Genomic DNA, 288,358 nt, shown 5'->3' with positions numbered 1-288,358 from the left:
CTCGGCCCAACTCCAAGCTCTCTGTTTAAAACTTAAGCTGACCCCTGGAACAGGACTCTGGGGCTCTGACCACATTCAGATCCTGATCACAGTCTAGGCCCCCCATAGAATAGCAGCCCCCCCCACCTCAGCCCCGTGGCAGAGGGTGGTGCTTATGGTCATTCACAGACCAGGAGGGAGGACCGAGCCTCACACACTGAGACCCTTGTGGGAGTATCCCAAAAGCTCAGGAAGCACCCCAAACCAGGCCCAGCCTGGGAAAATGAGCAAGCAGAGAAACAAAAGGAAGACTATTGAGAAATATTTTGCAAATGAGCCCAGGAAGAATCAAAATACTCAGTCTGATGATGAGGAAGCACAAGCTCCTGCATCTAAAGACTCCAAGAAAAACAGAAATTGGGCTCAGGCTATGACAGAGCTCAAAAAAGACTTTGAAAATCAAATGAGGGAGTTGGAAGAAAAACTGGGAAAAGAAAGGAGAGATATGCAGGAAAAACATGAAAATGAAGTCAGCAGCTTAGTCAAGGAAATCCAAAAAAATGCTGAAGAAAATAGCATGCTAAAAACCAGCTTGGGTCAAATGGATAAAACAGTTCAAAAAGTTATTGAGGAGAAGAATGCTTTAAAAAGCAAAATTGGCCAGATGGAAAAAGAGATAAGAAAACTCTGAGGAGAACAAATCCTTCAGACAAAGAATAGAATTCAGGGAGATTGATGAATTTACCAGAAATCAGGAACCAATACTTCAAAACCAAAAAAAAATGAAAAATTAGAAGAAAATGTGAAATATCTCATTGAAAAAACAACTGATATGGAAAACAGACTTAGGAAAGATAATTTAAAAATTATTGGAATACCTGAAAGTCATGATCAGGAAAAGAGCCTTGATATCATTTTCAAAGAATTACTACAGGAAAATTGCCCTGATATTCTAGAAGCAGAGGGCAAAATGGAAATGGAGAGAATCCACCGATCCCCCCAAGAAGGAGATCCCAAAAAACCAACCCCTAGGAATATTATAGCCAAGTTCCAGAACTCCCAAGTCAAGAGAAAATATTACAAGCAGCCAGAAGGACACAGTTCAAATATCGTGGAGCTGCAGTCAGGATCACACAGGACTTAGCAGCAACTACATTGGAAGCTCGTAGGGCTTGGAATATAATATACCAGAAGGCAAAAGAGCTTAGAATGCAGCCAAGAGTGAACTACCCAGCAAGGCTGAATGTCCTCTTCCAGGGAAAAAGATGGACTTTCAACGAACCAGGGGAATTTCAAATGTTCCTTTTGGAATGGCCAGAGCTTAACAGAAGCTTAACAGAAGGTTTGATCTTCAGATACAGGACTCAGGTGAAGCATGGAGATTGGAGGAGAGGGGGGAAATATGAGGGACTTAATGAGGATGAACTGCATGTATAGAAAAATGATACTGATGATATTCATATGAACCTTCTCAGTTAATAGAGCAGGTAGAGGGAGCTTTTATAGTTGAAGCACAGGAGAAAGCTGAATTCAAAGATAAAATATGGTGTAAAAATGGAGTCAATAGAAAAAAAGGGAAATGGAATGGGAGAAAGAAAAAGGAGAGGGGGCATAGTCCAAGATATTTCACATAAGATTTTTTTTTATTACAATGAACTATTGCAATGATATGGAAGGGGGGAGGCAAGGGGGAATGAGGGAACCTTTGCTCTCACCAGAGATGGCTAGGAGAGGAAACAGCATATATACTCATGGGGTATAGATATCTGGAGTAAGAAGGAGGGGGGAGCAGGGGGAAGGGGTGGGGATGTGAATAAAGGAGGAGAGGATGAACCATGGGGGGAGAGCGGTCAGATATAACACATTTTCTTTCTTACTTCTTGCAAGGGGCTGGGATTGGAAGGCCTGCCCAGGACCATAGGGCCAGGTGGATTCTGGGCCTAAGGGGTGGTATTGGGGCTCAGGGCTTCTTGGCCCCAGGACTAGGGATCTGTCTGCTGAGCCAGTCAACGACCCTACAGCAGAGTCAGAGTGAAAGGAGAGAGAAAATAGAGTACATGATAGTGGAGAAATAAGAAAGGAGGAAGTTGCGATCAGCAATGGCAGCGGTGGAAAAATATGGAAGTAACTTTTGTGATGGACTTATCATAAAGAATGAGATCCACCCGTGACAGAGTTGTTGGTGTTGGAACAAAGACTCAAGCACATTTTTTGTTATTATTATTTGGGAGAGGATACAGGGCAAGTGGGGCTGGGTGGCCTGCCTGGGGCCACATAGCAGGGTGATCTTTGGGTGTCTGAGGCCGGATTTGGACCTGGGTGCTCCTGGCTCAAGGGCCAATGCTCTGTCTGCCACCCAGCCACCCCTACTATCATTACTATTTTATTTTATTTTGGGTCTTTTTTTTTCTTCTTTTTGGTTTTTGCAGGGCAGTGGGGATCCGGTGGCTTGCACGTCACAGGGCTGGGTGATTGTTGGGTTTACGAGGCTGGATATGGGCTCGGGTGCTCGTGGCTCCAGGGCTGGTGCTTTGTCCATTGCGCCACCTGGCCATAACTACAATTATTACTATTATTTTTTTTTAGTTTTAATTTTTTTCTCTCCCCTTTACTTTTTTCACCCAAGCAAGTCTATCTATATTCATGGGGGAGGAGGGGTATTTTGTTTACTTGTAAACAAGAATATTTTATTAATGTTTGTGAGAATAAAAAAATAAATTAAAAAAAAACTTAAACTGAGTCCCCAGACCCAGAAATACCTAACCAAGACCACTTACACAAGACAGGATGTAGAACAAACATACACACCCCCTCAGAAATATTCAAACTCACTCATTCATCAGACTGGATCCAATCAGCTTCCTTCCTTCTGGTTCCCTTGACTTCTGGCTACCAAACACAAACCTCCCCTGCCTCCTGTGTCCAGCCTGCAAGATTTTGGGAAAATTCCTGGAGAGGGAACCCCAAATCCCCCTCCCTCCCTTTAGGTCACTCTATTATCCTCTGACCTCTCCTTTGGGATAGATCTCCCACCTGGAGGACTTCTCACCTAGCCAGGGCAGCTCTGGCCACCATCCCACCAAAATCTCAGACATTTTAATCAGTCTTGGCTCCAAACCTGGGCCATTCTTTCCAGGAATCTCTGGGATAGCCTTTTTTGATCTTTACAACAACCCATTTTTACAGATGACACCGGGAAGAGCAAATTGATTTGCCCAGGATCACATGGTTAGCTAGCTAAGTATCTGAGGCAGGATTTGAACTCAGGTTTTCTTGAACCCAGGTCTGCTTCTCTTTCTACCACCCCACCTAGCTGCCACCTGATTATTACTTAATAGGTCCTTTTCTTTAGCATTTTCATTTAACACCTAACATACAGATGAATTAATAGCTGGAATGGATTATAGAGAACATCTCAATGTTTCACTCCTCTACTCAAGAAGCCTCTGTCTCCCTATTGCCTCTGGGAATAAATAGCCTGGCATTTAAAGTCTTCTGCAATCTGATTCTTAACCTTTTAGGATTTGCTTTCAGAGAATCTTCCTGCCAATTTGGATTCTGTGTTACTCATGTTAAGAATGATGACTGTGGGGCGGCTGGGTGGTGCAGTGCATAAAGCACTAGCCCTGGAGTCAGGAGTACCCGGGTTCAAATCTGGTCTCAGACACTGAATAATTACCTAGCTGTGTGGCCTTGGGCAAGCCACTTAACCCCATTTGCCTTGCAAAAAAAAAAAAACCTAAAAAAAAGGATGACTGAGAAGAAGCCAACAATAAGGGAATCGGTTAGTAATAGTTTCAGTTGAAGGCCAAATGATTGCAAAAGGTTGAGAAGGGAGGAAATTTCAATTCAGTAAACACTAAGTGCCTACTAGGTGTAAGGTATTGTGTTAGGGATGCAACCCTCAAGGAGCTTACAGTCTAATGGGGGTGACAACATGCAAACAAAGCAAACTGTATACAGGATAAACAGGAAATAATTAACAGAGGGAAGGCCCTAGAACTAAGGGAGTTTAGGGAAGGCTTCCTATAAAGATCGTGAGATTTTAGAGGAACTTGACAGGAAGGTCAGCTGGATCAGAGCAGGAGTCACAGCATCCCAGGGATGGCATCCAACCAAAGCTCAGAGATGGACTTGTTGGGATGTCACTGGATCAAACTGTAAGAAGACTGAAGAGGGTGGAAGGGAACAGGTGGAGTCTGAAGAGAAAGTAGAGGCAACAGGGGAGACACTTTCTTCTAGGAGTTTATGAAAGAAGAGCTGGGATTTAAGAGTCCTCAGGGAGACCTGGTGTTGGTAGTTCTGGTTCTGCTAGGTGACTTTGTTTTTTTTTTATTATAGATTTTATTTATTTTGCATTTTACAATTTTTCCCCTAATCTTACTTCCCTCCCCCCACCCCCCCACAGAAGGCAATTTGCCAGTCTTTACATTGTTTCCATGGTATACATTGATCCAAATTGAGTGAGATGAGAGAGAAATCATATCCTTAAGGAAGAAACGTAAAGTATAAGAGAAAACTGCTAGGTGACTTTGGACAAATCCCTTAAACTTTCTGTTTCTCAACTTAATACAAGTTTGTTGACTGACTGTTGGAAACATTCTAGAATTTTCCCAGGATTCAGTATTAAACTCATTGTTCTCTAGTTTGTTGAATCTTCTCTTGACTTTTTTTGAAACCACTTTCCTGATCTCCCTCTTACCTGAATCTCAGACATGAAATCTGGTAGGTGAATAGTTTATCTTATCTTGCCCAGAACTATTTCCAAACCCTGTTAGTGCTTCAAGCAACTCCCGCCCTTCCTTTCCCTTTATGTGTTTTCTTCCATAATATAATAGAATGTAACATAATATGATACAATATAATATGATGCAAATTAACATAATATAATAAAACAATGTAATATATTGTAATATAATATAATTTATTAATAGTAGCCTGACACATTAAAGGTATTTAATAAGTGTTTATTGATTCATATATAATATATAATAACCCTTTGAGAGTAAGAACTGTGTTCTCATGGTACTTGGAACATAGTAAACATTTAACATTTAAAACCTTTGTTCTCTCTCTCTCTCTTTCCTCTCCCTTCCCTCTCCCCTTCTTCCCCTCCTCTCTGTCTTTCTCTCTCCCCTTTCTCTTGCCCTCCCTTCTTTCTCTCTTGCCCCCTGTCCCCAGTCTCTCTTCCTGTGGTCCTGCTCAAGTGTCCCCTTTCAAGTATCTCCTACAGAACCAGCAGTCCTTCCTTGGCAGCTCCTTCAGACACTAGAGCTGTAATCTCTCTGAGCTGAATGACTTCAGGTCCTCCCAGGCCCTCAGCATGATCAGGATCACCTTACATCTTGGCTTAGCTATTTGGATTGGATCTTTCTTGTTCAAAAGTTATTGTCCTTCCAGAGCAAAAAGAAGTCAAGGACAGAATGGAACCACTCTCCTCCACTTGTTCCCCCTTCCACATCTTGTGTCATCCTCTGCTTTAAAAACAACAAAATCCTATGTCGCTGTTCTTAGTCTTCCTTGCAGACCTCATCTCATTCTGAAGCTTTTATCACTCCAGATCTTCTGGATTCTTTTGTTTGTTTGTTTGTCTTTTATATTATTTCTGTTCTCACTTTCTCTTCTCTATGAGCCAACCCTTGTGGCCAAGATTTTAAAAAGAGAGAAATAAAAGCAGTTCAGCAGAATCAATTGATAAAATTGATCACATCTGACAATATATGGAGTATTTTACACCCATAACCCTCCATCACTGCAAAATTTGAAATTAGAAGTATTTCCTCAATTCTTCTTTGACTTCAAGCTTGGTCTTGATGATTTTTTTAAAAGAGGATCCTGTAATACTGGTGAGTTTGTCCTGCTCTATTTTCAATTATTTCCATATTTTCTCAAAACTGAGCTGGCAAGTGAGTTCTCTGTGAATCCACACTGATCTTTTTATAAAGTTCCCATATTTCGCCAGAATCATTTCCTTGTTTTTCCTCAGAATTTCATTCAGGACCGTTGCCCATCTCTCCTCAGTTGACTTTCCCAGGAGAATTTTCATCCATTGGATCCTACCTATCCTTTTTTTTTTTTAATTTTAGAAAGGTTTTTATTATTTGTTTGTTTGTTTGTTTTTTTTAGGTTTTTGCAAGGAAAATGTGGTTAAGTGGCTTGCCAAAGGCCTCACAGCTAGGTAATTATTAAGTGTCTGAACCCAGGTACTCCTGACTCTAGGGCCAGTGCTTTATCCACTGCACCACCTAGCCACCCCAAAGGTTTTATTTATTTTGAGTTTTACAATTTCCCCTACACACCTATCTATCCTTTCTTCTGAATCCTTTGAAATCTAATTGACAGTTGCAGAGCAGGGGAGAAACATTATGTCAGACCTTGCTTGGATTTTCTCTCCTCTTTCAAATTCTAGGATGGAATGTTTACTTCCTTCCATCATTTTTACCTTTGCAATCAATTGATCAACATTTATTTAGCAACTATTATGTACTAAACTCAGTGATAAGTTCCTTCCTATTGGTGAGAACCAGATTATGAATAGTATATTGCAGGGGGGGGGGGGCGAGGATACATAGTCCCCTGTCCTCCTTAATGAAAGTATTCTTCCTTCTGTTGATTGTCTCCAACTTATCTTGTCTGTAGCTTGTTGGTACATAGTTCTTTGCTTGTTGCCTCCCCATTAGACTGGAAGCTCCTTGAAGGCAGACAGTATTTTTTTGCCTTTATATTCCCCAACTCTGAGCAGGGGGACCTGACTGGTGAACCTGCTTTCTGAAGGGAGTGATGAGGTGTAAGGGAAGACCTGAGCCCCCTCAGATGTTCTGTTGCTGACTCCAGCCTGCTAACCATGTGAAGGGAAAGAGTCAGTTTTGACTGACTACATAGACAAGCAGGATCATTCTCTTGCCACTTTTCCTGTTTATTCTGGTGATAGAGAGGCACAGGTGGAAGGGGAGAAGTCTCAGGCTCTCCCATATTGGAGGCCAATGCTTCTTTTCCATTTTAGGTAAAGGATATTGGAGATGGTCATGACCTTGTGAGTCTTAGAATGTCAGAAGATGGAGCCTCCAGAGTCTGGGAGCTGGAGTCTATACTGGGATTTACTGGAAGCCAAACAGTAAGGAGTAAAGTCCCTGGCAAACTTGGCCAGCCCACAGAAGTACAAATGCATCCATCCATCAAATACTAAAGCTGTTAAGTTTGAGTCTGTGCTCTCAGGGTTAGGAAATAGAATGAAGAGGAACTTCAATTCTTGCTGTATCTGTGAAATAAATACTCCTTTGTAAAAGCTAATCGATATTACTTAGTCAAGTGGAACTGTGGTGCTAATTATTGATGGTATGAGGGCTTAAGCTGAAAGCCTTAGAGAAACTCCACCTTTCAAAGTACTCCTAGGACCCTGAGCCAGAGATGCCGGTGAAGCATCTTGGTGGGCACTGGACCTGGACTCTGGAAGACTTGAGTTCAAATCCAGCCTCAGACACTTACCAACTGTGTGACCCTGTGACCTCTTTTGCCTCAGTATTCTCAACTGTATAATGGAGATAATATCAGCACCTGCTTCCCAGGGTGTTGTGAAGATAAATTGAGATAAAAAAACATTTAGCATAGAATTATATAAATGCTAGCTATCATTGTCATTATTATTTAGTTGGCTTTGGCTGGGAGATTGATCCCAGAGTCATCACTGCAATAGAATTCCCATTTGTTTATTTCTCTACTTTTCCAAGGATGAAATACTAACCACAAGATTATTAGATAGGGACAGCTAGATGGCACTATGGTGGATAGAGAACCGGTCCTGGAATCAGGAAGATCTGAGTTTAAATCCAGCCTCAGCCATTTGACACATCCTAGCTGTGTGATCCTGGGCAAGTCACTTAGCCCCAATTGTCTTAAGAAAGAAAGAAAGAAAGAAAGAAAGAAAGAAAGAAAGAAAGAAAGAAAGAAAGAAAGAAAGAAAGAAAGGAAGGAAGGAAGGAAGAAAGAAAGAAAGAAAGAAAGAAAGAAAGAAAGAAAGGAAGGAAGGAAGAAAGAAAGAAAGAAAGAAAGAAAGAAAGAAAGAAAGAAAGAAAGAAAGAAAGAAAGAAAGAAAGAATTCAGGAAGAAAAAGAAAGAATTCAGAAAGAAAGAAAGAAAGAAAGAAAGAAAGAAAGAATTCAGAAAGAAAAAAGAAACAAGGAATTCAGAAATAAAAAAGAGAGAGATTATTAAGCATTCTGCTTCTGCTTTTGGCAGAGAAGAGAGTTTCAGGAGAGAATCAGTATAACTGAAGTGCCCCTCACTCTATGACTGTGCTAAACTCCTCTCTTGTTTACACTTGGTGGTCTGTGTATAATCAAGGGTAAAACACTTGTTTATACTTGGTGGTCTGTAGTATAATCAAGGGTAAAACAATGCTTATTTATTCCTCCATTTCTTTTCACCTAAATATTCTCTACCCTGCTTTTTCCTCTCTGGTTATTGGATCTACTCATACCAGTATACTGTCTTAATATATAATTCTGCTCCAACTTCCTTATAATTATCTTGTTACGCTTTTGAACTAAGTATACTCATCTCAAACCACATTCAAGCTCTCATTCCACCAAGTCTCAGTGATCCCTTGGAGGTCAAATTTTCCTCCTTGCACTAGCTGCTCTCCTTCCTCTTACTTTTGTGGCCTAAACTTTGTCCATTTGTGTATAGATACTTGAGACTATGGTCATTACTGACTCTTTCTTGGATACTGCCCCTGGGACCTGGGACGTATCTTAACAGCCATTCCTCCTCCATTATAGTTTAAACATAGCTATTTTCTCCCTCCCCCATACTTTTTAGTTTAAAATTCTTTTAATTAAGTTTGCCAGACACCAGACAAATACATTCTTTGTGGTCTTTGCTTAGGCATTAAATATATGTTTATCATACTTGTATATACTTAGTCCCTTTCCCTCCAATAGAATGTTAATAATTCTTTTTTTTTTTAGATTTTTGCAAGGCAATGGAGTTAAGTGGCTTGCCCAAGGCCACATGGCTAGGTAATTATTAAGTGTCTGAGGTCAGATTTGAACCCAGGTTCTCCTGACTCCAGGGCCGGTGCTCTATTCACTGCACCACCTAGCTGCCTCAGTAATTCTTTAAAGAACAAAAACAGTGCCATTTCTTAAAAATGTCTGTATCCAACTCCTGACCTTAGACTGTGGTTGGTGAGCCTTCACCTTATCCCACAGTTGAACTTAGATCTGCTTTCCTCTAGCTTTCCAGCTATTCCTCTAAATTCTCTATCTAAAACATGAATCCTTGCCTAACCTTGATCATATGTGCTGTGTTCTATGAAAATGTAAACTTCTTGAGGGAAGGGACCATGTTGCTGGCTTCTTCTTATTTTCCCAGGGCTGGCACCTAGTGAGTATTTAATAAAATGTGTTTCCTTAGAAGGCTGGGAAATAAACTTTTACAGTGTTTCTGATAAAGGTCTCTTTTTTAAAATATAGAAAGAACTGAGTCACATTGATAGGAATACAAGTTATTCCCCAATTGATAAATGGTCAAAGGAAATGAACAGACCATTCAAGTGAAGAAATTAAAGCTATCTATCTATAATCATATGAAAAAATGCCCCAAATCATTGTTGATTAGAGAAATGCAAATTAAAATAACGCTGAGGAACCACCTCACAGCTATCAACTTGATTACAGAAAAAAGGATTTGATAAATCTTGGAGGGAATGTGGGAAAACTGAGACACTAATGTACTGTTGGTGGAGTTGTGAACTGATCCAACCATTCTAGAAAGCAATTTGGAAGTATGCTATGGGATAATAAAACTGTTAGAGCCAGTAATTTGATCCAGTAATACCACTGCTAGAGATCACAAAAAGGGGAAAAGACCCACACGTACCAAAATATTCATAGCAGTTCTTTTTGTGGTGTCAGAGAATTGGAAATTGAGAGGATGCCCATCAATTGGAGAATGGCTGAACAAGTTATGGCATAATACTATAATGGAATATTATTGCTCTATAGCAATAGGAGTAGTAGTAGTAGTAGTAGTAGTAATGAGTAGTAATAGTAGTAATAGAAGTAATAGTAGCTATAGTAATAATGAGTAGGCAGATTTCAGAAAAAGTTGGAAAGGTTTACATGAACTGATGCTGAGTGAAGTGAGCAGAACCCGGAGAACATTGTGCACATTAAGGCAACATTGCGTGATGATCAACTATGAAGCACTTAACTCTTCTCAGCAATTTGGTGATCAAAGACAAATCTGATAGAAAATGTTATCAACGTCCAGAGAAAGAAATAGGGAATTGGAATGCAGATCAAAGTGTACTATTGTCACCTTTTTAAATTTGCTTTTTGCTTTTTCCTTCTCATGATATTTTCCCTTTTGTTCTGATTCTTCTTTTTCAGAATGACTAATATGGAAATTTGTATATTATTGAATATGTATAACCTATATCATATTACTTGCTATCATAGGGAGGGGGGGAGAAAAGGATGGAAGGGAGAAAACTTTACAAAAATCAATGTTGAAAATTGTCTTTACATATAATTGGAAAAATAAATTCTTTTTTAAAGAGAGTTTTAAAAATAAATTATCTACCATAGTATTCCATTTCCTACCAATTATCTCTTTCCATACCAGCTTATTCATGGCGGCAGCTTTAATAAATCTTAAACCACAATCTAAATAAATAAATCAAATGTGTTTCCATTCATTCATTCAATCATACAATCTTTTTTACAGTATGACTGAAGCCTACTATTGTAGGCTTTTTACATATCACCCCCTTCATGTACTCATGCTCCAGTCAAACTGACCTGTTTGCTCTTCCTGGTACATAATAGGTGCTTAATAAATGTTGACATTGTTCTCCATATGTAAGATTCCATTTTCTGTCTCTGTGTGCCTATGCCTGTTGTCCCCCACTCCCTTGGAACCCCTAACTCTTTCCAAGATTTACTTCAAATGCCACCTCCAAGAATCCTTTCTTCTCTTGTTGTTTTTTTGCAAAGCAATGGGTTAAGTGACTTGCCCGAGGCCACCCAACTAATAAATATCAAGTGTCTGAGGGTGGATTTGAACTCAGGTCCTCTGACTCCCGGACCGCTGCGCCTTCCACTGCACCACCTAGAATCCTTTCTTTTATTTCTCCAGGTATGAGTGCCCCTGACCACTCCTTGAGGGTAAAAACTTTTTTTTAATTTTTTTTAGGATTAATTCTATTTACAACATCCACAAACTCCCCTCTCTGCTCTCAGGTTCCTCCCTCCCAGACCTGAGTAGCAGCATCCCGGAGAGCTTATTGGACAGTTAGAGCACGACCACTAGGTGGCGCTGTGGAGCAGGAGAGCGGGAGCTGTCCATCAAGCCTGGAGGCAGAGGGCTTGGGAGAGCCTGTCTGGGGGAGCCCCTCCCCCGCCCTGGAAGAGGGGGCGCGGGGGCCTCCCCTGCAATTTCGTTGACTGCTCTCTTCCAAAGCATCTCCACTGGGCTGATCGCAGGGCTTTTTTTATCGATTCTCATCCCGACCAGGAATAGCTGGGCCTCAGACTTAGTGGATCCTAGACAAAGGACTGGGAGGGAGCCCCACAGGCCATTTAGGCTAACCCCCTCATTACAGATGTGGACACTGAGGCACAGGAGGGAGTATTGACTTACCTAAGGCCAGGACCTTGAGTCAACGTCCTCTGATTTCAGGGTCAGTGTTTTTCCCCTTATATTTTTCTGCCATCTGTTGTTTCTTTTGTCAAACTTGTCCAATACTGGTTCCCCATTTTCCCCTAATTTCTGTACCCCCCAAGGTCATCTGAACTAAACATCTCATACCTGAAAGAGGAAATATTCTGTGTGAGTGTGTGTGTGTGTGTGTGTGTGTGTGTGTGTGTCTATCTCTTTATCTGTTTCTCTCCCTAACTTCCTTTCTGTCTGTCTCCACCCCCCCCCCCCATATATAAACAGTAAAGCAAAATGCAACAAACAGCTTGGATTTATGTTGACCAATAATTTTATCTCATGTTTTTGGTGTTGTTGCTGGTGGTGAATCAGTGGACAGAGGGCTGAGCCTGGAGGCAGGAAGACCTGAGTTCAAATCTAAGCTCAGACACTTACTAGAAGTATGACCCTGAGCAAGTCACTTAAATCTTTTTGGTCACCATTTCTTCATCTGTAAAATGAGCTGGAGAAGCAAATGGCAAACCACTCCAGGATCTTTGCCAAGAAAAGCCCAAATGGGTTTAGAAGAATTGGACCTGCCTAAAACCACTGAACGACAAGAGCAACAAACAATGCCTCCACACTGTCAGCTGCCCCTTAGAAGGAGCCTGGGAACAGAGGAGACAGGAAGTTAAAATGAGTAATAACACATGTGGATATCGGACTTCTCCCTGGAGAGAGAGAAAGGGAAAAGGAAGGATGAGAATGGGACACTGGCTCCCTCCCCAGCCCCCTTTTCAAGTTCATCCAACCAACTTGTGGCAAGCTCTCCAGATGGCACTGCCCCCAACTCTCTTGCCTCTTACTTCTTTCACCAATAAACCCTTTGGTCTCTCCAAGTTCAGGGCAAGGGTGTCACTAGGGATCTGTTCAAGTCATTGTGATTCAGCAGCATGGGCACCTGTTGTTTGAGTCACTGTCAGGAACCTTGAATCACTCACCCCTTTGAATGTGATGTGGACAAAGCCAGGTTGCAATAAAGGTCCGAAACAGCCAACATTTAGCCCAGATCCTCTGCCTTCAGAGTCAGTGCTTTTTGGACCTTTGTAGAGGTTTGTAGAGTCCAAAACTCTTGTTTTATGGATAAGACAACTTGGGCCCAGAGTTGAATCAACTTTTCTAAGGTCAAATGGACCATAAATAACTGAACCAGGTCATCTAATCCCCTCTATATGCATTTTTCTTTCCAATGGACTCTGTCACCTCTCCTTATTCAGGGGCAGGAATTTCTGGGGAAATTGTCAGTTTGATATGTTGGGGTTTTTTTTATCCTCTTCCCACTACAGGCCCATCTGACCACCTCCCTTGCTCAGGTTCTCTGATTCCAACCCCACCCCCTCACTCCCTGAGTATTTGGGGGAGCAATAGCTGGAGGGTGGTGAGTCAGAGGAGGGAGTAACAGAGAAAGGGGGAAGCAGTTGGTGGGGAGTCCTTCAGTTTATAGAAGGAGCCCCAGCATTTTTATAGCCCTCAATGCTTTTGCTGGCCCTAGGCCTAGAATGTGGTGTTTTCCCTGGACCCCAGAAGTCTGACTCACTGGGTTCTCCTAGGTTTTAACCCAGACCACAGATTCCTCAGTCTGGAAAGGCTTTCCAGAGATTGTCACCATTTATCAAGCTGCCTCCCAGAATATACCATTCTTTGGGAACAACATCCCTCCTCCTCCCCTAGTGAATGCCTCCACCCCTTCTTCCTTCCCTGCCCATATCCCAGCTCTGAGCATCTCATAATCTCTTTTAGCCTCTTGTTTTAGGGCTCTGGAGCCACGAGCTTGAGGAAATGCCTTCTTATCTTTGGCCTAAATATCCACTGCCCAGCAATTCAAACCCCATTCTCTAGTTGTCGATGAAACAAGGATATTTGGTTACAAACTTGACTGAGAAAAAACCCTCCCCATGCTTACTGCCCGTTCAAGACACTACTTCCCTGGCCAAATTCTACCCCCACCCCTTTCTCCTTCAAATTAATCTCTCCCAACAGAGTTGAATTTAGTCACTGCCTTATGAGAGGTTGGCCAGAACCATAAGTAGCAGGGATTTTGTTTTGTTCGCTTGTTTTGGTCTTCTTTTTGCTGAGGCACAGCACCGGAGCTGCATATACTGCCAGAGCTCCTTGGAATGGTTGGAGGTGGCAATGGAGCCAGGGAGGCCAAGGAGGAACTTCCTTGAGGTCCAGCCCTTAGGGGACCCAGGGAGCTTATTATTTTAATGACTAAATCTTGATGACAAAGGACAGCTCAGTTGTTTCTCACTGCTGAAGCATAGGTAACACCCTTTACGTGTTGGCATTGGGGCTAAAAACTCCAGTGGCTCCATTCTCGGACCAGTTCTGGGCAGTCCTAATGCTGGGGACTGGGAAAGATAAAAGAAGAACATATGATTTGTCTTCTCCTTGGGAACTTGTGGGCTCACTGGGAAGAAAAGATATTAATTTAATAATAACCATATTTATATGGCATTACAATATTTACAAAACACTTGACATGCATGAGTTTATTTGCATCTCACAACAACCCTGCAGGGAGGATACCATGGTGTTACTATCTCATTTTTCAACTGGGGAAACTGAGGATTGGGAGAGTTAAAGTGATTTGTGACAGGGACAGAATTGGAACCCAGCCCTTCCTAAATCATCCCAGTGGGTGTGAAAGAGTTAAAGAGTAGGGGAAGGCAGTCCTGTGCATCCCCAGCTGTGGTGTGTTTCCAGTGTTTAACAGTTCATTCCGCTCTGGTCTTCCCAAGGAATCAGGAGGAAGACCAGCCAAGCCTAAGAAGGACATCCTTAGAGTCGTGAGTACAAAGATTCAGTGTCTCCAACTGGTGGAAATGACCCAGATTCTGTCCAGATTTCCTTTGATCTCTCAAGTTAGAAATCTGTTTCCTTGCCATCTTAGACCCAGTTGTTGTGGGCTCTGGATGTGGAGACAGAAGGCTGGGGTTTCACGCCTTTCTCTGGAACTCAGTTTCCCTGTCTGGCACATAATAGGATACTTTAAAAATACTTGTTGATAGAAGGATTGACTGAAATGAAGTGATTAGACCACAGTGTAATTTATACATCAGGGGCAACTAGGTGGCACAGTGGATAGAGCACCAGCCCTGGAGTCAGGAGGACCTGAGTTCAAATTCGGCCTCAGACACTTAATAATGACCTAGCTGGGGGACCTTGGGCAAGTCATATAACCCCCATTGCCCTAAATAAATAAAATTTTAAAAAATGTATGCACCAACCTGCACTCCAAGGTCTAGGCTAATAATAGAGCAACTTGGGAGTGGTTAAAACCCTTTGACGCATTTTGCCCCCATCCAGAGTTCTCTGCTGGAAATCTTGACTCCAGACCGTCTCGAGGTCTTCACAGATAAGGAGTGAAAGGGTCCCTGCAACCATACAAGCCCCCAGGATAATACACATCAGGTAAAAGATAGTCTTTATTTCTTGCTTCAGAAAATACATAAAAACTCATAGTAGCCACAAAGGGTTGATGTAATACTCCCCACCCACCCACTACAGGCATGTTTCTATTCAGCTCCTCTGTCCCCCCAAAGGTCTTATAGAATCCAAAATCATAGTATTATCATTGAGATTTCTCTTGGAAGAAGAGAATTTTTCCTACATTTTTTTCTGAATTTTCCCTAGTGTGGGTGTGACCAGATCCTGTTGTACTCACTAAATCCCAGGGACTCCCTGTGTATCAAATATGAACCTCTCGGTTAGGCATTTAAAGCTCTTCACAACCTAGCCTCTTCCTACCTTTCCAAATTTATTCATCTCTAGTTTTCCAAATCTAAGCCGGCCAAAATATCATTTCTGTTGTTCATAAACAACACACATCTCTTGAGGTAGCTAGATAACACAATGGTTAGAGCACCAGATCTGGAGTCAGGGGACCCAATTTCAAATTTGACCTCAGACACTTACTGTGTGATCTTAGGCAAGTTACTTAATCCTCATTGCCTCACATCCAGGGCCATCTTCAGCCATCCTGATCCATATCTGACCCTTGGACCCAGATGACTCTGGAGGAGAAAGTGAGGTTGGTGACTTAGCACAGCCTCCTTCACTCAAATCCATTTCAAGCGTTTGTCATGGCATCACCTCCCTGACGTCATGGTCTTCTTTGAGAATGAAGGACAAAGAACAACTTTCGTTAAGTACTTAGGACAGTGCTTAATACACAGTAGACTCTTCATAAATATGTGTTTCTTTCCTCCTTATCTTTATAAGTTTGCTCAAACTGTCCCCCATCTTTTGAACACATTTCCTCCATTCCTTGGCTTCCCTCAAGACTCAACCCAAGTAGCACATTCTATAGAAAGCTTTGTTGGTTTCTGAATTCCTAATGTCTTCTCTTCAAAATTTATCTTGTATTTATTCATCTTATTTCCTCTTTGTTTTTGTACGTTAGTCACTGGCACATAGTAGGTGATACTTTCCAGTTGAATGATTGTTTGACCCTTGGACCTGGCTGAATTTGGAAGGGCATCCAGGATCATACAAAGCTATTAGGTTCATGCTCTCTTGCCCATTGGGAGCTAATCGTCCAGTCTTCCATAGTCATAGAGACAAAGCTGAGCCTCTGGGTTTGGCAGAACAACTCTGACTAAGTGTGACACTGCTGCTTTCTAGTCAGATACCTTTGTTGCTCTTTTGGATGTGTGAATAAACTCAAAGGATTCTCTCTGCTTGAGCAGAATGTTTGTCCTTTGTTTTCAAAGAGGACAAATGACATCATAGGTGAAAGCCTTACCTTCATGTGAATGGGATTGAATTGAGGCAGAACTATGCAAAGTTGAAACCTCATTCTCTCTCCCTGAGTCACTCAAGTCTCTGAGGCCAGAGCCAGTTGTTCTGTTGTTCTCTAGGTCTGAACAAAGGTCAGGACAATTGGCTATGACTCCAGCTTCAGTAGATGACCTTGGGGTCTTCCATGGCTGACCAAGTCTAAGGGCTCTACAACACCTGCTTCAACCTCCTTTGTGGTCATTGGAATAAATCGTTCTCATAAACCTATTCCACTAGGGGAAGTTTCACAGGCTTAGAGTAGACACTCCCCTAACTCACCAATGGATTTGAAGCTTTTCTGTTATCCTCAACCCTGTTTAGTTCATCTGCCAAAATGATTTTACCAGGGTGTGATCACTGTACATGTTTACACAGTTAACTAATGAGGGAATTAAAGATGGGTGTCAGCCCAGCTTCCTCACAACTGACTTCTTTCCAGCTCAATCTTGCCTACCTTTATTTCCCAACACTCTCCAACTTCATTACCTCCCTCTACAGTCTTTGCTCTAGATAGATTCTCTCTCTCTCTCTCTCTCTCTCTCTCTCTCTCTCTCTCTCTCTCTCTCTCTCTCTCTCTCTCTCCCCAAGGCAGTTGGGTAAGTGACTTGTCCAAAATCATACAACTAAATAAGTATTAAGTGTCTGATGTCGCATTTGAACTCAGGTCTTCCCAACTCCAGGGAAGGTGCTCTATCCACTGTGCCACCTAGTTGCGCCACCCAGACTCTCTATCTCTTTTTTTTTTACTTTTGTTTGCAAGGCATTGGGGTTAAGTGGCTTGCCCAAGGCCACACAGCTACCTAATTATTGTCTAAGGTCGGATTTGAACTCAGGTCTTCCCAACTCCAGGGCCGGTGCTCTATCCACTACACCACCTAGCCACCCTCAGGCTCTCTGTTAATGAGCAGAGTCTCAGAGTAGTCAAAACCTAACTCTAACTGAAGCACCCATAGCAACAAATGGGCAGATGCCATTGGGAAAAAAAATTCCAGACTGCTCCCCCACTCCCTGTTGCCAGAATGCCCTTCAGGGAATGGGCTCATGTTAGGAACCATTGTGTATGGGAGCATTGTAAATTATCTTCACCTGGTGTTTAGTTAGGTGATTTCAAATGCCTGCGTGATGTGCTTGTGCTCTGAGCACAACCCAGCCCTTGGACCTGTGACTGGCTGAAGAAACCTCTCTTCACTGATGCAGACCCTGATTAGTTAACAGGTGATTTCAAATGCTCTCTCTCATTCTCTGCAGAGGAAGGAGGGAAGGAGAAGGGAAAGCTTTCTTTTTGGAACTTTGAAACTCAAACTTATGTCTCAAAAAACTTATTTTAGAAATCAAGGCACCCCCATGCCTTCTTCCTGGTTCGGGGAGGAAGGGGGGGGTGGGCAATGACTATGTTTTTCAATAGGCTATTGATTGGCAATATTTGTGGTTCAATTAGTGAAGAGAAAAGGGGAAGAAGCTTTTTTTCTGGGACTGGGAAATTTGGATTTTGTCATTCAAATGAAGTCTATGCCTATGGCTTATATTTCTGTTGACCAGTCTTGATTGGTTATATATGTAGGTGTGTATTTGAGCATTTATAGAGCATTTTACATCTCTCTACTAGCCTGGAGACGTGGGAAAATGTTTCTATATTCTGAGATCTGGTACTGGTCAGGGTATCAATCTCAGCTTGGTAAATGTGATACAAGAGAGTTGTTTCTGTGTTCATGTTAGTATCTAAGCTCGTGTGGTGTGTGTGTGTGTGTGTGTGTGTGTGTAATTCAGATCTGAAATGTTACCTGAGTTTAAAAGTTACTCCTTTTAATTTGGGTTTTCAATTTGATTGCTTTGAAAGTTTTTTTTGTTGGAAAAAGAAAAACTTTTTATCTTTGTCTGTCTGGAAGTTGGGGATAAAATGTATTTCAAGGAATTTGGGAATATGGGTTTTGTTAAATTGATATTTGTGTATACTATTTTTAACTTTTGTTTACAACTTATATAGCATTCATTATGTAATAATTTTCTTTCAAAAACAAGAAGAGGGGGCAGCTAGGTGGCACAGTGGATAGAGCACCAGTCCTAAAGTCAGGAGTACCTGAGTTCAAAACCAGCCTCAGACACTTAATAATGACCTAGCCATGTGGCCTTGGGCAAGCCACTTAACCCCATTGCCTTGAAAAAAAAAAAAAGAGGGATATTTTAGGAACCATTGTGTATGGGAGCATTGTAAATTATCTTCACCTGGTGTCTTTGAACACCAGAATCTTATCTTACTAAATGCCATGGGAGTGGGAGTGGATTAGAGTCTGGAAAGGTATTTAGGCACTACTGTTTTGGTGAATAAATGGAGCACCTGGAGATCTTGATGGAAGTACTTGTCTCCTTTGTAATCCGTGTCTCCAGTCCCTCCAGCTCACCTGGGAAAAGGATAAAGGAGTTGGGAATAGGGACTCTACAGGCTTGGGCTCCAGAATAATGACTAGTTGGAACCCTGCCACCTTCCTTTTCATTTTTTGATGGAGTAGAGTAAGTCACACAGAATGAGTAAGAATGAGTTTTATGGTATTATTTTCCTCCTAAGATCTTCCATATTCTCTCTCTCTCTTTTTTTAATACAAGGTCTCCCTATCTTACCCAGAATGAAAATCCAAAATATAGGTTCTGTCTCACCACACCCTTCTCTTTTCCATTTTTCAGTCACTCAGCTTCATAACTTCAATGTCTTGTTACTTCCCTTCATCTCACCCATCTAAGCTGCCAAATCTCCTTGTTTCTACTTACTCACCTTTTACATAATTACCCTTCTTTCTCTTCAGACAAAGTCCATCTGAGCCTGGGCCCCTTCCTCATCATCTCTTATCTTGAATACTGTAATAACCTTCTAATTGTTCTTTCTGCTTCAAGTCTTTCCGTACTTCAATCCATCTTCCATAATGCTACCAAACACTTAGATTTTACTAACTCATAAATTTGATCATGTCACTCCCCAACTCAGTAAACTGATGACTCCTTATTACCCCAGGATCAAAAATAAAGTCCTCTGTTGAGTACACTGGAGCAGTTTCTTTGTGATAACTTTTACTTATTTGAATTGTATTTTTGATACTTACTTGATGTAAATACCTGTTGTGTTTCTTTACTGAGTATGAATATTATACTAATTTGAGAAGAATAGATTTTGCATTCCTAAAATATTGGTACTTAGCTCATAAATGTTTTTCTTCCCCCCCCCCCCCTTTTCCCTTTAAATAGACCCAGGCTGTTCACTTATGGTGACACAATTTGTCTGGCTTCCAGATAGACTGGAGACCCATTGGATATGATTTGCCTAGTGACCTAGAGACACTGAGTGGTGAACCCTAAATGCTTCATCCCTTTCTGGAAACCCCACCTCTCTTTGGGGGCTTTTATCTTTTTAAAATTTATCTGCTTGTCCTAGTAAGGGGAATAAGTTAGAGAGTGTCCTTCATTGAAGGAAATTTAATATTCTCTTTGGTATAAAATATACCTTTTGGTACAAGACCTAGAGAAAATTTTCCTTGCTGTCCAAGGGGACTGCCAATGGTAGAAACAGCCCTGGTGAAAATTTGGTGTGTTATTTATATGAAGAGTGCAGTGAAGAGAGCACATAGAGTTTCTGACTTGGATCTAATGGCTTCTCTTAAAGTAGCTTAGAAGCAGGAAGACTCATTTTTATGAGTTTAAATCTAGTTTCAGACTCTTCCTAGTTGTGTGATTTTTATCCTGTTTGTCTCAGTTTCCTCATCTGTAAAATGAGTTGAAGAAGAAAATGGCAATCCTCCAGTATGTTGGCCAAGAAAACCTTAAATGAGGTCACAAAGAGTAGGACACAACTGAAAGAACATAACAACAACAATCCATAGGAAGGAACCATCTAGAGTTTTGCCTGGGTCCTATTAGGATGACTACTAGACCTGAAGTCAGGAAGACCTGAGTTCAAATTCTACCTCAGACACTTTCCTAGCTGGGTGATCCGAGTAAACCACTTCACCCTTTTTGCCTCAGTTTTCTCACCTGGAGGAAAATGAGAAGGAGATGGCAAATAACTCCAATATCTCAACTCCATACCCATACTCTAGACCCTCCAGAGGGGAGAGACCCCAGTACTTTCCCAAGGAATAGAAGCATTTCTCCCATTAGCAAGCTTAACTTTGCCTTCTTGCAATTACCACTGGTTGCTTCTGGTTCTGCTCCCTGAAGCCAAACAATATTTTTTTGCAAGGCAATGGGGTTAAATGGCTTGCCCAAGGCCACGCAGCTAGGTCATTATGAAGTGTCTGAGGCTGGATTTGAACTCAGGTCCTCCTGACTCCAAGGCTAGTGCTCTATCCACTGTGCCACCTAGCTGCCCCTGAAGCCAAACAATTTTATGCAGATCTATTAACTTCTTTTTGCCTTAGGTTTCTCATCTCTAAAATGAGAATGTTCAGTTGAAAATTATTTAAGGTTTCTTCTAGGCCTCAAATCTTGAGGCAGTTGCAGGCTATAGTGGATGGAGTACTGGACCTGCAAACTCTGGAGACCTGAGTTCAAATCTGACCTCAGATTCTACTTATTTGCTGTGTGACTCTGGGAAAGTCACTTAACCACTGTCTTACCTCAGTAAAGTGGTTATAATAAAAACACAATGGATAAAGCGTGGGGTTTGGAGTCAGGAAGACTTGAGTTCAAATTTGACCTCAGACCCTGGGCAAGTCACTCAATTCTTTTTGCCCCAGTTTCCTTATCTCTAACAACAACAATGATAATAACAGCTTTTCTTTGTGTTTGAAGGGGACCAGTCCGTAAAATGAGTCAGAAATTCATACCATAGTGACAAACCACTTCAGTATCTTTTCCAAATAAGATATGAGGTTGCAAAGAATTGGACAGGACCAATAACAGCAACCACTTCCAAGGTTCTTGTGAGAATCAAAACAAAATCATTTAGCTTACTACCTAGCCCAGAGCATATATCTAACAAATCTCTGTTTCTTTCTCTAAAATTTAATTTTTCTATCTGAAACACTTGAAGACAGCTACCTGTCCCACTCCAGTCTTTTTTAAATACAAATATTTTGTTTCCAATTATATACAATAGTGGTTTCTACCTATCTTTTTTTGTAATGTAGTCTTTTCTTCTTAAGATTAGTCATGGGGCAGAGCACCGGTCCTGGAATCAGGAGGACCTGAGTTCAAATCCAGCCTCAGACACTTCATAATGACCTAGCTGCGTGGCCTTGGTCAAGCCGCTTAACCCCATTGCCCTGCAAAAACTAAAAGAACAACAACCAAAAAACCCTTGCCCAACAACATTAGTCATATCTGGTTTCTTCAAATGCTGGTTTATAGACCACTGGGAAAGGCAGTCTATAAACATTTGTTAGGGGCCTACTTTGGCACATGCCGAAGGATACGATCCATAAGACGATTCCTTCCTGTTCTCAAGGAGCTGACCATCTAATGGAAGAAGACAACGGGTACTGGGTTTATGGGCATGATAAAGTCCTGCAGCCAGGATGGCCAATGATTTGAAGAGGTGTGAATTAGGGAGGTGAATTCATCTTGCAGAATAATGAATTTTGGTAATCATGAAATTAAATAATTAGCCAGATTGGGGAAGTATCAGAGGCAGATCTTTCTGCCTTCTGGGACTGTCCACTATACCTTAAGGCTGTAGAGGACAGAAAGTAAGGTAGAGGTTGATATTTTCTTTTTCCCAGTAAAGATGTTAGCTGCCAATTTGGGGAAAATTAATTATATTTTAAGGGGAAAGAAAACTGCTGCTGCTGCAATCTGAGTGAGTCTCCTGAGGGCTTTATTGTCTGAGTTCAGCTGAATTACCAGATGCTGTGTGGATGTATTTCTAAAACTTCCCCCACACACTCATCAGACTCTGTGACAGGATATTATTTATGGGTCTAGGTCAAGTGCTACTGGTATCTTGAATAACCCAAATCCAGAGTGGCCGCTCCACCTGGAGTCCAAAACAGACACAGGTTGGCAGTGTGTGGATGAGGCAAAAAGAATGTATCCTCTCCTCCCCTCCTCTCCCCCCCCCCCTTCCCTGGTACAGCACCTGGACTCTGAATGTGGAACAGATGGATTACTGGGTTCTCCAGTCCTGAGCCTCGTAGGGTGGGGAGGGAAGGATTTGCATCCTAAATAGACAATAATCTAACCACTGTCCTGCTATAGGCAAATCTTGGGTTTAAGCAAGGGAAGGAGAATGGAACAGGTTCAAAAGAATAATGTAGTGCTTGGCAGAAACAGACCCCTTATCTGCATCACCATCATGCTAGCTGAGTGTGTGTGTGTGTGTATGTGTGTGTGTGTGTGAGAGAGAGAGAGCGAGAATGACTATCTGGGTTCAGGTCCTGTTTCTGCTCCTTACTCCCTCCAGTGATCTGGAGAAGGGGTTGGGGTAGATGGTCTGTAAGGTCCTTTCTAACTTCTGATCGTTATGGTATCAATCAATTAACTAATCAAAATGCCCACCTCATTCAGAAGGACAAACATAGGGGAAATAGACCCTGCCCTCTTCTACATCTGGTATATTAACTAGATAAGTGCCCGTTAGTGCCTCCATTAAAATGTATACTTTTTTGAGAACAGAAATTTGGAAATTGTTTTTGGGGGAATGGGGGAGGATTATAGATATTGCCACTCTGAAAAATAAATTTTTATCTAGGGATGGAGGCATAATGGATAGAGGATAACCAGGGTTCAAGATTTCTTTGTATCCACAGTGATTAGCAGAGTGGCTGGCGTGTAGCAAGGGCCTAAGGCTTTCAAGACAGAAAGGTCCTTGCCCAATTTTGAGTATAAAAAAATTAAAAAGTTTTTACATCACTGGCCCTGGAGTCAGGAGGACCTGAGTTCAAATCCAGCCTCAGACACTTAATAATTACCTAGCTGTGTGGCCTTGGGCAAGCCTCTTAACCCCATTGCCTTGCAAAAATCAAAAAAAACAAAAACTCACTTAAAAAGTTTTTACATCAAACCAATACAATTAAGAGAAACAGGAATTTGTGGAGGGGAATCTTTTATAGTAATATTTCTGTGATAAAAGTCTCATTACTTTTTTCTTTTTGCAAGGCAATGGGGTTAAGTGGCTTCTCCAAGGTCACACAGCTAGGTAATTATTAAGTGTCTGGGGCTGGATTGAACTCAGGTCCTCCTGACTCCAGGGCTGGTGCTCTATCTACTGCACCACTTAACTGCTCTAAAGGTCTCATTTCTAAAACATATTGTTAAACTGGGTCAAATTTATGAGAATAAGAGCCAATCTGCATTTGATTAAATAGTCAAAGAATATGGATGAGTAATTTCAGAGAAATAGAAACTATCTATAGCCATTGGAGAATTACTACCTCACATCTATTAGATTGGCTAATTTGACAAAAAAGGAAAATGACAAATGTTGGAGAAGCTGTAGACAAACTGGCACTTTAAATTTATTATTCCAACTATATGTAAAATAGTTTTCAACATTCTTTTTTTTTGTAAGCTTTTGAGTTTCACATTTTTCTTCCTCTCTCCTTTTCCTCATCCCTCCCCTTGATAGTGAGTAATCTGATATAGGTTATATATGTATAACCATGCTAAACATTTTTCCATATTAGTCAGGGGTAAAAAAAACACCATAAAACATAAAACAAAATTTTAAAATGGAAAATAATAGATTTTGGTCTGCATTTAGACTCCTTTCTTTGAATGTGGATGGAATTTAGTATTTTTCCATCACAAATCCTTTCAAATTGTCTTTGATTATTGTACTGCTGAGGAGAGTCAAGTCTATCATATTTGATTATCACACAGTGTTACTGTTGTTGTGTACAAAGTTCTCTTGGTTCTGCTTATTTCACTCAGCAACAATTCAAGTAAGTCTTTCCAGGCTTTTATGAAGTCTGTCTACTAATGATTTCCTCCAGAACAATACCACAATTTGTCCAATCATTCCCCAATTGATGGGAATCTTTTCAATTTCCAATACTTTACCACTTCAAAGAGAGTTGTAATAAATATTTTTGTATATGTGGATTTCCCCCCTTTTATGATCTATTTGGGATTTAGATTTAGTAATGGTATTGCCTTTAGGCATGGTTCCAAATGAAAAACAGGTACTTTAATGCACTCATGTTGGGGGGAACATTCTGTTAAGCAATTTGGATCTAGGCCCCCCAAATTCTGAAGCTTTGTGCAATCTTTGATTCAGTGATACCACACTAGACCTATACCCCAAAGTACAAAAATATTTATAGAAATTCTTTTCATGGATGCAAAGAATTAGAAACTGGGAGGATGCCCATCAACTGGGAAATGTTATATGTTATGCAGTATAATGAATTTAATGGAATCGGTTGGTTGTCCTTTGTTCTTGAAGAGGACCAAAATGATACCAGTATGTTGGGATCAAGCTACTCTGTGTTCACCTGTGGCTGATCAGACTAAAATGAACTTGGAATGTCCTACCAGAGGCCAGGCGCAAATAGTCCATGCAAACATTTGGAGTGGAGATGTGATGGAATACTATTGGACTGTAAGTAATGATGAAGGGGTTGGTTTCAGAAAAACCTGGGAAGACTTTTATGAACTAATAGAGAATTAAATGAGCAGGACCAAGAGAATAATTTATACAATAATAGCAATATTGTAAAATTAAACAACCTTGAAAGATTTAGAAACTCATCAATACAGTGATCAATGAGAATTCCAAAGGACCTATGATGAAACTGAGACATTTCCTTCCTTCATCTTTCTCTTTGTCTTTTTCTTTCCTTCAGGGAATTTGTTTTCTATGACCATTGATAATAGGGTTTGTTTTTCTTGCCTTCTCAACAGGGAGAGGAAATAGAGAAAAAAGGAGGGAGAAAATTCCAAACAGAAAAAATTGAATAGAATTATTTTTTAAAAATAAGAGCAATATGAGATGGAAAAAATTCAGAGTTCATATTCTATTGGGAGGGATCATATATATTTTTGAATTCAGGTTTTTTTTTTTAATGAAGAATCCTATTCTATCCTTCTTACCCATACTCCCTCTCCTCAGTTTAAATCAGGAAAAACAAAACCCCTGATACAAACATGTAAAATCAAACAAAACAAATTCTCACATTGGCTTTGTCCAGAAAAAATCATCTCATTCTACCTTCTGAATCCATTATTTCTCTATTTAGGAGGTGAGCAGAGCATTTTTCCTCATAAAATCTCTGAAATTGATCATTGCATTGATCAGAATTCCCAAGTCTTTCTAAGTTGTACAACATATATTTATTTTTACATTATCTAGGGAATGTTTTATTAGTATTTAGAATCGAATTACTGTAAATAAAACCTAATTTAATACAGTATTATCTCTGTACAAATAAGAAAAAAATAAGGTGGACATTGCCAGACCAATATAGTTGTTCATTTCTGTACAATGGCAACTCCAGAAAGTACAAGTGAGCTACTTGTTCCAAAGTTGACATCACAGCTGAGTTTTCCAAAAATTATATGACCATATACATGATCACATGATAGATGATTGATAGAGAGCTGGATAGGTGATTGATAGATAGGTAGATAGATGATTGATAGAGAGCTGGACAGGTGATTGATAGATAGATGGATGGATGATGGACGGATGATGGACGGATGATGGACGGATGATGGATGGATGATAGATGGATGATGGATGGATGGACGGATAGATGATGGATGGATAGCAGCAGCAATTTGCTAGACATCAATAATAATAGCTTTTCCAGATGCTTCAGTCACTGAACAAAATTATATATATTAACCTTTCAGCTCAGTTTCTAAAACAAAACCCCATGAAAACATCCCCCTCCCCCAAGAATTTTTTATGACTCCCCCCAAATTAGCATTCTCTTATTGATCAAGTACTTGATGCCTTTTATTAGCTTCTCTTTCACAATCTGAAAAAAAATCTAGAAGCATGTCATTAAAAACAGCTCTTTGATAACACAGTCACTACTCCATATCAGAAATTCATAGAAGTGTAAAATGATGCCATCCTACTGTATTTTGTTAGAGGACACAATTAAAAAAGGCATTGTTTGATTTGATTCTACTTTTCTAGCAACAAAGTGGCAGGAAGGGGAATGTGATAGCTCTTAGAAAAGTTTAAGTATTTCTTAAGGGCAATCAGGAGATGCAGTGGATAAAGTGGATAAAGTCAGGAAGACTCATCTTCCTGAGTTCAGATCTGGTCTCAGACACTTCCTAGCTGTGTGACCCTGGGTAAGGCACTTCACTCTGTTTGCCTCAATTTCCTCATCTGTAAAATGAGCTGGAAAATGGAATGGCAAACCATTCCAGGATCTTTGACAAGGAAACCCCCAACAGGGCCATGGAGAGTCCATATGACTAAAGCAGCTAAAGAAACAATAATAAAAGAGGATTTCATTAAACTAGCCACATTTATGTAAGTGCTGGTTGGTCCCCATAAATATTAGCTGAAAAACCCTTGGCTTCATACTAAGATGCAGATGCAGAAAAAGTTGCCCAGAAAGGGCAGTGGCCAGAAGGATTTGTTTGACTAATTAATGCAACACTCTGCTACGGGGAGGGAGTGGCTGCTTTCGGAAGGAAGAGGATGCCAAGTGGCACTTCACCTAGAGCATATATTTAAATTGGGATGGATGAAGCAATCTTTGCTGGCTGGAGCATTGGGTATTTGTAGAGCTAAGCTGGCCTCTTACAGCCACTTGAAGCAATTCATGTACTCTGAGCTCAAAGACCTGCTCCCATTTTTCAATGTTAAAGCAAGGAGATGGTATTGTGGGAAGACCATATTTCCAGGAAGTCAGAGGAGCTGAGTTCAAATCCCACCTACTGTGTGAACTTGAACAAGTCACAGCTTTTCCTCATTTCCTTCCCTTGTAAAATGAAGCAATTGGAATAGATGAGAGCTTAGGTCCTTTTTGACCTTTTTGCCCCTGAGACCTACTTAAGGTGGTCCTCTATGGCTAGAGATCTGGATAGGACCCCCTGATCGGGAAAATATATTAACAAGCTTGCAGTATCTCAGATAACATGTACAAATATGTGTCCAGATGGGAATATATAGTATGGATCCATGTGTTTCTAGTTGCATATACATATGAGCTCACATTCTCTCAGATAACACACATAATACACACATGTCTATAGATAAAAATAAAACATACATACATGTCTGTAGTTACACATGCACATGAGCTCACACTCTCAGACAACATGTACAGACATGTGTGTCTGGGTATACATTTATAGACTAGATACACGTGCATATGTTTACATGTACACATGTTCTTACAGTTCTCAGATAACACACAAGTACATGTATCAAGATGCACACACATATAAGGTACACGTGCACACATTTATGCACATATATGAAATTCACACTTTCTTAAATAACACATGCATAGACATGTGAGTCTAGATGTGAATGTATATAAATGCCTATATTTTCATCTATATGAGCATACACAAGATAACATGCATCTGTATGTATAGATGTAATATAGAATGCACACATGCATGTATATTTACAACACACATGAGCTTACATACTTTCAGATGACTTGTACAAACTCATGTGTGTCCAGATGTAAGTGTATATAACACACACACACACATATTTACACATCCATATGAGCTTAGAATCTCTTAAATAACATGTGCATAGGGGCGGCTAGTTGGCACAGTGGATAAAGCACCGGCCCTGGAGTCAGGAGTACCTGGGTTCAAATCCAGTCTCAGACACTTAATAATTACCTAGCTGTGTGGCCTTGGGCAAGCCACTTAAGCCCATTGCCTTGCAAAAACCTAAAAAAATAGCATGTGTGTAGACATGTGTGTCCAGATGTAAGTGTATATAATACACACATCTATATGAAATTCACTTTCTTAAATAACATGTGCACAGATGTGTGAGTCTAGATGTGAATGTATATAAACGCATATATTAGCATCTCTGTGGGCATACATACTCATATGACAAGCATCTGTGTGTACATGCACACACACACACAAACACACACAGGTGTATATTAACCATGCACAGGAGCCCACATACTCTCAGATGACATGTACAAACTCATGTGTGTCTAGATGTGAACATATATATGGATGGATGGATACTCACATACATATAGATTTTCCCACTTGAGGGTAGTGCAGTGGAGAACAGGTGCAAACACATACAGGTATAGGTAAATATAAACAATAGGTAAAATACACATGTGTCTAAATGTGATGTATGTCATCTACCCGTGTGTATATATTTACACATAGGTATGTGTTTACACACATGTGTGAACTTATACACTTTCAGATAACTTGCATGTTGTGACACATGTGCCTAGATATAAAGACATGGCATGCATGTGTGTGCACACACACATGAACCTATACCCTCTCAGGTGATGTGTACAAATACATGTGTGTCTAGTGAAAATATGTGATGTCTATATTTATATATATATACATGAACTTACTTTCAGATAAGATGTACAAATACATGTGTCTGAATGTAAACATAGAATAAGACATACATATTTATATGTATTAATTATATGCTTACAAATTCATAGGAATGGTACATCTCATAATGTTATTACATAATAGCATAGATTAGTTTATATAATAGTATAATATTAGGGATGATGATGATGATGATGCTGGTCCTTTGTTCCTGAAGAAGACCATGGTATGAGTCAGCTAGGTGGCACAGTAGAAAGAGCACCAGCCTTGGAATCGGGAGAATCTGAGTTCAAATGTGGCCTCAGGCACTTGGTACTTACTAGCTGACTTGGGCAAGTCATTGGCTTACAAAACCAAAACCAAATAAGAAGGCCATGACATCAGGGAGGTGATACCAGGACAAGCACATGAATTGGATTTGAGTGGGGGGGGGGGGGCTATGCTAAATCCCCAGCCTCACTTTCTCCTCCACGGACATCTGGGTCCAGTGGGCAGATATGAGTCCAGGACCACTCGAAACGGACTAGGATGTGAGGTAGTCATGATTAAGTGAGTTGCCCAGGGTCACACAACTAGTAAGTGGCAAGTGTCGGGGACCAGGGCTGATGCTCCTCTATTTGCTGAGCTCCGAATCCACCCTCTCCAACAGAGCTATCTGAGCTAGGTAGGTGCAAGCCCATTTCCAGTGCCAGTTGATTGCAGGAGAAACCTGTTAGTAACCTCAAGAACAGATTAATGCCCAACTTATTTGTCTGGCACCAGGGGAAATATAATGAGGAGGACTGGGCCTGATGACTCTTTTAGCTGGAACTCATCACTCCTTTGACAGGATTGCTAACCAGGGAGATTAGGGAAATACTGTAGCTGCTGTTTACATAAGTCTTGGCAAAGCATTTGGCAGTCTCTTGTGTTATTCTAGTGGAAAAGATGGAAAGATGTTAACTAAACATAACAAAGTGAGAGGTTCCCCAAGGTGAACTAGACCACCCCACCTTCTGGGCAGAAGGTGGATAACTGATGCTGAGAGGGGGTTTCTTGTTGAAGAATAGGTTGTCCCAGATGCCCTTGGAGGTCCTAACTCTTCCTAAGTCTGAAATTGTAGAATTTATGGGATCATGGGAGCACAGATTTATGACCATAGAATCATACAGAGTTCCAGCACCCTAGTCTTACAGATGATGAAACTGAGGCAGAGCAAGTGACTTGTGACTTTTCCAAAATTCTACAGGTAGTAAGTGACACAGGTGACACTTGAACCCAGATCCTTTGATAATAAATCCAGGGCTCTTTCTACAATAATACTCTGAATTTATGTTGGAAGTTCCATCTTAATGGTTTATTGGTACAGTTGCTTAGGTTCCCTGATTGATTGTTGTTAAGTTGATAGGCTGTTAGGATGTTCTTTGTTGAAGGGCTCCAGGTATTGCTATTCAATGTAAGCCAGAACAGGAAAAAAATACTAACCTGGATTGGTTAGTATGGGCTCTTTGGAGTCTTTGTTATTCTGGTTCTTTGTGTGCAATCTTCTTCTAAACACCACAGAGATAAAGAAAGACTGGAGAAATATAGAGATTTAAAGGACAGGCTCCAACCATTCAGGATGTGTACTCAGAGACTTCTCATCAGTCTGGAATCTCTCAAGAGCAGGCTTTGTATTGGATTGCTGTGACCACTAGACCAATCTCTGCATGTAAAAATACCAGAGCTGTATCTAGTGCCCTTGGACATAATATTTGTTCTCTCTCAGTCTCTTTCCCCTTGTCTGCTAAATGTGAAAGTTGGGAGAGATAATAACAGATAGCATTTATATAGTGTTCTTTATCTTTATATAATGAGGAGGATGCTTGTCCTTTGTTCTTGAAGAAGACCATAGCATGGGGCAGCTAGGTGGCATAGTAGAAAGAGCACCAGCCCTGGAATTGGGAGAATCTGAGTTCAAATTTGGCCTCGCACACTTGGTATACTTACTAGCTGATTTGGGCAAGTCACTTAATCCTCACAACAACCTGAGGGACTGAATGTTTTTATTATCCTCATTTTACAGATGAAGAAACTGAGATTAACAGAGGTTAAGTGACTTGCCCAGGGTCATGTAGTTAATAAATGTCTGAGGCTGAATTTGAACTCAGGTCTTTCTGACACCAGGTCTAATACTCTATCCACTGCATTATCTAGCTGACCTCTTGGTTGTCTTCTTATTCTAAGTCTATGATCTAAGGGTGGACAATCAGGGCACCATTGAGTACCATATTTAGAGAATGACCATTTTAGATAACAGCATCCATAGTCCTTGCAGTCCATCAGCAGCTTTGTTAACTGGAAGAACAATGTGAAATAGGAAGCTGTCATTTGGCAGGCCAGGGTGAACTCCTCTCTCTTCTCTTACTCTGTTCCCCCTCCTTCTTGGTAGTCTTCTCAGCAATGACTTATTCCATCATTCTGGTATTACTTTTCCAGGTGCAACTGGTAGTACTTGCCCCTAATGTCAAAATTCTTAGTTATAGCTCTGGAAACAGACACTTTCAGTCTTTCCATTGACCAAGTCATATGGATCACAGAAACATAGATATAGGGTGGGAAGAGACCTTAGAAACCATCTAGTCTAATTAGCCCCCCACCCCAACTTGTTTTTCAGATGAGGAAGCTGAGACTTAAAGATATCATGTCACTTTTCTATGATGACCCAGCAAGTAGAAGGTGGGATTTGGACCAAGATCCATATTCTACCCACTACAATGCCTTCCCTCTTGATCATAAAAGTGTTTGAAATACAATTCAGTGTAGCTGTATAAAAAGAAATGCTGTAGATTAGAAACTGGCCAACAAGTCTTACCTTTGAGCATGCACATTGGTTTGCCTACTATCTACTCATATGGAGACTAGATAAACCTACATCCAGGCAAGCATAAAGGAAAGCCTCTATTTCCAGACTATGGAGTGTGTTCTGTTTCTTGTTCACTGACCGTGTTGAAAAGATACAAGGACTTTTGACTGGATGCTGACCTAGAATTGGATGTGCATTCAAAAGGCACTACCAGTCAAAGTGAGGTACTCTCTCTTTTGTTTGGATGCATTGGAGTGAGGTAGCAAGTATTTTTACCTGTGTCCATCAGTAAACACTGACAATGTGTACATAGTAGGCATTTAATAATAAAATAATATGGCTGTAAGTAGCCAAATGGGGAGAGACAGGTAGTACAGGACCTACTCTCTACAATATGAAGCAACATGCTCAAGGACTTATTCTTGATTCTGTTCCTCCAGTGTATTGTATATTCTTCTTCCTTTGGATGAAAGAGTATTGGAGACAGTGCCAACTAAATTATGACCTTGCGAAAGGTCAGAAATGTGAGTCTCCAGAGGTCCAATGATTACAGTTCAGGCCAAGTTTTTAGACAGCCAAGCACAACAAAGACCAAAGTCCTAAGGGACCCACATAACCCTGCATGGTCATGGATTAAAGGCAGCCAAGAGAGGCAGAAATTCATTCATTGTCATGCCAATTCAAAAGTGGAATTGCTAGGGTAATGCTTTGTAGAAATTCCATTAAGTTTGAGCCCACTATCCCCAGGGACCAATCAAGGAGAGGGAAGATTGTATGCCTAGGTTTGGGGATATCTTCTTTTGTTCTTGTGATATCTTCTCTATAAACACTACTTTGTAAAAGTTAATTGGTATTAATTTGTCAAATACTCCTAGGGCACTAATTACAGGGTCAAACAATAATGTATGAGAGATTAACTGTGACTGGTGATTGATGCTGTTGAAAAGACACCAGGAAGGAGGCCAGCACTGATTGCATTAGAAAGAATATCCCCAACTCCATAGGGATACCCCTAGAACCATGAAAGGAAGATGTAATCTTGTTCTGGGAACCTGACTTGCCAGTGAGAGTGGAAGTTGGAATAAAGAGCCTTAGAATTCATATAAGATTAACCAATAAATTGAATCAGTTGAGAACTAAGTGTAGAGACAAAAGTGATCGGTTGATGTTTGTCCTTCCTTCTTGAAGAAGACCATGACATCAGGGAGTTGGTGCTATGACAAGCACTCAGTCTGGGTCGAGTCAGGGGGCTGGGCTAAGCCCCCAGACTCACTTTCTCCTTCAGAGTCATCTGGGTCCAGTGGCCAGATTTGGATCAAGAAAAAGAACAACAGCAATAAAAACTGAAACTGTAATATAATAATAGCGTATTGGATCAAGAGATCAACCCTTTATGGGAATGGGATAAGGGACATATATTTCTCTGATGGCACGGGAGTTAATCCTGAAGACGCTTTCAGTGACGTCATGGAGGATAAGTTTATGTCTTAATGCTTTTGTTATTGCTGTTCAGTAGTTTCGGTCCTGTTTGATTCTTAATGTCTCCCTTTCTTGGGAAAGATACTGGAGTGGTTTGCCATTCTCTTCTCCATTTTATAGATGAGAATATTGAGGCAAACAGGGTTAAGTGACTTACCTGGGATCACACAGCTAGTCTGAGACTGGTTTTGAACTCAAGATGATTCTTCCTGTCTCAAGACCAGTGCTCCCTTCACTATGGTGCTACCTAGGTGCCCCAATACATTTATTCAACTTGAAAGCAGTCATTTTATTCACCTGTGCAATTAATATAAATCGATTTGGCAGAACCAGGATTTGAAGTTATGTCCTTTGACTACTATCATCCAATCCCCCCACTCCCCGTTTCCATTCTAACTGTAAAGCTGAGTTGGAATCCCTTCTTAACTTGAGTTTGACCTTGGCAAAGTCACTTCCCCTCCCCAGACCTCCTGAATGTTTCTCTCAGCTTTAGGTCTGTGACCCTGTGCTGACAGAGACAACCACCCCTTTAGAGATAGTCTTCAAAGTTAACCCTGAACAAGGAATCATTATTCTATAGGTATGCTTCAACTAGTCAATATGTCACCTCACTGACCCATAGTCCTGGAGGAACTATAGAGCCAGTGAATGGTTTTGAATTGGTCATGGGCTAATAGAAGGTAAGCAGAATTTTCATTCTATTTGTATCTATTAAGCACCTACTAAGTTTCAGGCATTGAAGATACAAAGGTAAAAAAAATGCTATTTCTGCCCTCATGGAGTTTATATTTTACTCTGCAGCAATGAGAAGAACCCCTTGGTTCTGAGGCATACTAAAAGCAGGGAAGCTTAAGAAGGCTGTTTTGTCAATTTAGATGAGAGGCAAGACGGTCTTGGATTAAGATGGTAGCAGAGGGAAGGCAAATGAAGAGAGAAATGGAGGAGATATTTGAAAGGCAATACATATAGGATCTGGTAGCTGACAATATGTTCTCATAGATGTAGGGTTAGAAGGGACAGAGTCCACCACCTCATTTCCCAAATAATGGCCCTGAGACAGAAGAGCTCTTTTCCTCAATCTGACCATGGGAAAAGTTATCTAACCTCCTTGGGCCTCAATTTCTTCACTTGTAAAAAGAGGGGGATTGGCATTCTGGAGAACAATTTGGAATTATGTCCAAAGAACTATAAAACTAGGCATACCCTTTGATCCAGTAATACCACTACTAGGTCTATATCCCAAAGACATAAAAAAGGGAAAAGCACCTCTTTATACAAAAATATTTAGAGCAGCTCTTTCTGTGGTGTTTAAGAAATAATAATAGAGATTTTGCACATCAGTTGGGAAATGGCTAAATAAACTATATCATATGATTGATGTAATATTATTGTGCTATAAGAAATGATAAACAAGATGATTTTGGAAAAACACAGAAAGATTTAATTAACTGATGCAAAGTGAAGTGAGTAGAACCAGGAGAACATTGCATACAGTAACATACATATTGTATAATGAAGAACTGTGAATGATATAGCTATTCTCAGCAATACAATGATCTAAGACAATCCCAAAGGACCAATGATGTAGTATTCTATCCACCTCCAGAGAAAGAATGAATAATTTCTGAATACAGACTGAATCGTGCTGTTTTCATTTTCTTTCTTTCTTTCTTTCTTTCTTTCTTTCTTTCTTTCTTTCTTTCTTTCTTTCTTTCTTCCTTCCTTCCTTCCTTCCTTCCTTCCTTCCTTCATTTCTTTCTTTCTTTCTTTCTTTCTTTCTTTCTTTCTTTCTTTCTTTCTTTCTTTCTTTCTTCTTTCTTTCTTTCATTTTATTTATTTATTTATTTTAGGTTTTTGCAAGGCAATGGGGTTAAGTGGCTTGCCCAAGGCCACACAGCTAGGTAATTATTGTGTCTGAGGCCAGATTTGAACTCAGTTACTCCTGACTCCAGGGCCGGTGCTCTATTCACTGTGCCACCTAGCACCCCTCATTCTTTTTTTTTTAATTTGGGTCTCCTTATACAAAATGACTAATATGGAAATGTTTTATATGATCACACATATATAAACTATGTCAGGATTGCTTATCAACTCAGAGAATGGAGAGGGGAGGGAAGGCTGGAAAGAAAGAAAGAATTTGAAACTCAAAACTTTTTTTATTTGTATTTTTAAAATTTTAAATTCTTTAAAAGATGGTTTAGGGAAAATAGATATTATATATAAAGAGAAAAAAAGGGAATTAAATGACTTCTAAGGATCTTTTTTTTTTTAGGTTTTTTTGCAAGGCAGTGGTGTTAAGTGGCTTGCCCAAGGCCACACAGCTAGGTAATTATTAAGTGTCTGAGGCTGGATTTGAACTCAGGTACTCCTGACTCCAGGGTGGTGCTCTATCCACTGTGCCACCTAGCCACCCCATAAGGATCCTTTCAATTTTAAAGTTGTGACCTTGGTAAAAATGAAATAACAATCCACCAAAGGGAAGACAGTACAATACAGTCCTACTGGATCCTTGTTCCTCTTGGTCCCTTAGGCAGGATAGCACTTTTCTTCTCAGAGGCACCCCCATTCCACCCTAATCCACCACCACCCACTCCCAGGCTTTAGCCAGTTCAAGCAAGAGTGTGATGGAGGTGAAAAAAACATCTTCTCTGACCAGCTGTGATAACCAGATGAAAAGAACCTGAGAAGTGTTATTTTTAACATTGAGCAGAGAGGCAGCCCAGGGTGACCCAGGGTTGCAGTTTCAGCCTCAAGCAGCTGGCTTGTTTTTTTTGGACATTCCAGCCATGAATATTTCGCCCCAGTGAGAGCCGAAGTCTGAGCAACACCATCACTAAAGGACAAATCTAGACGAAGTCCAACTGCTATTTCCCAAAGACCCCGAGAGTCATAGTCCATTCCTGGAACCCACTTCTTGGTCCACACACTGGAGGAGCTGCCCTTCCAGTGTCCAGGACTGGAATGACCCCAGCCACATGTACTCCCCATACTTGCAAACTCTTCCCACTCATGGTGTGTGTAGTTCTGGGAAAATGTGCTCCACGGTTGAGGGGAGGGGAGAAATATTTTATTGTTACTTTTCTTAACAAGGTATTTTAGTCAGTGACTTTGCTGTAAACAGACTGTGTCCTTCAGCTGAGAAGGAAAGCCAGCCAGAGGACACAGTATAAAACAAAGGCATTTAAAGAAATATCAAAGGGGCAGCTAGGTGGCACAGTGGATAGAGCACTGGCCCTGGAGTCAGGAGTGCCTGGGTTCAAATGCGACCTCAGACACTTAATAATGACCTAGCTGTGTGGCCTTGGGCAAGCCACTTAACCCCATTTGCCTTGCAAAAACCTAAAAAAAAAATCAAGTTAAGAAAAACAGCAGTAAAAATATCAAATATTATTAAATAATAACCATTTATTAAGCACTTAAAGTATACCAGGGACTATGCTAAGCTTGGAGGATAAAAAAAAAAAGACAAAAACAACATCCAAAGAAAGTGTCTTTTTTTTAGGTTTGTTTATTTTTTTGCAAAACGAATGGGGTTAAGTGGCTTGCCCAAGGCCACACAGCTAGGTCATTATTAAGTGTCTGAGACTGCATTTGAACCCAGGTACTCCTGACTCCAGGGCCAGTGCTCTATCCACTGTGCCACCTAGCCACCCTGAAAGTGAGTCTTAAAGAATAGGGATTATTTTGCATTTGTATTGTCCCTGAGTCACAGTAGAGATTTAATAAATGCTTATGGGATTAGATTGGTTTGCTTATACCATCCAAAAGTCAGATTCATTTCTATGACTTAGGAGCTGTCAGAGTATTAAGGATTGTTGATTCATGTCTGATTCTCCCATTTATGATTTTCTCGGTAAAGATAATTGAGTGATTTGCCACGTCCTTCTCCAACTCATTTTACAAATGATGTAAATAGGGTGAATTGCTAGGAAGTATCTGAGGCTAGATTTGAACTCAGCACTTCCTGACTATAGGCCTGGCATTCTATCCACTGAACCACCCTCAGCTAAAGATATCCCAACTTTATAAAAATCAAACTGAATTCAAGGAACACTTAGTTTTCTTTTGGGGCCTTTGAAAAGTTGACTGGTAGAACACAAATATGTTGTCATATCTTGTTCCTTTGCTCCTCCCTCAACCACTGCCCGGACTTACCCTTAGTGGTTAGATAATGGTTGGTTAGGTTACACAGGCCTTTTGCCTTTCTCATGAGATATTTCTCTTTACAGAAAGTAGAAGCTGACTGATTTATTTTTTTAAGAGACCTGTGGGTGAGGTCTAAGTGGGAGACTGTGGAAATGAGTTCCCATTGCTGCCAGTCTTTTCCTTCTGAAGAAGGTGATGTTATTAGGTCCCTGGGATGTACAGAGTCTGAAGACCAGGAGACAGGCAGACTGGGCATAACTGGATAGTTACCTCTCTTCCCCAGTTAAGGTTTTCTGATAAGGGCACTTCTTGGTAAATAGTTGGTTTGGGAGACAAAATGCCCAACAAAACCCTAGAATGTGTTTGGGGTTATTTTATCAAAAATAGTATTTGTCCTTCATTTTTGAAGAAGACCACAGCATCAGGAAGGTGATGCCATGACAACCACATGAATTGGATTTGAGTAAGGGGGACCTGTGCTGTGTCACCAGCCTCATTTTCTCCTCCAGAGCCATTTGGATCCAGTGGTCAGTTAGGAATCAAGATGACTGGAGATGACACTGGATATGAGACAATCAGGGTAAAAGTGACTTGCCCACAGTCACACAGCTAGTAAGAGTCAAGTGTCTGAGGCTGGCAATTTTTAAGATGGCATGCTTGCCCAGGTTCTGGATAGTGGATAATGCACTTGAGATTTCCCAGTCACCAATGCAGTGAAACAAGGATGTGTCCTTGCTCCCATACTTTTTAGCATGATCTTTTCAGTCATGTTATCAAATGCCTTCACTGAGGATGAACATGGTATCAAGGTCAGCTACTGCACCGATGGCAAATTAGTCAACTTGAAAAGGCTACATGCCAAGACTAAAGTACAGGGAGTGTTGGTGCATGAGCTTCTGTTTGCAGAGGATTGTTCACTTCTGCAGTCTATGAAGCTGAGACACATCAAAGTACAGATAAATTCTCTGCTGCTTTGTGCTCATTTTGGTCTAATCAAGAAAATACAGGTGCTCCATCAGCCAGCACCACATCATCCATATGCGGAACCACTGATTATGGCAAATGGAGAAGTTTTGAATATTGTAGACAAATTCACTTACCTTGACAGTGTCCTTTCCAGGGAGTTGCACATGGACAATGAGGTGGGCACACACATTGCCAGAGCTAACTCAGTATTTGGGAGACTCTGAAAGAGAATATGGGAGAGAAGAGGTGTTAGACTGACCACCAACTTGAAGGTCTACAGAGCCATTGTGCTGACCTCATTGCTATATGCCTGTGAAACCTGAACAGACTACCAGCGCCATGTCAGGAAACTGAAACACTTCCATTTAAATTCTTAGGAACTCTGAAGATCACCTGGCAGGAGAAGATACCAGAAACTTTCACAAGCTAAACTGCCGAGCATTCCAATATTACTACAGAGAGTGCAACTATGATGGACTGGACATGTTGTTAGAATGCCAGACATATGCTTGCCAAAAAAATATTTATGGAGATCTTACCCAGGGCAAGTGCTCACAAGGGGGTCAGAAGAAGCGATACTGACACCCTGAAGATCTCATTGAAGAACTTTAGAATTGACTGTTCAGCAAAGGAGACCCTGGCCCTGGATCACCCAGTATGGGGTGCCCTCTTCAGTAAGGGGGCTTCACTCTATGAGAAGGGCAGAATTGAAGCAGCTCAAAGGAAATGTGACATCTACAAATTTAGAGTATCCACCCCAGGTGTTCACATGGACAATTTTTGCCCAACCTGTGGTAGAGCATTCGGAGCTCAAATTGGTCTGATCAACCACAATAGGACACACTGAAATTTGAGTCAAACATAGTGATGTCATTTTGGTCTGCTTAAATAACAAAAGACAAGAACCAACCAAGTCCTTAATCTCTCATCCACTGGAACTCAAGTCTTTCCCACTCCCATCCATCTTCTACTCAGCTACCAAGAAGATTTTTCTAAAACAGTAGATTTTAGAACATCACTTGCCTGCTCAGTGAGTTCCCAAAGCTCCCTATTACCTTTCTTCCTCTATTTCTAGTATTCATTCACTTGTTTTTCATACTCATACTCAACTATTTCAGGCCTACAGGTAGCTCCTTAAATATGACAGTCCACCTCTTCTCTGTCTTTGTCCCAGTGGTCACCCTGTGATGCTCTCTGCCTCCTCACCTCTATTTCTTGGCTGCTTCACTTTCCTCATGTTTTACATGAAGTCTTTTTTGGCCTCCCTACCCCCACCCCAACTCTTACCCAGCACCTCCCCATGTTAGCTTTCATCAGATATTGTTTCTATTGTCACTGGACGAACTGGCCTTTAATCTGAAGATGGCCAAAGCAGAACAGAGCAGGATAGAGACAGAAGAGTCAGGAATCAAACAAAAGTTTAATTTCTTTTCTTTCTTTTTCTTGCTTTTTGCTAGGCAATAGTATTAAGTGACTTGCCCAAGGTTACATGGCAGGTAATTATTGTCTGAGTCCGGATTTGAACTCAGGTCCTCCTGACTCCATGACGATCTACCCCCTCCTGACCTTTCTTATGATGACTGTCTCTTGAAGTTTAATTTCAAAGTGACAGAAACAACCTGCAAGCAAAGAGGGAATGAGACCTATTGCCAGGGCCTTACCCCTAGTGAGGGGACCCAAGTCTGGGGGAAAGATCTCAGTACTTATGCCAACAACTGCACAGTTTGCTGTAGCCCTGGCAATGAGAGCAACATTATACAAGTCTGATTCAGAGCAGCACTTCCTATCTGGAATACAGCAGGAACTTGTCTGAGCTTGGAGAAAACCCAGTTCTGGTCAAAGCAATACAATAATTTGTTCGAGGGTGAGAGCAATGAGAGGGTGAACACAAAAAATTGTTGTTAGTCCAAGCTTAGGGCACAGTTTGCTTGATAGATCTTAGCTCTAGAAAACAGGAAATCTTCTAATAGTATTTTGATACGACCTTGTTCTATCTTACTATTTACATACTGTCTCTCTATTAGAATGGAAGTTCCTTGAGTGCAGGACTATTGCTGACATCCTCAGTGCTTCATTACATAGTAAATGTCTATTAAGTGCTTGCAACCACATGGTAGGATTATAGGCCTAGAGCTGGAAGACACCCAGAGTCCATCTGGCCCAATCATCTCATTTTACCCATGATGAAACTATTCTACCACCTTATGATGCCCCTGTTAAGGAACTTACTTTAAGTAAAAAAAGTAAAGCATCAAACAATGCTCTTTGTGTGGCCTTGTACCATCTCCTTATGTGATCAGACTTGGAAAAAAAATGGTTCAAGGCTAGTTTTGCCTGGGCCAGGATAGGAACCAAAGAACCAGAGTCAGAGGCTGAAGGTTGATCAATTAAGGTCCTTGGAGATATTTAGAACAATAGGTGATGAGATTCTTGACTAGGATTACAATAGTGATGGGGGGGGAGGACAAATCTGAGATACATTAGGAAGAGAGAATTTATTAGGATTTGATTTAGAGAAGGAAAGAAATTTTGATTAGATTGGATTGGAAGGAGACAGGCTGCTCACAGTTCACTGACCCACCTGGCTCAGGGATGTGACTATGACCCTAGCTTGGAGCAAAGCTGTGGAATGAGCAACATCCTCTCCCAGAGCCTTCCCACACTCTGTGGTCCCCAAAACACACACCAGCTGAAGCTCACAGCTGCTGCTACTTTGAAATAAGCCTGACCTCTCTGTCACTCCTCCAGAACATCCTTTTCTGTGGCTTCAAGGTGACAACTTCCTTCTCTAGTGGGGTGCTAGTCAAGGCCCATGGGAAAGGAAGCATTTTCAAGGTCTTTTCCATTTCTCATCAGAAAAATAAGTGAGTGTGTAGATGCAGTAGCTTCGAAGTTGTCTTTCAACTATTAGAGCCCTGGACCCAGAATTCAAATCTGGCTTCCAATACTTATTAGCCGTGTGACCCGGGGCGAGACACTTGACCTTTGGTGACCTCATTTCCCTCAACTGTAAAATAGGGATAATCATAGTAATTACCGGGGTGGCTAGGTGGCACAGTGGATAGAGCGCCGGCCCTGGAGTCAGGAGTACAAATCCGACCTCAGACACTTAATAATGACCCAGCTGTGTGGCCTTGGGCAAGTCCCTTAACCCCATTGCCTTGCAAACACCAAAAAAATATAGTAATTCCCTCCCAGGGATAATATGAGGATTGAATGGAATAATATTTGCAAAGCGGTATAACCATGCTATTATTGTTGTTCAAGGACACACAGATAGCGCGTGGTGGAGCCAGGATTAAGACTGCAATTGTTCTTACCCTGTATTCTTTGTTCTTTCATAGCATCCAGGGTTGGATCATGGGGTCAAAGGTTTGAAGCTAGAACACATCTCGGGGCTCATTGAGTCCATTTTCCTCTTTTACAGCTAAAGAAACTGAGCCACGGGGAGATGAGGTAACATCAAGTGAGACCTTGCTTTCCTTCATTTATCTGTGCTTTGCCTCTTATAATCTTCTGGCCTTCCCTAATTTAACAAGTAATAAATGTTATTTTCTCCTAAGCTCATTGAAATTTTAATAGCCACCTTTGTTCCTTAAGGGCAGTCGGGTGGTTCAGCGGACAGTGAGTTGAGCCTGGAGTCAGGCTCTCATCAGTAAACCTTCATTGGGAGAGGGAGGCAGCCATCCAACTGTGCCCACCCTCAGACTAAGAGGCTCCCTTCTTCCCCGACTCCTTCCTTCATGTCCTTGGGACCCAGGGGCAATATCTTCTTCAGGAAGAAAAGACTGGTTGCAACTGGAAGCCTCAGATTCACAGTCTCCTCCTCATACCTCACTCACAGCTCTCAAAAGAAATCAGTTAGTTTTCACTATCCATGAGCCCCTATGAGAAACAGATCACGAGAAATGCAAAAGATGTGTATGCACTAACCAGTTATTATCTAACCACCAAAGGAAAGTCTGGGCATGGGTAGAGGGAAAGGCAAAGGAACAAGATCTAATGACATTTTTGCAGCTCAGTAGATAAGAGTGTCATACCTGCAGTCAGGAAGACCTGAGTTCAAATCTAGCCTCAGACTCTTCCAGTGTGACCCTGAGTGAGTCACTTCACACTGTTTGGAGGGAAATGACAAATCATTCTAGAATCTTTGCCAAGAAAACACCAAATGGACATACAAAATGGGAAAGACCTGAACAACAAATTTGGTCCTTAAAGGGATAAATCAATAATGGTGGGATTTCAAGTGGGATTCACTGGCGTAGTTGAGAACTGGGGTGGGGAGAACATTTGGCATCACTGAAGCTATTGCCTTTGGGCATTTGTTACACATAGGCATTTTCAAAGTCCACATGCCCTATGCCTCTGGTGCTCCCTACTGTAGTCATCTTCCTTGTGGTGACTTGATTCAACCCTCTTTTTAGGACATTGTTTTTTGACTCCTAAAGAACCTCAAAGTTGGAAGGACCCCCCAGAAATCTATTTTCAAGGAACTTAACTTCTCTCTGGGTATCAATTGAATCTCAGAAAGATGATTTGACATCGGGGGGAAAAGTTTTATATTTCCGACTCTGCTTTAACTATGGAACCTTGAGCAACTTCTGGGATCATCCCAGAAAAATCATCAGTCATTTAGCTATCGTATTTTCTGGGTGTTGGGAAGGAAATAGCCTTGGATTTTATAGTGGGTGGAGTTTGTCACACCCTGATGATCAGTTCTGCCAAATTTTTAGAGGAAAATGTCCATGCATCTACAGATTAATTTACATTTCAACATGGATGTTATAGCAAGAGTCCTCTATCAGAACTGAGTTTAAACTCAGTCTAGGGGCAGCTAGGTGGCATAGTAGATAGAGTACCAGCTCTTGGAGTCAGGAGAACCTGAGTTCAAATGTGACCTCAGACACTTAGTACTCACTTAGCTGTGTGACCTTGAACAAGTCACTTAACCCCATTACCTTGCAAAATCAAACCAGAAAAACTGAGTATCTACATTGTGCTTTGTGTAGGACCTGGGCAAGCCTCAGTTTTCTCATCTGTAAAATGGGAAGATTGAATGAAGATGCTGCTCAGTAAGGTCCCTTTTAGCTCAGAATCCTATGACTTTATAAAGATTAAATACTTTAAGGGGAAGTGGGGATGGGAAGTGAATAAAGTTGTTGAGAGGCAACATGATACTAGGCAGGAAATCAGGAAGATATGGGTTCAATCCTGCTTTAGGTGTTTTCTAGCTGTGTGACTACAGGGCCAAGTTGCTTGATTTCTCTCTGTAGTTTTTTCATTCATAGAATGAGGAAGTTAGATGAGATGGCCTCCAAGATCCTTTTAAACTCTAATTCTATGATCCTATGGATTGCAAATATAGCCAGTGAGGAGAAAGAGGATTTTTTAGGGGGGAGGGGAGAGGAAACATTATAGGCATATATAGAAGTAAAGCAATGATATTAAGTTAAATGATCAATTCCTGTGAGGCATCATTTGGTCGACTCTGGGATAGGAGATTATGTGGAGCTGAGACCTCTAAGTAGGAAACCAGTGAGATGGGGAAAGGTTTCTAGGGTTTTATTTTTAATACAGTGCCAGTCAGATCTTGAGGGTAGATGGAAGGTGGGTACACCCAAATCAAAAACTGTTCCCTAATTTTATCCCAAAGGGCCAGAGACTGAAAATTTGTTAATACTTGTTGGTATTTCCTTGGTAACATCTCCTGGGTTATAAAGGAAACAGATGCTAGTTATAGAAAATGACATTCCCTTCCTGATAATGATCACACAGAATGTGTGTGTGTGTGTGTGTGTGTGTGTGTGTGTACGTACGTGTGTACTTGAGATCCAATACCAAGGACCTCTGCTTTTAGGAGGTGCCTAGGAGGGAGAATGGAGTCTCTTCTAGGAACCAGGAGTAGGGAGGTGGTTCACGCATATGTAGAGACATGAGACAAAAAGCACTGAATAGTCTAGTTTGACAGGAATGTAGATTAGATGAAGGGAAATAGTGTGAAATTAGATTGGGAATATAGATTATAACCTAAGCATGAAGAGACAAATACCAGGCTAAAAAATTTATCCAAAAGTCGATAGGGAGCCACCGAAGGTTTGAGAGTAGTTTGGTGACAATGATCAGACTTGTAAATCGGTTTATTAAAATTTAAGTTTAATGTATTTTCAATTTTGATTTCCTATCATACGTAGCCCTTGCTACCCCTTGAATGTTCTCTTATAACAAACAGGCAAAACCAAAAAACTAACATGACGTCGGACAGTATATGGGACATCCTGTACTTCTAGTTCCTTTGTGTTCTACTTAAGCGAGGAAAGCGCAAATCATCTTTAGCTCCTGAGATCAAAATCAGTCATTGCAACTAACCTCATTTCAGTGTCCTTTAATTATTGTTTTTGATGAAATACAGTCATTGTGTAGATGTTCCTAGTTCTACTAACTTTGTCTGTCCTCAAGTCTTACAAGGGTCAGGGCATTAGATTTGGCAGCAATGTAAAAGAGGATTGGAGAGAAAACTAGGGAAGACCAGAAGTCCAGGCAAACATTGACCAGAAGAGCATCATGAGAGCTTAAATCTGGAGTAAAAGCTTTGGGTGGGAAGGAAGGAATGGATGGATGTGAGGAATACTGGTAATGTAGATAGGCCAGACATCTGATACAATGGGGCAGGAAGGGTGAAGGAAGAATCCAAGAACTGTTTCAAATTTCAAGCCTGGGTGTCTCAGATAAGGAGAGGGAGGAGCAGCATCAGCAGAAATAAAGGAGCTTGGGGAAGATGGGAAATTCAGTTTTGAATGTGAGTTTTGACAACTATTTGTCAAAAACAAAATCTAAATACCTTGAAAACAGTTGCAGAATGTGCCAGAGGATGAAGAGTTAGTCCAAGAGGAGTCATGCTATCTTTAGGGAAACTCTTGGGATCTGCCCTGCTATTTCAAGAAAATGATGAACCCCTTGGATAATCTGGGTCTCCCTGTTTTATACTCACATGATATAAATAAGGTTGATCAAGTAATGTTATCTCTGGTGAAGGCCCTTTCTGTATTATCATGGGCTGATGGCTTTGAGACTGGGAACATTGCAGAGTTCTCTCAATGAGGTTCACAATCACTCAAAATGAATTTTGTGTAACAATTCACATAGGAAGATGGGAAAAAGCCAAGAGGATGAATCATGCCTACTGTCTAGAGAGGGGTTCTTAACTGGAGTCCACAGAGTCCCACGGAATCCAGGGATAGATTTCAGAGAGTTCATGAACTTGGATGAAAAAACCTTTATCTCAGTAGAATTCTTTTCCTTTGTAATCCTCCATACAAAATGTTCCAAACTACTTCACTTGGATTAAAATTGTACTAAGGCTTATGGCAGGCTATATTTTACACATTTAAAAAGAGTATTTTGAGAAAGCTTAACTAATATGACCAAAGGAAACAAAAGGACACAAAATAACATAAAGAACCCATGTTCTAGAGACCCATTGTTTCTAAACATTTTTGTTGCACACCCTTAATAGTCATTTTTTTTTCCTGATGGGTAAGCTGGGGTGATATGGTGAGTTGGGGAGATTTTCCTAATGACCCTAGGCAGCTACTGCTGTGGGTTGGGGCAGGGTAGGGTTATAATTGCCTTAAGGCAATTACAGAGGCTCAGTAGGGGATGGGTTTGGAGACTGTACAGCAGCAAGATGGTGATGAATGGGGGAGGGTTGATGTGGATGATGATATGGATGAATGTGTGGGAGATATGCCTCCTATTTGGCTGTCCCCATCCTATATTGCCACTCACCTTCTGCAATGCAGAGGGGTCTGCCAGGCAGACTAGCATATTTAGAGCACTTTTAACAAACTTTATTGCAGCTCACAAGGGAAGAAGGAGAATTACTGCTAGTTGGGTCAGTTTGGGGAGTGCCATCTCTATGCCAGCAATAGGTAGGGTTGGCGAGAAGAAGAAAGGGGTATCTGTTCACCCACTGAAGGACCAGAGCCACTCAAAACTCAATTGAATATAGTTTTAGATCAAAAGCCAACATGATACAAATGGAAGACTGCCCAGGCAGTGGGGGCATTGTCTCAGTTGCTTCATAAGGAGTGAACAACATAGGGAATTAACTCTTAGTTGCCAGGCCAGAGATTGAAAAGGGAGATTGGGATAACAATAGCCAGTCCATATTACCTCTCCAAAAATGAGAATATCAGCTTCTGAGAGCAGGAACTTTTTCACTTTTGTTTTTGTAGTTCTGGAACTTGGCAGAATGACTGCCTATGGCGGCAGGGCAGAGGTTATGCTGAGAGGGAATTAAAAGACAGATGGATAGATGGTGCCTAGTGATGGATTCACCAAGAATGCAGTGTTTTCATGTCCTGGCCATGAAAGGCTTAAGGCTTCCAGAGACCGGTATCTGATCCACATGTGAGGGCAGCGGGGGAGAGGATGGCTGAACAGAGACTCATTGACCTTGTCTGAAGAGGTATGATGTAATTCCATCCCTGAGGTCCACCACCTTGTGGGGCCTCTGAAGCAGCCTCCAGCAGGCCTTTGTCATGAGGATGCTTGTGTTTTCCCAGACTCTCATTTATGGACTCAGTCTGCTAGGAAGCTATTTTTCCCCTCTTTACTGGTGAGATGATTTGTTAACACTATTCCTTCCCCTCTGTTTCCAAACCACTTTAGGGACATGATGTCACCCTATAAAGAAAGTTTCCAAGCCAATGAAGAAAATTTTCAGATGATTTATATGTTGAAAAAATAAGTAAAAATACTGATAAAACATAAATAATGTTAGGACCTATTTCTATTTGAGTTAATTCACCGTACTAAAATCTTGGTTAGTTATTACATGATGAGTTTTAAAGTCTTTCAGAATTGTTTTTTCTTTATAATATTAAAACCATTCTATAAATTCATTTCTTACTAGCCCTGACAGGTTTAGTCTTCAGAATTGCTATCTCCAATACTAGGAGTACTCTTATGAATATCTGTTCCTAACACCGTAATTCATGAGCCCCCACCAGTATTTTCCCAATTAAAAATCAGTCAGTAGACTCAATTAGCTCTTAGAAAAGTTGTTGTTTAATTGTATATGATTCTTTGTGACTCCATTTGGGGTTTTCATGGTGAAGATACTGGAGAGGGTTACCATTTCCTTCTCCAGCTCATTAAACTGATACAAATAGGGTGAAGTGACTTGTCCAGGATCACACAGTAAGTAACTGAGACTGGATTTGAACTCAGATCTTATTAACTCAAAGTCTAATATTCTATCCTCTGTGTCACCTAGCTGACCAAATAGCGTGACAAAAGCAGTAATGACAAACACTCAACTATCCACACTTCCTGGAAACTTTGTATATCCAGGAAGGGTAATTATTGGGTAAAAACTTAAAATGCTGGTAAGGAATATGTACAGAAAACACATGCGGTTTAGGTTACTCATAACTCTGGAACTGCTGAGTCAAATATTCTTTCTCTAGAAAGACTCATGAACTTCTTTGTGGGGAGGGATGTTGGTGTGAGTGATGGTTGTTTCTCTGCTGTTCTGCCAGGCTGGCAGACCACTGAGTCATGCAACTGGCTCCACAGAGGATGTGAGTTTTTAGCTGAAAGAATGGACTCCCCACACTTACTCCTCAGGTTCTGTCTCTAGTCTCTTCAACATTGGACTCAGCCTTGAGTTTTCTGTGCTCATTCAGCTAAGGTGCTGGCAAATTCTTTCAGAAATAATAAGGGGGGGGGGTGCAGCTAGGTGGCATAGTAGATACAGCATGGACCCCAGAGTCAGTAGGACCTGAGTTCAAATCCAACCTCAGATACTTAATTACCTAGCTGTATGACCTTGGGTAAGTTACCATTGCCTTGCAAAAACAAAAAGAACAAAAAAGAAAGAACAGAGTCCCTTGAACCAGGATTATTGGGTTATGTTATTTCATAGACTCAACTTTGAGTTTTTCTCTCTTTCCTGGCAGAAAAGCTCCTCTTAAGAATCTGATGATTCTTTCTGTGGCAGAGCTGGCTTCCCTTGGTATCTCACCCAGATTTAAAGGTGAAACACAATTCACAATTCTTGCTGGGCCTATTCAAATGAGTAGCTGAGGGGAAATGAGGCAGTTCAATTCCTGGAAGCAAATTCCTGTCTCTGCCTACCTTTTTATATCCTATTGGACTACATAAAACAAAGCATGTAAAGAATACTTGATTTATACCTGAAAGGGTATAAATCTCCTTGTCTTTGCCATATTCGATCCTCAATTTTGCTGAAGTCCAGTCTCTCAATTTACATATGGGGTTATTGAGACAAAGAGAGCAAATATGACTTGCCCAAGGTCAAATAGTTGATTGTGTACCTAGGTCTAGAATAATGATCTCCTACCTCCTAGTTCAATGTGCTTCCCACAATACTAGGCCATCAATCAGTTGGGTCTACTGCTTCTAACTCTATGAATACCCTTCCTAGTATCCTCCACATTTGTATCTAAAGGAGATTCCTTCCTTCCTTCTTTCCTTCCTTCCTTCCTTCCTTCCTTCCTTCCTTCCTTCCTTCCTTCCTTCCTTCCTTCCTTCTTTCCTTCCTTCTATTGAGGAATGGTTAAATAAATAATATACCCAGGAACTACAATAATGTAAATGAAAAAAACAAAAAAAATCAAAAGTGAATAGAACAAAATGATAAAGATCAAATATGATGTGAATGACTTCCTCATGAAAGGACCTCTCTAATCCACCTCTTTGTGAAGGTGGGAGATCTGTAGGGGAGGAAAAGAGGAAGGAAGGAAGAAAGAAAGGAAGGGGGAGAGAGAGAGAGAAGGAAAGAAAGAATAGAGAGAAGAAGAGAAGCTAGAAGGAAAGAAGAGAGAAAGGGAGGGATGGAGGAAGGAAGGAAAGGGAAAAGTGGTGGGAGGAAGGAAGGAAGAGAGGGAAGAAAGAAAAGGAGGAAAGGAAGAAAGAAGGAAGGAAGGAAGAGAGGGATAGAGGAAGAAAGGAAAGGGAAAGGGAAAGAAGGAGGGAGGAAGGAAGTGAAAAGAAAGAAAAGACAAGAAGGAAAAGAAGGAGGGAGGAAAGGAAAGGAGTAAGGAAGGAGGAAAGAAGGAAGGAAAGAAGGATGGAAACATTTATTATGAATCTAGTATGTTCCAGGCACTATAGTAATCACTTTTACAAATATTATCTCATGGAAGAGCCAAGATGGCAACTGGAGAAGAGTCTCTCTTAGGTGCTCTCTCTGAAAACTCATAAAATAATGACTCTAATAAATTTTCAAGAGACAGAACCCACAGAGGGATCCAGTGAGGCAGTTTTCCAGCCCAAGGTAACCTGGAAAAGAGCTGAAAGGCTCAGCTCCACAGGGCTGGAGGGGTGGCTGCCAGAGTGAAGGAACTTCAGCTTCTCAGAGGGAGCTCCAGGGTGCTGGGAGCAGTGGCTCACGGCAGCGGAGCAGTTTCCTGACCTACATTCCCACAACTTGTTAGATTGGTGGGGAGACCCCTGCCACTTCAAGCTGTGAAAACCAGCCCTCAGGGCACTCAGTGAGCTGCATGGCTGTGGCCAGGGCAGCCCAGATCCAGGAACAGGAAACAGGCAGAGCCAGTAAGCAGGAGCCCCCAGGCTCGAGTGCTGAACCTAGGGAGGGGAGTGGAGAGAGACTGCCAGCTCTGTCCTCTGTCCCTGGAACAGGACTCTGGGGTTCTGACCACATTCAAATCCTGATCACAGTCTAGGCCCCCCCCATAGAACAGCAGGGCCCCCCCATCTCAGCCCCATGGTAGAGGGGTGCACTTGTGATCATTCACAGACCAGGAGGGAGGACAGAGCTTCACACACACTGAAATCCTTGTGGGGGGTGTCTCAATAATACTCAAAAGTTCAAGAAGTACCCCAAAACCAGGCACAGGCTGGAGAAATGAGGAAACAGAGGAAAAAGAGAAATACTCTATGATCCCAAGAAGGATCAAAATACTCAATCTGAAGATGAGGAAGTGCATCTAAAGACTCCAAGAAAAATGGAAATTGGGCTCAGGCTATGACAGAGCTTAAAAAAAGATTTTGAAAATCAAGTGAGGGAGATAGAAGAAAAATTGGGAAAAGAAATGAGAGAGATGCAGGAAGAACATGAAAATGAAGTCAGCAGCTTAGTCAAGGAGATCCAAAAAAATGGTGAAGAAAATAGCATGCTAAAAACCAGCTTAGGTCAAATGGAGAAAACAGTTCAAAAAATTATTGAGAAGAATGCTTTAAAAAGTAAAATTGGCCAGATGGAAAAAGAGATAAGAAAACTCTCTGAGGAGAACAAATCCTTCAGACAAAGAATAGAACTCAGGGAGATTGATGAATTTACGAGAAATCAGGACTCAATACTTCAAAACCAAAAGAATGAAAAATTAGAAGAAAATGTGAAACATCTCATTGAAAAAACAACTGATATGGAAAACAGATTTAGGAAAGATAATTTAAAAAGTATTGGGATGCCTGAAAGTCATGATCAGAAAAAGAGTCTTGACATCATTTTTAAAGAATTCCTACAGGAAAATTGCCCTGATATCCTAGAAGCAGAGGGTAAAATAGAAACTGAGAGAATCCACCTATCTCCCCTGGAAAGAGATCCCAAAAAAACAACCCCCAGGAATATTATAGCCAAGTTCCAGAACTCCCAAGTCAAAGAGAAAATATTACAAACAGCCAGAAGGACATAATTCAAATATTGTGGAGCTGCAGTCAGGATCACACAGGACTTAGCAGCAACTACATAGAAGGCTTGTAGGGCTTGGAATATAATATACCGGAAGGCAAAAGAGCTTAGAATGCAACCGAGAATCAACTACCCAGCAAAACTGAACATCCTCTTCCAGGGAAAAAGATGGACTTTCAATGAACCAGGGGAATTTCAAATGTTCCTGTTGGAATGGCCAGAGCTGAACAGAAGGTTTGATCTTCAGATACAGGACTCGGGTGAAGCATGGAGATTGGAGGAGAGGGGGGGAAATATGAGGGACTTGATGATGAACTGCATGTGTTCTGGCATAGAAAAATGATACTAATAGTACTCATAGGAAACATCTCATTTAATAGAGCAGGTATAAGGAGCTTTATGGATGAGGCACAAGAGAGAGCTGAGTTTGAAGATATAATATATTGTAAAAATGGAGTCAATGGCTAAAAGGGAAATGTACTGGGAGTAAGAGAAAAGAGAGGTGGAATAGGCTAAGATACTTCATATAATAAGATTCTTTTTTTATTACAATGAGCTATTGCAATGATATGGAAGGGGGGTAAGGTGAGAGGGAATGAGGGAATCTTTGCTCTCATCAGAAGTGGCTAGGAGAGGAAACAGCATATATACTCAATGGGGTATAGACATCTGGAGAAAGAAGGAGAGAACAGGGAGCGGCTAGGTGGCATAGTGGATAAAGCACAGGCCTTGGAGTCAGGAGTACCTGGGTTCAAATCCGGTCTCAGACACTTAATAATTACCTATCTGTGTGGCCTTGGGCAAGCCACTTAACCCCATTTGCCTTGCAAAAACCTAAAAAAAAAAGGAGAGAAGGAGGACAGGGGGAAGGGGTGCAGATGTGAGTGATGGAGACCATGGGGGAAGAGTGGTCAGATATAACACATTTTCTTTTTTACTTCTTGCAAGGGGCTGGGTTGGATGGTCTGTCCGGGACCACAGGGCCAGGTGGTTGCTGGGCCTTAGGGGTGGTAGGTAGGCTCGGGGCCTCTTGGCCCCAGGGTCAGTGATTGGTCTGCTGTGCCACTCAGCTACCCTACAGTACATTTAAGAAGAGGGACAGTGACAGGAGAGAGAAAATATAGTATACGATAGTGGGGAAGTATGAATGGAGGGAATTGCGATCAGCAATGGCAACAGTGGAAAAATATGGAAGTAGCTTTTGTGATGGACTTATCCTAAAGAATGTGATCCACCCGCGACAGAGTTGGTGGTGTTGGAACACAGACTGCAGTACATTTATTATTATTATTATTATTGTTGTTGCTGCTGTTGTTATTTTTGGGAGGGGGAGGGGGTTTGTGGGGCAGATGGGGCTGGGTGGCTTGCCCAGGGTCACACAGCTGGGTGATTGTTGGGTGTCTGAGGCCGGATTTGGACCTGGGTGCTCCTGACTCTGGAGCCAGTGCTCTGTCCACTGCGTCACCTGGCTGCCCCTACTATTATCGTCATCATCATCATCATTTTATTTTATTTTATTTTGGGGTTTTTTTGTTTGTTTTTGCAGGGCAGTGGGGTTGGGGTGGCTTGCCCAGGGTGACACAGCTGGGTGATTGTTGGGTGTCTGGGGCCGGATTTGGGCTCAGATGCTCCTGACTCCAGGGCTGGTGCTCCATCCAATGTGCCACTTAGCTGCCTTTATTATTATTATTATTACTATTATTTTCATTTTAATGTTTTCCCTCTTTCCTTTACTTTATTGCTCCTGACTCCAGGGCTGGTGTTCCATCCAATGTGCCGCTTAGCTGCCCTTATTATTACTATTATTACTATTATTATTTTAATTTTAATTTTTTCATCTTTCCTTTACTTTATTGCTCATGAGGGTCTATATTTTTTGTGATAGGGAGTATTATGTTTACTCTTAAACAAGAATATTTTAATAATGTATAAAAAACATCATTTGTACAAAAATAAAATAGCTATAAATTTAAAAAATAATAAAATTTTAAAAAACAAATATCTCATTTGATCCTCAAAAGAACCCTGGAAGTGGATACTCTTCTTATCCTCACTTTACAGTTGGGGAAACTGAGGCAGATAGCAGTTAAATAACTTGCTCAGACTGGTATAGCATTGAATGTTCAGGATTGAACTTGGGTCTTCCTGGGTCCATAGCCATAGCCATACCAAACAGATCAGTTCAACTGGACCATGTTGCTCCATGTGATGTTTGGGAAGACAGACTGGAGCCAGGGTCATGCCTCTGATGGGCAACTGCCAGGTAACTTTCCTCTCCTCTCTACCATGTGTTCTCTGAAGCTCTCTGAGGCTTTTATTAAATGCACCTCAGCTGCTATTACATTACTGGTCTTAATCTCACCCCAGCACACCCTGGCTTCCTCCCAGGCTGGGCGAGGGGCCAGAAGCGGCCTCATTCTCCCTGGCAGCTCTGGGCTTTGGTTAAGAGTCAGAGCATTTGTTGCCGGATACAAATACTCTAGAATGTTATTTCGACCTCACTAGGGACTTCTGCTAGCTTCTGCCTCTAGCAACAGAAGTCAGGGTTTCTCTGAACCCCAAGAAAGTCATTTGAAGTCAGAGCTATCCTAGGGCCAGGGGAGCCTAGGAGATGTGTGGGCTTTGGGAGCAGAGTGGGTGGGATTGAAGAAAGGAAATAGTCAGAGCTTTTAGCCTCTATCTCCTAGGCCTCCTACCTTCAGTCTTTCCAATTGGCCCAGATTGAAACGTCTCAGCTTCTGAGACATCCAACTATCTCCGTGGTTGGAATATACTGGCCTTGCTACATGTTAGAATACATTCCTTCTCACAGATTACTGCTCTTCCTATAAGACTCAGCTCATTCACAACCTCTATACAAAGCCTTTCCTGATATCCCACAACTGAGAGAGCCTTCCTTCTCAAACTAGCTTTTACTTATTTCTATTGATTCTATGTAACTTGCCAGTGTCCTGAGGTATACTGGTAAATGATTAACTGACTCTCTGGGGCTGGGGGGGATGTATGTAGAATGTACTTTGGGGCTTAATCTGAATTAATAACAATTTCTCCAACAGTTTCTTAAGCTTAGATAATCAACAAAACAACAAATCAAGCTCAGATTTGCTCAATTTGGAGGTAGAAATTCTTTGAAAATGTAATAATTGGCTCTCCTGCTCACCTCTCTATATGTCTTTTTTTCTTCCTTTAGAGTAGAAGTTCCTGAAACATAGGGATTGTTTCATTCCTGTGGGAGGATTAGGTTGTCATCACCCCCGATTAATCACAAAAGGCCCAGACATCTCAATCAAAAGTAAAATACAAGCAAATAAATACAATAACATCCAGTTCAGTGAATCCAAAGAAGTTTAACATTTAAGTAAGAACCTAATATTTGACAAAAAACTGCTAGGAAAACTGGAAAGCAGTTTGACAGACACTAACTTTAGAGTAATGGAAATGTTACATGATCTATAGTTGCGGAAGAGTTCATGACAAAAAAATGAGACAGAGACTGAGATTAGAAACAGACAGAGACAGACAGAAAAGAAAAACAAAGACACAGAGAGAGATAGGAAGAGGTAGAAAAACAGAGACAGAGGGAGAGAGAGACAGATGAGAGATAGAATTACAAAAGATAAAATGGATGTTTCTTATATAATTTAAAAAAGTTTAATATAATCAAAATCATAGCTAAAATTAGAGGGAAGCAAGTAATCAGGAAAAAAATTTTTGTAGCAAATTTCTTTGGCAAAGATCTCATATTTGCAAGATATATAGGTGACTGATTTAAGTTAACAAGAACAACAGCCATTCCCTAATTAACAAATGGACAAAGAAGAAAATAGGCACTTACCAAAGGAAGAAATTTAAGGTATCCATAAGCCCGTGGCAAAATGTTCCATTTAACTAATAATTAGAGAAATGCAAATTAAGTTAATTCTTAGAACCCACCTCAAATCCATCAGATTGGCAAAACTGATCAAAAGGAAAAATGAAAAAAAAAGTTGGAGTAACCGTGAGGAAACAGGACATTAAAGCACTTTTCATGGAACTGTGAATTCAGTACGGTCATTCTGGAAGGAAGCTTGGAACTGTGTTCCAAAAATTATTAAATTGTGCTTACCTTTTGACCCAGTAGTATCATTACTATCTAAACTTCAAAGAGATCAAAGAGGAAAAGGACCCCTAGCTAACAAAAGCATTTATAGCAGCTTTTTTTGGTATGGTGATAAAGGAAACAAAAGAGTGCCTATCAGTTGTGGAATGGCTGAACAAATTTTGCTCCATGAATATAATGAAAGATAGTTGTCCTGTAAGAAAAAGTAGAGGTGATTTATTTTATTTCATTTTTCATTTATTTCACCTTTCTCCCATCTACCTCCCCTGTTAATGAAAAAGAAAAGAAAAAAATAAAACAAATATGAATAGCCAAGCAAAACAAATTCTCATAATATTTTCTAAGTTCTTCTCACTTCATTCAGTATCAGTTCATAAAAATCTTCTCAGGTTTCTCTAAACCTATCCCTTTCATGGCTTCTTTTTTTATTTTTTGCAAGGCAAATGGGGTTAAATGACTTGCCCAAGGTCACACAACTAGGTAATTATCAACTGCCTGAGGTTGGGTTTGAACTCAGGTTCTCCTGACTCCAGAGCTGGTGCTCTATCCACTGTGGCACCTAGCTGCCGGTAAGAGATATATTCTTAACCAAACATGTTGCTGTTGTTCAGTCATTTTTAGTTGTATCTCTCTCTCATTTGGGGTTATTAGAACCTAGAGTGATTTACCATTTCCTTCTCCAGCTCTTTTAATAGATGATGAAACTGAAGCAAACAGGTTAAGTGACTTATCCAGGATCACACAGCTAGAGTGTCTGAGGCCAAATTTGAACTCAGGACAATGAGCCCCCTGACTCCAGTCTCACTGCTCTATCCACTCCACTCCCTAGCTGCACAATCAAATGAGATAAAGGTAGTTACAAAAGATAAAATAGATAACTTTGATTGCAACAAGTAAATAACTTCCACACAGACAAAACTGAGACATTTAAGGAAAGAAAAGGAGGTGATTGAATGGAAAAAAAAATGTTTCGAATTTCTCTGATAAGAATTTCATAACATATATATATATATATGATTATATATATGTATATTTGTATATATGTATCACTAATGGACATTCCCCAGTTGATAAATGATCAAAGAAGATGGACAAACAGTTCTCAAAAGAAATGCAGAGAATTCACAACCATCTGAAAGAACATTCTAACTTAGATTGCTTTCTATTAGAGGGAGGAGGAAGTGGAGGAGAAAAATGTAAAACTCAAAACCTTGCAATAAAAATGATTGTTGAAAACTACCATTGCATGTAGTTGGGAAAAGAAATAAAATCTCAAACAAAGAATTTTCTAAATTACTACTGATAAGAGAAATGCAAATCAAAAAAATCACAAGGTTTCATATCATACCTTGCAAATGGACAAAAATGACAAAAAATGGTAATAATCAATGTTGGAAGGATTGTGGAATGCTAGGCACAATATTTTATTGTTGGTGCAGCTGTGAAATGGTGATGATGTTTGTACAACTATTTTAGAAAGCAATTTGTAATTATGCAAAAAAGATTATTAAAATGATATTGAACTAGCTTTTGAATGGAGACTCCAGTACCAGGCTTAGACTCAAGAAAGCCATTAATCAGAAGAAAATTTCTCTAAATAACAAAATATTTATAGTAGGACTTTTTTTTGATAGCAAAGAATTGGAAACAAAATAGGTGCCCATCAGTTTGGGAATGGTAAAGCAAATTGCGGTGCATGAGTGTAATGGAGCATTACTATATTGTAAGAAATTATGTGTGGGATAGAGACACATGGAAAGATCTATATTAATTGATGCAAAGTGAAGTAAGCAGGGCCAAGAAAAAAATAGACCCCCAAACTGCAACAGTGTCAATGGAAAGAACAACACATCAAAAAAAAAAATCAGGTGAATATAACAAAATTATAAAGACCAGGCATGATGTGAATTAAGTAATATGAAAGGAAAAACCCAATCTATTCCTTTGTGAAGGTGGAAGATCCACAGGTGCTGCACATTGCATGGTCTTTGGATTTTTCCCACTATATCTGTCCATTGGGCTGGTAGTTTTTCTTCTCCAAAAAATACTATTTGTTATATGAGTTGGCTCTCTGAGAGGGAGAGGGGAAGGAACATTTGGGATAATGATTTAAGAAGCAGAAGACATCAATAAAACTAATTTTTTAAAAGCTACATTTCTTTGCCATAATTTGTTCAACCATTCCTTAATTGATGGGTACTGCCTTTGTTTCTAGCTCTTTGCCACCAAAAAAAAAAGAGTTACTCTAAATATATTTGTTTTTCTTCTTTATTTGATCGCTTAGGTTTACAGACCTAGTCAAATAACACTGGGTCAAAGGATGTGCGCAATTTAGTGGCTTTTTGGTGGGCATAGTTTCAAATTGCTTTTCATATTAGCTGAACCAGCTTTGGACATGAAGGCACACACCTGTAATCCTTGCCCTAAGGGAACTGAAGCTGGTGGACCATTTGAGAGCTCAATAGTTCTGAGCTGTTGTGAGGCTATAGTTGATCGAGTGTCTGCATCACACCTGGCACTAATATAGTAATATAATACTAATACAGTAAATAAACCCTGAGGACTTAGGGATTCCCAACCTGCCAATTATTGTTTAGTCATTTCAGTCATGTCTGACTCTTTTGGTGAACCATTGGGGGTTTTCTTGATAAAGATACTGGAATTGTTTGCCACGTCTTTGTCCAACTCATTTTACAGATGAGCTACAGAAGCAGAGTTAAGTGACTTGACCAGGGTCACGTATCTAGTAAGTGTCTGGGGTCAAGTTTGAACTCAAGACTCCAGGTCCAAAACTCCATTGTGTCACTTAACTGCCCCCACCAGGCTGCCTAAGGAAGTTCAAACTTATCCGGGTAGGTAATGAAGCAGTTTAAAATTTCCAGGCTGGGGGGGTGGCTAGGTGGCTAGTTGGCTCAGTGGACAGAGCACCAGCCCTGGGGTCAGGAGGGCCTGAGTTCAAATCCAACCTCAGACACTTAATAATTACCTGTGTGGCCTTGGGCAAGCCACTTAACCCCATTGCCTTGCAAAAACCTAAAAAAATCCCAAACAAACAGACAAACAAACAAAAAAACCTTCCAGACTGATCAGCAATAGCTCATGATCAGCCGCTTATTTCCAGACCAACCAAAGTCCAAATGAATGAATGAATGAGTGGATGGGTAAATAAATATATAAATGAAAAGTGGGATCATTTAAAGAAAGATGCCAAATTTAAATAGAGACTAAATAGTTTAATCCTAAAGAATTGGTGGGCCAAAGAATACATTATCAAAACAACAGGTAAGCAGCTAGGTGGCAGTGGACAGAGCACAGGCCCTGGAGTCAGGAGTACCTGAGTTCAAATTTGACCTCAGACAATAAGTACCTAGCTGTGTGGCCTTAGGCAAACCACTTAACCCTATTTGACTTGCAAAAAAAAAGCCTAAAAAAAATAGATAAGCTCAGAAAATGATAGCAATGTAGTAATACACCAAATACTTAGGGGGGAGTTTATATTTTTTTTTAACATTTTCATCAAGAAAAGAGAATTAAATAGATCAATGAATTGGGCTTTCAACTAAACAAAACTAGAGAGGTAACAATTGTTAAAAACCTATTAAAACAAAAATAGAAATTCTGAAAATAAAAAATAAATGAATTGAAAACAAAACCCACCAAATTAATGAATAAAACTAAAAGATAATTGAAAAATAATAAAACAGAATGCTGCTCTGAAAAAGAGCATACGGGGCGGCTAGGTGGCATAGTGGATAAAGCACAGGCCTTGGAGTCAGGAGTACCTGGGTTCAAATCAGGTCTCAGACACACCTTGCTGTGTGGCCTTGGGCAAGCCACTTAATCCCATTTGTCTTGCAAAAAGAAAAACAAAAAACCTAAAAAAAAAAAAAGAGCATAGAAAAAAAGATGTTATCTTTGTTATCATTTTTTATCAAAGATGTTATCCTTGTTATCATTAGTTTTTTGTTATCTCACTTGATAACAAATGAGAAGTAAATGAAATAGAATTCTTTTGCCTGGTTATATTGCATAATAATTAAATATAGGACATTTGTATTGTTACTATAATATTAGTTATATTGAAAACATAATTTAGATGAAATGACTACATTTACAAAATGGAAAAAGAAATAAAAAATTTAAATGACCCAGTTTCAGAAAAATAAATTGAATAAGCCATAAAAGAACTCCAAATTAAAAAAATTAAGGACTTGGTACTTGGGTTGGGAAGAGATAAAGTAGAGTAGGAAAACTATAGATCATTATGTCTAATGAATATTGATGCAAAAATATTAACTAACATATTTGCTATCTTTAAAAACATTAAAAATAATATGTACATGATTAGATTGGATTTTTATTAGGAATTCAAGATTGTTTTAATATTAAGAAAACTATAAACTTATTAAAAATATACAATAATTATTTCAATAAGTACAGAAAAAGTGTATTTTTAACAAAATATAACTCCATTTCATGGTAAAAAAATTAGAAAGTACAGGAATAAACAGACCATTCCTTAATATTATAAATAGTTGCTATCTAAAACTAAGGGCTAACATATTTACTTAAATAACTCTAGAGTCTTTTCCTATAAGATCAAGGGTATTACAGAGATTTCCACTTAATCAGTATCAGATAAAATTTTAATTTTTAAAATTTTAGCTGTAGAAATGAAACTAAAAATATTTACAGAATAAATATAGACGAAGAAAAAGCAATTTTCTTGCAGATAACTTGAATATTTACATAGAAAACTCAAGATTCAACATAAAAATGAATGGGAACAATAACCAGTCACATATGAGTATATAAAATGAACTCAATTTATCAGTCTTTCTGTGTATTTACTCATAAAACTGAGCAGGATGAAATAAAATACAATTACAAAAAATATATATTTGAATCTGACTACCAACACACACACACACGGAAATTATATGAATGCACCTGCAAAATACTCTATAAAAATGTAGACCTAAATAATTAAAGAGGTTTTGAATACTCATGCTTGGATCGCACTAATATAATTAAAATAACAATGAAACAAAAATTAATCTATAAGGACAAAAAGTCATGAAAATCAAAGAAAATAATGGGGGAAAAGTGATAAAGAAGGGAATGTGGTAGTGCCAGATATTTTGCTGATTTATCAGGGTGTGACTGCATTCTAAAACTTCATGGAGCCACAGGTAAGATCTATGCAATGATTAACCAGGATTCTAGAATATCAACCAAAAGTAATCTTCATTCACAACCACACTAACTCTTTTTAAAATTAAAAAAAAATTTTTAATTTATTTATTTTTAGGTTTTTTGCAAGGCAATGGGGTTAAGTGGCTTGCCCAAGGCCACACAACTAGGTCATTATTAAGTGTCTGAGGCTGGATTTGAACTCAGGTCCTCCTGACTCCAGGGCAAATGCTCTATCCACCTAGCCCCCCCCCCCATAACTCTTGACAGAAATATGACAAAATAAAGATATGGAATGAGATGAATGTAACCCTATATTTTTTATAACTACATCTGGGATATTTTGCATTAAACTTTCCTAGTAAAAGAAGAGAATGTTGGTCCAATGCTGCATTACTGTGTGAAAGGTGAAACTGGTGCAAGAATTTTGGAGAAAAGGAATAGTCTGCTTTTCCTCTGCTTTATGAGAAAATGTTCATGCTTCCAGACTTTATTAGGGGAGAGATATATGGAGAAAAAGATAGACTTTAGAAGGTATAGACTGGTAGGAGAAACTGACTCCTCAATATCTAACTGATTTCCAGTTTGCCTCACTAGAAATTTTGGGGTAATTTCCTCCTGATTGCCCTCTTTCTTTGTCTCTCTGTCTCTCTCCCTCTCTCCCTCCATGTATATCTTTCATGGGCAACACACATTCCTGAAACATGCTGTGGATCTATTTTGTTTGATTATCTTGATTTATTCTGAATGGGTTTTTTTTTTTGAAGGGTGGAGGAGAGAATGGAAAGGACAGAAGGAGGAATAATATTGATGCCAAAAAAAGAGAAAAGAATGAAGAGATAAGTAAAATAGTTTTGTTTGTATAAAATTCTACTGAGTCAGTCAATAAACATTTTTTGAATACCTTCCATGTGTGAAGTAACCATTGGGAATACAAAGACAGTCCCTGTTCTCAAGTTCACAATCTAATGGAGAAAGACAACATGTAAAATCTATTGCTCTGAAAAGGGGGTCATTAGCTACAAATTTTTTGATGCAGAGGACTCAAGCTTCAGGTGGAGCTAGACCAGATGGCCTTTTAAAGTGCCTTCTAATTTTTTATTTCATTTGTGACAGAGGCCATAGCGCTAAGCAACAGGGGGATGGAATTGGTGACCTCAGGAAAGCCAGTCCAAACTCTATGGAATTGTGGATCAACTATGGTTGTCAGATATTTTGAGAGTCCTAGATTTGAACCCCTGCTCCCAGTCAGAGTTTGTGAGGTAGGAGAGGGAATGTGATTCCTGTTTTTGTTGGTGGTGGTGTTTTTATTTGCTTAGTTGTTTGTTTTTTATCAAGGAAAGGGGTATTAATGTCCTTTTAAAAAAAATTTATGTATTTAAGGCAATGGGGTTAAGTGACTTGTCCAAGGTCACACAGAGCTAGGCAATTATTAAGAGTCTGAGGCTGGATTTGAACTTAGGTCTTCTTGACTCCAGGTCTGGTGTTCTATCCCCTGCATCACCTAGCTGCCCCCTGCATCATTTTTTTCTGCTGAGTAGGTAAAAAAAATAGTCCAGAAGCATCTCCATAGCTCATATCATTCCATTTTCTGAGATTATCTCTGGTTTACCCCATTTCTATTTTGTATTACATAGTTTTCAATATTTAAATTAATTCACACTATTCACTAGATCAATTACTTTTTTTTAAAGATTTTATTTGAGTTTTACAATTTTTCCCCTAATCTTACTTCCCTCCCTCCTCCCCACCCCCCACAGAAAGCAGTTTGTCAGTCTTTACATTGTTTTCATGTTGTACCTTGATCCAAATTGAGTATGATGAGAGAGAATTCACATCATTAGGGAAGAAACAAAAAGTATAAGAGATAACAAGATCAGACAATAAGATATCAGTTTTTTCCCCCTAAATTAAAGGTAATAGTCCTTGGTCTTTGTTCAAACTCCACAATCCTTTCTCTGCATACAGATGGTACTCTCCTTTGCAGGCAACCCAAAATTGTTCCCGATTGTTGCACTGATGGGATGAGCGAGTCCTTCAAGGTTGATCATCGCCCCCATGTTGCTGTTAGGGTGTACAGTTTTTTGTGGTTCTGCTCATCTCACTCAGCATCAGTTCATGCAAATCCATCCAGGCTTCCCTGAATTCCCATCCCTCCTGGTTTCTAATAGAACAATAGTGTTCCACGACATACATATACCACAGCTTGCTAAGCTATTCCCCAGTTGAAGGACATTTACTTGATTTTCAATTCTTTGCCACCACAAACAGAGCTGCTATGAATATTTTTGTACAGGTGATTTTTTTTTTACCCTTTTTCATGATCTCTTCAGGGTATAGACCCAGTAGTGGTATTGCTGGATCAAAGGGTATGCACATTTTTGTGGCCCTTTGGGTGTAGTTCCAAATTTCTCTCCAGAAAGGTCAGATGAGTTCACAACTCCACCAACAATAGTGTCCCAGATTTCCCACATCCCTTTCAACATTGATCATTGTCCTCTCTGGTCATATTAGTCAGTCTGAGAGGTGTGAGGTGGTAACTCAGAGAAGCTTTAATTTGCATTTCTCTAATAAGTAATGATTTAGAGCAATTTTTCATAAGGCTATGGATTGCTTTGATCTCCTCATCTGTAAATTGCCTTTGCATATCCTTTGACCATTTGTCAATTGGGGAATGGCTTTTTTTTTTTAAATATAACAGTTCTCTGTATATTTTAGAAATGAGTCCTTTGTCAGAATCATTAGTGGTAAAGATTGTTTCCCAATTTACTACATTTCTTTTGATCTTGGTTACAGTGGTTTTGTCTGTGCAAAAGCCTTTTAATTTAATGTAATCAAAATCATCTAGTTTGTTTTTAGCGATATTCTCCATCACTTCCTTAGTTACAAACTGCTCCCCTTCCATAGATCTGACAGCGAAACTAGTCCTTGATCTTCTAGTTTGCTTATAGTATTGTTTTTTATGTCTAAATCCTGTATTCATTTGGATCTTATCTTGCTATAGGGTTTGAGGTATTGGTCTAATCTGAGTTTCTTCCATACTAACTTATTTTCCCAGCAGTTTTTATCAAAGAGTTTTTATCCCAATAGCTGGCCTCTTTGGGTTTATCAAACAGCAGATTACTATACTTGTTTCCTGCTATTGCACCTAGTCCATTCCACTGGTCCACCACTCTGTTTCTTAGCCAATACCAGACAATTTTGATGACTGATGCTTTATAACATAATTTTAGATCAGGTAGGGCTAAGCCACTGAGAAGGTCAATTACTGAAGAAACTGAAGCTGAAATATTTTGGCCACATAATGAGAAGACAGGACTCCTTGAAAAAGACTTGGGAAAGATTGAAGGCAAAAGGAGAATGGGATGGCAGAGGGTGAGATGGAGAGTTAGGTCACCTTGAATAGACCTCTGGGGATAGTGGAAGAAGATCCTGGTGGGCAATTTCATGTCACCCATTATATGAACTACAGGAGAGCAGAAACTGTTTGCCTTTCCTTGCATCCTGTGTCCTAGCTAGGACACACAGACTTAATAAGTGCTTGTTGATTGGTTAAAGGAGGAGGGATAGGATTTTACTTTCTGTCCAAAGGACAGAACTAGGAATGAAGGGTAAATGTTACAAAAAGGAAAGCTGGGGTTCTAACATCAGGAAAAATTTTCTGATGATTTGAACCGACCAGAAGTAAAATGGGCTAACTTGGGATCTCTTCACTTGCAGTCTTTCAGGTAGCCTGGATGGTCACATGTCAGGGAGACAGGCATCAGAGGGGATTCAAGGTCAGGGATGGGTTAGACCAGGGGTCTTTCAGCTTTGGGATTTGAGGATTTGAGGAAGGCCCCCTATGAAGATTCATTTCTCTGTATCTTTTGAGTCAAAGAAAGGCATAAGAGACCCTGCCTTCAGGAAGCTTGAAGTCTAATAGGGAAAGACGAGATAAAAAGAGACTGAAGATGGGAGGAGGTATACCCCACTTCCTGCCTTAAGGGACATGATGAAATCCTGTAGCTGGGATGGGAAGTGAACTAAAGTCCCTGGATGCCCTCTTTCAATGGTAGAAGATTAGAGAGGAGCTCTCCAATGTTCAACCTCCACCTAAAGAACGGTTGAGTTTTGGAGTTGATTTCATCTTGCAAAATAATGAGTTTCTGAAAATCATGAAATCTAGGTGAACAGCCAAGTAGAAAAGTGGAAAAGGATTTGGAAGCAGATTTTCCTGCCTCCAAGGCCATCATTCTGTCCATTATGCCTCAAGACTAGAGAGGACAGAGGATGAGGTGGAGGTTGATATTTTCTTTTTTTTTTTTCCCAGTAGGGATGCTAGCTACCACTTTGGGGAAGATCAATTATATTTTAGGGGGAAAGAAAGCTGCTGCTATTGCAATTTGAATGAGTCTCCTGAGGGCTTTATTGTCTGAGCTCAGCTGAATTACCAGATGCCATGTGGATGTATTTCTAAAACTACCTCCTCCTTCCTCTCTCTCTCTCTCCCCCCCAACCAACCCTCCCTCCAGGTTCTATGCTTAGGGGTACTATTTTATCTTGGAAATTCTGCCTTAGTTCTAACTTGAGGGTTACTGGTATCTTGAATAGCCTAGACCCAGAGTGTCCACTCCATAATTAAGTCCATAAAACAGAAAAAGACTGGCCTACAATTTCACCTTCTTGTTTTCCATAGGACAAAGAGAACTGATACACCACTCCTAATCAGATCCACCCTTACCCCCCAATCCACCCCTAACCCCACCTCCTGACACTTGTATGTAAAATAAATGGGTTACTGGTTCATTTCATCCTCACAATTCTTGGAGATAGGAATTATTATCCCCATTTTTTGGATCAAGAAACTGAAGCAGTTAAATGACTTGCCCAGGGTCACAATCTAGTGTCTGAGGACAAATTTGAACTCAGGTCTTTTTGACACCAGATCTAGTGTTCTAGCTGCCTTTATTAAAGGGGGCTTACATGGACATTGTGGCCCTAGGGTCTCATCAACTTGGAGTTATTACTCTTGTTATATCTGGCCCCAGCTTGTATACTAGGCATCTTTTTTCCTTATTAGGACATACTAACACCATATTCTCTTTCTTATTATAACAAGGATTCTATGGACTCATAGACTGGAGTTTTCTCAGTTCTGTTTTGCCTCAGCCGTTTTCATTTGCCCCTTCAGAATTCTCTCCCCACCTGACCACCATAAACAAGCAGTACCCTCCTAAGCATTCACCTAGACTCATGATTTTCCTGTCTTATGCACACTCCCCCCCCAACTCTTCCCCTCCAGTCATCACCTATGTGCCACTCTTCCCCTTTCCTAGGACAATCCACCCCCCTCTCCCTTTTATGTGCTATCTTTCCCTATTAGAATGGAAGTTACCATGGACTTGCTCATTCCATCAGGGCAACAATCAGGAACAATTTTGGGCTGTCTGCAATGGAGAATACCATCTGGATCCAGAGAAAGAACCATGGAGTTTGAACAAAGACCAGACTATTACCTTCAATTTAGAAAAAAAAACCCATTATCTTATTATATAATTTTGCTATCTCTTATACTTTATGTTTCTTCCTTAAGGATCTGATTTCTCTCTCTCTCATCACATTCTACTTAGATCAATGTATACCATGGAAACAATGTAAAGACTAGCAGACTGCCTTCTGTGGGGGGGGAGGGAAGCGAGATTAGGGGATAAAATTGTAAAACTCAAAATAAATAAAATCTTTCTTAAAAAAAAGAATAAAGACTATTTTCTAAAAAAAAAAAAATTTAAGCAGTTCCTGCCCACAAGAGGTTTTCAGTCTGTTGGGGGCAGACATATATGAGTGTGTATTTATAAAGTAAATATATTTTTAAAAACTAGAAGATTAAAAAAAAAAAGAAAGAAAACCCCTTAGCCAGTATTGGTTGCAATGACCCACAGGGTCACGAATTGAAACAATGAAGATGTGGAGACAATGAATATAAATGTTCTGTTTTGTTTAAAAAACAAAACAAAACTAGAAGATAATTTCAGGGAGAGACACTGTCAGATGAGGGATCAGAGAATCTCTGTATAGTAAGGGACCTCAGTGATGAACTAGTCTTGCTCATAGCCCACAGTCACCTCGATGATATATACCAGTTGTCATGGAAGACTTTCTCTGAAGGGGACCTCAGTATCTCATGATGATTGCTATTGTAAGGCATTTTTCTTGATAAAAGCAAAATGAGTTGAGAGCATCTATTTTCTTTCTGAAGTCTGTTACCATCATATTACTTCAACTGCTTCAAAAATAGTGGGGGTTGGGTTTTTGTTGCTTTTTTTCCCTCTTTCAGCTTTGATCTTTGCTTTGTTTATTTTAAGAAAAGCTCCTGCTGCTTTTTTTCCTTATCTTTTGGTCTTTTTGCAATCCTAAGTCATTTCTGTGCTTTCCTCTTATTATCAGTACTGTACAGAGTTGAAATATTCTTTTGTGTCTGCCCTTGGTTCCCTATCCTCATTTCCATTTCCTGTCCCTTTCTAGATCTCATTTTATGATCTGAGTTCATTTGGGGGATTTCCTGTGCAGTCACATTGTTATTTAAAAGATGTGCCTGTTTTGACTTCCTCATTGGGATTATTTGTGGACATACAAACCACTTTTGTTTTCCAAAATCTCCCATCCTCCCCATTCCCTCCCAGCCACATTTCCTCTGTGGTTATAGGGTCAGGCTTAATTTTTTCTGTTTTTTTTTTCCCTTGAATTTTTTGAATACTTCTTCCCTAGGGGTATACAACTGACTATTTTACTTCATCTTAACTGATGGCATTGAACAGATATTTGTTGGAAAGGATTGTTTAAGGCAGAATTTCATTTTATTGAACCAAATTCTTTGATTCTCATCTCAGGGGTCAATTTCAATGGGACAATTTTCCAATTTTCTACTTCCTCCTTGAGTGGCCTGTTCTAGAAGCAACCAGAGTCTTTGAGTAAAGAGGAAAACCAAGGACTTTTTCTCTTGCCCCAGCCCTTATGTGGATAGGGCCATTTTCTCTCCTCTTCTAGATCTATTTTTCCTTTAGTTATCATTTTCCATTCTTGGCTTGGAGGAGAGGATAGGACTCTTTAAACCTAATTAAGAATAAGTAATGAAGAAAGTGATTTGAGTGAGACCAATAACCTCACAGAGATCTTAAGGAAGGGAAAAGCAAAGGAATAAGCATCTACTATTCATTAGACAGGCAGCTAAGTGGTGCCATAGTGGATAGAAGTCAGGGGAAAACTCCTCTTCACGAGTTCAAATCCAACCTCAAACATTTACTAGCCGTGTGACCCTTACCTTGTTTGTCTCAGTTTCCTCAGCTGTAAAATGAACTGGAAAAGAAAATGGTGAACCATTCCAGTGTCTTGGCCAAGAAAATCCCAAATGAGATCATGAAGAGTTGGACATGACCAAAAAAAATAAAAATAAAAAAAAGACAGATGTGCTGAAAGTAGGCTAAACCTTCTATGATTATTATCTCATTCTCCTTAATATCACATTTTCACTCAACTGGATAGAAAAAATCTATTAGGTCTGAATTCATGTGATTTTTTTTCCTTTTCCTTGAGATTTTTGGAAATCATAGTACTGTTTTATCAGTAACGTCTCTGGTTCATATTGGAGCTCGAGTCAGACATCCTAGTGATTGAAAGAAATAGTTTCCGTGTGTGTGTGTGTGTGTGTGTGTGTGTGTGTGTGTCTGTGTGTCTGTGTTTCAGAGTAATCATAATCATAAGCTAGCTAACTCCAATGCTTCCTCTTATCTCCCCAAGGACACACCCTCACTCAAGATCGATATCCTACAGAAACCAGTTTCACTTGGAGAAATCTTGGCCACTACAGAAAGCAAACAAAGTGCTTCAAAACAACAAGGAATGGGAAAGAGAGAGAGACCAGTAAGGAGAGGTGGAGTGGGCATGGGGCTGTGGTGAGCAGGAGGCAGGAAGCAGCCATCCTCTCCCTCTCCACATTCTCTCACCCTCCTGCAAGTTCACAGAAGTGGCAGCTGCGAAGGTGGGGGGCAGGTGTTTCATCCTCCGTCTTGCTTATCCTACCAAAAGTGTAAGGATGCCAGGTCTTACCTTTTAGGCACTGATCCCTCCTTGCCTTTTGGGAGGATTCTGCTTTCTTCTTTCTCCTTTCACAAAAAGGGAGGAAGAGCAACCTTTTTAGGTCCTATTCCATAGTCCTACCTCCCAGAGGTTCATATGGATAGGCATTGGACTGGACCCTTGATATCTGTCTCCAGGGATTCACTAAACTTGTTAATTATCTGTTTTCTCATTTCCAGTCCAGTGGTTCTCCGGGCACACTTTAGATGAAGCTTCATGGGTTTGCATCCAGCTCATTCATCCTTTAATCCTTTCTTTGGAGTTGTCTGTCTTCTTGTTAAGGGAATTGGGCTCCTCAGTGCTTCAATTCTAGTCCCTACCTCAGTTTCATCCCCATGGAAAAGTCCCATTTTTGTTTTTGCTTTAGTGTAAAGTTTCCCCTTAAGAAGAAGGAGAAAAAAAATTAAAAAAACAAGAAGTAAAAAGGTCCCCATGATACAAACCAAAAAAGGTATATGAACCAGATGGCTTTATTCCTACTCAGAAAAGGGAGTACTTAAAACAGAATCCAACAATTTTTCCTGCTATTACAATTAGTGAAGAGATTAATATTCAAGTCTTATTTGCAAATAGTTCCATTAGAATGGTTTCTCATTTGACATTTGACATTTTGACCTCTGCTAAGTACAGTCTTATCTACACTAAGATGGGTTCTCGGTTGGGATGGAATTATGAATATTTAATGATGTGCTCTATGAAAAAACTTTCAATTTGTTGTTGTTCAGTCATTTTAGTTGTATTTAATCCACATAACTTTTCTTGGAAAGGACACTGGAGTGATTTGCTGTTTTCTTTTCCATCTCATTTGACAGGTGAAGAAACTGAGTCAGACAGGGTTATGTGACTTGCCCAAGGTTACACAGTTAGTAAGTGTCTGAGTCTGGATTTGAACTCAAGTCTTCCTGACTCCAGGCTCTGCATTCTGTCCAGTTGCCCTACTTTTAATTTTACTCTGCACTATTATTATTTTTTCCATCCCTTTCTTAAGTCCAGACCAGTTGTATCAAACTCAAATAGGAAAGGGAGGTAGTATATTGGCTTAGAAAACTACAAATTAACATTATCTTGTGTTGTGTTGCATTTTTATGTTTTTATTTACATATTATATTTTCATTTGGGTCAACTACCCAACTGTGCAGCCTTTGGACCATGAGTTTGACACCCTACCTCTGGACCAGGGGGAGAATCATCTGTCCTTTTGGTCTGGCACCACAGGCAGGACTTCAAAGTCATTAAATCTAGAAGCTTTTTAGGGGTGAATTAATGGAATGTTTGACCAAATATCGCAGGCTGATTTTTAAGTTGATAATTTTGTATAGCCCAAGAATTATTTTATAAATCTCCAAATGACCCTTGTCAGAAAAAAGGTTCCCCACCCCTGCTCTAGAAAATCAATAAAATCAATGTGTACAGTTTGTTGGAAAAAATGGTCAAGTAAGCCTCCGATTCTTTCCTTTTCAAACTACCTCTAGTGTCACACAATCACTCCAGTAGCTGTTGCCCTGCTACTTGGGGTTCCCCATCATGGAAAAGACCCAACTATAGGGGCAGCTAGGTAGTACAATGGATAGGACTCTGGCCTGGGCATCAGGAGGACCTGAGTTTAAATCTAACCTCAAACACATAATAGTTACCTAGCTGAGTGACCTCAGGCAAGTCACTTAACCCCATTGCCTTGCAAAAAAAAACCAAAAGAAAATGTGTAGCCATGAAAGACCCAACTATCTTCTGAGATGTCACAAGACTCTGTACCAAAGAGAAGACTCAGATGGGAAGATGGCTCCATTCTAGAGGCACAGGGTTAGGGATTGGAGAGACTTTCCTCTCCCACACAATTCTCCAGAGAGGGAGAAAGAAAATTTAGAACTCAAAATTAAAAAAAAAAAAGAATGTTAAAATTTGTCTTTATATGTAATTAGAAAAAAGTAAAATACTATTAGGAAAAAAAAGTAATACCAGAGACTTTGGAGGGATGATGAGATATCAACAAGGTGACAAAGGAAAACTTTGAGTACATCGATGTCTTTTTCTGAATGGATGTCAGGACAGTTAAGTGACACAGTGGATAGATGGGGACAAAAGTCAGTAAGATCTCTCAAATCTGGTCTCAGACACTTACAATCCCTACTCTTAATACTTTATTCAAATTCAAATGACTTTCATCACTTTTCAAAAAGAGATGAAAAGAGAGATTTGAGCTCTGAAGTCCTATGACTCCATGGTAAGTCATTTAACCCTGTTGGTCTTAGTTTCCTCTTCTGTAAAATGAGCTAAAGAAGGAAATGGCAAACCACTCTAGTTTCTTTATCAAAAAAAAAACCAAACCAAAATCACATTTGACACCCAAAAGAGTCTGACATTACTGAAATGAACAACAAAATGAACAAGAAAATTATAAGCATAGTTCTATATGCCCTATACACTTTATTCTGAGGTTAGCAGTTACAGAATTTCTGCATATGTCCAAATAAGGGAGCATGGACCTTCCTTTATAAATTGCCAGTCTTTTTTGGAAGCAGACTTCCCAGCTTATTCTATGTGGGCCCATTGGTCATGCTCTGTTGATGGTACTCCCATTGGTCAGACTTCTGTTATTCTATTATCTTCTTCTTCCTTTCCCACTTTTCTCATAAGACCTGGTGTCTTCATATGTATTCATGATTTTAATCTTATGTGCTGGGAACAACTAGTAGGAACAAGAGCCCTAAATTTGGAGTCCCTCACTGGATCTGGGATCAAGTCCTGACTACCATTTCTGCTTTAGGTTTATCATTTAAAATTCTCTGAAGCTTGTTTCTTCAACTATAAAATATAGGTATTGAATTATATGACCTCTGAAATCCCTGTGAAACTAGGAAATTGCTATGACTAATTTCTTTTCTCTTCCAAACTGTGTTCAACTCTTTTGCAGGTGCCTTTACTAACCAAATTTGTTCAAAACTAGAACCACAAATATGTGTTTCCTCTCTCTCATAATCAAAATCAATGTTGGAAGACTTCAAAGTTGCACTGTTATGTAAGACTTACTTAGAGGCCACCTCTACTCTCTTATGTGTGGGTAAGACACTGTTTTCTTTTTTCTTTTAATTTAATTTTTATTTTTTCCAATTACATGCAAAGTTCAACACTCATCTTTTTGCAGACTTTTGAGTTCCACATTTTTCTACCACCCTCCCTTTTCTTACCCCTCCCTTTGACAACATACAGTCTGATACACATTGTAAATTTACAGTCATGTGTAACATATTTCCTTATTAGTCATGTGGTGAAAGAGAAATTAGAACTAAGGGGGCAGCTAGGTGGTGTAGTGGATAAAGCACCAGCCCTGGAGTCAGGAGTACCTGGGTTCAAATCTGGTCTCAGACACTTAATGATTACCTAGCTGTGTGGCCTTGGGCAAGCCACTTAACCCCATTTGCCTTTCAAATACCTAAAAAAAAAAAAAAAGAAATTAGAACTAAGGGGATAAACAACCATGTGATATTTTAAAGATGAGAATAAAAGAAACCTAACATTCCCTGGCCTTGGTTCTGCTATATAGAACTACCTAGACCAGTAGTTACCTACTCTTAACTCTTATTCAATTCAATTCAACTTAGACTCTTAACTCTTATTCAGATCCAAAAGACTTTCATCACTTTTCAGAAAGGCATCAAAAGGGAGAGAGATTTAAACCTTGGAGTACCATGATTTTGGGGTAGACCCATGAATAAATTTTATGGATCACTCAAGGGACCAGGAAAAACTAGGGAGTCCACTTGGGTCAAGATCTAAATTTTTGAGGTTACAAGACCAAGAGTTAGTTTATATTCCTTGTCCAGTAGTTCTTAAAATAACCCAATACTCTTGGGCCCCAAGGCATAGCCCATTGGTCATGCTCTGTTGACCCTCATTGGTCCCATTGTTTTTGCAAGGCAATGGGGTTAAGTGGCTTGCCCAAGGCCACACAGCTAGGTAATCATTAAGTGTCTGAGACCAGATTTGAACCCAGGTACTCCTGACTCCAGGGCCCGGTGCTCTATCCACTGTGTCACCTAGCTGCCCCCTGACCCAATACTGTTAAAAGAGAGAGAAGAGAAGAAGAGAAGAGAAGAGAAGAGAAGAGAGGAGAAGAGAAGAGAAGAGAAGAGAAGAGAAGAGAAGAGAAGAGAGTGGGGAGGAGGGAGGAAGAGAGACAGAGACAAAGAGGAGGGGAGAAGAGAGAGAAGGAAGGAAGGAGGGATGGAGGGAGAGAGACAGAGAGAGAGAGAGAGAGAGAGACAGAGAGACAGAGAGACAGGGAGAGAGGGACAGAGAGAGAGGCAGAGAGACAGACAGAAACTGAGAGACAGAGATGGAGTGAGAAACAGACACAGAGACAGAAACACACAGAGAGAGAGACACAGAGAGAGAGAGAAAGAGACACACACAAACACACACACACACACACACACACACACACAGAGAGAGAGAGAGAGAGAGAGAGAGAGAGAGAGAGAGAGAGAGAGAGAGAGAAGGAAAAAAGCAGGTATAATAATACTGTGGGGATGGCTACAATGGAAAAGCAAAGTCAAATCCTAAATTTTCTGACTCTCATTTACCCGGGGGTTCCAATGACAAAGATCCCAATCTTAGCAAACCCTCTTCCCCATCCAAATTAGGACTTAAGTTTTTATGATTACTACTTAGGACAGGGTGCAACAGTTTAAAAAGACTTTTTTGACCTAACTTGTCCAATTGAATAGAAAGTTAAAGGGAAAAAGACTGAATTTCTGGCCTCCAGAATTTACTCTTTTGCCTCATTTGGAGATCTGCTCCATCTGCTCTAGGAAATGACTCATCCCCTTCAAAGGCTCTTTCTACTTAAGTCCTGAGGCTTTTAAGGTAAATGCTACTTTGTAGGCTGGGACTGTCACATAGGGGTGACATCAGAGTCATCTGTAATGTCATTTTGGCTCATTTAGCAAAATTCAACATCCACTCTTAGGATTCTTTTAAGGACCTAATTAGATGGGCTTCATGCTCTGTTTCCCATAAACTCTATCATAAATCATTTACTGAAGGCCTAAGTAAATGGAGAGAAAAATGTTTCAGCCTTGCTGGTGACCTATGTTACAAATCACTTTTGGGGTTTGGAAGTCCACATTGACATTAGCATTCAATTGGCCTGTTTTCAGCAAGTATTTATTTTAGGGATTATGAACCTTTGTTGTGATGTGGCACCTTGGGCAGATTTTCAGGTGAAGCCTGTGGACCTCATTTCACAATTAGGTTTTAGAGTCATTGAAAGAAATGATCAATTTAAATTAGTGAAAATTAAGATGTCATTTTTCACTATTCCAGTTCACAGGCTCCTTGACATCTGCTCCCAGATCCTTGAGAAGTCTCTGTGAATCTTTGGTCAGGAATCTCGATTTACTGCCCAGTGCTTTAGTGTGATGGAGAGAAAGACAGTGAGTCAGAGACAAAGACAGACAGAGAGACAGAGACAGAGACATACACAGAGTGAGACAGAGAGGCAGAGGCAGAGAAACAGAGAGATAGAGACAGAGAAACATAAAAATTGAAGGAATATTTTATATTCCTGTTCTTGCTATATCTCTATAACAAATTATACAGCTAATTGATGCTAAATGGTTGAATGATACTTTTTAATATTTAGGTGAATTCAGCAGAATGGGGACTCAAGTCAACAGCATTAAAAAAATTCTTATAACCTCTCATGGGTCCCTGTAGACCCCTGATGGGAATATGTAACCAAATATGTCCGGGCACCAAACTTGTTAGTGGGAAAGAGAATTGGGTTAAGAAACCTTAAAACTTATGAAGACTACATTAATATGATGCAAATGCAGAAGAATCCTCTGTTCTTTTAAGCATTTCTATTATTTTGCTCTGATGTTGCTCTTTTTTTCATTCTTCGGAAATGATTGCTCCAAACCCACTCTCTCCTAAAAGTCCCAAGTCTCCAGTCTCTCCTCTGCTTATCAGTCAATAATCTTGCCCATTAGAATAAGAACAACCAACAACCACAACCAACAACCACAACTTGTTGGTCTGATTAGCAGTATGCATGTATGTATGTATGGATGTATGTATATTTCTGTATTCATCTATACACATATACAAAACATATCTAAAGAAGATCCAAGGTAGCTTTAAAGGGAAGAATGATTAACACTAAGGGAAAGGGGGTGTTAGGAAGGGAAAGCATCCATCAACAGGTTGACTGTATAGTGGTTGTTATACTTGAACTCTGTCTCCTGAGTTAAAAAGAGGTAGCTGTCATTGCCGGGGGAGAGAACAACCACACTATGGGAACCCCATATCCTTAATGTTTTGATATCATTGGCAGCCAATTAGTCTTTCTACCATCATTTTGTGTATTTAAGTCAATTCTCCCCAACTAGATTTTTTTTTTAGGTTTTTGCAAGGCAAATGGGGTTAAGTGGCTTGCCCAAGGCCACACAGCTAGGTAATTATAAAGTGTCTGAGACCAGATTTGAACCCAGGTACTCCTGACTCGACTCCAGGGCCAGTGCTTTATCCACTGCGCCACCTAGTCGCCCCCACCCCAACTAGATTTTAAATTCCCTGATATGTGGAGCTATTTTATCTCCTTTTCCATAATGGCTGGCAGAATACTGGATACGCAGAAACAATAATATTTTACATTTATATTGTACTTTATAAATTACTGAGTCCTTTCACACATTCATCATCATCATGATTATTTCAATGACTCTGTAAGAAAACTTTTAACATATTTATCTAGAACGGGGGGGGGTTCACTCTGGATTCATGAATGTGTAAAAAAATATTTTGGTAGCTGTATTTCAACATAAGATATGTGTATGTGTTGAACCATTCCCCAACTGACAAATGGTCAAAAGATATGCAAAGGCAATTTGCAGATGAGAAAATAAAATCTATAGTCATATGAAAAATTGCTCTAAATCATTGCTGATTAGAGAAATGCAAGTTAAAGCATCTCTGAGGTACCACCTCATACCTCTCAGATTGGCCAATATGACCAGAAAGGACAATGATCAATGTTGGAAGGGATATGGGAAATCTGTGACACTAATGCATTATTGGTGGTGGTGTGAACTCATACAATCTTTCTGGAGAGCGATTTGGAATTATGACCAAAGGGCAATGAAAATGTGCATACCCTTTGATCCAGCAATACCACTACTGGGTTTGTACCCTGAAGAGATCATGAAAAAGGGTAAGAACATCACTTGTACAAAAATATTCATAGCAGCCCTGTTTGTGGGAGCAAAGAATTGGAAATTGAGATGTCCACCAATTAGGGAATGGCTAAACAAATTGTGGTATATGTACATTATTGTAACACTATTGTTCTGTTAGAAACCAGGAGGGGAAAAAAAGGGGAAAAAAAGAAACCAGGAGGAATGGGAATTCAAGAAGCCTGGAAGGATTTGCATGAACTGATGCTAAGTGAGATGATCAGAACCAGAAAAACATTTAAACCCTAACAACAAAATGGGAGTGATGATCAACCTTAATGGACTCGCTCATTCCATCAATTCAGGAACAATTTTAGGGTATCTGTGATGAAAAATACCATCTGTATCCAGAGCAGGAACTGTGGAATTTAAACAAAGACCGAAGATTAATTTTTTTTAAAAGTTGTCTTATGTACTACATAAATTTGCTATCTCTAATATTTTATTTCTTCCTCAAGGATATGTTTTTTCCTCTCAACCCATTCAATTTTGAGCAATGCATAGCATGGAAACAATGTAAAGATTATCAGATTGCCTTCTGTGGGGGATAGGGGGAGGAAAAGTATAAAATTCAAAACCTTACCAAAAAATGATAGGTAGAAACTACTATTGTATATATAATTGGGAAAAAATAAAATATTTATAAAATAGGTATGTGAATGTTGCTCATATAAAACACGTTTGTCATATCTGTCTAGATATGATTCACAGGGAGGAAGGAATCTCTAAAGTCTCCTCTATCTATCCTTCTCCAAGGGAGACTTTAGACCAGGAAGGAAACAGGAAAACGGAAACCCAGGGCTAGCAACTCTGCTCTCTTCAGAGAGGTGTGTATTTGCTGGGCTAGAATCATATCTCTTTCCTTCTCCTCCAAAATATTATTAGCCTAAGGAAAATGATCACTATGTAGTGTTTTAAGATATATATATATATATATATATATATATATATATATATATATATATATATATTATATCTTCAAGGGGCGGCTGGGTGGCGCAGTGGATAAAGCACTGACCCTGGAGTTAGGAGTATCTGGGTTCAAATCCGGTCTCAAACACTTAATAATTACCTGACTGTGTGGCCTTGGGCAAGCCACTTAACCCCATTTGCCTTGCAAAAAAAATAAAAAACAACCTAAAAAAAAGATATATTCAAGGTCTGAACTCTCTTACAATCAAAAGTCAGTTATACAGAGACCATTCTTAGTGAATAGCAAATAAACCCATTTATCTAAGCTTCTAGTCAGTCTACTAAGTGCTAGACATTTTGCAAAGACTGAAGATATAAATGCAAAACAACAACAAAATAAAACAGACTGAAGATAGTCCCTGTTCTCAAGGAGCTTATACTCTAGGGGGAAAGCTGAAAAGCAGGAGGGGAGAAGAAAAGTGCTAGGGGGCCATTATGGAAAAGTCCAAAGTAATGCAGCCAGTTGGGAAGTGAAGAGGATGGCCCCTGATTACTCCAGTGTAATTGGTTTCCTTTGTAATCTTGTATCTTTTATTTAGAAATAAGATTCAGAGAAGGGGGTCTGTCTATCTATAGGTTTCAAAAGGGGATCTAGGACAGAAAAAGAATCTAATACCCCCAATGTAGATCAAATGAAATGAAAATATTTACAAGTATTTTGTAAACCTTAAGGAGCTATGTCAATGCTATTATTATTATTACTTTATCTCCTCCTTATTAGAAAACTTTTGTTTGATCCCAAGGTCCTCTCAAATTGTGTTTCGTATCTGTTTCACTGTCAAACTTCTCAAAAAATCTGCTAGAACTTGCCTCCATTTTTTTCTTTTCTCACATACATGAACCTTTTGCAATAGGACTTGAACTTCATTATTCAACTAAAGCTATTTGAGGTCAAGTGATCCTAATCTCTTAACTGCTTGGATTGGGTGGCCTTTTTTTTATTGCTTAACCTCCTTGGTTTTTCATTTTTAATCTCTGATGTTCACCATCTTGATCACATAAATCTTTCTGCAATACTCTTGGACATTCCTCCTGGCTAGGTTGATTTTTGTGATCCAGGTCTCTCTCTAGATTCTCTTCCTACTTGTCTGATCAATCTCAAGAGCTGAATCATCATCTCAACCGCTTTTCGTGAGTGTTTTGCAAGACTATTTAGGATCCGATCTTATCTACTCTTTCAAGACCTTCTTTCTCCATCCTGTAGGCAGAAACCCAAAGATAGTAAGACCTGACTCTAGGGAGGTTACCAATTTAGGGAGTGGAGAGTAGCAGAGTGGGCTTGGTTTGGGAGGAATATTCCTGGGGTGTAGCTTCCTAGGGAGGAAAAGCAAGGCACTTGGTAGTTTCCTATTTTAACTACTTCCAGCTGTCATAAAAGGATTTTAATATTGCCACTATTTGCTTGAGACAAGTCACATTCTTGGTTAGAGCTTGCAGAATTCAACTGAAGTGTCAACTGGTTACTCAGAAGAGAATTTCAGGCTTAGCATTGTTAACTCTTTATTTATGGTGAACATTTCCAGTTCCTTGTAACAGATCCAGTGTTAATGGTTAGTCTGCAAATTCCAGTTAGGTCTCCTATGGTTTACTGGCCAGTTTATAAATTTTCCTTCCCCTTTTATTTGTTCTTTGCTGTGTAAATTTTTCTGCCCTCTATAAAATTCTATCCAACTGCTGATATGTTATAGTAGATCCTTACAAGGCTTCTGAAAATGGCTATTTGGAGGCCATTGGTTTTTGCACACCACAAAACTATATTCAGCATATAAGTGGGTTGTTAAATTTCTGCATATTGATCCATATGATTAGTAGCAGGACCTTTCAATGAATTCTTGCACAGTTTTTTGTCTTTATCCTGCTTAGGCTGAACTCAAGGTGATATAAATTTTAAGAAAGACTTAGATAAATAAGAGAGATGGTAACCCAATAAGGTGTAAGTTGCTGGTTGATGTCACCTGGAGATTGTTTGAAGGAAGTGGAGATGTTGAACCTAGAGAAGAGAAGGTTTAGGAAGAACACAAGAGTAGCCTAGTCCTATTAGAAACTTTGCTTCAGAGGACAGAACCCAAAGTAATGAGAAGCAGTTACATGCATGAATTTAGGCTTAATGTTAAAAAAACAACTTCCTATTAGTAAAATGGGGTACCTTGAGAAGTGGTGGTTTTTCATCTAGCAAAGACTAGATGATTCTTTTTAAATTACAACAGATCCTTCCTAGCTGGGTGACTTGCTCAGGCAAGTCACTGATCCCTGTTTGCCTCAGTTTCCTCATCTGTAAAATGAACTGAAGAGGAAAATGGTAAGCCACGCCAATATCTGTCAAGAAAACCCCAAACAGAATCATGAAGAGTCAGTGAAGATTGAAAGGACTGAACAGCCACAATTAAATTGTAATGAGACCTTTTAAAATTATAATACATGTATGAATATGCACATATACATGTAACACATAGATATTGCATATAACATGTATTATAGTTAGAATTCCTTTTCAGGTATGAATGGGACTAGATGGACAGGAGGATCCCTTCCAACTCTAAAACTCTGTGATTCTATGATTCTCCCTTTCACATACCTCACATTCCAGTCAGCCTGAACCACCACACCCAAGAGGGAGCTCAACATTCCCTATTTTGTCTATATGCTCATTCATATTTGACTGACCTGCTCCTTTCCTTCATTTTGCCTCTCCAACCAGAATGTATATAAAGCACATTGCAAATCTTAAAGAACTATGTAAATAGAAATTGTAACAACAATAATATTAAATTTAATAATTAATAAATATTATTGTTATTATTATTATTACTCTTTATTCAAGGCAACCATGGGGCAGCTGGGTCTGACTTAGGTGAAAGAACACTGGTCATGGAGTCAGAAAAACCTACAGACAAATCTTATTTCAGGTGCTTATTAGCTGTGTGACCTTGGGCAAGTCAAAACTGTCTGCCCCAGTTCCCTGAGGATAATAATATCTGTTTTGAAGGGTTGTTGTAAGGACCAAATTAAATAATATTTGTTAAGTCTTTAGCATAGCACCTGATTCATAGTAGATATTTGTTTCTTTTCTTCCTTTTCTGACCCCTCTACCCCTTCCTCGTATTAGTTTGTATTTACTTATCAGGATACAGCTTATTATTATATTTTCTATATTATGATATATAACATTAATTAATAGTATAAATAATTATGGTATAATATATTGTATAAGTAATTAATATATTATTATATTCTTGTTATTATTATGTTTTCTATTTTTCACATCACAAGAACCTTGCCTTACAAATAGGAGGTACTTCATTCATGTTGTACACATATGGAGGATAGAGCTTTTCAAGACTCTTCTAAATCATTGATTTACATTTCCTCTTTGCCCCTATTCCCAACCCAATTGAGAAAATCACAGAAGTGTAGGGAAATAAAAGAGAAATTATCTCTTGGTTTCCCCTTTCCATGTGTGTAGATGTAATTTAGAGGGCAGGTGGTTGTTGGCTGGTCCTCAGTAGCCTGTAAAAAGCAATTTTACCAGGATTGGAATATCTACAGGTAAGATTGAAGTTTCAAAGGTGCAAGACCCTTGGAAGTTCAATGGATAGCCAGTAATAAACAATCTAGCTCTTGAAAGAAGATTGCTAAGTGGGGATGATTGCCTTGGCCATTCGTGTTCTCTACATGGGTTTCATACCAGTATATTATATATATATATATATGTATATATGTATACATATATACATATATATATATATATAGTGCCTATACTCCCCCTCCCTTTTAAAAAAATTTATTTATTTAAGACAATGGGGTTGAGTGATTTGCCCATGATCATACAGCAAGGCAATTTTTAAGTGTCTGAGGTCAAATTTGAACTCATGTCCTCCTGACTCTAGGCCCAGTGCTCTATCCACCGAGCCACCTAGCTGACCTTTCTCCTAATGTTAAAATTCTGCATCTGAATGCATTTGTATATATTCATGGGGTCTTTGGTATGATACAATATTTAATACATTTACTGTTTTCCATAAAAAAATCTCTCATTGTCAGACATCATCAGACAAAAAAAATCAACAGATTAAAAATACGTTTTGTTGTTACTCTGCTAAATGAAAGACAGAAGGGTGCAAAAATAGAAAGTTCAAATGATTGCTGTAAACCACAATCTACAACATGAGAAAAGCATTTGAACTTTTTTGATTACTTTTTTGGATTACTGATCAATTTCAGATAGTTCAGGGTCTCATAAAACAATCCTTTATACAAATAGCAAAATATCTACATTTTTCAGTGTGTGCCGTCGGAATTATTTTTTAAAATTTAACTTTTCATTCAAATCCAAGTTATGATAACATTATTTTCTGTTGTTTTTGGACAGGTGAGGAATCAAAACAGATGTTGGAGGTTAGAGGGACTGAGAGGGTGATGCCTCTAAGATCAGCTGAGAATATTTAGTATAATCTTTCTCAAGCCAATGATCTTCAAAAAAAGACAAAAGAATAAACAGAAGTGATTTATCCTTGAATGAAATTCATAGAGTTAGCATCTCTTTAAGGGGTAAAAAGGAAAAGTTCCACGTTAGCACTCTGTAGGTAATTAAGCTAACCCATTACAGCTAAAATATACTGTAAGAGAATACTTTTTAAAGTTGGCTATGGTTTATAATGTCCCTACTCTTTTTTTTTTTTTTAGGATTTTGCAAGGCAAATAGGGTTAAATGGCTTGCCCAAGGCCACACTGCTAGGTAAATATTAAGTGTCTGAGACCAGATTTGAACCCAGGTACTTCTGATTCTAGGGCCGGTGCTTTATCCACTGAACCACCTAGCAGCCCCATCCCTACTCTTAATACTAATACTTTGTGTGTTGATGAATCAATATTCCCCAGGTTTATAGCAGGGGAGCTGTTTAATAGCTATTGTTCTGACTATATCAACTTTAGCTAATGCCTTTACTTTGAGTTAGTTGTATCTATTGGCTAATTATTAAAGATAAGTGCACTCATAGGGGCTCATTTGCTATAATTTTAGGAATGTGGACCTACAGAGAATCTTTAACTTATAGCAGTGGTTGCCCAATGGGGACTCAACTGAAAATTTTAAGTGCTGAGTTGGGGGCAGTGGGGAGGGGAATACTTGGGAGGAGATTACACAAAGAATATTGTTTTCTTTGGTAGAATGTAAACTATTTCAGGGAAGGACCTATTGCATTCTTGCTTTTGTATGAACATCGTTTTTGGCACCTGGCAGATATCTAATAAATGCAGGTTGGTTGACTAATTGATAATTGCATTGAATATGAGATTTATATGGTACCCTAGATATCATCTAGTTCACCTGCTTCATTTAAAAATGAGGAAAATGAAGAGAGCTGACAAAATTAATTATAGCTTTTCAAAAAAATTATTAACAATCAACAAATATAAATATTTAATTATGCAAAATATAAAAGAGGATTATATATGAAACTGAATTTCCATGATGTATCAAGTTTTTGAAAAGTACATATTAAAAAAACAAGATAGTGTAATAATCAGATTGATTCTATGTTATTTTTAATTGATCCTATTTCCAGTTAATTGTGTCCTGTAACTCCCTATGTTATAATTCTTTGTCTCTAAACTTAGTTCAGAGTTCAACTGGCTTGTAATGAGTTAAGTTTAAAAAATCCAGTTCTCTTGCTAATCACTATTCTATTCTTGTGTCAAGGAAATCTGTTACCCTTGAAGGAAGCAGGAGGTCACCAGGGAGTCTGGTCTGGTATCTTTTATTCCACCAAGTTATCCTTTAAGGATGCCTGATTTGTTCTCCATGGAAGTCTGGTTTGCTATTTCTGTCCTTGCAGATTCAGCTAGACTAAAACAATGAACATTTCTTTGTCACGAGAGGGATTCCTTCTAGATATAATGCTAGCCTTCCTATTTTCTGTGCTGCCCAAAGCTAGAACTTAATTTTGTTAGGAAAACTGTGATCTTATTTATTGGTAAATTTGTATTTTTATTAATAAATTGATTGTGCTTGGAACTTTGTGCCTCAATTTACCTTAATTTTAACTGTTAGAGTAATAACAAAATTGCTTTCCCTTCTTTACTGTTTTTGGTTTTCTTGTCTATTTTTAAAAGTTTTTTTATGTTCTTTTCCATTCTTCTCGGTATAACACTACCCACTTATTCACCTTTTTGTTTCCTCACATATATAAGAAAGCCTTGATTATGAAAAGTTAGTGTATTGAAGCATATTAAAACAACACATGGTCATTTCCCCCTTTGGCCTTCCATTTTTCTGCCAAGACTTAAGAAGAATACTTGGTCACTAATATTTTGAAATCATGATTGGCTGCATTCTGTACTTTTCCAAATTGTTTTCTTTTTCCATTATTATGTAATTGTTCTCCTTGTTTTTCTCATTTTAGTCTGAATCAATTCATTTTGTTCTCAGTTCTTTCTGAATTCAACCCTTTAATCATTTTTTTTTTTTTGTGGTGCAATAACATTTCATTACCATCTTATTACCACAATTTGTTCAGACATTTCCCAACTGGCGGACACTGATTCTTAACAAAAGTTACTGATTCTTTTTTTTTTTTAAGATTTTTCAAGACAAATGGGGTTAAATGGCTTGCCCAAGGCCACACAGCTAGGTAATTATTAAGTGTCTGAGACTGGATTTGAACTCAGGTACTCCTGACTCCAGGGCTGGTGCTCTATTCACTGTGCCACCTAGCCACCCTCAAAGTTACCGATTCTTAACAAAAAGTGCTGCTATAATTATTTTTGGACATATAGGTCCTTCTCGATAGAATGTAAATTTCACGAAGGCAGGGACATTTTTATTTTTGTCTCCAGTATATATATGTCAAAGTACATAAAAATAATTGTTTCTTATTTATAAAATTGCTTTTTTTCCTTTATTAGTTAAGCAAGCACTTACTCTCTATTTCTCCCATTTTCCTTCTCTCCCTTCCAATTAAACAACAAAAAGAAAATAAAAACCTAAATTACAAATATGCATAGGCAAGGAAAACAAATTCCCATAATGGTCATGTGAAACAGTGTGACATGAGCAAGCCAGTTCATATCAGGTGCTTATTAATTGATCCATTCCCTCCCTGTTCACTTAGCAGAATCATTGGATCAAAGAGGGTGGACAGTATTTTTTAGGTTTTTGCAAGGCAAATGGGATTAAGTGGCTTGCCCAAGGCCACACAGCTAGGTAATTATTAAGTGTCTGAGACCGGATTTGAACCCATGTACTCCTGACTCCAAGGCTGGTGCTTTATCCATGCCACCTAGCCACCCCTATTTTTTTTTTATTTTTGGGGGTGGACAGTTTTTTAGGAAGTTTTGGCATAGTTCCAACTTGTTTTCCAGACTAAATCAATTCACAGCTCCATCAAAAGAGCAATCACGGGCTTAGTCTCTCAAGGTTCTTTTAATATTTGTCATTTTCTTCTTTTGTCACTTTGACACCCTAATGGGTCTGCTGTGGAACCTTGGGTTTGCTGTTGTTGTTTGATCTCTGTCATTATTAGTGATTTGGGGCATTTTTTGCTGATAGCTTAAATTTCTTCATTAGAAAACTGTTCCAGTAGAATCAGAACTATTTATGTAATAACATGGAAAAACCACTTTGAAAGACCTAAGAACGCCGATCAATTTCATTAATCAACCATGATTCCAGGGGTCCAGTGAAGCATGTTACTATCGCTGAAGGACTCAAAATACAAATAAAACAAGAGATTTGTTTTTTCTTCACATGATCTCTGTGGGAAATTATTTTGCTTGTCTATGTATATTTATAACAAAGGTTTTCTTTGTTGCTGTTGTCTAATTTGGGGAGAAGGGAGAGAAGTGGGAGGGAAAGAATAAATGTTAGTCAAGAAAAAAAGTTTAAAAAATATGCCCTTTGACTACTTATTTCCTGGAGAATGAATTTTTGCTTAGAAATATCTGTATCCATCTCTAATGTAGCTCAGATATGAAGAAATCTTTTAAAGGTCACACAGTCAGACTGTGAGCTAGAGGCAAGGAAAGTCTCTTAACATGAGGTGCCCACAACTTGTATTTCTCTGCCTTCCATCTCCATGATTGTGTATAGACTGTTCCACTTAGAATTCATTCTCCTTTCTCTTCCACCTTCATAGAATCCCTGGCTCACTTCAAGATTTAGCTAGGAAGTCTGGTCAATATGAAAGAGTAAGACAGAAACTCAATTAACTTCTCCCAAATTCCCTTCTTCCCTTAAAAACCCAACTATAAATTTATATCTCAGGGTGAATACTAGAGAAGAACCAACCAAAGAAAACAATTTTCCAGCCTATAAGATTAGCAGGAAAGGTCTGTCTCACTTGGGGGAGCAAAGTCCTAAAGAGATGGTGTCCTGGCAAGCTAGCAGCAGTCCATACCCTAGTAGACTGGTGGCAAGGCCCTGATACTGGCCAGTTCAGTGGCAAAACCCTATGCCCCAACACAGTCTAGTAGGAACTAGATAAAGACCAACATCTTATACAGTAAATAAAGATAAGGTCAAATGGGTATAAGATTTAGACATAAACGTGATACCATAAACAAAGTAGAACAAAGAATAATTTACCTGTCAGAACTATAGAGAAAGGAAGAATTTATGACCAAATGAAGTAAAAAAAGTACGCTTCAATTTGTATTTAGATACTTTTTTGTCTGGAAATGGATAGCATTTTTCACGATAAATCTTTCAGAGTTGAATAATTTTGATTATGTTAAATTTAAAAGGTTTCACACAAACAAAACTAATGTAGCCAACATTAGAAGGAAAGCAGAAAACTGGGAGAAAACAAGTTTCTCTAATATATGTCTTATTTCACACATATGTAGTAAACTGAATTAAATCTATAAGAATGCAAGTCATTTCTCAATTGATAAATGGCCAGAGGATGACTAGAGATAGCCCTGAATTCGTGGGCTGTGACTAGCCCAAAGTCATACATCTAGTAATTGTCAAGCATCTGAGGCTGGATTTAAACTCAGGTCCTCCTAACTCCAGGACCAGTGTTGTATCCACTGCACCACCTTATTGTCTCAATCTAGGATCATTTCTAATCGTCTTGATTTATATCTGACCAATGAACCCAAGATGACTGTGGAGGAAAAAATGAGGCTGGTGACTTTGCATAGCACTCCTCGCTTATATCTAATTCATCTGCATGTCATGGTATCATTTCCTGATATCATGGTCTTCTTTAAGAACAAAGGTCAAACAACAACAAAAAATAGCCAAAGGATATGAACAGGCCGTTTTCAGATGAAGAGATCAAAGCTATCTATAGTCATTTGTAAAGATGTTCTAAATTATTCTGTATTAAAGAAATTTAAATTAACTGAGGTACCACTTCAAATCAGATTAGCTAATATGACAGAAAAAGGAAGTAATAAATGTAGGAGGGATGTGGTAAAACTGGGACACAATGGGTAATATTGTTAACTCATCTAACCATCCCAGAGAACAATTTGGAACTATGCCCAAAAGACAATAAAACTGTACCAACCCTTTGATTTGGCAATACCCCACTCCTAGGTCTATATCCCAAAGAGCTCAGAAAAAAGGGGAAATCATCTATTTGTACAAAAGTATTTATAGCAGCTCTTTTTTAGTGGCAAAGAATTGGAAATTGAGGGGATTCTAATCGGGAAATGACTGAAAAAGTTGTGATAGGTGAATATAACAGAAAATTACTGTACTATAAGAAAGGATAGACAAGTGGATTTCAGAAAAAAACTAGAAAGATTTATATGAACTGGTAGAAAACAATATGAAAGAACCAGGAGAACATTGTATATAGTAACACCATTATTATATAAAAATCAACTATGAATGACTTAACTATTCCCAGCAATACAATGATCAAAGACAATTCCAAAGGACTATTGTATAAAAATGATGTTCACCTCCAGAGAAAGAACCAATGGAATCTGAATACAGATTGAAACATACTTTTTTTTTCACTTTTTGTATTTTTGGGGATTCATTTTTTTGGTCTGTTTTTCTAATAACATGACTAATATGGAAATATGTTTTGCATGATTATGCATGTATGACCTTTTATCAAATTGCTTACCATCTCAGAGAATAGGGAGGAGAGGAAGGAAGGGGGGAAAGAATTTGGAAGCCAGAATTTTAAAAGAATGAATGTTAAAAATTATTTTATACGTAATTGGGAAAAATATTATTTTTAAAAAAAAAAACTTAACTAAATTGCCATGTCCTACACCAGGCCTCTTGGATCACCTCTCTCAGCCTTTTCTTCCCTTGTCAAACTCCTCTCTCAAAGCCTCCCTTTATTGGGGGGGGGGGGACTGGACTATTGGACTTACTTCACTTTATATCTGCTGCTCTGAATGGTTTTAAGTCCAAAGAGCAAGAAGTCCCTAAGCCAGATGCCTTCTGGTGTCCCTCCCCTCTTGCTTTCCTGTCTCCTTTTGTGTCATCTCTATTTCCTTTAGACTATAAGCTTCCTGAAGACTCTATTAATTGCATCCTCAACATTTAGTACAGTGACTGAGACATAGAAGATGCTTATAAATGTTTGTTGGATTGGACTGAATTCTACAAATTGCTAGTCCCTACCTACCAAAAAATAACTCTGAACTTGCTTTATCTTTTTTTTTTTTATATTTCCTTATCTGTGTACATGGAGAAAACTAGATGGCTCAGTGGATAGAGTGCTAAGTCTAGAGTCAGAAAGACCTGAGTTCAGATGTAACCTCAGACAGTTATTTGCTGTGTGACCCTGGGCAAATCACTCCATCTTTGCCTTAGTCTGGAGAAGAAAATGACAAACCATTCTAGTATCTTTGCCAAGAAGATCCCATGGATCACAAGGAGTGAACAATAAGAAACTGTGTACATGTTATTTCCATCCAATAGTCTATAAACTCCTTGAGGACAATAGATCCTTGTATCCCTAGTGTCTAGTTGCTGTGCAGTAGCTTTGAGTCAATTTATTTATTAAGCACCCATCATGGGTGCATTTTTTTTCTTACAGCAGGGACCCAGGAATACAGGAAACGTATAGGGATAGAGGGAAGTCCAAAGTCCAATTCTCTCATTTTTACAATCAAGGAAACCAAGGTCTATAGCGAGTCAAGTGACTTGCCCAAGGTTATGTGGGTATCAAGAAGTAAAGTTCACATTCAAATCCAGGTCTTCTGTGGAAAATCCAGCACCTTGTCTTTTGTTCCATGCTGTTTTTAGGATTTTTCTCTTTTCTTTCTTCAATTCAGCCCTTTCCCTTCTCTTTCATCCCTCCTCTTTCCAGGAGGAAATGATGGATTTTTTTTTATATTTTTCATGATTTTAGTTAGTTACTCAAGAATTATTTTCTATTGTAAACCATTTCTTCCAACAGTCTGAAAATGATTTTCTTGTGTCTTTTATTTACAATGAACACTTTTTTTTTGGTGAGCTAATGGGGTTAAGTGACTTGTCCAAGGTCATATATCTGGTTAGTATCAGTTATCTGAGGTTGAATTTGAACTCAGCTTCTCTTGACTCCAAGGGCCAATGCTCTATTCACCTAGCTGCCTGAACATTTCCTTTTTAAATTTTTTTTAAAATTTCTGAATTCTGCAAGCACTAAATAAAACAGCAATTTACCTATACATAGTAAGAGAGAAAAAGATTAGTTATATGTGAAATTAGCAATATCTATTAAATGTCAAATTTGCTTTCTTTCATAATCAGATAACACATTCAAATTATAGCTTTCAAAGTTGCACTATTTGACCATACTTTTTCTGTTTTCTTCTGTACATTTAAAAAATATGTCTCAGTGACCTTTTTTCTTCTTTTTCTTTACTTTTTTGGCATTACTTTATCCTGAACTTTCCTTTCTCTCTTCTGTCCCTTTTTTTAATTTGGCCAAAAAAATATACACAAAAATCAAATTCCCAAATTGACTGGATCTGAAAATCTATCTTATTCTGAAAACTATGGAATGTTTCAAGAATTGACATGCCAATTTTGCTCATCTCTGCATCATTCCAATTTTAGTACAGCTGAATTGAGTCCCAAAGTTCCAAAGTGAAGGTTGAATCTTCCCTTGCCTCCCAGCAGGGGAGAGACAGCTATGTCTGGGAGAACAAAGGAGTCAGATCTGAAGAAGCCTAAAGTCTCGAGTTAGGGCTGAGTGGTTTGGAAGTTAGCTTCATTGGGAACTTTGGGTAAGTCATCTATCTATCCACAGGGTTTCCTAATCTGTCAAATAATACTTGCCCCACTTCCCTCCCTAAGAGTGAAATGAAATAATATATATATAGAAAGCACTGTGTAACTGTGATGAAACATGTAAATGAGAATTATCATAATTTTCTACTCCTGATAGGGCTGACACTAGAAAGAGTCCTGAAGTTGGAGGGTGGAGCACATGAGTTTGAATCCTGCCCCTTTTTACATCCTAGCTATATGACCATGGGTAAGATCCCTTAACCACTCTGAGTCTTACATTCCTCTTTGGTAAAATGACAGAGGTACTTTGCTAGGTGATAAAGTGAGTAGAATGTTAGTCTTGGGATCAATAAGACCTGACTTTAAATCCTCCTTGGATACTTACTAGCTGTGTGACCTTGGGTAAGTCATTTAACCTCTTTTGGCCTCAGTTCTTCCATCTATAAAATAGGTATAAAAGTAGCACTTATCTCTCAGGGTTGTTACAAGGATCAAATGAGATAACAGAAGAGTTTTACAAACCTGAAGGCACATTGTAAATGGTAGCTGTGGTGTTGTTGTTGCTGCTGATGGTGGTGTTGTTAGTGAGTCTGGGATTAAGATCTGCCTTTGACACAGGAACAAGACATTTAAGCCCACTGGACCTTGATTTCTGATCTGTAAAACTGGAGAGGCATCATGAGATGGTAAACAAAGGCCTAGCCCTGGAATCAAGAAGACCTGCATTCAAATCCTTCCTTTGGCACCTACCCTACAAGTTTGAATTATCCCAGACAATTGTCTAAGATGACCAGTTTTAGAAAAGTGACCTACTTCCAAGGCAGGAGATCTCTATCAATGCAATAGAAATTCCAGGCCAAAAAAATGGGTGTAATAATCCCCACAGAACCTATTCACAAGATTGGTATGTGGCTCAAATGAAAATGCATGCAAAGCACATACTTTGTAAACTTTGCAGTCAATAAATGTAAATTATCAAGAAGGCTAGGGCATTGCTTTTTGGACTTCTCTCTGGGCCTGCTCTTGGAATTCCCAGGCTCCTCATCAAAGCTATGGTCTAAGAAGAGGGAAAGGAATTATCTTATGGGGGCTTAAAGGTAGGCCGTAGGGTTTAATAGGGATTTCTGCTAAGGGAGGTGTTTGGCAGTAAATTCCTTCAGGAAATGAGAAGAAGTCTGTATAAGAGAGAGTTTTGACCTTGGCAGGAAGCCATGGGAGGGCAGAGGCAGTTGAGAGGAACTATGCCAATTCCTCCCAAGAGCAGACAGGAATCCAGATTCATAAGGAGACTCCTTGTGTAGGGAGAGTACCGATGTCTCTCAGGCTCCTGACTGCCCCTGGGAACTGGAAGGCTCTCTTTTAGCTTGGCAGGATTGAATTCAGGGGCTGACTTGGCATCTAAATTATGAACAGGAAAAAAAGGACTTCCCTCCTATCCTGACAGGAGGGAAGCAGGAGTCTCCAGATCTGTGATCACTCGGATTTAGAGGAGACGTATGGCAGGAAGGCATTCGTCTTGCTCTCCCTCCCACACTCACCTTTAATTCTCCTCCTCTTTCTCTTGCTACATTGGAGATCCTACTTCTTCCTTGAGGTCCTCAGTGACAGTACCTCTCCTCAATCAACCCGTCAATCAGCAAAGATTTAGTAAGTGCTCATTGCATGCCAGGTGAGACTATAAAGGAAAATGGAAGGCAATCGCTGGCCTCAGGGAGGTTCTGTTCCTAAGGAGGATTAAGTGAAGAGTCTTAGATCTGACTCGACTTCACTTTAACTACATCATCTTGGGCAAATAATTTGACTGATCTGGATCTTTGTTTTCTAGGATGGCGCAATAGAAAGGGCTCCAAGCCTAGACTCAAGCAGATTAGGTGACGGATCTAGGTTACAGGTGATAAATGGTCAAAGGATACGAACAGGACATTTTCAGATGAAGAATCCAAAGCTACTTATAGCCATATGGAAAAATGCTCTAGGTCACTACTAACTAGAGAAATGCACCTTAAAATAGCTTTGAGATACCGCCTCGTACCTATCAGAATGGCTACTATGACAGGAAAAAAGGAAATGATAAATATTGGGGGAATATGGGAAAATTGGGACACCGATGTGGAATTGTAAACTGGTCCAACTCTTCTGGAGAGCAATAAAACTGTTCATCCCTTTTGAATTGGCATGACTACTACTACATCTCTATATCCTAATGAGATCAAAGAAGAGGGAAAAGGACCTATTTGTACAAAAATATTAATAGCAGTTCTTTTTATATCTTTTTTGGTAGGATAAGAGGGTTAAGTGACTTGCCTGAGATCATACAGCTAAGTAAGTATCAAGTGTCTGAGGTCACATTGGAGCTCACTTCCTCCACTCCAGGCCCAGTACTATCCACCGCCCTACTTCATTGCCCTGATAGCAGCTCTTTTTTTGTAGTGGCAAAGAATAGGAAACTGAGGGAATGTCCATCTGTGGTCTATGTATATAATGGAATATTACTGGTCTATGGGAAATTCTGAGCAGACAGATTTCAAAAAACCTGGAAAGACTAACATGAACTGATGCTGAATGAGAAAAGAAGAATCAGGACAATACTGTACACCATATGGCAACATTGTGCGATGATCAACTGTGTAGACAGTTCCTCAAAGATAATTCCAAAAGACCAGTGATAGAAAATGCCTTTCACATCCCAAAAACGAACTTTGGGATCTGAATGCAGATCAAAGCATACTATTTTTACCTTAAAAAATTCTTTTTTGCTTTTTTCCTTCTCATAGTTCCCCCCTCTTTTTTATTCTAATTCTTCTTGATTGTGCATGTATAACCTATGGCAGATTATTTGTTATCCTGGGGTTGGGGGGGGGAAGAATGGGTGGGAGAAAACTTTACAAAAAAAATTAATGTTAAAAAACTATCTAAATATGAGGGAAAATAAATTTAAAAATCAAAAAAGGAAGTCTGGGTTCAAATGTGGCTCCAGATGCTAATTATATGACTCTGGGCAAATCACTTCACCTCATTTGCCTTAGTTTCCTCATCTATGAAATGAACTGGAGAAAAAAATGGTTAAGTACTCTAGTACCTCTGCCCAGAAAACTCCAAATGGGCTCACAAAGAATTGGGCACAACTGAAATGACTGAATAACAATCACAACAAAAATGAAGAGATTGCATTGAATATTCTCTAATGTCACTTCTAGCTCTAATTAAATTCAGAACCCCGTATTCTAAAGAGGGAAACAATGTAAAAACATGTACAAACAAGTTATAGATAGGATAAAGTGAAAATAATCAACTCTATTAGCTGAGAGTTGAAGGAAGTGGGAAGTGAAGATGAGAAGGAAGGGCATTCTAGGCATGGGAGTCAGCCAAAGAAAATACCCAGAGACCAGTGCCACTCAACAGAAGGTTGCTGATAGAGTGTAAGGAGACTGGGGAGGTGGTGGGAGGGCAAGCTATAATGAATATAATTGAATGTCAAACAGAGGGTTTTATATTTGATCCTGAAAGTGATAGGGAGCCATTCACTGCTAAAGAGTAGCAGGTGACATGGTCAGGCATTTGCTTTAGGAAAATTATTCTGGTATCTGGTTGAGGGGGAGAGATTTGAAGCAAACAGACCTACCAGCTGCTTTTGCTATATATAGTCCAAGATTGAGGTGATGAGAGTCTGCACCAGAATGGTGGCAGTGTCAAAGGAGAGAAAGGGGCTGGGGAAATATTCAGTAAATGTTGCAAAGAAAAAAAAATCAAAAGACCCTGGGAACACATTGGATCTGGTGGGTGTTAAAAGAGTCAGTGATACCTAGACATTTGGAAAGGAGTAAAAAATTGTCCTTCCTGGTAACAGGGAAGTTTGGAAGTGGCAGGTCTTAGGGGAAAGATAATGAGTTCAGTTTTAGACCTGCTGAATTAAAGATGTCTCCAGGATATTCCAAGATATCTAATGTTTGTCCTTCATTTTCTCTTTTCTTTTTCTTTTTTTCTTTTGCAAGGCAATGGAGTTAAGTGACTTGCCCAAGGTCACATAGCTAGGTAATTATTAAGTGAGTCTGGATTTGAACTCAAGTCCTCCTGACTCCAGGGCCTGTGCTCTATTCACTGCACCACCTACCTGCCTTCTGTCCTTCATTTTTTTTTTTAGGTTTTTTTTTTTTAAGGCAAATGGGGTTAAGTGGCTTGCCGAAGGCCACACAGCTAGGTCATTATTAAGTGTCTGAGGCTGGATTTGAACCCAGGTACTCCTGACCCCAAGGCCGGTGCTTTATCCACTGCGCCACCTAGCTGCCCTGTCCTTCATTTTTGAAGAAGACCATGACATCAGAGAGATGATGCCATCCATGATAAACACATGAATTGGATTAGAGTGAGAGGCTGCTGTGCTAAGCCACTGACCTCACCTTCTCCTCCAGATATGAATGAGAACTACTGGAGATGGCCCTGGATGCGAGGCAGTAAGGGTTAAATGACTTGCCCAAGGTCACACAGCTAGTAAGAGTCAAGTGTCTGAGACTGGACTAGAACTTCTATCGTCCTGACTCCAAGGCCAGTGCTCTATCCACTGTGCCAAAAGATGTCTAATAGACAGTTGGAGATACAAGGTACTGTGCTGAATGCTGGGGATGCAAAGAAAAAAAATATTTCTTCCTCCCAGGGAGCTCAAAATCTAAAGGGGAAGAGAACATAAAAAGAACTACATATGAAAAAGTTAAATATAGGATAAACTGGAGATAATCGACAGAAGAATGGGATTAGAAATAAGAATGACTCTGTCTTCCTTAGGGAGAAGATGTTTCTGAAAAATGATCCTGAGAAAATGAACCTGAGACAGACAATTAACATCTGGTCATAGTAGCTGGAGGCAGGGCTAGTTCTCAGAAAAAAGAGAAATTTTCTTTGATTCTTTTCTTATGGCATATGGCGGCACCACAGTAGATAGGGAGCTTGGACTGGAGTTAGGAAGACTTGAATTCAAATGTGACCTCAGACACATCCTAGCTGGGTGACCCTGGGCAAGTAAAATGGACCGGAGAAGTAAATCACTGCAGTATCTCTGCCAAGAAAACCCCAAATGGGGTCACAAAGAGTCAGACATAACTGAAATGACTGAACAATAACCTTTTTCTTCTATTAGTGCCCCTCCCTACCAGAGGCACCCATTTCCCTCATGAAGCCCTTCCTTTTGTCTAGGACAGCTTGGTGTGCATTCTCTTTTTGGGACCCCATTCTTCTGATTTGCTTTTACACCCTCTTTTACAGCCCCACTACCCATCAAACCTTGCTAGTTTTACTCCTCATTCCTGCTGATGAAGTAGAAAGAATATTTAATTGGTATTCTTGTTGGTTAACCTTGAACAAGTCATCTCATTGGATCCAGTTTGCTTTTTGCAGTTTAGGAAGGTGGATTGTAAAAATGATTACAGGGTTCTTTTCAAGCTCTGATATTTACTCTACTGGTGCTTTCCTAATTTCCAGGCTTATCACATACTATTACCCACCTCAATCTCTACACTTGAATCAAAACTGGAAGTTTGACAACCCTTGAACACTCTCTAAACTCTCTCACTTCCATGTCTTTTTTCCTCATTCTTCTCTCTCCTCTTTCACCTATTCCATTCCTTTTTGTTGCTATCCAGTTATTTTCAGCCACATCTGACTTTTCATGACCTCGTTTGGGGTTTCCTTGGCAAAGATAATAGAGTAGTTTGCCATTTCCTTCTTCAGCTCATTTTGTAAATAAGGAAATTGAGACAAACAGCAATAAATGACATAGGGTCACACAGCTAGCAAATGTCTGAGGCTAGATTCAAATTCAGGACGTTCAGTATTCCTAACTCCAGACCTGGCACTGTACCTCCTAGCTGCCCAATTCCATTCTTATCTACCTACTAAGCACATCATTTACCAACAACAATGATATATATATATACACACACACACACACACACACACACACACATATATATTATATATGAAATAAGGAACTGCTAAGACAGTTTATTATTAATTGGAGACTAAATAACTTAATCCTAAAGAACAAATCATTATCAAAGATAATCTCTTTTTTAAAGTTTTTGCAAGGCAATGGGGAATGGGGTTACGTGGCTTGCCCAAGACCACACAGGCTAGGTAATTATTAAGTGTCTGAGGCTGTATTTGAACTCCAGGGTCGGTGCTCTATCCACTGCACCACCTAGCCGCCCCTATCATAGATAATTTCAATAAAGTTAATGACAAAAAAGGAGACAACATATTAGAGTTTTAGGATGGTAGTCAAGGCAGTCCTTGGTATGGGGGAGGGAAATTCATATCTCTAAATACTTTAGGCAAGATAGTAGAGAAAGATGAATTTCACATCTATAATGCATATATATATATTTGTATGGATATACAAATATAATATTTTAAGGTTTCCAAAGGATATACCACAGCAAGGCACAAACCTCCATTTAAGGAGGGTACTCAGGCTGTCATGCATTCCTTTGGACTTTCCCATCATGACCCTGTCAGGGTACCTTCCCTGTAGACATGAAATGAGATTCTTTATCCATTTTATATCCTCCGAACTTAGTACAGTGCCTAGTACAAAAGGAGTGCTTATTAAATATTTATTGCCTGGTTTTACCGATGAAAAAATTGAGGCAGGTTAAATAACTTGTCCAGGGTCACACAGCTAGTAAGAGTCTGAAGCAGAATTTGAACTTGTTTTCCTGAATAACCTCAGTACTCTATCTGCTGTACCACTTAGTTGTCTGCAATGACTTGCCACATAATCTCTCCTATCTTCATTTTTTTAAGTGAAGGTTGGATGAAGGGACATGGCAGAATTCCTAAATAAAACCTTTGTCTCATGTATGATTAAACACTGGAGGTAGTCCTGGGTTCCTGAAGGCTATGCTGAGAGAAAATGATTTTTGGCAATTCTCCACAAAGCTGGGCAGTCATCAAGTCCAGATCCCCAGATGTCTTTGAGTGTGTGTGTGTGTGTGTGTTATCCAAACACTAGCAGAGATCATTGACATGTTAGTCACAGGGTCTTGAATTTTTCAACTGTTGCAACTTTTAAAGACCATCTACTAAGTGACTCCCTGGGATTATGAGTTTTATTGGTGAAAGAAATACCTAAAGAGATGGAATTACAGATCCCTAAAGGAACTGTGGCTAGGAGGGATGGTAGGCAGAGGGGTTGAAGGATAGGAACAGCTGTCCCATCACTTTGGGACACTTTGTATTCAAATCTATCTGACCTACTTTGGGTGGATCAGTGCTGTGCTGGGGTAAATAGAGAGTAAAATTCCAGAATTACTGTGGGAACCAATGAGCATAGGACAAGATTAAAGATGACCTTGGTTAATAGTGGAAATAGATACAAAGACACTTGGAATGTAATTCAGTTAGAATATGTAGGGTAGATTATCTGAAAGGCAAAACATAGAGCCCAAATAGAAGACCATGAAGTAATGGTTGTAGACACACATCTAGTCAGAAAGGATCCAGAAATCAGGTTGAATTAATAGTGCTAAAAACAAACCATCCGTATAATGCTTCTGTGAAGGGTAGGGAGTGGGGGGAGGAGACACAGCTTGTCTGTGACATTCTGCAAAGAGCAGAGAAAGGAAGAAGTGTGAGGTCATTCTCTTATTGCCCTTGGTGAGGGCCAGGGCTTTAGAGGAGAAAAAGAGCTTAGTTCACATTTAGAGAGCACTTTGTAGAAAATACTTGGAGAAGGGTGAGGGGATCAACTAAGAGTAAACAGGTCTTCTCTGAACATTTTTACAGTAAATAGGGAAGACACAACTAGCAATTTTGGTGCCTGAGGAGGGCAGCATGACAAACATCCTGAAATTGGCTCTGCACCTGAAAATGGGAAAATAACACCAGAATTAAGAAAAATCCATCAAGGGGGAGGGAGAATCCATTACTATAGTGCATCTAGGGACAAAATTTCTGAGGAGGAAAGGACTTCCCCCATACACATACATAATATACACAAGGAACCTCAGAGATCATCTATTCTTATCACTTCATTTTATAAATGAATCTATACAAAATAAAATCATTTATAAAATTATAAAAATTACAAAAATTTATTACATTAGAAAATTACAAAAGAAATTATATGAATCATTAAGGTTTGCAAAGCGCTTTGTAACTACCATCTTTTTTTATTTTCACAGCAACTCTGGGAGGTAGGTGCTGTCATTATCTTTATTTTACAAATTAAAAAATGAAGTAATTTTCCCAAGGTAGTATGTGACAAAGCTAGAATCTGAACTCAGGTCTCTAGACTCCAAATTCAGGAGGTTTACCAGAAGGCAAACAGTTGGAAACAAAAAGACCTATAATGTTATGCTATTTCTGTTCCACGGAAGAGCCTTGTCAAGGCATTATTGCTCATTCTCACTTGGGTGAAACCCTGCTGCTTCCAGAGGGACAACAGGAGAGGCTCTTTTGCCTGAAAAGGAGAGAGGGAAGGGAAAATCTCAGAAAGGAAAGGAATGAAGCAGGTTGGGAATTTTTGTGTGAGTTGGAGGGAAAGGAAGGGATTGAATTGTCTATAATTCATTCTCCCCACAACTGGTCCCATTCTCCCAACACCTGACAACACCTGAGCTCTCCTTTTACTGCTGATGGAGTAAATGTGTTAAATGTATGGCCTCTAAATTTTCCACCCTGGGGTTTCTGGTTGTAATTCAGTAGTGTCTCAGTTATCCCTCTACTTCTTTTTTGCCGTTTAGTCATTTTCAGTCATATTTAACTCTTTCGGGTTTTCTTGGCAAAGATACTGGAGTATTTTTCCATTTCTTTCTCCAGTTTGTTTTATAGATGGAGAAACTGAGTTAAACAGGATTAAGTGACTTGCCCAGTATCACACATCTAGGAAGTGCCTAAGACAGAATTTGAACCCAGGTCTTTCCTGACAGTGCTTTGCTTACTGTACCCCTAAGTAAGCTATACAATTCATCCAATGCATTAAAAAAAATATTAAACAGCAAATGGACAAGTACACATAGATCATTAGGGGCTGTCATTTCACACCCTTGCTGTGATGATTGAACTGTTAGCAACTTTTTAAGTTCTGTATTGATATAATTGTATTATTGCCTAATCTGTATCACTCCATCTTCTCCATAAAAATAATATGAGCTATTTTAACAGGAATTTTGTGAAAATTTAAATAAGTTATATCTACAGCATCCTATTCTTCCCACCCCAACTTTGGCTACCATCTGCTGGTTTAGAACTCCTGATCTTAAAATTCCAGTCAAAAAGGAATGAAGCACTGTGTGGCCTTGGGCAAGCCACTTAACCCCATCTGCTTTGCAAAATCCTTAAAAAAAAATGAATGAAGCTAGTCTGGCATGACCTATTCTACCTTTAAACCTCCTTCCATGCCTATAACTCCTTTTTAAGGAATTTTAAGGCTGCTATAGAAGTGTCCTTGAAAAATTTAGGACCAAAAGGGCGGCTAGGTGGCGTAGTAGATAAAGCACCGGCCTTGGAGTCAGGAATACCTGGGTTCAAATCCGGTCTCAGACACTTAATAATTACCTAGCTGTGTGGCCTTGGGCAAGCCACTTAACCCCATTTGCCCTGAAAAAACCTAAAAAAAAAATTTAGGATCAAAGAAAATAGAGTAATACAAAATTTAAAATAGATAATTCTGATTATATAAAATTTAAGAGGTTTTGTACAAACAAAACTACTGCAAACAGAATTAAAAGGAAAGCAGAAAAGGGAAGTTTGTTTTGCAGCAAGTATCTATGATAAAGAACTCAGTTCTCAAAATTCCTCAAAAAAGGAGTCAAATTTCTAAAAATATAAGTCATTCCTTAAATGGTAAATGATCAAAAAATATGAATAGGCAGCTTTCAGATAAAGAAATTAAAGCTATCTCTTGTGAAAAAGAGATAGTGATATGAAAAAAATGCTCTAAATCACTATTGATTAGAGAAATGCAAATTAAAACAGCTCTCAAGTATTACCTCATACCTATCAGATCAGCTAATATAACAAAAAAAAATGTTGGAAGGGGTATGGGGAAACTAACGCACTTTTGGAGGAATTGTGAAATGATCCATCCATTTTGAAGAATAATTTAGAACTATTTCCTAAAGACTAAAAACTGTGCAATAAAGCAATACAATTGCAAGGGCTACATTCCAAAGGCATAAAAAAGCGGGGGTGGGGGGACTGGAAAGACATGTTTGTACAAAAACATTTAGAGCAGCTCTTTTTGTGGTAACTAAGAATTGGAAATTGAAATGATGCCCATCAATTGGGGAATAGATAAACATTAGCCTTGGTATAGGATTGTGATGAAATTTTGTACTATTAAAAAATAATAAACATGGGTGGCTAGGTGGCGTAGTGGAGAAAGCACCGGCCTTGGAGTCATGAGTACCTGGGTTCAAATCCAGTCTCAGACACTTAATAATTACCTAGCTGTGTGGCCTTGGGCAAGCCACTTAACCCCATTTGCCTTGCAAAAACCTAAAAAAAAAAATAAACAGAATGATTTCAGGAAAACCTGGAAAGATTTATATGAACTGATGCAAAGTGAAATGAACAGAACCAGGAAAACATTGTACACAATAACATATATATATTGTATGATGAAGAACTATGAATGGCTTAGCTATTCTCAGTAATATAATGATCCAAGACAATCCTAAGCGACCAATGATGCAGCATGCTATTCACCTCCACGGAAAGAACTGATATTGACTGAATACAGACTATTATATGCTATTTTTCTCTCTTATCATTCCTTCCTTCCTTCCATTCTTTGTTTTTATTTGTCTTCTTATAAAATGACTAATATGGAAATGTTCTATATCACTGCACATATATAACCTATAACAGATTGCTTACCATCTCAGGGAGAAGGAAGGGGGAAAAAAGGGATAGAATTTGAAATTCAAAAACTTAGGAAAAATGTTTAAAATTTGATTTAACATATAATTGGGGGAAAATAAAAATATATATTTTAAAAACTTGTAAGTGTTCCTGAAAATAAGGAAATGGTCAAAGGACTAGGATAAGTTATTCTGAAGACGAGGAGGACTAAAGGAAACTGCCAGGTCAAGTCAGCATGTAGGTGAAGTTGGTCCTCAGTATGAGGGACTCTCCTTGTCAGAAAATCCTGAAATGCAGATGAACCTACATGAGGCTGTGATGTCACCTCTTTAATAATCCTGGAAGTCAATGACTATGCTGGCACCAAAGCCAGAACAAGCTCCTGATTCAGAGGTAGGTCAATGGCATAGTCAATAGGGTTGGGAAGACCTGAGTTTGGATCCCTGTACAGATACTTAGTTGTGTGACCTTGGGCAAACCACTGTTCTCCTAAAACCTCAGTTTCTTCCTGTGCAAAATGAAGGCATTAAATTCTGTGGTCTCTAAGGTCTGCAATTTTGTGATCACTACCTTGTCCAAGGACCCTCATTTTCAGTGTAAGAACTCTTTAAACCATATACTGAGTTCTTCTCTGACCCTTGCTGAACTTAGAAGTAGCTGAGAGAATATCCTTAGTTCCTATTAAGTAGTTCTCTTTTTTTACAAATCTGGTACACATTTAAAGTAATTGAATTATTGGCAAACTTTTTTTATTTTATTTTTTATGATTAGTAAATTTATCCATTCACTTAGTTCCATACCAGATCTTAAATTTTAAAATACCTGGTCTTCTTGGTTTTTTTTTTCATTTCTTAATACCCAGGACCTCTGTCTCTAATCTACTTCAACTTTATCCAAGAGCTGATCTCTTCCCCTACCCTTAACTCAATCAAATTTGCTTTGGTCAGAAGTTCTTAGTGAAGAAAACTGTTTGAAATGTTCTTTCTCCTCCTCTCTACCTCTTAAAAGCTCTATCTTCTTTTTTTTAAATTCATTTATTTATTTTCACATTACTACAATAGTCTTGTAGTAAAAGTAAATATAATAACCTTTCCCCCCACAAAGATAAAGAAACCTCAAGAAAAATAAAGTGAGAGAAAAAAGTGTTCTTCAATCTGTGTTGTTACTATCAGCTCTGTCTCTCAAAAATCTCTTTTCAGAAGCCCATTAGAGAAGTTGTTTCAATATTTTTTCCCTCAGTTGCTATTGCTAGCTATTTTTCCTTCCATCCTATTCTTCTCTCACCCCATTTATTCTATTCTCTCATACCTTTCACCCTCATCTTCCCTCTCTTCTATCACCTAACACCCTCTTCCCCTGCCCTTGTTCCCTTTCTCTCATCCCCTTTCCTCTCCTTTTTTCCTCTAGAGTAAGATAGATTTCTATACCCTTTTGAGGTGTATGTTATTTCTTCTCTGAGCCACTTCCAATGAGAATGAAATCTCACCCATTCCCCCTCATCTTCCCCCTCTTCCACTCCACTGCAAAAGCTTTTTCTTGCCTCTTTTACATAAAATATCTTAACCCATTCTACTTCTCCTTTCCCTTTCTCCCAGTACATTCCTTTCCATTAACTCCATCTTTATATTATTCCTTCATATTCAGCTCCCTCCTGTGCCTTGTCTATATTTGTTCCTTCTAACTGCTCTAATAAATGAGAAGATTCATATTGATTTAACAGCATTATCTTCCCATGCAGGAAGAGAAAAAGTTCAACATTAAATTCCTCATAATTTGCCTTTCCCATTCACCCTCCCTATGCTACATCTGATTCCTGCACTTGAAGATTAAACCCTATTCAGCTTTGATCATTTCCAACAGGAAAGTCTGAAAATCCCCTATTTCATTGCATGTTCCATCTTTTCCCCTTAAAGAGTATGTTCAGTTTTGCTGGGTAATTGATTCTCGGTTGTAATCCAAGCTCTTTTGCTTTCTGGAATCTCATATTTCAAGCCCTATGATCCCTTAATGTCAACACTACTAAATCCTGTGTAATCCTGACTGTAGCTCCATTCTATTTGAATTGTTTCTTTCTGACTGCTTATAATATTTTCTCCTTGGCTTAGGAGAACTGGAATTTGGCTATAATATTCCAGGGAGTTTTTATTTTGGGATCTCTTTCAGGAGGTGACTGGTGAATTCCCTCAATTTTCATCTAATCCTCTGCTCCCAGGATATCAGGGCAAGTTTCCTGGAGAATTTCTTGAAAAATGAAGTCTAGTCTTTTATCCTGGTTGTGACTTTCAGTTAGTCCAATAATTTTTAAATTATCCCTTCTGGATCTGTTTTCAAGTAGTTGTTTTCCAGTGAGATATTTCACATTTTCTTCTAGTTTTTCATTCTTTTGGTTTTGTTTGTTTCTTGATTTCTCACAAAGTCATCAGCATCCATTAGCTCCATTCTACATTTGAAGAAATTATTTTCTTCTGAGCGCTTTTTTATCTCCTTTTCTATCTGGCCACTTCTGCTTTTTAACTTCATTGACCTTTTGGACTGTTTTTTTCCCCATTTGATCTAAACTGGTTTTTAAGATATTTTCTTCAGTTTTTTTTGTATCTCCTTCATCAAGCTTCTGACTTGGTTTTCATGATTTCCTACTTCGCTCTCATTTCTCTTCCCATTTTTCCTTTACCTCCCTTCCTAGGTTTTCAAAATCTTTTTGGAACTCTTGCATAGCTTAAGACAAATTCATATTTTTCTTGGAGGCTTTAGATACAGAAGTTTTGACTCTGTCATCTTCTGAGTTTGTATTTTGATGCTCCATAGGACCAACGTAATTGTCTATTGTCAGATTCTTTTTCTTCAGTTGTTTGCTCATTTTCCCAGACTATGACTTGATTTCAACTCTTTGTTAAAGTGGAGCTTTGCTTTCATTGTGGAGGATGCACTTTCCCAAGCTTTTGAGGGTTTGGGGGTAACCTCCCCCCACCCCGGGACCTCAATTCCTTCAAGTTCTTATGAGAGACTCTGACTACTCTCCTAGCCTTGGCTCTGGTCTGTGAAAGAGCATAAGCCCTTTCCCTCTGCCCTGGAACTGAGAGGAGGGTCCTTGATCCACTAGAGTAGTATGGGGTCCAAGACTCTGACCTGGATCTGAGTATGGGCAAAGCAATGGAGTCCTGTCCCAGAATAACAGAGAGACCTCTGCAGTCTCCCCAAACCCCCTTGCCATTTGTGGGCTGAGTACTCTGGAAGCAGCTGCCAGGTGACTCTGCAGGTCTGCTTCTGGTTTGCCAGTCTAAGGTCTGCACTGGTCTGGGCTCTATTCTCACTCAGCTGTGGCAGAGTTTTCCTCTAGACCTTCCAGGTTGTCCCTGGCAATCCCTCGGTTGAGAGGTCTAGAAACTACCCCCGCCCTGCCATGGATCCAAGCACCCCCAGGGGACCCAGGTGTGCCATAGGCTGTTTCTGAATAATGAGCTGGTTTGCTCAGGTGTAGCTCAGGCTCCACTATGGCCCTTTCCAATTCTGGTAGAACTGACCTTTCCTGAGGATATTCCAAGTTGTCTTGAGCAGGAAAATTGTTTCACTGTCTTCCTATGGGTTCTGCCACTCCAGAATTTTGTTAGAGTCATAATTTTAAGGCATTTAGAGTGGTCTGAGTAGACCTTCTGGGATTTCTTGCCTTCACTCTGCCACCTTGACTCTACCCCTAAAAACCTTCCCTTCTTTCAGGACTCAACTCAAGTAGTTATAAGAAAAGCAAGTTTGTTTTTTGAGAATTGCACCTCCATTGCAATGAAGCCTAAAGACCTTTCTCAAAATGCTTATTTGTCAACTATATTTATGATTGAAGGCAATGTTAATTTTCAATTAGAGGTTAATGAAAATGATGCATTTCCCACCTCCCCCTCCAAATTCATAAGCCCTTGGGGGCTAGTTCTCTAGAGGTCATTCTGTCTGGAAAAATAGTCTGTAAGGTCAAGAAAGAGAACTTTAGGAGCAGCTAGGTGGTGCAGTAGATAGAGCACTAGCCCTGGAAGGAAGTACCTGAGTTCAGATCTGACCTCAGACACTTAATAATTACCTAGCTGTGTGGCCTTGGGCAAGCCACTTAACCCCATTGCCTTGCAAAAACCTAAAAAAAAAAAAAAAAACCCTAAAAAAACCCTTTAAAGTGTATTTATATATAATATACATATATGTAAGTATAAACAAAGTAATAAATGATATTATTAATACTGTCAATCAAAGACATCTTAAATAAGTGGACTAAGAAGTCTATTTTAATTGGGTGAGGGAGGTTAACTCTGAGGAAAAGTAGAAAAGTAGAATCTATCTCTGAATCAGAGATTTCAAAAGCCTGAGGGCAGTGGAAAGGTAGGGACTGAGTCAGGACAATCGGTAAAAGGTGAAAGAGAAAGCAAAAATGAACCATGGAAAATAAGGGAGAGATTAAGAAGGGCCATTGGCTATATAGGTATTTTGAAGCAGAAGATCTTGGCTAAAACCTCCTGTCTTATTCACTTCAGAGAAGGACCATGGCAAATTCCAAGAAAAGGTATTCACTTTCCCTACTTCCCTTTCTAGTGCCTGTCAACAGACATTATAATTTATTTTATTTGCTCCTTTAGCCAAATATTTCCAGTAATCCAAATTCTGCCTCAATCACAAAAAAGCCAAGCTAAGAGATAAATGCCAATTAAGACAGAAAACCAAACTTCTTAAATATTAGGAATGTTCCTAATTGGAGGCTCTGAGCAAATGTAATTGTGCTTCATTTAATATAAATTACCTAAAGCAGCAGAGGAAGGAAGTATATTGACCTAAGAGGCCATTATATTCCCCCAGGCTTAAAAGCAGATAATTATTGTAACTGGGTGTTACATGTGAGTGGAAAGTTTTCTCTGAACTTGGCTTGGACTTATAGGCATGTACTGCAGCTGGAGTCTGAGAATTTGGAGGGTCCATCAAGGCTATGGGGGCTGCTTCAGGACATTATGAGAAATGAGAAGAGGGAAGTCTCTTGGTTCACAGAGTGAACAGCATAGATACTAGTGAACAGAAAGTTGAATATATGGAATTACTTCACTCTACATGTGATTTTGAGGTTTGGGTCTATTGGTTTCTCCGAGTATCTTCTTTCCTTGTGTGAAAACCACTAAGAGCTTATAACAGTGTTAGTCAGAAATCTCATGTCAATCTGCCAATCAACAAGCAGTAAGTGCCTATTATTATATTAGTACTTATTTTAATCATAGTAATACATTAATTATTAACAGCCATTTTAAAATTAACATTAATATATTTGTATTAATGATTGATATTGAGTTATTATTCTGCTGGTGGAAATGTAAAGTTAATATTGAGTTAATTATAATAATGTAATTGCTGCATCAATGATATTACCTTTATTAATATAGTATTAATTATTAATAGGGAGTTAATATTATGTTAATATTAATATTACCTGACCATTATTATATGCTAAGTCCTATACTAGTACTAAGGATACAAAGGAAAAAACCTACTTCTGCCCTCCAGGAGCACCCAGTCTAATGGAGGAGACAACATACAAAACACTATGTAAAAACAAGAGTTAGACAAGATAAAATGAAGATAATCAACAGAAGGAAGTTATTAGAATTAAAGGGGATCAGGAAAATCTTCTTGTAGAAGGTAGAATTAGGAAGAATATGAAGGAAACCAGGAGGTGGAGATGAGAAGAGGGAGCATCTCAGGCACTGGAGTTAACCAGTGAAAATTTATGTTTTCACAGAAGAGGAAGATTGGCTACTGAAGATATAACAGAGTATCCTCTTTCCCCCTTCCCCTTTTCAACTTTCGTTTGTGTGTGGTGTACCGTCTTTACATCGTGAACTTCTTGAGGATGGGATTCTATTTCTTTTTTCTTTTATAAATCTGCATCCCCAGCACAGTGTTTGACACATAATTACTTAAATGTTTAACAATTGCTTGACTTGTCCTTTACCAGTGTTGCCAGAACTACAGCAGCAACCAAAATGGTATGAGAATTGTGGGTTCTTTTTTTGTGAATTTTATGAAACTGAGCATAAATTAACCACTGTCATTTGTTGTTGTTCCATTGTTTCAGTCATGTCTGACTCTCTGTGACCCCATTGGTGGAAATGTAAAGTTAATATTGAGTTAATTATAATAATGTAATTGCTGCATCAATGGTATTACCTTTATTAATATAGTATTAATTATTAATAGGGAGCTAATATTATGTTAATGTTAATATTACCTGACCATTATTATATGCTAAGTCCTATACTAGTACTAAGGATACAAAGGAAAAAACCTATCTGCCCTCTAGGAGCTTACAGTCTAATGGAGGAGACAACATACAAAAAACTATGTAAAAACAAGAGTTAGACAAGATAAAATGAAGATAATCAACAGAAGGAAGGTATTAGAATTTATAACCCCCCCCCCCTCATTGGGGGTTTTCTTGGTAGAGAAGCTGGAATGGTTTGCCATTGACTTCTCTAACTCATTCTACAGATGAGAAAACGGAGGCAAACAGGATTAAGTGACTTGCCCAGGGTCCCATAGCTAGTGAGTGTCTCAAGTCATGTTTGAACTCAGAAAGATGTCTTCCTGACATCAGGTTCAGCACTTTATTCATTATACTTCCTAGCTGCCATGGTCATTTGGAGACAGACTAATTTATATTTGCAAAACTTGATGTTCTAACCTTGGCTTGACATTTCATAATTTGGAATTCCTTGGAGAGTTTTGAACTTTTGAGATCAAAGAGATGTTTGGTGGGTAATGCAGAATGAAGGGTTCTGCTTAAAAGGAGGGGGAGATTGCATAAAAAAAGTCAGTTTATGGATGGCAAGTCTAGGCAAGCTGCTTTTGTCTAGTGACTTGTTTCAAAAAGACAGTTTCATTCCCCAAATATCTTTCCTGCTGGTTTTGTCCACACGTTGGTAGAGGACTAGACAAATGCAAGAATCCATTTCTGTGCCACAAACTATTACTGATCACCTTCTATGGATAGAGAATTGTACCAATGAGATATATAAAGACAAGTATAATTGTACGAATGAAATATATAAAGACAAGTATATGATCCCTCCCCTCAAACAACTGATTATTTAGTAGGGCTGAATGGGGCAAACAGAAGGGCCTATCTGAAACTCACAGACCCCATAGTTGGAGCAGGTCTTGTGGTATCTCTGGAAACTCTCTATATCGGTCCTGACAACATGTCAAACTACGCCCCCAATCCTTGGGATTGCTGCCCTGTTCAAGCATTCCACTCTATAGAAGTATTTAAACCCCACCCTTTCTGCTCCTTTCCAACTCTCTCCAGTATTGTGGCTCTGTGTGTGAAGACCCAAACTGTAATCCCCTCACCTCAATTTAAGACCCTTGTTGTTGCTCTTTTGTTCATCTTTATTCCAGGCCCATTTATGTGTCTCAATAGTTGGATTCTGAAGTAGAATGTGGTCCCTCCATGAAAGATACAAATAACATGTTCTTGTAATTCAAAGTAGATGGATCAGTCAAGGTTTCACAGATGAGGTGGTATTTGAGATTGCTCTGGAAGGATGAACAGCATTTCAATTCGTTGCTCAGTCCAGCATTAGAAAATATTGGTTAAGCATCTACTAAAATGGGGTAGCTAAGTGGTATGGTGGATATTGCACCAACCTGGAGTCAGGAGGACCTGAGTTCAAATTTGACCTCAGACATTTAAAAAGTCTCTTGCTGTGTGACCTTGGGCAAGTCACTTACCCCAAGGCCTTGCAAAATCCAACAAAAAAGGGGTGGCGAGGTGGCACAGTGGATAGAGCACTGGCCCTGGAGTCAGGAGTCCCTGAGTTCAAATCCGGCCTCAGACACTTAATAATTACCTGGCTGTGTGGCCTTGGGCAAGCCACTTAATCCTGTTTGCCTTGTGAACACCTAAAAAAAAATTTTTTTTAAAATCCAACAAAAAAAAGAATCAACTAAAATGCCAGACACTGTACTTATTAGAAATAAGAAGACAAAAATGAAACAGCTTCTGCCCTCAAGAAGCTTATGTTCTGATGGGATAACAACATGTGTATAGAGATAAGAGTATTTTGGGTTCTTCACAGCCATTTGGACATCTCCTAGCAGGTTTAGCCTCTTCCCTTTGAAAAAGAAAATCAGTTTAAGTAAAAAATACTTACATTTGGCCTGGAGGGAGAATAGCAGTGGCTGGGAAAGGCTTCATGTAGAAGTGATATTTGAACTGTTTTGAAAGAAGCCAAGGGTTCCAAGAGAGGAGGTGAAGGGAGGGTCTACATTAGAGGTCAAAGGACAATCTGTATGAAGACATGAAGATAGAGATCAGTAAGTATCTGTTAAGGAAACCAAAAAAAGCATAGTGCTCGGCCTCTGACGGCGGAGCTGACAAAAACTGGGAAACGGAGAAGGGACTTGTTTGAAAAACTTTCAATGTCAAAAAGAAAAGTCTAGAACTGATTGTAAAGGTAACAAGGAGAGCCTGGAGTTTACTGAATGGAGTGGGGAGGGCTGGATACGGTCAGATGGTCTTTTGGGAGAATCGCTTTTGGTCATGGTGTGGAAAATGGACCAGAGAGGGAAAGCAAAGGGAGAGGGATCACACAGAAGGCTTGCAATGCTCCAGGAAAGAGGCATCAGAGCCTGTCTGAGCAGAATGAAGAGAATTACCCAATTCATGTTAAAGTAGGCACAAGACCTGGCAGCTGGTGTGTGAGTGAGGAAAGGTGAGGAGTTGCATGTGACTCAGTTTTTAGGACATAAGTGAAGGCTGCTGACAGAATCGTTGTGTGTGTGTGTGGGGAGACAGAGAGAGTAGGTGTCGGTAGCATGAAGATAACGGAGCACACGTGAAGACGTGAGGATGTCCGAGGAGAAAAGCGCCGTCTGGGTGAGTGGCGGGTGCACCTGGAGCACGGGCCGGGCTGGCAGAGGAAAAGCGGGCAGATGCTGGGAGGAGAGCCCGAGGAGGGGCAGCGCTGCCAAGGCTGCCAGGCCGGAGTGTGGGCACTCTGCTCCGGGTGGCGGACAAAGCACTGCCCCGTCTGCGCTGCGGACGGAGGGAAGGATGCCGCCCGGGGGGCCCGGGGCCGGCCCTGAGGGCCCGCTGCAGGAGCCGCGGGTGGGGAGCACGGGTGGGGGGCCCGGGTGGGGAGCCCCTGGTGGGGGGCCCCGGGTGGGGAGCCGCGGGTGGGGGGCCCCGGGTGGGGGGCCCCGGGTGGGGAGCCCGGGTGGGGGGCCCCGGGTGGGGGGCCCCGGGTGGGGAGCCGCGGGTGGGGAGCCCGGGGGGGGGGCCCGGGGGGGGGCCCCGGGTGGGGAGCCGCGGGTGGGGGGCCCCGGGTGGGGAGCCCGGGTGGGGAGCCCCAGGTGGGGAGCCCGGGTGGGGGGCCCCGGGTGGAGAGCCCAGGTGGGGGGCCCCGGGTGGGGAGCCCCGGGTGGGGAGCCCCGGGTGGGGAGCCCGGGTGGGGGGCCCCGGGTGGGGAGCCCGGGTGGGGAGCCCCGGGTGGGGGGCCCCGGCTGGGGGGCCCCGGGTGGGGAGCCCGGGTGGGGGGCCCCGGGTGGGGAGCCCGGGTGGGGAGCCGCGGGTGGGGGACCCCGGGTGGGGGGCCCCGGGGCGGCCGGAGGCGGTGGGCGCTGCCGCGTTTAGCCCCCATGCCCGAGGGCCGTGACCCGCGACGGGCACGCGGCTCGGATCCGGGGGGCCGCCTCGCTGTGTCCTCCGGGGCTCCTGGGCCCCGGGCCGGGGCGGGCAGGACGGCTGCAGGCGCCCCGGGGCCCGGCGCTCCGGTGCCGTGACTCGCGCAGGGCCACCCCGCCCGGGGCCGGGCCGGACTCGGGCTCCGAGGGGGCGCGGGCTGGGCCCGGGGCCGGGCGGCAGCGGGGGGTCCTGCGGGCTGGGCCCGGGGCCGGGCGGCAGCGGGGGGGTCCTGCGGGCTGGGCCCGGGGCCGGGCGGCAGCGGGGGGTCCTGCGGGCGGGCCCCGAAGCGCGGCCCCGGGACTCCGGCGCCCTCCCGCCGCGGCCGGGGGACCCGCACCCTCCCCGCACGCGCACGCGCACACGCGGCGCCGCGCGGGCGGGGGGGCGCCTCCATCCGGGGAAGCGGAGGCTGCTCGGGGGCGGGGGGCGGGGGGCGGGGCGGGCGCTGCCCCCCGGCGCGAGCCCCGAGGCCGGCCCCGCCCCCGCCCCGCCCCCCGGCTCCGGGGGCGGCGGAAGCGGCGGGGGAGGGGCGGCGCGGCGCGCGCCCCCTAGCGGCCGGCCGGGCCGGAGCCGCGCGTGGAGGCGGCGGCGCCGGGGGATGCCGAGCCGCGGCCCCGAGCCCGGGCATGAGGACGCGGCGCCCGGCCGGCGGCCGCCTGGGACGCGCTGCGCCGCGGGCCGCGCCCCCGGGCCCCGAGCCGGCCGCACCTGCCGACCCAGGTGGGTGGTGCCCGCGGGCCGCCGCGAACGGCCGCCCCCGCCCCGGCCCCGGGCCCCCGGCCCCCGAGGCACCCCGACCCCGGGGCCCCCCGACCCCGGGGCCCCCCGACCCCCGCCGCCCCCAGCCGCCACTCCCGGGGCCCCCCAACCCCGAGGCCCCGGCCGCCGCTCCCGGGGGCCCCCCGACCCCCGCTGCCCTCCGGGGCCCCGCAGCGGCGGAGCGGGCACGGCGGGGCGGCGCGGGCAGGTGAGGGGGGGGCGGGTGCAGGGCCGGCCCCCTCCCGTGTCGGGGCGGTGGGGGGCCGCGGGGGCGGGGGGCCGCGGGGGGCGGGGGGCGGCTGCGGCGGGGGCGGCGGCTGGGGGGGCGGCGGGGGTCCCGGGGGGGCGGGGCCAGGCCCGGGAGCTCGGTGCCCCCGAGGCGCCGGTGCCCGGCCGGGCCATGCTGGATGGGTGCAAAATCGGACATCTGCATCCATCCACGCACCCGTCCCTACATGCATGCATCACGCACCCGTCCCTACATACATGCACCCACGCACCCGTCCCTACATACATGCATCACGCACCCGTCCCTACATACATGCATCACGCACCCGTCCCTACATACATGCATCCACGCACCCGTCCCTACATACATGCACCCACGCACCCATCCCTACACACGTGCATCACGCACCCATCCCTACATACATGCACACACGCACTGGGGACATACAAAGGAAATGCAGAATGCTGCGCCGGGCAGGCATTAATAACGGCAAAACCAAATTGCCTTTTTAAAATATATGTAACACTCAGGTGCCTTTTGTTGGATGGGAGCTACGGAGAAGCCAGAGAGCCCCACACCTTGGCCCTGGCCCTCCGTCTGCTCATCTAGTCCATGCGTATTTTGGCATCCTTGAGTTTTTTCAGTATTTATGACTTATTTGAATTGAGGTTTGACTTTGTTTTTTTTTACTGTTTTCACATTTCATTTTATTGGGTTTTTTTAGTTAATACTACTGTTTCCAATTATGTATAAAGATGGTTTTCAGCATTCATATTTATAAGATTTTGAGTTAGGGATTTTTCTCTCCCATAACCCTTCCCCAAGACAGCAGTGATAATTGCTTGTCCTTCATTTTCCAAGAAAACGGTGATATCAGGGAGGTGACACCATGACAAGCTTGTGGATGAAACCTGAGTGAGGGGTGGGTGAGGCAGTGCCCAGTTGCCAGCCTCACTTTCTCCTCCAGAGTCATCTCTATCTAGTGGCCATATAGGAATCAGGATGCCTGGAGAGGACCCCGGATGTGCCTCCTGGATGGGAGGCAGTCAGGGTTAAAGTGACTGGCCCAGGGTCACACAGCTACAGAGTGTCAAGTGTCTGAATTCAGATTTGAACTTAGGGCCTTGAGCTCAGGTTCTCCTGATGGCAGGGTCAGTGCTTTGACCACTGAGCCACCGAGCTATTCCCCAAGATAGCAAGCAATCTGATATAGGTTATACATGTACAGTCATGTTAAACATATCTCCACAACAGTCATGTTGGGAAAGAATCAGAACAAAAAAGGGGAAAACCATGAGAAAGAAACCAAAAATAAAAAAGTTACACGGTATTTTTTTCCTGAGTTTTGCATGTAGATATCTTAGTCATTCTCTTTTACATTTGTAAATTGACTTTACCTGCCATCCTCATAGCTCATAATTTTTTTGTTTGCCTATTCCTCCAAACTGCTTCCTTATTGTGTTCTATTTCACCCCAATTACATGTCAAGACAATTTTTAGCATTCATTTTTACAAGATTTTGAGTTCCAAATTTTTCTCCCTCCCCTATTCCAAAAACGGTAGGAAATTTGCCATAGGTTAAAGATGCACTATAATGCAAAACATTTCCATATTTGTAACAGTTGTGAAGAAGAAACAGATCAAAAGGGAAAAACCATGAAAACAAAGTGGGAAAAAAATGATTCAATCTGTATTCAGTCCCTTAGCTCTTTACCTAGATGTGGATAACATTTTCCTAGGTGAGTCCTTTGTATTTGTCTTGGATCTTTACTGAGAAGAGCTGAGTCATTCATGATCCAACCTCAGATGCTGCTGCTGATACTGTGTACAGTGTTTTCCCAATTCTGCTCATTTCACTTAGCAACAGTTTGTACTTGTTTTGGGGGGGGGGGGTTGAAATCTGCCTGTTCATCATTTCTTATTGCAAAATTCTACATACATATGCCACAACTTGTTCAGCCATTCCTCAAATGATGGGTATCCCTTTGATTTCTGATATTATGCCACCATGAAAAGGATATTTTTTGCACATGTAGGTCCTTTCTCCTTTTTATGATCTTTTTGTAACATAGACCTAGAAATAGTATTGCTGGATCAAAGGGTAAGCACAGTTTGGTTGCCCTTTGGACATAGTTCCAAATTCTTCTCCAGAATGATTAAATCACCTCACAACTCCACCCATGGTACATTAGTGTCCCAATTTTTCTGCTTCCTCACTAAGATTTATCATTTTCCTTTTTTTGTCATATTAACCAATCTGATAGTATCTCAGAGTTGTTTTATTTTGCATTTCTCATAACCAAAAATTGATTTAGAGCATTTCTTCATATGCCTATAGATACTTTCAATTCTTCATCTGAAACCAGTTCATATCCTTTGATCATATTATTCATTTTTATTAATTTGACTCAATTCTCTATTTGAGAAATGAGACCTTTATCAGAAATACTGGCATGAAAATTGTTTTCCAACTTTCTGCTTTCCTTCTAATCTTGGTTGCATTGGTTTTGTTTTTATAAAACCTTTTTTATTTTAATAAAATCAAAATGACCTATTTTCTTTTTTGCAGTGCTCTCAATCTCATGTTTGGTCATGGATTCTTCCCTTTCTAGTCTGACAAGTCCTTTTGCTCTTCTGATTTGTTTATTGTATCACCCTTTATGTCTAAATAACGCACCCATTTTGACCTTATTTTGGTATATGTTATGAGATGTTCAGCTATACTTGTTTGTTCCAGTTTGCCCAGCAATTTTCATCAGAAATCACAAATAGTGATTTTCTATCCCAGAGTCTTTGGGACTCTTACCCAAACACTGGGTTACTATGGCATTGTCTGTTGTGTCTTGTATAACTAATCGAGTTCACTGATCTACCACTATGGTTTGACTTTTAGAAATGACACCCATGGGGGCAGCTAGATAGTGCAGTGGATAGAGCACCGGCCCTGGAGTCAGGAGGACCTAAATTCAAATCCAGTCTCAGACACTTAATGATTATCTAGCTGTGTGGCCTTGGGCAAGCCACTTAACCCCATTGCCTTGCAAAAAAAACTAAAAAAAAGACACATGTATGAAGGTTTTTCAAACTAGTGAAAATGGGTTGAGATACAGTTTTTAAAAACTTTGAAAGTTAAACATGAGCTAAGAACTGAGATCTGTTTTCTTATGGTAGTTTTGTTACAAGGTAATTAAATCAACAAAGTCAAGATTATAAATATACAATAAGCACCTATTAATGATCCAGGCACTGCCAAATCCTGGGAATACAAAGGAAAAAGCAGGGAGCTCTCTAGGATCTTAATGACTAATGAGGGAGACAACATGTAAGCAACTATATACAGATGGACTATGGATAGGAGAAATAAGAGGTCAATAACAAAGGGAAGGCTGTAGAATAAAGAGAGATTTATTAAAAGCAAATATATATATATATATATGTATATATATATATATATACACATATACACAGATAAAGATGTCTTCTCTTAGAATCTCTTTGAAGGCTCAGATTTTTTGCTTTTTCTCTCCCTAGGGCTTAGTAATAATGCTAAGCAAGTAGTTAAACATTTAATAAATACTTATTGGTTCACTGATGTAAAATGTTTACATGGTAAGAAATTTCTGTGGCAATTAAGTGACCATATGGTACATTAATTTCAAGGCTAATTAAAGTAGCCATTATTTATTACTCTTTTAGCCCACAATGCTTTTCTGGTAGTTAGACCAATAAATTGTATCACAAAGATGAGGACTCAAGAAATTAAATTGCCTCGCCTAGGTTTACATGGCTAATCAATGTCAGAGGTGGCATTTGAACTCATTTCCCTTTAGTCCCAAGTTCAGCAACTGCACACCATTGTCTTACTGTCCAAGTGTCTGGTTCATGATTGTCAATTGTCTTCTATGGAAGAAAAAATTTCCAGAAATACATTATATATTCACATGGAGAAAAAATATCCAGTCATAAACTGTTGTCATTGCTTTTGTAAAAGCATGTTTGTAAGTGACACAGTGTTACAGGAAGCAGTCAATTCAATGGAATTGATAATCCTACTATCTGAAGGAGTGGTTAACCAAGCAGTTTGACAGCAGAGATTTCCAACTTGGCATAGAATTTGGGTTATAATGTGCTGTTGATGCTGTGAAACCACACCAGTCAAGGCAATGTTAAGAGGGAGCCTTTTTTTTTTTAATCAAATGTTTAAATGCATTTAATTTTTTTTTTTAGATTTTGACAAGGCAAATGGGGTTAAGTGGCTTGCCCAAGGCCACACAGCTAGGTCATTATTAAGTATCTGAGACTGGATTTGAACCCAAGTACTTCTTATTCCAGGGCCAGTGCTTTATCCACTGCGCCACCTAGCCTCCCCTGAGGGAGCCTTTTCTATTGGTCAGTAGAACATAGACTTTTGTATACATGAATCTGTGTGTTTTCTTATATTTCTGGTTCCAAAGCATCAGCATGACCCCATTTGAGGTTTTCTTGGCAGAGATACTGTAATGATTCCCCATTTCTTTTCCAGCTTATTTTACAGATGAGGCAAGTGAGGGTTTCAGGGTCACAAAGCTATTAAGAGTCTGAGGCCACATTTGAACTCATGAAGATGAGTTTTCCTGTTTCCAGACCGTCCTCTATCCACTGCAGTAGATGTAGCAATATCAAATGATGATGATATAATAATGATGATGTTGTCTTTCATCTTGAAGAAGACCATGACTTTAAGAGACTTAAGTGAATGGGTTTAAGGGGAGGGGGGCCATGTAAAGTCACGTCTCACTTTCTCCTCCAGAGCTTTCTGGGGCCAGATAACAACAACAACAATAATAACAATAATAATAAATGAAATGTAATGTTTGTCTTTCATTCTTGAAGAAGCTCACATCAGGCAGGTGATGCTGTGATAAGCACATGAATTAGATTTGAGTGAAGGGAGGCTGTGCTAAGTCACCATCCTCACTTTCTCCTCCAGAGCCATCTGAGTCCAGTGGCTTGATCTGGATCAGGACCACTGGAGATGGCACTGGATACAAAGCAATCAGGGTTAAGTGACTTTTCCAAGGTCACAAAGCTAGTAAGTGTCAGAGATTGGATATGAACTCCTGTCCTCCTGATTCTAGGCCAGTGCTCTATAACTGTACTAGGTGTAGTCAGGATTGTCATATATGAATCAGGACAACTGGAGCTGGCCCTATATTAAGTGTTAAGTGACTTGTCCCAGTCACAGTAAGTGTGGAGTGCCTGAGGTTAGGTTCAGTTCCTCTCTCACATCACATTGCTTTAATATAACAATTGAAAGAATTATTAACTATTTCCATTCATGTTGAGTTTTAAGTCTTCCAAGGAGCTTTTACTGCACTCTCATTTGATCTTCCTTTGATAATAATGATAAGTTTTATCCCCATTTTATCGATGAGAAAACCAAGGTTTACAGAAGCTAAGTGACTTGTAAATATAGTGCCCTTTCCCGTGGACAGTATTAACATTATTAAGTCAATAGAATTCTTTGAGTCTTTATTATAAATATTGTTACTCTTGTCTGTAGTCTTATTGTTTTCATAGCCGTTAGTTTCATTGGACCTGGAATAACCCAGAAGAATCTAAGAATGTTCCTTGTTGAGCCCAACAGCCTTATTGAAATTTATGAAAATGGTTACAATTATTCAAGGTGGAAAGAAAAGGAGGAATAAATGAGATTGAAGAAAGGAAAAGAGTAGGGGAAAGTTATGTTTTAGGCACTAATATAAGATGACAATTGTGGTCAGGAAAATCATATAAGAAAATTTTAGTCAAAAGCAAATTCAATATGAATAATAGTGTTACTTGGCAAACAAAAATATAAACAGAATTATGGACTTTATTCATTTTTTAACCTGTCCCCTAAATAAAAAAGAAAACCCTAATATCCAAGAAGAGGGAATTGATAATCCTACTGAATTCCCCCGGTTAGATAATATTAACTCTCATTTATATATTGCTTTAAAATTTACAAAGATATTCCCTTGTAACTACCTTTTGAGGTAGGTAGTACAAGTCTAATGATCATCATTTTACAGATGAGGAAACTGAGGCTCTCCAAGGTTAAATTATTTGTCCAGGATCACAAAACTAAATATCAGAGTTGAATGTTTGAACTTCTGTCTCCCAATTGCACAGCTATTATTAAATCCCTAGGAATCTGGAATATTACATTCTTAGTGTTATGTTTGAAGAGGAGCATTTTTTTTTGTTTTTTGCAAAGCAATGAAGTTAAGTGACTTGCCCAAGGTCACACAATTAGGTAGTTATTAAGTGTTTGATGTCAGATTTGAACTCAGGTCCTCCTGACTCCAGGGCTAGTGCTTTATTATTCACTGTGCCACCTATCTGCCTAAATGAATAGGAACATTTTTAAAAATCTTATTTTTGATATTGTTTATTTTTATATCAATGTATGTTTCCTTCTTCTGCTCAGAGAACCATCCTTTGAAACAAAAAAGAAATGAGAAAAAACAATTCAAAAAAAGCACCAATAAATCAATCAACCATATCTGACAGTAGATGTGATATTCCCTACATTTAGATTCCCACCTCTATAAAGAAGAGGGAGGGATACCTTTCTGATAGTTTCTCCAGTGCTAGTTCATCATAATCACTTCTTCCTTGATCTGCCTTATTTTACTTTGTTATAGTCTGATATGTATACACAGAATACATATATATATATATATATATATATGAAAAAAAGTTTTCATATATGCAGTTCTGTTTATTTTGTCCTGGATCAATTCATGTATAAATCTCCCTATGATTATCTGAATTTTTTTCTTGTGACATAATAATATTTTAATTACATTAATCAGTCAACATTCCTGTGCCATAATCTAGTCATTTTTTAATCAGTGAATATCTTTTTTATTTCTTTGTTATCACAGAAAGATACTTCTTTGAATTTTTGCTGTTTGTGGAACATATGAGAACCACTGTCAAACTGATGTGTATCCAGAGGACAGACAATAATGGCAAGAACACTCAGAACAGGGGCAGCTAGGTAGCATGGTGGATAGAGCACTGGCCCTGGAGACAGGAGGACCTGAGTTCAAATCTAGCCTCAGTCATTTAATAATTACCCAGCTGTATGACTTTGGGCAAGTCACTTAACCCTTTGCCTTGTAAAAACTGGTGGTGGGGGGGGGGGGGAGACCACTCAGAACAGTCCCATATCAGGAGGGTAGAAGGAACTAGAAATCTTTAACTTAATTACAAGGTGACTTAGGAAGGACATGATTATTCCACAGATATATTTGAAGAGCTCTTGCATAGAATAGATTCATTTTTTTAAATTTTAAACTGCATAATTAACTAGAACCTAAGGGTAGAAGTTACAGTGAGGCAAATATTAGGCAATGATAAGAAAGATCCTGCTAATAATTAGAGCATTTCCAAATAGAATGAGCTTTCAATAGAAGTGATCCCCTAGGGCATGATAAGAGTTGGATCAATGGAGGTGTTCAGAGGATGTGAGATGGCTCCTTGCTGGAGATGACAAGACCATAGATTTGAAGTACAACTCTTCTGTTTACTAAGTAGGAAATTGGGGCCCAGGCAGGTTGAAGTCATTCAGGATCATGTAGTGCATGATGAGCAAATACTGGAACTCAGGTCTTGCTTTACTTTTCTTGTTGTATCATATGGATGAATTTTGTTTTGTCTAAGAGTTGTAGACCCGGTGGTTTGTAAGGTTCCTTCTGTCTTAAAGAGTCTATGAAGAACTGTTCCTAGATACTTTAAATTTGGGATTTCTTCATGTTGTAAACTCTTCATGCCTTCTCATATTGTGTGACTTGTGTCTGCCATTTTCTCCATCCTTCTTGTGAGAGACAGCATCAGAGTCAGACAGAGAACCACAGAGAGACACAGATGAGAGAGAATGGGAAGTGGCATTCCATGTGTTTTTTGGGGTATTCCATGTATTTCTTTTGTTTAGGTTTTTTGCAAGGAATGGGGTTAAGTGACTTGCCCATGGCCACACAGGTAGGCAATTATTAAGTGTCTGAGGCCGGATTTGAACTCAGGTACTCCTGACTCCAGGGCCAGTGCTCTCTCTATCCACCGTGCCACCTAGCTGCTCCCATGTATTTCTTTTGAATAAATCTGCTCATACATGTCTGTTGTGCTTTTTTGAGGGAAAGTCTCTATTGGAAAATAAGCAAGAGCTGCTTATACCCATTATATATCTTTACTCTGCTTTGTAAGGTGGTGAGCTCTCCTTCCTTTGAATTATTTGTCATTTTAATCCCATTGAGAATATGATATTCTACGATATGCAGCCATATGGCATTACCAGAAGATTATGGAGTTAGACTTGTAAGAATTTAATTTAACATCAATAAAATTCTTAAATTCAATTATGATGAGTTTTAATAATTAAAGATGGAAATCTTAGCTGAATAAAAGTTTCCCCCATTTCTTCTCTTGCTTTGTTTTAATTTCTTCTCTTCTTTATATTTAGTTGTATTGAGAATAGAATCACTACCCATATGGTAACCTGAAGACAGTCATGTTCTTTTTTCAAGTCATGATTTTGTTCAGTGTGAGGACAGCAGTGAGAAGACATTTCATTTGAGTTCTCCGTTAGAAGATAGCTTAGTGGAGTTAGCCGTGGAAGATGAGTTTTCAGTCAAATTGATGGCAACCAGAGAGGATGATCACTAGCAATGAACTTCACAGATCTTTCCTTGGCCTTGTGTTCTTTTGTTAGGCAATGATTTCAAAGAAACCCTTGAAGGTGCTCCCTGAGTGTTTTGATTTCATGTATCTGGGATAAATAGGTAATACGATGGTTGAGTGAGTCAGGATGTAGGAAGAGCTCAACAGACAACTAATGGATTGATCAAATATAATCAGATTTAATGAGGAAAATGCAAAAATTTTATGGATGTGAAAAAGATCTAGGGCTATTATTAGGCTACCTATTCAATATGTCTAACAGAAAGACAAATAGACAGAAAGACAGACAGACACACACACACACACACACACACACACACACACGACCAATACTACTCAGTTTTGTTATAATTAAGAGAAGCCAAGTTCAAGTGCTCTGAACAAAGGAGATGATAGGCCCATTGTATTCTGTCCTGGTCATACCACTTCTAGAGTACTATGTATGTACTAAACACTACATATTAGAAAGGTTGCAGGCAAATAGGGATTTTGAAGAAGAGATAATCCAAGATATGAGATGGTAAATTGAAAAGTATTCATTAGGAGAACAGGGAAAGGGATGGAGTCTCCAAACTTTGGAAGAGCTGTCATATGGGAAAAATAGACTTGTTTTTTTGACTTCAGAGGGCAGAAGTAAGACCAGTGGGTGTAAGTTGCCTTAAGGCTGATTTAAGGAGAAAACTATTCTAAGAAATAGAACTGTCCAAAGTGGGAGGGACTGCCTCAGGAGGCTCCATGGGAAGCACAGAGGGGTGGGGTTGGTGTGATGAAAATTATTTTTCAGATCTCATCTTGGACAGATTTGATTATTTCATCTTCCTTAACTTTGTATGTTTTTCTCCTCTCCTCTTATTATTTCATCCCTTTCCTCTGGCATCTGATCGACATATTCCAGGTCATCATTAAAGTCCATTTCTTCCTATTTTGTAGGCAGGTACTGATTGTCTTCTGCATCATCATGCTTCAGAAATACATAGAGTAGGGGCAGCTAGGTGGCACAGTGGATAGAGCACTGGCCCTGGAGTCAGGAGTATCTGAGTTCAAATCCAGCCTCAGACACTTAATAATGACCTAGCTGTGTGGCCTTGGGCAAGCCACTTAACCCCATTGCCTTGCCAAAAAAAAGAAAAGAAAGAAAAATACACAGAGTAATAATGGGAATTCATATTTAACAGTTTTGCAAAGAACTCTGAGCTAAACATTGACAAGTATTATTAGCATTTTCATTTTGCTGATTAGAAAAGCAAGGCTCAGAAAGATTAAATGATCCATCCAACATCACCAAATTGACTTGGATCAGAGCCCTTGGATTAAGGCTTTTCCCTTTTTTTCTCTTTTCTTCACCTTTCCCCTTCCCTTTCTCTTTCCCTTCTCTTTCCTTCCTTTTCTCCTTTTCTGATAGAGTCTCCGTATCTTGCCTAAAAGTGTACAGGCCACTCTTAGACTCTGTCTCAGTAGTAGTAACAGTAATTGCTAGCATTTATATAGTGCCTTAAGGTTTGCAAAGCATTTTTCCTTGTACTTATTTGATTGGGATTGATAGACGGGGAAATCAGACCTGCCATGTTTCTGACCTTGGCCAGTTGACCCTTCCTTAGGCAGCCTGGTGACCCCTACTCTTGGGTGGGTGGGGGGGGAGTGTCATCAAATATCTTGATGTAACATGTGTTGTGAACAGGCAATCAGTTTAGCCTATTGTCCCTCAGAGCTCCCGAGCTCAAGCAATTCATCAGCTTCAGCCTCCCCAGTAACAGGAGCTACAGTGCCCATAGCTTTATGCCTAATACCTGTGTTATGTTTCAAAAAAACTGGGTATTCTAAGAGATGGTGGTCCATAGTTACCCGGTTGTCTGGCAAGATACCAGGTCTTGCCATTCTGGGGCTCCATTATTCTACTTATCTGATTATTAGGGAAGAGCCCCGAGTGAGAGGAAGGCAGTGAGCCTTGCCAGAGGGTCCAAAGTCTTATCAAAAGAAACCAGTGTTGGAAGAGTGTTAGAAGGGATTCAGTTGGTGGCAGCTGGGAACTGGTAGCTGGGGTATGGGCCCCTGGTTGACACCAATGCATTCGATTTTTATTTGAATTGGGGCATTTGACTGAGAGAAGAATATATGCTTTCAGAGAAAGGATGACTGTACAAGACAGGACAGTGGTTGGACCTTCCTTGTGTTGCCAAAGATTTCTCCCATACTTGGTAAGTAAAGACTGTGCATGATGGTTATTCAGTCTATGATAGATAGTGGAAGCTGAGAGGGTATTAGAAATAGATTGGTTGAGACAAAATTTCAAGTCAGAATGAGAAACTAGTATTTGTGTCCTCTGCCCCTCCTCCCCTTCAATAGGCAGAACCGTAAAGGATTGCTGACTTCCATTGAGAGGAGAGAGAGCATCCGTGCAAAGAAACCCCTTAGAAATGTCCCTCAAATATTGGGAGTTTCAGGAGGGTTTTAATGAAGAAGGGTTAATGCCTTTCCCCACATATTACTCATAAACATCCCATTTCCTGTAATTATTTTCTGAGATAGTGCCTCTCTCTGGCAATCTGTGTCATGAATGAAATAAAAATCATTGTAAAAACTACTCTCCAACCCTTCCCTCCCCCTCCCCCACTGGGGGACAGGGCACTGCTGAATTTTGTGCCCAAGAAGAGGGCAGAGGGTGAGAGGAAAATTGTAACTATATGGTGATGACTGGATCCTAGGTGATCTAATAGTATGAAACAGCTAGGCTTTTCCTTGAATGCTGGCCTGAGTAGGTGGAGGAGGTATAGACAATATGTGACCTTGGGAAGTTTATAATTAATCCATCAGCCCAAATGATAGATAGGATATGACACCATGTATCCTAGACAATTGGACTTCAAACCTTTGAACACACTCCATGTACATGATTTAAAGTTTAGTTTTTTTCTTTAAGAAAAAAAGGTCACGCCTTCCTATTTCAGGTAGATTTGAAGGGCAGGCCTTGGTCCCACTCTGACCAACTATGGAGCTGAGACCTGTTTGGTTTCTGGCCTGGGCTGGTCTGGTGATCCCCTGATTCACGCTACACTTGATGTGGTCTCCTGCAGCTCAGAACTCCTAACTAAGCCCCCGAGATCCACCAGCCTCCATCTCTCCCCATTGACTGAGTGAGAGGCTCCATTGTGACCGGCTAATTTATTTCTGTACTTAGTTTTAATATGTGTCCTAAATGGGGGGGGGGGGGAACCACTTGACAAAACTCTAAAAGGAAGATGTATCCTGCTGGCCATACCTAGTAAATCCTGATAGTCATTAAGAGGCAGAGGCCTTTGGGGAATCCGCCAAGTACGTTTCCACTCTTCCTGATACCAACCAGCTGGTGAACTCATACGAAGATGTTGCATGAACGATATTTCACATTGTTCACAAATGGGCTCAAAACCTACGGAAACTTTTCCCTTGGAGTATTTTTTTAATTTATAAGAGTTAGAAAATTCTGTTTCCAAGTTTAAGTGAATAGCTATTTAGAATTTTTATGGGTAGCACACATTTTCAGCACATTACAACATCACAAAAATGGAAACATTCCCAAAAGTCCGTTTTTAGCATGTTTTCTCCCTAGCACCAACTTCATTTTTTTTTGCTTGTTATATCAACACCTTTGACTGTATCCATGTTGTAATGTGGACTTAGACAAATAAATCATACCACAACTCATTCCCTAATGAATAAGGAACCAAGAGTTCTTCAAAAAAAGACTTGCAAACAATTAACAGCCCTAAATCTCTAAGATAAATGCAAAACAGAACAGCTGAGGTTTCACCCCCTCCCCCATCCAACAGATTAACACAGATGTTAAAAGGGAGACAGTCCATATTAGAGGGCCTGTGGAAAGACAGGTGCCGTGGTGGGGAGGGGCTGTGAATTCAGTGCTCTAAATCTTGTATCAAATACACCTTTGCTCTTCCTGTGCCTGGAGTCACAAAATCTAAGATTTGGCTCTGTTGGCGGCTGGTGTGTCTGATCCTGGAGTGGTCATTTAACCAAATCAAAGGCCCCTTTTCTTCCATTTTTAAAATGAGGGTGTTGGACTTGATGCCTAACACGGGCATTCCAGCTGTCTTTGATTAACTCTGTGATCAGAAGTGAGACTCCCCTTTTTCTGCTCAACTCAAGTCCCTGCTAAAGTCTTCCATTTCCAAATCTCCAGCCCTCGTGAATTTCTGAGGCTGTCATATGTTGCCTGACCCATGAATGGTACTGCAGAGCGAGTAGTGTAAATCCCATAAATTAAAGGGTTGATCCTCCCAGCACTCTAATCAGGAGTCACCCACAAGTTTTCGTTTGCCCCAGGGTCAGAGTTTGGGTGGGGAGGGAGGTGGAGGAAAGGGAAGAGGGCAAAGTATTGGGCTCATGAAAACAGTTACTGTTAGTTTTCTACTGCCCATTCACAATTGACTAAACTTTTGAATCTCTTGAAAAAGGAAACTATATCATTGCACCCTTCCTGGTTTAGCCATTTCCCATTACAGGGATGACATGAAGCCTTGAGATCTGGAGCTTAGACTAGCCCAGAGCCAGCGGTATCTTAAATATGACTCTGTAGAAATGGGATCTGTTCCCTTTCTGGGTCATGACCCCCTCTGGTTGAAGCCCATGGATCCCTTCTCAGTATAATTTTTAAATGCATAAAGATTAAAAATGAAACCAATTATATTGAAATGGAGTCATTTTTAAAAATAACACATCAATACCAGGTTAAGAATTTCTACTCTAGTTTTCCAAGTCAGTAACAGCAGCTCTCAGACACATCAAATTAAGGGACTGTCTGTAATCTACTATGTTGGAGAGTTGTTCAATTATAGGAATATTAAGAAACTCCAGGCATTACATAGGAGGTTAGAAGATATCTCATTCTAGGGATGTGAGCTGGGAGAGGGTTGATGACAAATATACCCACTTCCATTGAAGATACTAGAATGGCCACTGTCTGGTACCCCGATGAGAGGTGCTGGGGATTAGAAGAGAAAAATGCTATTGAGATTGAGTGGTCTTGTTCCTGAGTCTAATGTGTCTGCTGAGAATAATGGCTTATAAGGAAGCTTTGTGTTCCCTAATGCAGTATCTCCTTCCTGCCCCACCCTTAGGTTTCACTGGGACAGCTGAACCCACCTGCCCTATAAAAGTCAATCGATAACCAGAAAATATGTTAATATTTGACTTTCGATAAATAATTTAATTTCTTTATTGATTACATTTATTTTCTTCCTTTTCACTATCTTTTTTTTTTTGAGACAAAATTTCCGAATCTCAACCATGGTCAATGACCTCTCACAGACCCCATTCTATTTCTGAATGGCATAGAGTTTTGACCTGGGCCTCTGGCTTCTCCTTAGGCAGCCTGGTGGCCCCACTGTAGCCTCAGCTTCCCCAGGAGCAAGGACTACAACAGCATCTAATTTCCTAAATAGGACTGACCCCAGTCCAAATTTAAAAAACAAACAAAAAGCATACAAAATAACTTGATACAGGACTCCAAGAGTAAGATTAATAAAATGTGTCTTTAAAAGTAGCTTTTAAAACCTGTCATTGATTTAATATGGCATAGAGCTGTAGCAGAACTCAAATGGAAATGGATCCCTGCAGACTGTAGATTGACTTAGGAAACCACAAATTAATATTTTTTCTGGTTTATTGTATTTTTATTTATTTTGTCAAACATTTCCTGATTATATTTTAATCTTATTCTGGCTGTGTTTAAGAGTGCTGCAGGGCAGATTGGTTTTGACACCTTTGTCAAAGAGGATAGTGTGTTGGATTTGGAGTCAGGTTGATTGTAGATTTGAATTCTACCTCTGTTATACAATAACCGGTATAAGTTTACCCTGTTTACTTTCCTTTCCTCATCTGTAAAATGAGCAGGGGAAGGAAATGGCACCTCCAGTATCTTTGGACCTGACAACATCTGAACAACAAAATGGAGGCACAAATCTCTGTCTTCTGGCCCTGAATCTAGTGTTCTTTAGAGTATAGCACAGCTGCCTCTAAATTACACAGTGCCCACCTTACACAATGTTTTTCCTCAAACTTGTCTTCATTGGTGGACCTCACTGTTCTTCACCAATGATTAGCATACTCCCCTCCCTTTATTACTCTCCCCATTCTTGTGATATTGAAGTTCCATCTGCCAAAACACAAATTCCTTCCCCAGACTTCATTCTTATCTTCTCTATCCTCTCAGTGTTGTACTCTAGAGATGCCTACTCAATCCATTGTGCCCTCTAAAATGCCTGCTCCATAAGTAACTAATTTGCTTTTATTTTAAATTTGTCTCTTTCATTTCTTCCAGCTGTTAGCAACCATTGAAAATTGTCTTCCTTTTAACATCAAGTCCTCTCTGGCTATCTTTACCAGAACTTCTTGAACTTCTTTCATATTTCCTAACTCATTGGTCATTGTGGTGGAGTCAGAAGACTCTTTGTTCCCCATTGCCTCTTTCAGATTTTCCCTCCAACATTACTCAGCATTGAGGTTCATTCAATCTAAATTCATCACTTAGCCCAGATCTGGTAGCTAACCACTGATTCCCAGAACATTCTCTCTTCTCGTTCAATGAACTCAAGATCTGGCTCATACTTTGCCCCCTCTCCCTCAAATTAAGACCATTTCATAAAAAGCCTTGTCTTCACTCCTCATCTTATATTCCTGGTACATTATCTCCCACTATCTCTTTCTTCCCTCTAGTCTCCAAGGATGAGATGGCTCTTCTTGTCAAGTCAAACCCTGCTATGGGTACTTTAAATCCAATTGACACATCCTTCTCTGGGTCCTCTCTTTTTCTTTCTATGCTCCCTCATTTGACGATCTCTGTATCAGGTCTAATGAATTCATTTTTATGTACACAATTTTTAGAACTATTTATCCAGTCCTAATGTTTTGAACTAAAAGCCCCCAAATCCCTCTCAAATTGAACACATAATTCACTTTTTTCCTAAACTTTTTTTTTGAACTTCTATAATACCATCAAGGAGATCACCTTCCCTCTTCCAGGGATCCAGGTTTATAACATTAGTGTCATGTTTGCCTCTTCTGTCTCAGACAGATAACAAAACTTGACATTTCTCTCTCTATCACATGTCTTACACACATGCCCTTCTCTACATGCAGAAAGTTTTTGTGCAGTGGTATTCTAAATGGTCTCCTTGTCTTAATTCTTTCCCACCTTCAAAACCAGCTTTCCTGAGTTTTCTAAACTGGAGATCTCTCTCTCTCTCTCTCTCTCTCTCTCTCTCTCTCTCTCTCTCTTTCTCTCTGTCTTTCTCCCTCCCTCCTAATAAACTCTGCTGACTACCTAATACTTCCAGCATTGAATATGGAGTCTGTCATTTGGCATTTAAAATTCTCCATAACCTGGCCATTTCCTACATTTTCAAGCTTCATACATTCTATTTTCCATGAATTCAAGTATTTAGACATGTTATTATTCCTTTTGCTTTTCCATTTCCAATCTTCTTAATTTCCCAATGGCTCTTTCTAATGCTTTGAATGTTCTGCCCATTTCCTAATTCTTATACTCGAAGACTCATCAACTCAAGTACCACCTATTACATGAGCTTTCTTTTTTTTTTTTGTTTATTTTTGGATTGGGAAAGTGATGTTTAATACCTTATTAATCTTATGTTTATTTTGAACTTAACAAAAAAAAGAACATTTCTGTGTACATAACAGAACATAAAATGGAATTGTATGTGAAACTGAATATTTACAATACTTTTTTAAAAAAAGAATCCCATGTTATTTTGAAAACTGTAGCTTCCTCATGTTACCTTCTGTGAATTTTAAGAATGACTTTTTTGTGTGTCATCACCTTTGCTAACCCAAATCCACCCTGCCCAGTTGAGATAGAGAGAAACCCTTTATTTAAAACAAATATGGATAGTCAGGAAAAATAAATACACATAATGGCTAGGTCCAAAACTGCTTGTGTTTCTGTACTTTCTGTACCCATCGCTATTCTATTAGAAGTTGTGTCTCCATTTGTTCAGCCATTCCACAACTGAAGGGCATTCACTTAGTTTCTAACTTTGTTTCTACTTCTTCTTATTCTAATTTCTCCCTTCCATTTCCTCTTCAAGATCACCTGAGTCTCATGCACCCCATGGATAAAGTCCAGCTTCCTTCTTTCTACAGTCATGCATTTCTCCCTTTATTTTCCTTTCTCTTTTTCCTCTTCAAATCTTTAAAACTAACCAACTTAATCCATACCAAGGTCCTCTTTTATTTAACCCCTTCAATATCCTTTGGAAACATTGAGATTCTGATGATTCTTGGGTTCTCCCCCCCCATCAAAATGTTAGTTCTAGATCATCATACAGCATCTTCCTACATATATTAATCTTTCTAGGTTTCTCTGAACTTTTGTTCTTATTTTTCCTCTATCTCCTCAGTCCCTACACAGGCTCTGAGCTTTTTTCATCAGAAATGATAGAAATTGGGGCCACTGGATGGTGCAGTGAACCAGCCCTGGTATCAGGAGGACCTGAGTTCAAATGCGGCCTCAGATACCTAATACTTTCTTAGCTGCCTGACATTTGGTTGGGCAAGTCACTTAACCCATTGCCTTGCAAAACAACAAGAAGAATAACAACAAATAATCCCCGCCCCACAATTCTCTACTCTGATGACAGTCTTTAAAACTTTGGACCTGTGGTCAGGAAGACCTGAGCTTAAATCTGACTTGAGACGCTTGATATTCGTATGATACTGTTTGCCTCAGTTCCTTTTCTGTGAAATGAGCTGGAGAAGGCAATGGCCAACCACTCTAGCATCTTTATAAGAAAACCCCCAAAACCCAGTTGGACATGGCTGAACAAGAATAACCTCTGTTTTATTAAAGAATTACTTTTTCTCCTGTGGAATTAGGGTCCGCTTTGTAAGGCAAGTTCTTCTTGGTCAAAAGCCTCTTGGATTATTGTAGTCTAAGATCATCTTTTGTTTGTTTTTTAGAAGTTGCCAGATCTTGTGTGATCCTGGTTTTGGATTCTTGGAGTAGCTACTCCTTTCTGAATATTGGCCAACGTTTTTTTCTTTGATCCAGAAGCTCTGGATTTTGCATTAGGACATTTCTATGACCTTTTCTTTTTTCAATTCCTTTCAGGAGGTGATTGGTGGACACTATCTTTGCCCTCTGGCTTTTATAGAGCTGGGCAGCTTTTATTTATGATTTCCTGAAATATAGTGTTCAGACTCTTTTTTGAAAATTGTTATTTTGGGGGGGGTCTTTAATTCTTAAATTTTCTCCTTGACAAATTATCCTAGTCATTTGTTTTTGACATAGAATTTCTTATATTTTCTTCTACTTTTATAGTCATTGCAGTCTATTCTATTATATGTCTTGCTCCCATAAAAGCATTAATTTATGTTTGATTAGTCTAGCTTCCAAGGATTCCATTTAAAGTTAACTCCTTTATATTCTAAACTTTTATCCTTTTTCTAATTGTTTTCTCCAGAGACTTTTTTATTTTAAAAATTTCTTAAAACCTAAAAAAGGGGGGGGGCAGCTAGGTGGCATAGTGGAGAGAGCACTGCCCTGGAGTCAGGAGTACCTGAGTTCAAATCCGGCCCAGACACTTAATAAGGACCTAGCTGTGTGGCCCTGGGCAAGCCACTTAACCCCATTTGCCTTGAAAAAACAAAAAACAAAAACAAATTTCTTGCTTCCTTTTTTTAGATATTCATTTTTGCTTTGTGAAAAGTCCATTTTTTTTTTTTTTTGCATCTCTGATTCTAGTTGTTAGGGAGTTTCTTATTGCTTTCTTGTAATTTCTAGACTTGGATATAATTTTTGAAAGATATTGAATTTTGAAATATAGTTATTCTTTGATTTGCTTATAATTTCAACTTCTATTCTGAATTGAAACTTTGTACCAGGTCCAGGGTCCTCTCCATGCTGTACATTTGTGGGGGATTGATTAGTCTGTTTGGTCTTGATTTGGATCTCCTGGGTGTCAGTGGTGACCTCTAATTCTCAGTACTTCCCCCACTTTGAGGGCTGAATCTTTAATACCTTTTCTGATGTTGTGGAACAGAATGGTAGGGACCTTGTAGTCCCTGGTCTGGTCTGAGTACTCCCATTCTGCTTTGGACATGCTGCTCCCATCTGAATTCCCATCTGGGATTTTCTGACTTATCCTGGGGCTTTCCCAGAGGACCCTCTACTCTTAATACCTATAGACTCTTGCTCTTGTGACTTTGGTCCTTCTTGAGTCCTACTGAGAGACTGCTACTTTATTTACTTTCTTTGGCACAAGTTTTGCCAATGGTCCCCTTTTCTACTGGGGATTCTGGCTAAATTTTTGAGCAGTCCTGGGGAGAACAAAATCATTAGTTTGCTCACTGTATTTCTTCATCAATATTCAGTCTGGTACAGATTTTAGGTTTTTGATGGTTTGCCTCTTTTTGGGTAACCATCTTATCCAGAAGTCCCAGCAGCCTTCTTATGAGCTACTAGTGCCATCCCTTGGAGAAGGGACCATCCATTGTCTCTAGAGAGATCTTGTGTGTTCTGATGTCTATATTCTGACTCTTCCATTAAAATGTGAGGTCCTGTAGAGCAGAGACCTGTGGAGATTTTATATCTCCAGTGCTCAGCTCAAGGCTTGGTGCAGAGAAGGGACTTAATCAATGTTTGTTGATGGATTGATTGAAACGGCCCAATGATATAGGCAGAGTGACTTTTGAGCCTCATTTCACATATTTAGTTTTATTTGTTGGGCTAAAAAAACTCATTTCCCTGAATGAGAATTAGAAATATTCTTTTGGAGTTCAGTGGAAGCTGAGGGAATAGAGGCTTGACATTCATTCTAATATAGGGATTATTTTCCTTATCCATGTTACTGGCTTTAATTTGAAAAAAAAAAAAAATGAAAATTCACACACACACACACACACACACACACACACGCAAAGCTATGTGACTAAACAATTAACTCTTAGTGTCTCAGATTCTTCATCTTCAAGGTGAGGGGGTTGGACTTAATGATTTCTAAGGCTCTATTCAACTCTAAATCTATCATCCAATGATCCTTTCAAGGTGAAAATAACAGGGGTTTTCACTTGCCATTTTCCTGCTTCCCTGACTCCCACCATCACACTTTCTACAACTTCCTGAAAATAGTACTTTCATCCCTTAAATGAGTGGTTCCCAACCTATAGGAGCTAGAGTTCATTTAAAAGGACCTATTTCATTAAATGACTAAGCAGAGAAATGATAATAATGATAATAATACGATAATATCCAACATTTAGATAATGTTTACTCTGTGCCTGAGCTCTCAGTAATATCTTCTGCAGGTTGAATAAGAAATGTCTTCCAGTTATATTACTATTTTAAAATGTATGGATCTCTACAGTATTTAATAAAATACAAAATAATTCAAGTATTATAGTTGTTTTTGATCATTACCTATTTTTTCAACCAGCAAATAACTTATGACCCAACTTTACCTGCTCTATGAAAGGTGAGTCCATGACATTTTTAGAGGGTTTTCATATTTGGGAGGTTTGGGAGCCCCTGTCTTAGGAATTTTAAAGGAGATGGTTAAGAACTATCAATGAGGAATATCCAGATGTTCCTTTTACACTTGAGATTAATTAGTTTCATAAGTTCAAAAGTTTTTGCAGGAAAGCTTTGTCTTCAATGGCAATAGTACGTGACCTGCTTTTCTTACTTCCTTTTGCTTTTTAACATATCTTGGCATGACCTTGAAGTCAACTGGTTTCTGTTGTCATGGATTTAACTAAGAGAATATACTTCTCTAGCTCTCAATTGTATAGTATGAGTATTTGGCTTAGTTAGGGATTTCCTCTATACTTTTTACAAGCTTAGACTTCTTGGGATACATCTTCCTTAATTTATTTTTAAAAAATAATTTTATTGCTATCTTTTTATGACCATTATTTCCAAGTAGACCCATCTCCCCCCCAACAAGAAATAAAAGGAAAGGGGAGAAAACAGGTCAACCAAACTACCCAACCATGTTTCCCATTCATAGACATGTCAGAATAACTAGATTCCTAACCTAGTAGATGAGAAGAATTTGAAGCTAATATAGTCAGATGGGTTTAGAACAGCTTAGATGACCAGAATTAGAATCATAGAAGTTTCCAGTGGAGAATTCCAGGGATTTGTACCTGACTTTGGACTGTTCGATATTTTTATCCATGTCATGGGTAAAGGCATAGATGATAGACACATCAAATTTACAGGTAGTACAAAACTGGGAGAGATAACTAACACAATGGAGAGTAGAATCAGAATCCAAATGAAGCTTGACATCCTGGAATATATGGACTGAATTTAATAAAATGAAATTCAGTAAGGTTCAGTGAAATTCAGTGGATAGAAAAGAATCCACGCTACGAGCAGAGGAGGAGGAGAAGCATGGAGGGACAGCAAAGGATCTGGAGAGGTTCAATAGGAATGAAATAGTTCAGGAGGCTCAATAGGAGTTCCCAGTGATGGCAGCAGTATGGGCTGCATTAGAAAACATCAAAGAAAACTTACAGATGGGGAGAGGGTCAAGGGAATGGCCGGCCTCCACAAGCCACATTCTTCTCTCTGTGGGTCTTCACTGAGAGACTTAACAGCCACTTGAGGAGCTCAGTATGGGGGTAATTCCTTTGTGATTGAGTTCCCTGAGAGGGCTGCTGAGGGACGCTGCCTCTGCAGAGCAAGAAGGAAGGTGATTGTCTTCATTTGTCCAGCCTTGGTCGTTGTCATCGAATAGGCTTTGGTTTGTTATTGTTCTCCTTTCCTTTTATGTTGTTATTGTGTAGGTTGTTTTTCTGGTTTTTTCCCTTCAGCCTTAAATTTCAAATTGGCTGACATTTGTTACCTATCTTCTATGTGCTTCTTCACCTTGGACTGCTGAGACAAATATAAATTGAACTCTGCCATCCAGGGGTTTACTTTCCTAAAGAGGAAAAGGGATAAATGTGGACACACCAAGACAGGATGAGGGTGAGGAGGGAGAAGGCACTGATGGCTGGAGGGGGGGGGGGGCTCAGGATTGGAGACCTTAGAACTGACCCTCCAAGGGGTTGATGATGAGGATTCCGAGGAATGATAATGAATGAGGAAAAATTATTGTCCAGAATGAGGGGGAGATAGAGGAATAAAGCATGTATTTAAGTGCTAGGGGATTTCTTCTTGGATCTTCCTAGCTCCTAGTCTGTCCACTAAGCCATCTTTGCTTTTATTAGGCAAAATAGTAAACAGGTTTAGGTTAGTTTGGGGAAGGATTGGGGACTAGAGAGTAATCCCAGTATCCTAAAGAGTTTTTGTTGTCCCTAACTAGCTTGATTGGAGTCTAAGGGCATTGCCTCAGGCCCTTTTCCTGTTTGGGCAGAACAGTGGAGTCTTTGCTCTGAATGACATTTGAATTGTCCATCTGAAGGCTACCCAGAAGGAGGTGGGGCTGAGGATGGGAGTGGGAGAGGACTGGACAGGTGTGTGGGGTGAGGGGAGAGGGAAAGGGCAAAGGGAAAGGAAGAGTCCAGAGGGATGGGGGAAGGAGAGAGAGTTCACAAGGATTGTCACGCACACACCCCAGCAAGCAGTGTCATTCTGTTATGTTCTCAGAGGAAGGCGTCCCTGTAGCTAAAAAAATTGTACATGGCAAACCCTTCTTTTATGCATTATTAACAGATATGGAGCCTCAAAGGCCAGGCAATTGAAGCATTTTTAACATCTGAAGTTTAGTCAGTCCTGCAACAATGGATGAGGAATCTGAGGCTGTGGATAACTTGTCCAAGGTCCCATAGCTATTAAGAATCCGAGTATGTGTTCCTAGTGTCACTATTTCCAATATACCATTGTGTATATTTCCAATATACCATTGCCTCTTCTGGGGAAAATGCGGGGAGCATTATTGAGACATTCTAGCAACTTTGCTAGAATGGAACAAGCTCTGGGTTTGAGGACCTACTACCCCACCCCAGAAACCCCTGCTGCCCCTGGCATCTGTAAAGTCTAGGACTAACTGGCTTTCTCAGGTTCCTCCTTGCACGGATTCAAGGATCCTCTGATCTCCAAGGCAGCTTTATACCTTATGAGAATGTTTGTCATTTCACTAAGGACAAACTGGGCAGGAATAAGTCAGAAAGACCTTTAGATTCTCCCTCAGTCACTTGCCTTCTTCCTCATAAGGACTTGGGAAAGGACACTAGACTGGACAAGGTACACAGTTGAAGATCTTTGGGAGAGTGGCTGATTTAGTATGAGATAGAAATCTTTCTGCGTTATGGTCTGGTCTGACCTGTGCTTAGTATGTGAATGCCTTTCACATTTAAGATGTCTACTTTGAGGAAGAAAACATGCCATTTATGTTTTTGCAAGGCAATGGGGTTAAGTGGCTTGCCCAAGGCCATATAGCTAGGTCATTATTAAGTGTCTGTGGCTGGATTTGAACTCAGGTACTCCTGACTCCAGGGCCGGTGCTTTATCCACTGTGCCACCTAGCCACCCCATGAAAACATGCCATTTATAATAGGCTGTTTCCCAAATGAATCTGTTCAGTTGAAATAAATATTCTGAGAATACCTTGAATATGAATGGTGATTTTGTTTGTTACCTATGTAAATTAACATCCTTCCCCCTCCCCTTTTCTTGTTCTTTTTCTCTTCTCTAGCTCTCTTCCATTTTCTCTATTTTTCATTCTTCTTTTTTTCTATTTATTAACAGCAATGCCAAAAGAGTATAACTATCTGAAACTGAAGAGTGATTGCCCTCCTTCCCTGCCATGGTATGCCCAGCCTCCAAAAAAAATGAGAAGACCTAGCCTGTTATTAAAAGACATTCTCAAGTAAGTTGTCTCATCATTGGAATTCTGAAAAATATTAGATAAGTCATTCTGTGTATTTTTGAATGTTAATGCCACAAATTTTGATGGTAATTAATTTTGATAATAAGATTCTAATAAGACAAGATGTACTGTCAGCAATTCACATATTCATAGGAGTTAATCAGGATGCTTTGCTTTAATTTACTTACATAGCTAATAAGAAAAACAACTATTTTATATGATTGAAATTGAAATGTGAAAGTTGACTTTTTTCTCCATTCTGCCTTCCTCATTTTCCCTTTCCCTCACCCCAGATCTCCTTTTGTATAATCTACCAAAGAATAAAATTAATGCAACCCAGTCTATCAGATTATGTTGGCCAACCTTCCCTTCCTACCCCGTTATCACTTCTTTTGCCCCATGGATTCTACATTCCATGCAACTCAGGAAAACAACAACAAAATCATTGCTTGAGAGGAGAATGGGGATGTTGCTTCTCAACATTTAGGATGTCCACAGTTTCCTGTGTAAATAGGGCTGAACCAGAATCTAAGATGCCTGCTACTTCTCATTCTGAGGAGACCGTCCCCTGTCCAGTGCTTTACAAGTACTATAGTCTAATGGCCTGGGGGAGCCTGGAAACTCTTCTAACCCTATGTTCACCCAGGATTAGAGTTAGTGACATAGATGTCATATGTGAACATATGGCACCATTGGTGAACTCATCCCCATCATACCTAAAGAGCAGTTCTTTTAAAAGACAAAAAAAAGGACAACTGAATACTTTTTTTTCCCTTTCCTAGAGAACTGTTACTTATCAATGATCTTCATCCTTTGTTGTGACGAAGAATTCCAACAAATCAAAAATGAATGAACACTTAGTTTTGTTTGTCAACTTGGTTTTCATTTGGCAGCTCTAGATCACCACCTCGCTGCCTAGAAGAAGGGGGAATACTTTGCTATCAGCCTTTTGAGGTCAAGTGGGATTAGTACATTGATCAGAGTTCTAGTGTTTTCATTATCTTTTTCTTTACATTCCTATGTTTATTTTGCAGATTGTTCTCTTGATTTTACTTCATTCTGCAGCAGTGCATGATTCCTTTCCAAGATTTTCTAGAAACTCATTATTTCTTATGACACATTTATTATCCCATTACATACAATCTTAATTATTAGCTCTTCCTCAGAATTGGGACTGCAAGATTAATCTAAATGAGCTAGGAAGTTGAGTTGTTACTTATCCAATTACAATGATGATGATGATTTTTGATGTTTGTCTTTCATTCTTGAAGACCATGACATTATGGAGATGATACAATGACAAGCATGTGAATTGAATTTGAGTGGAGGTAGGGCTGTGCTAAGTCACCAGTCTTGCTTTCTGTCCAGAACCGTCTGGATCTAGTGGCCAGATATGAATTGGAAGACTGGAGATGGCCCTGGATGCAAGGCATTAAGGTTAAATGACTTGCCCAAGGTCACACACTAAGTATCATGTGTCTGAGACTGGATTCAAACTCCTGTCCTGACTGCAAGGTCAGTGATACTGTGCCATCTTGACCCAGAGTCAGGAAGACCTGAGTTCAAATGTGACCACAGATGCTTAATAACTTTGTGACCCTGAACAAGTCACTTAACCACTGTTTGCATTAATTCACTGAGGAGTCAATGGCAAATCATTCTAGTATCTTTGTCAGAAATACTCCATGAACACTATAGTCCATGGGGGCTATGAAAAATTGAATACAAGTGAACAACAGCAATCTACTACTACAGTACTTCCAAGTTGATACGGTTTGTAATTCATCTTCAACTTGACAGACTCTGCAGAATAGACATTGAGTCTAACCCCATATTCTTTAATAAAATGGAGTTGCATAAAAACATACATTTCCCACCAGGAAATTCCCATCATTGATCAAATTTCATATATTCAATCAACACATCCATAGAACCTGACCTGAAATGATGAAACTTATTTAAATAGACATGAAATTTCTGGAATTTGAGGGATTACTCATGTGTAAAACAAAGGCAATCTCTAGGATTCCTCCTCCATTCTCACTCCTTTCCAACCATTCCTTTTCTTTCCCTTTGCATGAATTGTCCTTCATTTCTAGAATGCCCTTCCCCCCCACCTTTTTCAGTTTCTTTGAATTTCTAGCCTCCTTCCAAGTCAGCTCTGTTTGCTACCTCCTCATTAAAGCCTGTTTTGCAATCAGATTATTTCAATAATGGTATTTAAAATGGAATAGAGCAGAGATGCTAGCTCAGAGGCCATGTATTACATAGGACATTGGACAAATAGTTCACCTCTGTGAGCTTCTGTTTCCTCATCTGTAAATTGAGAGGGTTAGACTGACTGACTTTGGAGATCCCTCCCAGCTCTAACTCGGATTCTTGGAGACAGACCCAAGAGATACAAGCAAATCAAAGTTGTCCTGATTAGAGAGGAGCTGTTTACTCTTAAATGTTGGCTATTAATCAGTCTTCATAGCTTCTAGTGTTTAATTGTTCAATAAAAAAGCCAGGCTATTAGGTCATCCTTGCTTCACTGAACATTGCCCAGTGGCACAAGTTGTGCTATATATAGACCTACCCACTAGACCGCCTTTAGAGAAGAAATAATTCTGCTGGGGCAGCGGGGGAAGGGTGAGGGAGGGAAGGTAGGGTTTTTCTGATCGAAGTCAGCAGGACACTATAACCGTACAGCCTTGCACAATAACAGTAATCTCCTTTCAGCTGAGCAAATATGGAAAAGCAGAATATTTGACAGGAAATGGAAAACACTTCTTGAACAACTATGGCAGTTTCACCACAGTTAGCATATTTTTAGTTGCTCTAACACTAACTTGGAGCATTAAAATGAACTGGCTCATCTCTATCCATCTCCTCCCCCCATCTCCATCCATTCCCTCCCCCCCATTTTGTCTTCCCCCCTCATGGAGGGTCTGGCTCGCAGAAACCCAGCTTTTCAGCAACTTGTTTTTAGAACTACCTATTCCAGTTAGTGATTTACTTTTCTACTAACCATTTTTTCCCTTCACTATATCTAGGGTTATTGTCCTTTTACTGTGACTCCTCCAGTCTGTAACAGCTTCCCCTTCTCTTTCTGCCATTGCTATTGTCACTAAACCCCACCTTCCTGCCTCTTGGGATCCCTATGAATTGTATTTCAGTTGCTATTGCAGATTTAGGGGTTTGGGAGAAGGAATATATGAGAAAGTATTACTCCAACCAACTAGGTCCTGATATATAACTTACCCCATATTTTCCCATGGAAATAAAGTTGTAAATTAAAAGAAAGAATCCATTTATTAAATCTCAATTATGTGCAAGGCTTATTAAGGCATGCCTATTAAGACTACAAACACAAAGTGAAACCTTCCCAGAACTCAGGGAGCTTACATTCTCTGGAGTGGCAAGATACAATATATACAGATAAAATTAAGGTAACTTGAGAAGGGAGCAAGAAAGCAGTAACAGCTGAGGAATGAGGTGATAGTAGTATGTTCTTGTAGCTCAGTTCCACAAAGACTTGAATATAACTCCAGGATTTACCTGGGAACCTACCACACACACATACAGACACATGAAATTTTTTTTGCATCATTTTAAAAAGTAAATATTTTATTTATTTATGTTTCCAACTATATGGAATGGTAGTTTTCAACAATCTTTGTTTTTGCAAGATTTTGAGTTTTACATTTTTCTCCCTTCCTTCCCTCCCCCCTCCCCCTGACAGAAAGCAATCCACCCAAGGCCGTATCCATACATACATTTTTAATAACACTATTTCTATGGAAAATTGCTTATAATCTTCCACCATCTGTATTTTTCAATGAGTTTATCTTCTAGGCCACTGTTGTTGGCTTTCATAAATGTTACTGCCTGGTGTTTTTTGGGCTTGACAGTTTTTGTACTCTTTTTTGTGGTTATTACTTCACTGTGATGATAACTTGTGATATTCCTTTTCTGTTTGGGGTATCATTAGCTTATTTAATTAGGTCAACGCGAAACTTTTGTGATTGCATGTTTTGTCTTGACAATTTCTTCCAATTTGATGTTGATTCTGACTTTTTCTTTGGAAACAGCATGGAGGAAAGAGGTCTGGTTTTGAATTCTGGCTCTGCCACTTACCTGAATGATGTTGAATGAGTCATTAATTTTTCTGAGCCTTTGTTTCCTCTTCTGTAAAATGGGAAGGCTGGAATCACTAGTTTCTCATTTCCCTTCCAGCCTTAGAAATATAATGTGATTTGATGATCTGTGTTTAGATGACTAATTCTGAAACAACCACCACAACCTTGACTAATCATATCTGATATTTGGGGTTTGTCATATACACTACTTTCCAAATCTCTTTTGGAGCATCCCTAGACTTAGCTGAGGGGATCATGTATAATTCTTTGGTCTCTTTTTTTTTCTTTTTTTGAATTTTTGCAAGGCAATGGGATCAAGTGCCTTGTCCAAGGTCATACAGCTAAGTAAGTATTAAGTGTTTCAGGTTTGATTTGAACTCAGGTCCTCCTGACTCCTGGGCTGGTGCTCTATCCACTGCACCACCTAGCTGTCCTGGCCTCTTTTTTTTCCCCTTAACCTCAAACCAGATTATTCTTCCACCTGGTTTTGGTTGTCCTCTTAGAAGTCAATCCTTGCATCAGAGTCACTAAGTTTTAAATGGTTTATTTACTTGGTTTGGAGTTCCTCTGTGGGATTTTTCTCCGGCATCATCATCTCCTGCAGCAGCTCTTGACATGTAAATAGATATTTTTCAAACAGGATTTCTTGGGGAAGGACTGGCGTTCATTATAAGCACTGCAAATCAAGACAACAGAATATCCAGTGATGATATTTCGTTCTAATTAGGGGAAAGAGAATAAGTACTGGGTCTGTGAATCCATCTTCTCTACAGTTTGCAGTCTTAGAGCTATCCAGAACACAGAGAGGTGGAGCTCCCTGCTCAAGGTCACATTGGCAGTAAGGTGTGGGTCTTTCTAACATCCACTGTGCCATGGCTTCCTCACTTCAATTAAATGAACTTTGATTTAACCTTACCATACACAAAGTGCTGTTTCCCTATTTCCCTTGAGTCCATATTGAAATGGACTCCTTCCAGTTCCTTTATTTCTCCCAAGAGTCTATGAGCCATCCTCTTATTTTGTGGTATCTGCCTTTTATCATCTGACTTCCTTTAGATTTAGAATGGCAATATTCACATGGTGCACTTCTTCCAGTTGATTTTATTCATATTATAAGGTTCTCCTAAGATATTTAGCCAGTTTGTAGATAGTCTATGAACTATGACTCTTAGAACCCCCCTTCCCCATTTCCTGCCAGTCTCCCACCATCATTGCACAAATGGGATGTGGCCAACATAGGATTGAGGGCAGCTTTTAATTTTTCTTTCTTTTGAAGGGTGCTATGGCCAAATAATTTATCACCTAGTGGCCAAGCAACTGGTTATGAACTTCTTTGCTTTTAATTCTGCTGTTCCTCAGTTAGCTGACATAGTCTGTCACTGGAGCCACACAGGAAGGCTTCTAATTGGGTAGAATCTGCCAGAGCTTGTGCTCCTCCAATATAGTCATTGAGAACCAAAGGCTACCTTCATTCTGTGAAAAAGTATAGGGGTGAGACTTTATAGAGGACTTTCCATCATTAGGAAAATGATCTTTGAGAATGACCTAAACATGGCAAAAATGTCATTGATGACAATATGAGAAGATAATAGGAAAGCATATGCAAATGATTTCCTATAGTTGACCATACATTCACAGACACATAAGAAAGATGTGAAGAATACAAGATGCTACTGTGTTACAAAAGAAAGTATTTGACTTGATAGAGCAAATGGAACTTTTAAGTAGGTCTTCAAAAAAAAGATGTCTCCTTCAAAAAAAATATGTTAAACTCCTAGGAGATTCTTTGATAAACACAACCATAGAAATAATCTGTTTAGTGATCTTCTCTTTATTGATATAAAATGAGGCATAAAAGAGGGAGGCAAATAAATATTCTGCTACCATAGAGGATATCCAGATGGTGAGGTCTTCCAGGTGGATGCATTTGTGCTGACTGTATCAAGCCCAGTTCTGTGGGACTTCCTTATTGAGATCCCTGGCTATTCAAAATAATTCAGGGTAATAATTTACCCAGAAAAAACCAAATGGATGAAGAATACCTGTTGTCTAGGTTTTGATATGGAATTACATAGGAAGGGCTATTGAAATATTCCATAAGCATTTCAGACAGACACTATAGATGAATGGTGAATTTGGTGCAGTATCCAATAGACAGGAGAAAGTTTGAGAAATCGCATGACACTTTTAATATACCAAGTTGTTCCCTAGCTCAAAAATCCACCTTTTTAAAAAAAAATCTTTATTCTTTTGAATAATCACTGAGTCACAATCACTGATGAATCAAAATGATGGATTATCCATTTGGCAGTGAAGAGAGGTGGGTTAAAGTATATTAGTAATGGTGACTTGTACACAAGGAGCATAAAAGATTTTACTCTGGAGATATATGATTCAATTCAACAAATATTCATTAAACACATATTCTGTGCAAAGATTTGCACACAATTAGAATGAGAGAATCTCTGTGGTAAATAAAATTGTCTTGCCTACAGTAAAGGAGCCTGAGGCAGAGCTGAGCCAGTAATATTTTATTAAAGAGTCCATGGTGGGGGCAGCTGGGTGGTCTAGTGGATAAAGCACTGGCCCTGGAGTCAGGAGTACCTGGGTTCAAATCTGGTCTTAGACACTTAATAATTACCTAGCTGTGTGGCCTTGGACAAGCCACTTAACCCCGTTTGCCTTGCAAAAAAAAAAAACTAAAATAAAATAAAAGAGTCCATGGTCCCTTTTAATGAAGTAGACTTCAGATCTTGCTCATGATCTGAGATGCCCCCTTCTTCTGGGACCTTGTTTTTAATAGGGTTTTGTAACTCAAATATGCAAAAAATACAGAGTATACAGACTCTTATTGGCTAAAAGACCTTGTTCTTGAGGGTCAAAGATGACATAATAGCAAGGGAGTCATCAATTGGGTGAAGCATGGGTCATCTCCACTAAGTGGTCATAAGATGATCACCTACTCATGTTGGATAAAGAGAATGATGTGGATATACAAAAATAAATTTTGAGTCACTTCCACCACATTGGGCTTTTGTTACCAAAGCAAGGAAAACCAAACATGGAAGAATTCTAGGCAACTTGATATGATTGAACAAGTTATTTTACTATCTGCATTCCACAGCTTTGGAGCTGAATATACAAAGTTTAGAATCATATCCGGTTGATTGATATTAGTTAGAATTTAAATTAACTTTCTTACCTACTCAGTCCTGTGTAGTAGAGACTCTAGTGTCTAGACAAATGGTCTTTAACCTGGGGTCCATGAATTGGCTTGCTTGTTTTTAACATTTTAATGACTATTTCAATATAATTGGTTCCCAGAGTAATCCTATGCATTTTATTTTATATATTTAAAAAGATTATTCTGAGAGTGGACCCATAATACACAAAAAATTACCCCCTGTTCACTTTTCCAGTCTCCACTTGGAGGAAATGAAGGGTGGGAGGACTTTTTCTCATGCTATTGCCTACAAGCTTCCATCAGTGAACTCATATTGATTGTCATCAGTTGTTATCAATTAAGCAGCTACACACAGCTTTTAGAAAGGAATATTTACTAAGGTGGAAACATCCCTCCTCAACTAGGGACACTCTCTCACCACAAGCACATTCAGTGTTCAGCACAAAGAGGACTTATGCTTGGAGAGCTCATGTAGAAAAAAGAGGATCTCACATAATTTGCTTTCTGGAAGTCCTGTTCTCCTTCCATAGAATCCAGAGTTCAGAAGATGCCATTCCTCAAAATGTCAAATTTATCTTTAACTGCTGATACAGACCCTGTCTTCAGTCATCCCTGTACTTGATAGGGATGCTGCTTGCTGGAATGGGAAGACCGATAGCATCTTCTGAACTTGTGATTGGAGAATTTCACTCCCTGGGAGTGGGAGTGGGAGTGGGGTGAGGAGAAGGAAACAGAGACTTTTTCCCAAATCCCAAACAATTGATTATACATACTTGTGGAACATATCTTGTTTCCAATTTGAGAAGTGTACATTGTGTGTTTGTGTTGATCCCTGTACCAGTGACACTCAAGACTTTTTCTCAATGACTATATTGGAGGAGCACAAGCTCTGGCAGATTCTACCCAATTAGAAGCCTTCCTGTGTGGCTCCAGTGACAGACTATGTCAGCTAACTGAGGAACAGCAGAATTAAAAGCAAAGAAGTTCATAACCAGTTGCTTGGCCACTAGGTGATGAAGCCCCTCAAGGGCTTCATCATAGTATGGTCTGCAGTTGGAAGTCTTGAGTTCCCTAGTAGCTTATTGCTTTATCCCGGATTCACAGGGCACATCAGAATCTCTTAAAAGAATACCAATCCATGTCCTATATAGTATCGTTTTATTTCATCTAGTGGCTTTCTTTCTTACTAAAAATCATTAAGGTTTTAGTTATGCCTTTGATTGATTCAATATAGATGTTCTCGTCTGATAAAAAGATCAAAGCTAGATAATATTGTTGGTTATTTTAGTTGGGCTGGGTTGATTGATCCAGTTGGAGTAGCAAGAGTAAAGACTAACCAATGTATAATGTTAGGACTGCTCTGGTACCCACTGAGGGCAAAAGTTCTCGAGGAAGGCCTTAGTTTTTCTGGGTGCAACATTTAGAATCTATGGGAAGTCGTGGACATGAGTTGTAAAAGATGAGAAGGTTTGCAATTTGTGCCATTGCATAAAGTTTCCACATTGATGAGATCAAAAAGCCACTGACATATTACAAATATTCTTTGGGAAAATGTGTCCCAAATCCCAAACAATTGATTATACATACTTGTGGAACATATCTTGTTTCCAATTTGAGAAGTGTACATTGTGTGTTTGTGTTGATCCCTGTACCAGTGACACTCAAGGCTAATTTGGAAGGATAATAATAACCAACACCTCTATAGGGCTTTAATGTTTGCAAAACCTTTTATATACATTACATTATCCCATTTGATCTTTACAGGAACTCTCTGAGATAGGTATTACATGAATTATTACTTCCATTTTACAGACGAAGAAACTGAGGTTTAAAGAGGATCATTGACTTGCAAATTAAGTCTGAGATAGATTTTGAAACTCCTGGATTCCAAGAGGTTTGGGGTTTGAGGAGAAGTCAGATGAGGTGAGGCCTCTGAGTGACAATCTCCCTAACAGAGCTCCTGGCAAACTTTAGAAAACCCCATTAGGACTTTGCTCCTTCTTACAGCTCAATCTTGAAGCAATCTGTTAGTGTCCCCCTGAGAAGTAATACATCCTCTGACTTTGGGGGGTTTTCCTGTAACCCTCATCCCCAGTTGAAATACCAAAGTTGGCATAAACTCCATATTAGGTCAGTTAAACTCCATGTGCTTTCCTACTGTGATTAGCAAAGACAAAAACTTTGATCCCATATTTAGTCAGTCAGTAAGCATATACTGAGTACGTGCTATGTAGTAAACACTGGAACACCCCGAAGAAAGGCAAAAGGTAATTCCAGCCCTTATGGAGGTTCCAGTCTAATGGGGAGACAATATACAGCAACTATGTAGGAACCAACTATATTCAGGAAAAGCAGGAAATAATCAACAGAGGAAAGGTACTGGAATCTGTTCAGGGACATAAAGCCTCCATTTCCCTCAAATTTGCAAATTTCCTCTGCTTAAATATTTACATAGGATTATCCAAATCAGCTAAAGTTTGTCAGCTCTCTCTACTAGATATTAGAACCACCTTTGGTGGTTACTATTTTAAAAATAGCTTGAGACACTTATACCCTGATGTCTTTACTATTCTCCTAAATCAACTTAGGAGACAATTATCATTGACATTTATTTTTGAACATTCATTGGTGGAACAAAATTTGAGGAAGGCTACAATAGAAAACTTAAAAGTTTCACATATCTGTGCCTCCAGGATCCCATCTGAAAATGATGGGCTTGAACTTGACGGCTTCCAAGACCAATTCCAGCCCTAACCTTTTCAGAGGGCCGATCAGAACTTCCATTCTATTGGCAAAGCCTTTGAAAAAACCAGTCACCTCCCTGCTGTAATGAGGTATCATGGTAGAATTTTTTTTATATTATATATGTTTGTATGTGTACAATATAAATGTAACTAAACCTGTAGAGTTTTAATTTGTGGAAGGAAAAAATACTTTTAAAATTATTGCAGTATGGTAGTTATAGATTAGATTCTTGATTGCTTATATATATATATATAATATATGTATATTATATATAACATATAGTTTGTTTTGTGTGATGTGGAAGAAGAAAGTAATTGCATTGATGAGAACGTACATTAGATTTTCATCTTCAGAATTCTCTTGGTACAGTCCTTGGTCTTCATGCTCTTATTATTCTTTCATAGGGAATAGAAGAGAAGAAATTGAACAATTATCTAGATTATCATGGGAAGACTGTCATAATGGAAATTTAGAAGTCAATAAGCCAACTCCTATTATCATCATCAAAGATAGAGGCTTTCTGTCTGAATGCCTCATAATAACAACACAGTTCAATTTCCTTGCGAACAAAGATCAGCTTGTTTTTAATGTGTCTCCTCACTGTGATTTCCCCCCTCTTTTAATGATAAGAATAACTTAACCTATTTCTTAAGTAGTTGACTTTCCATCTGTTTGTTGAACCTTTTAAATGCTTTTAATTTGTCATAAAGTAGCCAGTGCTGAATGTTAAAACAAGAATCAGCATGTGTGTTGTTTCTTTTCATTCTTTTCTGAGTACTAACTGACTGTGGAAATGGCTACAAATTGGAAGGCAAATTTTGAACTGTATTGGGACAGTTTGTAATGAAATGTACTCTGTAACATCATTTTTACAAAAGGAAACATGCAAATAGTTGACTGATAAAAATTAGTCAAGGAAAAAAAGTGTTCCTTGCTTTCCCAGCTAAGGTATTTTAAAAAAATTTTCATTCTTTTAAATGAAAGAAAAAAGTCATAAAATATCATGCTAAGAAGACTGGGATATGAGGTAGAAAAGCAAGGTGGTGCTTGTCTTTATGTCTGTCACCTTCTTCTGGAAGGTACAGCAGAGATGTTAGGTGAAAGCTTTGATTTGAATGCTTTCTTCATTTAATGTTTCAATCTTATTCTTGGTAAATGTTTCTAATAGATGATTTCTATGACCCTTTATTTCTAACATTTTATTTAGAATTGTAAGATTACACTGTGAAATTATACATTAAAATAAGTATTTTAATGTTTTTCCTCTCAGATTCTTACTACTTGTATTTGGAGTGTGGATCCTTTATATCCTCAAATTAAGTTACAGTGCTGAAGAATGTGACATGAAAAGAGTACATTATGTGGATCCTGAGCGTGTAAAGGTTTGATATTTTTAAATTTTTTTGCTTTATCTGCATTTTTGAAATTTTATTCCATATGTGAATTGATTTTTTTAAAAAGAAAATTCCCATGGTAGTGACATTTGACCTCTAAAATATTAAATATTTGCTATATAAGGTAATTGTTTAGTAAGAAAATAGTTTGTCTCTTCTTTTGTTATTCAGTGTCATTGAACCCCTCTATTTTTTTCTTCAGGCTCTTCTATCCTTCCCAGCCTTCCTAATCAGTATTTATAGTTTCCTGGGACATTTCCCAGAAATGCGTCTGTGGCCAGTTTAGTTTAGGGAAGCACTGGATCAAGACATTGAACTGGTTCCTTTAGGTTGGATGAGCTAAACATATTTTAAGGATTACTACATGAACAGTTATGCTGTCATGAAAAATTTGAATGAGTTTTTTTTTCAAATTTTCAGTAAATTCCTTCAGTTACTGGGCCTGTTCTCCCCAAACTGAAATAACAAACAAATGACAATAACCATACCAGTAACAAAAAATCCCTACTTTCTTTTGTTCTTTCTACTCTTTTGAGCAATCTCTATCCTCTTTTCCCCCATCAAACTCTTTTTTAAAAAATGCTCTTGAAAAAGTAATCTTTGATAACAGGGTCATTATAAGGATTCAAAAAGAAAATATAAGGCACTTAGCATGGTTTCTGGCCTTTAGTAGGTACTTAATACACTTATTCCCTTCCCCCCCTTTCTTGCAGCATTTGGTTCTGTTGACTATTGGGATGAAGTGATCGCATTGAAGTCATAAGACCCAGTTGCCACAGTTGCTGTGTCTTTGTCTGAAGGGATAAGTCCACATATGATAAAATAGAAATCAGCACATGTCTAGGATAGGATTTGAACTTGTGCATTCCCCATTTTTACTAGTCCAGAAACTCCCTGAGGATGGAGATTGTCTTTCATTCATCTTTACATGGTTTCTGGTGCTTAACTCTGCCCATATTATATCTTCAATAAATATTTGCTGAATGATATCACATCCCTCAGGACAAATTTTAAGTGACATTTTACACATTAAAGCCAGTCATCTTTTCTATATTTTATGGAGTTGTTGTGGGCCTGAATACTGGAGAAACTGAAGAGGTATGATAGTCATAAGCTAGAGTTTGAGAAAAAGAGATCACTGGAGTGTTGGATGAGTTGGCAAGCCCTAGTCTTCTCTCTTTAAGACTATCCATCCCTCAGTCTTAGAATTCTCTTTTGTTAAGAATTTTTTCTTTTTTTTCCTTAAGATATGATTTCCAGTATTTCCATAGGAATTATTAACCCTTTATCAGTCTAGTCAGTTTGTTTTTAATTTTTTTTCCCCAACTCTTTACTTCTCATGTAGAACAGTAGTGCCAAGCTCAAAAAGAAACAGATTTCCATAAGGCACATATTGACTTAGAAAACCACAAATTAACATTTTCTGTATTGTATTTTACTTTTATTTATTTTGTTAAACATTTTCCAATTACATTTTAATGGTTTTATCCCATGATTTTTTAAAAAAGTGATTTTATACTCATCTGAAAACAACATAAAAATTACAATCTTTAAGCTAAGAACAAATAGAATGATTTTTTTTACATTCTCACAAAACCTCTAACAAATGATTTCAGGGGAGATACAGGTATCCTGCTATATTCTAAAGAGTGGTTTGCACCCCTTGTACCAGAAGGAAAGTTTAACATGAGAAATTGTACAATGAGAGGAAAGTTGTGTCACTTGTTCCTCAACCCTGTATCTGATCTCATCAAGAGCATTTGACAGGAGAACCATGGAGGATACTGGGAGAGAAGCAAGGCTTCTCTAAGGATGTTCTAAGAATCTCTAAACATCCATTATGGGATGTTTATTAACAGGATGCACCTTGTTAATAGAAGAGAATATATATTGTAGTGGTTGTGGTTTTTCTAGCTCTGTTCTTTCAAGAACTCCCTTAGTAGGCTCATTTTAGAAACCAATATCAGTCTCTCAAGGGAAGAAGCTCAAGCATTTTGAAAGTATAGCTCTAACATGACAGTATAACATTTCCTCTGGTATTGTGTGTGTGCGTAGTTGCCTGGAACCCATACAGCTCTGTACACAGCTTTTATTTGTTTAAGGCAGACCTTGATGAATCTTGTTTGTGTCCTGGACCCCCTTGATAATCTGGTGGAGTCTTCAGATCCCTCCTGAGAATCATATTTTAAATGCAATGGATTACAAAAGGAAACCAATTGTAATGAAATAAAGATGAAATTTTAACCCCATCCATGTTCACAGAGTTTTGGGGGGTTTGTGGACCCCAGGCTAAAGACAGTCAGCCCTAGGCAAAATTTCAAGTATATGTGATTGGATTTCAATATTTTCTTTCTGCATCCTTTTCCTCTGTTGGTATAGTGAGTGCCTCTTCTTCCTGAGGGAGTGTGTGTGTGTGTGTGTGTGTGTGTGAGAGAGAGAGAGAGAGAGAGAGAGAGAGAGAGAGAGAGAGAGATAAGGCAGACAGATAGATAGAGAAAGAGACAGGAGGGAGAAAGACAACAGAGAGAGACCCCGCAGAAAGAAAGAAACAAAGAGAGTGGGGAGAGAACACTTATCCTAAGAGAGAAGAAAGAAAATGTGCCCTTTCTCTTCTCAGATATGTTATACCCTCAGGACATATTGCCTTGGAGACTGAGGGAGTGTTGAGAGTGCCTCTCTGGTTCAGACTACCACTGACTGGGGTCTGGCTGCCATTTTATTGTCAAGACTCAGGAATATAGACTGGAGCACTGAAGAATAGGAGATGGATGTGGACAGCAGCACCTCACAGGAAAGCTAAACATTGAGAATGATATGACTGTCTAGATCTTAGCCCTTTCCTTCATCCTTTTGAACCTAGTAGAGTGTCATGGAAGCTAAATTTGCCTTTAGGTTCTGCCTTAGTTGAGGCACAGGAAAACTGAATGAATACCTGAGTCCTGAGGTATCAATTTAGGACAATTCCTGCAACCTCAGCCTCCAGGGGCATGAGCACTGTGCTGACAAACCAGGTTGTCCAGGTGACGAGTGAGGCAGCTGTGAAGGTGAGGGAAAGGTCCTCTCTCCAAGCCTCCTAGCCCTTTGAGTCCCTCATCTGACTTTTCCATCTGCCCATCTTCCCTCCTTCCCTTTCCGGTATTCAGAAAGAAACAGAAAGATCACATAGTGTGATCTAGAGACTTAAAGGTCAGTTGGAGGAAGAGCTTCCTCCCTCTGAGTCTTAGCCCTTTCTTATAAAAGGGGAATAATAACACTTGCATCTCCTGTCTCCCTAGAGTGGTTTAGGGAGAGCTCTTTGTAAACTGCTGGCACTGTCTTTCCTGAGAGCTGTTATTTGTGACTTGATTTGAATGAGCCAGTTCTTGGGTCCAGCAGGTGCTGCTGCAGGTTGCACATCGTGCCTGGGCATCTCCTGGATGACATACCTGACTGGCATGCCAGAAACCCCAAGGTTCTAGAATCAGTTTTCTGAATGCCCCATAGTCCTTCCCCACCATCACAGGGCACTCTTGGCAAAGTGTTTTCTAACTTCCAGTACTTATATATGATCCCACTCCTCTCAGATTTCACTTTTTAACTCCACTTCCCTGTTGTCTGTCTGTCCCTCCCCTGTTCATCTGTCTAAAGTCTATTTTGTTGCCTTAAGCAACCCAGAATTTTGGGGACTGAGTCTTCTAGGAAGGGAATAGGGATGACTAGACTGGGTTCTGGAGAATGGAGAAGGAGAGAAGCAAAAGATGGGACCAGAAAGAAGGAAGACTAGGGAAGACTTAAGAAAGCTGCTTTAGGAGGAGAGGGAAGGGCAATCCAGGAGGGAGCTGGGAAATCCAGGAGGAGGCAGAATACTGCTCTTGGAATGAGTTGAACTTGGGTTTGAATCATGTCCCTGGCTATTTGACCATGGACTTTATTTAGCCTCTTGGCCTCAGTTTCCTCACCTGCCAAATAGGAATAATTGCAGTTTTGCAATCTGGTTCCAACATATCCTGGTTGAATGATCTGGGATTTCTCTAAGACAGGGAAGGTGTTGACATTCTAAATCAGAGATAGGAGACTTTTTCTGCCAAGAGTCATTTAGATATTTATAATATCATTTGCAGGCCATACAAAATTATCATTTTAAAAATTAGCCTGCTATATTTGGTCAAACATTTAATTAATTCACCCATTAAAAGCTCCCATATTTCTTGAATTTCGAGTCCTCCCTGCAGTTATCTCGGCAGTGCCAGACCCAATGACTTCATAGACAACCCATGGACTGGATGAATGTTCCCACTCCCTGTTTAGACAAAAGAAATCTCAAGTGTCCCCATCTTGTCTGCCTCCCAGGGTTGAGAGGAGTTTTAAACAAGTTGAATGGCAAGTCCAAATGTTCTCATTTGGACTGGAAGAAGTGAAGTGATTTAAATGGGGACACACAGATGGTAAATGTTTGAGACAGAAACAGAGCCAGGTCTTCCCAAGGCCAGCGCTTCCCATGCTCAACACCACCACATCACAGCCTCTTCTGGCCTGTTATTTGCTGCTGTGGATATTATCAGTTATTCAAGAATCAGATCAAGGACCTTTGTCCTTTGATGGATATGAATATTACTGTCCACATGATATGAGAACTAAGAATTCATTGACATTATTTATAGATTCTAGATGACTAATGAAGATTTCCTTAACACTGCAAAGTCTCAATTTGGTTGGAGAATTGTCATGTTTAGAAGTTATATTCATTTACATGAATTCTCTTTATTGTTTATCCTTAGTTATTATGGACCACAATAGTGAAAATTCAAAAAGAAACAAATTCCTGCAGGCCATATTTTGGCTTAGAAAATCACAAATTAACATTGTTTATATTATATTGTATTTTAACTTATTTTGTTAGACATTTCCCAGTTACGTTTGTATCTGGTTCAGTTTTGCCATGGCATTGTGACCTGGAGCCATGAGCTTAACAGCTCATATATAGCACAATTGATATTATACTTACCATTAAACATGTAGCTGCTGGCTACTTGAGTTAGGGTTCTGCCTATGAGGAATCATTATTCAGACTTGGGAAAGCCTAGGTGGAAATAAAACAAAAATTTATTTAAAAAGTTAAAAGATGGGGCGGCTAGGTAGCGCAGTGGATAAAGCATGGCCTTGGAGTCAGGAGTACCTGGGTTCAAATCCGGTCTCAGACACTTAATAATTACCTAGTTGTGTGGCCTTGGGCAAGCCACTTAACCCCATTTGCCTTACAAAAACCTAAAAAAAAAAGTTAAAAGACATAGGAAAGGATAGGGAGAGAGAGAGAGAGAGAGAGAGAGAGAGAGAGAGAGAGAGAGAGAGAGAGAGAAAAGAGCAGCCAAGCAGTGTTGGTTGGGCCCACAGGTCAGAGAAGACTGGTGGCCCTGAGCTAGAGTCCAACCCAGGTTTTTATGTTTTGCTGCTCATCCAGAGGGCAAAAAGTGAACTCCCTTTCTCTTACTGGACCAGGAATTAGGTAGAGGGTGAGGCCAAATTTTACATTAAACCATCAATGGTAAGTCAAGAATGGGGGGTCTCCATCCAAGCAGCCTTTAGGATTACAAATTGTTTCTGTTAGAATCATAATTCTCTACTTCTAGTCAATTTACATCCCCACCCAGTTTCTGGGTTCACAATTCTCTTCCTCTTTCCCCTGGATCAAACATGTGACAAAATAACTGTTTTATTTGATTCCAGCCTGCAATGAATGAATGAATGAATGAATGAATGAAACTCTCTGTTCCAGAGACATGGGGATTTGCTGGTTAATTAACTTCTTAACAAATGAAAAAAAATCCCTAACTCTTAACATGGTAATGTAGAACTTTAATTAGTTTTTTTTTAATAGCTGACTTTAAACTCTCTGAATTTTTTCTTTTTTCTTTATTTTATGGAGAAATCATAAATAGTATGCCTTGGATCGTAGGATTTAAAGCTGGAAGGGAGCTTAAAGACCAAATCCAGTTGATCTTTCATTTTACAAATGAAGAATTCACAGGGGTTAAGTGGCTTGCTCAAGAATATACAGTGGGATAACGGCTCAGCTAAAATTTGAATCCAGGTCTTCTGACTTCATATCTGAGCCTTCTCTGCGATATAATCTCTTAAGGACTACTTTGCCAAAGGCTTATAGTTTTGGTATTGGGAACTACTTTCAGTCAGGAGAGAGAGAGAGAGAGTGAGTGAAGAGAGTGGTGAGAGCTTGGTGAAGGTCTCCACATGTCAGAAATGCATCTTCTTTTCTGGTCTGGTCATACTCAAAGAGAAATTGAAGAACATTGCTCTGAAAAATATTTGGAAGAAAAGCAGGTAATCTCTTCTGCTTTCAACTCTAACATTTCATATTGTGTAAGACATTAGGAACTGGAAGTTTCCATGTAAGAAATAAGCACCGGGGAGCAGGCATCCTCCATATTAATTAGATGCAAGGGGATTGTCTTCCAGGGTGAAGTCAATCTTTAAGTTACTTTCCAATTTTCTAATTTTATTAGTACCTCTGCAAGTATATATTAGTAAGCCAAGAATGGACCAGTTGGGCTTTTGTTGTCAATTTGATGAGTGTTTATTGTTTTATCTTTCTAAGACAAAGTTCTCAGTTCCTTCAAGATGCTTTATTAAGCTTTGAGTAGCTCTATTAAAGTGGCGCCATAGCACAAAGAGCACTAGGCTGGAGTCAGCTTCCTAAGTTTAAATCTGGGCCCACACACTTAATTCGATGTAACTGGGCATTTCCTTAACTCTATTTGCCTCAGTTTCCTCATGTATAAAATGAGCTGGAGAGGGAACTGGCAAACCCACTGGGATTATGAAACATGAGAAAAGATCCAACAACCCTAGTTCTACTGAGAAGTTATAGATTCTCACTTCTCTGTTTTTTGGATAGTTGGAGAATGACATCATTGTGAATAGGTACAAAAGCAAATTATTTGTCCTACAGTTACCATGGCCCTAGGGCTACTTGAATTTTGCTTGTTGTTTCACATTCCTGTTAAATTCCTTGCTACTACAGGACAGGGGACTGTCTCCTGAAAAAACTGGGAAGTTCACATCTGTCTCTGGACAAAATTCAAGTGTGGCCTTGTTTACAGATAAAGCAGGGCGGGGGTGCTGAGTAAATTAATGTAGACTCATGGGAAAAAACACGTTTCACTGCTTTGGAACCTGAACAATAATGATAAGCAGGTCACCTTATTTCATAACTCACTTCTCTCATAGTTGAAGAAAGTGAATTAGAGAGATCATTAACCAAGATCACCCAGCTTTCTCATGGCAAACCTGAGACTATAATCTCTGGTTCCTGCTTCTGTCTTGGGAAGAGAATAAGCATTTATATAATCTTACTATATACTAAGCACTTTGGAAATATTCTATTTAAGTCTCATTGTCATTTTCCATGAAGGAAATTGAGGCAAACAAAAGTTAAGTGACTTGCCCAGGGTCACAGAGCTTGTAAGTGTCTGAGGCTGGATTTGAACTCAGGTCTTCCTGCTTCCAGGTCTGGTGCTTTATCCAGTGAAGTCACCTGGCTACCTCTGATACCCTTCTATTCAGGAGTTAGTGGAGGGGAACTGGCCATACTTGTGAGAAAGGAGTTGGAGTGAAACAAAGTTGTATCTACCCAAGGCCAAACACTTGGTAGGACTCTGAACCCTTGGTTCAGTCTTGGAGCCCTTCTGTTGGTCTATCTGGAGTCCAGCTTTTTTTGATTCTTCCTTAACTTCAGAAAGTCCCTTCTGCACTTTGCTTTAGGTCATCTCACTGATTGGTTTGTCCTTATCTCTGGCCTTTCACAGATAAAGCCTTTATTACTTTGGGTGGTGCTACCCCGATTAGATCTGGTCCCTCTCAATCTTAAATGGCCCAAGGGTAGATTCCACAGCGGTAATGTGCAAGCCTGGTCTTCTCAGTATTATTGAGGAAGCCCTTGGGTACAGAGACCTTGAAACTGTTAAGTTGTATGACCAGCTGACACAGTCATGAAGTAGATGTATATCCTTTGATGTTTTGTACAGGAAACTTTGTTTCTCATGGGATTATGGTGAGATCATCAATGCATAAGTCCCAAGGATATTGGTGAAGACTGGGGTTTTTTACATTTTTGTTTTTTGAAACCTGCCTGACTGAAGTGGATAGGAAACTTCTGTGGGATATGATAATATTTTACATTAAACCTGAAAAGTAAAGTCTTAAACATATAAACATAATATATATATATGTGATATATACATATATATATATATATTTTTAAATTCTCTATTTTAGAAATGCTTATAAAATTCTTAACATGGTTGGACTGTACTTTGCCTAATTTGTCATACATGGTAATTGATGTAAGACCATTGTCTTATTAGTGTACACTCATGAAAGAAATACTGCTTGATAATGTAGTCTACTTACAATTCCAAGTCACTAAGTTTTTTCCTCATATGTAAATCCTCTTAGTTAGCTTGAAAAATATATTTATTAGATGAAAAGAATCACATAGAAGATAGATCAGTCTTTATTGTTAAGATACTTGGTATTTATAACTGAGTACTTATAATATCTAAAACTTATTCTCAGATTGAATTGTTTTTTTTTCCCCATTCTAGAGAGCACAGAAATATGCTCGCCAAGTTTTGCAAGGGGAATGTCGACCCCATTTTGTGAAAAAGGAAATGGAGCGATTATTTAATCAGAGATATGACACAGACTCATCCCCTTTTGTAAAAGAAAATATGGAAATGAATGAAGATATATATAAATATGATCCTCCGTTTGGATTTCGCAAGTTCTCCAAGAAACTGCAAAACCTTTTAAAACTTTTGCCAGAGCATGATTTGCCTAAAAACTTGAAAGCAAAACATTGTAAACATTGTGTTGTTATTGGAAATGGTGGAATACTAAATGGACTCGGACTGGGCCACATATTGAATCAGTTTGATATTGTGATAAGGTATGTGCCAGCCTTCTATTAAAATTGAGTTTGTTTCTTAGAGAATTCCATTCGGAAGTCTTGTTGAGTCTTTACTGTACTAAATGTGTCGGGGACACCTTGAGTCCCTATTCCTAATTAGACAAAGGAGATACATATCCAATTACTGAAGACATCAGGTAATTACATATGTGTATATATGTATGTATGTATATATAATCTATATCTATGCAGTAGGAAGAATGACAGAAATGTGACAGAAGCAGCAGGGAGGCTCTTATTAGGAACTTGAAGAAAATAATGGGACCAAGTCAAGGCAGGTATTCAAGGACCTGGCCAAGGAGATTGAATTTGGTGCAGTTAGTTCTTAGACTGAGGAGCACCACTTCCTTACAGGGCCACCAGGGAGGGGAACTTTAGATTCCATCAAACTGAAAAGGTTTTGAGTTCAGACTTTACATTAGACTATGTTTGCTTCCTTAGGATTGACTGAGTGGAGTGTAGAAAAGTTTATCACCAGCAGATTGATCCCTGAATAATAAATTTTCTGATCACAATGACCCATGAAACAGATACAATCACCTTCTTTGAAGGGAAGGGTGTTAGGAAAAAGGGCAAAACAGGCTAAGAAGTAGTTAATGTTTGATGTGCTTCTAAGGAAATGGAACACTACAGTTTTGACATGCTCATTACCAATGTGAACATGAGGCTGAAAGAAGTCAAAAATCATTAAGCACTGTACATACAAAAAAAAAAGGCAAAAGGCAACTCAAGAAGCTCCCTATCTAATGGTGGAGACATAGGCTATTTTCAAAGATAGATACAGAATAAATTGGAGATAATTATCAAAGGGAAGGTACTAGAATTAGGGAGATCAAGAGAGGTGTTCTGCAGAAGGTGAGATTTTAATTGGACTTGAAGGAAGTCAGCAGATGGAGATGAAGAGGGAAAAAAATTCAAGCATAAGGGCAGCCATTGAAAATACCCCAAGTTGGGAGTTGAAAGAGGGACAGCATAGAAGGCCAATGTCACTTGATAATAGAACACATTTGGGGAGTAACATCTTAGAAGACATGAAAGATAGGAAGGGGCCAGATTTTGAACAGCTATGAATCCAAAGGGAGGATTTGATTCTGAAGGTGAGAGGGAGTCACTTTGATTGAATAGAAGGATGATAGAATCAGACTCACATTTGAGTTGGAACAGACTTGAGTTTGGAAGACCAATCAGAAGGCTATTGTAGTTGTGTTGGTGTGAGCAAATGAGGGCCTTAACTGGGATAATGGCAATGTCAGAGGAGAGATATAATGAAGACATAGTTGGATAGCTAGCTAGCTAGCTAGATAAGTAGATGGGTGAATGAATAGGTAGGTAAATAGAGATGATATAATGAAGGTAGAATCAACAGGACTTGGCAATAAATTAGATGTGGGGCTGAGAGAGAGGAATTGAGGTTGACATTTAAGTTTCAAGCTTGAGTAAGTGAAAGGATAGTGGTGCCCTTTAACAAGACTAGGAGAGTTAGGAAGAGTTGAGAGAAAAGGTCCAACGTGAGAACTGAGAGAAGAAATGTGAAAGAGAATAGAGTAGTTGAAAATTTATCAATGGATGCCAAGAGGTAAAGAAGAATGAGTACCTAGAGACAGAAAGACTATTCCCAGGTTTTCCTTAGAGTGGGTAACCAACCTTTCATGGCTCATTCAGTCATTTGACCTTGTGTCTGTGAAAAGCTTGAGCAGAAAAACCACTGTGAAGATAATCATATTTAATGCATTGCTGAAGATAAAAAAAGAGAAAAATTTTCTCAAAAACTTCACAGAGGTCTCTATACCAAATTACCATGTTCCTAAATAAGCAGTGATTTTACTTCCTGGCCAAGGTCACTTAACTCTCCTGCCATCTCCTTGTTAGTCACCATACCAGACTAGAAAGCAAGCCCAAAGGATATGAACCCTTTATCCCCAGAACAGGGAATGAACAGGATGGTCCCCCTGGTGATTGCTTCGGTCACTCACTACTATAATATGGCTCACTCAGCTTCAGTATGTTACTATATGCCAGCTCTCCCCTACTTTTTTTTTTTTAGGTTTTTCAAGGCAGTGGGGTTAAGTGACTTGCCCAAGGGCCACACGGCTAGGTCATTATTAAGTGTCTGAGGTCAGATTTGAACCCAGGTACTCCTGACTCCCAAGGCTGTTGCTCTATTCACTGCGCCACCTAGCCGCCCCCTCTCCCCTGCTTTTCACCCTTGATTTCTAGTTCTGGGATAATAATCAAATCAACTGGCATTGCTCTTATTGTCCTTGTTCTCAAAGAAGACCATGATATCAGGGAATCGATGCCATGACAAGCACATGAATTGGATTTGAGTGAGGGGATACTGTGCTAAAGTCGCCAGCCTCACTTTCTCTTCCAGAGCCATGGGGATCCAGTGGCCAGATATGAATCAGGACAACTGGAGATGGCCCTGGATGTGAGGCAATTGTCATTGCTTTTAGGGTGTGTGTGACCAGTCTATTCTCCTATGGCTCCACTTGCCATCTCTGTACTTTTCCAATTAAAATAACCCTCCTTATATGGAATCTCTTCCTTGAATAAGATATTTTTAAAGCTCTTGGTGGTGTCTGGAATATAACTACTTCCCCCTTCCTTTCTTCTGCCCTTTCCTCCTTCCTTCTTTCTTTTTCTCCTTCCTTCCTTCCTTCCTACCTTCCTTCCTTCCTCTACTCCCTCCCTTCCTTCCTTTCTTTTATTAGAGTCAACTCCTTGAGACAGGAACCGTCATTTCTTTTGAATTTATATCTTGAGAACTTAGAACAAAATTTGGAAAGAAGTTAGAGGTCATCTAGTCCAACCTCTTCAGTTTTTCAGATGAGGAAAATGAAGCCCCAAAATGTTTAAAGAACTTTCCTTAATATCCCCCAGGCTTTCCCCATTGTACAGTGCCCTCTGGATCACAAAAACTCCTTCCAAAAGAAAACAATTTCACACCATAAATAAAACTATCTTTACAGAGAGGATATGACACCCAATATCCACCCCAAATCCACTATTGATTATGGTCATCTACTGATTAAAGCAAAGTCAAAATAAAACCAAATGAAAAGAAAATCTTTTGTCCTGTTTCCAGGTCAATTCATTTAAACAAACTGTTAGTACCAGAAAAAAAGGAAATTGGAGAAAGTAAAGTCATTGACTCTGATTATCACCATTCCTGAGATAAGATCAATTTACATAATTTACATAAGCCAACCAGAAAGCTAAAGGAACCCAGAAACTGGCTCAGTCAGCAATAGTAACTACAGGCAGCACTGATTGGAGTTCAAGCTCTTTTATCAAATTATTCTAGAGGAGGATGGCAGAAAATTGTGATCAGTGTTGCCTTATAAAACCATAAAAGTCAGTATATGGTAAAACAAACAGAGGAAAACTTGGCATTAAATTTAATGAAAACCAAGGTATCCCCAAAATATTAAGAGATTTAGTTCTTTTCAACAAAGCCTTGACAAGGGGCTACAACTGGGGGTTAAAGGGAGAAAAGAATAGTAACCCATTCTCCTCAAGGAGATTCTAATCTTCTGTGAGAAGATAACACTAAAACAAAGAAGATAATTTGAGGACACTAGCAATTAGAGGGATCAGGAAAGGCTTCACTGAGGAACAAGCCCCTGAATCAAGCTTTGAAGGAAGATAAGGTTTCCAAGAAACAGAGGTGAGAAAGGAATGTATTCCATGCTTGTGGGATGAAGTTTGTGCAAATACACAAAGCAACAGAAAGGAATGTTGAGTATGAAGACTGATTTTGGTTAAAAGTGTAAGTTTATGAGGGAGAGTCAGGTGAAATAAGATGACAGTCCAATTGTGGAGGTCCTTAAGTTCCAGGCTAAGGAATTTGTATTTTACCCTAAAGCTAGATTTGCTAAAAGCAAAGCAGGGGAGTGAGTGACATAGTTAAATAGCAACTTTGTGGAGAATGCATGGGAAAAAAGATAAGCCAGAAGCTTAGACAATAGTCTAAGTGAGAAAAGAGGTCATGGGAGTCAAGAACTATGTCATTAAAGGAGAAGATGAGTATTTTGTAAGGTATTGTGGGAGGCGGAATGGACAAGGCCTTACAAGTACTCTTGTTGCCATTTGTTCTTCATTCTTGAAAACCATGACATCAGGGAAGTGATTTGGGTCTGAGTGAGCAGGTGCTGTGCAAAGTCATCAGCCTCATTTTTTTCCTCTGGAACCATCTGAGTGTAACTAGATATGGATCAGAATGACAGATGACCTTGGATATGAGACAATCAGGGTTAAGTGACTTGCCCAGGGTCACTCAGTAAGTTTCAAGTGTCTGAGGTCAAATTTGAACTCAGGTCCTCCTGACTCCAGGACTGGTGCTCTATTCAGTGTGTCATTTAGATATCCTTGATGATAAGGGAAAAGTCTTAAGAATGACTTTGAGATTACAAACCTGTTTGGGAGATAAGTGATGCCCTTAAGAGGAATAGGGAAGTTTGGAGTAGGACCAAGGTAAGAAGAGATGATATGTCTGACTTGGGACATTTGGAGTTTGAGATACAAATGGAACTTCTTGGTGAAGTTATAATGTAGGCAGGGAACCAGAAAGAAATTGGAATAGATGATATCAGGTCCCTTCCAGATTTATGAGCCTATATGGAAGTGAAGATGAGAATCTAAGAATCTATGAAACCGTAAGTCTGTGATCCATTGTGAGACTAGAATTGAGGAGAAGGATTAGGGTTGAATATCTAAATGTGGTCTAAATATCTAAATATCATAAACTTGCACTTTAAACCAAAGTTACTCTCCATCCTCAACTGCAGAGTGCAGTTGATTTTATCAAGAGAAAGATTAGGTACAAGAAAGAGGGATGATATTCACTCTTAGATAATGGGAGATCAGTGAAGAATCCAGCAAAAACTGAAGACTGCTTAGACAAGTAAGATAACAAAAAGATGTGAAATGGAGCAGACTTACCAGCATTTCTTTCTCATAATTTTCTTAATTTTGACTTTACTGCTTGCCTGAAGGGCTAGGTAAGAAAGTTAAAAAGGCATTTAAGGAGACTGTAGAAAGAGTGATCAAAATAAATGCAATCAGAAGAAATCCATGCTGCAGGTAACACTATGTAAAGATCATCAGGGATTGATTATCAAGTTATTTCAAAGACTATATTTATTTCAAAACAATGAAAAAGAATATGGATAGAATTGTTACCAAAAAGAAGTGGTGACCAAGCCAACATTAACAACTACTGACCCATATGCTTTCTTTTTTTGTAGAAATAACATTTTTGAGGATGGTCTATGTATATGTCTGGTATCATTTGTGAAAACACAAGAAGGAAACAGATTTTTGCAATAATTTTCTCAAACCAACCACGTCTTTAGCTGACTAAGAAATGTAGAAAGTATACCATAGCACTGTTAGGTTTTTTTGGGTTATTGAGGATGATGATAATTACCAAAAAATAAAAAGGAAACTTGATTCAGTGGAGTTAAATGGTAATCTTAAGTTTATGTATGATATGGAAAAGACTGCTAAATATGCATTTATGATGTTAATTGCATGGCATGCCTTGTTTGAAGAACACAAAGGTAAATGAGAGGGAATTAGTCTTTAAAGTTGTATTTATTTTAAAATTTACTTTTACTTTTTTTAATAGGTTAAACAGTGCACCAGTTCAGGGATATACAGATCATGTTGGGAATAAAACTACTATAAGAATGTCTTATCCAGAGGGAGCTCCATTGTCTGACCTCGAGTATTATTCTAATGACTTGTTTGTTGCTGTTTTATTTAAAAGTGTTGACTTCAACTGGCTTGAAGCAATGATAAAAAATGAAACAGTGGTAAGGAACAAAAATTCATCTACAAAATATATGCTCTAATTAGAACAAGGTTTAAGATTTAGTGCTGGAAGAGGGATCTTAGGAGCCATCCAATTCAACTGCTTCCTTTTACACATGAGGAAACTGAGACTCAGACACTAATTCACTGTCACCTAGCTCTGTAGTAGCAGTGGACTGATTTAAAAGCAAACATGGCAGAACTTATTCATTCAAATGAATTATTCTTCAGAGTGGTCCCCTTGGGGAGTCTATACACAGGTCCTGATTCATTTTTGGAATACTTCTTTGACAGTTGCCTTCAGAACTAGATAATGAGCCAATCAGTAAAGAACCAGCTTCACTTCATTAGTCATATAAAAAAATGACATTCCCCAGTTTAATTATTTATCATTTGTCAAAAATGAATTTTACTCTAAAAGGATAAAAATATAGCTGTCCCATAAAGACAGTTCCAAAAGAGAACTTCCAAAAATATTTTGAGCAAAGCCAACAGAATTTAGAGTTGTTCGTTTGTTTTTTACAGAAAAAGATGTACTATTTTATTATCACAGTTCATGTATTTAATGTTGATATGTTTGGGGGGGAGGTTTTATGTCTAAATAATTATATGGACAGTGAGGTGTTACAGTGGAGAAAGCATTGTTCCTGTAGTCAGTAAAACCTAAGTTCAAATCCAGCCTTAGATACTTGCTAGCTAGACACTTTTTCAGGTTAATTTCCCACAGATGATCCCCATATGACAAAAATCTGCTATATAAATAAGGTATAGGGACCAGACTTGGGATTTTATTGTTCATATGATATTCTCCAATGAGGAATTGGCCACCAATCTAGGTGGAAACTTTCTTTGCAACTTCGTCTTTTTTTTTTTTTTAGGTGAGGAAATTAGAGTTAAGTGACTGGGCACCCTGGGCATAAATAACCCTATTTGTCTCAGTTTCCTCATTTGTAAAATGAGATGAAGAAGGAAATGGCAAACTACTCTAGCATCTTTGTCAAGAAAACCCCAAAGGGGGCTATGAAGATCAGATATGACTGGACAACAATAAATATATTTTTGTATATTTATAGATATACATAAGTTTTGGCTATATGAGAAATGGAATATTTTATATACAATTTAAAAATATATTTTCTATTTAAGCTTCCAAATGCATTACAGATTGTTATATACCCATGGGGAACCTAGTTCTTCACTGCTTGACTTTATAAAGAGCTTCAAAATTGTTATTTTTTTCTGTAGGACAATTAGAATCCCATTTTCTCTGGCATTGAATAAGATTTTAAATTAGAAATCAGAATTATGTAATCCTCAGTCTGTACCATTCTATAAAACCTTGAGTAGACACAGAAAGGAAGATAAAAGAGGGAAAGAATGAAGAGAAGAAAGGAAGGAAAGAATGAAGGAAGGAATGAAGAAAGGAAGGAAAATAGTCTCACTTCTTCCAGAGTTGGAGTCAGTGGTAAAAAGAAAAGCATATTATATACTGTTTGCTTGACCTAAATTGCTGGTGATCTTGGGGAAGGCTATCTGTTCTACACATATCACCCCTAGACATTGATCATGAGAACAGGAAAGTTTTTTTCTGTTGTAACACTGTAAAAGCATGGAACTTGGAGTCAAAAGATTTAGGTTTTAGTATCAAATACAATGTTAACTCATTTTATACTTAAATCACCATGAGTCTTCATTTCCTCATCTATAAATTTGGAAGAAATAATACTCAAAGTACTAACATCCCCAGGTTGAGAAATATACTTTGTTTTGTATAAAGTGGCATGGTACATTTCAAAGTTGGAAGGAACCTTAATATTATCTACTTTAAATCCATACCTGATTTCAAGAGTTGACCTATATTTACTGCAGTACAACTTCCATCCCCAACAAGTTTCCTTCCTTTCCCATATGAGAGCACTCAAATACTTAAAAATCCCTCCCGTTTCCTATATCCCTGCCTCAAATCACTTTTTCAGGTTGATTTCCTGCAGATGATCCTATGTGACAAAAATCTGCTATATAAGTAAGAGATAGGGACCAGATTTGGGATTTTATTGTTTATATGATACTCTCCAATGAGGAATTGGCCACCAATGTAGGTGGGCACCTTCTCTGCAACTTGGTCTTTTTTTTTTTTTGGTGAGGAAATTGGGGTTAAGTGACTTGCCCAGGGTCATACAGCTAATAAGGGTCAAGTGTCTGAGACTGGATTTGAACTCTGATTACAGGGCTGGTATTCTATCCACTATAGCACCACCTAACTGCCCCACTGCACCTTAGATTTAGTAACCTAGAATACGGAGAACTAGTCCAGGTCTTCCTGGCTCCAAGGCCAGCACTCTTATCTATTGCCTCTTATGTAAACGTGAATCATTGTTACTAATATTATGAAAAATTACTCCCCCTCTTCAGCCACTTTGGGTACGTCTGTTCTTTTGGAAGCATGTCGTCGAGAAAATACCACTCCAATCAAAACAATTTAGGATCCTGAATCCAGTCATCATTAAAAACACTGCCATGGACATGCTGCACTACGCAGAACCTAAACCGAGAATCTGGGGCTGGAGTCAGGTAGGGTCCTTTAAAAACAAAACAAAACAAAACAAAACCCAGAACAGTCATCTCTGGGGAGGGTCAGCATTTTTCTGAATGTGGTAAGGAATTAACATCTAATGGTTTGGGCAGCAGAAATAATGCTGGTCACCCCAGGATGGCCATTAATACGAGGATGTCCATAACTCTGTGCCTTAAATAGAAAACTCCTCATCTATTACTGTTTGAGTGAATTATTGGGTTTTAGTGACTGACTTCCTAAGTAAACACATAACGTTTTTATGTCACTTTTGTGTTCTTGAGGATATTATTGCTATGAGATCCAATTTTGCGTATAACTGGGCAGAACACTTAAAGGTGCCTGTTGGTTTGAAAAATAAAATAACAATTTTTATGGGACTGGTACAGTTCAGTGTGTATCATATATGAAATCAGAAGGATATTTAATGAAATTTGTATGCCTGTGTGAGGTATACAAAGATGAGCCCTGCCCTTGAGGAGCAGGGCTATCTAGTAGGGAAAATAATTTTGCTGTTGTTGTTCAGTTGTTTCATCTTGTTATATAAACAGACTTGACAATTACACTGTAGGGAATGATAAGGGACACAACGTCCCTTGGGAATTTAGAGAGGGGGGAAAAAGAGAAAGAGAGATCAGGAATAGGAATCATTGGAGCCCAGTCAGTGGAGACACCAGTACAGAGAACAGCATGCACAAAAGAAAACATAGACTGTTTTGGGGGAACCAATAAATAATCGAGTTTATCTGGAATATCAAGTACTTTGAGGTGAATACTAAGACTGGACAGGTAGGTTGTAGCCAGATTTGCAAAGGATCTTGGTTGCCAGACTGAAATTTGACCTTTATTCTGTAAGATGCATAATATTTGTTGCCACTTTAATGTCAACTTGAGTCTATTTATTTTCTCTTAGATAGTTTGTCCATTTTTTTAAATGAACAGTAGTCCTGGATTCATGACCTTTTGTTTTGAATAGTCAGATTTCCTAAAATACTTTTGGTATGCTTTCCCACTCAGTTGGGTTTTGAAATATAAATTATTTTTTGCTAACATTTCTTACACAGAGCTGAGAGTTATGAAATTGTTGACTGAATATAACTATTGAAACAGTATTTAAATAGATCTTAAAATTTGGGGGTTTTTTTGCAAGGCAATGTAGTCAAGTGACATGCCCAAGATCACACATCTAGGTAATTATTAAGTGTCAGAGGTCAGATTTGAACTCAGGTCCTCCTGACTCCAGAGCCAGTGTTCTATCCACTGCACCACCTAGTTGCCCCAAAGTTTTACAACCTATCTCGATATATCCAAAATGGATCTCATATTTCTTCTCAAATTACTATATTTCATTCTCCAAATTTCCTTCTTTCCATCATCCTTCCAGTCATCCAGGTTTGCAATCCTTGTCTCCTTCCTGACTTTTCCTTCTCTTACCCCTTTTCCCATTATCTGATCATTTGCTTTTGCTTATTCTGCCTCCACATCTCATGGGCTCTCACTCTTCTTTCCATTCACAGACACCACCTCCCACTAAGACTATTGACAAACTTTCTCAGTCTCCTTGATTCCTCTCCAATTGCTCCTCCATAGAATTGCCAAAATAATCTGTCTCAAACACAGGTCTGTCCATCTTAACCTCCCCAGCTCAAAACCTTGAAAGGATCACTATTGCCTTTAGAATAACCTGTCACCTCATCCTGTCCTCATCTCTCTGCACTTTGGCTCTCATATATCCCTCCAGAGATGCCATATCATTATGGCATTCCCTTTCAAATACTTCCTAGCCAACCCATTGTATGCATTTGACTTGCCATCTCCTGTCTTTGTTGTCTTTGTGTTATTTGTCCTTCAGTCTTCTTGAAGTCGTAGCTTCTTTCAGGGCTTAGCTAGGATGCCACATTGTGCCACATTGAGCCCCCCAGTTCGTAGTGTTCATAGCTTCTTCACCTGACTGTGGTCCATTATCTGTATAGAGACTCTCTCCTCAGCTTTTAGAGTTTTAGGTTTTCTATTTTTGTACCTCACTGCTTAGCACTATGCTGGAAGTAGAGGAAGCTTAAAAAACTAAGTTGAATAAAGTGGTTTCAGTATAAGAGTTGTTGAAGACCTCCAAAGATCTCATGTAACCCTATGCTTTTAAAATTTCAAATTTTAGCTGTATTTTAAAACTTCTTGTTGCTAACTTAATTGTATTTCATTTGTTTATAGAGCAAAGTCTAAAAAAGATCCTAAAGAAATGCTTATCAAATTTATTTTTAATTTAAATAGCAATTTCATTGAGTCTTCATCTATTATTTCAGGACAAGATACCTTCCCCATTCCCAAGGTAACATTTTAGAAATCTTAGGGGAGTAAACTAATCTTGAGTACTTTCTCTCACCCATAGGAGAAATTTCTTTTTTTTTTTTAAATGCCTTTGGGAAGGCAGCTAGGTGGCGCAGTGCCTACATAGAGCACTGGCCCTGGAGTCAGGAGGACCTGGGTTGAAATCCAATCTTAGACCCTTAGACCTAGCTGTGTGACCTTGGGCAAGTCACTTAAACCCATTGCCTTACAAAAGCCAAAAAAAAATGCTTCTGAGAACTACTAACATTTCTCTTCAAAGTCCTCCTTTTTCTAATGTTCTTTTTGTCTTCCGCCAAAGATCGCTCACTACAATACAAGTAACCATCTGGTCTTTTCTTGGAGACTTCCCCTAAAGGAATCCCATAATATCTTCAATAAGTCCATCCCACTTTGGGACAACTTTGATTTTCAGGAAGCTTTCTTTGACACCAGACCTCAGTTTACTTCTTTGTGATTTCCTAATTCTTCCCTGTGGGACCAGACAAAACGAATCTAATCCTTCTGTGTGTCAACCCTTCAAATGACTGAAGAAAACTATCATACCTCCTTCCCCAATAAAGAAATCCATTGAGAAACAACAGTAATTATTTTTTCCACCTTACAACTGGACAAAAGTCAACCAGAAGTCAGAGGGCAATAGGAAAAAGGAAATGCTAACACAGAAGAGGTTCCCAGTGGGATAAAACACAAACCAGGAAAACGCAGAGAGCCTGTGAAGCTCTGCAACTGGATGAAGCAAGAGTGAAGAGTCCCAAGAAATCCCCAAGATGGAGACCTTGGAAGTGCAAGACATTGGAGACCGTAGGGCACAATCAAAATGGCCCCAGCACTCCCACAAAGGAGAGCTCACCAGCTCCGAAGATCCAGCATGCTGAACCTCCAAGATGTTGGGCAGCCTCACCCTCAGAACTAAGCCCAGGTAGAGAACAAGCAGGACAGACATTCCACCCAAAAGTGTGACAGGGGAGAAGAGGAGCCTGACCCTGGCCCAAAGCCCCAATTCAGGAACTAAACTGAAGAGATGAGTAAATCTAAGACATTTCAACCTGTATCAAAAGCTAATGCAAATGTAAGGATGCCAAGTAACTGTAATAATTGCAAGCATAATCTCAAATTAAAAAATAGATTTTCCACAAATACTATATGAATATCTAAAAGAATGAAACAAAAGATATCAAATGAAATAGAAGCCTCTAGAGAAAAGAACTGGCAGGAAAATAAGTTATTAAAGGAGAAAGGAGTAAACCTTATTAAAAAAATAGACCCTCCTTTTCTCCATGATCCTTCAAGTTTCCCTGACTGTTACAACTGCTTGTTCTTCTTGGTCTTGACTCATCAAATGTTAACAGGTCCTTCTTTGAACCTTTACTCACCTCCAGCCTGCTATTGCATAGCCTTTTCCCATTCTAAAGTTGATAATTTATTGGTAGAGAAAACTGAAGAAAATGAAGAATTTAGCCACTTTGTCTTATTTCTGTGGTCAACATCATCCTCTTCCCCTCTCCCACCTCCCAAGCCGCAGAAATTAGTTCTCTTTTCCCACAGCTTAAAAAAAGACAATAGAATAGAACTTGTTTTCATCTTCTAATCTTAGCCTTTAACGTCTCATGTGACTGGTGAGTTCACGCTGCACCTTGCAGCAGCATCCTCAGAAAAGTTCTACTTTCTTCATCAGAATTATTTATTCTTGTGAAATAGAGTTCTTCTTAGGCATGAATCTCTCTTCAGCATGTCGCATACTTCCTCATGACATCTGTAGATTCAGCTAGAAAGGAGAAGCAGAGCTGGCCTCACAGGGAACAAAAAACCAATTCATCCATGGGAGGTTGACCTTGTATACTGGGAATCTAGGGATAGCAAGGCAGTCCTTGTCTTCCTGAGTTCAAATCTGGCCTCAGATGCTATTTGTGTGGCCCCAGGCAAGTCACTTGATCCTGTTTACCTCCTCTGTAAAATGAGCTGGAGAAGGGAATGGCAAATTGCTCTACTAGCTTTGTCAAGAAAACCTCCAAAGGGATCACAAAGAGTTGGGCATGACTAAAAAATGACTGAATAAAAATAATGACAACTTGGAATCTGTAGAGTTTCTTGTTCAGTTGTTTGGGAAAAAAAGGTTATTTCTGGAAATGTCAGACCTACAAGCATGTTATTGAGTCTTGGCAGGATTATAAAAAATAATAAAAGAATGTGGTTCACTGACTGATAACAAACCAACCTCTGTTTCATTTCTGACTGGGTTATTAGATTCTTAATCAGGGAAGTGACAAGACTTGTTTTTTAGTAGAATATATGATAAAGCATCATGATATTCCTATGGACACAAATTGATGAACTATATGTTGACTGATAATAGCACATATGAATAATAGGTAAATTTGAAACTGGTTGAATAACTGTACCAAGAATATAAATTAATTGGACCGCTGACACCTTTTAAGGGCAGTCTTTATTAACATGATCTAGGACTCTTTCCTTCATCTTGTTCTATTCATCTTTCCCATAACCCATTCCTGTCAAAAGACTTGACAACATGTCTATTAGATTTGCTGATGAAGTGAAGCTTGAAGGGATAATTAATACAAGAGAAAACAAAGTGTAAAGATCTTAGTGGACTGGCATGATGGCCTTAAAACAAGGTGAAATTTAATGGGTATAAATTTCAGTTGAACAGAACAAAAGATACAGTAATGTATTTGGAACCAGGAGTTCAAATTTTTCCCCTGATACATCCTAGTTGTGTAATCCTGAGCAAATCATTTCATCTCTTTCCATCATAGGGGCATTGTTTGTAAAATGAAGGGGTTGGACTCAACGTTCTCCAATGTTCTCCAATGTTCTCCTGCCAGTTCTAAAGCTTTGATACTGTGATTCTAAATGTAAAGTCTTATATTGTGATTCAGAAAACAAATTGCATTAATGTAGGATAAGGGAAAATGACTTGACAAAAGTACATTTGAAAATTTGACTGGTTTTAGTTGACCATAGGATCAGCAGAAGTCAACAGTGTACACTGCTGGCGAAAGCATCTAATTGAATCATAGGTAGCATTAATGAAAGCATGAAGACCATGTCAAGGGAGGTGAGAATTCCATCATATACCGTTCTGAGTAGATCCCTTCCAGAATATTGAGCTCAGAGGCAGCTAAGTGGTACAGTGGATAGAGCACCAGCCCTGGAATCAGGAAGACCTGAATTCAAATTCAGCCCCAGACTCTTAATAATTACCTAGCTGTGTGACCTTGGGCAAGTCACTTAACCCCATTGCCTTGCAAAAACCAAAAATAAAAAAAAGAATATTGAATATTGAGCTCTGTTTGAAGTATCACATTTTAAGAAAGATTTTTGACAGATTGGAGTGTGAATGTTAAAGACTCTAGAAATCATAACAAATGAGGAATGATTAAAGGAGCTGAATTGTACTCTACATGAAGAAGAGAAGACCACAAGGAGATAAGTTGTGATTTGAGACAATTGCAATTTGTGTACATTTAATAAGAGTTATTCATCTAAGGTATAGGCTAGACATATTAAAGGAGTGATTGTACCCTCTTCCTTTTCTTTCCTTTTTGCAGAATGTACCTACAATGGGCATTGTTGCAGTTATCCTGGCCACACATCTCTGTGATGAAGTCAGTTTGGCAGGTTTTGGATATGATCTCAACCAGCCCAAAACTTCTTTACACTATTTTGACAACCTCTGCATGGCAGCAATGAATGAACAAACAATGCACAACCTGACCACCGAAACCAAATTTCTGCAAAAGCTTGTGAAAGAAGGAACTGTGAAAGACCTGAGCGGAGGAATACATTGTCAGTTTTAAAGAAGATGAAAAAAAGTAACCTCACAATATAACCTGAGAGGGCAGCATTGAATGGGACTCCGCAAACAGGTTGCTGACCATATTCTTCATAATTTTTCATTGTGTTAACATTTTGAAAAACGTTTTCTTACTCTTGGAAAAAATTCAGTTTATTTTCTTGTGTTATTTATTTGAGGTCAGTGTTTTGTTTTTGCACAATATTTGTGTAAGTTGATTTTAAAAACAACTTAGTTGAAAAGATTTTTAAAGAAAATTTATTGATTTTGTTTGATTCTATTTTGTAAAATAATTTACATTTTAGAAATTTGTCTATATACTGCACATAGAACACCATGAAATTAGGGGGAGGGAGGGAGAAGGTGTTAATAGTTTTCTGGTGATTTCTACATGTTTATTCACTAATGTGTTATTTAACTTGGTTTTATGAATTTGTGGAATTCTTCCAAGGCTGTGTGGAGAAGGGCTGAAGGCTAGCAGAGGTGGGGGTGCAGTTTCATTGGGGGCACAGACTGGTTGTAGAGAAGAGAGCTGTCCTGACTGATGATGGCCCCACCATTTATTTTAACAGCCTGTCTGACCCCTACGTCAGGATAAGGGAACCATGCTGGGAGTCCAGGATGGCAGGGACACAGTCTCCCTGACTTCACCTAAGTATAGGCACTTCAGTCTTCACAAAAATAGTGGCTGCTTAACAAGAGACTTGAATTATGTTGCTTTTTTGTAGTTTATTATTTTTCCTTTCACTTGTTTATTCTACAGCACTCTCTTAATTCAAGATGCTTTGCTTTGTGCTCATAAATGAGACTTTTTAGGGGTTACTGTTGCTTTTGTTAAGAACAATAGAGTTTCTGTTATCCAGAATTTCCAGATAATAATCCATTCTGAATAAGATGTTTTTTTTTAAAAAATAGATGCAAGTTTCCATTGAAGCTTTTTCTAGATGATGGAAATCTTTCTAAAATATGTTTGGTATTTCCTGACCTTCATTGTTGTGTTTGCTGTAGGTGTAGGGATAGAATGAGATAGAGTCGGTATGAACTTCATTGCTTAACCACTTGCAAATAGGGAGTGACTGACTACCCCACACTGGGAAGCAACAGACCTGCTTGATAGCAGATGGGGAAAGCCCAGGGAGGTGCACTTGACTTTCTCTTTGGCACCCTCTAGCCCACTCATCCATGCACATATTCTCTAGGCTTTTGGGGGCTATATTATCCTGAAATGCAGAAAGGCATCTTCTTTATATCCAACTGTCTCAGCCTGAAGAGAGAGAAGCCCTCATTTCTCAGTTGCTGAATCTTTTCTCTGCTGCTGATGTCCCCTTTCTTCTGCCCCTTGTTTGCTTCCTGCTTTCCCCCATCTACAGCTGACTTCCTTTGCTCACAGATTGCTTTACTTTTTTGTCTCCCTTGCTTCCATCTTCTGGCTTTCTGGAGATCATTTCTATAAAGCCAATTTTGTGAATGTTACCAGCCCATTGCTACCCAATTCAAAGATTTTGGTTTTTTACAGCCTCTTGGCATTTTTTCTCTGTATTCTTTGAGTTTGAGTCTCTTCTTATTGTTCCCATTGCTCCTTATTTATCAAAACTTATTTCTTTAATCAGAAATCCTTCCTTTTAGTATTTTTTTTACTTGAGTCTAGATTCTTAAGAGTGTTGCAAGGCAACAATATCACTAATAACACATATCCCAAAACAAAACAAAAACCTAGCAAACATAAAATAAGTTAGTTGTGGAACAATTTTGGAAAATTTTCCATTTCTGTATCTCAGGCTTCATTTTGATGGCTAATTTAGTAGTTATTTTTTTAAAAGACTGACAGATTAGAAAAATGTACTGGAGGTATAGAGGAGTTAAATGGTCTAAACATAATTTTTTTTGTTTTTTTAAAAACAGGATTAAGCCAAGCTCTTAAAAAAGCACTTTTGGTTTTCTAGAAATCTGTTTGTATCTGTTAAATGACATGTTTTTTTTTCATCATTTATTTATGTTGTTTTATAAATACATAATACAAATTACATTTATCACAAATCATATTGACATAAATGACTTGACCCTAAGTTGATTCAAAAAAAACCACCTTTCGTTTTCTTTCTCAAAAAGGTTGTTTGATATATAGCATGTCAAGTTAGTCAAAATAGTCACCTGGGATTGTGTGTATAAATATGCATTTGTACAAAAGAATCCCATTATAGAATTTTGAATCTAATAATATTTTTAAAAACCAATTGACAGAGGGTATTTGTTTATTTCAATAATATATTAGCAACTCTCTGGCATATTACATGAAGAATTGTTGGGTTTCCTTTGTAGGTTGCTAATCACATCACAAATTTTTAAAGCAAAGGTATGAATAGCAAAGCTAAAAAACTAGTGAATTGTTCTCAGAATCATTTCTTATCTTCAGTCTTACAAAATCACTTTATGTGTAATTTATTTCATCAGTTTTCAAAAATGACTCCTATACCAAGATAAGTAGCATTGAGTGGAGGAAGAATTCATAATTCTTGTGACAATTTTTGAAAGTGAAAACTCCTTTGGCATGAGGCAGATTTTTTTAGTGTAGTTATCTAGCATTGTCCAAATGTTACAATAATGAATCTGTGTCCTCACACATAAATGAAGACAACCACACACACACACACACACACACACACACATCCAGAGTTGAAAAACCTAGGTACCCCTCAAACAAAGGCCCCTCTTGTTTGGTCCCATGCTCCTATGAAGAAAGGAGACTTTCTTCAGTTTTAGAGCAAAGCCAAGCTCCTGTTTCCTTTTCAGTCTTCTTCCTCCATAGTGAGTTACCCAAACCTCTCACATTTCCTAGTTAGAGGGTGACTACTTGAATGTCATATGAAGCTTCTTGAAAAAAAGATGGACATATCTCAGGGTACACATCACAGTTATACAGTCCAACAAGACACCAGCTCACTTTTACCAAGCTTCATAGCTGAGACAATAAACACACCCTTAAAAGCAAGAAAAGTCACACAGGATTCTGGTTCCTTGTCATCCAAACAAACCAACCCCCCCCCCCAAAAGAAAGGTATGTGAGATACATAAAACTGAGGCTAGTGATGATTAGTTACAACAGAATAAATGCACAAATGTGCAGCTTTTGTAGACTGGAAATTAACATAGGAATCCATAATGGACTCAGAGGTAAATCATTATCTAACCTTTTAAATGTTGGCCTTGATGTCTTTAATGCTTCAGGGACCTGTGATTTCAGCTTGTGGAATGCTTCTTCCCCCTTGGGTAGAGATCATAACCATTCCCCACTTCAGAGATGGCTCTTCATGACTTTCTGTAGCTGAAAAGTTATGTTACCTTGATGGCAAGTATGTGGGAATAAGCCTCTCCAACTGAGCCCAACCAGACCTGCAGAGCCCAGGCTAACCTCTCCTGGGGGGACTGTGCTCACATTCTTCCTACTTTGGTAGAACCTGACAGAGTTGGTGATGCCATTGCAAGGCATAGAAGGAGAATTGTAATGAAATGTCTTTCTAATTTAAGTAATAGTCAATATTTATTTGTTCACCTTAATAATAGTATAGCAAATAACCAGAAAGCAATTGATATAATGGAATTTCTTGATTTTATAATTTGAAGATCCTCTGGTTAAGGTTTGCAAATTTAAAGATGTTACATTAAGAAAATAGCATGTAGGAAGGCATTCTTAAATCATTTAGAAATATAGTGTTGTAAATGTATTTTATGTATTAGGATAAGGTCCAGGACCTCTCAAAAACAATGTTTGCTCTATGTTGTTCTCTGGGAAGAGAATGAAGCTAATATGTTTTTTTTAGAAAATAGGCAATAGCAATAGTATTCAATCTGGTTGCTTGCTAACAATTGGGAACCAACTTTAAAAGTTGCAATATATTTCTACTCTATTGCCTATCTATCTATCTTTTGATCTATCTAACTATCCTGTATTTCCTCATTCAAGAGAAAACTAGTTCCAGGGAAAATTGTAAACAAGACAGTGTGGCCATTTAAAATGCCAAATAAGCCCTAGAGGAAAGAATCAAGTTTCTTAACTGCCAGACAGTATTATTAACTTCTACAGTGGTATCGAAGAAGGTGCTGAGAGTCACCCAAGGACTACACAGTTATTCATAGTAAAATAAAAGTCAATCTTAGTAGGATCACTGAAGGTTTAATTTAGTTTAGCTTGGTTGTTTCCCAAAAAAGTTGCCTTTGAACGTATATGAACAACATAGATCTGACCTTCCTTAACTGTGTGTGTCTTATGTATATTATGGATACTCAGCAAATACTTGTTCAGATTTGATTATCAGCTGAAAAAACAATAGTTGAGTCATGATTAAAATGGCACATATCAGTACTAACCAATTGTATTGAACATTACTTACCCACTTGTGGGGGTAAGGATCAGAGAAAGCAATAAATAATGAAGCCATTTCCCCCTTAAATTTGGAAATCATTGACTTTTTAAAGGGGAAAAGATAATCAAGCAGGTTTTGTAATGATTGAATAAGGATTCAGGCATCTTGTGAAGCAATCTTGTGGATCATATGTGGAATTAATATTTACCCTACCTCTTGAAAGATTTACAAAAGCAAAAAATTAAATGGCAATATGTTCCATTGGCATTCAGACTATTAACTGGAAGATTTTTTTTTTTGTACCTGAAACTAGATTTTTGCAGCAGAGGGAGTTGTGGTGGAATTTATTGTACAGTATTTGGAAGCTAAGCTAACATATACCCTTTTGTAGTCTAACCCTTTCTTGTCTGTTCATTTTCACCATCCTCTCTTGGTTATTGAAAGCCCAAAATAAGGAACTATCTACTTTAGTCACCTCTTTTTTTGTCAAGACAAATACAGTAATTTAGAAAGTGGTGGGGTAGAAGAAAGTGCCCTTGGGTTTTTTAAAACTGTACAGTAATCCTGCCAAATGGCTCAACTTGGTTTTTTCATGTACATCCTGTAATTCTATCTACCTCACAGAAATGTTCAGAAAATAGGGTACTATTATTAAGGTGTTTTGGGATCCTCCAATGGGAGATCTAAGAAAGGGCCACTTTCAGACATCATTGAAAACAGAACATGAAGCAGCCAGTACAGCATGACTGAGTTTGATGATGTTTTAAAGAAATGTAAAAAGTCATTCTCATCGACTCTTGTTGGAGAACATGAAAATCAAAATTCTAATAAGTACAACAAACTTACTTTAGTACTAAATTATAGGTGACAAGAACAGGAAACATACGCACATCTGCAGACCAGGAGATGAAAGGCATGAGAATCACTAAGAAACTTTTGTGCTGAATCTACTTCAATACATTGTACAGTTCATTTTGTTTATATGCAATGATTCATCGTCACCGTCTTCCTTGCCCTTTACAAGCTAATGGAATCGCCAGCAACTAACACAAACTTTTCTGTAATGAGAGTTACTTTCCTCCTTTTGTTTCTAAAGTTTATTTTTAAAATAAAGGTTGATTTTCCAATCAAATTTGGTTTTGGATATGTCTGAAAAAGTGATTTGGGTTTTAGAAATTTTCTTCAGAAATTGCAGGTTGTTTTCTTGCTAATCTACAAACCTCATGGAATGAAATTATGCGCCAAATATAGTGTATCTAAAGCTGAACCCACCCTCCCAGATTAGAAGTCAGAATCACTACATCAATTTAAAAGACATGTAATTTTGGATAAATAATTTGAGGATGCAAAGATTCTCCTCAGCATCCTCATCCTTCAATCCATAGCTGGATATGGTGAACACAAACAATCCTGTAGTCTTATTATTCAGGGAATGGCTGTGAGGATTTCCATTTCCTCCTGTTAATGACATAGCCTGAAACCAAACCCTCCTTCATACTCCACAAAAGGCAGCAGATATCGATTCTGCCATTATAGAAAGGGTATAAGAGTGGGGGATGTGGGAAAGTAGTCTTAAAAGCAGTAAATGGGAGAGTTTCTGATTGGGGAATGGGATCTTGCCCCAAAAGGAAAAGGAAAGGGTACTATGGGGAAGGAAGTTTATGTCCATGGAGGCTAGGCATTTTCTCTTGGAGGGTATCGACACATGAGAAGAACATTTTCAAGAAAAGACTGACCTTCATGCTACTGTATCCTCTATCAGGAGAAGTTCCCAGGATGGGGGGGAGGGGTGCAGAACATAGAAGCAGAGGTAAGATAAAAATACATCCTCACAAGTGGGCTCTGCTCATGATAAGACTAAGACCAGCCATTAGAATTTGGGACATAAAGTGACACCATAGGGTACTGCTGATCTCTGGTGAATGAAACACCAGAGCTGGGCCTGCAAATAGAAAATAAATGGAGTTCCTATTCTCAAGGAGATAATACTTAAAGAAAATTCAGCTGGAGGGCAGGTGGAAAAACCCAGGTGTTCTCAAGGTACATAAAGCAAACCAAATGGCGGTGCTTAGAGGCCCTAGAGGCAGAGGAAATGAAGATCTTCCATCATATCTGAAGACATAGTTGTGGACTGTCATCTCATCCAGACTCTATGAACAGTTAGATAACTCATGAGAAAGGGAAAAGCCAGGGAGGAAAGATGCCTTGATGATGGCACATTTTCCCCATAGTTTCTTAGGTAATCTTGAATAGAATCTGGGCTTATTGGAAGAAGAAACAAGCAAGAAGGCAAAGAGGGAGGTGAGGATGTCTCTAAGAGTACTTTTATAATTTGCTATTTTTAAGGGTGAGAAACAGCAGAATAAATGGAAGGTCAGGTAAAGTCTATAAAAACAATACATAGACATGGGATAGAAGAGATGGAATTCAAGGATTATATAATGGTATCTATCTCATCAGCTAGAAAATACAATTCAGAATAGGCTGGAAGGGAAGAGAAATAATGAGGATAAAGCAAAGGAAAATTTTGTTTTGTTTTTAGAAGGGGGAGGAATCCAACAAAAGAATGCTATTATAAGATAAGAAATTGGGGTGGCAGATTTTGAGCCAAATAACTGGATGGGGAAAGGGAAGGGTCAAAGAACAGGAGAGAACATTTTTAAAAGAAATTAACAATGTAGTTAGCAATTTGAAGAATTTGATAATAGAGCAAATAAATGAGGGCATGGAAGGGAGGCCTTGTGGAAATAAACATCAAAATGAAAGCAAAACTATTTGCAGGGGCAAAGTATGATTTTAAAAGAAGAAATAACTAATTTTTAATTAATAAAAGAAAATACAAGTCTGATAAACAACTTTTCATGTGAATGGACTAAATGACATAATGAGTGGTAAAAATGGAGTTAAAAATCTATAAGAAACATCTAAAAATAAAGACATACAATATGAAAATGATGAAACAAAATCTATTATGATTCCAGAAAAATAAGAATTACAATCATGCTATCAGATGAAGTAGAACTAAATTTTAAAAAAATTAAAATTAACAGCATCAAGAAAAAGTCCATGGAAAGGAACATGGTGGACATGAACAGGGTTCAACTGAGAACCAACAAGGAACTACAAAGAACAACAAAGAAGGTGTCATCAGGGAACTGAAGAACCAGAGAACTCCACTGGTATCCTCACCATGTCTTGACAAAGCATGTAAGAACTCCAGCATGTTGACTGGACCCTTGCCACAAACTTTTTGAATGGAAGCTAAACAGCATGAACAAATATAGATGGGCTATTCTCTGTATTACTGAAGGCTGCTGCTGTATCAGATGAGTATTTGGGAGTATCAAGAAAGGTAAGCAGGAAAACTACATAATGCTTAGAGAAACCAATATTAACACTAAAAATTCATCAGAAATGTACAGAATCTAAATTGATAATTGGAAAGTTAAGTGATTTGCCAAATGACAGAGAGATATAACTAAAAATTGAATTTTGTAAGAAGCAAAGATTTGAATGATCCTCCCAGGGCTGTATAAATCTAACAAAAAAAATCAAAATGAAAATATAAAACTGGACAACTCTTTGGAGAATTTAAATGTTAAAGACTGGCACTTTCTAGATGGGAACATTAAAGAATAAAGAATACACATTTCTCAGCCACATGTGGTACCTTAAAGATTTTAATACTATAAAAATAATAACCAAAATAGGGTATATATATATATATACAAAAGATATAGACAAATGGAGATAATAATGACATCCTCAATAATGAGAGGGTCAGTAAATTGTAGAAAAAATATTTGTATGAAGGAGAATGCTAATGATGAGTCTAAATGATAGAGTTTCTGGGATGCATCTAATAAAATCCTCTTGGGAAATGATTATATCTCAGAAAACATAAATTGGCAAAATAGAAAAATGGGGATCAATGGACTTGAATTTGAAATTAGGATAGGGATAGAGAAAGAGTGAGTTGGGGGACACTAAGATTAGGAAGCTCCCTCAAGGAATACAGGATCAGCAACACCTCTGCAATTTATAGTTTTAGACACTTGCTGAGATCTCTAAGAAATCAAGTGACTTACCTGGTGGCACAGAAAGTTGTCTGAGGTAGTATATTTTAATCTAAATTTTGCTGATGTTGTATCATTTCTCTATCCTTACATCATACATAGATACATAGATATATAGAACTGCTTCTATGCAATTATTAAAACTAGAAAATCAGCTAAAACCAAAGGAAAGCCCAAAGGAGAGATCTTCAGAATGAGAGGAAATAAAGATAAGACGGACCAAAAGACTATAAAATTACCAAGAAAACTAATCACTGGTTCTTTAAAAAGACCAACAAAATCAATAAACATTTAGCAAATATGATTTTTTTTAAAAGGAGGGGGGAAAACCAGATTACCAAAATGAAAAAGGACTAAAACAAAATTTAAAAAAGAAATAAAAATGAACAGAGCATACTTTACAGAGTTAATTATATTCCCTTAAACAGGGCTTTATTAAAAGTCTGTTCTCTGTCAGGAATTGTGCTACATTCTGGGGAATACAAGGAGGAAAATGTAAACAAGGCTTGTTCTCAAGACCTTATATTTTGTTACAGAAGACAACATATACATTTTTATACATAAAGTATATAAAATAAATACAAATTGTACACAAATTGCAGCTCAGGGAATCAGGAAAGTGTCTCTTCTCCAAAATGTAGCTTTTGAGCAAAAACCCTGAAGGAAAAAAAGTAATTTTTTTTTAAGAGGCAGAGACAAGGAGGAAATGCACTGTAACTAGAGGAGGATAACCTTTTCAATTGTGTAGGGATAGAAGGATTTCAGGAGTGAGCAACAGCAAACAGATCTGTTGGATCAGAATGCAGAGTGCAAGAAGGAGAGTGATTATAACAATTTGGAAATGACTTTGGAGTTACATTACAAAAGACTTAAAAGTTATCCTAATTTATGCATTATCAAAAAATCAGTAGGGAGACACTGAAGTATACTCAGTAGGAGAGTGATGAGATCCAGCCAGAGAATTAGGAAAATCGCTTTGGTAGCTATATGGAACATGGTTTGAAATAGGGAAGATACTTGAGAGATCAATTTGGGGGTTATTGTAACCATCTAGTCATGAAGTGATAAGGTCCTTAAGTCATGTAAGACTTGTGTGAAAAAAAACCCATCAAATTGTAAATACAAACATTTGCAGGGGGAAAATACGATATTAAGGAAAGGGAATATTTTTTAAAAAGTCTGATAATTATAACTTGAAATGGTCACGGATTAAATAACTTACAATGAGAGTGGCAAAGTAGATTTTTTTTTTCTTAGTTTTTACAAGGCAGTGGGGTTAAGTGGCCTGCCCAGGGCCACACAACTAGGTGATTATTAAGTTTCTGAGGCCGGTGTTCTATCCACTGTACTACCTAGCCACCTCACAAAGTAGATTTAAAAAAAAACACACAAAACTCAGAAATAAAAAAATAATAAAATGTGAGTGGCTGTAACAAAACCTATGCATCAGGTCATTAAAAAAAAGTAAGAGTTGTAATCATGCTTTCAGATAGATGGAGGAAAGTATAAATCTAGCTCATAACTTTAAATTTGAATGAAATAAACATTTCAATAAAACAATAGTGATATTTAAGAAAACAAAATCCTTCAATATGATGCTTACAAAACTCAATTTAAAAAATGAAGACTTATACAAAACTGAGGGCATGGGAAAAAATTTAATATGCATCAAGTGAAACCAAAAATTAACCCATCTTCATGCTATCAGACAAAACAAAAACAAGCATTCAAAAATAAAATGGCATAAACAAAAAAACTGAAAGGAACCATAGACAATAAAGCACTGTCAATAATAAATTTATAGTTTCTAAATGCCTTTGCATCCAAATTTTTTTATTATTTATTCTATTTTTTCAGTTACATGCAAACTATTTTGGCATTCATTCTTTTGCAAACTTGAATTTCATATTTTTCTACCATCCTCCTTCTTCCCTCTCCCCTCCCCATGGTAGTGAACAATCTAATATGGGTTGTACATATATACAACATATTTAAAATGTTTCCATATTGTGAAAGGGAACTATGAGAAAGAAAAAGCATAAAAGAAGTTTTAAAAGGTGAATATAGTGTCATCCAAATTCTTAAAGAAAATATTATCTGAGCTTCAAGAAGACAAATTCAGTAACACTAAATAGTAAAAGGAGACCTCAATATCCCTGTATTAGTTTTGGATAAATCGAATAGAAAGCTAAACAAAAATAGAAAATATGGACCTAAACAAGTTTCTGGAAAAATGAGTGAAAAGACATATGGTATCTTCTAAATGGTACAGCAAAAAAAATATGTATTTTTCTGCACCTCATGGAACTTTTATAAAAACTGACCATGTACTAGGGCTCATATTGCAAATAGATATAAAAAGACAGAAACAATTGATGTTTTACAGACTGTAATGCAATGAGAATAGAAATTGGTGCAGGGAACATAAACAAAAGATACAGACTGAAATGGAAACTAAATGAAATCTTAATGAGTGAGCCAAAGAACAAATCATAGAAACAATAACAGTGTAAAAGAAAATCATAGTGATGAAACATCAAGCCAAAATTTCTAGGATGTAGCGAAAGCAGACCTTGGGGGGAACTTATTTCCTTACACTCATGCATTAACAAAATATAAAAAGAGAAGATCAGCAAAATGCATATTTAAAATATGCATTTTAAAAATGAGAGAATAAAACAAAGAAAATAAGTACAAAATACAATATTAAAAATTAGAAGTGAAATAGGATAAATTGGAAACAAAAACCCTATAAATAAAAAAATTAGCATCAGTTAATTTTGGAGTTGTGGGAAGATAGCTACACTAATACATCATTGGTGTAGCTATGAAATAGTTCAACCATTTTGGAAAGCAATTTGAAATTGTGCAAATAAAGTAACAAAAATGTTCATATCTTTGACCCAGAGACCCCATTGCTGAACTTAACCTCTTATGAAGCCATCAATAAAAAGACATCTTAGAGTACAAAATATTTATAGTAGCACTTTTTGATATAAGAAAACATGGGAGGCAATTTAGATGCCCATTGATTTGGGAATGGCTGAACAAATTGTGGTACAATGACTGTAAATAGAATACAGCTATGCTGTAAGATACGATGTATGTGATAAATATAGAAAAGCATGGAAAGCTCTATATGAACTGATGCAAAGTGAAATAAACAGTCAAGAAAACAATCCACACAACTGCAACAATGTAAATGGACAGAACAACACTCCAAAAAAAGGCAACATAACAAAATTTTAAAGATCAAGCATTGCTCAAATGAATAGATATGAAAAAATACCCTCAATTCACCCTTTCATGAAGATAATATATGGAGGTGTGACACATTTCACATGTTTTTCAACTTTCTCAATGTATAGATCAGTTATGCTGACTTTTTTCTCCCTCTAGTCTCCCCTTCCCCCCACTATGTATCATGTGAGATGGTTCTTTTGGAGGGAGAAGGCTAATATGGAATAAGAAAAAGTTTTAATTTAAAAAAGAATCACAAGGATATTTAGAAGGATAAAACAATAACAATAATTTCATGAATCTATATGTATTAATAAAAGCTCTATTACTTAATTTTTGTACTTTCTGCAATCTAGGTACCAGGCATGTACCAAGGATTAAACTTTAAAGTTTTATAACAAGTTTCTCTTCCTAACTCATTGAGCCTTTATTTCTTAATCTCATCTTCTGAAAGATCTGTCCAAATCCTGTCTGGGCTAGAAGCAAAAGCAAATTCTAGGTTTCTAGCTAAGAGATTCTTTTTTAAAAAAGTTATTATGTGGGAGAAAAGCAGCAACATAGGCATAAGCTTCAGAGAAGAGGAGCAAGACCTTCCTCTGATCCCAAGCCTTCCAACTCCCTGAGAAAAGGTGGCAAGGGGCCAGTCTACTCCCATCCGCCCTTTCCTTGGGCAATATTCTTTCAAGTGACATCTGCTTAGACAGTATGGTTGATGCATCCATTGCTAGAATTAGCTCATTATTTGGAAGACTCCAAAAGAAAGTGTAAGGGGCAGCTAGGTGGTGCAGTGGATAGAGCACCGGCCCTGGAGTTAGGAGGACCTGAGTTCAAATTAATTTAATAATTACCTAGTTGTATGACCTTCAGCAAGTCACTTAACCCATTGCCTTGCAAAAAAAACTAAAAAACAAAAATGAAAGTGTGAGAGACCAGTATCAACAATCAAATAAAATAATGCCCCAAATCAGCAATAATTAAAGAAATTCTCATCAAAACAGCCATGGCATTTCATATTCCTCCAAATTGACAGAAAGTGACCTAATAAAGGAATGATCAATGTTGGAAGGGTAGCAGTTAAGTGACACATTGGGTTATAATGCTTAGAGTCAGGAAGACTTGAGTTCAAATCCGGTCTTAGACACTAAGCCATGTGACCCTGGGCAAGTCACTGTATCTCTCTGAATTTCAGTATTCTTATCTATAAAGTGGGAATGATAACATGATCTATAAAGCATTTTGCAGTCCTTAAAGCATTACATTAAAGCTGGTGATTACAGCTAAAGATTGTTATGCTAAAGAAATACCACCATTCATGCATTGTTGGTAGAGCTAAGAATCAGGATAACTATTTTGGAAAGTGACTTGGAATGATAAAAATAAATTAACTGCAATCTCCATATTCTGTGACTCAGAGATTCCACTGTGAATATATACTCCTAAGATGTCACTGGTGTAAAGAAAGGCCCCAAAGATGCCAAAATATTTATAACTGCATTTTCATGGAAGCAGAGATGAAAGCAAAATAAATTGGACTTGTGGTACAGGATTGTGAATGGAATATTACTGTGATGAATGCAGAGATGCATGGAAAGGTTTATATGAACTTATACAAAGTGTGAGCAGAACCAGAATATTAATAAATAATAATAATGAGCAGAATATTGTTAGGCTGCTAGGCTTAGAGACAGTGCAGTCTTGAGGTCAGGAGAATTCTTGAAAGCCTTTTGTTGTGGGTCACATTGGCCTCCGGGGAGGAGAGAGCTCAACTGCTAGTAGGCAGTAAGAGACTACAACGAGATCAAGAGAAAAAGCGAGGATGACATTATTGAAATTGAATGCTACAAAATGATAATGAACTAAAGAAGGAACTAAAGCACAAACATCAGGTGTCCCAGTGGTTAGATGTGCTAGTCTTGGAGATAGTACAAGTTTGAAGTCAAGGAGCATTTGGAAGCCTTATCTCGCAGGCCCATACCACCCTGGCTTCCAGGGAGGAAAGAACCCAATTGCTAGTAAGCAGGAGAAGAGTATTTTGTCTGAGGTCAAATTTGAACTCAGGTCCTTCTGACTCCAGGACCAGTACTCTATCCACTGAGCTACCTAACTGCCCCTTCAGTGGCTCAGTGGATAGAATACTGGTCCTGGAGTCAGGAGAACCTGAGTTCAAATTTGACCTCAGACATTTAATAACTATCTAGCTGTGTGACCTTGTGCAAGTCACTTAACCCCATTGCCTTGCCAAAAAACCCTAAATAAATAAAAAAACAAAACTAGAGCTAGTTAATCTGGCTAATAAGTGCTTTGTGAATAATTTTTATTGATCTCTTTTATATTTAGATCATCTTTTTTTTTTTAGGTTTTTGCAAGGCAAATGGGGTTACGTGGCTTGCCCAAGGTCACACAGCTAGGTAATTATTAAGTGTCTGAGACCGGATTTGAACCCAGGTCCTCCTGACTCCAGGGCCGGTGCTCTATCCACTACGCTACCTAGCCACCCCCATCATATTTTTTTATTAAAGATTTGATTTGAGTTTTACAATTTTCCCCCCATTCTTGCTTCCCTCCCCCCACCCCCCGCAGAAGGCATTCTGCTTGTCTTTACATTGGTTCCATGGTATACATTGATCTCAGTTGAATGGATCACCAATTTTTTAATTGATATTTATTGTATTTTTCCATTTATATGTTATGAAAGTCTTTGACATTCATCACATGCATATGCATATTTTTAAGTTACATAATTTCCTCCCACCTTTCTTTCCCATCCCCCCCTTCAACAGTGAACAATGAGGTGAATATTGGACTTAAACATTTGTGTTTAATATGTTAACAGATGAGTCATTTTCAGTGTGAGGGATTAGGATTAAGGAAAAAGAAGGAAAACCATGAGATGGAAAGAAATACATAAAAGAAATTTTTAAAAAGCAAATGTAATGTTCATTCATATTCTGAATTGTTTTGTTTTATTTTGTTTTTCTTCCTCTGGCTGGGGATAGCATTGTCCATAGCTGGTCTCCTAGGGTTGTCTGAGCTCTCTGAACTGCTGAGAAGAGCTGCATCCTTCATGGTTGTAGATCCCATCTTCCCCAGTGTATTCCTTTCCCCATTCCTTCATTCTCAAAGACTGTGACACCAGGGAAGTGGTGCCAAGACAAGCATGTGAATTGGATTTGAGTGAGGGAGGGCTGTATTAAGTCCCCAGCCTCACTTCTCTTCCAGAGTCATCTGGGTCCAGGGGCAAGATATGAATCAGGATGACTGGAGATGGCCCTGGATGTGAGGCAGTAGGGGTTAATGACTTGCCCAAGGTCACACAGCTAGTATTAAGTAACTGAGTTCATATTTGAACTCATCTTCTTCTGAGTCCAGGGCTGGTGCTTTATCCAATGCACCACTTATATACCTTCTGGCACACTGTCTAAAACATACTAGATACTTAATAAATGTTTGATGGATGAATGAATGAATGGATGGATGAATGAATGAATGAATCTTGAGATAAAGGAATTTAAGTTAATCTTCTTGGGACCCAGTGATTTTCTTAACCTAATTCCCTAAATCCAGCCTTGGATCTCTAAACCAATCGAAAGGTTTAGAGCCCATGTCACCCCTGGGTTCAGGTTAGAAGTTAAAAGTTCTTCTGGCAGGAGAAAACAGAGATCCCTCACATCCTATTGGATAATCAGATTCTTCTTTTCTTGTTCCAGAATTTGCATTTCTACCCAGATCTTGTTTAGGTTTGACCCTTGTCTTATGGAGCATTAGCGCTACCTTGTGGTCATTCCACAATATGACATCTTTAGTCATCACCCCAGACTTGGACTTAAGTCCCAAGATGTTTCAGAAACTAGAAAAGAACTTGATTGAGTTCAAACCCATTTTCTTCCAGATGAGGAAACTGAGGTCCAGAAAGGAAATATGACTTACCCAAGATCACACCATAGCATGATCAGGATTGAAAGTCTAAATTCAGGGTTCATTTCAACTCCTTCTTTATTGCTGGGTCCATTAACGATGTTTTTTTCTCTGAAGAATATTTCTGTTCTCAGAATAAAGATTATATTCTTTTCCCCAAGCATTGTAAATGCATTATTTCATACTACAGAACTGTCCCAATCTCTCTGCTCCACAACAGAATCATCTCTTGATAGAAAGGGAAATCTGTATTATAGCATATACAGCATTTAGAACCTATTGATGATCTGAGGACAAAGAGTTATCCCATCATTAGAATGTTGGAACTGCTCTATATTAAACATTTATTAATTTTCTTCTTATTAATTTTGCCTGCAAGTTGGGGAAGCTGTTAATAAGTTTTGTTATGTTTTCAGTTTGAAGAGTTAGGCTTCCGTTAAACTGGATTCATTGAGAAAAAAAATTTGTTTGGTTATGTTTTGGGTTTTTATTTAGCCTTTGAATGTTTATGCTTCTCCATTTTAATAATGAGCATTAATGGTCACTTCAGGGGGCAGCTAGGTGGCACAGTGGATAGAGCACCGGCCCTGGAGTCAGGAGTACCTAAGTTCAAATCTGATCTCAGACACTTAATAATTACCTAGCTGTGTGGCCTTGGGCAAGCCACTTAACCCCATTGCCTTGCAAAAACCTAAAAAAAAAGTCACTTTAGTATTAATAAGCATTATTTTTAAAATGATGAAACAATTAGAATAAGTTTTAAATAAGTGCAAGTTAAAACAGACATTTTTCTCACTAAGAATGATCCTCCGCTGACCAATCCCTGCTTCTTGTTGCTGTTCAGTTGTATGGGATTTTCTGAGCAAGGATGCTGCAGTAGTTTGCTACTTCCTTCTCCAGCTCATTTGATAGATGAGGAGACTGAGGCAAACAAGGCAAAGAGACTTGCTTAGGGTTACACTGCTAGTAAATGCCTGAGGCTCGATTTAAACTCAGGAAGCTGAGTCTTCCTGATTCTAGGCCCAGTGTTCTACCCACTGAGCAGCCTAGCTCTTCCTAATCCCTGCTTATCAAACCTTGAATTTAGTCATGGAGTCATGGGGGGTGGGGTGGAGGGATGATTGGAAATAGCATCAGACGTGGAGTAAGAAGTCTTGGATTTTAGTCCTGCATCATCTCTTCTCTTCTATCTTTAGGGCAAGTCACAACTTCTAAAATGGGAATATTTGGACCAGCTGCTTTATAGTCTTGTGAAGAAAATACTTTGCAAGCTGTGTTTGCATGCTATCCACTTGTCATTTAATCCTAGAGCTGAAAGCAGCATTGAATGTCCCTGCGTTTGACCTCCTTTAGCCCATCCCCAATTCTTTCAGCCTCTAGTGACAGAGAGCTCACGACTTCAGTCCATCCCATAAAGGACATCGCAAATTATCAGGCAGGTTTCCTCTTATTCTATTGAAATCTTACTTTCTCTGAGATTTAGATGACAGCTGACCTTAGATTCAGGAAGTCTTGAGTTCAAGTGTAACCTCAAACCCTGAAAAAGTCAGGGTTTACCTCTATTTGCCTCACTTTCCTCAATGGCGAAATTGGTTCTTGTCCCTTATCAAAGAAGACTAAAATATCATTACTATGTTTGAGACAAATTACAGTGTCCTACTGTGGCTGACCAGACCAGTACAAGCTTAGAAGGTTCTACCACATTTGGGCACAAATAGTCCACGTGAACCTGGACCTGGGGGGTCATTGCTCTAAATTTAGATATCTCACATTTCCTTTGAGCGGCGGCTATTCTGCCATGCTCATAGAGTACAATATTCTCTCTGATGAGGGCATGCCATGCTGGTTGGTTCAGTGCCAGGGGTCTCCCATGCTGCACAATCAATCCTAAAGTTCTTAAGAGAGATCTTCAGAGTATCCCGGTTCTTCTGACCCCCTTGTGAGTGCGTGTCCTGTGTAAGTTTTCCATAAAATAGTGTTTTGGGCAAAAATACTTCTGACATTCTAACAACATGGTCAGTCTCATTGGATATAATAATGATAATAATAATGTCACCCACCTCCCAGAAACATTGTGAGTATAAGAGCTCGAGAATAGTTGGTTCCTACACCCAAAGGGCAACAAAAATGTGCATACCCTTTGACCCAGCAATACCACTACTGGTCTATACCCTAAAGAGATGATGAAAAAGGGTAAAATCATCACTTGTACAAAAATATTCCTAGCAGCCCTGTTTGTGGTGACAAAGAATTGGAAATCAAGTAAATGTCCTTCAATTGGGGGATGGCTCAGCAAACTGTGGTACATGTATGTCATGGAACACTATTGTTCTATTAGAAACCAGGAGGGATGGGATTTCAGGGAAGCCTGGAGGAATTTGCATGAACTGATGCTGAGTGAGATGAGCAGAAGCAGAAAAACACTGTACACCCTAACAGCAACATGGGGGTGATGATCAACTTTAATGGATTGCTACTGCTACAATCAGGCACAATTTGGGGGTATCTGTGGTGGAGAATACCATCTGTATCCAGAGAAAGGACTGTGGAGTTTGAACAAAGACTAAGGACTATTAACTTTAATTTAGGAAAAAACAGATATCTTATTGTCGGATCTTTTTATCTCTTAGATTTTTTGTTTCTTCCTTAAGGGTATGATGTCTCTCTCATCACACTCAATTTGGATCAATGTAGACCTTGGAAACAAAGTAAAGACTGACAGATTGCCTTCTGGTGGAGGTGGGGGAGGGAGTAAGATTAGGGGGAAAATTGCAAACCTCAAAATAGAAAAAAATCTTTAATAAAAAAAAGAATAGTTGTTTCCCATGAGTCTTCTCTTCTATTTCTGATTCTTTAACAGGCTAAATAGCTACTTGTTGAGCTAATTGAGTAGAGATTCCTTTCATGGCTGGATTGGATGGAAGTCCTCTAAGGTTCCCTCCCAAGTCTCATGTTCTATGGCATATCATCATCTGCTCGCTCTCCTATTTGTTTCCACTGTGTCTATGTCCTTCTCAAATTGTGGAAGCTAGAATTTCATTCAATGCCCTAGAGTCAGATTAGAGCAGAAGGCAATATTCAGAGTAGCACCATAGAGCGCCAAGTTTGGAGTGCAGAAGACGAGTTCAAATCTAACCTCAGACACTTATCTTTGTAACCCTGGAAAGTCACTTCATATCCCCATGCCTCACTTTGCTCTGCAAAATGGAGACCTATCAGCGAGGATTATCATGAGATAATGCATGGAAAGCACTTTGCAAACTGGGAAGTTCTATAAAGATGTAAGTAGTTATTATTATTATTATTGTTATTATTAATAATCGCTATTATCACAACCATTCAGTCATTATCTTTATTATTATCATCATCACTATTAGTATGATCCTCATCATTATTATCTTCATTACTGTCATTATGCTGGAAAGAGAAAGGAAAAGCATTGACAATGTCTTCACTCAGTGCCTCCATTTGTCAATGGACAGTTTCCACACTCCATCATAACTTTACCCTGGAAAGTTTCTTCTCCACTCACTCCTTTGAGAATTGTGGGAAGTTGTCCTATTCACAAATGGGTGCAGAGAAAAATTCTGTGCTGCTTCATTCCCTCATAATTTAAAATGTTTTATGTCTTGATTAAATGCTTTTGCAATTGGGTTTGTGACTCCGCTAAGGCTGGGACATTAGACCTACAAAATGGGAACTCTATCATGGCTTCAACAATTTATTATCTTAGTAATTTTCCCTTGTACTTATGGGAACTAGTTGAGAGCCAATGGAAATGATATGGAAACCCCTGGAGAGGCAGTGAGAGAAGATATCTGCTAAGGAGTATATCCAGTTTGTCCTAGCTATATCTTGTTTATACTTAGTTGTTCTTTCCTCCATTAGACTTTGAGCTTCTCATCAGCAGAAGCTTCTTTTGCCTTTCTTTCTATGCTCAGCACTTAGCAAAGTTCCTGGCATTGCTTGTTGAATGACCAACCAAGGATAGGATCAAAGTGGTCCCAGTCCAGGATCAGCATCACTCAGGGAATAGACCTTTGCCAGACATTAATAAAGGATGCCTAGATGAAAAGGTTTTTGGTCCTGGGCTACAAATGACAATGGAGATAACTAGTTGTGTCTACTTTGTCTAATCTATATTCAATAGATAGATTTTGTTCCCATCATGTGTGGAAATGAGTAAGCACCAATATTTGATGATGGTCAGTAGAGAAGTTTCCCTAAGTCTCTAGAGGCAAGCTCAAGCTAAGTAAAATATGATACATCCCTAAAATAATTTCCTTGAGGTGGCTAGTTGGTGCAGTAGATAGAGCACCAGCCCTGGAGTCAGGAGGACCTGAGTTCAAATCCAGTCCCAGACACTTCATAATTGTCTAGCTGTGTGATCTTGAGCAAATCACTTAACCCCATTGCTTTGCAAAAAAAAAAAAAAAAATCCTAAAATAATTTTCTTAACAAATTAACAAATATTTATGGAGTTACTACTCTGCTCAAGAAATCATTGGTTATAAATATCTTAAGTCTGACACTATGGAGTGCCTACGGAGGGCTACGTATTCTTTAGATTCAGCTAGTATGATTTCCAAAGTATTAAGCAACAAGTTCAGGTCAGAAAAAGAACCTGGAAATAATAGGCTTGAATCCAAATTCAGAGCTTGTCAATGATACTTAACATCTGTGTAACATTGAGCAAGTGAGTTAGTTCACCTCTCTCAGCCTCGGTTTGTTCATCTCTAAAATGACTAAGTTGGACTGGAGTTCTTTTAGTTCTGTAGAGTCTTTGGTCTGTAGGTGTGGTAACAGGAAATCAGCTAAGTAGGGTAAGAAACGGGTTGAAAAGGTTTCCAGAGCTCCCAAAGCAAGGGTTAGCTACCAGACACTCATGAACCACATTTGACTCCTGCAATACATCTAGAAAATCCTTTATTGCCAAAACAAATAAGTCTGTATCTAGCTCTTGAATCATTAACACATAAATCCCTTATGAAAGCTTACTTGCCAGCCCTAGAAGAAGGCAGAGTTTGTATCTGGAGCTCTCACCTTTCCTCTAATTTCCCAACTCAATTCAAAAAAAATTTCCATTCAAAAGACACTTATTAATGGAATAATCAAACAAACTGGTAGGTAATGTTAATTGGATCATAGACTATAGGGTTATAGATCATGGGATTATAGCTGGATGCCACGTAAGAAAAACCACCTTTCCCCATTTACTATCCCCAAACCCAAAGCCCAAAAGCTTATGTAATTATAGCTCTATAGCTGGAAAGAATCTCAGAGGCTGTCAAGCCCTACCCCCTCATTTTACAAATGAGAAACTGAGGTCTAGAGAGATAGTGACTTGTTCAAGGTCAAACAGTTGGCAAGCATTAGAAAAAGAATGCGAACACAAGTGCCCTGGCCTTGGAGTCAGAGGGTCTGGGTTCAAATCCTGCCTCTGCTACTAAAGACCTGTGTGATCTTTGAGAATATAAAGAGAGGCAAGGAGTGGCTAGGTGGCACAGTGGATAGAGCACTGGCCCTGGAGTCAGGAGGACCTGAGTTCAAATCCGGCCTCAGACACTTAATAATGACCTAGCTGTGTGGCCTTGGGCAAGCCACTTAACCCCATTGCCTTGCAAAAGACCTAAAAAAAGGCAAAAGAGAGTCTCTCCCTCAAGTAGCTCCCAGTCTAATGGGGAAGACAACATGCACTCACCCAAGTACAAACAAGATAAAAGAGGTAATCACCAGGAGGAAGACATTAGCATTAAAGGAGATCAGGAAAGGTTTATTGTAGAAGGCAGAATGTTTAGCTTAGACTTGAAGTAAGACAAGGAGGTGAGGAGGGTTAACATTCCTAGCTTGGGGGACAGTCAGAGAAAGCACCTGGAATATGGAGATGAAGTGTCGAGCTAGCTAGGACCCTTCTTCCATTTCCTAGGATCCATGCATTATATACCAAAAGGCCTTATAAAGAGAACAGATAAGTAGTATTTGATTCTTCTCTTCAGTTAAGTAAATTTTCATTGGCAAAATCAATGTGGAAAACTCCCACTAAATGAGGCAGATTGGCCACACATTTGTAATTTATGGTCTTAAGAGATTCCTGGAGGCACTAAGAGGTCCAGACATCTAGATGGTGCCATCGTGCATAAGGGTCTGCAGTCAGGAAGACTCATCTTCCTGAGTTTAAATGTGATTTCTGACACTAGCTGTGTGAACCTGGGTAAGTCCCTTAACCCTGTTTGCCTCAGTTCCTTCATCTGTAAAATGAGCTGGAGAAGGAAATGGCAGATCACTTCCAGTATCTTTGTCAAGAAAGCCCCAAATGGGGTCACAAAGACTAGGACACAACTGAACCACCAAAAGTGTGGTAACATAGCCAGTAAGTGTCAGGGACAGGACTTGAACCTTGGTCTTCATGACTCTGAGGCTGGCTGTCTTAGCCACTATACCACACTGCTTTTCAACCGTGTTTCTTTTAGTATTTAAAACTTAATTTTTTAAGAACCAATGGAGACCTTCTGATGTGTCTTCCTTAATATTATCACCAATACTCGCCAATATCTCTTCAGTATCCTTGAACTGAAGGGAAGACACAAATTAGAGGGGGTGCCACTGCAGACAGACTTAGGCTTGTCTGGTAGACCACATATTTACTAGCCAGTCTTTGTTTGTTTGTTTGTTTGTTTTTGTTTTTGTTTTTTAGGTTTTTGCTAAGCAATGGGGTTAAGTGGCTTGCCCAAGGCCACACAGCTAGGTCATTATTAAGTGTCTGAGGCCGGATTTGAACCCAGGTCCTCCTGACTCCAGGGCCGGTGCTCTATCCACTGCGCCACCTAGCCGCCCCATACTAGCCAGTCTTATGAGGAGAAAGATCGCCTGCCATTCATCAGCCCTTCTGAGGCCAGAGAGTTGCCTTAGGGCCACCTTGGCCGGTGGTAATGGAAAAGACGGTTCAATCTCTGTTGTAGGCTTCCTCAGTTCCACCTCAGCAATAAATTAAAACTCCCTGCTGGAAACAGCAAATACCTGTCTCTGTTCTGACCTGGGGCATCATCACATACTTTTGGAAGCACCCTCAGTATGATTTGGCAGCAAGTAGAGCCTACTTTGTGTGATCCCGGGACCTAGGTCATCTTCAGCCAGCCCCCTCTTTTACCATAATACTACAGACACACCTACTGGAACAGAGTTTTTTAAAACGGTATCTGGCACATAGTAGGTGCCTAAAAAAGAATGTGCATTGTTTACTGATTTTAAGTTCTTCTGTTAGGTAATGAAGTGGAATGTTGACTTTGTGACCTCAGCAACCTGTTGGGCCTCAGTTTCCTCATCTGTGAAATCAGAGTGTTTCTCTTCCACTCTGAATCTATCATCTCATGATCTTATACCCATAATACAATTAGTTACTAAGTGTTGCTTAAGCTATTAAATCCTATTATGTATGATGCTGTAGGTACAAAGAAAGATAAAAAACAGCCCCTGCCCCAAGAAACTTCTAATGGGAAAAACATCAACACCAATAATAAGAGCCAGTATTTTCAGAGCATTTACTACCTGCCAGGCACTGTTCCAAGTGCTTTATAGGTATTTCATTTGATCCTCACAACAATCCTATTATTAACCCCATTTTACAAATGGAGAATCTGAGGCAGACAGAGTATTTAAGCATCTTGCCTAATGTCACACAACTAGGAAATATCTGAGACAGAATTTGAACTCAGGTCTTCCTGACTACAGGCCCTCTTTCCCCCAGTGTCTCAAAATAGCCTCAAAACAAATTGTAGGGCGGCTAGGTGGCGCAGTGGATAGAGCACCGGCCCTGGAGTCAGGAGGACCTGAGTTCAAATCCGGCCTCAGACACTTAATAATTTACCTAGCTGTGTGGCCTTGGGCAAGCCACTTAATTCCATTTGCCTTGCAAAAATATAAAAATAAAAGTAAATAACTAGGAACATGCAAAATGACTAGGAACATGCAAAATGTCTAAAAAGTACTGGGAAAGGGAAAGCATTAGCAGCTGGAAGACAGTAGAGAAAGGGGGAGGGAAGTAGGAAATGTCTCTTAGAGATGGTGAGATTTTAGTTGAGCCTTGAAGCAAGGCAAAGAAACTAAGAGGCAGAAAGCAGAAGTGAGAATATTTCAGGCATGATAGATAACCAGTCCGAAGGCAGTCAGCTGATGGAGAGCCATGTCAATATATCATAGAGTGAAGAGAAGAGAGGAAAATATAAGACTGCAGAAGTAGGAAATGGTTAATCTGTGAAGAAAATGTATCAGCAGAGTCACTATAATAGAGCCCATCTCTTTCACTTTTCTTTTGTACAGTAGTTTCCAACATATTCATATGCCTAACTTATTCAACCATTCCCTAAATGATAGACATTCCCTTAGTTTTCAGTTCTTTGACATTATAAATAGCTGTTATGAACATGTTTCTATATATGGGTCCTTTTCCTTTTTATTTTGGTCTCTTTGAAGTGTAGATCTAATAGCAACATCATTTGTTTAAGGTTTGGACAGTTTAGTGACTTTGAGACATGTCTAAATTACTTTCCAGAAGGAAAGTTGCAGCAACCAATCAATATGACTATTCCCCCCCCCCCCAGCCCTGCCAACATTGGTCATTTTCCTTTTTTTTTTGGTCATCTTAATTAATTTGATGAGGTGGAACTTCAGAGTTGTTTTAATTTACATTAATTATTAATGATTTTTTTTTAATATGGATGTTGAAAGCTTAGGTTTCTGCCTTAGAAAGCTGCCTATTCATATCTAATTGGGGAATGGTAGTTACTTATAAAATTTGAATTGATTCCATATGTGCATGCATCTTTATGAGAGAAGTTTGTGGAGAAGATTGTTTTCCCCAATTAATTCTTTCTCTTACAATTTTAGATCCATTGGGGGTTTTGTGTAAAACAAAAGCACCTTTTTAATTTCATGTAAACAAAATTATCCATTTTATCATCTGTGACCCTCTCTGTTCAGCATTACCAAAGGGCTTTGTGATTTAATATTTTAAGTATCAACTTCTTGGGAGAGTAATTAAAGGTTATGGTTTCATATTTTAAGTATTTGTCAGTGAGTCTCCTATGTGTTCTAAGCATTTCCTTAGGGAAAAAAATAAATAACTTTCCTATATCTGTGTAGTAAAAATGTTCTGGGCTTACTATCTCAGAGATAGACCACTACATCTCTTCCTCAAGGCTCTAGGGGCACCCCATTAGAGAATAACATTCTTTAATGTTATTAATCCAGGTCCCCATTCAAAATGTGTTCCCCACCACCACCAATTGTTAGATACCAGTAAGTAATTTGTTTTAACAAAATTTTATTTACTTTTTTAAAAAAGTACAGAAATACAAAGATGTTCTTCTATAACTGATGGACATATTCTCTTCTTAGACCCTAGTGTCTAAGGAGAGTGGTCTCAAGATTCATTCAGTTACTACATAAGTCTGGTTCCACCTGGTCTAAGTCTAATGATCTCTCCTGGGGAACTATTGCTGGTGTATCTCAAAGATAGTTTCTTACTCTTTGGGGCCTCAAAGCTGAGTTGTCTCTTCAAAATGTACAAGGTCAAATCCATCTCATTCACCTAAAAATGAAAGAGCAGATTCTTGGAGAAACAATTTGAGCTAATATCCAGCACCTAAATAATTCTAGTAACCTGCTGGTTGGTCTGTCCATCATAAATCTTCCTCATTCCTGTTGACCTCAGATGGGAAGGAACAAAAGCTTTTCCCCTCAAAGCATTATCTCTTTCCTTGATTCAACTACTCTGAAAGAAGACCAACCAAGAGAGACCAAAGTTCTGTCCAACTAGTCCCTTTTTAATGCATCCACAGTCAGCCAAAAAGATGCCTGTTCAGTTGTAGGGAATAGAAGAGAAGTAGTTACAGAATTTCGATTCATACCCCATGTTCTCCCCAAGGCATTTTTATTGCACAGTATCATGACTCCCTGGGAAGCAGTCAATAAACATTTATTAAGGGTTTTCTGTGCTCTGTTACACATAAAAAAGGCAAAAGACAGTTTCTGGATTTAAGGAATTCTAAGTCTAACATGCAAGCAACTATATACAAATGAAGTATAGAGAGGCGAAATTGGAAACAATCGATGGAAGGGATGCACTAGAATGAGGAGGGATTGAGAAAGGCTTCCTAGAGAAAGTGGGATTTACCTTTCTGCATTTGATTATGAAGTTTTTAATGCTCTAATTCATGATCAGTTTTTGTGTAGGTGCCTTGTACCACAGAGAAAAAAGGTATATTCCTTTCTATCCCCAGTCAATTTTCTCCAAAGGTCTATCATATCTAAGTTTTCTAATATTCTATTCTCTTCTTTAACTTCCTTCTTGTTTCTTTTTTTTAATATTTTATTTGTTTTCCAATTATATACAATAGTAAAGTGTACCCATCATTTTTTTTTCAAGGCTCTGAATTCTACAATTTTTCCCCCCCTCCTCCCTTCCCTCCCCCCACCCCAGGCTGTCTGACAGTGTCTACATTGTTTCCATGCCATACACTGATGTAAATTGAATGTTATAAGTGTGAACATAAGAATAAACATAAACCCCCTCCCCCCAAGAAGATGGGAAATAGAGACAGAGAAAAAAATTGTACTTCAGTCTGTATTCAGATTCCAACTCTGTCTCTGGGGTGAGTTCCTTTCTTTATCATAAATCCACCAGAGAAGCTGCTTCAATATTTTTTCCCTCAGTTGCTATCACTAACTGTACCTCCACTCTATTGCTCCCCACTCTCATTTATTCTATTCTCTCTCTCTCCTTTCATCCTGGACCTGTCCAAAAGTGTGTTGCATCTGAGTACCCTCTCCCTTGATCTTTCCTCTCCTCTAACCCATTTCCCCTCATCCCCTCCCTTTCCTCCCATCCCTCTCCAGGTCAAGACAGATTTCCTCACCCTATCAAGTGTGTATGCCATTTCTTCCCCGAGCCATTTCCAATGAGAAGGAAGGCTCACTCATTCCCCCTTTCCTTCCCTCCTCCCCTCCATTGAAAAAAGCTTTTTCTTGACTCTTATATGAAATCTCTCAACTTCTTCATCATCTCCTTTTCCTTCCTTCCAGTACTTCCCCCATCGCCCTTTCACTCCATCCCCTTACCACATCATACCATTATATTCCACTGCTTCCTATGTCCTGTCTATATATGCTCCTTCTAGCCACTCTTATAAATGAGAAAGTTCATATGAGTTATCAATATCTTCTTCCCATGCAAGAATACAAACAGTTCAACATCATCAAGTTCCTCATAGTTAGTCCCTCTCTTCCACTCCCTCTATGGTTCACCAGAGTTCTGTACTTGGAGATCAAACTTTCTGTTCAGCTCTGGTAGTCTCATTAGGAAAGTTTGAAAGTCCCCTGTTTCATTGAAAATCCATCTTCTCCCCTGAAAGAGGATGTTCAGCTTTGCTGGGTAATTGATTCTAGGTTGTAAACCAAGATCTTTTGCCTTCTGGAATATCATATTCCAATCCCTATGAGCCCTTAATGTAGATGCTGCCAGATCCTGTGTAATCCTGACTATGGAGCCTCTGTAGTTGAATTGTCTGTTTCTGGCAGCTTTTAGAATTTTCTCTTTGATTTGGGAGTTTTGGAATTTGGCTATAATATTCCTGGAAGTTTTTCTTTTGGGATCCCTTTCAGGGGGTGACCGGTGAATTCTCTCAATTTCTATTTTACCCTCAGCTTCTAGGATCTCAGGGCAATTTTGCTGTATTATTTCTTGAAAAATGAAGTTTAGGCTCTTTTCCCGGTCGTGGCTTTCAGATAGTCCAATAATTTTCATATTATTTCTTCTGGATCTGTTTTCAAGGTCAGTTGTTTTTCCAATGAGATATTTCACATTTTCTTCTAATTTTTGGCTTTTTTGGAAGAGTTTTATTTCTTCCTGATTTCTTGCAAAGTCATCAGCTTCCTTTAGTTTCCTTTTGCATTTGAAGGAGTTATTTTCTTCTGGGAGCTTTTTTATCTCCTTTTCCAGCTGGCCAATTCTGCTTTTCAAGGCATTCTTCTCCTCATTTGCCTTTTGTTTTGCTTTTTGCATTAGGCCTAAACTGGTTTTTAACCTTTTATTTTTTTTATTATTCTTATTCTTATTCTTATTCTTATTCTTATTCTTTTGTATTTCTTTCACCAAGCTTTTGATTTGGTTTTCATAATTTTTCCGCATTGCTCTCATTTCTCCTCCACCTCCCTGAATTGCTTTTCAAAGTCTTTTTTGAGCTCATCCACAGTCTGAGCCCATTTTCTACTTCTCTTGGAGGTTTTGGATACAGAAGCTTTGATTTTATCATCATCAGAGTATGTGTTTTGCTCTTCCATAAGACTGAAGTAATTCTCTATTGTCATATTCTTCTTTCCAAGGTCTTAAGCTCTCCAGCCCGGTGCTTTGATATGTAGATGACCACAGCATTGCCCTCTTCCCTGAGGCTATAAGGCGGGATCCAGGTATCTTAGTAAGGAAGCCTAAACGGCACCCTGAGTCTGAGTGTAGGCGAATAGCAGAGTCCTACCCCAGGAAGAGCAGAGAGAGATCTCTTCAGACTTCCCTTACCTTCTCTGGGGGTGCAGGATGCTTTCTTCTGATTCTCACTGCAGGTTCTGTGGTCGGTGCTCCTCACTCCACACTCACCCAGGTGTAGCAGAGTTCTCTCCTCTCCCCTTCAAGTTGTTGCTGGTGATCTCTGGGCTGGGCTGTGCAGTGGCTTTTTTCCCCACCCCAGGTCTTGGTGAAGCACACCTTTCCTGTGGAGGTTCTAAGTTATCTTGGACTGGGAAAATGTATCACTCAGTCTTTCTGTGGGTTCTGCCCCTCTAAATTTTGGCTAGAGCCCTCATTTTTGGGGAGGGGGTTTGGGGGGTCAGAGTTGTCGGGGAATGCTGTCTTCATGCCGCCATCTTGGCTCCTCCCTCCCTTCTTGTTTCTTTTCTGGTTAGATTTATCTAATTTGAAGTTGAGGTCCCCACCAATAGAGGGTTGTTGTCTATGTCTTCCTGTAATTCATTTAGCTTCTCCTCTAAGAATTTGGATGCTATCCTGCATACATATTTAGTATTGAAATTGATTCATTGTCTATGGTACCTTTTAGGAGGATATAGTTCTTTCCTTGTTTCTTTCAATGAGATCTATTTTTGCAAATGCTTTGTTTGAGAAAAGAATTGCTACCCCTTTTTTTCTTTTTTGCAAGGCAATGGGGTTAAGTGGCTTGCCCAAGGCCACACAGCTAGGTAATTATTAAGTGTCTGAGGCCATATTTGAACTCAGGTACTCCTGACCCCAGGGCCGGTGCTCTATCCACTGCACCACCTAGCTGGCCCATACCCCTCTTTTTTTCACTTCACCTGCAATCTTTCAATTGCAAAATATATTCTGCTCCAGCCCTTTACCTTTACTCTGTATGTATCTCTCTGCTTCAAATGTGTTTCTTGTGAGCAGCATATTGTGAGATTCTGGTTTTTAATCTATTCTGCTATCTGCTTCCATTTTATGGGAGAATTCTTCCCATTCCCATTCAAATTTATAATTACTAACTTTTTATTGCTCTCCATGCTGTCTCCCCTCTGTTGTATTTTTCCCTCTTCTTTCATCTTCCTCCTCCCCAATATTTGTTTCTGAATACCACCTCCCTCAATGTGTTTACCCCCTTCTATCCATCTCCTCTCTTTTCTTTCCTCTTTCCCTTTTCCCTTTCTTCCTTCCCTCCTTTCTATCATCTCTCCTTTCCTCTCCTCCCTGTCCAATACTTGAAGGGTAAGTTAAATTTCTAAATTCAACTGAATGTGTGTGTTAATGCCTTTTGGAGCCAAATCTGATGAGAGTAAGATTCAGGAGGTTATCATCTCCTCCCTTATTCCCCTCTATTGCAATAGGTCCTTTGCACCTCTTCATGAGATGTAATTTACCCCATTCAACTTCCACCTTCCTCCTGTCTCTTTAGTATCCCCCCTTTATAATGATATACATATTTAATCATTCCATTAAAGTCATGAACATACTATGAATGTCCATACCTTTAGCCTAAGTATATTCCCTCTAACAGTTACAATTCTCAAGAGTTATGAGAATCTTTCTCCCAGGAAGAGATGTAACCACTTTAACCATATTGTATAACAGTTTTTTTCTTTTCCCCTGTTTATCTTTTCATGTATCTCTTCAGTCTCTTGTTTGAATTTTAAATATGCTGTTTAGTTCTGGTTTTTTCATCAGGAAAGATTAAAAGTCAACTATTTCCGTCTTTTTCCCTGAAAGAGAAGGCTCAGTTTTGCTGTATAGTAGATCCTTGGTTGTAATGCAAGCTCTCTTGCTCTTCAGACTATCATGTTCTAGGCATTTGATCCTTTAATGTTGATGCAGCCAGGTCTTGTGTAATCCTTACTGTGGCTCTTTGGTATTTAAATTGTTTCTTTCTGGTCACTTGTAGGATTTTCTCCTTGATCTGATAATTCTGGAGTTTGGCCACAATATTCCTTGGTGTTTTTATTTTGGGATCCCTTTCAGGAAGGGATCGATATAATCTTTCAATGACTATTTTACTTTCTGATTCCAAGATACCAGGGCAGTTCTCCTTAACTATATCCTGAAGTATGGAGTCCAGGCTTTTTTAATTCAGTTTTCAAGTAATCCTATGATTCTCAAATTGTCTCTCCTGGATCTATTTTCCAGGTCAGTTGTTTTACGAATGAAGTATTTTACATTTTCTTCTATTTTTTTCATTTTTTTTATTTAAAATTTTAAATTTAACAGATTCTTGATGTCTCATGAAGCCGTTAGTTTCCACAGATTCCAATCTTTTTTTGGGGGGGGGAGAATTTTCTTCATTTACCTTTTACATCTCCTTTTCCAAATAGTCAATTCTATTTTTGAAGGGGTTGTTATGCTTTTCTATTTGCCCAATTGTATTTTTAAGAGAATCATATTTTTTGCATTTGTCCAATTATATTTTTATGGGATTTGTTTTCTTCTGGTTTTTTTTTTGTTATAAAATGTTAATTTTCTCTTGTGTTTCTTTTCCTAATTTTTCCATTTGATTCTTAAACTCCTTTCTGATCTCTTCTAAGAAATCTTTCTGGGTTGGAGACCAATTTATATTCTCCATTGAAGCTTCACTCTTTCTGTCCTCCTTTTCTGAGCTAGTATCCTTGTCTCCAAGATAACATTCAATAGACCCTGCTTTGTACTAACCTTTCTTCATTTTGAGATATTAGCTTTCCCTAGGGTCTTGTGTTGGGGAAGGGACTAGTTTGCAGACCTTCAGCACTGAGATTCTTAGAGGCCTTGCTCATTGGAATTACGAACATCCAGGGGTTACTCTGTGAACCCTCCAGTGAGGAACCAATAGCTTTCCCTGGATTGTCTATATTGGAGGTTTATATGACCCATTCCCTAAGCCTAGGGCTGGATCTGGCCTGTGCCCTACAATTTGGGCTAGAAATTTGGGCCAGAGGCTCTCTCTGGATAATCCAGTGCTGGGGAAGATCTGCCTAGGGGCAAGGTGATCTAGGACTGTTTCTGTGTTTATTGTGGAGAAAATCAGACATGCGCTGGTAACATGAAGGTTTGAGGCCCAGGTTTTTCAGATCAGCCAAGCTGGCTGGATGGGTGTCTAGGCAGCCTTGTTGTAGTTCTCTCTGTCCAGGCCTCACCTGTGAGCTGGGTCTCTGCTCTTTGCCCTGGGAACATCCACATTCCCCCATAGCAAAACCTTGCTGGAAAATGTACCCCTCTGTTCTTCTGTGGGTTCTGTAGATCCAAAATCTTTTAAGAGTCTTGATTCTGAGGGAAAGCCAAGAGAATTGAAAACAGCATTTGCCTTTCTCTGCCATCATGGCTAGAAGTCACATTTGTTGAGAAGGTAGTATTTTAGCTGGGACTTGGCTGAGACTAGGAGGCAAATATGAAGAGGGAGAATATTTTCAGGAATGTTGGCTAGCCAGAAAAAAATGCCCATAATCAAGAAATGGAGTGCTGTATTAATGGAATTGTCCAGTGTCATTGGAATAAAGAGTGCATGATTGGGTGTAAGATGTAAGAAGCCTGGAAGGGAAGGGTGGGAGAAGGTTATGAAGGTCTTTTGTGTCCAGCGAATTTTGTATTTGATCTGGGAAACAATAGGATGCCACTCAAGTATATTTGACAGTTGACTAGAGGCTGAATTGGAGTGAGGAGAGATTCGTGGTAGGCAGACCAACCAGCAAGTTACTGCAGTAGTCCAGATGAGAAGAGATAAGGTCCAGGACTAGAGAATGGCAGTGTCAGAGAAGAGAAGGGTAAGTATTCAGGAGATACAGAGGAGAACAGGCCTTGACAATACATCATACATGAGGGGATGGCGAGACAATGAGCAGACAAGGATAACACCTAGATTTTGAGCCTGGAAGATTAGAAGGATGGTGGTGCTTTCAATAGGGAACTTTGGAAGGAGGTAGATTTGATAGGTAAAGATAAGGAGTTCAGTTTTGATCATGTTGAGTTTAAGAAATTTTGAGACTTCTGGTTCAAGATGTCCAATAGGAGATGTAAGGCTAGAGGTCAGCAGAGAGGTTAGGACTGAGTAAGTAGGTTTAGGAATCATCAGCATAGATGGTAATTGAACCCCATGGGAACCAATGAAATCAATTGAAATATTACAGAGAGAGAGAAAAGGATCCAGGATAGAACCCTATGGGACACCATGGCTATGGTATGATCTGGTTGAAGGTCCAGCTAAGGAGACTGAGAAGGGGTAATCAGAGAGGTAGAAGGAGAACTAGGAAAGAACATGTTACAAAAACCTAAGGGAGAATATCAGGTAGGAAAGAGTGATTGATAGCATCAAAGACTGAAAAGAAGTCAAAGATAAGGTCTGAGGACATGTCATTGAACATGGCAATTAAGAGGTCATTGATAACTTTGTAAAGAGCAGTTTTGGTGGAAAATGATAAGTTTAGAAGCACGGCAGGAGAAAGTTAAGAAGAGGAAAGGAAGTAGAAGCACCCATCCTCAAGGGATACAGCCATAAAAGACAGGAGAGATCTAGGATGATAGTTAATGGAGATGGGTGAATCAAAAGAGGAGCTTTTGAGGATGGGGGACATATGGTATGTTTATAAATAGTAAGGAAATAGTGGATAAGAATTGCAACAATGGTACTCTGTGCATGTTCTAAGGGACTGATAGGATCCAATCTCCCATTATATCTGACTTACTTTATGCATCTTTCTAGAAATAACTCTGTTAATCTCTTTTTTTGGGGAGATCCTAGACATGTACCAAAATGAATATTTTCCATAGCACTCTAGAATTGGAGAATAATGAGCCAGAGGGTGCAAGAAAAACATGGCATCCTTCTATTAAACATCATATTTCCCTAGGATGGAACCCAAGGAACATACAATATAGTAGAAAGACTGGAATGGAGTGAGAGGGAGTCACTAAGAAGTTCAGGTTTTGGAGCAGCTAGGTAGCACAGTGGATAAAGCACCAGCCCTGGAGTCAGGAGTAGCTGGGTTCAAATTCAGTCTCAGACACTTAATAATTACCTAGCTGTGTGGCCTTGGGCAAGCCACTTAACCCCATTTGCCTTGCAAAAACCTAAAAAAAAGTTCAGGTTTTGGGGTTTTTTAGGTGTTTGCTTTTTTTTAAGCACAAATATATTCCCCACACTGTGCATTGTGATAGCATTTGTAAAGTGGTTAGTTGACACATAATAGGCATCTAATAAAATGTTTGTTCCCTTCTCTTTGTCTTCTCCATTCATATCTCTATCTGTATTCTCCTTAATGTGGGGAACTTCCCAAGTGGAAATCCATCCCCAATGTCCTCCATAATTTGGTCTTACAGAGTTGCCTGGTGCTGTGAGAGGTTAAGGGCTTTGTCCAAGGTCATGTGCCAGAATCAGGACCTGAACCAAGGTCTTTCTGCTCTCGAAGGAAGGAAAGTAGGATTTTAGGAATCAGCTTTTGAGGAGTGAATGCATTCTAGTCCCTGCAAAGACATGAAGATGAACCAGCAAGGGCCATGCAACCTTGGGCAAGCTTGGCCACTTCAGACTTGCATTTCTTCTTCTAAAGAACATGAGAATTTGGATCAATGTACAACATGGAAACAAATTGCTTTCTGAGGGGGTGGAAGTAAGATTGGGGGGGGAAAATTGTAAAACTCAAAATAAATAAAATATTTAATTTAAAAAATAAATAAAGAACATGAGAACCAAATGATCTCCATGTCCCCTTCCACCTTAAGTATGCTGTGTTTTCTCTAACTCTGTAGGCTTAGTTTTACAGTTTGTACTTCTATGACTTCTTTTCACCCATTTTAAAAGAAGGAAATCTGTCATTTCAGCAGATTGCCACTAGGTGGAGCTAGTGCCTTGTTTCAACTGTCAGATCTTGATGGATGGATGGATAGAAAACCACTGTTGTGGTTCATTGAGAAAAGACCAGTGTAGAAGGGGAGAAAAGGAGAAAGAGAGAAGATAAGAGAGGCAGGATGGAATTCCGAGTTACTCCTAGAAGCTAAAGTGAAAAACTCCTGGGAATCTCAGTGGCACAAGGTCGGCACATAGGGCAAAGGTGAAATCCTAAATACTTGGTGAGAAGTCTTCTGAGAGGGTCCACAACATGGGCTTCATTCAGTTTGCCAGACATGTGGATCCAAATTCTGGATCTTCCAGCTATCATGAGAACATAAATTTGGAACTGGATGGGACCTTAGAGACTATTGAGTTCAACTTCATTCATTCATTCATTCATGCATTCATTCATCTGTCTGACCATCTATCCCTCTATCCTTACATCTATCTACCTATTTATGTCTCTCTGTCTATCCATCTGTTATCTATCATCTGTCTATCCATCTGTCTATCTATTTATGCATGCTTCTATCTGTCTACCTATCTTACCATCTATCTGTCTTCCATCTGTCCATCCATCTATCCATCTATCTTTCTATCATCTATCTTCCATCCATCCATCTATTCATCTATCCATCTGTCTATCATCTATCTATCCATCTTCCTTTCTATCCATCCATTCATCTATCCATACTTGTCTGTCTGTCACCTGTCTATCTATCCATCTTTCTTTCCATCCATCCATCCATCCATCCATCCATCCATCCATCCATCTATCCATCCATCTATCCATCCATCCATCGTATCTATCTGTCTGTCTGTCTTTCTGTCTGTCTGTCTGTCTGTCTGTGTGTGTGTCTGTCTCTCTGTCTATCTACTGACCTATGGCTACCTGTTCATCTGTTTGAGGGAGGCTTGAGGGACTTTTCAGATTTAGGAATCAGAGAGTCTAAGAACCAGAAGGGACCTGAGATAATACGGAGCCCAATCCCACCCACCCCCAACTTTGAGAACAGAGACGTGAGGCAACTTGCCCAAAATTGCACTGAAAGTTGCTGTCAGTGTTGACACTAGTCCCCAGGTTTCTTGAATCCTAGGCCAGTTCTTCTGCATAATGACTAGCAAAGTCGAGACAGTCAGTGTGGAGAATGACCTGTGGCCCCACTGCTTCGGTAAGAAGCTGAATAGAGAAAAGACACAGGCAGGCAGGCAATGCAAGAGAGCAATCCCCTTTCTTTGATCACCTTTATCAAAACTTGTCATAAGATTCCTGATCTCTTTCAGCCAGTTTAGAATGTTCATGGCCCGTACTTGCAGCTTAATCTAACTCCCTGGGTAAGCCTGAAAATTATAAACATTTAAGCCACTTAGAAAAGATTAACTAGCTGATAATGCTGAAGATTGGCTCTCCAAGCCTTCCTCTTATCTTGGGTGCACTCTGTTGCCAGAGGAATCCCTTCCTACTGGCCAGGGGAACTTCTCCACCGAAAGACCTGACAGCCTCTGGACAGTGCCAGGTCCCTGAATGCAAGCACCAAAAATCTCTGCACTGAAGGTAAGAGGACTTACTGTTGTGCCAGGTGGGCAACTAGGTGGTGTAATGGATAGAGTGCCTGGCCTGAAGCTAGGAAGACTTATTTTCCTTACTTTAAATTTGGCCTCAGACACTAACCCTGATTGCCTCAGTTTCTAAGATGAGCTAGAAAAGTAAATGGCAAGCCATTCCAGTATCATTGCCACAAAAACCCAAAAGGGTGATAAAAAGAAATGAACACAATCAAAAAAATGATTGAGTAGCAGCAGCTTCCTCCAGTCTATCTGCTACCTAGCCTCATGACTCAGTTTCTGTCTTCATGATCAGGGTGGTACAAGTCCCAAGTTTGACTCCATCAGCAGATACTTAACTGCTGTGTGACCCTGGGCAAGTCACTTGGCCTCAGTTCCTTCACCTATTAAGTGAGGATAGTATAACACTTGCCTTTTCCAGTTATTATTAAGCTCAAGGGGGATAATATTTGTGAAGCACTTTTAAAATCTTAAAATACTACATACATACTAATAATTTATTATTATTATTATTATTATTGGTGTTGTTGTTAGGCACATAGAAGGTTCTGAATAATTCTTGATGCCTTGGACTGTACCTGTAAAGCCCATCATTTGATGGAACCAGATCTACTCTGGGAGTGAGAAGACCATCCTGCATCTCCCATGAACTAGCTGTGTGGGCTCTGAGGAGCTTGCTACACTAGGGGGGCCTACGTGCCCTCATCTGAAAGATGTGAAGCTTGGATCTGATGCTATCTGGAATCCCTCCCAGATCTGACATTCCCTGAGCTATGAATATCATTCCTGGTCTAGCCTCCTCCAAGTCTCCTCTTGCTGTGGAAAAAGGGGAGGTGGAGAGGGGAGATGCCTAGGAAGAGCATGATTTATTAGAAGAGATCCCTGGGTCCAGGTGATGGCAGAATCTTGCTTACTCTGAGCAGCTGGCATGTTTTTGACATGCCAGAGCCAGAAAGAGAGAGAGACAGAGACAGAGACAGAGACAGAGACAGAGACAGAGACAGAGAGGAAAAAGCAAGTTGGGCTTACCTCCTAACCAGAAACAGTCTCAAACAAATCAACTGCTTACTAACTCTATTCAGGAGGCTCATTAATTACAGAGCTCCCATCAAATTCTTTGACCATGTCTAAATAGTCATCCACACCCCTACTTACTCACAAATCCCACTATTACTAAAGTAACCTTAGTTTATTATTTTAAAGATGAGAGAGAGAGAGAGAGAGAGAGTGCAGCCTTTCAGCCCCACTGCACACTCACCCACCACTGTGTTGCTCATTTTCATGGAATTCCTCTCCCGCTCACAGACAGAAGTTGTATATACAGGATTTTAGTATTTCCTCTCCGGCTCCAGCCCCAATTTGAAGGCCTGTAAAAGCTTGAATGGCTTCCAGCCCTGCGTGGTTTGTCTGGGCTTGGCTACAAGCTCAGAGTCAAAACAGCCCACACAGTAACCACGGAGCTGTAAATCTGGTGGGGGACACACTGCACACACACACACACACACGCACGCACACACACGCACACACACACACACACACACACACACACACAATTGAGGCCCAGAAACACCCACATGCCACACACGTGTGGACACACACATTTCCCCACCCCCAGTCACACTAGAGATGAGCAACTGAGAAACATGGAGAGGGGAGGGGGTGTTAAGGAGTGGGAGAGGGGGAGGGGAGGGGGGAGCCAGGATTCTTTGCAAACCACTTCCACCTCATTTGGGGGGCTTCTGTGCCTCCCCAGGGACGAGCACAGATGTCTACAATGTGCTGTACACCAAGGCGATGGGGGGAGGCTGGTGTCGACAGAGGATTCTTCCTCTCACCTTCTTTTCCAAACCTTACCCTTCTCCTCTGTCTTCCTTCTCTTCATCCCCCTGAAACTGTGAAAGAAAAGGAATTTCTTCAACAAACGTTCATCTCTTGTGCACAGGGTTATTGGCTTCTAAAAATTCGGGCTGGAATCAAAGACATGAGAGCTGGAAGCCACTGCGAGCTTATCCGGTCCCACTCCCTTATTGGACAGGGAGGCTCTGAGGCCCAGAGAGGGCAAGTCACTTCTTCAAGGGCACACAGCGGACTGTAGAATTCACTGGCATCCTAAGACTACAGCAGGCCTTTGAGCCCAATCCCCTTATCTTTATAGATCAGGAAACAGAGACGCAGAAAGTTCCGTGACTTGTCCAGGGTCACCAGTTCTTCCGGACTCCAAAGCCAGTGTACCATCCACCTCACTTCCTAGCTGCCTCTAGGAACTCTGGGTGAAGGGGGGGAAAGAAAGAGTAAATGTAGGAGAGACAGAGATAGAGAGAAACAGAGAAAGGAGAAGGAAGAGGAAGAGGAGGGGAGGGGGATGAAAGAGGAAGATTAGGGAGGAAGAAGGGTGAGGGAGAGAAGGAGAGGGGGGCATAACAGGAGGAAGACAGAGGCAGAGAGAGAATGGAATATAATGATAGGGAGGAAGAGGAGGGGAAGAAGGAAAAGGAGGAGACAGGAAAAGTGAGGAAGAGAAGAGTAGAAGGAAGAAGAGAAATGTCGAAAGGAGAAAGAAGTAAAGGAGAGAAAGAGGAGGAGGAGAGGAAGTAGGAGGAGGAGGAGGAAGAAGAAAAAGAAAGGAAGGAAGGAAGGAAGGAAGGAAGGAAGGAAGGAAACAAATGAAAGAAAGAAATGAAAGATGAAGATGGTGATGTAGTGATAATCTGATAGGTAGAGAGCAAGTCTAGTGGTCTGGGAGACCTAGGAATTTGAGTTCAAGTCTTATTTTGGACTCAGACTGACTGTATGACTCAGAACAATTTCTCATTTCTGATTGGGAAAGGGACTTTTCTCAGTTCCCTAAACCAATGAAATCACAGGTCCAGACCATAATAATAATGATGATGACATTCATTCGTACTCATATGGCAATTTGCAGAGCAATAATAACAGATATAGGGCTTATAGTTTGTAAATTGCTTTACAAATATCTCAGTTTGTCCTCACAATAACCATGTGAGGTAAGTACTATCATTATTTCCATTTTGCAGATGAAGAAATAGTGACTGGAAGAGATGAAGTGACTTTCCTAGGGTTATTAAGTGTCTGAGGCAGGATTCAAATTCCAACTTTTGGACTCCAAATCCAGAGCTGTACCCACTTCACCAAAAGACTGTGTATTCTCAAAAATAATCATCTTAGAGAAAGTAGAGGAAGTAATTTATTTTATTTTATTTTATTTTATTAACCTCAGACCATAGGCCAATGCACTGACCTTGCTTAGCGGCATAGCAGCTGTTTGCCCTCTAGTGTAAGTTGATAAAAGAATCCAACGCCCCAGAAGTGAGGACCTCCAAATGTTTTCAGAAAACAGCTGTCATGAGATATCCTGGGATCCAACTCTCACGAACAGACCACCACATCCTGTCTTATAACCAACCAGATGTTCTGAGCAATGCAACTGAAAACACAGAGAGCTCTTAAGAGCTGGTGCCCAGGTCAGAGTCCCCATCTGTGCTGGTCAGTCTTTTGCCCAGAGCACTGTAGGGTGGTGTGCACATGGTAGGGCCCCATTACCTTCCACTGGATAGTGTGATGGAGTGAAACTATCCTCAGTTTGAAGAGAGAGGACAGTACTAAAATTATAATGAAAAGGATCCAGAAGGATCCCAGAGGCCCTCTAGTCTGACCTTATTTTATAAATGAGGAAACTGAGGCCTAGAAAAGTTAAGGTGCTTGCCTAAGGTCAAGCAGGCAGTAAGGATCAGAGATGGCATATGAATGCAAGTCCCCTAACCCTAGAGGAGACTCTCTTGAGCCACTTGGGTTAAAATCCTATCTCTAAAGCTCACAACAATGATCATTGCTAATAGCACCCATCTCCCAGAGGTGCTATGAGGACCATATGAGATCAAATTTGTAAAGTGCTCTGCAATCTTCACGCTCTCTACAAATGCAATAATGATGGTGGTCTTTGTGGTTGTGAGGATGGTGGTCCACTGCCATTCCATGGTAGTACTGTGGTGGTCCTAGACAGAGTAACAAACCCTTCAAATCACCAAATGCAAAGTGCAAAGGGACAGGGTGTAGTGGAAAGGGTTCTACATATGAAAGCAGAGGATCTGAGTTCACATTCTTGTAATTTATTTTTTTTATGTCTTTGGGCAAGTCACTTAAATTCTCTTGTTGTTCATTTGTTTCAGTCATGGCTGACTCTCCGTGACTCCATTTGTGATTTTCTCAGCAAGAGGCTGGAGGAGTTTGCCATTTATTGCCTTCTCCAGCTCATTTTACATATGAGCCGAGCAAGGTTGTCTAGGGTCACACAACTACTAAGTAAGTGTCTGAGACTGTATTTGAACTCAGGAAGATGAGTCTTGGTGCTCTATCCACTTTGGTGCCACTCAGCTGCTCCATGTCCCAAATGGACACAATAGTTTTGGGGTCACATAAGTCAGACAACAAATCATCCAAATCATAACTCCTCAGGCTGACCTGGAAGCAAATCGTTTCCAAGGACTTCAAATCCTTCTACTTAAACCTACCCAGATTTATGAGCGTACTAAATTAGATAAAAAATATATTTCTTACCAACTGAGCTAAATGAGACCCAGGCTTAAAGATGGAGAAAGAGAAGACTTCCTTAGGGCAAAGGGGAGCAAAGGGGAAGCCAGAAATATTTTACAGAGCACAGACTACCTGGAAAATGTGGTATTTAGTTTCTGATCACAGAAAAGGAGCTGTATTTTACATCCTTTTTATTCTCTCAATATGCATTTTCAATTTTCAATTATTAAAGAAATAATTGGATTTTTGTTTAAGTAGATTTTTTATGATTCACAAAGGTCTGTTGAATTTTAAAAACACCAAAAAAATCCCTTGAATCTTGAATTAAATTAATTTACACTTTGCCCACAAAAAATTGACATTTGACATTTGTAATATAAAATTCTCTGGAATTCTATAGTTAGGGTGGGTTGGGGGGTCAGTTGAATAAATTAATCAAATCACCCTGTATCCACCTAAAAAAGTGCTAATTATTATGACCTAATACCTTAATTACATGAGAATGTCTCAAGACTATAGTAGGGTTTTTGGTGGATTTTTAATTGTTTCTTTTTTTCTTTGGACTCTTTTTTTAGTTTCTTTTTTTGCAAGGCAGTGGAGTTAAGTGACTTGCCCAAGGCCACACAGCTAGGTAATTATTAAGTGTCTGAGGCTGGATTTGAACTCAGGTCCTCCTGACTCCAGGCTGGTAGTCTATCCACTTGCCCCACCTAGCTGCCCCTCTTTGCACTCTTTTGAATCTATCACCTTTTCAAATAGTGATTAAGGTATCAAGAATTTCTGATGTGGGTGCAGCTAGTGATGCAGTGGATGGAGCACTAGCCCTGGTGTCAGGAGGACCTGAGTTCAAATCTGACCTCAGACACTTTAATAATTGCCTAGCTTCATGACCATGGTCAAGTCAACTTAATCCCATTGCCTTAAATAAATAAAAATTTTAAAAAGTGTTAGGTAACTCTTCAATTTTTAATCTTATTTCCTCTAATCTGAGTTTAGGCATGGCATGACATGATTTTCTGCCAATCATCAGAAAGTGATCTACAACACACAGTTGTGGTTTGAAACAGCTATCATTGCTACAATGAAGGCAGAATGAAGCCCTTATCTACTAGTTAGATTTTTTTTTTAGGTTTTTGCAAGGCAAATAGGGTTAAGTGGCTTGCCCAAGGCCACACAGCTAGGTAATTATTAAGTGTCTGAGACTGGATTTGAACCCAGGTACTCCTGACCCCAGGGCTGGTGCTCTATCCACTATGCCCCCTAGCTGCCCCCCAGATTTTTTTTAATTTAAGGACTCGCTCTAGGGTCAGGTCACTGATCTATTTCCAATGATTTTTATTATGATGCGTAATTAAATTATTCATGAGGAGGACCTAGGTGGTGCAGTGGATATAGGATGCTGGCTCAGGAAGACTCTTCTCTCAGAGTTCAGATCTGACCTCAGGCTAGCTGTGTGACTTTGGACAAGTCACCTTATTCTGTTTGCCTCAGTTTCCTCATCAGAAAAATGAGGTGGAGAAAGAAATGGCAAATTACTTCAGTATCTCTGCTAATAAAATCTTAAATGGGGTCCCAAAGAGTCAAACATGACTGAAAAAATGACTGAACACAAGAGCATTCCTATCTGCCATCCATTTCCTCGACTCCCTTCATTTTCCTGCACCATTTGCATCCAAGAATTCTTAGTAAGTGGGCTGCTGGTATTTCGGGCTGGTTCTCATGTGTTGTACCTTCTTATCGGAACACAAAGGAGCCCTCATTTCTCCACTGAACTCCATGCCAAGTTGATTATCATAACTGTTCTGAGTAGGACCAGTCTGCAACTATGTGCCGTCCCATATAATTCTTAAGTTCATGGGAACAGCTAGGCCATACCGGTTAAACCAAGGAATGACATCCCCAGAGCCTAATTGACTGTTATCAGTATTAGGGGTCTTGCCACTTCCTTCTCCCTGTTAGGGCACACAGAGTCACCTTGGCCAATACTCCTTTACTTTGCCATTGTTCACTGCCTACTCCCCCCCCCCCCCACACACACACACTCAATAGATTTGGTTTTAAGAGTTTTTGTCATTATTATCGTCATTAAAACTGGTTTCTCACAACCTGTTGTCTGATTTCTCTTATCAGAGGGGGAGATAAGCTGAAGTTGATTTTCTTGATTTCGATGCAGGATGATTTCCTAACATCTCATTTCAAGGTGGGGATGCCAGGACTCCATCTCTATGGATTCCCTCCAGCCCCCTGCCAACTGACCTGGAAGCACAGCTGGGACTGCCAGTTTGCAGTCCGAGGAACCATGAGAACAATGGAGCTCTGTGGTTTGTCTAATGAGGAGCTATTATGAACCAGCAGACACATAATAATGTGGCCCCTGCTCTCGGGGAGCTACCAACAATCTAGCTGAAGTCAATAATGAGCTAGAGTGAGAGCTAATAATCACATGGAGCTTTAGCGCTACACACAAACATGACAAGGAAAGGCATTATTTACATATATAGGCTCACATATACATTGGAGAAGCAAGGTGGAGTAAGGGATAGTGTTGAACCTGGAGTCAGGAAGACTTGAATTCAAATCCAGCCTCTACCACTTACTAGATGTGTGATCACAGAAAGTCATTTAATCTATCTCAGTTTCTTAATCTGTAAAATGGAGATAATAGTAATACCTTTCCCCTTGGGTTGCTGTGAGGATAAAATGAGATTATATTTGGCTTTTGGGGGGAGGGGTTGTTTTTTTTTTAGGTTTTTGCAGGGCAGTGGGGTTAAGTGACTTGCCCAAGGCCATACCAGCTAGGGAATTGAGATTATATTTGTAAAACCCTTTGTAAACCTTAGTATCTAAATGTTAACTACCATTATCATTAATCTCATTTAATCCTCACAATAACCCAAGAAGATAGATAAAATGCTTGCAGTCCAAGCATTTTACAGATGAGGAAACTAAGGACAAATGAGATTAAATGATTTTTCCCCAGGCTACACCGCTAAGAAGTGGATATGAATCCAGATTCTCTGACCTTAAGTGCCTATCTTTGTTTTTTCTCTCAGTTTCCCATAAAGACTAGGGATACTTTATGAAAAGGTCTTTTGGTTTTTGAAGAGTAAACTTCCCCTCCCCTTCTACCTCCCACTTAGGTTATCAAAGCATGAAATTTTTAAAAGATCCAGGAAGGCTAATGGTACATTCCTGAAACAATCTGGAATATGATAGAATATGATAGCCATGTGAGCTGGCTAGCATTGCCAGCTATTCCAAATAGCATCCTGTGCATGGTAGCATTCCCCAAAATGTAGTTTCATGAACAAGCTCAATCTATGTCAATGGCATTTCATGCAGAGTGCCCTAAGGAAAATGGGAGTCAAGGGCAATTTCATTAGATTTAATTCAACTCAGTAAGAATATCATTATCAGCAGCATTGTTAGCAATATTGATAATTAATAACATTGATTATAAGAATTCCATGAGTCTTCTCCAAAAGATAACTACTTTTAAAGACCTAGGGCAATGTTCATATCTAAAGCTGAATTTCACTTAACTTTATAGGCCTCAGTTTCTTCATTTGTAAAATGAGGGGATTGGTTTAGCTGACTTCCCAGATCCCTTCCATCTCTGGATTTATGAGCTCAGCAGTCAGATTGAGCCCCCACAGAAACAAGGATGGCTAGCCCTGCCCCTTGAAGGGGGATGCCGCTAAATTTCTCAGAATATCTAATTACTTAGCTTCTCTGGTAGGATGACTAGTCAAGGACCATCAGATCTTTGGGCAACCAAGAGGTTGAGTGACTCAAAGAAGAAAATGGCTATGAGGATGTGGTAAGAGGAGAATAAAAGGTTACCCCAACCAAGGAAGTTTTATGTATCTCCAGAGGGAGGAATAATTCCTCTATTTCAAGCGTAGATAATTTCAGACCCTGTAGATGGAAGTAAAACTGGATATCCCCCTCAGAGGAGGGTGTGAGAGAGAAAAAAGAAAGGCAGGAACAACTGACACCCAAGGACTTGGACAGGGTGAGAGTTCAATCGTACATCAGAGAACAATCTGGAACCCAGTGTACTTCCCTTTACTGCATGTTCTTTCTTCACCTAACAAGGGGGGATGTTTATCCTTATCGCATAATTATATCTAATCAACAGTGGGCTCACTAGCCAATGCAGGATGACAGGACTTTGAGGAATCAGCTCAGCATTTCCTGCAGCAGCTCTGGCCAGAACATGGCTCATTGGCAAAGCTATGAATCCCCAGTGCATACCCGGAAGGAAGAGGAAAAGTGGCCGAACCCTGGACCAAAGCAGAGTGAGACCCTCCCACCCAAGCATGACCCCACTGAGGAAATCAGATCCTGGTAGACACTTCTCTCCTGCTCCATTTGGAATTCTCCAGACTTTCCCACCTTTTGCCATGAAAATAACCTCTCTATTCCCTTTCCAGATAGCCTTTATGTGTTCTATGCCCCTCTCAGCTTGCAAACACCTTAGAGGGCAAGGACTGGGTTTTTGGGGGGGCAGTGGGGAACTTGCTTGCAAATTTATTCCCAGGTTTGGTTTAATATTTTGTCCACAGTCAGCTCTCTTTCTGAGAGTGGGTTGTCTGACCCTGGACCAGGCCCTTATCCTCTCAGTATCTGGGCCCATCTCTGAAACTAGAAGCTGTTGAAAAAGGCCTGCTCCACATCATTGGAGACTATTTTCTCATCTGGCAGCCTCTTACATCAGGAACAGCATGTTGGGTCCATAAAAGCAGGAAACACTTCAACATTCTGGGTTTCAACCAAACTAGCCAAATAGCTTTTCCCTGCCCTGGGTTGGTTTTCTCGCCTCCGATTCTCAGAATAATAAAAACAATAGACAGCATTTACATCATGTTTGAATGTTTGCAGAGTACTTTTCAAAAACTTCAGCAAATCCTCGTAACAATGCTCGGAGGCAGGTGTTATTGTACTATATTGTTATATGATATAATTATGGAATATGGATTTTGTTATTAGCCCTATTTTACTGATTTGGAAACAGGCATGAGGAGGTTAAGTGACTTGCCCAAGGACATGAAGTCAGCCCTTTTTATCACTTTCTCAGTCCTTAAACCCTTTTTCATCTCCCCAGTTATTGGTTCTCTCTCCTTTTTCACATTTTTTTTACTGACTGGATTCAAGTTGTATCTCATGGTAGAAAATCATCTCCTAGAAGCCAGCAGCTGACTCTTACCTCTTTGTCTTTTTATTCCTCAAGCTTAGTACAGAGACCTTGTCTCATTATTTGTTTTGAATCCAAACCTGTGATTTTATCCTTAAAGAGAATTCTCTACTGCCTTGGCTTCTGTCTAAGTGTTGGTATCAAACGAATTTTTTCTGTAACCAAGAACATTGTATCTTAACACAACAAGATTTTTCAATGTTATTGAATTTGGAAAGCTTAAGATTCTTTGTTGCTGTTTTTCCTGATGTAGAGGAAATGCCCCTACTCTGCAAGGAATGGTCTTAGAAAACTGCCTAGAGCATTCCAAAGTTGTGACTTTCCCAGGGTCACGCAGTCAGGATGGGCCAGAAGCCCATGGGCAAAGGTCCTCTTGGCTCAACCCACCTCTCATATTTCACAGACCAGTTGTAACACATAGATCGGTTTGATGTATATATTCCTTATTTGTCTAGGGCAGAGATGATTTTCATTTTGTTCTCATTGAATCAAATGCTCAACCAGTCAGTTTTGGAAGTGAGATGTCTAGAAGTTACCTTTCATACCCTTTGTAGATATATAGGGCAGTGGATAGAGGAGTCAAGAAATCTGGGTTCAAATGATTAAAAATTTTGGCCATCACATTACTTCCTAGAAACTTCTCACCTTTTCTCCAATCTCTCTCCACTTTCAGTTTTCATTTTTATTTTAAATTTAATTTAAAATTTAAATTTAAACACCTCCAAAAAGAGTATATCCATACACGCAACAGAACACAAGAAGAGAATGCTAAAATGGAGGTGTGAATTCATTTAATACCATTTTCTTTAAAAAAGTATATGATATATTTTACGTGTTAATTCAAAACTGTTCTATTTATATTTCCTTCCTTCCTATATATATCATCCTTTAGATACATACACACACACACACACACACACACACATATATATATATGTGTATATATATATATATATGTATATGTATGTATGTATAAATATCTCCTTCTGTGCATTTTTAATCATTTGACCTGAACCTGCTATCAAGAAACTCTGGGTTCAAATCCAATCTGGCGTCTTTTCTTACTGTGGGACCCTACCTCTATCTGCCTCAGCTTTTCTCATCTGTATTTTGGGTAATTATTATACCTACTTCTCAGGATGGCTACAATATCATGTTTTTAAGGGGCTTTGAAAACCTTAAAGTGCATTAAAATGCTAGTTATTAAATTATGCAGTAATCCCAAGAATCCAAATGGAGCCCTCCTCATGACCTTTCTCCAGTTTGGAAACAGGAACTTCAGTTTATAGATTTTCCAAAGGCTTTTAAGTAGAACAGGCCTGAGGCCTGTGCCTCATGAAGCAGTTTTTTGGCTGAAAAGATTCTCTCTCTCACTCTCTCGCTCTCTCAGGACCCAAAGTGCAGCTGTTGTTTTTAACTTTTTAAAGAGAACAAGATGGACTGGAGTGTCCTTCGTTTTGCTGTGTGTTCCTCCAGGTCAAGCCTACTGTGGGCAATCAGATTGCCATTACTATCATTGGGTCAGACAAAGCAGCCTCTCTGGTCATCTGGGCAAGTTACAGAAACTTCTAGGAGTAACCAGGGTGGGGTGAAGGTTCTGGCTGTGCCTCTTGGCAGGACATCACTCAACCGTGCCATGAATCATAAGGGGAAACTGTTTTCCTCTTTCTCCAAAGGGAAAACAATGCACTAATGGGACAATCATTTTTAGATGTCTTCAAGATTCCCTACTACACAGTACTTGCTCCCCTCTTTGGGGATAATATGGGCTATAGCGCTTCGGCCTTAGGCTACTAGCTCTCAGATCGATCCTATCTGACTTTCCACGACCCCATTTTGGGATATTCTTGACAAACATACTGGACTGGTTTGCCATTTCCTTCTCTAGCTTATTTTATAGATGAGAAAACTGAGGCACACAGAGTCGTGACTTGCCCAGCATCACACATGAGGCTGATTTGGATTCAAGAAACTGAGTCTTCCTAATTTCAAGTTCAATGCCCACTGCACCACCTACTTTCTCAGTCCTGCATAAGGAAAAGATAACATTGAGTTAAGGAGAGTCAGATGGAGCTGTCTTCCACTTTTCTAGGTTGCAATACTTTCTATTCAAGGTCATACTTAGTCTCTTTACTATTCTCTGGTGATAAAGATTTGATTAGCACCAAGCTCTGAGTGATTAATGTTCAGAAACCCACCACACCCACCTCCTGTTTGTCTACCTTGTCTTGGAAGAGAAAAACCGGTAGATGAGGCTGGGTCATGCTCTGCTAGCTACTAGCTGTGTGGCCTTGGACGGATGACCTGACCCTTCTTGGCACCAGCTTCCTCCTCCATCCATGGAGTTGGCCAAGATGAGCTCCATGGCCCCTCCTGGCTCTGACCTTCTGAAATTCTGTGTAGGCCTGGTCTGGGGTGGGGAGGGAGGGGGATTGAAAGCACTCTTAGCAGAATTGTTTTGTCTCTGACCTCTTCCCCATTGGTCCCCACCCTACTTTCAGTGACAAGATTCAGTTAGCTTTCAGAGAAAGTCCCAAAGGATCCAAGGCAACTCCCTCTCCCTCCCCTTGCCCCCCCCCCCACATTCCCCACCCCAAACTCCCATTCATATACTAGTCTCATCCAGATTTCCTGCAAGTCTCATCTGAGGAAAATTCACTAACTATATTTTTGCCACCTCTTTTCCTTCTCTTTGCATGGATAGAACACTGGCCAAGAAATCTGGGATGAGATTTTTGTCTTTGTCTCAGAGCCAGATCCACTGAGTGGGAGCCCATCACTCCCACCCAGGATCCTCAGACCTCCTTTGATCACTGCTGCTACCTTAGTCTCTGTCTTTTTACACACTGCCCTCATTCTCATGACCATATTTCCACCTGTAGTATTCCCCTTAATCTTGTCTCAGTCCCCCACTTTCACATTTTTAGGAGAGAAATTTGAAAAAAGGAATATTCTCCCAATCCCCAAGCCCCTGGGCTTTTTTTGCTGCTTTGAAACAGAAAGGAGACGAGGCCATCATTTCCTGGCTAGTTCACAACTCAGCCCCATCCCCTCACTATCAGTCAATCAATTAATAAGTATTTCTGAAGCACCCTAAGGGGCTAAGCACTGTGCCAGTTGCTGAGGAGACAAAGGTGAGCCAAGGCCCTGCCTTCAAGGAGTCTCCATTCTATCAGAGGAAAAAAGGGTCCACATAGAAGTAAAGAAAGCCCCAAAACTAAGCCTGCCTGTTGTTTCTTGGGTATCGGGAACTCCCCAGTACAAGCTGGCTTCTCCTCTGAAAATTCTAATCTTAGATAATTACCCAGAGCACTGAGAGGTCACACAGTTACTGTAAGTCAAAGATAGGATTTGAACTCAGGTCTTCCTGACTTCGAGATCAAACCACTAGGCCACGCAAAATATAGACAGAATAAACACAGTATTATTTGGGAGGGAACAGGCCAGCTGTTAGATAGATCAGGAAAGACTTCATCGAAAAAGAAAGTGGTAGTTAAAGTGAGCTTTGAAAGAATCCAGGGATTCCTAAAGGCTGAAGTGAGGGAGGAAGGAATCCGGTCAGGAGGCCCAAGGAGGTGTTAAGATATGAGTAAGGGAGGTGAATTATTATTACCTGTAAAGAGCAGCAAGTCCAGGGTCACCTAGTGGCACAGTGGATAGAGCACCGGCCCTGGAGTCAGGAGCACCTGAGTTCAAATCCGACCTCAGACACTTAATGATTACCTAGCTGTGTGACCCTGGGCAAGTCCCTTAACCTCATTGCCTTGTAAAAAAACAAAAACAAAAACCCCCCAGTAAATCAAGTCTGGCTGGATTGCAGAGTATGAAAGAGAATGAATGCTCTTTCATAAGAATGCAAATGTGGGTTGGATCTAAGTTGTAAGAGACCTTAAATACTGTCCCAAAGAGAGGAGCTGTGTTCACTCCTCAAAGTCATTGGGAGCCACTGATGTTTATTGAACTGCAGAGTGACAGACCTGTACTTTTTAGGAATATCCTTTTAGCAATTGTGGAGAGGATGGGATGGAGAGGGGAGAGAGCTGAGGCAGGGAGAGAAGATAGGAGAACACAGCAATAGTTCAGGTAAGAAATGATTTCTCATAAGGATAACAAAACATTGTATACAAAGTATAATGGGGGAATTGACTGGTGAGGTCCTGGTCCTTGGCACACACTCAAATTCACCTTCTGGTGGTTCATGTAGAGTGTGCACAGCTATCTCCTGCCTTGTTCCCATCTAACAGGAACCTGTTTCTAGCTGTGTGTGCCTGAGGAATTGGTACTGGTGTAATGAGGAGAAATCTCTTTAGTGGAGGCAGAAAATGTAAACAATGACTGTGGATGTACTCAGTCACCACTGAGAACCCACCAGTGTCTCAGTTTCTTTTCCTTCCTAATGGCTAGCAAGAAAAAGACTTCTGTGAGTGACTGGCAAGGGAACTGGAAGTGTGTTCTCCAATCCAACTTCCATCTGCCCCCGAACACATGACGCCTTTGTCTCTCTTGTGTTTATCCTTTCAAAGATATTTTGAATGTGGAAGATCTAGATGTCATTAAGTCCTGAAGGCAACTGGAATTGATAGCAGGGTCCCCTGGAGCCAACAGCAGTGGCTGCCAAGCGACAAGCAGCTGATTACAGTAAGGACCTACAGAAGGATGGGAATAGTTTTGTTTCAAGGATGGCCATGGCTTCCAAGATTGTGGTTCCTTGGGATGGGTCGAAGTGTTAGCTATGGATTCTGGAAAGACAACGAGTAGAGAACTCTACCCAAAGGGAAACCTCATGAGAATTCCATAAGGAAGAAAAGAACTTCCAAAGCTACATTCTCACCCTCACTACCATCTTTCTCATTGTCTTCAGACATTTTGTATATGCGAGGGATAGTGGCCTCTTGCTGTAAGGACTATTTCTTAACAACTTTTCTCACTAAATCCTCTTTTCTTTCTTTTTTTTTTCCCTTGGGAAGGTCAGGCATAATTTTTATTATCGAAAAGCAAAAATGATTAGCTATAAAGGGAATCATGATATAATTGTTTCTTTTCATCTAGTGTTTCTTACATCATTTTGTGTATGTAAAATAAAAATTTTGGAATCATAATAGACTATCATTTCCAACTAGCTCTCAGTGGAAGTTTGAAGGATAGGGGCAGAAACTTTCTAAACTATTCTTTTTTCTGTTTTGTTTTTTAGGTTTTTGCAAGGCATTGGGGTTAAGTGGCTTGCCCAAGGCCACACAGCTAGGTAATCATTAAGTGTCAGAGGTCAGATTTGAACTCAGGTCCTCCTGACTCCAGGGCCGGTGCTCTATCCACTGCACCACCTAGTTGCCCCTTTCTAAACTGTTCTTATTGCAGAAGGTGTGGTTACATAGATTGGACTCCATTGAATCTCCTTCAGATTGTTTTCTCAGGTGTTATAAAGCTCTCTCCTTCCTATTTGAAATGTTTATTTCTGAACTGAGTTTGGAGGAGATGCCAAGTCTTTAAGAATATGTTCCCTAGGAATATTAATATGTGTTCTGACTGTGAAAGGAGGACAAAACACACTGTCTTAGGGAGGCAGAGAATGTTCACATTGATACTTCTGCCATTATGAATAAACCTAGATGATGCACTGTCACTGCCAAAGGAAACTGGCCTGCTGTTAACATGGAGCTAAGAAAACCCTAAGCTTTCTTGAAAACATGAAATGAGATCATTTTTTCTTAAGAGAAGTATTAGGAGACATAGAGGTGGCTAGGTGGTGCAGTGGATAGAGCACCGGCCCTGGATTCAGGAGTATCTGAGTTCAAATCCGGCCTCAGACACCTAACGATTACCTAGTTGTGTGACCTTGGGCAAGTCACTTAACCCCATGGATGCAGAGCTTCAATCTGAGATTGACTGTGTCATAGGGAGGCAGTCACTCATAGTCCCGTTGCTTACCTGTAGCAATAAATAGCTTCAAAACATGCTGCTAGGATACTAAAACAAAGCAATAGTTTTTCCATAAAATTGTATTGTTTGAGAGTGTTAGATGGTGCAGTGGGTAGATCATCAGCCCTGAAATCAGGACTTCAAATCCAGCCTCAGACACTTATTAGCTGTATGACCTTGGGTCAGTCACTTAACCCTGATTGCCTTACAACCAGTCATCCTGATTCTTATCTGGCCCCACTTTGTTCTGGAGGAGAAAGTGAGACAGGTGACTTAGCACAGCACCCCCTCATTCAAATCCTATTTATGTGCTTGTCATGGCATGACCTCCTTGATGTCATGGTCTTCTTCAAGAAGGAAGAGCAAGGGGCGGCTAGGTGGTGCAGTGGACAGAGCACTGGCCTTGAAGTCAGGAGGACCTGAGTTCAAATTTGGCTTCAGACATCTAATAATTACTTAGCTGTGTGACTTTGGGCAAGCCACTTAACCCCATTGCCTGGAAAAACCGAAAACAAAGAATGAAGGGCAAGCATTGTCATCATTATCATCTGCAAATAACCAGAATGAGTTAATTTTCCAATAGGGAAATAGTATAGTAATTATTTTAGTGGTGGTCTTACAAATACCAGCTGGCAGGGGGCAGCTAGGGGACACCAGCCCTGGAGTCAGGAGGAGTCCAAATCTGGCCTCAGACACTTAATAATTACCTAGCTGTGTGACCTTGGGCAAGTCACTTAACTCCATTGCCTGGCAAAAACCAAAACCAAAACAAAACAAAAATCAACACACCCAAAATAACTCAGAATGCCACCAAACACTGAAACATTAGTAGGAATAATTATGTAATTAGGACAAAGGGGAATCTGATCACAGTGGTGAGGACTGCAAATAGATTGCTGCAACTGTTTATCTTGTGTTTATCTTTCCTTGACAGTGGGATTACTCTCTCTCTTTGGAAGAAAACTGAATCTCTTTGTGAACTTGGTGGGGTTTTACCTATTCTTTCCCCTGCTTTAAATTATCTTATTAAATTTTTCAAACTTTTACTCATATATCTCCTCCCCCACTCCCCAGTCCTAAGAGTCCCCCTCAAATCCAAGCCAACAAGATGATACAGAGATGTTCAAACCAGGACTTTCTGAGATACAACCAACTCCCCAGTTCTGTGATTCAAATCAAGATGCTCTCTTGGCTTCTCATCTCCAGCACCAAGACTTGTAAAGGAAACAACTCTATTCATTGAAAGAACAGTGTGAAATTTTAACTGACTTCCCCATTTTGCTCTGGACTACATGGGAAGATTCTAATGTCTGATAAAAATAAAATTACAAGATGACTCATTTTTTCCCTAACCTTTTCTTCACCTTTCCCAAAATTTGCTTGCAATTGTTTTTAAATATCACCCTTCATTTTATGGTAAAAACCAAAGGCGACTTTAGAACTACTAAAAATGACTTTTAAATACATCAGTGTATTCCCAAAGTAAAACCAGAGATAGAGTTAAATTGAGTAAGGATCTTAGATGGGGGGATTAGGCAGGACACTAGAGTTGTTTGCATTCTAAGATACATGGGTATCTGATCTATTTACAGGTAGTAAATGAAGGAATCTAAAGCAAAAGAAGCTACTTAACTTGTTTTGTCTTCAATTTCTCTACAGAGCTCTAGATAAGGAAAAAAACCTGGACCAATTCATGTTGCTCTGTAGAGGAAATCATGTGCTCTTTTCCAATAGAGTCTCGGACCTTCAGTTTTGGAACTATTCGATGTGCTGTATCATGTTGGGATGCTTTTCCATAGAGAGGTGAGGTTTTTGGTGAGTCACCTGAGTTACAGCAGGAGGAAAATCTTTGTCACTCCTTGCAATAACACCAGAGATGTACCTGGGTTGGTTTAGGTCACCTGGTGTTTCCCATTCTTGATCATTCTTATCTCTCTCTTCTTGGCATCTCTATTCTGCAGATATTTCTTTTTTCCCCTCTTTCTTTCCTTCCTTCTTTCCTTCTTTTCTTCCTTCTTTCCTTTCTTCTTTCCTTTCTTTCTTTCTCTTTCTTTCCTTCTTTCCTTCTTTCTTTCTTTTTTCTTCTCTCTCTCTCTCTCTCTCTCTCTCTCTCTCTCTCTCTCTCTTTCTTGGTTTTGTGGGACATAAGGGTTAAGTGACTTACCCAAGGTTACACAGCTAAATAAGTGTGAAGTATCTGAGGTTGGATTTGAACTCAGAGCCTCCTGACTCCAGGGTCTGTATACTCTCTTCTCTGCACCACCTAGTGCCCCATGAAGATATTTCTGTGCAATTCTCATTCCAACAACTCTTACTGCAGATGGGTGTCCAGTTCTAGACTCTGTTTTCTCATCATTAGGCAAAGACATTGTGGACACTGACTTGCTCTGTCTACAAATCTTTTTTCTAAAACTTAATGGTATTTGGGGACAGCTAGGTGAAGCAATGGATAGAGCATAGACCCTGGAGTCAGGAGGAACTGGGTTCAAATTTGGCCTCAGATACTTAATATTTACCTAGCTGTGTGATCTTGAGCAAGTCACTTAACCTCATTGCCTTGCCCCAAAAAACCCCTCAAACAAACAAACTTAATGGTAGGCCATTAACTGAGTCACAATCCTAGAAACTCCAATTTTCTAGGGTTACGCTAGATTTCAAAGGTGAACGGTATTCAGTCACTCTTTGGAGGCCTTCTGTGAGTGGAGTGCTCAGGTGAGGAAGTAGCCCTGGAGGCCATAAAAGGAGACTGAAGATAATTTGGGGGACAGGGAGTCACTAACAGCTGGGTAGATCAAGAAAAGCTGCAAGTAGGAGGAAGTGACATTTGGACTGACCTTTTGCGGGTGGCGGGTGGAAGATTTGAAGAGGCAGTTGTGGAGAGGAGAGCGTATTCCAGATATGGAGTTGGGGGCAGGGTAAACTTGTAGAAAGTTTATGGATGGAGATGAGAGGTAGCTGGCCCAAGGAGTGAAGGAAGGGGAGATGTGCCTGGAAAGAGAGGTTGGAGCCAGGTTGTAAAATGCTAAGTGCCGGAGTTTGATCATAGAGGTCACTGGGAGATGTTCAAGTTTATCTGTGTTGGAGTCTAACCAAGGGGCTTAATCCTGGTGGAGGGGCTACTCCCAGGTGTCCCAGGGAAACAGGTGCTGGGTGAAGGGATTCTGTTGCAATAAGCCTGCTACTCCTCTCTTTCTCAGCTCTCCTGCCCACCCAGGGTCATCAGAAAAGGGAGAATCTGTCAGCTGTGCGCTCCCACAGTCCACATGAAGGTCCTCATAAAACTTAGCTTCCAAACCCCGGGAGGTCTCCTATGTCTTCCAGCTGTGCTTGGGAACTTTGCTTTTTTGGATGAGAGCTGGGAACCTGAGTCCTGAGCATTAACAAACACAGGCAAGCATGTGTGTGTGCGTGTGTGTGTGCGCGTGTGTGTCTGTTCATGCATGTACATACAAGACCTCTGGCGGCCGAACAAATGTGCATGCCTATAAATCCTAGAGCTCCAAAAAATCCGGAGACTGTAATCACCTGGTCACCGCCCCTGGGCAAGACTACACCCAAGGTGCCCCCCTTCCAAAGGAGAATGGTTTTTCTTTCTCATAAATGCCCACCCACACAGCCACATTGTATAAATCTTTATGGCAGTGAATAAGCCTCAGAGCAGATATGAAGGAAGGATCTATAACCACAAAATTCTCTTCCAGGCAGAGAAACTGCATTCTAACAAGACCTACCATGGTCACAGTCCCTCTTCCTCATGGAGAGAGATTTCTATGTGTGTCATACACAGCTGTTACAGAAAACCCTTTGGATGCATGTCAGTGTAATCAGAGACTTGATATGAAGTGCACTCCTCATGGAGAATGGGGGCAGCAGGGTGTGAGCAAAGGTGCCTGGGGTCTAGGCTGGCCAAGAGAGTCAGAATTATTGGGGGGGAAAACATTTTTTTTAAAAAATCACAGTGGAGTTCTTTAGAGGCCTTGAGTCACTTCCAGCAAAGATGGTGGAGCCAAGGAAAAGGCAAGGAATAAGCCTGGCCCCTAAGCCCCATTCTCAAACTTAAGATGGAACCCCAAATGAACCAAAATAACAATAAAAGAAGGGAAAGAAAGCAGATCCTCATAAGGAAGCTAAAAGGGGTGGGGGGTGAGGGGAGAGAATCTAAGAAACAGAAAAGTTCCAAATAAAATGAAGACATTTCATGGTGTGGAGAGAATCATAAGATCAAGCTGAAGGAAAGATCATTGTGAGAAATGCAACTGGAATCCCAGGAAGGAGAATCACATGGCCATGAGTATCCTGAGTGTGGTTAGGAGGGCAAATAGAAGACCTAAAGGGAGAATCCTGTTGGTCCTTCATTTTTCAAAGAAGACCATGACATCAGGGAGGTGATGCCATGACAAGCGCATGAATTGGATTTGAGTAAAGGGGGTGCTGTGCTAAGTCCCCAGCCTCACTTTCTCCTCCGGAGCCACCTGGGTCAAGTGGCCAGATAAGAATCAGGAAGACTGGAGATGGCTCTGGATGTGAGGCAATCAGGGTTAAGTGACTTGCCCAAGGTCACACACAGCTAGTAAGTGGTAAGTGTGTGAGGCCAAATTCGAACTCTTGTTTTCCTGTCTGCAAGGCCAGTATTCTATCCACTGCACTACCTAATTATCCCTAAAGGAAGAAGTTAAGGAGGGAAATTAGAGCCTTTATGGAAAGGGGAGGAATAATTCTTAAAAAGCAAATCCTTAGTTTAGCTCAGAAGTTGGTAAAAAGCACTGGACCCCCCCCCCCCGAAAAAAAGAATGAGAATTCAAAAATTCAATGGCAGAACAAGAAATAGTAGTGAATAAATATATATTGTGTCCCCTTGGTCAAAGATTCTGAAAATAATTTGTGACTGGTGAGAAACACTGCCCTTCCCCCTGAGTTTAGCTTATTCTAAGATTGAGGGAACTAGGGTGGGGAAGAGCTGAGAACATGTGGGAGGACCTTAACTCTAAGGAAACTGGAGATACAAGAGAAGAGAACATGAAACAAGCTCTATTTAAGAATCTGAAGGACCATCAAATGAAGGAACACTGCTTGTTCTGTTCCACTCCAGAGGAGAGAATTCAAACCAAAGCATAGAAGTCAAAAGGGGGCAAAGAAAGACTTTTTAATAAATGAACAATCCATCAGAAGAATTTGCTGCCTCAGGGTGTGCCACAGTTTTCCCCTCAGTGTGTGGCATTTAAAATTTTCCAGAGATATAATTTCTGGGCAATTAGTCATTTTGCTAATATGCCAGTATTTTAATAAAAGAGGTCAGTGACTTTCTGGAATGCTAAAGACAATCATGGTGGCAAGCTCAAGGCTTCTATGCTCTTGGAAAAAGGATGTTCCTTAGGGTAACAATCAGCTCTAATTGGTTAATAATTAATGAGAGAGTGAATATTAAAATGGGGGACTGGATTTATTCTAATGAACTTTGATCATATCATTTACTTCTAAATTTCCCAGGCTTGAATACTTTATTCACAAAATATATCCCAACCCAAATCTGAGAAGATATTGAATCTGACCAAGATTGAGAAGAGTTAATTCAATCTCATTATAATGTCCTCCAAGAGACTAAACTTTGAAATGAAGACTATAGTAAAAGGGGGAATGCTGGATTTCCCAAATCATTGGTTATTAATAATTTCTCTTAGCTGGGAAGTCTTCAAGCAAAGTCTAGATGCGTATTTATTGGGTATTTTGTGCAGGGATTTGCAAAATATTTACTGCAGCACTTTTGATGATGACAAAGAATTAGGAAAAAAGTCAGTGTTTGGAAATCTGGAAAGAAGGCTGGCAAAAATTAGACTTATGACATCTTACACCATATTCCATTATAACCTTTGAAACTCAGAGATTTCATTACTGAATTTATGCCCTAAGAAGGTCATTGATAAGAAGACATTCCTTAGATAAACCAAAATATTTACTGCAGCACTTTTTGTGAATTAAAAAGTCAATGTCAATTGATTAGGGAACAGCTAAACAAATTGGGGTACATGAATTTAGTAATGGAATATTACTATGCTATAAGAAATGACAAGTGTGATGAACCCAGAAAAGCATGGGAAGATCTATATGAACTGACACATAATAAAGTAAGTGAACTAAGAAAACAATTTATATAATGACTGCAGCAAAGTAAAGAGAAAGAGCAGTTTTTAAAAAATCAAAATTAAATGTTGCCCAATTATAAAGAATATGCATGACTCAAAATAATAGATAGGAGAAGATATCCCCACCCTAGCCCTTTACAGAACTATATTGGACATGGAGGGAGATAGAGAGGAGAAATATAAAATATGGTCTCTGCCCTCATGGAACTTATTGTCTCATATAACTTTTAAGGATTCAATAGGATAAGAGATCACCTAAAAACAAGTAAAAGACAAAACTTAAAAAAAAACTCTTTGCCATTGGATTTGTTCTTTTCCATTTTAGGAGAATATGATGAAGATTATAAACTTGTAAATTCACATGTCAGGGTGGTGATCCAGGTGATCTTAGAAGATGACCTGAGGAGTAAGGAGAGACTTTTGAAAATGACCTCTAGGACTCATCTCAGCAGTAGCAGAGACCAGGTCACAGTTGGCTGGGATGTTATATTTGAAGGTAAACTTGTAGAGATCTGGAATATTGAGGTCCAAGCTGAGAAGACACTCACGAATCTATGCCAGAGAGATCTAGCAGCTGGCTTTGAGAGAGTATAGCAGAGGATTATTTGCTACAAACCTGTGTGACCTAGAACAAACCATTTCAGTTTTCTAGGCCTCAGTTTCTTCAGCTATCAAATGAGGGGATTGGATTAAAGGATCTCCAGCATTCCTTTTCCCTCGAGCTCTTATGATCCATGCAGCTCTTGGGCTAAAGAGAAAGCAAAAGATGGGAGAGAGAACCAAGGAAGTCTGTGTTTCCCAGTCCTCTGCATGTCCCAAGTAGCCCCTCCTTCTGCCTGAAGCCAGAGAACTCACTAGGGGTTTCAGAGACTTGGCAGCTGGCTTCAGTGAAAATACTCAGGAACGCACACTTTCCAGATGTTTTGCAGTGGTGTCTCTAAAGAGATCTGGAGCCTTGCCTAGCCTTTCCTTAGCCCACCTGACCATCCCCACCCCTCCCCATTCCCCTTTCCTCCTCCCACTCCTCAATCAAACATTGACTTTGGCCCTTGATGGAGAAATTCCACCTGTCTTGGAATTTGAAGTTTCTCCCCTATCTCCCCCTTAAAAGCTGAGAAGGGATTCATAATGCTTGAGAATTAGTCGGTTCCTCTCCCCACAGTCACTGCTATAAACCAGTCTCTTTTCATTTTATACTTGGCTAGTTTCTTAAAAGGTCTCCTGCAACAGGTCTCTCATTCATTCAACCGACTCCCAGCAATTCAGTACCTAAAGCAAAACTTTGATAGACTCCAGTCTAAAAGGAGTAAGTGGCTCCCCACTAACCAATATATAGGCCTAGGGAGTCAGTGGGGGGCCTAGGGTAGGAATTCTTCACCTGGGATCTTTGGGGTTCATTAATAGTATTCAGGGGGTCTGAGAACTGAAATGGAAAATAAATGTTTACATATATATGTATGTATGTTTATATAAGTATTTACATACATAAATGTATATTCATTTAAATAATCACTATCCTCTATTTTCTTCAACTAGTTTAAAAACCTTATTCTGGGAAGAGGTTCACAGACTGACTCCCAAAGGGATCCCAAGACACAAAACTGGTTAAGAACCCCTGATTTAATGGCAGTTAGACCAGAGTTCATAATGGTTCTCATGCACTTACTTGATGAATAATACTGGTCATTTAATCCCTCGATGTGTGACCTTGAGCAAACCTTTTCTCTCCTTTAGGCCTCGGTTTCCCCATTGGTAAAATGAGGGAATTGGAGTTGACTCCTCTTAGCTCCCTTAAAGCTCTCGAGCTATAGTGGATCTTATGTGACTTGTCCAAGGTCTCACAAATATTAAGCTACACAGCCAGGATTCTATTTCAAGACCTGCAAATCCAAATTCAGTTTTTTTTTCACTGCACTATCCTGATTGCAAACTTCCCAGAGAGCCTCTCTTGTATTCCTCACATTTTGCACACAGTAGGTATTTACCTGGTGTCAGCAGAGGCAGATGCCCAAACAAGATAGAAGGGACTAACAAGACCTGGGAGAGGTGCCTTGGCAGAGTCATCCTCCATCAAGAACCTGCTGTGTGGCCTTGGACAAGTCACTGATCATGTGTTTAACTATGGTCAAACAGAAACATATAGATTTCCCTAAGAGAGTGATAAGCAGCTGCTGTGATTCTGGAGATGCTGTTTTGTTTTCTTTTTAGGTTTTTGCTAAGCAAATGGGGTTAAGTGGCTTGCCCAAGGCCACACAGCTAGGTAATTATTAAGTGTCTGAAGCCAGATTTGAACTCAGGTACTCCTGACTCCAGGGCCAGTGCTCTATCCACTGCTTCACTTAGCCACCCCTGGAGATAATGTTGAAGTATCATCTAAATTATGATATCCTCTGTGTACACAATTTACTCCTAGAGAGTTAGAAATGCATTTAACTTTCTTTGTTTACCTAAAGATAAGTATGGTAGGCACCTAATAAATTTGTGCTGACTAAAAGCATGGTATAATAAATTTTTTATTATTTTAATTATAATTATTTTATTTATTTTAATTTTAATTCTATCTCATAATTATTTTATTATTATAGTATATATATATATATATATATATTTTAAAGTAAGCTGGCTTTAGACTAACAGAAGCTCTTGTCACAAAGGGTGATGCAGCAGAGTAGATCTGGTATTTAGAAACCTGGATTAAAGTCCTAGTTCAGCTACTAAATGTATGATATTGGGATTCATTTACCTTTCTGGGTCTCAGTTCCTACACTAGAAAATGAAGATAAGACTTATACTATTTATCTCTCAGGGTTATGAGGAGCAAATAAACTCATTGATAATATTAAGTCAAGAACTTTGAAGACCTCTCATGCCCTGCCTTCTCTGGGCCTCAGTTTCCTTATCTGTAAAACAAGGAAGTTGAACTTAAATGACATTTTAGGATCCTTCCAACCCTAAATCTATAAATCCTAAAGTCATGCCATCCTAAGATTAGGAGGAGGGGATGGAACCCCTTTTCCCCTTCATTTGCTGGTTGGAGTGGGATCAAAGTGTGGAGTTGAAATTGTGAAAATTGTATGGGTTTGGGCTCTAATGGGCCAAAGAACCTGCTGTGGGATTGATGCTAGGATCTGTGGTTTAGCTTGAATCTGGTGGGGACCTAAGATTCTGCTAGTAGGGGTCTGATGGGTTAGTGAAGAGAAGCTTGTGGGGCTTTGGGTTAGGAGAAGCGCTTTGAATCTGGAGTGGGTTGGTCTACAGTAGAATGGAGCCAAGGAACTTGGGTGAGTGGGACTCTTGAGACTAGAACGATGTCAAAAGCAGAGGGACAACAGGCCATGAGGAAGTATCTTAAGAGGTTCTGTTGATATCACCTTTTAATGACTAAATCATGGTTCAGGCTCTTTCAAAATGGAACTTAAAAGAGGCTGATAACAAGGAGATATCTGGGGCATCTGATGGTCATGACTAGTGTGAGCACAGCAGAGAAATCCATTGAGACCTACAGGAACCATTTATACAGTACTTCCTGAGTAGAGTCCATTTTACAAATGGGGAAAACTGAGACTCAGAGACATGATTTGTCTGGAGTCTGACTGCTGGTCAGAGTTTTGAGGTAGTATTAAACCCTGCCCTTTCTGACACCCAATTAGAGTTCTACTCTACCTATCACATTTCTCTTTATAATAATGTCACAAGGAAGAAAGTCCTGTGAGGCATCATGGGTTATTGGCTTGGAATCAGAAAGATCTGGGTTTGAATCCCACTCAGAAATAATGCATCCTGGAAGTGGAGCCAAGATGGCAGAGTACAGACCAGGACCCAACTAAACTTTCCCAACATTCCCCTCCAAACAACTTTAAAATAATGCTTCAAACTCAATTTTGGAGCAGCCAGACTAAGAAAGGATCAGAGGGAGAGGGTTTTCCAGCCAAAGATAAGTTAAGAGATCTGTAGGAGAACTCTGTTAGATTAGGGTGGGTGTAGGGCCAGAGCCCAACAGAAGCACCAGTGATAGGCCTTTGGAGGAAGCCAAAAGAGCAACAGATTCCTGTGCCCTCAGCCAGAGAGGGAAGCGGGGGGGGGGGGGGGAGGGGTTGGACAACTGGTCAGAAAGAGATTACAGGGACTCTGTGCTGGCACTAGGTGCTGCTGGCACTGATTGGCATCTTTAGGGCCCATAAGCAGTTCTCGGTTGTAGTTCCAGGGTGGAGAAAAGCACTTATGGTGGGTCATTAGGGATCAGTAGTCCTGGTCACAGTTTCAGGACCAAGAGGAGCACTAGTACTCCAGGGAAGCAGAGCCTTTCCTAGGTAATGACCAGAGGACACGTCAGGAGAGCATAAAGTCCAATATCAAGAAATAAGCTAGGAAAATGAGCAAACAAACAATAACAACAAAAAACTGTAAGAAGCTACTATGGTAGCAGGGTAGACCAAGACTCAAACAGAAAATGAGAACAATGCTAAAATAGCTTTAAGCAAAGTCTCAAAGAAAAATGCTCACTGGACCAGGCTAGGAAGAATTTCTGGAAGAACTAAGAAACAGATAAGAATGGTAGAGGAGGGCAGCTAGGTGGTGCAGTGGATAGAGCACCAGCTCAGGAGTCAGGAGAACCTGAGTTCAAATCTGACTTCAGACACGTAATAATTATTACCTAGCTGTGTGACCTTGGGCAAGTCACTTAACTCCATTGCCTTGGCCCCCCCCCAAAAAAAGAATAGTAGAGGAAAATTTGAGAAAAGAAATTAGAGTAATGCAAGGAAATTATGCAAAAAGAATTAACAGCTTGGTAAAAGAGATATATGCAAAAAAATTAAAACAACACCTTAAAAAACAGAACTGGTCTAATTGTAAAAGAGACAGAAAGAAATTGATTGAAGGAAAGAACTCCTTTAAAAGCCAAATAGGCTAATGGAAAAGGAGGTACAGTATGCACTAAAGAAAATTAGAATTGGATAAGTAGAAACTAATGATTCTGGGATTTTAAGAGATAATAAAACAAAGTCAAAAGAGAGAAAATTAGAAGAAATTCGGAAAATCATATTGGAAAAATAACTGACCTGGAAAATAAATCCAGGAGAAATTAAACTTCTTGAAATCCATGATCAAAAACAGAGCCTAGACATCATATTGCAAGAAATTATCAAGGAAGACTGTTCTGATATCTTAGATCCAGGGGATAAAATAGAAGTTGAAAGAATCTACCAACCACTTCTTGAAAGAGATCCTAACTATGAAAACTCCCAGGAATATTATAACCAAATGCTCCCTGGTGAAGGATAAACTATTACAAGCAGACAGAATGAAACAAATTAAGTATCATGGAGCCACTGTCAGGATCACAAAAGACTAAGTAGCTTCCACATTAAAGGAGCAGAAGGCTTGGAGTATGAAATTCCAGGAGGCAAAACTGCAAGGATTACAACCAATAATCACCTACCCAGCAAAGTTGAGTATAATCTATTGGTGGGCTGGGGGGTGGGGGTGGTGCGGAATGGATATTTAATGAAAATGAAAATTTTCAAGCATTCCTGATGAAAAGATCAGTACTGAGTAGGAAATTTGACAAACAGAAGACTCAAGAGAAATATAAAAAGGAAACATGAAAGTAATAAAGAGAAAATCAATAGAGTTAAACTGTTTATATTTCTACATGATTTTTTTTTGTTTATTTTAGGGGGGGTAGCAAGGCAAGTGGGGTTAAGTGGCTTGCCCACGGCCACACAGCTAGGTAATTATTTAGCGTCTGAGGCTGGATTTGAATTCAGGTACTCCTGACTACAGGGCTGGTGCTCAATCCACTGCGCCACCTAGCCACCCCCAAATTTTTTTTGATAATTTTTATTTGGTTTTGCTTTTCTTGTAGCTTTATATGCTCTTACCTATCAATATTCTTTATATGTTTATATTTATATCTTTATATATATATAAACATATAATATAGTAGTCGTTTAACAAATGTTTGTTGGCTAGTTGACTAAATGCTTGAGATATATTAATATATACACATAATATCTACGATGCATGAATATACGGATATTACTATTATCATTATGAGTCTAGTTATCTCAGCATAGTTACCTCCATTGGTTGGAGAATCATGTGTTGAGTTTGAAAAAAAAACCTGGAATAAATGAATGATGAAAGTTAGGGTTAAATTCAGCTTTAAGTTGCCTGAGGGGGACCTACCCACCAAGATCTCTCTCCAGAGAAGAAACCCCTCCACTATCCTGTAGGGGACATGTTGTGAAGGGTGGAATGAGGGTCTCATTCAAGTTTATTCCTATGATCATAAATCTAGGTCTATAGAATACCTCAGAGACCATCTAATACAATCCTGTCATTTTGTAAATGAGGAAACTGAGGCTTATGTAAGTTGAGTAATTATGCCCAAGGTTTCATGGCATTTAATGAGAGATTTGAACTCTTGTCCTTGAACCCCCAAATCAGTTTTTTTTTCCTTTTCACTATACCAGCTGCCCCTGGAATGGTATGAGGGTGCTCATTTTGAAATGGAGCTTTGACTTCAGTTTGGGGAGGGGGTGAGACTTTTACATACCCTTTATAGTGAGAAGTTCACAAAGCATCATCAGACCTGTAGTCTGTCCACACTTCTTAAATCCATGGAAAATAGGATTTAGGGATTTCCTAAAAGAGGAATTTGACTGAGTGGACTTGGGGACCCCCTGCCTCCCATCCCATTCCTGGATTCCATCATTTCCTGCTCCATCTCCTTAACCCCACCCTTCATTCTTTAATGTTCATTGGATCTGGCCCTAGGTTAGCTACAGTCTTCTATTCCATCTCCTTCCTCCCTGACTTTGCTCAGGTTTTCACCTAGACCTGGAAAGCTGTCTCCCTACGTCTACTTCTAAGAGACCTTAGCCCCCATTGATCCTTAAGAGCCTCCCAAGAATAACACTACAGACCTTATCAAGTTCTCCACTGTTAGGGCTCTGCCCCCACAAAATGGTTTTTTTAATTTTACATATTTATCCCAGTGGAGATTGTATTTACTTATCTGGGTACAGATTATCTCCCCCACCCTAGGAGAACATAAGCCCTTAAGGGCAAGGATTCTTTCTTTTGACTTTGCACTCCCAGGAATATCCCTGGTATATAGTAAGCACTTACTTAGAAGTCTTAGAGCCTTAGGAGTCCTTAGTCGAACTTGGTCTGTGCCCTAAAGGACTAACCACAAGTTGGCTGGATGTAAGGATGGGCATTTATGGATCTTAGAGAACAGACCTTAGATCTGATCTAGTCCAAACTCTTAGTTCTGTAGACACAGAAAGGTGATCCACCATTGCCAGGGTCATGATGCCAGTGAGTGGCATAGTCCAGACAATGGGTCCATTGATATTCCCAATAGTTTCTCATGTATCTTCATCCATTATGGTTTGAAGTACACAGAGGGAATTCCAATCCTTCTCCCTTCCTAGCCCTGCATGATCCCCTCACATGGGGCTTTCTCTGGCACCAAATTGACCTCCAGCTTCTGGGAAAGAGTTGTCATTCAGAGTATCTGTTTAACTTCATTTCCTATTTTTCCATGCCTGATTGTCCCTATGATGGGCAAACAGAGGCCTGCAGAGATAAAATCTCACCCTGGTCACACACTGGTTGAGTAAGTACAAGAACCCAGGTATTGTGATGCCTATTCGACAGGAGATACTTCCACTTGGCCACAGCATCTGTGGTGCAGCCCCATAGGTCTATGGTAGAGACAGGTGAGTGGGGAATTGGACAAGGAGTTAGGAGAAAGGGGAAACACTGGGAAAATTTCCTCTTTCACTTGTATCTTAGACCTTCTCAGAGGGAAAGCTCCTCAGCTCTTCTTCATACCATTCCTGCCCTTTTCAAAAGGCATCATAGCTAGGTGCTTTTTGGAAGGCATCAACCCAAGGAAGACTCCAGTATAAATCTTGCCTCTTGATAGTAAGTTTCTTGAGGGTAAGGACTATCTTTTGCCTCTTTTGTATCCCCAGCTCTGAATATAGTGACCAGTAGGCTCTTTGTAAATGTTTATTAAATGAATTAATATCTCTGAACCTATTTTCTTATCTGTAAAAGGGATATAATGTTCCCTAGGGTACTTGCCTACCACACAAGCTGTGGGGCTTGAGTGAGATAAGGGATAAGAACGAGAACCATGATGTCCTGGGGAAGGGGAAGCTCTCTCCACCACGATAGGCTGGTACCTTGAATAATTTAGAGGGATGAAAGTTTAAGTGACTTTCCACACAGCAAATATATATCAGAGATGTCCTGGTTTCAATGCCAGGGTTTTCTTTTCTTGTTCTTTGGACTTCTGTCCACAAAATAATGATATTTACAGACCCTGCATTAAGAACTTTACTCCTATAATATCCCATTTGATCCTCATAACAACCCTGGGAGGTAGGTGCTATTATTATCATTTAACTGATGAGGAAACTGAGGCAAAGAGAGGTTAAAGTGACTTGCCCAGAATCCCACAGTCACTAAGTATCTGAGGCTGGATTTGAACTCAGGTCTTCTGACTCCTGTCCTTTCACTGTGCCCCTAAAATATGTTGTAAACCTTCAAAGTAATTTAAAACATGGCATAATATTTTGCAGTTATTTGCTACTTCAGATACCACCAAAGAAATTTTAGCCTTGAATGAATCCCTTGGACCATTGTCGCAAAATCCCCAGGGAGATGGCCACCACCACTGTACCAAGCTGCTTTGAATGATTTTTTATTTTCAAATATTATATTCATGTTAATTGTCATCATTTCAACAATACAAATCTGTGTCCACAACAAAATCCACACGGACTAGACAAGTGTGTTTCTCTCCATATAGTTTTTTTGGTTTTTACTTCAATTTGAAGCAAACAGTAAAGCATGGAAATAAGATGCTTTGGCCATTAGAGCAGGAGGAAGTTGGGGAGAAGTCAGAAGATCTCCCCAGGCTAGTCCCTCTCTCTGGGCTAGCCCACTTCCCCCATATCTTTTCCTCCCCAAATAAGGCATTCAGTCTGTCCTTCTGCCCGTAGGATCTGGAATGAATGAACCCCTGCCCTCCTCTCCATCTCCCACCTCCCTGAAAAGAAAACACAATTCTTTTACTCCTCTCTTGTTGGTCACAAGAAGATCCTGGGAGGCATTTCATATGTCTTGGTCAGGTTATAAGCCCTTGGTTGGGAAACACCCTCTCCCAAGCCCCCATCTCCTAGTCACCCCAGATGAGCAAAAGGACTGAAGTCACAATTTTCCAACTCCACAAAGTGGGGGAAGGGGAGAGATGCTCACTTGCTACCAGACTGAGCTTAGGCCAAACAGGAGGGAGGGGTGTGGCAGAGAACGGGATCAAATCCTCCCATCCTCTGACTGTCTCAGTTGCATTTGATTCTGAAACAGTTGTAGATTTCCATTTGGGAATGTTTCTTCATAGCCCAGCTGACGTGCTGGGAACTAGGGAGCCCAAGACAATCCAAAGGAGGAGCATTTAGAGCTCAGAATCCGTAGGTCCCTAGGAATGGGCTCTTTCTGTGAGATCCAGATGGAATTCCTGACTCTTCTTTGACTTGAGGTGGGTTGGGGTGGGGTGGGGGGTTTTTCCAAATAAAAACCAACCGTGTGACATTCAATCAGGTAAAAGTCATTTAAATCTTTGGTAGTGACCCAAGGATGCTGGGCAAAGGGAAACCCTCTGGTCTTCTGTCTCTGCTCTCCCCTGCCAAAGAGGGAAGGGACAAAGGGACACATTCAATCACATCAAACAGGGCCAGTGGGGTTTGGATGAAGTCAGAGAACGGAGAGAAGAGAGGAGAAAGTGAGATCATTTCAAGATCTCTCTCTTCCAGTCCACTGGACGTCTCAGCATGGATGTTTATCCCAAAGAGGGAGAGGTGGTTTGGAGCTACAGGTGGGCATCACTGGGTCATCTGTGTCCTTGGCCAAGGGTGCAGAAGAGGCTCCTTAGCAGGGAGGGGTGGAAAATCCATTCAGATCCATAATCATTCCTGAAAGAAACCACAAGCAATTAATTAGAGTAGCCAAAATGAGCAGTGTTTCTCAGAGCTAGGGGGGGCAGGATGGGTCCAGAGGCCCAAGATTTTCTACCCAGGAAGGATTTAATAATTTATTAGTTATGACTCAGAACTCAACAGAGACAAATACCACTATTTCCCTTCCTGGAGCACAGACTCCAGAGATCCAAAAGGAAGCCAGCAATGTAGTACAATCCCCTCATTTTATAGATGAGGAAACTGAGGTCTAGTGAGATTAAATGACTTGCCCAGTCATGATTTGAACCTAAGTCCCCTGCTTAGGCTTGATATCAGGGGAAAAACTTCCTTATCATTAGAGCGGAGTGAAAGTGGCTTGGGTAGGGGGGAAGTAATGAGTTCCCCATTACTGGAGGGCTTTAAGCAGAAGCTAGATTATCATTTGCTTGGTCTGTTGGAAGCAGAGTTCTTAGTCAGCTCGGTCAGAATCATCTTAAAGGTTCTTTTAAACTCTGAGATTCTGGAATTCTGAGGTAGGGGTCCACCTTCCGATTCTGAAACTAAGTCAAGTGACTTATTAGAATCACACCCATGACTTCAGCCCCACTGGGACCATGAGCTAAGGAGACTCAGACCCCAAAGATCCCTAAAACCCAAGCACACATCACTTGATGTTTAAAAGCTCTTCTAACAGAGCCATAATGGGACATTTTTCTACCAGAGGCAAATAGCACAAAGGAGACTGGTCCTCTAACCAGGAAGGAACTCACCCGGGATGTGAGCCATTATTGGAGGAAGGGTGGGTGGTCCATCTGGCTATTTCTTATTTTAACTAATTACTCTTGATAACTAAGGGCTAAATTCAGTTTTTCTGGGATGTTAAAGGAATTGTATATTCTCTAAGTTTCAGCACCCCAAGGCAAAGGCCCAGAGGCCACACTCTAGTTATAACTCTGCCTTCCCCCCTCTAATATTCTTTCTTTCTTGATCCCACCAGAGATATACAAAATAGTTTGAGAAGCCCCTGCTTGGAGTGATTATCCATCCATTTTGCAAGTGAGGAGGGGTTAGGGCATCTTTTCTGTCATGTTTGCTTGATGGAGAGAGGGGATCTGGTCTTGGGATTTCATGGGAAGACTGGGAAGTTTCAGACTCACTGGGCAAAACAATTCACTTCCCCAAACTGAAAGGCAAATAGCTGGGGTTTGCGCCTGGGTTGAGATGGGGGTAAGGAGTGTCCAAAGAGAAAGGATGATTCTTGGCAAAGAGGGCAAAGTTTTCTCCAATGAGTAGTGGCTAAAGTGGAAAGGGGAAAAGAAGAGGCTTGATGTGGGAAAGACGATGCTCCAGTTTCCAGAGCTCACAGTGCTCCTGGGGACCCGATAGGAATCTGCTTTTTGTTAGAGGCTGATGGAGGATTTAGGACCGGAAGGCAAGTCCACTGAGGGGTGGGGGGAGGGGAGTCAGCAGGGGAGTAATTTACTGCCCTCATCTTTCTTGGTGGTCAAGCTACAGGAGCTGACTCCTCAAAAAGCCTGCCTGTCAAGTTAAGGGAAGGAGGGAGTCAGTTGGAGGGGCCTTTGTGGAACACCCTCCACTGGACTGGCCAGAGGCACAGCCCTACATGCCAAGTCTTCCCTCTCGGAGGGTCACAGAGAGCTAGGAGGGACCTCAGAGGTCATCAAATCCAGCATCCACGACTGCCAAAGTGACTTTTCTAGAGCACAGATATGGCCATGGCCCTCCCCTACTTAGTAAGCTGTAGTGGTCACTGCCATGAGCACATCTATCTACCAGCACCCCCTCAGCTACAACTATTACTGCTACTTCATCTACAGTTACTGCTACTACCACCACCACAACTGCAGCAACTATTCTTACTCCTACTACCGCTACAAATACAAAGCAACTACTACTTTTATTATTCTTTCTACCACCACCATCACTATGATTAGCATCATTACCAGCACCACAATCACAACTACTGCTACTACTGCTACTACTACTACCACCACACTACTACCACCACTACCACCGCCTCTATCACTACTACTACTACAACCACAAGCACTGCCACCACCGCCGCCGCCACCACCACCACCACCACCACCACCACCACTACCACCCCATTACTACTTCAACTACATAACTGCTACTGCTACTACTACTACTACTGCTATTGCTCCCATTACTATAATAGCCAGCATTTCTCTGTCTCTTCCTCTGTGCTAAGCATGACAATAAGGATTAAATTTATTTGCCTTGGAGAAGCAGCTTCCCTACTATAGTGGAGGGGAACATGTTTCTGTATTAGGAATTTCCTATACAGATAAAACCACATGTCTCAACCTCCCTTGTCCCCCTCATTCCTCCCCAACACATACCTTCCCTTAGGTAAGCGTGAGCTTAGTCTTTGCCAGAGAGGAGCTTAGTCTTTGCCAGAGAGGAGATTGAGGCGGCCCTGGTGGATCGAGCCATGGCTCTGGAGTCTGGAAGCTCTGAGTCCAATTCTGATGGCTAGTAAGTGTCTGACACATTTTAGCTGTGTGACCCTGGACAAATCACTTTACCCCCATTTGATTACCCTTCATTCTTTTTTTAAAAAATTTGTTTATTTGAGGCAATGGGGTTAAGTGACTTGCTCAAGGTCACATATCTAGGCAATTAATGAGGTCACATTTGAACTCAGGTCCTCCTGACTCCAGAACTGGAACTCTATCCACAGTACCACCTAGCTGCCCCACTTTATCCCATTTGGAGAAGGCAATGGCAAACCAGTACCTTTGTCAAGAAAACCCCAAATGAAATCAAGAAAAGTTGAACACAATCAAATGATGACAATACCATATAGTCAGTCGGTGACAGAGACAGGATTTGAACCCATGTCTTCCTGGTTCTCTTACTTCAAACTCTGTCCCCTACATGTCACATTGACTCTGGCTTTGTAGGCACTTTATAGCTGCCGAATCGAACAATGTCCTTTAATGAATTAATGGTTAATAATAGTATTTCAAACACTTGGTGGGTTTTGGTTTGCTGACTTTCCTGATGCCCCTCAGATTATCTTCCTTATGAGACAGGCAGCCACCTACTCAATCTATGAGAAGGGACCTTCCTGCACCTTTGGCACTTTCCCAGCAGGGGGCAGAAACCACCAGCACCCTGAGGAATCCTTTCCACCTGGTGAGATGTCCTCACCTACCCTAGAAATTTAACTAACCAAGTTCAAAAAGTCCCATGAATTAGGGTCCAGTATTAGAAGCAAGCATGGGCAGAGTCACCTTCCTCTCTCCAAAGATGGCAGAAGAGGAGATTTACCAGCAGGGGTGGAGGTGAGGATAACCACCACGGGTGAGTTCAGACTGTAGCTCATTGTTAAATGTGTAGTGTGGGAGTTGCCATCTTGGAAACAGCAAATACTCTCTACAAACTGGGGGACGGCACACCTCCATGGATGCTGAGAGGGGCAAGCACATGGTGTTCCCAGTCTTCTCACCAGTCCTTCAGGGATGGCAGAAGGCTGATCCTCATGCTATAATTGGAAATCTCCAGCTCTGAGGGTGTTCTAGGTGCTGGCTCAGTCAAGTTAAAAGCTGCCTCTGCCCCTGTTGGAATCTCACCTGGCCTTGGGCATCAATTTAATTTGTGACATTTATTAAGAATTGCTTGACCCTATAATAGGCCCTGGACATACAGAGACAAAAAGAGATTCAGACCCATATCATTTCTTGGCTGGACTATTGCAAAAGCCTCCTAATTGCTTTTTGAAATTGCCTCAATTTTCTCCCTTACAAATTAATCTTCTGCCCCAAAAGTGATCCTAAAGCCTTTTCTTCCCCTTTCTCTACTCAGTCTACAATGGCTCCCTATGGATTAAGCTTCTGCCTATTTAAAACTCTTCAGTAGAATGTAGGCTCCTAGAGGTTAAACTTTGTTTTATTTTTTGCTTTTGTACCCTTCGAGCACAGCATGGCGACTGATCCATTGAAGATGCTTAAGAAATTCATGTCAATTGATGTACTAAGCAGAAACATCATACCCATAGGTCAGCAAAGGCAAAACAAATACCAATTAATTTGGGGGAGGGAAGCACTAGCAACTCACTAAGTCAGGAGATGATTGTTTTGTAGGGAGCTTGAGCTGAGCCTTGAAGGGAGCTAGAGATTTCCAGAGACAGAAGTGAGGAAGGACCACAGTCCAGGCATGGGGCACTGCCTATGCATAGGCCTGGAAGAAGGAAATGGATATAGTGGAAAGATCGTTGAACTGTGAGTCCAAAGACCTGGGTTCTAATTCAGCTTTGCTATTTCCTAGCCACAAAAAATCATGGGGAAAAAAAAATCACATCACCTCTCTGAGCCTCTGTTTCTACATTTGTAAAGAATTTGGGGATAAACCATACCTTACTGCGTACCTTGCCTGGTTGAATGAGGAAAGGACTTTATGAACCTCAAAGAATTAAAGAAACATAGGGTGCTGTTGATAGTTACTGTGTCTTCCAACCGCTTCCCAGAATCATAGCCTCCCTCTCATGTTCCTGAAGAATTCCCTTCATTTCACTTCCCTGATGATCAAATTTGTATTAGTCTTAGCTTGTTGATATTTATTCTTCACATATTAAGGTCATTGCTATTGGCTAATGTCCGAGGGGAAGACACTAGCAGCTGTAGAGACCAGGAAAAGTCTCCTGCGGAAGGTGAAAGAGAGTTGGCTTCTGACAAAAGCCAGGGAGCTAAGAGATGGATCTATAGTATTTTTATCCCTATTTAACAGATGAGGAAACTGAGGCCCAGCGAGCTTAAAATGTCTTCACCAGGATCTATTGTGTAGCCAGGATATGTTAGAAGAAGAGTTTTTTTTAATGCTGTTATTAGTAGTTTCATTTCCAAATATAGTCTAGAAAGAAAAAAGCAAGGAGGAAAGACAGAGAGAAAGGGAGGGAACAGGTGAGAGGAGGAAAGGAGAGAGAAAGAGGGGAGGGAAGAAAGACTGAAACAAGGAAAGAATGGCGGGAGGGAAGAAGGAAGGAAGGAAGGAGGGAAGGAAGAGGAGGAAGGGAGGACAGGAGAGAAAGAAGGAAGGGAGGGAAGAAGTGAAGGAGGAGAAAAAGAGGAAAGGAGGAAGGCAGGAAGGGAGGGAAGGAAGGAAAAGAAGGAAGGAGGGAAGGAGAAAGGGAAAAAGAAAAGATAGTAACTGAGTCTAACAGATTACATGGTGTCCCACCCGGCCTGGTGGACTTTGAATGCAGCTGTGCTAATTCCTGGCCTGGCACTGCAGCCCCTCCATCGTGCCACCTGCTCTGTGGCAGGGCCAGAGCTCATAGGTGACTTAGGAGAAGGATGAAGGTGGCCCCTAACCCTATGGTGCTGCAGCCTGGCTCTGAAGCAAGAGGGACTAAGACCCCAGGTAGCCTCAGATGTGCAATGAGAGCCTTGCCCCTTGGAGGGGCCTTCCTATATTGCGCTCCCCCTCCCTCTCTCTGAGCCTGAGTCACTGGGTCAGGGACACCTGCCGTCTCCCCCAGTCCAGGGGCCTGACTGTTGGGCTTCCCACCCGCGGTCCGACTCCTTTGATGCTTTCCAGATGACTACATTTGTAAGAAGAGAGTTCCTGGAAAAGCAACACCTACACCAGCCCCACCCACGGGGACCCACATTCACTCACCATGGATGACCCCGAATGGGAAAGAGGGAGCCAGTGCCAGAGAAGTGGGGAGAGAGACTAAGAAGCCAACAGCAGTGGCCCCTCTTTGCCCTCCTTTTTTCAACTTTTCATCTGCTAACCTGTAAAAACCATTAACCTTTTCATTTAGAGACAGTATATACTGTCAGGCTTTCTTAAATAAAAGGCTTGGACATAATTTAATCTTATTCAATAACTCAGAACACAAATCAGACATTTCAATGGCTATACTCAGGATTAATAAAAGCAGCTGCTGGGGGTGCAGTATACAGAGTGCTGGGCTGAAGACAACTTAGCTATGTAACCCTAGACAAGTCAAGGAACCACTCTTAGCCTCGGTTTCCTCATCTATAAATGGGAATAATCAAATTAAAGTATATATATATATATATTTTTTAAGGTTTTTGCAAGGCAAATGGGGTTAAGTCAAGGTCACACAGCTAGGTAATTATTAAGTGTCTGAGGCTGGATTTGAACTCAGGTCCTCCTGACTCCAGGGCCAGTGCTCTATCCACAGCGCCACCTAGCCGCCCATTAAAGTATATTTAAAAAGCACTTTGCAAACCTTAAAATCCTATTAAAAACTCTAATATTGCTATTATTGTTCTTGTTATACCAAATAGCCCCAGACTTAGATTACTAACTTCTTTGAGTTCTGGTGTCTTTTTTTTTTTTGCAAGGCAAATGGGGTTAAGTGACTTGCCCAAGGCCACACAGCTAGGTCATTATTAAGTGCCTGAGACCGGATTTGAACCCAGGTACTCCTGACTCCAGGGCCGGTGCCTTATCCACTACGCCACCTAGCTGCCCCCACTACACCACCTAGCTGCCCGAGTTCCGGTGTCTTTATAGATTTTCCTTTCTCCTTAGATGTCACTTCTTCCTGAGATTAGTGGGTCTTCCTCTAGCAGTGATTCATTTGTATATCTATCTATAACATTTACATAGTTATATATTATTAATTTAATCATATATAATTCATATAGTATATAATTCACAATTATTTAATTAATAATTTAATTAATATAATACATAATAATTATTTTTTCTGTTTAAAAAATGTGAGTTCCAAATTCTCCCTCTCCCACCCATCCCTACCCAAAGAGAAGACCAAAAATGCAGCACAGTGTTTCTTAAGCTGGGGTTCATAAGTTTTAAAAAATATAGTCTTTATTAACTATATACTGGTAATTGATTACCTAGCTTGTTTATGCATTTGAAAATATTCTGAGAAAGGGTCCAGTTAAACAGATTGACAAGGTGTTTGTGATACACGAAGAATGGTTAAAAACCCTGTTCTAGCTGGCTGGCTTTGCCTGGTTTTCTTTTCTTTTTTTTCTGTAAGGCAGTGGGGTTAAGTGACTTGCCCAAGGTCACATAGCTAAGTAATTATTAAGTGTCTGAGTTCAAATTTGAACTCAGGTCTTCCTGACTCCAGGGCCAGTGCTCTATCCACTGTGCCACCCAGCTGCCCTCTTGTCTAGTTTTCTAATTCTAATCTGCCCAAGGTCAAACAATTTATGTTAGAGGCTGGATTCGAACTCAAGAAAAAATGAATCTTAGTGAATCTAGATCCTCTAGGCACTATGACTCCACTCAGCTGTCCTAGATAAGGTAAGGGAAGCTATCAGATGAACCCCCATCCCCTTTCCTGGAGTCCAAGCCACTTCTTTTGTTGAAGCAATTGGTGACTGGGGATAATGGAGCCAAATCTGGGTGTCCCTTGGTGATGAGGGAATGGGAGAGAGATGTGAGCAAACCTACAGCTCTATAGAAAGGAGGCTGCTTTGCTTTTGCTCTCCATCTTGCCTCCTGTTTGTCTCTAGAATTGCGCTGTCTCTGTCTCTCTCTCTCTGTCTCTCTCATACACACACCCAAACACACACATACCCACCTACCACTTCCCTTGAAAGAGTGGGATGTAAATGATCACCATTCACGTGTGAGCGGATATAACTAGGTTGGCTTGACCTCTGGACTTGGGCTTCCGCCTGTCTCTTCTATTTTCTGTATCTTTTCCTGAGCAAAGATGACTAAACAATAATCCTGGGACACAAAAAGGTTTTGCCAGCTGCCCTCTGGGAAGTAGCCCCTCCAACTATTATAAGATTCTTGGAGATGAAGGCAATCCCCAACAGAGGGAAGTGGCACAGTTTGCCACAAGGCACAGAACTTGAAAGAGATGGTGCAGAGGTGAACCAAAGGGGAAAATGACCCCCTACCAGTTCTGCAAAGATCTTGGTTTTGCTGTCTTAGTGTAACCCTCCTGGAGGAGCTTGAGAGTGATTCTCAGTTACTTCATGTATCAGTCAGTGAAAACGTGCAACTGTTTCGTGTCCCATAGTTTTCACTGAGACCAGGAGGAACAAATAGCTCCCCCATACCTCATCCATAGTGTAGATTGAGGACCTTTCAGCACTCTTCTAGATGTGCGCTAAATGTACATAGGGGCAGCTAGGTGGCACAGTGGATAGAGCACCCGCCCTGGAGTGATGAGGACCTGAGTTCAAATCCAGCCTCAGCTGTGTGGCCTTGGGCAAGCCACTTAACCCCATTGCCTTGCAAAAAAAAAAAAAGCTTAAATATATTTAACTGCCCTCTATTTGTGGGGCACTGTACTAAGCACTTTACAAATATTATTGCAATTATCTTCACAACAAACCTAGGAGGTAGGTGCTGTTATGACCCCACAGTTTTCTCAACTGTGGCAGAGTGGTTAAATGATTTACCCAAAGTCATACAGCTTAGTTTCTGTGGTAGATTCTTGACTTTAACAGTAGCTAGGTGTATGGTGGATCGATTCACATGCCTGGAATGTGGAAAGCTCATCTGACTGAGTTCAAATCTGGCCTCAGACACTTACCAACTGTGACCCTGAGCAAGTCACTACTGTCAAGTCTACCAAGAAGCAGAACAAAACGAATCCCTCTTATCCGTACCAGCTTCCCCAGTAGTTATCACATTCCCTGAGTCTTCTCTTTCCCAGGCTAAATGCCTCCAATGCCTTCACCTTCTCATATAGAATGAATCCTCTTGGTTCAAAGAAGTAAGCATTTAGGACCAGCCCTGGGATTCCAGAGACAAAAAGGAAGCCGACCCTGCCCTCAAGAAGTTCCCATTCTGATGGAACACTATTGTTCTAGAAGAAATCAAGAGGGATTTGCAAGGACTGATGCTGAGCGAGATGAACATTTTAAGCTGTCACAGCAACATGGGGGTGGTGAGCAACCTTGATGGACCTGTTCATTTCATCAGGGCAACAATCAGGGACACTTTTAGGGTATCTGTATCCAAAAACAAGAATTGTGGAGTTTGAACAAAGACCAAAAACCATTACCTTTCATTTTAAAATAAGGTATCTTATTATGTCATTTTGCTCTTATGTTTTATTTTTTCCTTAAGGATATGATTTCTCTCTCAATACATTCAATTTTGATCAATGTACAGCATGGAAACAATGTAAAGACTAACAGACTGCCTCCTGTGGAGGGTGGGGGAGGGAAGTGAGATTGGGGGAAAAATTCTAAAATTCAAAAAAACCCCAGTAATTAAAAAACAAAGAAATCAAGAGAGATGAAACTTCAGACTAGCCTGGAAAGACTTTCATGAATTGATGCCGAGTGAAGTGAGAGAGCCAGAAGAACATTATACATACCAACATGGGTGACGACCGACTATGACAGACTTGTTCAGTTCAGCACAATTCTAAAAGAATTGTGCTGTAAAATATCATCCCTCTCCAGAGAAGGAACTATGGAGTTTAAATGCAAACCAAAACTTACTATCTTCAATCTTTAAAATTTGTCATATAAATTATTTTCTCTCTCTCTCTAATTTTTCCCCATTTCAATTTGATTCTTCTTTAAAGCATGTTTAATTGGCTTTATGTTTAACATAATTATACCTGTATAACCTATATTAGATTGTTTTCTGGGAGGAGGGAGGGGGAGGAGGGAAGGGTGGGAAGGAGAAAAATGTGAAACTCAAAACCTCACAAAAAGATTATCTTTGATAGTTGGAAAAATAAAGTATTGTTAAAAAGTTCACATTCTATTAGAGAAAGATAACACAGGTTCATGTAAATATTTAAGTATATAAATACATATATGGTCATTTGTCAGAAGACCTAAGACGTGAGTAGATTTTGAGGGAATTGGGCATTTCAGGAGGGAAAAGGGGAGGAAGGAGTAAATTCCATTGAGATAATCTGTACAAAATCATGGAGAAGGAAGATGGAAAACATATATGAAATAACAAGAAGATGACTAATGTACAGTGAGTCCAAAGAGCGAGGGTGGAACTAGGTTAGGAAGGGGCTTTAGATAACATTTGTGGTGTCCAAGTCTTAGTGATCCCACTCAGGATTTTCTTCACCACGATACTGCAATGGTCTGCCATTCCCTTCTCCAATTCACTGTACAGATGAGTACACTGAGGCAAAGAGAGTTAAATGACCCAGCTAGTAAGTGCTGGAGGCCACATTTGGCCTGGAGCTCTGTGCTCTCTCTTGCCACCTCGTGGCCTCTTGGATAACAGAGGAGCTCATAGTTGAAAAGCAAGCCCCTGGGACTAGAAATCTGTGCTCACATCGGGATGTGTGAACTCTGGCATAAGGATGCTCCCTCCACCAATGTAAGTTGGCACTTCTGGGGCAACATAAAGTCATGGAGAGTCACCTAGGTGACTGAGAGGTGAAGTGATGCTTGTTTTTGTAATAAAGACTTTGCATTTCCTTAGGCACTGGAAATACAAAGTCAAAACAAAAATAGCAACCACAACAAAACTAACCCCTGCCCTCCAGGAGCTCTCACTCTAATTCCCATGGAAATACAGGCAGACCCCGAACTAGGCTGCTATGTGAAGGATGCATTGGCTGCCTCTCTCTGGAATCTTTCCAGTTTCTAACTGTCCTTTCTCAGTTCAGGTTCTGAGCAATGAACTCAATACTTGAGATGTCTGTCATCAGGCCAGGACCCTTCTTGAACTCAGTTCCCCACATGGTCCCACCCACCCTTCCCCCTCAGGAGAGGGAAGCTGCCTGATGAACACTTGTCCAGATCCTTTAGGGGACCCAGACACTTTGGACAGATGAGATGGATGCCCCCGATATTTGGGTAATTATAAATATTTAGCCTTTCTTGGGCTGCTGCATACTCCAACTGGAACCCAAAAGCAAAACAGAGGAGAGGAAAGTAGGAAAAATGAAGTGTTGGAGGCTGAGCAAAGTACAGCTGAAATGCAAATAGGCCTTCCAAATCCCCATGCTTTGGGGCTGTAAAAAACTGACCACCCACTGGTAAACTTTATGATCGACTTTTTCCACTGTTGGAGTGGAGTGACTTCTCTGGAATGGAGGGATCAAGAGAAAAGGTAGGGAAGAGGAAGGACTGAAAAAAGAAAACCAGAAAAACTCCATGTGCTATTCAGGGTCTCCTGTCATTATCAGACACATGAAGACATTCCTTCCTTCCTCCCTCCCTTCCCTTTGCACCCCCAGCCTCAGGGGACCTGAGATCCTTCTCCCTGTCAGAGAACACACACAAAAGGAGTTCCTTTCCATTTGAAATGGCAAATAAGGTGACAAAAGGATAATATGACCCCCCCCACACACACACACACACTAGACAGCTCTGGAGTATTGGGGGAAGAAGTGGGGGAAATAGATCTTGTTCCTCAACTCCTCTCTTTGCTCTATTCCTTCATGTCCTCTAGTCTTCCAGTCACTTTCCCAGACAGCAGACTTGACCCCCAAAGAGGTTTCACTTAATGAAGAAGTCGACAAACACTCCCCAGAGCCCCCCCCATCCCTCCCACCAACCAACATAGCTCAGAGGGCTCTCCCATGAGTCAAGTCTCAAGAAAGACTCCACACCATGGTATGATGCAAGAGGCTTAAGCTACACTGCCCACAGAACTGGGGTGGGGGTGGGGGGAATGGCTATTAATGAGAATTTGGTCTGATGAGCTGACAGGGTCTCTATATCATTCTCCCCTTTAGTCCCTCCCTGCCTCTCCCCACCCCCTCTGTACGGTAACAGCTTTCTGCTCGGGGTTTATTTAGGGTGACGGATATAATTACTTTCTGCTGCCGCGTTGTTCTTTTTTAAAATCTAAAAATCAATCAGCCTCTCTCCACACTCTGCCCTCCCCAATGGCGCCTCCTCATCTGCTACTCCTCCACACTGGTCTCTATCCTTTCCAACTGACCCCAAGCTGAGGGAGGATCCAAGGGGAAAAAGGCCACTGGAACCTGAAGAAGAGGGCCTTAATAAAGGAGAGGGCCTTAATGAAGAAGGCCTTTATATACACCTGGAGGTAAAACCATGTTCATGGGAGAATAGAACATTGAAAAGAAAAAAAAAGATAAGGCAGAGGCAAACTGAGGCCCTAAGCCTGAGCCACCAGGTTTAGGCCTCTGACAGTGGGGCTGTTATTCATAAGCGAGTTTCCTCTCTCACAAAGGACCTTTTGCATGGTTTTTCCTCCTGCTCAAAAACAGCTGCTCTCAATGTTGTATCCTGAGTGATGATGAGGCTCTGAAAGTGTTTGGGGGGAACAGATGGCCAGGGGAGAGCTGGGGAATGTGCCAGCAGAGGGCCAGGGCAGGCGGCCAAATCCTTCAGTGACAGAGTGTTTTTGGTTCCAGCTCGCGTGCCTTTCTCCTGCCCTCTGCCCTCAGTGGCGCCAGGAGAACTTCCCAACCAGCGTTCTGAACATCTGGAGTCTGCGACTGCCAGGAGGGGGGGGAGAGGGGGAGAAAGGAGGAGGGCGGGGGAAGGGGAGGCCAAGGGGGGGGGAGCCTCTGCTCCAGCTCAGCTCCCATGGACTCAACAGTCTTACTGGCTAACAGAACAACTAATCGAAACCAAAAGGGGCCCAAATGAGAAGCAGGCCGGCGCCCCAGCTGCCGCCAGATGCAAGGCCACTTCTAGTGGGGCTGCTCCAGAGGAATGGGGAGGGGTTTACTAGGGGCTTGAAGATATTGTCTCCCTCCCCAAATGAAGTTAGGGATGGCTCCATCGCTCGTGGGGTCCCCCTGCCACCAGAGTTGGAGCTCCCCCCAAAGCTCTGGGCTGAAAGGCCTTCATCAAAGCCTGTGTGATCCTCTCATTCAGTCCTGGGGTGGGGGGGCAGAGAGGGTTCCAGAGGCTTCAATGTTGGGATAATAGAGGAAATGCTTATGGGGAGAGCTTGGGGAAAGGGAGCCAGAAAAGAAAACCAGAGGGGTGTATAGGGAAAGACCACTGGGTTGGGGTCAGAGAAGCCGGTTTCTGCCTATTTCATTTGATTCAACTGCAATAACTATTTATTAAGCTTATTTATTCCAGATTAGAAATAAATAGGTAGAAGCAAAAAACCCTCACCTTCAAGTCGTCTACACTGTCCTGGAAGACTTGGCAAGATTGGTGATGGAACTTGGGCAGGGTGAGGTCAAGGGAAAGGATGAAGCCAAGGTGACTGGAAGAATCATAGCCTAGATGAATGGAGAGAGGGAGGAAGACAGCCAGAGCCAGAGACAAGGAAAGAGGAGAGGGAGAAGAAACAGAGACAGAGAATGAGAGACAGAAAAGAGAGGGAAAATTGATGAAGCACTTACTCTATGGCAGACACTCTGTAAGCATATATAGATTTAGAGCCTGAAGTGAATTCCAAGATCCAATCCAGTCTTCCTTCTCCTTTCACAGACTCAGAGAAGTTAAGAAAGTGATGGCCTCAAGAGAAATGGGGAAATCTGGGGGTGGGGGGGTGGGAATTGAGGAGAGAGAGAAATAATGGGTTCCTTTTTGACAGATTGAGTTTGAGATGCCTCCAGGATATCAATAAAGATATGAAGAAAATTGAGGTAGCCACCATGGGCAGAGCAAGCAGACAGTTAAGGAATCAGTTAAATCACTCAGTGACTTAAGTGATGAAGGGATTCCCTACACTTATGAAAGCACATTCGAGTTAGAGGAGCTACAAAGCTACAAGACACATTGGAGGAGGTACCTGGTCTAGAAAGACAAAGTCGAAGAAAGTCATGCTCATACTCAGCTCTCCACCTATTGAGGACAACTTGTCTGCATTAGGTTAGTCTCAGAGTCTCTCGGTTCACTGAAGAAGTTTTAAGTGACTTGCCCAGGGTCTCACAGACAGATGGAGTCAGGGGTGGGACTTGAACCCAGATCTCCTTGCTGCCTTGGTGTAATTAAGATACACATGAGAAAATGCATTAGAAAGGCACGAAAGCCACTTCAAGTTTCCTTGGACCAGTGTCCTTCTCTATGAAACAAGGGGCCTGGATGGGATGACCTCGAAGTCTCTTTGTTTCTAGAAGGGGTCAGAGCTAAGGGGAGGAGAGAGCAGATCTGGGAGGCAAAGGTTCTGGGGGAGGGAAGGAGGGATGGGCCAGTGTTGCGAGGTGAGGGGCGTGGCTTCCCGAGCTTTTGTAGCGGTTTAGAGTTGTGTCTATTACGCTTGTGGACATTTCACTCCGGAGTCGTGGGTGCCTTGGATACTTTGTATCAGTTAATCACTGTGTAGTGTGTGCTTTGTTACAATGTTTCTTGTTGTCCCTGAGTGAGAATTCCTCAACACTGCTCGCTCTCTCTCTCTCTCTGTCTCTGTCGGTCTGTCTCTATCTCTCTCTATCTCTGTCTCTCTCTGTCTCTGTCGGTCTGTCTCTCTCTCTGTCTCTGTCTGTCTCTATCTCTGTCTCTCTGTCTCTCTATCTCTGTCTCTCTGTCTGTGTCTCTGTGTCTCTGTCTCTCTCTCTGTCTCTGTCTCTCTCTCTGTCTCTGTCTGTCTGTCTGTCTCTCTCTCTCTCTCTGCTTCTGTCTTCCTCTCTATATCGTTTTTCTTTCTCCTTCTCTATCTCCATCCTTCACTATTTAACTGTCTCTCTCAATCCATTCATATGGATGAGAGAGTAGGCTGGAGGGATTTTGAATAGAAAAATGGAAAAAGACAACTTCCCCTAAACTCAAATTTCCCTAAAAATGGATGAATGCATACACTGGACCAGAACAAAAATGTACAATGGAAACCTGAGGGAACATGACATCATTGGGAAAGTGTTACACTTGAAGTCATAAGCCCCGAGTTGTAGCACTTACTAGCTTTGGGATCCAAGGCAAGGGGCTTGCCCTTGCTGGACCTCTGTTCCTTTAACTATACAACAACAAAAAACTGAATTAGATGATCTATAAAGTTTCAAGTCTAAATCCCATGGACCCGAGTCCTGAAACTTCTTGTATGACTCCCATAGATTTTGAGCTTAAAAAGGAACTGGGAAGGGCAGCAAGTTGGCAAAGTGGATAGAGCACAGGCCCTTGAGTCAGGAGGACCTGAGTTCAAATTTGACCTCAGACACTTGTGTGACCTTGGGCAAGTCACTTAATTCCACTGCCTTGTGTGTGTGGGGGAACAAAAAGGAACTGAGAGATCATCTAATCATAGGATCATTAAAATCTAAGTTTGGAAGGGTCCTCAGAGACTTATCTAATCCAACTCCTCATTTTACAGATAACAAAACTGAGGCCAGAGAGATGAAGACTTCTTTAAGTTCACACAGTCAGTAGCACTCAGGGCCTCTGACTCAAAATCCATTGCTGTTCATACTGTACCACGATCACTGCTCTTGTGGGCCAATTCCACAAACTTCCAAAACCTCAATTGCAACCTTCTTTAACAGTTATCGGAAAAATGGAGGGAAAGAATATTTACCACCAGGCTGTGATGAGGAGAGCAATTTGTAAGCCATAAAGTACCCTAGAAATTCAAACCGTTCTTATGATCCAAGATCTTCAGTGAACAGTGTCATATATGAAAGGAGAAACAGCAGCTGAAGCCTTTGCCTTCAGACAAACAGCTGGTGGCAAATGGCGATGTCATCGAATGCCAGGAAAGAGAAATTGCATCCATTGTAATGCTTAGAAGATAATTTGGTATTTGTTTGTTCTCACTCCTCCAATATGGATAGACTTCACAGACTTGGACATCTAAGAGAAGCTGTCTGGAAGAGAGAGGGAGAGGGAGAGGAAGAAAGGGAGAGGCAGGGGGAAAGAAAAAGGAAGGGAGGAAAGAAGGAGGAGAGGAGGAGAAAAAGGAGGGAGGAAAGGAAGGAGTGGGAGAGGAAGAAAAAGAGCGGGAGGAAGGGAGGGAAGGAAAGAGTGGGAGAGGAGGAGAAAAGGAAGGAGGGAGGTGGGAGGGGAAAAGAAAAGTGAGAGAGAGAGAGGGAGCCTCTCTTCTATCCATTTGGGGATATGACTGTTCCCAGGCCATGAGGGGCCTGTAAGTCTTGCCACCGAAACAAATGTCTTTTCCCACTGACCCTGCCCACCCTGTAATCCTCCAAATCTGGGACTCCAATGAAAGCCAGAGGGAAGAATGGGGTCAGGGCAAGGGTCTGAATCATTCAGGCAGAAGTTGGAGGGGGGTAGGATTAGAAGAAAAGGGTTCTGGAGAAAAGAGCACAGCCTTCCCAGGAAGCTCAGGGCCCTGTCTGCTCTGTGTAGGGGGAGGAGGCCCAAGCTCGAATATATGGCACTGTCTTCCAAGCATGATCATGAAATTGGGTCAGTGGATGCTCAAAATCCCCAAACCCTCCTCATTGTACAAAGACAAAGGACTGGGGAGAAGAAGGGGTCACACAATGAATTGTCAGCAAAAACCGGACTAAGCCCCAGTCTTCTGGGTCTTCCCAGGCCCATCCTCTTTCTTTCCCCCTTGAAGCTAATACAATACCTTGATTCCCCATCCTGCCCCTTCAACACACTCCAACCAGACTGGTCTTAGTTCTGCTCCTTAAACCCTGTGCTTGAACTCCCATCTCAGAATCTTTACAGTGATCTTCCCCCAAACCCCCAAAACCCTTCCTCCTCATTGCCTCCTCGTAGAATCTCTTGTTATTTTTAAGACTCTACCGAAGCAGCACCTTCTGCATCCTCTGTGATGTCCTTCCTCCACTGTTCTCCCCCATCCTCATCCTCCCCCCAATTACCTAGCTTTTATTTTGTATCTACTCTTGGAATGAAAGCTTCTTGAAGGTAGGGACTATCTCCCCTTTGTAGTTGAGCTCTCAGAGTCCAGTGAAGTGTGCCTTATAAATATATGTGCCTTGGAGGTAGCTAGGTGGTGCAATGGTTAGAACACTAGTCCTGGAATCAGGAGGACCTGAGTTCAAATCTGACCTCAGACATTTAATATTTACTTAACTGTATGATCTTGGGTGAGCCACTTAACTCCATTGTTTTGCAAAAAAAAAATTAAATATTTGTTTCTTTCTCTACCTACTGATGTGTAAAAAGGCAAGGTTATATAGCATAGATGAGAGCTAGCTTTGCATCTAGAAAGTCCCAGATTCAAATCCAGCCTCTGAAACAAACAGGTTGTGTGATCCTAGACATGTAAGTCACTGAAACTTTCAATATTCTGGACAACTCTCTAAGACTATGACTTCAGGGAAGATATCAGTCTGTATGGGTAGGGAGAGTGTTTTCACTCAAGAATTCTTTGCATCAATGAAATCCCAGGTTTAGTCCCTTCCCTATCCCTATTGTGTAGAGGTCATGGTGTTGGGTGCTGGGAAATGGTCCCTACCCTCATAGAGTTTATAATCTAACAGCAGAAGGCAGGCTGCCTCCATAGATAACTATAATCAGTCGATAGAACCCCAAAACACAAATGGGGAGGCTGAAGAGTACTGTTAAGGGAGGTGGAGGCAGAGATTATTATCCATATTAGGGATCAAGAAAGACTTTGAGTTGAGTTTGAAAGATTGAATAAGTGTTGAAAAGGCAAAGGTGAGGAAGAAGAACATGCTGGCACAGGCTAAGACAGGAAGGTGAGAAAGTCCAGTTTGGCTGGTCCAAAGAGGATGGTGTGGGGAGCAGCCAGCTGCAAAGGGAGAGTGACCCCAGGTTGTGGAGGGTCTTGAAGACCCGCCAAAAGTATGACCCTTTCCCCCTCTGCATATCTGTTTAACTGAACAATGAGGGAGGTTGGACTTCAGGGGAAAGGGTGGTGAAGTTTGAATCTGGAAGACCTGGGTACAAATCCCACCTTGAACATTTGCATTGGGCAAATCACTTAACTGCTCTGGATCTCAATTTCTTTATTTATAAAATATGGGGATTGGACTCAAATGACTCTAAGATGTAGCTATGATCCTATAGCTAACTGATCCCTATTCTGCTTCTAAATCAGAGTCCCATGATTTCAGGCCTCTTTTTACTCCTCAGAGAGCATCATATATCCCAGCTGGAAAGGACCCCCTAGCTCACTGAGACCCTCCTTTCACACTAAGATGAGGAAAACTGAGGTCCAGAGGCAGTGACTTGTCCAAGGTCACACAGATAATAAGTTACAAAGACCAGGTCTGAATTCAAATCTCTGGCCAATGCTCTTTCCACTGCCCCAAAGTACACATCCAGTACCACATCCATTCCAATGGAAAGGCAGTGTGGCCCAAGGGTGAGCCAGCATAGTTACTGAGGAAAAGGAGAAGTTGAAGAACCTGGGGAGCCAAATAATCCCTTGGATCCCTTTCCAGCTTTCAGTCCTATTACCCTCAATGTAAGCTCTGTAAGAGTTCCCAGAATAAGCCTCCCCCATGGGGCAGATGGACATGTGCCCAGAGGCCTGGGAGGGTACTCGCTTATGGGATATGTTTATTTTTCATGTAGGGGTAGGGAAGGATTAGCAGGGACCTGAGCCCTTGGAAACTCTGCCTCAGGGCCTGGCTTCCTAGGGAAATTCCTCCTGGTAGACAAAGAGAATAGGAGCTCTGGGAAGCTCCAACTCTGCCCACTCCCTGCCGGGGGGCTCTTGTTTTCCTTCTCTTTTGTCCAGTTATATGGGGTCACTTCTTCTCTGGCAAGGAAGGGTGGCTAGAGATGGACATGGAAGCAAGAGAAGAGAAAAGCGTCTATTTTAGTCATTGGAATTCATTAACTCTGGTCATTAAACAGGTTGAGGTTGTTATATTGATGCCCAATAGGAAGTTTTCAATATGATTGCCCTCTTCTTTAATAATGTGATGCTCCCACTTAAGGATGCTCTATGAGGTCTCACTGGGGCAATGTGGCCTCTGGGAGGGTAGCCACTTGGCTTCTGGGCACCTGACCTTACAGGAGGTTCTGAAGAAGCTGGAGCTCACTCTTGGCCCCTTGGAGTCTTCTAGTCATCCACAAAGAAAGCCCAGTCCCTTTCAAGAGAACTTCGGGCAGACCAGGTCTTTTCTAAGTCTGTTCTTAGGTAATTGGTTTTCTTTCTGAAGCACAAATACAGGACTTATTGTAATCCTGCTGCCTTCTACCTTCTGGCTTCTGTCTGGCATTCCAGCCTGTCCAGATCATTTGGTTCAGAGGATGAAAAGATCCTATAGACAGCTAGGTGGCACAGTAGAAAGAGCATCAGCCCTGGAGTCAGGAGGACCTGAGTTAGGATTCAGTCTTACTAGCTATGTGACCCTGGGCAAGTCACTTAGATGCAGGGAAATGATGTAGAGAATTATGAATGTAATAGTAATCTGTTATCTGTAATCTTAAATGCTGTTAAATTTTGCCAAGTGGGTAGAGGTTCCCCACTCTTGAGTTGTAATTGACCCCCTGTTGATTGTATTCTGCCTATCTTGTCCCCCTTCCACTAAACTTTGGCCTGGATGCTGGAGCAACAGGAAATGACATGTTGAACTTGGGGGTTGAGCACCTTGGGACAGGAAGGACCATTATGTAGCTTGCCATTGGAAGATACCTGGCCCAAGGTGTAAGACCACTCCCCAAGTGCCACCCTCTGTCCAACCTACCATAAAAGGGTGCTTAACGGGAAGCCCCTTCCAGTTCTCTTGCTTCTTCTGGGCTCCCCTCCAGAAGGTTGGGGCTACCTTCTCTCTCTCTCTCTCTCTCTCTCTCTCTCTCTCTCTCTCTCTCTCTCTCTCTCTCTTCAGACTTCACCTGGCCTATCTGCAGAGTGTTTACTGCTTTTCTGCTTTTCTTACTAATTTTGGTCTGCGTACTTTGTAACAATATTTTGCCATAATAAAATCCTGAGCAGTTTTCACATCCCAGAGAGTTGCACATCCTTTCACCTTTTTTTGCTCTTAAATCTTTGGTCTTCAATCTCTAAATCTTTAATAATTGACAACAGCAAAACACCAATTGCTTCTCCTGCCCCCCCACTGAAAAGAGCCATTTAAAAGCTGGAGGGAACCTCAGAGGCCAACTAGCCCAGCTAACCTCATTTTTCAGATGAGGAAACTGAGGCTCAAGCATGTGAGGTAATTTGGCTAAGATCACACTAGGAATAAGCATCAAAGGTGACATTTGAATCCAGGCCTTCTGACTCCAGAGTCATGAAATGCTGTCAGTCCTGTCTATTAGCAAATTGGTTATTTTTGATCTAATCATCTGCAAATTTGTCTAGGTCACTGATCAAATAGGTAAGTAAGACAAAGCAAAGGACGGGGTCCTGTGCCATTCTCTCAGAGACTTTCGGGTTGGCAATACTTCATTTATTATAATTTTCAAATTTTTTTCCTTTATTTTTGAAGCAGACCAGAACATCAGGGAGGGGATGCCATGACAAGCACATGATTTGGATTTGAGTGGCGGGGGGCAGCTGTACTAAGTCACCAGGCTCACTTTCTCTTCCAGAGTCATCTGCATCCAGTGGCCAGAAATGAATCAAGATAACTGGAGATGTCCCTGGATGCCAGGCAATTAGGGTTGAGTGACTTGCCCAAGGTCACACAGCTAGTAAGAGTCAAGTGTCTGAGGCTGGATTTGAACTCCTGTCCTGACTCCAAGGCCAGCATGATTATCATAAGACTATACCAAGTGTCTTTATTGTTGAATGCAGTATTGTGCTTCAATCTATATTAGCTGTTTGTTTTAAGGAAATGTGTTCATTGGACTTATATGGCAGCTAGGTGACAAAGACAGAGTGCGGGACCTGGAGTCAGGAAGCCCTGAGTTCAAATTTAACCTCAAACACTTACTAGCTATGCAACCCTGGGCAAATTACTTAAACTCCAAGGGGACATGAAGAGTTATACACAATTGAAAAACTGATCATTTATTTATCCATTCACCCATTCATGTCTGTCAGTTATTATTAATCTCTCTAGCTAAGAAATCTTTCTATCATCTATCTGTCTGCTCATCTGTGCATCTACCCACCTAGCTATCCAACTGTCTATTCATCTATCCAATACATAGTTTTGTTTTGCTTTTAAAAGTTTAACCTGTGATTTCATTAGTAGGTGCTTGAACATAGTAGGAATTTAATAAATGCTTAAAAAAACTTTTTTTGCCCTAACTTGTAATTTCATCAACACTGAGAGTGTATGGTGTAGGGGGACAAGAGTTTGTAGGCTAGGGCCCAGGACCAATGCAGATCAGAAGCAGAATTTGAATGCAGGGCTTCCTGATTCCTAGAGAGGATGGCTGCCCATGCTCTCCTATGCCATGCTGTCGGGAGCTATTATCGTTGCTATTGAAGAGAAGAGAAGAAAAGAGGGGGAGCCTCTCCGGGTGAGGTACAAGGAAAGCTGAGCAAAGAGAACCTTGAAAAGGGAAGCACCTTTCAAGACCACCTCACCTAACTCCCTCATTTTCAGATGAGGAACTGAGGCCCAGAGGTTAGGTGACTTGGCCAGGGTCACATGGCTAGTGACTGAGGTAGAATCCAGGTCTTCCTCCCTTGAAGTCCAGGCTTCTTACCCTCTGGGGCTAAATCACAGTTCATTTCAGCCTACCTTCTCCACTATTAGGGAGCAGCTTGGGTAGACAGAAAGAATGACAGGGATGGAGGAGTCGGTTTATCTGTGAATAAGCATTTTTTACAGAAGGGCTAGAAAAGAAGGCAAATGCGAAGGAGCTCTCCTTCTGATGGGGAAGTCTGATGTTCTGGGTTCAAATCCTAGCTCTGCTACCTCTGTCACCTTCGGCCAGTCCCCTTTACTCTGTGGGCCTCCATTTCCTTCCTCAATAAAATGAGGGGTGGGGGTAGGGTGGGGTGGATCCTGCCTTCCCAGCTGCCTGACCCTAGGGGTGGTTCACTTGGAGTTTACAACACTCCCTTTGTCACCGAGGGCCGCCAGTGGCGCGGCAGTTCGGAGCCATCAATCAGGGCCCTAATTTGCCCATGTCACCCGCCAGAGGAAAGCCAGCCCCGGCTGGGTTTCCTCTCTCACCCCAGCTTGATGGTGATTTCATCTAATTGGTCCTGCGGTAAATAAGTGGCCGGAATGTGCACGCCAATTAGTGAGTGGCCGGCTGTCCCTCTGAGGGTGTCCACGTGGCTTGGACCGGGCTGCCTCCCCAGAACCCCTTCTTGGGACTTCCCACTCCTGAAGGGTGATGGGTAATGGAACAAAGAGGCAGGGGCAGATGGCAGGGGGTGGGGGGTTGGCACTGTCAGGCCTATGGTCACCCTCCCTGATGCCCACCCCATTATAGGTCTGAGCCAGCCCCATCCTGGTTGGATGGTTGAACCCTGGGTAATTAGGGTGAACCCCCCAAGAATGTGAGAGGGCAGCAGTGGTGGAGGCAAAGAGAGGGAGGGATAGGGTAAAGAAGGGGACAGAGCAGAGGGAAGGCCAGAGCTCAGCCTTGGAGCTGCAAATCACTAAGTCCAATACCCTCTGTTTACAGATGAGGAAACTGAGGCCCAGGGAAGTGAAGACACTTGTCCAAGACCAAATAACTAGTAAGTGGCAGAACTTGGGACTGGAAGCCAGGCCATCTGAGGCCTAATCAAGCATATATCTTAAATGATTCTAATGGCAGTGATATTGAGAGTTTCTGGAGAGCAGGGCCTATCGTGTACCTTTCTTTATTCTCACTGTTAACTAAACACAATCCCCAGCACACAGTAGGCACTTAATAACTGCTTGTTGATTGACTGACTATACTGACTCCCTAGTATCCCCATCTCTCCCTCCCCACTTTCCCCTGTCTCCCCGTCTCCCTCAGCCTTGAGATGAGGAATAGGCTGCTATCATTTCATGGGGCAAGCTTTTTAAGAGCTGTCACTGGGAGAGAGATGAGGCTCTTCTGTTTTGCCTCAATGCTTAATCAGAGCAATGACTGGGGGAAAGGGGTGGGGGAAGAGCTGTAAAGAGATCGATTTAGGCTTGAAGTATCTTCCAAAGATCATTGGTATCCCAAGATGGACCCAAATGCCTGAGGAAAATAGTGATTTTCCCTCTTATTGGAGGACCATTTATATGTTGGAGAGCTCTTACAAGGAATTCTTGGTTGGACTGGAAGCCCTCTGAGGTCCCATCCGATTCTGAGATCCTGTGATTTCAGCCCTAGTTTCTCAAGGGTCCTCAATCTAAGTAGGTGGCATGGGATCCTATATATTTTCATTGGTCCTGCTCAGGAGAAAGGTAGTTGATAGACTACTGCCTGCCAGCTTCATTCAAACCATTGGGGAAGAATCAAGAAAACTCCTCCAGCTGGCAGAGATTTGAAGGATCTGCTAGTCCAACCCTGTTCTGCTGATAAGGAAACTAAGGCTCAAAGAGGCACCTACAGTTTGTTACTGTGCATTCAACTAATAATCCCAACCAGGAAAGTGACCTGACAGAACCCTCATTAAAGAACAGAAGTCTTTGATTACATAGCATGAGATAGGCTAATTATTGGGTATAATCCTTTTACTTTCAGATTGGAAAACTGAGGCCTCAAAAAATTAGATTTGCTTAATGTTCCAGAGAATGGATTGATTTTAAGGATTATGATCCCATCTAGAACATAGGGCAGAATGGCCCTTGTCATGATAGGCATACATTCTAATGGTGGGGTTGGAGAAGACCTCCCCTCAAACACAATAACAGGGTTGGAGAAGACCTCCATAAAACAGACCCATAAAAACCATAATCTGCCCTCCCCTCCTTCTCTCCCACAAGGCCATGGTGAAATCATCCCCATGTCTCCCAGAACCTACCTTTCTCTTCTTGGACCTGCCTTCTGCTTGCAGGGTCCTTGTGCATTGTTCCACACATTCAGAGAAGCTCATGTTACTGTGATCAGCACTGTAGTCCAGGTCAGCCAGCCTGGCCAGGGAAAGGATATAGTTACAGGCTATCCTCAGGATGGCCAGTTTGGACAATTTTTGACCATAAGAATAGCAGGGAACCTAGAAAGGACAACAGAAAACATTTAGGATGAGGGCTGGTAGGGATACATGGCTGAGAGTCACACTTTGGGCAAGTAGTATGGCTTGGGATCACTGAGGGGGCAGTGGAAAGATGGAGATGATACCTTTACATTGGTCACAACTTAGAATTGTCAGTTCAGGATTAGAAGATTCATTAGAGATCATGTGATCCACCCACCCCATTTATAAATGAGGAAACTAGAATCTAGAACTTGCCGAATGGCACATCTGGAGTAGAATCAAGATTTGAACTCAAGACTCCAGTGTCCTTTTCCATGAAGCCAAATAGAACTAGGAGCAGTAGATGAAGCAGTGCAAACCAGAGAAGGAACCTAGAAGCTCTCCAGTGCTGGCAGAATATTTTTTCTTTACAAAACTGTATTAACTCCTGTTTCTTAGAGACCCTGTTGCAAAAGAAGTCTGGCCATTTTTTTAGCCTCAGGGCTAATTCCACTCAATTCAATAAACTCTTGTGAAGTGGCTACTGGACATTTTGTCGATTGCCAGATATACAAATAAAGGCAAAAGGTAGTCCTTGCCATCAAGAAGTTTCTAGTCTAATGGAGTGTGTTACTGAATGAGATGATGAGGATCTGGCAGGAAGTTCTAGGCCATTTTTAGGCAGGAGGGCCATTTTAAACAGAGCATCCTAGGTCTGGTGGGAAGATGGACTTGAAGACTTCAGAAAGGAGTCTTGGACATGCAATCCAAATGGAAAAGGTTTTAGGTCACAAGAAGCCATTGACATCCAATCATAGTCCATGTGTGTTGGGCACTATTTTAGTTATCACATTTAAAGGACATGATGGGGGGGGTGGCAGAGAAATAGCATTGTGGATAGAGCTAGCCATGGGTTGGAATTTTGATACAAACCAGTTGAGTGACTACTCTGAATCCCTCAGTTTCTTTGTTTGCAAAATGGATATAACAATATATGGATATAACAATAAAATGGATATAACAACACCTGCATCTACCCCATAGGGTTTTTATGACATAACAAATAACAGAATATGTGACAGAACAGATAGAAAGCACCTTTCTTACTGTAACTTTTACACTTTGGGTGCTTTACAACATAAAGCACCAAAAAACTGTCAGTTGCTTTTGACAAACTGGAAAATATCTGGATGAGATGGATTAGGATGGTGAACAGTCCACAAACCCTATCAAGGAATAGTCTGGTAAATCAAAAGTTAAAAATATTTATTAAGCACCTACAAAAACAAAAATAATATAGTACCAGCCTCCGAGAAGAATGGGTGAAGACACTTAAGTATGTATAAAGTATCTGGATAAGGACTGGGATTTCAGTCTTATAGGAAAAATACAGAGAAGTACATGGAGTGTTGGATTTGGAATCAGAAAGACCTGGGTTCAAATCTGGAACTTTCTGTATAATTTAGAGAGTTGCCTAGACTACAGTAAATTTCTCAGGGTCACACAGTCAAGTGGCACTTGAACTCAGGTTTTCATAGTTCCAAGATCAAGTCTATCAAACCAGCACAAGGTAATTTACCAGAAACTAACTTGTACCTGGAGGTGGGGTAGGTGGGGGGGTGGGGTGGGGTAGGAAAGATGGTGTTTGAGCAAAGCTTTAAAGGAAACTAGGCTTGGTAGAAGGTACTAGGAATATTCCGGTGAGGCAGATGTAAAGGCTTTTGAAAATCCCCACTTTACAGATGAGGAACTTGAGGTAAATAGAGGTGACTTGTAAATCATCACATAGCTAGGAAGTATCAGAGGTGAGAGTTGAAGCTAGATTTTCTGGATTCCAGGTCAGTACTCTTTTTACCCCATTTCATTTCTTTTCCCCATTCTTCTTAATTCTAATGTTCTTTCTCTGTTGATTATTTCCTATTTATCTTGTATAGATCTTGTTTGAACATCATCATATTCATGTTGCATCTCCCATTGGATTATAGGCTCCATTAGAGCAAGAACAATTTCCTTTCTTTATACCTCCAAAGTATAGCACAGTGTTTGATATATAAAAGGCATTTAATAAATGTTTATTGTGTGATCAACTAATTTCACAAATGAGATAACATGTATAGAGCAATCCTTAAGAGCCCTATATAAATATCAGTTAGCATTATTAGTATTGTCATCATTGAAAGAAAGACCTACTTACTTCTCACTCTAATACAGTAAGGAGTTTTGGGAGGAAAAAAAAGATTGTTCAGAAAAGAACAGTCAGGATTTTGGATTTTCCACACAAACGACTCCTTCCCTGAAGAGGCAATCAGAAGAGCCAAAAGATATTCTAGATCTGAGAAATCCCTGGGGCCCTTTAAGGGCTAACCTGGGACTGAGAGCACAGCAACAGGCCCAAGGGCCTACCCTGGCTCCACAGAGATCCTGGCAAGTTAACAAGGGACATTTGTAATGCAGTTAAGGTCCCAATTAGTTCAAATAAGGAATCCCCTGAAGTGATCCAATGTATTTGACTTCACACCATTCGAAGTTATAATTATGTAAAATGAGGCAACTGGTTCCAGGCCAATGGAAATATGCAGTGTGAATCTGAATAATGCAACCATTTCATGGGATTTCTTATTCCCACTAATCCAGCCCAAGCAATTCTAGAGGATACCATAAAATAGCATTTGAATTCCACCTCTTACTCTACTGGGAGTGAAGGTATGCTAGCTGAACATCAATTAATCAACTTGTTCTCCAATTCAGAGTTTGACAGCATTACTTTAGGCAAAATCAGCCAGCATTTATATCCTGTTTATTATGTGTCAGACACTGTATTAATAACTTTTTATAAACATTATCCTATTTGCTCTCACAGCGACTCTGGAAGATAGGTTTTAGGTGACTTACCCAGGGTCACATAGCCAGTGTCAGGGGTCAAATTTGAACTCAGATCTTCCTGACTCCTCTTCACAAGTTCAAATCTGACCTCAGATACTGACTAGCTTACTAGGCAAGTCTTTTAGCCCCTATTTGCCTCAATTTCATCACTTGTAAAATGAGTTAGAGAAGGAAATTATTAGACAGATTACTAGCTTCCTAGACAAGTCACTTAACCCTGTTTGCCTCAGTTTCATCACCTGTAAAATGAGCTAGAGAAAGAAATTACTAGACAAGTTACTAGAGTAGCTTTGCCAAGAAAGACCCCTGTAGGGTAACAAAGAGTCAACTATGACTGAAACAATTGAACAACAGCAAAAACAAAAAAAAGAGGAAGCATTGAAATATTTGCAGAATGGATGAGTGAATGGATGAAGGGGTTTCACGTAATCAAATGCAATATACACAAAGTCAATCGACACATATAATGATTAGCACACTCGTTACTGTTACATAGTAATTGAGTATTTTAAAAAAGCAGTTGACATAAATGCCCATAATCCTGAGGATGCAGGATTGTAAAATGAGTTGAAAGGAGTTTAGAGATTATGAAGTCCAGCCTATTCCTTTTACAAATGGGGAAACTGAGACTTGAAGAGCGATAAAACCAAGCTGGGTTTTTTCCCTATGTTTTTCACTTTTTCAGTTCTCCCATTGCTACAGACAATATGAACAAGGGCAGTTTCCCCTGTTGACTTAGACTATTGATCCATCCTCACACCCATTGGTTGACATATGAATTAAAAATAAATAACCTAATTCAAGCTTCCCCAAAACCATCTCATCAAATCACAAAATCCCAGAATCGGAAAAAAAATTTTAATACCCTTTTGTTCATCCCAAGCACAAAAAGAATCCTCACTAATGTGCCTGGCTAGGAGTCCTCTGGTTTGCTGAGAGACTTCTAAGGAGAGGAGAATTGTCACCTCTCATGTCAGTTGGTTCCACTTTTGGAAGGCTCTAATTAGTAGAAAATTTTCCCTGATCTTAAGCTCAATTGGACCATTTTTGTGATTTTACCCTATTGCTGGGCCTACCCTTTGGGATCAAATTTAATAAGACTAATCCTGCCTCCACGTTGGTTCTTCAAATACTTGTCTTCTCCAGAACAAACGGGTCTGGTTCTGTCAGTTGATCCTCTGGAGTTGCTCCAGCTAATCAATGTCTTTCTTAAATACTTTGGTACAGAACTGAACATAATACTCTCAGTGAGGGCAGAGTACAATGCCAGTCGATCACCGCTCTATTCCTGGAATCTAGGTCTCTCTTAAAGCATCACTAAATCATACTGGCTTTTTTTGGTAGCCACATAGTCCTGCAGACATTTTAAACTTTCAGTTCCCTTAAGGTCCAATGCTTTTTCAGAACAATTGCAGTCTCAACATGTTTCTTACATGCTACACTTCGGAAGTTGTCTTTTTGAGCCCAAGTATAGGACTTGACATTGATTGGTCCTGAATTTCTTCTTAGGAGAAGGCATTCCATAAACCAGTCCAAAACTCTGTTATTTCCCTCCCTTTCCCCATTCCTTAATCCCTGTCCTTTCCTCCCTCCCTCCCTTCCCTACCTGAGACTGCTTTGAATGGAGGCAGTGATAAGGCTGGGGAGAGAAGGTAAATTTTACATGCTTTTGCTATTAAGTTTCAATCTAGACAGATTACTAACTTACTAGATAAGTCACTTAACTCCCAACTGTCCTCGTACAAATATTTGAGAAACAAAATCCAGGGAATATTAATTTGTATTTTATAATCTAGTGGAGGGTGGGGGGAGTGAAAGATGATAAGAGAGAACAAATATCTAAGAAAAGAACATAAGGTTACCTATTAAGGTCACAGATGTATGGACAATTTTGGATTCCTGTAGTATAATCTAGGAAGGGGAGTGCTAAGAGTACTAGAATGAAGGGTTGAGACTTGTAGATCATGTCAGGTGAATGAGAGAAGGGTCTTTCAGAACATCCAAATAATCTCTGAGTCAACTCCAGTGTCCCAATCACATTCCTGGTTGAGTAATTCTTCTCTGGCTAAGTCAGCAGGGCCTGTCCCCTTTCACCCATGCCCCAAGCTCAGAGTACTCTTTGATATCAAGAGTTTGGTACAGGAGGTTCCTAAAGGGAATCCAAACATTACTGAAATGAATTCTCTTTTGGGATGGGCCTTTAAAACTAACTCACCAAGCACACACACACACACACCACATTACTTCATTATGCCCCAATACTTCAAAGATGCCCTAGATTTGTTTTTTACCCCAAATCAGGATCAAAGAATCATCAATTTACTGGAAGGAACTTTAGAGACCATCAAGTATAACCTTTCATTTTACAGATAAAGAAACTAAGGCCCAGAGATGTTACATAAATTGTCCAAGATCATACACAATCAGTGGGATTTGAACTCGGGTCTTCTGATTGCTCCCCTAGCATGTTTTCCCACTGTACCACACTGCCTCTGAGAATCAGAGATTCTCAAAATTCAAAGGATCATAAATTTGGAATTGAATTTGGAAGGAGCTTCTTGGGGTGGCTGGTCCAAATGCCTCCTTGTGCAGGAGAGGTGAAACTCCGTTTGCCCATGGTCCCACCAGCAGGAAGCAATAGAGTGAGGACAGAGACAATTTTCACTTTTGACTTCCCAGAACCTATCAGAGTGCTTGCTGCCACATGGTAGGTGATTAATAATGCTTCCTAACTTGAATTACAATCTAAAACAGGAAGGTCCTTGAAGGCTCTAAGGAGTTGATTTCATTTGAGCCTCACAATACTGCTCTGAGAAGGTGGTACTATGGTCATTCTCGTCTCCATTGTATAGATGAAAAAGCCTCAGAGAGGTGAGCTTTGTCCCCCCCATGCCAGGTCTCCCAGTCAGGAAATGTCATCACTGGGGAGGGAGGGCTGGTTTTCCTGACTCTAGGGCCAGCACCTTATCTCCTTACACCATACCTCTAAGAAGGAGACCCCACCAGAAGCAAAAGGCAACTCCAGGACGTTTCAAGGTCCCTGCTACCCCCCTCCCACCCAGACGCATCCAAGAAAAGTTGGCAGAACAATGAGTTGAGGTTGTTCCCAGCAAGAATCCAGGGGAACACGGTGCTCCCCCCCAGCTCACTCCAAACTCCTTTATCAGTTCAGACAAATAAACAAGGCATGCTCCACAGGGAAGGTACCAACCCCTGGGGCTGGGGGTGAGGAATCACAGTACTTCAGCCCTCTGCAGCATCCCCAAATGGCCTGGACCAGGCCAAGTCTCCGGGAGGGGAAGGCCTCAAGGAGTCACTGAGAACCCTCTGGTTTCTCAGAGCCCAATCCAGTGTCCAGATGGACATAAAGGAGAGTTGAGAGCAGAAAAAAAACAACAGAGGAATGGGCACAGGGAGAGGTGAACAGGTCAGCAGCACCCTGAGGCTGCCTGGAAGGTGGTGATAGCAAAGGGAGGCAGCGTGAGAGCTGGCCTGGCCTCATTGTTTTCTCTGGGAGGCTTGGCCCAAAGAATTTCCAGAAGGTTCATTTAAACATCCAACTTTTTTTTATTAGCCCTTGGCTCTGTGACAGCAATGTTCCCTGGGGCAAGACAAGTCAGATGCTCTCTGGCCGGCCGGGGGTCTGGGCTGGCTAATACTCTCTGGTGGGGGTGGAGGGGGCAACCAAGGGGAAGAAGCAGAAAAAAGTCTGGTGCATCAGGTGAGGACTGGGACAGCTGGCTGACAAGGTGGAGAGGGGGCTGGGAATCCCCCCACTATGTCCTCCACAGCTTCAGCCTGGTTATGGAAAAGTAGATTTTACAAGAGCCTTGCTCCTATTTGAAAAATATCTGGTCCCTCTCATTCCCTCCTGCATCTCTCCCCCTATCCCCCCCCCCCCCCCCGAGGAATCCAGTCTCTTAGGCTCTGGGGGGAGGGATGAGGGAGATTCCTTTGGATTCCTGACCAGTTCAAAATCTTTGCCGGTCCCTTCCCCCCTAGCAGCTGTAGTCCTGAGAAATACCTCCTGGAAAAGCAGTGACCTCAACAGGAGGGACAGACTGTCTGCCTGGGCCTGGCCAGGAGCATTGTGGGTAGGGGAAAGCCAGCTGCTTGGGGCACTCATCCTTAATGGGGAATGAGGGACCCAATAATCAACCAATCAACTGGAAAAAATTATGAAGCAGCTGTGTGGAACAGTGGATAGTGTGTTGGACTTAAAGTCAGGAAGACTTGAATTCAAATCTTGCCTTAGACACTGACTAGGTATGAGATCCTGGTCAAGTCATGGAACCTTGCTGTGCCTCAATTTCCTCATCTGCAAAATGAGGATAATAATAGAACTCTCAGGATTCTGGTGAGGCTTAAATGAAATATTCTCTGACACGTGCTTTATGAACCTCAAAGTTCTATGGAAATGCTATTATTATTATTATTATCATTATTTTACCAGTGCCAAAACCTAAGGATACAAAGACCGATGTAATATAGTCTTTCCCTTCAAGAAGCTTACACTCTAAGAAGCAGCATGGCAGAGTGAAGAGCCCTGAATTTAAAGGCAAAGCATTGGACTTAATTCCCACCTCTTCTCTAGACTTGTCACTTACTAGCTGTGTGATCTTGGGCAAGTCACTCAACCCTGATTGCTTTGTACCCAGGGCCATCTCCAGTCACCCTAATCTATATCTGGTCCCTGGACCCAGATTGCTCTGGAGGAGAAAGTGAGGCTGTGAACCTTTCACAGCCCCCCCCCCACACACACACACATACTCAAATCTAATTCATGTGCTTGTCACGACATCACCTTCCCTGATATCGTGGTCTTCTTTGAGATTGAAGGGCAAATAACATCATCAATTATCTAGGGCAAGAGACCTGATCTTGGTCTCCTCATCTGCAAAATGAAGGTTTGGAACTAAAAGACAACTCTACTGAGTTTGAGGACCATCTCACATGCTCAATGTGTGACCCTTGGACAAGTTGGCTTCTGTGTGCCTCAGTTTCCTCATAATGAAGACTTGCTCATCTCATATAGATTCTAAGAGTCTGGCTCTGGCTACCCCTAAATTGAAGGGTAGGTTAAGAGGGAAGGGAGGCTCAGGACCCTCTCTAGCAGGATGAGGAGCCTAGGATTGCCTCCTAAGGGGAATCTAGGAGCCCAGGGTCAGGAACTGCTCCCAGGGTTGAGCTGCATGTAGATCTTTTCTCCCTATTTGGAAAACAACTCCTTGGAAACTATTTAAAATGCTTGCCAAGTTTCATTACTATTTGTGTGTTTCTGTCTGTGTCTAGGTGCTTTAAAATCAGTGTTCTATGATGTAGAGATCAAAGAATCTGGGCATCAGCTGACTTCTCCAGGAATTAGTCAACAAGCAATCCCTCAAGATCAAAAGGAAGGCAAAACGCCATCCTGCCCACAGGGAGCCCCCAGTCTAATGGGGAAGACAGTATGCACAAATAGATCCTCTCGGGATAAATTGGACAGAATCTATGAGGGAAGGTCCCAGTGACAGCAAGGAGCAGCAGAGGGCTCAGGAAAGGCATCATGCAGAAAATGGCCTTTAACCTGAATCCTGAAGGAAACCAGGAGGCAGAGGTGAGGAGGGAGAGGATTTCAGATATGGGAGACCACCAGAGAAAAACATGGTGGCAGAAGATGGAGTGTAGAGTTTTAGGAATGCATGAAGGCCAGTGTTGGTGAGTTATAGAATGTATGAAGGGGAACAAAACAAAAAGCTGGGTAAAGCAGGAAGGCCTCGGGTTCTGACAGTCATTTTAAATATTTGATCCTTAAGGTACTGGGACCACTGACACTTGTTAGGATGGGCATGTTGTCATCTCTGCATTGGGAGATCCCTCATCAGCTAAGTAAAGGATGGAATGGAAAGGGGAGGCCTTTATGGCAGGGAGACTGATTAGAAGGTATTGTAATAGTCTAGACAACAGGTGGGGAATAGGAGGCTGATTCTGTGAGTGGACAGAAGGGGACATATGTGAGAGATGTCGTAAAGCCAAAAATGCAAGGTTCGACAATCGATTTACTATGAGGAAAAGAGAAAGTGAGGATTCCAGGATGGAACTGAAGTGGCAGAGAGTGACTTCAAAAATAATATGAAGGTTGGGAAAAGGAGAGGTCCTGAGGGAAAGAAAACTAAATTTGGACACATTGGAGTCGGAGATGTCTAATAGGCAGTTGGAGATGGGAGACTGGAGGTCAATAAAGAAAAATGATTGGGGGGCAGCTAGGTGGCACAGTGGATAGAGCACCAGCCCTGGAGTCAGGAGTCCCTGAGTTCAAATCTGGCCTCAGACACTTAGTAGTTACCTAGCTGTGTGGCCTTGGGCAAGCCACTTAACCCCATTGCCTTGCAAAAAACAACAACAAAAAAAAAATCTAAAAAAAATTTAAAGAAAAATGATTGGATATATAGATATGGGAACTGTCTATATAGAGATGATCATTGCTATACAGAGCTGATGAGATTGCTAAGTGAGAGAGTAGAGAGGGAGAAGAAGAGAAGGTCCAGGACTGAACCTGGAGAGACAGTGGCCCTGCAAAGGACTCTGCAAAGCAGTTATACAAATGTGATGGGAGCAGTGTTAGGAAAGCCTGCAGAGTGTACCAACGAGAAGAGGCTGGTCAGCAGAGGCAAAAACACTCTTGACCTACTCTCTGCGGGTAAGTTAGGTCTTTGTGTAGTATTCATCCAAACTCTTGTCTCTGATTCCCTTTTATGACCAGTGATTGGTCTTTGTAAGCCAGCTGGTAAGCACATATCCAAGTGCAATCCCATTGTTTTCCAATCAACCAACCAAGAAGCAGAAGGGCAAAGGGACTTGTCCAAGACCACACAAACTGGAAGTAGCAGAAGCTTCCAAATCCAGTGTTCTCTTCAAGTATCTCTCAAGTTATTTGGGGGAGATGGCACAGCCATATATATAGATAGATAGATAGATATAGATATATAGATATAGATAGATATAGATATATAGATATAGATGATATAGATATAGATATAGATATAGATAGATATAGATATAGATGATATAGGTATAGATATAGATAGATATAGATAGAGATAGAGATAGAGATAGAGATAGAGATAGAGATAGAGATAGAGATAGAGATAGAGATAGAGATAGAGATAGATAGAGATAGATAGATAGAGATAGAGATAGAGATAGAGATAGAGATAGAGATAGAGATAGAGATAGAGATATAGATATAGATATAGATATAGATATAGATATAGATATAGATATAGATATAGATATAGATATAGATATAGATATAGATAAAGATGCTGAAAAATATTTCCCAGGCAGCCAGGCAATAGGTGGGGAGATGAAAGGGAGAAATGAGGAAAGGTTTAAGAAGTAGGAAAGAAGAAGGGAAGAAAGAGGAAAGGAGAAGGTAGAGGAGAGGGGAAAGGAAGGCTCTCACCTCAAAAGCCTCCTCCCTCTTTGTCACCTCTCAGTTCTTCAACTTGCCCCTCCTCCCTCCCAGGCCCCATGTCTCCAACACACTCTTTCTCGGCACAGTCTGTGGCTGGAGCAGATACAGTCATGGAATGTATCCAGCTGGGCATCCATGGTCTTCATCTGACAACCATGAAGGCTGTTGGCTGGGCAGCTGGGCTGGTAAGTGTGCACGGCTGTCTTTCCATCTGCCCCCCCACCCCATCCCTCACTTCCTTGCCCTGTCCTGCACTGATAGTGATTTGACACTGTAGAATCATTGCACAGACAGGAGGCTAGAAAGGAGAGAGCTCATGTATACATGTAAGCAATTTTTCTCCCTCTCTGTCTCTCTCAATGTGCATATCTCACTGTCTGTCTGTCTCTGTCTCTCCTCTGTATTTATCTGCCTGTCTCTATCTGTCTCTCTGTCTCTGTCTCACTGTCTTCTGTGTCTTACTGTCTCTGTTTGTGTGTGTGTGTGTGTGTGTGTGTGTGTGTGTGTGTGTGTGTGTGTGTGTTTATCTGTCTGTCTGTCTCAGGTCTTGAAATGGACTTCAAAGGCCACCTCATTCACCTTGTACTAGAAAAAGGTTCCTTCTCAAGTGGTTATCCAGCCTCCAATTTTTGAAGATCTCCAAGGATAGGGAACTCCTTCCCTCCTATAGTTCATTCCACTTAAGAATGGCTGTAACTGTTAGGAGGGCAGCTAGGTGGAACAATGGACAGAACACTGGGCTTGGAATCAGAGTTCAAATGATGTCTTAGACACTTACACATGACTTGGAAAAGTCACTTAACTCTGTTGGCCTCAGTTTCCTCATCTGTAAAATGAGATGGAGAAGGAAATGGCAGATTGCACCAGTAACTTTACCAAGATCATTTCACAGAGTTGAACATAACTGAACAACAACTCTTAAGCAGATTTTTTTCCCTTAATTTATACTTAAATCTACCTCTCTACAACTCAAACTTGTAGCTCTAAGTTTTCTTCCCATTGGAGCCCCTTCCTCTGCATAAGAGACCTCAATACATGAACCCCGCCTTCTCCAGGCTAAACATCCATAGATTTTTTGACCCAATGTCAAATGACATGATTTTGAGGCCTTCAACTGACTCCCCTCCTCTGGAACCTCTCCAGCTAGCTTATCAATGTCCCAGAACTGTACACAATTCTCTAGGGCAGAGTACAGCGGTACTATTATCTCCCTAGCTCTGCAAACTGTAGCTTTCATAATTTGGCCTAATATCACAGCAGCTTTCATGGGTGCCACATCCCACTGTTGGCTATATTGGACTTTTATTACTGGAATACCCCAAAACTTTTTTAGGATACAACCCTACCAAGATTTGCTTCCTTAGCAGCTTGGTGGTGCAATGGATAGAGCACTGGCCCTGGAGTCAGCAGTATTTGAGTTCAAATCTGGCCTGGGACACTTAATAATTACCTTGGGCAAGTCACTTAACTCCATTGAGTTGCAAAAACAAAAAAAAAAAGATCTGCCTCCTTATGATTATACTTGGAAGTTGATTTTTTGAACCCAAGTGTAAAAGTTTACATTTATCTCTATTAATGATCATGCTATTCAATTTTAAAGTTAATAGCTGTCATTAATAATAATAATAATATTAATAATAGTTATCATTAATGATGGTGGCTAGGATTAATAATGATAATTGATAATATGACTCTAAGGTAACCTACTTTTTTTAATAGTAGGGCTTCTGGACATGGAAATATTTGAGAAACAAAAAAATTCTCTTGCAGCCTTTTTAAATTACAACTTGGATTTCAAGTCAATATGTTTGAGCACCTGCTCCTGTTAGTCCCAAGGGAGATACAAAAATGAAAATAATTACAACTCCCATCTGAACTCAGCCTATTGGGAGAAAGGGTAAAACATGAACACAAATAGTGTTAATCCAGGGTAGAAAAGTTTTTAGCAGACTGGGCTGACTTGGGAGGTAATGAGTTTCCCATCACTGGGTGACCTTGAGTAAAGACATAACAGCCTCTTGCTTAGGATGTTGTAAGAGGGGAATCTTTTGCACATTCAAGTTGGATTGAACTAGATGAGATCACTTCCAGCTCTGAGATTCTGTTATTCTCTAAGGCAGGAATTCATAACCAGGGATCCATGAGCTTCCCCCACCCTCCCCTTTATTTTTGGATAACTATATTTTAATTTCATTAGTTTCCTTTGTAATTCTATGTATTTTGTGCATTAGAAAACACTATTCTAAGAAGGGGGTCTGTTGGCTTCACTAGACAAAGGGGTCCAGAATGAAAAAGAAGGTTAAGAACATACATGCACACAAACACACACACACACACACACACTATTAGGATATAGGAGAGGTCATACATACAGCCTACCCTGAAAAAAATGTTCAAGGTCCTGTTCCTCAGATACATTCTTTATTCTCATCTATCAACTTTACTACACCAAGACCTGGCTTTTGTTGTACTGGACTTGGGGCTAGAAGTCCCATGGGTTTACCTCACTGTCCTGAAGAATATGCAAATTAGCAACCCCCTGAATGAAAGGAGAGCTGAGGGATATAATGAACCAAGCTAGAGAAGGAACCAAGCTAGTGAGGAACAAGACAGAGTCTGCAGAGGAAGGGACACTTGTATAAATCAGATGGGTCGATGATAGAGTAAATGTGTGGGGAAGAGAACAAGTACATGGAGACCTGGGAGAAGAAAAGATCTAGATTTGCCTTCCAAGAACCTGGGTTCCAACTCTGTCTTTACCCTTTGGCCTTGGGCAATGTACTTCATCTCTCTGGGACTCAGTTTCCTCATCCGTAAAAAGACAGAAGTTGGACTGGATGCCTTCCCTCTGTTGATGTTCTTCAGCTTATCCTGTCTATATCAAATCTGAACATAACTCCTTAAGAGCAGAGTTTAATTTTTGCTTTTCTGTGTATTAGGAGTATCAGTATGGCACGCTGCCCAGCACATGATAGGCACTTAATAAATGCTCACTGATAGGGGCAGCTAGGTGGTGCAGTGGACAGAGCACCGGCCCTGGAGTCAAGAGTACCTGAGTTCAAATACGTCCTCAGACATTTAATAATAATTACCTAGCTGTGTGGCTTTGGGCAAGCCACTTAACTCCATTGCCTGGCAAAAAAAAAATGCTCACTGATTGACTTGCTTTGGAATCACAGATTCACAGTCAAAAAGGATTTCAGTATCACTCAATAATCTTTTATTAAATACTTATTATATGTAAGACATTTAACCTCTCTGGATCTCAGTTTCTCCATCTGTAAAATGAGTAACTTGGCTCCAAAGACCTCTAAGTTTCCTTCCAGTTCTAAAATTATGATTTAATGAGTGGGAGGGGGGGAAGTCATAAAAATATAAAGAAGCTTTTCTAAGAAAACTGTGGCTCATACAGAGAAAAGGGAACCAAAAGGCTATGGAAAGTCAGACAAGGAGAGGAATCTGGGTGCTGTGCACAGAAGCTTAGATTAGAAGTTGGCCTTGAAGGGCAGCTAGGTGGGCAGTGGATAGAGCACCAGCCCTAGAGTCAGGAGGACTTGAGTTCAAATCCGACCTCAGACACTTAATAATGACCTAGCTGTGTGGCCTTGGGCAGGCCATTTAATCCCATTTGCCTTGCTTAAAAAAAAAAAAAAGAAAGAAAACCTAAGAAAAAAAGTTGGCCTTGAGTGTGAACCCCCACTAGATGACCTAAGCTCCTTCCACTCTCTTGGTCTCAGTTTATTCATCTGCAAAAAAGGGGGTTGGCCTTCTAAAATCCCTTTAGATCTAAATCCTCTGACCTTATACTATTCCAAGGGCAGGGGATGGGGAATGGTCTCCTTGGACATCAGCCATATGTACTAGAAACCAGAGGGGGTAAGTTGGAAATCTAAGCCAGAGCATCGGTGGAGCTGAAAAGGAGAGCCCAGGACCAGGGTATAAAGGTTATTTTTTCTTGACTACTTAATGGTCTTGCCATTCTGGGTTTCCAGAGTGGAGAGAAAACTCTTAGTGTTGAAGGCAAGGCCATGTGATGACAAGGAAGGAAGAAAAGACTAGTTCAGGAATAGTCAGCTGGAGCCAGGCAATGTTTGTGTTGGGGTGGGGTGTATGTGTATGTCCCTGAGAACAATCTGGGTAGGGACAATTCACCCAGTTTGACTACACAGAGTATGTGCAGAAGAGAATTGGGATCATGGGGAAAGACTTAGATTGGGAACTTGGACACCTGGAGACTTCGAGTCAAGAAAATCTGGATTCAGAATCTGTTTCCAACACTTTCAAATTATGTGACCACGAATTGAACAATGACTTAATTTCTCCACTTTTGATTTCTGCCCCTTCCAAATGGATATAAGAATACTGGATTGTCGTAAAGCTCCAATGACATGATAAATACATATATATATATATATATATATATATATATATAAATTACTTTGTAACCCTTAAGATACTAGATAAATATCAATTATCATCATCATCCCCACCAGTACTATCATCATTATCTCCACATCATCATCATCTCCACAATCATCATCAGCACTGCTACCACCATCACTGCCATCATCATCATCAACATCATTCTCCCCACCACTACCACCACCATCATTACCATTCTCCTCACCACCACTATCACTACCATCTTTATCTCACCATCACCACCAACACCATCACCTTCACCACCACTACCACTGCCATCATTATCATCAACATTATCCTTACCACCACTACCATCATCATTACTATCATCTTCACTGCCACCACCACCATCATCATTATCAACACTACCACCACCACCACCACCACCATCATTATTATTCTCACCACCATAATTCTCATTATTGTTGCTTTTGTCTTGTCCACTGATTCACTCACTGTGTGATTATGGGTATGCATTTTGGGGCCCTTTTCTCTGAGCTTCAGATTCCTCATCTTTAAACACCTAAATTTTGAAGACTGCCTGGTGCTTTGGAAAGTGTGCTAGTTTCATAGTCAGGAGACCTGAGTTGTAATCCCAACCCCATCACTTACTTCCCATTTAGCCTTAGCCTAGGGAAGTTACTGACCTCACTTTCCTCATCTATAAAGTGAGGATAATCCCTAAGGCCCTTGCTAACTATAAAATCCTTATGATTCTCTGATTCCACCCTCCTCTTGCTGAGAGGACTTGGGGATCCCTTTCAGGTTGGAAAAATAGAGCCTTTCCTATAATAAATCCTCTTTGGGGATGGGAGGATGGAGCAGGGAGGGGTAAGAACTGCTCTGCTCCTTTGCAGAGAGAGAAACTCAGAGCTTGCCAACTTCATTTCCAAACATGATTGTTAGTAAATCCTCCAGGTCTGGAGGAAACCTGATGGAGCTGATAATGTTGGGTCTGTGAAAAGAGAGTGAGCCAGAATTCTAAAGACCTGGATTCCAAATCTGGCTCCACAGATGAATTATCTCATGACCTTGAACAACCCATTTTTTTCCCTGAGGCTCAGTTTTTTCATCCAATAAAATGGGTTTAATTCTACTTGTTCACAGTGGAAGTATTAAGGCATGGAAAGGTCTTCTAAAGCAGTCACCATATTCTGTGGACTCTACCTCTGAAATCTCTTTCCCATCTGTTGCTTCTGCTTATAATTATAATATAAACATATTATATATGTTATGCATAATATATATATATATATATTTTATATATTTCATATTATAGAATAATATGGGTAGCTAACTGTAGATAGAGCCACAGCCCTGGAGTCAGGAGTTCAAATCCAGCCTCAGATACTTAACATTTACTAGCTGTGTGATCTTGGACAAGTCACTTAACCCTGATTACTCACATTCAGAGCCATCTCCAATCACCCTGATCCTTATCTGACCCCTGGACCTCGATGGCTCAGGAGGAGAAAGTAAGGCTGGTGACTCAGTATGGGAACCCCACCACCACCACCACCACCACACACACACACACACACACACACACACACACACACACACAGAAATCCAGTTCATGTGCTTGTCATGACATCATGATCGTCTTGACCAATGATGGACAAAACATTCACATGAATTCCTCCCATAGAATGTAAGCTGTTTGAGGGCAAGGTTCTCTATAAATGCTCATTTCTTTAACCTGGAATGCCTTCCCTACTTCTGCAACTACTCAATCTTTGAGGCTCAGTCCAACTTCCACTTGTTCCAGAGAACCCTTCTCTCATTCCCTGCACCCCCATCTTACTGGAAATGATTCCCCCAACCCACTTAACTCAACCCTCTCTGGTCTACTTACTCCTTCTGCTATGTATTTAGGGCCTTAGCTGTTCTAGCAGGATTACAAGTGAGGGTAGACAAAGGAACCTAACCTGAGATCTCATTGGGATAGTGAACCCCATATCCCAGGGAAGTTCTGTACCTTCTAGTCTTGGGGAATGGCCTCGAACTGGGGTATCTAATTCCTGGATAGCCAGTGGGACAACCACCAGCAATACTCCCAAATTAAAATGGAATGGGGAAATATTTGACAAAGAAAATTAAATTACTATATGACATAGATAATGTTAATATGTGGCTTTTGAAGTCCACATACCACAGGGAATCTTATGTATGGTGGTTTCATGGTCCCCATTTCTATTGGAGTTTGATCCCTGATACACTAAGAGATTATGACTTGCCCCAGGGTCACACAATCGAAACTGTCGAAGGCAGAATTCAAACTCTAATCTTTCCAGTTTCCTCCATCTGCTTCCACCTGAAGCAGGGACCCTGCTTTCATTCATCTCTAAATCAATGTATTGACTATACTAGGTTCTTTATAAGTATTGGCTGAATTGGGTAAAAGCATTTTATTCAATATTTATACAGTACAAATTATATAAAGTGCATCCCTCTCCTTTCAGAAGTATGGCACTATGGGTATGGAACGCTGTATGTGCAGGCAAATCTAGAAGATATATTGGCTATTTGTGATGACCCACTTTTTAAAGTCTTTCTTCTAAAGAATGGTTCACTGGGTAAGGGGTGGGATATATTTGGAAATGAATGTGATATAAAAAATAACGGGCATCAATAAAAATAAGATTGGATGTTTCCAAAGCAAAGGATTTCATTCGGACAAAGTATTAGTATGAGGGCCACTTGAAGTCCAAGTCTGTGAGGGTTTGCACCAGAGACTGGCAGGATGCTGCAGGATCCTCTCCCTCCAAAGCCACAAACAGAAAAGACATCTGCCCCATGTCAGGATGATGCCAAAGGGAATGCTGCCTAATAGTTGGCATAAGCATCACAGGGATGCTGTTTGGTGATGATCTGACCCTGGTTCACCTTCTCTGGGAATAAAAAGCCATTTTAAAAATCTGATTCATGTATTTTTTTTTAAACTCTCCTCTTCTCCCTACTGCCCCTTAAAATGATAATTTAACTTAAAAAGAGTCATTCCAGGACCTTTCTCCTCAAGGGGCTTACCCTTCAGGGGATCTCAGTGGACCATTAGGACTTGAACTAAAGGGGAGCTGAGAAATCCACAAGTCCAACCCCCTTAATCTACAGATGGGGAAACTGAGGCCAAGGGATGAAGAGGCCTGCTTGGTAAGGACACACACAAGTGAAATTAAGAATCCAGATTTCCTCTCTTCTATACACTGAAGCCTCTACCACACCTCTTCCCCTGGTCTCCCAGCTTTACCTTCTCATTACGACAGAAAACAAAGTGTGAAGCAAGAACTAGCAAAACTTTAGCAGCAAGGTGAACTAGAGTGTTGAACAGTCTACCATCCAGAACACCTGAGTTCAAATCCTGATTCAGATACTTACTAATCACGTGATCCTGGGCAAGTCAGTTAATAGCTGTCTGCCTCGATTTTCTCTTCTGTAAAATGGGATTAGTACTTACCTCATGGAGTTATTTTTGTTGTTGGGGGTCAGATGAGGTAGCATTTTTAAGGCACTCTGCAAAACTAAATCACTACATCAATGCTAGCTAATTACTTAGCAGGGACCTTACTGGTGTCCGGCAAGGGAATACTTAGGGGAATGCCTGTTTAAGATAGCTGAAGTAGCTGCTTATTTAGGAGCAGGACCATCTGGAGTCAGAGGGTGAAGAAGAAGAATGATAATGATAATAATAATGATAGAAAGCTCAGTGTTAGAGTCACTATTACATTGGTAATAGCGACCACTCACTATTGAAGGGAGAGAGGAACCCCAATGATCAGATAGCTCAGCAGGGTTTACCCTACTTACTTGGCTTACCCTACTTCACTGGCAAAGTATTTGAAAAGGGCAAGAGATATATTCTTGGGTATATTCTTCTCTGACTTCCCAAATTCTGAGAATCCCAGAGAATGCCATCATTCATGATATTAAGTGACCCAGATGCAGACCAGCCAAGGTACCTCTGGATGGGGTGGGGGGGGGGGAGTCCCTTTGGAGGAATTAAGAGAAGTGGATGTTTGAGACTGGGGACTTTTTTGGCTCTGGCATGGGAAGGGGAGAGACAGATTGGAGAAGGATTGCTCCCCATAGTCCTCCCCCAGTCCACTCCCTCTAATCCGGAATCTCTCTATAGGCAGGCAAGACCATGCGCTTTTAAGGTAAGGAAAGGAGTTTTCTCCATTCCTCCAGATGTCCACTCTCCTAATCTACCTCTTCCTAGATCTCTAGTTCTAATACCAACCAGTTCACCCTCCCCAGGTTGGGGGGGGGGGTGAGGCTCTGTGTCCATTCAGACCCTGAGATAGGGCTCTAGGCTCTTTTGCCTTCCTCTCTCCTCCTCCCCCCACCTCCTCCTCCAATCCAAGGGAGTGTTTTTGAAGACAGGAATTTTCAGCTGCCAGAAAAGTGAAATATGTGGTCTCAAGTCAGAAGGCACCAAACTGCCCAGTCATAGGAATCTGTCTGTCTCTCCAGATGCAAAGCAATTCAGGAGGCAATGGCAGCCCCCAGCCCCCAGGAGTTGTGACTCATCCACACCAACACCGACATCATTCATTCATTCACAAGCTGATAAAGCATCTACTATGTGCTCAGACTATGAGGAGCCGTAGGAGCTGGAGAGCCAAAGGGAAAAAGGAAGTCCCTGTCTTCAAGAAGCTTACATTCTAGTGGGGGAGAGAGGGCAAGAATATGTGCAAGCATAAATCAAATCAATAAATAAAACCAATTAACTTGCTTAATCGGAGTCCCCAAGGGAGCTCGGAGGCAGAAATAAGGAGATAGTGCAGATCAGCACAACTCTCAAAGTAGCCAAGCCCTGCCTTCAGCGGGTGGGGCAGAAAGGCCAGTTCTCATCCAGGTCCTCTTTCTCCAATCCCTATCACCCTCTCCGTTCATCCACTCATTAAGGCGCAGTGGATAGAGAGCCCTGGCCTTGGAGTCAGGAGGATGGCAGTTCGAATCTGCCTCACACACTTGACAGGCACGAGCTGTGTGACCTTGGACAAGTCTCTTCACCCTGGCTGCATCCAGGGCCATCTCCAGTCGTCCTGATTCCTATCTGACCACTGGAGCCAGAGGGCTCTGGAGGAGAAGGGGAGGCAGGGGACTGAGCACAGCCCCCCCCCTTCCTCAGCCCCACTTCATGCTCGTCATGGCATCGTTTCCCAGAAGGAAGGACAAAAGCATCATCCCGTCTGCAGGCAAACAAGCAGATGCCTTCTCATTAGGGAGGCCTAACCCCACGGGTGGGGGGCTCGGAACTCCTACAGGTGAAGGGGGGCTAGCTCTAGGGGGAGGAAGATAACAATAGTAATAATAGTAATAAACGTCAAAACCCACTTCTCTGTCCCAAGGCAATTCTGAGGTCCGTTTGATGGGGGGGGGGGTAGGTACAGGAGGCAGAACGCGGGGTCCTGGGGTCCATCTGCAGCCGGAACGCATCCAGAGTGGAACCCTCCCGTTTTTCAGAGGAGGAAACTGAGGCTGGGGGCCATCTAGGGACATGACATGTGGGGATCCTATGGCCCTCGCTGTGACTCGGGAATGCGCCTCGGGCCCCGGCTCGCTCAGATTCCTGCCCAAGCTGCTCCCGGGTGCAGAGCCGCCAGGCCAGCGCCCCCCGCCCCCGAGGCGCGCCCCCTACCTGCTTCCGCAGCGCCTCGAAGGCGGCACTGATGGTGTGGACCCGGGTCCGCTCCCGAGCGTTGGCCAGCAGCCGCCGGGTCTGCTGGATGGCCTTGACCTCGGAGGAGACGCCGGGGGGCTCGGCCGGCCGCTTCCGGGGGGACGCCGCCTCGGGCTGCGGCGGGTAGAGGACGCGGGGGACGGAGGAGAAGGCGCCGCCGCCGGGCGGCCGGGGCTGCGCCGGCGGGGGCGCGGGGGGGCGCGGGGGGCGCCGGCGGGCACAGCAGCAGCCGGGGGCGCGCGCTCGGCTCCCCGAAAGGCGGCGCAGCCTCGCGGCCGGCCCGGCCCCCCCGCGGGAGCCGCCGGGCCCGGGGGCGCCCCGGGGGGGAAGGCGCGCTTCCGCACGTCCAGCCCCTCGGCGGCCCGGGGGGCCCCCGCGCCGCCGCGGCCGGTCCGCTCCCCCGGCAGCGCCCCCGGCTCGGGGCTCCCCGCCGCCGCTCCCCGCGCCGGGCTCGGCCGCTCCGGCCGCTCCCGGAGCCCGTTGGCCGCGGGCTCGGCCGCCGGCGGGTCCGGCCGGAAAGTTCGGGAGCCGCTCAGGCGCCGCGGGCCCCCCTCCAGGCTCTTCCTCTTGCCTTTCCTGGGGCAGCCCGGCTCCTGCAGGCACAGGCTCCGCCACGGCCCCCCCTCCGGGCTCGGCAGGCTCTTCATCCTCGGGGCGGGCCGGGGACGCGCCCCGGGCCCCCGGGCCCCCCGACCCCCGGCCGCCGGCCGCCCCTGCCTCAGCGGCCCCCGCAGAGCCGGCTCGGGCGCTCGCTCGCTCTTCTTTCCCGCTCTCTCTGTTCCCTTGACTTTCCCTGTCTCCTTCTCTCTCTGTCTATCTCTGTGTCTCTGTGTCTCTGTGTTCTCTCTCTCTCTCTCTCTCTCTCTCTCTCTCTCTCTCTCTCTCTCTCTCTCTCTCTCTCTCTCTCTCCCTCTCTCCCTCTCTCCTTTCTGCCTCCCTCTCTTTCTCGCTCTCTTTTCCCTGAACTTGTCCTTCTCTCTTTCCCTCCCTGTGTCTCTCTGTCTCTCACTTTTTCGGTCTCTGTCTGTGTCTGTGTCTCTGTCTCCCCCTGTCTCTGTCTGGCCGCCGGGGCAGCTCAGGAGCGCGGGGAGGCGGCCCGGGGCCGGAGCGCGCCGGGTGTCATCTGAAGTCGCTGCCGCCTGGCCAGCATTTTTGGAGAATGCACGCTGAGATCCATCTGTGTTTGTTTAGCCTCAGTTTACACAGAAGCCCTGTTAGGGAGATCAGTCAGCGGGCCGCCTGCGAGGGGAGGCTGCTCCCCCAGCCAGGAGATTTTCCAGCCTCCAGCCGCCCAGATGAGCTCCTTTAAAGAAACAGGAAGCATTTTTCAAAACAGCTGTGCTGCCAATCTCCTTTGTCCACTCACCACTCTCTCTCTCTCTCTCTCTCTCTCTCTCTCTCTCTCTCTCTCTCTCTCTCTCTCTCTCTCTCTCTCTCCTCTCTTCCTCTCCCTCTCCCTCCCTCTCTCCTTCTCTCTCTTTCTGTCTCTCTGTCTCTGTCTCTTCTCTCTCACTCTCTCCCTTTACCTCCCTCTCTCCTCTCTTTTCTCTCTGTCTCTGTCTCTCTCGCTCACTCTGTCTCTGTCTCCCTCTGTCTCTCTCCTTCCCTCTCTCCTCTCTCTGTCTCTCTCTCTCCCTCCCCCTCCCTCCCTCTCTCCTTCTCTCTCTGTCTCTATCTCTCCTCACATACTCCTATTCACTCATGCCCCCCCCCCCAAAAAAAAAGAGTTAGTGACTTTTGATTCACCTTTCACTGCCTGGAGTTTTCCATGTCCTTTGGAATACTCATCACCTGCAGATGGTTTATTGCCATTTCCTCTCTTCTGTGTCTCAAGGCTATGGTTGGAGAGGGAGTGGTAGGAGGGAAGGGCAGTGACTGCCTTGTTTTGGCTATCAGAGACCTGGCATTGCCTTTTCTGAACCAGTATCACCCTGAGAAAGGAACAATCTGGAGGCAGATGGAGGCAGCAGAACTCACTTAGCTCTGGAAGGAACCCTAGAGATTATTCCCTTCATCTTTCTGGGCTGAAGCTGTGAGGTGACTTCTCCACAGTCACCTAGGTCTTCAGACACTTCAAAGTCTTCTGACCCAGTCCAGTGTTCTTTTCTGCCTGTGGGATTATTTCAGAGGCGAGATGGAATTGTGGGGAAAGCACTGGCTTTGCAGTTAAGGGAATCTGGCTTCAAAATGCCCTCTGCTACTAATGTGACCTTGAACAAGTCACTTTAATGACCTTCCTCTATGAATCTGGGCTAAATCTCAGAGGGCTGGAGATTAAGTTCAAGGTCCTATGAAATAAAGAGAATGGATTAGGTTTCTAAGGTCCCTTTCAGCTCCAAATAAATGATCCCATTGCATTGTTTTTTAGTCATGTCTGATTTTTCATGACCCCATTTGCTGTTCCATTTGCTGTTTTCTAGACATAAATGTTAGAGTGGTTTGCCATTTTCTTCTCCTGCTCATTTTACAGATGCAGAAACGGAGGCAAACAGGGTCAAATGACTCATCCAGGTTCACACAGCTAGTGATTTGCCATTTCTCCTGGTCATTTTACAGATAAGGAAACTGAGGCAAATGGGGTTAAATGACTTGCCCAGGCTCACATAACTAGTGACTTGCCATTTTCTTCTCCAGCTCACTTTACAATTGAGGAAACTGAGGCAAACAGGGTGAAATGACTTGTCCAGGGCCATTCGACTTGGAAGTGTCTGAGGCCAGATTTGAACTCCGGAAGATGTCTTCCTGATTCCATGTCGCCCGGTTGTCCCTATCCCTCGACTAATGGTCTCTCTCTTCCATTTTTAGACGTATGATCCAATTACTACTTGGCTTGGAAAGGCCCTTTGGAGTCTAGGTCTTTGGGGTGATGGATCCTAAAAGGGATTGAAGGTGAGCCTGGCTGTTTCCAGCTTCCATCTCTTGCAACGTTCAGTAGTAGTCCAATGCTATTCAGGTGGGACACGAAAATCAAATCAGAAGATTTAGGTCCTTAATTCTGAATTCTGGGCCTCATTGATGAGAGATGAGAATAACTACAGTGTTAGAGATGGGAGGGATTTGGGAGATTACCTAGCCCAACCTTCTGCCAGTGAGGAAAGTCTGTAGTCATCTCAGAAACAGAAAGGGGAAATGGGGCCTACAAGTTACTCGTATTTATTGCCCATCTATTCGTTCCAAGCACTTTGCTGATGTATTACTTCCAAGCTGAGCATTGGGCCTAAAAAGAAAGCTCCAAAGTTGCAGCTTTGATGGAGTTCTAGGCTATTAGGAGAGACAACATCCCAACAGCTCTGGACAAGTTACATACGGGATAGCGAGGGGGAGGGTGGGGAGGCCTAGACAGCAGTCTTCCCTCCAACACACTTCCTGGAAGAAGAGTTTTTTAAAAAGGATCGCCTCCCAGCCTCCATTTGCCCCCAGCAGCCTTTAAGGTCACATTCACAGAAAGACATTTGTGCACATTCCTCCTGAAACCTCTCGTCTTAACCCTGTCAGAAGTAATGCAGGATTCCTCTCCTTGTTCCTTATTCTTTTTTATTCTGCCTCAAATACTTGTTTTACCTGCTGATGAGGTCTCAGGATCACACATTTAAAGCTTTACAGATGCAAGCGCAGTCATAGAAGGTCAGAGCTGGACCATCTTACAAATGAGGAAACTGAGGCACAGAGAGGTTAGATGATATGTATAAGGGCAGTCCTAAAAGAGCAAAACTGGATCATCATACAGATGATTCAATTGAGGCCCAGAGAAGCTAAGTGATGTGTGCAGTCTAGAAGGTTAGAGCTGGATCATTTTACAGATGAGGAAATTGAGGCACAGAGAGGTGAGTGATTTGTGGAAGGGCAGTCCCAGAAAGTCATCACAGATCTATCTACCTTACAGATGAGTAAACTGAGGTACAGAGGGTAGGTATACAAGGGCAGTCATAGAAGATCAGAGCTAAACTATTTTATAGATAAGGAAACTAAGGCACAGATAGATCATTCATTCAACAAACACTTAAGTACCTGCTGTTTGTTGGTTACTGTCCAGACTTAGCCAAACAATCTAAAATATGGCATAAGTACAAACTTTAGGTAAGTCAAAGTCCCGGCCTTCTGGAGTTTACAATGTCAGAAATAAGATCAAACAGATTACAGCAAGACACACTATTACAAGAGGATACACATAAGACCATGGGGGAATCTCCATGGGAGATCTGAGCGGTGATCCTACTCTCAAGGAGAGCAAGTGGGGAGTCCTGAAAATCTAGAGAGAAGTAACGCAACTCAATATTGTGCTTGTGACTCCTGTGGGAAAGGGGGAGAGATAGCAGTTCAGACTCTCCGGGCCCCCCCCCCCCCCCATGCTTCAGTGTCTCTGCAGTTGTTCATGAAATGTGGTGCTGGAAAGAACCCTAAAAATCATCTAACAAAAAGAGGAAACTGAAGCTCAGCAAAGGGAAGCAAGTGATCAGAAATAAGAGGGTTAAGTAGCAGAGTCAGCATTCAAACCCAGGACCCTTCTCTCCAAGAGGAGGGTACTTTCTATTACCCAGCATTGTCCTTGTCCCTGACTCTATTTTCCAGGCTTCCGCCCCTCAGAGCTTTGGGAAGAAAGCGTCTCAGCACTTCCTCCAGCTTGAAAAATCACCAGAGCTGGGCTACATTTCCCTCTGAAGTTGGGCTTCATCTGGTGGGGTCTGTGAAATTGTTTTTATTTTAAATATTTTGACAACTGCATTTCAATATAATTGGTTTCCTTTATAATCCTATGCATTTTTATTTTCTTCATTTAGAAACATGTGCTGAATTTGGAATTATGCCCAAAGGGCAACAAAAATGTACATACCCTTTGATCCAGCAATACCACTACTGGGCCTATACCCTGAAGAGATGATGAAAAAGGGTAAAAATATTGTACAAAAATATTTATAGCAGCCCTGTTTGTGGTAGCAAAGAATTGGAAATTAAGTGAATGCCCTTCAATTGGGGAATGGCTTAGCAAACTGTGGTATATGTATGTCATGGAACACTATTGTTCTATTAGAAACCAGGAGGGAAGGGAATTCAGGGAAGCCTGGAGGGATTTGCATGAACTGATGCTGAGTGAGATGAGCAGAACCAGAAGAATACTGTGGCACCCTACCAGCAACATGGGGGTGATGATCCACCTTGATGGCCTCGCTCATTCCATCAGTGCAACAACCAGGGACAATTTTGGGCTGTTTGCAATGGAGAATTCCATCTGTATCCAGAGAAATAATTATGGACTTTGAACAAAGACCAAAGACTATTAAGATCAAATTAGGAAAAAAAACCCATGATCTTATTATGTAATTTTACTATCTCATACTTTATTTTTCTTAAGGATATGCTTTCTCTCTCATCACATTCAACAGAGATCAATGTATACCATGGAAACAATGTAAAGACTAACAGAATGCCTTCTGTGGGGGTGGGGGGGAAGCAAGATTGGGGGGAAAAAAATTGTAAAACTCAAAATAAATAAAATCTTTCTAAAAAAACAAGAAACATGGTGCTGAGGTCTGTAGGCTTCTCCATTCTGCCAAAGGTGTTTCTGACATACACAAGGGAAGGGTTAGGAATCCTTGATCTAAATTCTTTTGCTTTGGGAAATGTTCTTGCTATCATAGTGGTTGATGCCCATGGTGGCTCCACTGCTAGGAGGCTGAGGCTGATGAGTGGAGTTCGGGAAAAGCACAAGGTAAAGCTCATCAGTATCCAAACTCAATCCGGCGCCAATAGGGCCACCGGGCTGCTTAAGGAAGGTTCCAGTGGCTCCAGATCAGAAACACTGCTTCTGTGATGATCTGCAATAAGATCTGGACATCGATGGTCCCAGCACCTCGTCTGGATGAGAAGGAAACTCAATCTTGTTTTTAAAAAAATGCTCAGGGAAGTGATGCCCTTACAGTGATCTGGGATCACAAAGGCAAAGGGAGCACAGATAAGCCGCAGGCTGCATTTGGGCTATTAGTTACAACCTCCTCAGCCTGCAAAGCTGGAATGAGATGTGTTAACAGATGGAATCGTTTAAAGGTTCCCTTCTCAGCCTGGTGCTGTAGAATGACGCCAGGCTCCAAGACACAAGATGTGGGCTCCACCAGCTGTGTGACCCCGGGCCAGTCCCCTACCTCTCCTCTCTGAGCTTCCTTTCTCTTCCCTATAAAATGAGGGGGTGGGATTAGGTGACCTCTATCGCCCCTTCTGGGCTCTCTAAGCTTTATGATCTGACTTTCCTCCAGAACCATAGTGGGGTTTTATTTGAACCTGTAAATTAGAAATGACACTATTTGAACTCTTTTCTTCACAGAATAGTTATGGAGCCTTTGTTTATCTGCAAATTTCTTTCCCAGCAGAAAAGAAATTCTTTGAGGCCAGAGCATAGGCTGGTAGGGAGGGGACCCTCCAAAAATGTTCTTTGAGTGATTGGTACCTTGCATAGGACCATTTCCGATCTCATTGAAGTGCTATACAAATGTGAATTGAGATTGCCCCCATCCCTACCATCATCTGTGTTCTGATTATTGGCACTGGTGGCCCTCTACTGGAGACACTACCATTCAGCAAGAAACTAAAGGCAACAGACTTGGATAAGGAGAATGACCATGTGTCATCAGATTTCCAGAGACTTACGAACCTCCTCATTTTACAATATGTAAATTTTACATTTTACAATAGTAAACTCAGAGATGGCAAGTGACTTGCCCAAGGTACCTAGCTGGTAAACCAACAAAGTCATCAGAATAATTGAAGTTGTAACTACAAATCCAGAGCTCTTTCTACTATGTTGAAAATTGGCTTGAAGTGAGTTTTAATATATTGGGAGCTCAATATATATATATATTTTAACCTGAAATGATTGGGAAGGAAAAATCCTTGCCCTGGAGCATATGGGACAGAAGAAAATCAGAAACATAAAAGTCATGACCAGAACTCTTATGCAGAGATGCCTACCTAGAGCCTCCTGACTCTAGCTTCGTTCCCAACGGGAAAGGAAGGATCTCTTTTTCAAGAGTCTCCTTTCTTAACCCTTGATACAGTGAATATAGGGCTCTGTATTTTTAATCATCATCTAACCAATGGGACTCAGTTTCTTCATTTTTAACGAGAAATTAATAGTGCCTTCTTTGGTTACTAAATTTAATTCAACTCAATAACCATTTGTAAAACAGTAACTATGTTCTGGATTCTGAGGATAGAGACAAAAAGCTTGCAGTCTATGGGGGGGGAGAAGATGCACACAGTAGGTAAATTTGAATATATATATATATATATATATACGAATAAATTCAAGGATCTATAACTTTATCAGCATTTTGAGGGTCTGGCTCATAACAAGGATCTCTCCATAAAGGAGATCAGGTAGCAAACAAGTATTATTTCCTGTAATAACATTTTGTTCTTCATTTTCAAAGAAGACCACAATATTAGCGAGGTGATGCCATGACATGAAGCACATTTATTATTATTATTATTATTATTATTGGGGGGTTTCAGGGAAAATGGGGCTGGGTGGCTTGCCTGGGGCCACACAGCTGGGTGATTGCTGGGTGTCTGAGGCTGGATTTGGATCTGGGTGCTCCTGGCTCCAGGGCCGGTGCTCTATCTGCTGTGCCACCTGGCTGCCCCTACTATTATTATTATTATTATTATATTTTTGGTCTTTTTTTTGTTTGTTTTTGCAGGGCAATGGGGTTGGGGTGGCTTGCCCAGGGTCACAGGGGGGTCCTGTGCTAAGTCACCAGCCTTACTTTCTCCTCCGGAGCCATCTGAGTCCAGGGGCCAGATATGAATCAGGATGCATTCAGGTTAAGGGACTTGCCCAAGGTCACACAGCTTGTAAGTGGCAAGTGTCTGAGGCTGGATTCAAGGTCAGTACTCGATCCACTGACTCACCTAGTTGCCCTCTAAAATCAGTATTCAGCAGAATCTGCCCTCTAGAGCCACCTAGCTGCCCTCTAGGATCTGTACTCAGCAGAAGATACAGTATGTGAATTGTAAAAT

General features: G+C 40.6%; 2 protein-coding genes and 3 long non-coding RNA genes across 22 annotated transcripts; 3 read left to right on the top strand and 2 right to left on the bottom strand.

Annotated features, from left to right (window-relative positions):
* Positions 1-65,639: 65,639 nt before the first annotated feature.
* On the bottom strand, positions 65,640-108,941 carry LOC141495411 (uncharacterized). 9 transcript variants are annotated; one of them, XR_012470772.1, is made up of 8 exons: positions 107,841-108,941; positions 107,038-107,589; positions 90,351-90,536; positions 89,335-89,477; positions 78,769-78,906; positions 75,925-76,009; positions 68,389-68,798; positions 65,640-67,395 (listed from the first exon to the last, which is right to left on the bottom strand). It is a non-coding gene; the product is annotated as an uncharacterized LOC141495411 (long non-coding RNA). The 9 variants fall into 9 exon arrangements; XR_012470774.1 differs by having other exon boundaries at positions 65,640-68,798; positions 107,841-107,975; positions 108,346-108,941; XR_012470769.1 differs by having other exon boundaries at positions 65,640-68,798.
* Positions 104,630-178,660, top strand: ST3GAL5 (ST3 beta-galactoside alpha-2,3-sialyltransferase 5). Of its 10 annotated transcripts, none has more exons than XM_074196619.1 (9): positions 107,773-108,003; positions 108,425-108,565; positions 121,189-121,261; positions 133,774-133,894; positions 145,215-145,326; positions 153,936-154,279; positions 159,933-160,119; positions 162,530-162,688; positions 168,608-178,659. In XM_074196619.1, exons 2-9 carry the CDS (start codon positions 108,539-108,541, stop codon positions 168,854-168,856), a joined length of 1,272 nt encoding a protein of 423 aa, XP_074052720.1. In that variant the 5' UTR covers positions 107,773-108,003; positions 108,425-108,538; the 3' UTR covers positions 168,857-178,659. The 10 variants fall into 10 exon arrangements, with proteins under 10 accessions (XP_074052735.1, XP_074052780.1, XP_074052745.1 ...); XM_074196660.1 differs by lacking the exons at positions 107,773-108,003; positions 108,425-108,565 and adding exons at positions 110,015-110,092; positions 130,511-130,549; XM_074196679.1 differs by lacking the exon at positions 121,189-121,261 and having other exon boundaries at positions 107,772-108,003.
* Positions 178,661-234,772: 56,112 nt separating this feature from the next.
* On the bottom strand, positions 234,773-281,048 carry ATOH8 (atonal bHLH transcription factor 8). The gene is given in 5 exon segments (XM_074196599.1): positions 234,773-236,150; positions 259,752-259,943; positions 280,307-280,544; positions 280,546-280,637; positions 280,639-281,048. Coding segments are annotated over 5 exon segments (885 nt in total). The 5' UTR covers positions 280,996-281,048; the 3' UTR covers positions 234,773-236,144.
* On the top strand, positions 240,110-241,943 carry LOC141513023 (uncharacterized). Its single transcript, XR_012475668.1, has 3 exons — positions 240,110-240,180; positions 240,266-240,403; positions 241,719-241,943. It is a non-coding gene; the product is annotated as an uncharacterized LOC141513023 (long non-coding RNA).
* LOC141495373 (uncharacterized) lies at positions 280,810-285,774 on the top strand. The gene is made up of 3 exons (XR_012470751.1): positions 280,810-283,237; positions 284,918-285,028; positions 285,127-285,774. It is a non-coding gene; the product is annotated as an uncharacterized LOC141495373 (long non-coding RNA).
* The last annotated feature ends 2,584 nt before the right edge of the window (positions 285,775-288,358 follow it).

Source organism: Macrotis lagotis, chromosome 1, assembly GCF_037893015.1.
Source record: "Macrotis lagotis isolate mMagLag1 chromosome 1, bilby.v1.9.chrom.fasta, whole genome shotgun sequence".
Classification (NCBI taxonomy): domain Eukaryota; kingdom Metazoa; phylum Chordata; class Mammalia; order Peramelemorphia; family Peramelidae; genus Macrotis; species Macrotis lagotis.
This window is presented reverse-complemented; position numbering and strand designations above follow the sequence as displayed.

Coding starts and splice junctions, on each gene's coding strand:
- ST3GAL5 (XM_074196619.1), top strand. CDS start 108,539: ATGTCCGAGGAGAAAAGCGCCGTCTGG. Junction 133,895..145,214: donor TTATTAAAAGACATTCTCAA/GTAAGTTGTCTC, acceptor TTTTCCTCTCAG/ATTCTTACTACTTGTATTTG. Junction 154,280..159,932: donor CAGTTTGATATTGTGATAAG/GTATGTGCCAGC, acceptor TTTTTTTAATAG/GTTAAACAGTGCACCAGTTC.